Raw genomic sequence first — 288358 nt, 5'->3', positions numbered from 1 at the left:
TGAAAGTTTAGTACCACTTGAGTTTAAGTTAATGGTGAGGGCATTTCAGTTTAGGGTGAACTATCCCTTTAGGAAATAATAACAGTATTTAAACAATACATTGATTTAGTAAATAAATAAATGAGCAATATCACATGAGTAGCAGAGCGATGTGTCTGATCAGCACTGGTGGGAGGCGTGCGTTGGCTCGAGGCTGCAGGATGAGTGGCTTAGTGTCCCACCAGTGACGATATACAGCCACATCGCACTGCTACAATTGTGGTATTGCATATATACAACAGTTCGATGGCACAATCATGTGTATTAAAAAGAAAATTAAACACAAAGAGTCTCAAATCCTTTTTGTAAGAGGAACTACTTTCTTCCGCCATTCATTCATGAGACTGATTCCTGTGACGCTCCTGGGACAGACGAGTCTCGCTGACGTTCAGCTTCTCCAGCGCCTAGACTGCAGCTCTGAACAAGACATTTGGCCATAGGAGAAATGGTCGTGCCCAACTGAACCTGGTTTCTCTCGAAGTTTTTTAATTCTTCACTTTCGCCAATTAGTGAAGTTTTTCCACTGGCTTGCATGGTTCGGGATCTGTAGAGCTGCGCATCGATGGATTTGCTCTTCAGTATTTGGACTCTCCGTAGTGATTATTAAACCACACTGAACTGAGCTGAACTGAACTGAACTGAACTTAAACACCACAAACTGAACTGACACTGTTTCAATTTACAATGATCTTCTATGTGAAGCTGTTTGACACAATCTACATTGTAAAAGCGCTATACAAATAAAGGTGAATTGAATTCACATCTGCAGCTGACGTCAGAACAGCAGAAACTGTAGCTCTATCACTAATGTCACTTTAGAGCTAGCGTTTGAAGGATTCTCTAGCAGATTTAGATTCGTCTAAAGTGATGACAAAACAGCTGATTTTGCTCACATTTTAAGATTACAAAGGCTCATACACACCGGGACACTTTTCGTTTGTGTTTATCATCAGCGTTTTTCGAGAATTTTTTCCGGATTCAAACCCAAGCAATTTTCACTGGCATTGAGCAGAAGAGTGTGCAAAAGCACTCCTTGACGTTAGATGGCACTACAAAACTTTAAGCTTCTGAAACCCACTTGTAACACAAAAGAAGACAGAAAGTTGACACGCTTGTTGTTAAAGTTACTGGCGATACGAACAAGCATGGATGGTTTAAGTAGCAGCTCTAGCAATGAAGAAATGATTATTGTTCCCCAGTGCAATAAGCAGCTCCACGTTCATATTGCCTCTAGGTATCTTCTTCAATGTGAACTCAAACCGACAGTTTTGCGCTTGAGCGTCTCCAAGTGCTGTTTACTGTAACTTCAGCAGCTCCATGCACTTGAACAAAAGTGCCAATCTGATTGGTGGAGGTTTTGATACAGCACGTCAAAAAAAAAAAACGAACATGAGGCGTTTGTTTAAAAATGACGCTTTTACGCCTGACGTTTTGCACATTGCTGTGCATGATCACATTGGTGCCCTTTATTTAGTCATGAGGCATTAAACGTCGATGGAAAACGTGAGCAAAAAGCGTCTCGGTGTGCACGGGCCTTAAGGCTGAACTGCATGAAATGCCATCAGTCTAGAGATTTCCCAGTATTTCTCTATTGCAATCACAAGATCATAGTATTACTATGGTATAAATAAAGCACTACAACATACAAAAGAGATCGACTTAGAAAGTCATTTATTAGTTTAATAATGATTTGTTCAGCTGTAGTTTGAAATTATGTTGTGTTTCTCTTAGGGCTTATTATGTGGTCTCTGTCGCCATCTTGTTGATGAACATCGTCAACCGTCTTTGCTCAAAACAAGGTAATGGCCACCAACACGCTGTTTCTCAGAAATTATAAATATTTTAAAATAGGCACTATCGTTTTAAATAAACTGCATAGTTGCTATCTAAACAACTACATTCTCGACTAAAAAAGCCTCGAAAGTACATTATGTTGTCCAACAGCAGCAATATTTTTCAAATTGTAGAGGCTGTTTCTCAGTATGCGTTCTTCAGCGTTCTTGTGTCCTCGTGTTCTCGTGTAACATCATCATTAGCTGTCAAGATCGCAGGAGCAGAGGGCACGTGAAACTTCCCAGATGTGTTATTGATATCAGGGACGCATCGATGCAGACTTGAGCAACGATCTCGCTCTAGAATTCCCAGAAGTCATTGCGACTGGAGGTGGGGAAGCGCAGGATTTTATTTAGGTTTATTATTTAAGTTCAGAGATATCACTTATTTATCTAAGGAGTTTCCCTAAATAAAAAGGTGAATATAAACAGTACCACGGACACCTTAACAAAGGAATAAACACATTAAGGATGTTTGTTTGCTGAAATTTGTATTAAAATCGGTTTCACTTATATTGTGCAACGTATATTTATAATGTTTTTATGCATAGTATATATTTTGAAAAGGGGAAAAACAATAAATCATTGTATGAACGCTGTAATGTTTAAATCATTTTCCATTTAAAACACGTGAAGGTCACGTGACCATCAGGAAGAACACAGCATCTCATGTCTCAGAGGACTCGTTCTCTGTTCTCGCGGTCTCTCAAGTTCGTTCTTCCGAGGACACCTGGCAAGACTGGCCTCCACAAGAACGCAAGTCTGTTCTCTGCGTTCTTGGAATTGAGAAACAGCCAGAGTGTCCTCTGCTTGTCGCTGTATGTGGGCGGAGTTAAGAGGCTGGATAAGTGCTGTCACTTGCAGAATATCACACGGCTATCAGCCAATCAGATTCAAGAACCAGACAGATTATTATATATAATAAATTAATGAGGTTCCAAAAATGTAGTTCTTGTAGTTTGTTTTAATCTGTGTATGTCTCTCTCTCTCTCTCTGTGTGTGTGTGTGTGTGTGTGTGTGTGTGTGTGTGTGTGTGTGTGTGTGTGTGTGTGTGTTTTACAGTTTTTTTTATGGATTACATGGTTACATAATATTCACACAATAGCAGTGAGTTATTCATAATTTATTGATTCGCTTTATTTATTCTCTCTAGACTAGAGACACTAACTATTGATTCTGGAAGTCTTAACTAAAAACATTTCAAACCTGCCAACCATTCAAACCATATGTATTTCATGTATTAATATGTATATTAATATGTTTTTTTCTTATATTTTGATCAACTTTGATGAGCAGAAGAGACTTATTTAATAAAAATGGCAAAAATCTTCCCAAGCCCGACTATTTGAATGATGTATAATAATGATTTACAGTCTGCAGAACATCATACACTTGGAAATATATTGAATATGAAATCCGCTGCTATTGGGAGATTTACCATGAGTGTAATGCGCTAGAAGAATTATTATTATTTGCCCAAAGGGAATTATGTAATCCAGCGTAACACCATTCATCATTACAAGACATCACAGCGGACAATAAACGATTGCAAAGTTTCAGAAATTTATATCTGCAGTACGTCCCCCAAGCATTGCTCACTCACAAGACGATCAATTAAATCACCTGACATGTTTGCACTTTGTTTTACGTGTCATTTAACCCTTTCCTCGCATGATAGCTGAATCAGAAATGGAGCCTTTTAACCTCTTTTTGCCTCTTTCTTAATGCAGCCATTTTATTGTGCGTGCTATTGATCGGGAATTGAGTTTGGTGCAAATCAGTGAGCAACACAAACAGAGCATGAAGCGATGGGCCACATTAGTGCTGCACGGCTCCTCTTTCTGCCAGGTGACACAGTTTACAGAGGCTGTAGTGAAGTGCTGGAGCTCTTTACTACACACTGATTGACTGCAAGTGCTTTTAAGAGCCTTGAATGGGGGGTCATTAGCGCCTGAGTGACTTTAGCAGAACAGACGCTTCTGCGGGATCCCATGGCTGCGTCATGCTTTGGTTCAGACATGAGCAAACACAGTGCAGGCTATGGCTTTTTTAGCCTATCGACTGCTAGATTAGAGAAGACCTGATCCAGCACAATCTAATAATGGCTGCTCGATGCGTGCACATGCGCAGAGCTGGGTCAAAATCAGCACCGTTATTAAATTAGTCTCGTCTGTATTAAGATTTTGCAGTCGTGTGCTGGATATGAGGTGAGCAAAACAGAAAACAGTATGGCAGTTCATTAATGGAATAAACAAGTCTCCTGAGCCAATTAAACGAGCTTGTAATGCATGGCCATTTAGGAAAACGTATATTCAAAGTTTCCATTTGACGTCACAGCTGTTTTTTATAGGGTTACTACACATTTTTAGAAGTCAGATGTTTTAAAGGGCACCTATTTTACCCCTTTTACAAGATGTAAGATAAGCCTTTAGTGTCTCCAGAATGTGTCTGTAAAGTTTCAGCTCAAAATACCCATCAGAATCTGCCCATTTTAGTGTCAGAGTATACTGTAGCTGTTTTTGTAGCCTGTCGCTTTAAATGAAAATGAGCTGCTTCTTCCCGCCCACTGTTCCCACTTGCGTGTCTGCTTCCTAAGCCTTATTCACACTACAAGCGCCTTGCAACGGCAAAGCGACAAGTGACCATTCATTTTAGCAGAGAGCGAGCTATTTCCGGCGATTTCCATCTACGCAAGCAACATCAACCATTGGTGACCAGGTGGGCGTGTCGAGTGACGTAACAAAGTTGAGAATCCTTCAACTCTATGCAAATGAAGAGGGACTTTCTTGAGCGTGCTGACCTACACAGACCTGTTTGCAGCAGGTCGCCACCCAAAGCGACAGGCAGCTACAAAGTCGCTAGTGTGAATGAGGCATCATCATGAGTTCATGAGGCATCAGATAAACAGGACAGCGAAATGAAGCTGAAATACAGCTCATTGGTCAAAAATACCAAGTAAGTTTATTTGATGTATTTGTGGTGGCATTTATTCAAGCCTTTCTGAAATGATGAGTCTCGCAGACATATTAGCGTTTACTGACATCATGCGGCTGTGGTGATATAGCAGTTAATAACTACACTTTACGGTCTTTATTACAAACATGCTCTGTTTTAAAAACAATTTAAACTCATAAAATGTATAAAAATCACAGAGAGTTGGAACCAATAATTTAACCTCAGTTAACTTGCAAAGAAAATGTTCTGTGGACATGTGTATTTAAGAAACATGGCGCCTGTCAAACAATTCAATGGGCGGGGTAAACTGCACTCCTACATTTTTAGCTTTATTAGCTGGTTCAGGTGTGTCTAAGTGGGGTTGGAGCTAAACTACTGTACACCAGCCCTCCAGGACAAAGTTTGGGCACCCCTGCTTTGATTATGGCCCGTTTCCACTGAGTGGTACAGTATGGTACGTTATGGATCGGTACAGGCCTCTGCCAAAAGGGTACCAATGACAGAAGGTTTCAGTCAACGTCATTCTCGCTCAAGTAAAGCTGTACAGGTCGTTCACATATCATATGAGAAGCACAAAACAGGTGCGTTATACACATAAATACTTGTGTATAAATGTTCATTACTCACCTTTCTTTGAACCGGATTTGATTAGAACTGCAGATCAATGATAGGGCGAAATAGCCTACTGTAACTTCTGCAATTATATAAAACAGGCGTGACCAACCCTGTTCCTAGAGATCGACCTTCCTGCAGATTTCAGTTGAAACTCATATCAAACACACCTGACTGTAATTATCAAGTGCTGTTCAGGTCCTAATTAATTGGTTCAGGTGTGTTTGATCAGGGTTGGAGCTGAACTTTGCAGGAAGGTCGACCTCCAGGAACAGGGTTGAGCACCACTGATATAAAATAAATAAATACATGCAACGTATATGAACACTTACACCCTACAGTCTCCGATATGTTACCAATTACAGAAAAAATACATACACCATACAATTAGTCCTTTTTTGGGTTCAAAACCAACACGCAACATATAGCCTACAGTGCAAACCTCTCATCTGTATCTTTATTCTTCACCAGCACATGTAACCACTTGTTAGACAGTAATTCCGTCATTCTGAGTTCAAAAGGCGACGATAATTAATAAACATGGCAGTTTTGTTAATGTTTTAGGTTGCTGAAAGAATCATTTGCTCCTTTGTTTTTTCGCGCTTCACTCTCACATTTGTCTGTTTCTGAAAGTATCGGGTTTCAGAAGCACTTTAATAATCACGTGCACGTTATTATCATAAGCTCAAGGAGTTCGTCATTTCAAATATAGACGCACGGTGACCGCAAGCGTGAAAGCGAAGCCACTCGCGCTTTAGATGGCCTTGTAAACATCTACAGGGTAAATCTGCTCTTCTTCTTGGCTTTGTGGCTGTTCAATTAGACAAAAACAAGGTTTGTTTAAGCTCGGGTCAACCATGGCTCGTTATTATATGTATATATTATTACGGGGTTAGGTACCTTTTGACAGTGGAAACAGCCATAAAACGTACCAAACCGTTTTGTACCGTACCACTCAGTGGAAATGGCCATAATGGATCTCTATATACAGCAGCATATATACCCAGTTTGGTGGCCGTCCTGTCACATATGCCGCGAGTAGCAAAAACAGCATGATGTGTTAAACACACGCAGTCTTGCATAACAAAACAAGGCCTTACTCCGCTGGCTGCAATTTTTGTTATATTCAATGGGAGTATTTTTTACTAAATTACAAAAAGAAAAAAATTACAAAGAAAGTGCTTAATATGACTATAATTGGCTTAATATGACTATTCATTCATTCATTCATTTTCTTTTCAGCGTAGTCCTTTTATTAATCTGGGGTCGCCACAGCGGAATGAACCGCCAACTTAACCAGCATATGTTTTTATGCAGCGCATGCCCTTCCAGCTGCAACCCATCACTGGAAAACACCCATACACACTCTTTCACACTCATACACCACAGACAATTTAGGCTACCCAATTCACATGTACCACATGTCTTTGGACTGTGGGGAAAACTAGAGCATCCGAAGGAAACCCACGCGAACGTGGGGAGAACATGCAAACTCCACACAGAAACGCCAACTGACCCAGCCGAGGCTCGAACCAACGACCTTCTTGCTGTGAGGCGACAGCACTACCTACTGTGCCACCGCGTCACCCTTAATATGACTATAGTTGACCCAAAAAAATCTAAATTCCCTCCCCATTTAATCACACTGAAGTGGTTTCAAACAGTTCTATTGAATACAAACAGCAGCCACTGACATCAACAAAAAATACTATGGAAGTCAACTGTTGTTTTTTCTTATAGTCTTCAGAATATCTTGCTTTGTGTTCGACAGTAAAAAGAAACTAAAACAGGTCTGGAATAGGTTGAGGGTAAGTAAATGACAGAATTTTCATTTTTAGGTGAACTCTCTTTTTAACCAGCAGCCTAAGAACAGCTTCGAGCATTTGCACACTGAATTGAAACATGAAGTAAAGTGTTTGTGTGTTGGTGTGTGATTTGGGTTCAGACAGAAGCACCCTAAGGGAGTAAGTGGCCTCTTTTAAATACCAGATGTGTCATTCATAATCTCGCTGTGTCAGATTGATAACAAGGACATGCTCCAAGGCCTGTGTTGGTGACGACACTCGGAGGTCAGTGCCAGTGCAAATGAAATTTCAGGCCTAAATAAACAAGCCTCTCTGTATCAACACTAACTTATCACTATGAGAGATCTGCTCATCAAAATATGGCATTTCCAGTCTTTGGCCCAGCACTGATTTTATATTAGCAACAACTGTCAAATACAGATTGAGAATGTCATAGTTGAAGGGATAGTTCAACCAAAACTGAAAATTCTGTCATTTACATACCCTTCACTTGTCACAAAACTGTCTCAGTCTCTTTCTTCTGTTGAACAAAAATATTGTGAAAAATGTTGAAAACCTGTAACCATTGACTTCCATAGAATTTGTTTTCCCCCTATGGAAACCTATAGTTACAGGATTTTAAAACATTTTCTTTTATGTTCAACAGAAATAAGAAACAATAGAAATGTAAAATACTTGAGGAGGGGTAACTTTTTTGGGTGGACTATCCCTTTAAATATGTGGATGAACATAAATTTAAAGATTCAAATGGTAAAACAGCACCATCTATCGGTACATTTTCCATCGTAAATTAATAGATATTTTAAAAATATTTTGATAAGCACAACAAACATAGTAATTAATCCTGGTGCATCCTTATACATTTTTTTTGTCTTTTTCATTTAATTATTTGTGATTATTGTGGCTGTATTAAAGCTAAAAGCATGACATAACACAAAAAACATTCTTATTTAAAGTTTATTATTTAATTCTCATCGCTATTATTTGATTCGATTTTCTTTATTTTTCCACAGGTGCAAAAATAGTTGAACTCATGACCTTCAGGACAAAAATGTCCCGACTGAAACCCATTAAAACCCATTTCATCTTAGCACTATTGAAGAGAAAAATAAGGGAATTAAAATGTTACTTTTATTTATTTCTACACTGACATTTTGTCCTCTGTGGACCTGTGTGTAATTCATTATTTAACTGAAGCACAAAGGTTAAAACACAAAAGCACAGCATAACTCATTTAGGGTGACTTATTTTTAATGGTTTAGCTATTAATAATTGATGATCATAATTTTTACATGATACTGAAGTGGAAACAAAACAGAAAGAAGTAAACAATTATACAATTAGGAAACAGGTTGATCCGAGTCTTTTAGGAACTGCTGATCGACTAGACTTTTCACATACAACCATCTATTTCTTTGGTAAATTAATAATATAAAAAATAAACATATACATTTTATTTTTGAAACATTTTAGAGGTCTGTATTCTATGGAAGCCCAATGAGCACTGAATAATAATTTTAAAATATATCAAGTCAGAATTTCGAGTTATAAAGTCACAATTTCGAGTTACAAAGTCAGAATTCTGAGTTATGAAGTTGCAATTCTGGGTTATTAAGTCAGAATACTGAGTTATAAAATCAGAAATCTGAGTTATAAAGTCGCAATTCCAAGTTATAAAATCAGAATACAGAGTTATAGTCAGAATTTTGAGTTATAAAGTCAGAATTCCAGGTTATAAAGTCAGAATACCCGAATTATAGTCAGAATTTTGAGTTATAAATCAGTATTTTGAATTATAAAGTCACAATACCAGTTATAGTCAGAATTCTGAGTTATAAAGTCACAATTCCAAGTTATAAAGTCACAATACAGAGTTATAGTCAGAATTCTGAGTTCTAAAGTCAGAATTGCGAGTTATAAAGTCAGAACTCCGAGTTGTAAAATCCGAATTCCAAGTTATAAAGTCAGAATTTTGATTTAGGGTCAGAATTCTGGGTTGATTAATTCACAATTTCAAGTTATAAAGTCAGAATTCCAAATTATAAAGTCCAATTTTGAGTTATAAAGTCAGAATTCCTAGTTATAAAGTTAGAATTGTGAGTTATAAAGTCAGAATTTAGAGTTATGGTAAGAATTCTGGGTTATAAGGTCCCAATTCCGGGTTATAAAGTCCGAATTCCGAGTTATAAAGTCAGAATTTCCAGTTATAAAGCCCAATTCAGAGTTATAAAATCTGAATTCCAAGTTGTAAAATCAGAACTCTGAGTTTATATCACGCAATTCTGAGATATAAAGTCACAAGTGCGAGTTATAAAGGAGTTTCCTGTTATGGTAATTTGGTCACTTTAAAAAAATATCATGCATTTATCTGCATTGCATCAAGCAACCCTGAATAAAAGGATCGTAGACTGAAAACACATATCCATTCTAATAGCTAAGTGGCCTAAACATTTAATGCACACGACGTGAGAAAGCTTTCAGCCTGCTTCCATAAAAGCCAAACTAAACAAAAAAATGCATCATGGCTTTAACAGTGCATTATTAAGTCAAAGCACTTCAGTCACAGTCATTATAGAGCAGCACAATAATGTTCACATCTTGATTTAAAAACAGAAATGCTTAAATAGAACAAGACAAACCTTAACCTAGGTATAAAAGTTAAAAACGGAATTAACACTGATTTGCGCATTCAAATATATAAATATGATCTGTAAAATCATAAGTGTGAGCTAGAATGAGCCGCTTGTTGGTCAGAAACTGTAAATCTGTTCTTCCTCCATTCGCAGATCTCCTCATACAGACATGATCTGCATTTCCAGGCCTCCTCTATATCCACCCCTTTAGGTTCTCTCTGTCCCGTCCAGTAGGACAAATAACCCTGAAGCTCTCCCCGTATTTGGGCTTCATCAAAAGGAGCCACTCTTGTCCCAATGGGCCCATTAGAGCCTTGGTGAAAGTATTCAATCTGAAGCAGGTCAATACATGGAAGATCAGAGCATGACACTGTTATAAGCAGAGTTTCAACCAGCTCCTCAAATGTAGTGGCATGGACCCCAAGGTTTTTAGCATGAGCCTGGACTCCTGCGCCAAGAATTTGAGCTGAATGCAGTTTTAGGTGACTGAAAACGTGATCTTTTTTCATCTCCCCTCTGACCAGTCCATCAAAGAGCAATTTATACAGGCCCACCTGAGTGATAGATGGATGTTTTAGAACAGATGTAAAGATGTATTATAAGGCAAATCATAATAATGAATTGTTTTGTGTCAAGTAGAAAAGTGTTTTTATATGTATGTTGGGGTCATATGAATGTGAAACACTTGTCATTTATCTGATTTTATTTATTTATTAATTTTTTTCATCAAATTTAAATGGTTTATCTCTTAAAATGTAACTTAAAACTGATAAGTTTACTTAAGAGAATCTTTAAGCATTTGCAGTTTTGTTCCCTTACTAAATACAAAGTATTTTGTGATATTCTTTTAAACTTTTTCTATGTATTCATAATTTGTATTTCCATTTTTTTTGCTATTTTCACTCTCACCCTTCATTCAAAGTGAAATTATATAAAATATACTGTTATTTTTTCCCCTAATTAAAATAAAACTGGAATTCAACAAAATATAAACACGAAAAAGTATAAAAATTCATAAATTAGAAATGTTACTACAGCAACTAGCTAAAATAACATAAACAATAAAAATTATATTAATAATAATGACAACTGTTATTAATAAATAATTATAATAATATTTTATATAATAAATATACTAAAGTTAATAATACGTATTTTAAAATAACAACAATGCTTAATTCATGCTTAGTTTATTAAATAAAAACAAAGCATAATTCCATCAGGGTTTCTGCAGGTTCCTTTGAATAGTTTGCGTATTAACAGAAGATCACGTAAAGGGATGTGTTGCTTTAGTTTTCTTTCCCTGATTAGGGTATTTAATTTGGAGAATTTGCTGTAAAATGTCAAACAGCTGTTTTGGATTGTTTCTCTTTCCAATAAAAAAAACTTAAAACTTAAAATACAAAACGTAGAATGTTAAAAAAAGGTTTTGAGGTGGATTATAGGTGATTGGGTGTCAGCCCGGTTGGGTAGCTTTACTTGAACATAGGAAAATTAAGATTTACAACACAACATTTCAGTGAATTTAAGACTTTTATATCCTAAAATTTTGCTTTTGAAATTTAAGACCATGCAGACACCCTGTTCTATATAATGCAAAAAAGCTTGCATAAACTTGAGAATTGTATGTGTGAATTAAATAATTTTGTGCCTTTACAAAATCACCTTACAGACCCACACTATGGCCAATTGTATGTGGAAACCAGGGTGCGAATTACAAAGGGGTTGGGGGTGATTGACCCCCCTAATTAACGCTTGATCCCACTGAAGGAGGTCAAGACAAGATGTATGGGGTGGTCAGTTCTTTAATACTGAGAAATATTCACTCTGATCTGTATTTAAAATAATAATGTTAAAATAACAGATAATATCATTATACATTTGACCACCCCTATAACGGTTCAGTCCATTGTTAATGCATAATCCTGCTGAGAAAAAAAGTCTGAAAGCGGCAGATGTAGAGCACCAATACACATCATGTTCACAAGACTTTGTTTTCTCTTAAAATAGGTGTTTGTATATATATTTAGCCTGAAAATAAAATCAAATTAGATGCATAGTTTAACAATAGCTAATCAAAGAATACTGTAGGTCAGAATACACTAAATATCCCTCAAAACTCGATAACTATAATAACTAGATGTAATTAACAAAAAATACATAAATGACTGAAGCATGTATTACACAAACTAACCGAAACAGTTGACCCCCCTGATCGTCAATGTATAACTCGCACACTGGTGGAAACCCAATAATGCAATTCAGCAAGAACAAGGCGTCATAGTTCACAAGAGCAGAGTGCAATGATTTACCCCTGTATCACTGTGGACAAAGGTCAAAGCTTCAATCAATTCCTCAATCTCACCTGAAAACAGTTGACTTTATCTTGCGCAGAACTGGGCAAGGAGTTCTGTCTGCGTGTCTTAAGCTCATTTATGACCAGCTCCCCCTTCTGGTTATACATCAGTTCATCAATGACCCCCATGATGAAAACACCTTCCTGCACACCAAACACTGGGAACTCTCGCACACGCTGTCCTGAAACAAAAATCACACATATATATCTCATTCAAGAAACAAAACACCACTTCCACACCGTCAACTCACCTGCTTCTAACAGCGGGATCATGTGTAGCATGTTGAGAAGTTTGACGGCTTCTCCATCCTCTCTAGTGCGGATATCTACAGGGACAACATCCTGTATTTCCAGTTCTGAAGATGAAAAGTAGGATTTGGATTACTGTAACACTTCTGTTGTACTGCATGTTGTACAATCTAAAATAAATTACTGAAAATTGATAGGGGACACATGGTTTCCCTGTGCTCGCGTGGGTTTCCTCCGGGCGCTTGAGTTTTCCCCACAGTCCAAAGACATGCGCTATAGGTGAATTGAGTAAACTAAATTGTCAGTAGTGTATGTTTGTGAATAAGTGTGTATGGATGTTTCTCAATAAAGAGTAGCAGCTGGAAGGACATCCGCTGTGTAAAACATATGCTGGATAAGCTGGCAGTTTATTCCGCTGTGGCGACCCCTGAAGAATAAAGGGGCTAAGTCGAAAATGAATGAATGAATGACATGCCCCATTGGTGTATTGTAACATCTGAGGGACACGTGTTAATACACAAGACAAACTCAAATATTTTTTCAATCCAATGAAACTAATTTATTTGATAAAATAAAGTTTTTTTTAATGGAGTTTGACAAAAAGCACATTGCAACTGGAGTCTCTTGCTTTTGAGCACAATTCAAATCAATGTGGGTGAATAGATCAAGAAACTACAAAAGTCCCAAGACGCCAGTGCATTCAAATATTTTTTTACTTTTCTTTTCTTGTGATCACAATGTAATTTTCTCATGATCTCAACATAATTTGTTTACTCATGATCACTTTTAATTTCTTGTGATCTCGACATAACTAAAAAGTTCAGAACATAACAATATGAGCGCAAGCCTGCGTTGCGTGCTCATGATCAGAGATGGGCAGTATTTATGATGCATGTATTTTAAATACGTATTTTAAATACAAAAAAGTATTTTGTAATTTGTATGGGTTAATATTTTGTATCCAAATATTTTAGTATTTTGAATTTTTGTATTTTTAAAATACTGTAAAATACATTGTAAGAAATCTACATCAAGACATCATATAAAGCCACCCTCTGATTGGTACTCATTTAAAGAAGAAGTGTTTGTCGTTAAAACATAAAAATAGGTCCTTGCAATTCTTACAATACTTCACTGGCTGTTTCAGATGCCAGTAGTTGATCAGTAGTTCCACTGTATAGTTAATGAAGAGGAAAGATGTAAGATGTCACAACATATGAAATACAAATGTTTAATAATCAAAAACTCCTAATACATTTTTTACATTGAGTATTGAAGAGTTCAAAAGAAAATTCTGAAAAATTCTGTGAACAATTTATTTTTATTAAATCTTTATTTAAAATATTATTATGTTAATATTAAAATATTACGAGGCTGAATAATTAATGTACAGAGATGACGGCAATTTTACTGGCCACATTTGCTATTAAATGTTGTGTACTTCACCAAGTCAGTTTAATGGGGAAGGGATTGATCGATTATGTCTAATTAATGGAACTTTTGCAAAGAAATGCCATGCTCCTTTGTAAAAGTGTTTTGTAGTATTTTTAAAATACAAAACACAGTATTTTATTTTGATTCACGTTCTGACTGCTGTATTTTGTAGTTTATTTTGATACACCTAAAATTAAAGTATTTGGTATTTTATTTCAAAATACATTTCAATGTATTTTTGCCCAACCCTGCTCATGATTAATGTACATTCATGATTATATTTGTGTATATGACTGTATATCATTATTTACAATAAATTTACAATAATAATTTAACAATAAAAATAGGTAATCTGGTCATACATTGGGTAGGTATTAATATATTAATAATAATAATAATAATAATAATAATAATGATTACACAAACAATTAAAAGGAAAAACAAGTCTTGATAACGAGAAAATGTTTTTTTGTTATTTTGTGATCACAAGAAAATTAAGTCATTATCACAAGAAAGAAACTTTTTGTTATGTCGAGATCATGAGAAAACGAGAGAAAAAATATTTGAATGCATGGACTCTTAGGACGTCTGTCAGAGACACATTTTGGCAAAAAATTACATGGGTAGGACGGCACAGGGACTCTGTGGTTAACACTGTCACCTCACAGCAAGAAGGTCGCTGGTTTGAGTCCCGGTTGAGTCAGTTGGCATTTCTGTGTGGAGTTTGCACGTTTTCCCTGTGTTCATGTGGGTTTCCTCCTGGTGCTCCGGTTTTACACATAATCTAAGGACATGCGCTATAGGTGAAGTGAATAAACTAAAAGTGGCCGTACTGTATTAGTACATGTGAGAGTGTATGGGTGTTTCCCAGTACTGGTTTGTGGCTGAAAGGGCATCCGCTGTGTAAAGCATATGCCGGAATAGTTGCTGGGTCATTCCCCTGTGGCGACCCCTGATAAATAACGGACTAAGCTGAAGGAAAATGAATGAATGAATGAGTGAATTACATGGGTAAGGTTGTGAAGTAGTACTAATAATAGTGTGGCACATTGTAAGTGCTAAAATGTTTTTCCATCTACATAACTAGTTTAAAACTGATTAGTGTCTTGTGCTTAAAGGATTAAAGAACTGTCTATATTGTTAATTATAAATCAAATAATAGCAGATTTGTCTCATTTTAAAGAACAATAATAACTGAAATTAAAGTCTGTGTGAAATCTAAATTTTACAAATGTGTATTGTTATTCTTTTGGTGAACAATTAATCTGTGCAAGTTAATCCACTGAAAAAAAAGTTTGACCTTTAATCAAGGTCTGACCATTTGCTCCTGGAGTTTACTTTTGCTACTGTTGAATAAATATTAACGATGTCAAAACATTTTAGAATTTTGGTCAATTTTTCCATCTATATAGTGATCACACATGACTGCTAGTAAATATAGTTAGTTTTGGTATGACTTCAAATGTGGACATGTTTCAATCATTTGAGTTACAACTAGCCCTGCATTAGTTTGTGCCCTGCTCACCCCTACTGTTCATTATTAGCCTCACCTCTTGATAAATGAATTTCTTGTCCAATTCGCACCTCAGTGCGTTGCATTTCTTTTCTCTTGATATGCGGCTTCAAAAGATTGTAAACGCTCTTCATCTCACACCAAGTCTGTTCGCACAGGAGGGTCACACTCAGATGCCGCTTCCGGAAGCGTTGCATTGGGCTGAAGCTGTTTTCATGGAGGCTCTTTCTCTTTAAACCCTTCACATCATCAGTTTTCACTGCTTCTTGCTTCAGTGCTTTTTTACTGCAACTGGAAAGTCGAGCATTGTGTTATGTGGCAAAAGCAAAAACATAAATAAAATGCACTTTTGAATGATGATTATATTTCGTTCATCTTGCAAAGATGAAAATGGTGTTTTCAGGCAATAATATAATTAAATTATAATAGAGACTATCATACATTTTATTACCAAAAAATTACAGAAGACACCCACTTACATTTCATTAATGATAACAAGGGTTTCTGCAGGTTTCATCAAGTCAAATGTAAGACTTTTTAAGACCCTTTTAAGGCCATTATGAATGAAGGTTTAGACGTATACAGGGCTAAACACTAAGATTTTTTCTTATGGCCTGGTTGAACGAATGGATTTTTCAAATGTAATCATCAAATGTAATTAAATTTCTTAGCAACCTACTTTAACGTGTCAAAACAAAAAACTATTGTATACACTATTTTCAACATAATTTTACTTTCTTTTTTAAAGAAACAACAAGTTTAACACTGTTAAAAGTATATTTATTGTGGAGGCAATTACATAAATAATCCAAAATATATAAAATTGTTGGCTTTTTGTCCAAATAGAGTATAACTTCTATTTAACCTAATGCATTTCTGTTATAAAACCCTATGTTTTAAGGCAATTTATAAATATGATGTCTAGTCCACTCTGCTTACTTCTGTAAATAGTTTTTGTATGCATGGAAGATAGCATAAAGCAATATTTTGCTCTGTTACTATCATGAGGAATTGTGTAATTGTTTTTAGCTTCCTTTCCCTGATTTTATTAAGATGGTATGTTGGTGATTGGATTGATGTCGGCCCAATTGGATAGCTTTACTTGGACAGAGGAAAATCAAGACCTGTTTAAAATTATATAAGACATACAACACAATATTTCAGTGAATTTAAGACTTTTTAAGACCCCGTGAATACCCTGAATAACAGTACATTATTTACCAACATATATTTTCAGGCATTTTAAAATGGGTATTATTTCATGACATTATTTTTATTTCAGTTTTAGGCCTTTCTGTATTTTATTTTTTGACAAAAGAAATTCCACTTTGTCACTTTCCTTCAAACTACAAAGTTTAACCCGTATTTTTTTATTAAAAGTAGTATACAATTTTGAATTATTGCTTATTATTAAATATATTTTAATAAGTACAAGCCAAAATTTGCTAGTTTATGTAAATATATTGGTTACACCGATTACTTTATATATATTTTTCACATTTTATTTTCACAAAGGTTGTTTGAATTTAAGCAAACATTTCACGTTTGCATTTACCATTCTCATTTATAAAATCACCATCTACAAACATTTTTTCTCTCAGCAGCACCACCACATTAAAAACTTACTTGTGAAGTGATGAAGATGCACTGGGTTTGTCAAAGTTCACTGGATGTTTACCATCAGTTTCGATGTTGAGAGGAAGCTGGGACTCTCAAAAGAGATAACAAGACACTTCATTTGCATGTATAACCAACACTGACAAAACAACGTACATGTATTTAAATGCAAACATTGAAGTAAAAAGATGAGAAACGAACAGTAAGACACTTTATAACACGACAATGCCCTCTTGAGTCCAGAAAATAAAGTCACATGACTACATTTAAAACAAACAACCAAAATGACACAATTTTTACCGATACTTTCTTCCTCGGAGGGGATGTTGAGAAACTCCGAGTCGCTAATGTCGTCCCAGTCATCGAGCGGATGTTGAGATCCAGACGCATCCATCATAAAAACAAACTCAAACTGTTATCTCAGCCCATTTGTGCACTCTACACCAGTATTGCAGGAACTAACCTATGATAACACGATACTAGTTCGTGTTTTAATTTGTTTTTTATTTATTATAAGTTTGCATTGTTTACATGCGACATGCCCGAACAACTCCCGGAAATGCCCCGCCTCTGTCAACATCTTTCTTCGCTTGCTAATGTTTGTTTTTCATTTGCTGATAATCTAAGTCCCGCCCACCTCCATAAAAACCTATCTGATTGGCTCATCCGTGTGCATCGTGTGCATGGTAAGATAAGCATTCTGAAAACATTCTGAAAACGTTATTAGTATTACCCATGCATATATTTGAATAAAAAAATAAAATATATTAATATAGTAACTTAAGTACATTTCAACTTCAACAAAAGGTGGATTCTTTCAGAAAACAATACAACCTTAAATTTTACTTTAATTTTTTTTCATAGAATCATATGCGCTGTAACAAAATTTATTCAGAAAAAAATAAATATATAAATTAAACTACTTATAATTATACTTATAAGAACATATCAAGTATGCTGTTTTATTAACATATTTCGCTAAACGACGATGAAACATTATTTCACCAATATTTAAACAATTTATTTTTCACAAAAACTAATAACGTGGATGCTTACTTGCATTTATAAATCACTTTGTATGTTTACATTTGATGAGGAGAACAAAATAAGTCGCTTTTGACCTACAGATATTAAATGCGTCGTTTTGTTAAGTTTGTAGTGACTGGCTTCCAAAATTCAAATGAAAACAGCAATCGAACTCTTCAACGAGTTCAAACACAGCTATATGGATCAGCAATAAATTCCAACGATAAAGGTGGGTATTCACTTGGCTATCTTTATAAAAGCTCAATTTTACATTGACAAATGATCTATAATGGTCGATAATGTCCATTCTCAGGTATGACACTTCAGTGTAAAACAGCAGATGAACACCAGAGCCTCTCTGTACAGTCTAAAGCAAGAATGAAAACAAGGAGAAGGATGAAGAAAGGGCCAAAAACATCCATGATGAGTCAGTCTCAGGAGAGCCTGAGATGGGTAGGGGAGCTGTCAGACCCTGTGGAAGAGGAAAAGAGGATCGAGCTTTATAAAGCCAACAGAAGGATGCGCTATCTGGCCGCTCGTGAAGGTTTTTTGAAGAGTTTGGTTTCTGACGACAACCAGTAAAGTAGTCTTGTATTAATAAAACCCGAAACGCTCCTGTAATACTGACTCGCTCCTCTAGAGGGAACTCGAGAACAGAAAATGAAAAGATCACAAGCTGTAGTAGGATTTTGTTTAGTAGCATGATGCTAAAACCCCTAACTCAAATCCAAAGTAACTGATTACATTTACTAAATTACCTAGACTTTTGTATTCTTATAATCTGATTACTTTTTATGGATATTATATACAACTGTGCCAGTAAATTGTAAAAAAAAAAATATTCCTCCCAAGTCTCTTTTATAATTTAAAAAAATATATAAAATGTTTTACAGCTAAGCTTTTTTACAGTTTAGATTTGACTATTTACAAGTAATGGCCATGTTAATGTCTTCTGTGCTTCTACTTTTGGATAAAAAAGGCAAATTTGACAATATGAAATAAATAAACAAATAATGCAGGGACTTCCAACCTTTGACCTAAAATAATTGAGTTAGACCAAAAGTAATCTTAAAGTAATGCAAATCATCCAAATATGTTACTTTAAATGAATATTCTAGATTTCCAACTGCTACAAACATATTTGATTTGCTGATACTCTATGTCCCACCAACTTCAGTGCCATTATTATTACAAATATATCCAGTCGGCTCATTCAGACTGAAATAAAACTGACTGAAAAGTAACTTTTACCAGACTACAATTTTGCATGTAATCCACCCATCACTGAGAAAAATGCACATTACAACACAATATGTAACTTAAAAAAATGAATTTATTATTTCATTTTAAGTCAATAACCATCTCAACATAAACAATAAAAGAATCAGTTAAAAGAATTAAAACAGACTTCAGACTTTAAAACCAGCACATTTGTGTCACTCACTCAGTCAATAACTGCACAGATTTAAAAAAAAAAAAAAAGAATATAAAATAAATAGATAATAAAAACATTCTTAAACTGAAGAAGTGCTGTTATTTACATTATAATTTACTTCAAACACTGGTCTACAGATGCTTCGGTCTGCAGCATCAGTTCATTTCTATGGTGACTCTCTTCTAATGTCTTCATCCATAAGTGAAAATACTGAAAACAACTTGCTAAAACCAAAGAGAGCTGTGGAAGTCAGAAGATGGATAACGGCACAAGTGTTATTACAGTAGTAAAATGTGCAGAACAGGTTAGTTTCTGATGAAGTTAATGCTTCGGCCTAGATATACGACACATACCCCTTGTGCAAAAACACCCGAAAATACCCTGGTTCTTAAAAAAAAAAAAAACTTCTCAAAGACCTAATATATGAACTTTTCCCTCAGTGAGATCTGAACCCGTTAAATACATGTGAACAAGATATGTATAGAAGCTATAACTTTGTAACTCAACCTTAAAGGCATCTATTTTATGGCAGGGCAAATCAGTTTGTACATCCAGTATTTCTCTATGGCCAACTACACTTGCTAGAGAAACATCAAATCTAAGTCTTCAAAACAGTGACCGTTCACAATCAGATCTCTGAAACCTGAATCTCACAAAAAAATCAACCACATTTCTACATACGATTAAAAACCATTGTTGCACACCATCATTGAGCGCTGATGGAGAAAACCATTCAAATGTCTAAATGCTGCTCTTAAAGGGATAGTTCACCCAAAAATGATCATTTACTCACACTCAATTGGTTCTAAACCTTTATGAATTTCTTTATTCTGTTGAACAGAAAACAAGATATTCTGTAGAATGTTGGGGGGAAACGCAGCCACTAGCATTAACAGTATAAACTAAAAACACTATGAATGTCAATGGCTGCTGCTTTCCAGCATACTTCTAAATATCTTTCTTTATGTTCAACTTTAGAAAGAAACTCTGGTTTAAAACATGAATAAATGATGATGATTTGAATTTTTGTGTGTGAACTATCCCTTTAAGCAAACACAGTTGCTTACTCCCCTCCAGTCTAAAACAATCTCACTAAAACTGACCGTCTGTCTTGGAAGCCCTTTCCAACTGGCAACAATTTCAGTCAGAGTTTCCCTTTTTTTCCTCTTGGGACTAGATGAATGCAGGCGGTGGTTTATAATTGGTACATATGGGTGTAATGTCAGGCACAGATGCCCCTGTGTGTGTGTGTGTTTCAAAAAGCAGCCCTGCAATCAGAAGCCTGCAGCTCTACCGCAGAGAAGAAGCGCTTGGTCAGCTTGTGCCCGTCATAATTGAGCTGGGTAGTGTAGAAGGTCCGGGTGTGTTTGGGATACACTATGGTGGTGCTCTGATAGCGCTGCACCCTCTGACGGGGCCCGAACTCCAGCTGGGTCTTATAATGTCTCCAGGTGCTCTGAGGAAGAGCCAGCACTGTCTGACTGCACATCTCCAGACCCAAACCCCTGGGCTGCAGGGTCACATCCTGAATGAAGTGCCGATCTGAATCATAACGCACCGACGATGTGTATCTGTAACAACACATGTAACAAGTTAATGCTGCATCTGAACTGCACCTGTCTGGAGCAAATGGGCAGAATCCCAAAATCATCAGATGGAGTTACAGTGTTAAAAAATAAAAATAAATAAAAAAATACCTCACCTTATTTCTTTTAGTGGCAGAGAATCAAGTTCAATTCCTTCTCCATAGGACAATGCATGCAAATGCCGATTATTAGGAACCTGTAATAAATAATTAGCATGTGGTTTAATATTGATTTAAGTCAAGCAAGGTATGTGACTAGAGTGATGATGAGTTTATATTTACCATAGATTTTTATGAAGAAACAGATTTAGTAAGCAAACTATATTAATTAAAAATGTATAAATAAAATAATGCAAACAAACAAACACCAAAAACTAAACAAAAAAACAAAAAAAATAAATAAACAAAAATAAATAAAACCCAAATAAATAAACATAAATAAATAAACAATAATTAAACAAATAAACAAATATAAAACACAACAATAAATAAAAAAATAAATAAACAGAAAAAAAAACTACAAATATATAATGATCAAAAAATTATAAATATATATTCACACACATAAATTAGTTCTTATAATGTTTTGGTTTGAATTAGACTTTATGCATTAATTATACATGTATATAATCAGTGCATAAAACTGAACTAAAAAGTACAAAGTCTCCATTTATTTAACCTAAATAGTCATATAAAATAATTATATAATAATAAAATAAATAATAATTAAATATTATAAAAATGACAAATAAATAGGCTACATGCAAAAAATCAGTTTAAGATATATAAAATTACAAAAGTACACGGTGAATAAAGCTGATTACCTGTTATTTAAAACAGATTTAAAAACAGCTAATATAAACGGAGTATTATTTCTCTCTATTTATTTATGTGCTTTTTTTATATGTTATAGGATTAATATATAAGGTTTGCCCTTATCATTTTTAAATCTGTATTTATTCATTAAATATCCAGTAAATAAATAGCCTATAATTATCTATTTCACTCAGCATCACAACTGAAATAAAATGATGAACAAATAAGAGTATAAATACAACATTTAGTTTTAAATGTTACTGGGATTGTTTATGTTTATAAATAAACTTTCTGTATAGCATATAGGCTACATTGTATTTCGTTGTAAGCTACTATGAAGTTGTATGTCAGCTGAATAAAGTACTCGTACCGCTGCTGTCCCTCTGCTCTCGTCCTCAGTAACCGGGGTTCCAGCGCCTGCGCCCTGCAGTAACCAGACGCTCGGGCTCGGACTGGGGGGCAGACCGGAGTCAGGACTGTCCAGCGGCCGGTCAGCTTTGAAGTTCATATCCAGCGGATCGTCGTCAGACACATTCCGCAAGTTCAGTCTTCCCACCATTGCTTTTAAAGTTGCTCAACACTTGCGGGCAGGCTCCACAAGTTCTCCTAATAATGCAGTCAAATCGAATTACGTGTAGAATAGTCTTTCCCCCGTCGATCTCGCGGGAAACCAGGTCTAACCAGAGATTCGAGCGGCTCGTGTAAAGTAAACCAGCTGTGAGATGCCGTGAACGATGGTCGGTAATCCGTTTCGTGGCTCTGGCTCAGCGCTCCCGTTACTCCAGACTTTGAAACGCAGATCTGAGAAACTGCGAATGTGTTTGTTGTCGCCAAGTTCAAATGGCTTGGTAAGAAGTGTGAGCGGAATGGAAAGTTCCCCGACGCTTTCAGTCAGGGGGTCATCATCCTCTCATCGCCGGGGAAGGAAGGGGACGCGAGTTTATCCTCTTGTCAGCCTGCCTGCATTCAAAGCAGTCCGCACTCAAAGACGCTCATTGTTTTACAAGCGCCTGCGAGAAGGAGACGCCTTTAAAACTGCCTCCCACTGCTGATTGGAGTGACAATTAAAGAGAGTCAGGAGACCCTCCCTTTAAACACCCGCCAACTGCACGTAAAGCCTGAACACGGTAAATAGGACACATCGATGACGAGAAAAAAAATTAAACCTCAATTCTGTTAACCCTTACATCCATCCATCGCTTTTTCAATTAACCTGTGTTCGTGTTCTATCTATCTATCTATCTATCTATCTATCTATCTATCTATCTATCTATCTATCTATCTATCTATCTATCTATCTATCTATCTATCTATCTATCTTCATTCCTTCATGTTCCTCCTTCATCTTTTAGTTTATTCACCATTCTTCTATCCATCCATTTATCAACATTCATTTATACATGTTCTTCTTTCATCCTTTGATTTTTACCATTCTTCTATCCATCCATCCTCTTCCTTCATCTTTTGATTTATTCACCATTCTGTCTATCTATCTATCTATCTATCTATCTATCTATCTATCTATCTATCTATCTATCTATCTATCTATCTATCTATCTATCTATCTATCTATCTATCTATCCTTCCTTCATCCTTTGGTTTATTAACCATTCTTCTATCCATCCATCCATCCATCTTCTTCCTTCATCTTTTGATTTATTCACGATTCTTCTATTCACCATTCTTCTATGCATCCGTCCATCCATCTATATTCATACATGTTCTTCCTTCATCCTTTGTTTTTTTTTTTAACATTCTTCTATACATCCATCCACCCAGGGGCGTAGCAGACATTTTAAAGGGGGGGGGGGGGGGGGGGGGGGGTCGGCTGTCTGAGATCATATGGTCATATAATTATTAATCACCTGTTTCTAAATGGTCTGTCTCTAAAAGTGAGGGGGACGGATCCCCCTGTGCCCCCCGGTTGCTACGCCCCTGCATCCACCCATATTCTTCCTTTATCATTTGATATATTCACCATTCTTCTATTTATCCATCCATCCATCCATCCATCCATCTATCTATCTATCTATCTGTTGGTCATTATGTATGTCCATCCATCTATTCATTTCTCCATCCATCCATCTGTTTATTCGTCTGTCCATCCACCATCAAATTGTCATTCAGCCATCCATCCTATCCATACACTCACCGATCCATATAAAATGACAAAAACAAGTTAGTCAAAGCCCATAGTCAACAGATCTTTACTGAGCAGAATGTATATCTGCAGTTAATATTAAAAAGCTGTCATCATATTCACAGAAGGCAGGAATGTTTTGATTAGAAGCCGTCAACAGTATAAACCAGAGCAGAAATCATTGCAAACAATATTGCAATAAACTCACATACATCACAGTAGCCACCCCAACACATAAATCATACATTCATTGCACAAATCTAGCTTAGATATGCACTGCGGTTGAGCTTTTTTAACAAGTCCAAAGCCATATGCAGAGAAGAAACCATCCTAAAGGAGAGTGCGATAATAGATTAAATGATCCAAATTACAGTAAATCCATTCCACGGTTCATTTAATGACCTATTAAAAAGGACTATAAAATAAGTTATGTCAAAACGATGAACAAAAACAAATACTTCTTTACACAAGTGAACAGCAGATGACGCAAATGAAAATTATAGATCCGCAGCATGAACGCTAATATTTCTGCATTCCGATAATCTCCCATGAACTTCAGTTATTGTTCGCAAAGAAAATATCTCTATCCTGGGAAGCAGGAGTGGTGGATATTTCTTCCTTACAACTCCTGCAGGAGTAAAACATCTACAGTGTGGCTGTTTCTTGCTTTTTGCCCCAACCTGGGAAAACATTTTAAAATCCAAAACAACTGGTTTGTCATTTCAGCAGGACATCTCAAGCTCCTCAGTTTTGGAGTATCTGAAATATGCTACCCAACAGGCCCAAGCTCCACACAGCCGTTTACTGTTATAGTGAGGGGACAATTAAAAAAACATTGGCTTTAAATCATTTTGATGTTGGAAATCCCAAGCCAGAACACTTAGTGCCAGAATAGCAGCAGGTTACTTTTCTAGGCCACATTGTCCATTGCATAAATCAGAAAAATGTGCAAAGTAAATGACACTGTGGGTATTAGTGTTGTAAAACGGAGCAAGAAAAAAAAAAAAAAGGGGGGGGGGGGTGATGGCAAAATGACTCATTCATGCCAGTAATGTGTTGAGGTTCAGGAAAGGACTTGAATCATAAGCCTTATAGTAAAGCAAGTCATGAAAGCCTCAAAACCATGATTCGTAAAAGAACATAAATGCACACAGAGGACACAGCAGTAGTATTTACACTCCATTTTCAGCAGGATAAAACTGGAGTGGTCACATGTTTTTAGGCCATGCTGATAATGGAGATTAGTGTGCACTAACGAAAGTGCTCACATTAATGAACTGAGTTATTGAATCCTCTTTTTGATGAGCTTCTCTAGTTTGCGGATACGGGAGGACTCTTGTTCTGGAGTGGGTGTGCTGAAGGACAGTGATGGGCCTCCGTCTGGTCCTGATGGTGGAGTCGGCAGCCGCTGTCTGAAGAGCTCCAGCATGGTGCTCTGCTCACTTCGTTTCAGACCCTGCAGGTTTGGAGGGAAAAGAGGTATAGGGTTTGACCAAAGAATTTTAAACAAAGCTTTGGTTATACGCCATTTTGAGTCAGATCTCTCTAATGAATTAATTACACCTCAACAGGGCAATGCACACACCAAGTTACATTTACTATTTACAAACATTTAACTAGAGGATATTGATAATATCATAATCCTTTACTTTTTTAATATTTTACAATTAAACTCTATATTATATTAATATTTTAATCATTTGTTCATCGTAGAAACACAAATGAATAGTTTTGGATGAAATTCGAAAGCTCTCTCTTATCCTCTATAGACAGCAATGGTTCAGAGACATTCCAGCAGACTTTGTTCACGTCTGTCTTCTCTTACGCAAGTTCCGGTCGTGCACGTTTACAATGGGCAGTACAATGTATGGCCATTATGGCGCGTTTCCACTGGCATGTTGTGAGCATTTTTAATTTATTGACACGGAAGATGAGCTTAATGCAATGCATAAGCATTGAAGCTAAACTTCCGCATGAATGAATAAAAAAAAACTCGCTCCACTGTTATCACAACATCCCAGTGAAAATGCACTGTTAAAGTCAGAGACGTAACATGCAAGCCTCATATTGCCCATAGTGAACATGCACCCCCAATCGGATGTGGAAGACATTGCAGATATAACTTCTGTAGTAGCAAGACACTTTATTGAATTCAGACATTCATCCAATTGAGGAATTTGTTTAAAGGAGCGGTATGTAGGTGTGACACCCAGTAGATGAACAAGGTATTACATTCCTGGATCAAAACAAATGCAAGTGCAGGTTGCCAGATTGACCAACTAGAGCGACGATCGAACCTAATGGCTGATTTAAACCGTCTTCTATATTAAAGCAACGGCATGTGATAGAAGGAATCTTTTCCATATTAAAAGAAGTTTTTCTGCTAACAAACTCTTCGAATTGATATATTAGAAACGGCTACTATTTCTTGCAGCTGAACAGAAAACTGACAATGATCGCCTCAGGTACATCTCATGTACTTTATTTAGTGTTTAATGCCAATAATGTGAGTTTGAATACCATTTTACATGACATTTTATTGCCATACTTCTGTAAGCAGCAGCAGATAGTTCACCTCAGATCTTGAAAATAAAATAAACAGTTTAAAATTGAACTTTAGAACTCTGAATAATGCAAACCAACACATATCAGTGATTCAGCATGTCCATTTAATAATGTTAAAGAGGTTTAATATGTATTTATTAGATTATAACCCTCATCATTTTGTGAGTGACTGCATATTCTGTGCTTCTGAATGGCTGTATTTAAATTTCTGTCATGTTTCATCTTGTGCAAACAGGCAAATTTTTTATCACTGCAAATCTTGTCACGTAACATCTTTTGACACAGGTTTACCATGTAACCTACTCACCTAATGTTTACGCTCTTAATATTACTTGCTAATTAATAATTAATTAATGTCTCATTTCGGAGTTTGCTACTGTCCAACGGAGGTCGCATTTTGGACACAGACACATTTGAGACCCTTTCTAAATGAATGAATGAAATATTTGGTTTTCCACCAAGGCAACCCGTGGTGCTGAAATATAATTAGCTAAACTGTCATTGGGCGAATTAAAAAACCAAAACAAAGACACAGAAGACCCATTTTCAAAGCAGAATATCTGACTTCAGCATTGTTTTTCAAATAAATAAAAATGCAGTGCAAAAAAAAAAAAACGTTAATATTTGCAAAACATTTTTATAGCATTGCCTTTACAAGACCCGTCCAGTCAACTGCAGTGCTCATTTTGATTTGCTTTTTAATCAACGGTGAGTTTACCGTTTTCACTTTGCACTTCATGTTTCTGCAATGATGGATTGAAACACCATAAGGGTGAGTAATTAAAAAAAGAATAACATTTTGGGGGTGAACTAACCATTTAAATGATTCTGAATATTAAAATAATATACACACAAACACATTTTAATGATCTGTAAAGATTGTATTAAAATTGTGATTCTGTGGGTAACTCTGTTCTACAGATGGTGAGATCTCATGAAACAGATGATGCGCAGCCTTACCTTCATATCTAGAATCTTCTGGAAGGTTTCAGGATTGCTGTCACCAAGCAGTTTAATGTAGTTGTCCACAAACACCACAGATGGCTCGTGAGGGGCCATGACCACCTGAGAGGTGAAGACAAACAAGTGAGCTAAACTACAGCTGGGCTCCCCAAACTCTCACCAGAGAAACATTTCCACATGAGACCCACTCAAGGAGCAAGAGGCAACATAATAATACGCCGAGCTGAAAGATAAAGCACTAAACAAAGAGCAAAAAAACCTTGAAGAGTGTATTTAAGACGCTCTTTTACCAACGTAATTACTCTACGCTTGAATGGAGTTGAATTAGCCTCACCGGTAATTTTTTGTAGGGTATAATGGGAGTCTCAATTGAGCAGTAAAAGGAGGTTAAATGGGGTACAGGCCTGCACTGCAAATCTGATTCTTGCAATTCGTGTGGGAGGAATGCAAAAAAAAATAAATTGGCTATCTTGCGACTATTTAGATTTGTAACAGAGCAGAAGAACACATGGCTGACAGACACAACTTGGGGGGAAGTATCTTAATCATCTTCCCGTGCAACATTTCCCTTTCTACAATGCCCATTATTCCTTCTTCTCTTTTGACTCTCAGCACCTGAAATCAGGAAAGGATAAGGTTTCAAAACAAAGCAGGACACAGAACGTCTTGAATTCTGAACGTTCCTTCCTTTCCACAGAGAGGTATACTTCGCGAGTGTCATGAAGGGAGGCCAAGGAAAAGCCTTGTTGTAGTTACCTCGTAAATGAGAATGAAAGAATAGAGAAAACGTGAGGAGGGGGAGAGAAAGTCTGCCTTTCCGTTCATTTAAAAAAAAGAGCCACAATGGGGGGGGTTTAGTGGTGAGACCGGCATAAAAAAAGGGGAAGAAAAAGGAGAAGAGTGTGGAAAACAGCCACGTCTCACAGGCAGCAGCACGCTTGGCTCACTCTTCCTCCTTCAGCTTCACATCTCTCTGAGGTTTGGGCCCGAGGATGGGCAGGAACTCGTCCCCGGCCAAGGAAAGAGAGAAAAACTGAAGACATCTTTAACAGATTACTCTCCACGTTTACCCTGTAATGAGCGTCATGTGGACAGCCAAGCCACCACCAGCAATGAAGCTCCTATTTCAGCCATAAACTGCTGAACGGGTGTCACGCTTCGCTCGTGTAATTCAACAGTGATTTAGAAAGAGCAACGACAAAGACTGAGGTGGCAGATGATTGTGCTGTTGTGTCATTAAGAACAAGAATAAATGTGTTGCAGTGCAGGCCCTTGATGTTGAGGAGCATTTTGAAGAATGAACTGCTCTTCCAAGAACCACAGAGCAAAATATGCTGATGAAGATGGAAGTAATTACCTGAGAGGCACCTGGGGCCCAACAAAGCCAATCGTTAAATGCCAACCAGATTTTAAAGACCCACCGTATGCAAGTTAAGATCAAGGCTGGGTTCCTTTTAGTTTTTGTGCAGACATTCAAATGGTGCAGTGGTCATCAAAAGTGATTCAGTGAGATGACTTGTTTGCATTAACCAGTGTTTTTTTTTTTTTATCTCTTGCAAAATCATAATGATGGGTGTTTGCAGGTACAGTTGAAATCAAATTTATTAGCATTAAAATGATTAGAATTAAAATTTCACAAGAGGTTGTAATAAATAATTTCTCATTTCTTAAAGTCTTTGCCATGACAATAGTACATCATATTTTTCGAGTTATTTTTTAAGATACTAGTGTTCAGCTCAAAGTGCATTTTAAAAGCTTAACTCGGTGAAATAAATACTGTTAAACATTACTTGTTGAAATTTCAGAAGAGGGCTAATAATTTCACCTTCAACCATTTACTACCTGACAATAGTGTTGTCGCCTAGTTTATCATTTGGTATCAGAAGTGGCTTATATGAAAGGCAAATTCCTCTAGATTATGCTAATTTTACCAAAATAAAACATGATCATGGCTTGATTTTTAATTATTTAACTGAACAGTAAGGTCTGACTTTGTTTAGACAAAAGTCTTGTTACTTAACAGAAATATTTTACAGTATAAAGTCATGGTGCAGTGTAAAAGAATTAATAATGTGTATGACTCTCATGAGCTTGGAGGACTGCATCTATACTTCTCAACAATGTCTCAAACTTATTAATAAATTCATCTGGAATGGCAAAGAAAGCATCCTTGCAGGACTCCCAGAGTTCATCAAGATTCATCTTTAATGCCTTCTCCATCTTACTCAATATTGTTCATGTCTGGTGACTGGGCTGCCCAATCCTGGAGCACCTAGAAGGTTATTTGCTTTCAGGAACTTTGATGTGGAGGCTAAAGTATTTGTGATATATATATATATATATATATATATATATATATATATATATATATATATATATATATATATATATATATATATATATATAAATGAAAAGCATGAAAAAAAAAAAGTTTTATTCTATCTTGTCAAGCATGTGTAGTCTTTTTATTATAAATATCTTTAATTGTGTATTTAAAGACAAACAAGTTATTAATGTGTTTGAAACAACATGAGTAACTGAAAGAATGATTCTTATCCATAATATATTGATAGGAATGACACTATACTTGTTTAAAATAAAGTCAGGCTCAACTTGTAATCCTCTCGCACATACACGGGCACAGACACTGTTTTTGTCTTCTTCAGTAGTGTTTTTGTTGTCTCTTTGGATTGTTTTTCTTCTGTGAAACAATGGCCTGCGTTTAGTGTTGAAACTTTGTGGGCAAAATTAAGTACCGAAATTTTTTTTATGTGTGAGCTGTGCATATACTGTTTAATTTAATTTCAGATATGCTCACTGTACATCCTCATGTGCGCTTAAAAAATTGAGTATACTTTTGCCTTAAGACCTTGTGTGAAGTGAAGTGTGGCCCGTGTGTTTACACTGTTTTTGTTTTTAGTAACTAATCTTTGCATGACCTTGCACAATTAGAGCTAAACCCACAATGAACATTAAGATGGATTAAAGCTGAATTCCAGGTAGTTAAAAGACAAGGAGCAGGAAAGCCCCGGAGAGCCCAATAAAAGCGTGTGAAGCACATGTAGGGCCAGAGACAAGGGTCAGGGAGAAGAGGGTGGATGTGGCGATCAGGACAGGAGGATTGAATGAGGCACACGCCATCCTCTCCTCATACAACCACAACATCTGACCACATGTATACATTTGCCTTTTTTGCACACATATTTTAAAACTTTCAATTTATCAGGACTCTATCAATTAAGAATATAAACAGAAATCATACCCCTCTGGAAATTAAAGTATAAAGTTCTAAGTAATGCTTCTTATATTATAAAGTGACTTATTAAATGTAATTAATATCAGGCAAGTGGACACGTAATACATCTGTGCAGACCTACATATTTTCATAGTGTCAATGCAACAGATTACTTTCATTCTTATGTACAGATGTACATAAAACTAGAGTTGGACAACTTCTAGTTTTGAAATAACATTTCAAATGGTGAGTACATCTTTTCAGGGAAGCGCAGTTGTGTGATAAGTAGTAAAATATCTCTGAAGGCCAAAGGGCACTCTTGTGCAGGAACACCAAACACCCAAAAAGAAACAACCCAGGAAATCCCTATAGCTTTGCCTTATTAACAAAGTTAACAGCTTTCATTATTGGTTTCCACCCAAAGATGCACAAAACTGGAATAATCACATAAAAGATTTGCGAATAATTTCCATTTCCATTCAGTGGGAACAAAATTGTCACTTCCTTATAAACCGGAGGAAAATATTGGGGAAAAAAATAGCTGTCTTTTTAATAATAAATGACAATGCAGACACATAATGAATACGTGTTGCCATTTAGAGGCGTGAGACGCTCTTTGGAAGCACAGAAGATCAACACAATTCTGTAGGTAATAATACTGTAATGACGGACTTTGCTTAAGGCATTGAACGACCAAAATACTTTTCAGATGTTTTACACAGAGGTCGGCACCACTGATTTGTCCATTAAGGCTGTACATAGCACCTACTTTTATCATCACATGATCTCTTATAACAAAATCACATTACATTTTTAAAGCATTTAAAAGTGTTTTCACGGTTATGTGCATTTTCTCTCATCGAAGAAAAAGTTTACCTTACTCAGTTTTTTTTTTTTTTTGTAGTTATTTTTTAGAAACATTTTCAAATTTTATGCACATCTTGGCATTTCTATCAAGCATTTTTATGAAATTTATTCAAACTAGTGCATATAAATAGGTGGATGGAAACAGCTATTTATTAAGCGTAAATAATCACATGACTATGAAGTATCGGATTATATATATATATATATATATATATATATATATATATATATATATATATATAATTTTTTTTGAATGAAGTGAGTGGAGCAAAAACATATATGTGGTAATTTCACATGCAGCTTTCACTACTCAGTGAACTATGGCTCTGTGAAGCAAATGTAAACAGCTGTCATTATCACAGGATGATTAGCTCAATGTCATTATAGTCTGATTAAATCAATTTCCATGTAAAGGTGCGGTCATTCATGTGAAATTTCAGCAGAAATTTGCATACACAAATGCCCATTATAGTAGTGTTGAGATGTATAAAGAGCAATCACTTTCAAAACAAACAGCTTTTCTGTTGTTCATGACTTATTTGAATATAAGAGGAATCTCAAGGAATCTTAAATTTTTTTCAGCCACAAGTCGAAATTCTGTTCTCACAAATTCATACTATAATAAATGGATTTTTTTCTTGTGAAATTTCATACTAATAATTAATTTTAATTCCTTACATTTATATAGCGCTTTTCTGGACACTCAAACCGCTTTACACATTTTTGGGGGAATCTCCTCATCCACCAGCAGTGTGCAGCATCCACCTGGCAGCCATTTTGCCCCAGACCGCACACTGCACACCAGCTGACTGGTGGAGAGGAGACAGAGTGATGAAGCCATTTATGATATGGGGATGGTTAGAAGGCCATGATGGATAGAGGCCAGTGGGCAAAATTGAGTTAAACCCATGCTCTTTTTCGAAGGACATCCTGGGATTTTTAATGACCACAGAGTTTGGACCTCTGATTAACGTCTCATCCGAAAGACGGCACTCACTGAGCAGTAAAGAGTCCCTTTCACTATACTGGGGCGTTAGGACTCACACAGATCGCAGGTTGAGCGCCCCCCCTGCTGGCCTCACTAACACCACTTCCGGCAGCAACCTAGCTTTCCCATGTGGTCTCCCATCAAGGTGCAGCCCTGCTTAGCTTCAGGGGGCAACCATGTGAGAGTTGTTTTCTGTATTATGTGCTTAAAACTCGTAAATAATTTTTTTAAAAGTACATAAAACTCAACTTTAGCTCAACTTTACTTTTTTTAAATTGAATCGCACTAGCTATGCAGGAAGTAATGTTTTTATTCTGTTGAACACTGTGAAACTACTTAAGTTTAATATAAGAAAATAACTGTAAATAAATTTCACATCAAATGATCATTCTCATTAAACGTTCTCTCTTGATATTATAACAAATGCTAGGAGCATCAGAAAAGATGACAACCCTGTGTCTGTTTTTCATCTATATGTAAATATGAGTTGAGCTTTATGAGTGAGGAGTATTAAACTGTGGGAAAGCCAAGGTATGTGAGCACTTCCTGTCTCTTCAAGAGAACTCATTAAAGCAGACACGCTCAGGTTAGTAAATAACTCCAACCGAGCGCTGCACCATGCAGAGCTTTATGAGCAGCTGATCATTAAAGACCTTCCTGCATTGAGCTTCTCCTCAGGGAGGCCTGTTTCTCAAATCTTTAAGGGCCACAAACGCATGCAGGGTTCCCACCTTGAGAATCATCTCGGCCCGAGTCATTCCTTTCACCACTATTTTGGTGTAGCTGGCAGGAGCTTTTCGGACCACCTGAGAGCCAATGGAAGGGAGGTCTAGAAGAACCGTCTTCAGCGAATGAGTGTCCAGGAGTAGCTATTCAGGAGAAAGAAAATAAGCACATGTGTTTTAAACTTAAAAACAAAACAAACACAGTATCTGAAACTCCACCCACCTGCTCGGCTCCAACCATGCTGATTGGCTTACACCTGAACAGGTGATTGATGAACTTTGGAATGAAGGAGCTTGGGATGAAAGTAAAAGAGTCAGTGTAAATTAAGAAACCACTGTGATATGAAAGCATCTTGCTGCAATGATAAACAAGCGGCTGCGGTACTGACTTGGTGAATTTAATGCAGAACTGGGTGAAGTATTTGCGGGTGGAGGCCAGGTTGTCTCTGATGATGGGCACGTTCTGTTTGATGTGCATGATTACAGAGGTCACATATGGGCTTTGGTCTCCCACATGTTCCACACTCTGCCACGGCATCTGTACAAACACACAAAATGAACAATATGGCTAGCGTAAGTTGTCTAATATACACTCTGAAATGGTGTTGTTATTGTTGTCAACTAAAATATAAAATATCGATATAAACCTGAAATACTCAGGTATCAAAAATAATAACAGAAATGTTACCTTGGTAACCAAGTATTAAAATTACTATTACAGTACTACTTTGTGATAAGGGCTCATATCAACATAATTGTTAAAATTACATAAGTTACCATAATAACTTGCACAAACACATTGTTTTAATCAAATAAACATAAGTTAACACACCAAAAACTAATATGAACAAGAAATTAACAAAAGTATATTGACAAAGAACCCCGGCTGGCATTTCTGTGTGGAGTTTGCATGTTCTTCCCGTGTTCGCATGGGTTTCCCCCACAGTCCAAAGACATACGGTATAGGTGAATTGGGTAAGCTAAATTGGCCATGGTGTATGTGTGTATGTCCTGGTCCTCCAGGTTGGGAGTTGAGCGTTGGGCTAGCAACCCACCTCATAAAAAACCAATATGGTGCGGCTAAATACTTCGATATACAGTAAATGGCCCTGGGAGCAGTAAGTATTTTGACAAAGGGTAAAAAATGCTGAGCTAGATATTTTTTGCTCAGCATTTATATTAGTTGATGCATTTCCTAACAAATGAGGCTTTATTGTCTTCATTTATAACATAAATAACAATAAAAAATTTGAAACATAAAAAAAAACAAAGAGACAAAAATCACTAAACAAAATAAAACAAAATACAAAAATGAAAGCCAAATACTATTAATATTAATAGCATAACACTATAAAAACAATAGACCATAATATATTATAATATTACAAACTTTAATGGATACAAAATTAACAGTAATGCCAAACAAACAGAGCCGACATGAATCTGTATCAAAATCCTGGCCAATACAGATTTAAAAGCTAAATTATTTTCATGTTATGGCTAATAATGGTCAATATATGGCTTATATCCCTTTGACTGCAACTTTATTAAACGGCTGACCATATTTTTACCATTTTACATAATGACTGTTAAAGTCATTTAAAGAATGACCGTTTTAAATAATAGCTTACACACACAGCACTGATGGTTTACAAAAAAGTTGCACAACTACACTTGATTTTGGTTTTATTGTAACAAAAATAATATGACAAATGAAGGCAAAAAATATATATCCTCTTATAACAGATAACGATAAGATACCTTGCTCATAGCGGTGAGGGCTGGATCACACGCAGCATCCAGATCCTGAACCAAGAGCTGGATACTGTTTGAGATAACCCTGCCAAACAGAGAGATTCATGGGGAAGTAATTCATCTCCTAACTAAACAAACACATTTGTTGCTCAGCGCTGAGGGTCAAGTCAGTGTGACTGGTTATTTACGTGCTAAATGTGTCCATCTCCCCAGTAAGGTTGATTCTCTCCATTAGAGACTTGTCCACCTTCTCCTTGAGCTTCTCCTCCAGCTGTGGACACCAATCAGGACATCAGCATCATTGAAAAACCCATACATCTGTGACCAGTGAGTGATATATTCATATATATATAGTTGAAGTCAAAATTATTAGCCGTCCTGTAATTTTTTTTGTTTTTCCTTTTCAAATATTTCCCAAATGATGTTCAACAGAGCAAGGAATTTTTTTTTTCTTTTGCAGAAAGTCCTGCTTGTTTTATTTTGGCTAGAATGAAAGCAGCTTTAAATTTTTTTTTTACTATTTAAAAAGTCATTATTATTAGCCCCCATAAGCAATCATTTTTTTCGATTGTCGACAGAACAAACCATCGTTATAAAATAACTCGTCTAGACATATGGCGACAAATTACAGGGCATATGCAGGAATCCTAAAGATAATTTTAATATCTTTTTAAGACTTTTTAAAGATCATCTCAGAATATTTTAAGACCTCATCACCACTTCAAGTTCTAATCGGTATCTAACCTTTAACTTAATAAACAGTTGCAGTTAAATAAATCAATAAAGCACAACCATGCAACAGAACTCAGATAAGTTTGGAATAAACAAAGCTTGAAAGAATAAATTACGCGGTTGTTTTTATCGACAGGCTTCAGCGACTGTTTAAACTCATATTTCTCCAACCAGAAGTACGCAAACTCACATTTTCCCATTTTGCAGTCTGTTTCACGTATGGTTTTGCTACATACAGTATGGAGAGCGTCACACCACCTTACCGCCTTTGTCACAAATTACGTGACATAACCCAGACGGAGGAGCTTGGCCTGACGTGCCCTGGGCCGAACTGATCGCGTGGATCGAGCACGCAGTTATTAATATTAGGAGGAAAATAAATATATTTCTGCTTTTTTGGAGTCAAACACTTTGGACAACGCTTGAACAAAATTTTAGACCTCGGAAAAGCACGGTTAATACTTTTAAAGGGGCTTAATTTTCTCATAATTGATTTATCAAATTAATACTTTTTAAGACCCTGCAGACACCCTGAATTAGAAAACGTGAAGGTTATGAGAATTGTTTCTCACTATTAACCCCTCTCTGGGAAAATCCAGATTTCCCACCAGGCCTTAGAGCTGGGCTGGAAGACTGGAGTGATAAGGGTATCGGAGTGGTGGGTGATGTTATTCAGGATGGCACAATTTTCACATTTCAACAGATTAAGGACAAGTTCAGGATTTCTAATGTGGACTTTTTAAATATCTACAGGTTTGAAATTTTATTTTGACAAAATATAGAGATTACCCAGGAGGATTTGGTATTTTCCCAGTTGAATTACTTCTGGCCATTGATAAGCAGGTCAAATGTATTACACGGCGTGTCTATAACACACTTTGTAATATTAAAACTGATAACCTTGACTCACTTAAGTGTAAATGTGAAGCTGATCTGGGTAGTGTAATAGATAATGATTCCTGGCTGGATCTATGTAGCAACCCTCCTAGTGTTTTAGTCTCAAATTCTGCTTGGGAAAGACAATTTAAAATTTTACAAAGACTGTTAATTACACCTGAGGTTAGACACAAAATGAATCCAGGTCTGTCTGAGCTGTGTGTCAAATGTAAATCGGACATTAGATCTTTCTATCATTGTATGCGGAGTTGTTCTCTTATACAGCATTTCTGGGACTTGATTAGACTGCAGCTCAACGCCATCTTTAAATGTAAATTTTGATTGGGTGCAAAGACTTGCTAACTGGGTCTCAATGATGATATATCTTATAATTTTCAGAACAGGGGCCTTCTACTTTGGTTTACTTCGCTTGGAAATGTATCCTTGTAAAGTAGATTAATGAAGAATAGCCATTTAAATCAATGGCTGCTTGCAGTCTGCAACATATTCCCACTTGAGGCTTTCTCCACAGCTATGAAGAACAAACCTTTTCTATTTTATCAGACCTGGGACCCTTTCTTTGATTATCTAGGAACCTGTAAGCCTCTAAGACTAAAAGCTTCTGGACAAAAGAAATGTAATATGCCTTTTTGTAATATAATTTTGTATTTTATGTCATTATTTTATTATTTTTATTTGTTTGTTTATTTAATTACAATTTAATTTTATTTATTATTATTATTATTTTTAATTATTATTATTTTTTTCAGGTCAGGATTCAAAATGACGTATGATGGATATTATCTTATTACTCAATGTAATGTTTTACATGTTTTTGAACTAAAAATATTTAATAAAAATATATAAAAAATAAACAAATACATTTATTAATTAAAAAAATGCCTAATTAACCTAGTTAAGCCTTAAAATTGTACTTCTAGCTTAATACTACTATCTTGAAAAATATCTAGTAAAATATTATGTGCTGTCATCATGGCAAAGATAAAAGAAATCAGTTATTAGAGTTATTAAAACTATTATGTTTAGAAATGTGGTGAAAAAAATCTTATTTTCCATTAAACAGAAATTGGGGAACACATATACAGGGGGGCAAATAATTCAGGAGGGCTAACAAGACTTCAACTGTATATGTGTGCTGGCTGACCTGTAGTGTGGTGGCCAGACAGTATTCGGCCGTGCTGAGTATGCTACAAATCAGACACAGCTCTTCCACGGTGAACTTGGCTACTTCTGATCCCTCTTTCTCTTTCAACAGGCTGCTGATGGTCAGACCACCGCTATTGGTGCTGGTCCTGCATGCAAACACGAACAAACATGGTTACCAAAGCAGCCCAAGTCAAGCCTGCTGCCCTCCCCACTGAAAGAAACACAAGAAAGACTGCATAGAAACCACAAGGCAGCTTCACCAAAACAAAGATCCTTTTTGAAACTCCCAAAGACAATACGGGGTAAACCACACAAGGCGGCGGGTGGGGATTTTTCTTCTTTTGAAGGAACCCCACAAACGCGACCACACAGAAACAAGCACTCACTCTGCTCTGCGGCATCACCACTGCATTAACACCATGAATAAAAGCCTCAGCGACTGGGAGGATCAAAATCAAAACATTCAATATCAGCGAGACCATCACTTGGGCGTCATCTTATCTTATTTCATGTCCATGTGGTCAACAATATCTTGCCAAAGCCAATCGACAACTAAAGACTTGAATAAGATATGAATAAGATACAAATATATGAATAAGCATTGGACTAGAGCATTGCTCTAACAGGGAAATGGACATTCATTCTCCTCTGGTGAGACATTTTGTTGATGTTGGCCATGAACTGAAATTTTCTTGTATTCAAGGTATATCAAGAGGAGGCGTTAATTCTAATAACAGATTGTTACAAGTTAAGGCAACGTGGATGTATTTTGTGAACGGTGTATATCTGAAGGGATTAAACAAAGTTTTTATACTTGTCATGTTTTTTTTTAACTAATCTCTAACCATTATTCACCACTGGTATATATATTACCTAGTGTCTTTATAGTACATAATCATTATTTTTTATTCATTTATGTATAATTATTATATTATTTTATATAATAATGCTGACCCTTTTATTATTAGCTTCTATGGCACCATAATTATATTGCATTATATCATATCATATCATATTGCTGACTCTGATTATTAGTTTCTATGGCACCAATATTATATTATATTATATTATATTATATTATATTTATGTTTTTATTTTAAACTTTTAAAAATTTTTTATTGATTTCTGCTTGGTCTGGTTTGATCATGTGCTCTACTTAATCATCATGTGACTCCTTAAATTAAGATGGCTCCCAGTTCTAACACTGTTAGCTTGGCATTGCCAATGGTCAAGATGTAATCAAAACTTTGCCTTTTTCCAGTAAATACTAAATTGCTTAGCACTTCATCTCACTTGTCACTTTTAATCATTTTTGAGAGTGTGCAGACTTTTACTTTACTTCAATCTTTGAGGATCAAAATAACCAATAACAAGGGAGAAAGGGCAAAAAAAAAAAGTTATAAACAGTCAGGTGGCTGGACTCACTTGGGTAGGTTTCCAGAGAGGATCTTCCAGGCGTACTCGCGCAAATACTTCTGGAAGATGGTGGTCAGAGCGATCATGGGCTCTCCGGTGCTCAGTTGAGAGCATTGCACCATACACTTCTTGTAGTACACAAAGAGATCAGCACAGCTGGGCAGCACAGCGCCGCCCTCATCTGTACCTGATTTAGGGGGACCCTGCGCCCGGAAGTCAGCAACGAAACGGTCAATCAGCTCTCCAAGATTTCTAAGACAGAGAACAAAAGTGAAAGAATTTAAATTTGGGCCATATGAAAACTGCTAAGATGTTCACATTTTTATGCTTCTAAAATACATGATGATGAACACCAAATAAAATCTTGTATATTTTTTGCATCTTAATTGAATTAATTTGTATATTTGTAATTGTTTATTTTATTATTAAAGATAAAATGTACAAGTGAAGCTCTAGATGAGGGGTGCTCAAACATTTTCGTATGAAGGGCCAAAACCAAACATCATTGAGAGGCGTGGGCCGAAGGTAAATATACCAATCTACAGGGTGGACCATTTTTGTACAGATACACCTTAATAAACTTATTGGGAATTTCACAAGAAAAAAACAATGGTGTGCTTGGTTTTACCGTAACTTTATTCTTTAACGAGTTATTTACAAGCCCACATATACTAATGTGCCACAAACAGGACGTTAATATCACCAACCATTCCCATTTTAATAAGGTGTATCCATATAAATACCCCACCCTGTATATTATATTAAAGTTGCCAAGGGTAATTTTCTAATTTATTTTATAATATTTCAAAATAAACAGAAAACATTAAATTAAATTGTGTTAACTAATGCAGTATAACTTATTAAATAGTCACTTATTGCAATAAAAACAGAAACAATCACATTTATAACACAACGGAGTTCAATGCTGAATACACTAGTCCAGTAGAATCTGCCTTTGCTTTGATTTGCTCACTGGAGTCTCTGCATTGTCAGGTGAAAGTATGTACATTTTAACAAAATCGAATTAATTTACACCATTTAATTGAAACTTAATTTCAGTTAGCTTTTAACAATAAAACAAACAAAGGGTAACATTACATTTGAATTGACAATCTCAAAAGAATCCCCATCATTCTACCCATCTTCTCAGATGGGACGACAGGACAAATTAAAGGTTACCATGGGCCAACTTTGGCCGTGGGCCCTAGTTTGGGCCATCTCTGTTCTATATGTTTTTAATGTATTCAGTATTGATTACCTACACTAAACTAAAAGGTCTTGATTTTTTGCAAGGTTTTTTTGTAGACCAATCATTCTGATCGAACTTTTGGGTTTGGTGAAATCTACTAAGCATGCACACACAAATAAATAAAAGGTTGAGCTTTTTCTTGTTTGGAAGGGGGACCAATCTGACATAGTATGTTTCCAACCATAAACAGATCATATGTAATTTTGGGAAACAAAACAATATATGATTGCATTTGCAAGGTCTAAGCTTTTTTTGGAAAGGGGTATAGCCTGTTGTTTTCATGGAAAAACTATAAATCCCCAAAAAAAATTGGAACAACTTGATGGATGCTCTCTGTCTGAGTGCAGAAAATAATATACACTAAACAATATAAATCAAAATAATAACTTTTTTTTTATAAATTAAAAAAAAAATTCATATTTAAGTTGGAACCTTTGGGAACATTCTGATTTGGACACTGTTTTGTTAAATAAAATACAAGTAAAATATAAAAAAGAAATAGATAAATAAAAAAATTGCAACTGGTTTTACATTTGTAATAATTTGAATTCTTTCAAAAGTAAAAACAGCTATAAGCACAAATATCTGACTATGCTGTATTTAACTTGCTTTGAACAGCATTGTATTTATAATATTGTTTATTATATTATATTATATGATCAATTATTTTATTAAATTGTGTTTGTATTTTATTGTACAATGCTGAAACTTTTATTATTAGCTCATACGTCACCAATATGATATTATATTAATGTGAGACACTGTTACAACTGTGTATATCCGAAGAATTTAATGTAAAACTTTTTTAAACTTTAAATTTTATTTTAAACTCCAACCATCATTCACCACTGTCTTTATTGTACAAAATCATTATTATTTTATAAATTTTATTCATAATTAATTATTATATTATATTATATTATATTATATTATATTATATTATATTATATTAGTATTTTATTGTATAATGCTGAATCTTTTATTAGTTTATATGTCACCAATATTATATGATGTGATTTTATATTATATTATACAATATTATACTATATCATATTATATTATATATTATATTTGTATTATATTATTAAAAACAGCTAATAGCTCAAATATCTGCTTATGCTATATTTAACTTGCTTTGAACAGCTTTGTATTTCAAGTCAGTAAACAGGCCATCTCTCTCAGCACTAAGTAATCAGATAGATGTGAACCCAGAGAGAAGAATGTGGTCACTCTCATGCCAGACAGGTCAGTGTGAACTGCTATAATGCAAGCCATTGTTAACAGAAAGGTCATTCTGCTTTAGGCAGTGCCAGTGGAGTGTTCACAGGCCAGAGAAAAGCCTCCACAACAAGCCCTTTTCTTGGGAGCCTTGTGGGTGAGAGAGAGGGTAAGCTGGAAAGAGAGGTCGAGACTGAGAACATGAAAGAAATCAGATGCCGTTTTTAGGTTGTATCCTGCATCTGTGGTTAATAGTTAATGGAAAGCATTTTTACTTAACTGCCAAGATTGGGGAAGTCGGAGAAGGGAAGTATTGAAGAGGACGACACAATAATTTAAAAAAACCCATCTCAAATGGGGGGTGGTGACGGAGTGATGATGAAATAAAATATGATCCTGAAATAAAAGGGCTTCTTCCTTCCTGTGTGAATTATCTGACATGACTGTGCACAACATTACAGCAGATTTCACTCACTTATCCTGTGACTCGATGTAAACGTAGAGGTGAGGCTCAAAACACTTGGACACAATGCCGTGGAAGGGGTTGTCTGGAGCCTTGGGCTTCTTTGGCTGTGAACAGCAAAATACATTTTTTAGTTATTTTAGTACTAATACTACATAAAAATGGCTAATGTTACTTTCATTTCAAGTTAATTACAAAAGGTTTGTCATAGTTTTAGCTGAACCAAAAGGTTACACATTATTTGCTGATGGAAAGCATTTGCTCTTCAGTGTTTGGACTCTCTGCAGTCAAAATTAAACCACACTGAACTAAACAGAAGATTGTAGTAAATTGAAACAGTCTCAGTCCAGTTTTCAGAGTTTAAGTTCTATGTTAAGCTGCTTTGAGACAATCTACATTGTAAAAACGCTATAGAATCAAAGATGAATGGAAATGAATTATGAAATATATACAAATAGTTTCATTTGTGCTTTGTCAGTCTATCACTTACAAAACTTTCCACACACATCAGTGCTTTTTTTTTTTTTACTGCGCTCTCACACTAATTTGCTCTGTTTAGTAAATCCATCCCTAATACTTTAAAGAGTGGTCATTGACATGTTGTTGCAAGGATACTTCTAGCCCACAAACTGTCTAAATTGGACCATTAAAATAACGTTAACAAAGATAAGACCCCAGACATGAGCTACAGCGGCACCAGCATGCCGGGGAAAGTGGAAGGAAATTAGGTTGCAAAACAGCATAGTGATAACGGTGAACTTTTGAGGAACCCAAAATCATCAGAATCATTCTTACAACACCTGATACTGAAAACATCATTACCAATTTGAAGATAAAAGGAAAGAAGAGTGCAAAAATAAAGGAACTAAGCCAAAGTCAAGCTGTTATTATAATACACCATAAAAAGGCGCCTTGAATGTTGTGATAATATGTCAATTAGAGAGAATACGCTCCTGATCCGTTGTTCAGATGGAAGTAAAAAATGAATGACATTAGAATAAAAAAATGTAAAATTGCATGTTGGAATTGTACCAAATGCGGTGTAAACTACTATCAGAAAACAGGAAGAGCACAAATACAGATAAGCGGCCTCACTCTGTCCAAATCTTCATCCTTTTCTGATACATTGTCCTCTCCAGACTCATCTTCCAGAAAGGGGTTTGTTGGTTCGAGAGGAGTCTCTGGCTTTTTCTGCTGAGAGAGCAAAAAAAAGAAGAAACATCACATAAGAGCCAGATTACACAAAGCACAAGGGGCCGAAAATTAAGTCTCTGCAAGTGCTAAATGAGAGTAATAATCAGCATCTGCGACTATACAAGTAGTGTTATTTGATAGTTAGCTGGCAACTTATTTTTTAATATTAATTCTAACAATTCCTGACACTGTCATTCTGTGTACTGTGGTTATCAAACTTCATACTATAGAATATTATGGAGCAGTTATGAGCTAATGGTTATGGAGTTGGACAGTTGCCTACAAGTGTGTGTTCATGTTTTTGTGAAACATTTTTTCATAAAGTATAACTGTACACAGTTTTCCTGTGATGGTTGGGTTTAGGGTTAGGGCAATAGAAAATACAGTTTGTACAATATAAAAACAATGGGAACCTATGTAGTGTCCCCACATTTCACAAAAAACAAACGTGTGTGTGTGTGTGTGCGCGTTATCCCTCAGTTCCCACTCATCTATGTACACTTGCATGGGTCAAAAACAGAGAACCAATTTTAGGTATGGGTAACCATACTTGACAATACCCGCTTCATTTCATTTGAGAACTATCAACTTTCATATGAGCAGTTCATGATAATATTTTCAATATCTCCGAGCAACAATACTCAACGAAATTAAAAGTTCTAAGATTTTCCATCTGAAAGAAAGTTAATGGATTAATATTACTTTAAATATTACTTTTGAATTTTACTGTATATATACACACACTACCGGTCAAAAGTTTGGGGTCAGGTTTTTTTTTTTTTTTTTTTTTATAAAGAAAATTATTTTTCTTTAAAAAATTATTTTTAAAACATTTTAAAATCATACTGACGCCAAACTTTTGACCGGTAGCGTACATTTATAAATACGATATACTGCAGTTGTTTTTATTAAAATAATCATAATTATTAAGTAAAAATATGAATACGACTACATTTACATGACTACACTAAATGCACAGACAGTAGACTTTATGATGGTAAATTTAAGACTTAAGTGATATTACTGATTTGTTTAATCTTAAATATAATCTTTTTTGTTATTATTATTATTACTGTTATTTTGAAAACAACCTCACTGCATCCCAATTTGCATAAAATAGTTTCTAAATAGTATTTGAAAAATGTACTATTTCCGGTAAAAATTCGAAGTGTAGAAGCGTCCATACTCTAACCGCTGATATTGCCCACAATACATTGCGTGTTAGACGTGAATTCGATTTGAACTACAAACACGGGTGAAAGTGTAAATAAACTATAAAACATGATGGACGCTCGAGACCAACCATCAAGAAGAGAGGCTTCGGTAAAGATGTTTGTATGCCTGTTAATTAATATCTAGCCAACTAGAAAATATTATATGGCATTTTCTGTTATATTTCATCTGCAACAACAATATTGAACTTATATAAAGACGTGTTTGGACATAAACGTCTGAATGCAGAATTATCCAAACACCTGAGGAGATTTCTCTGCATGTAAGACTCGTGAATGGCAGATTAACCTGCTGCTGCTTCTTCAATAAGGCAGGAAATTAAATATGAAAAAAATGTGGATAATGTGTGGATGATGACAGAGCTCATAACTAAGCAACATAATGAGCTGTTAACGAGGAAGTAGTTTGTCCCAGAGCTTGTATACTCTTCTGTTACACACTCAAAAGTATATATTTTTTCCTTCCCAAAAAGTACATACTTTTAGGGCGTAGTACAAGTATGCAATATAGGATGGAGCAACTGTTTTTGAAAACAAAAGTGGACATGTAATTGCATGGCTGGTCAAATTTTGAATAAATATTAGAATAAATTTTAATAAATTCACATTTTTTTATTTAAAAGAAATAAATTAAAGCAGGTAAAGCAGGTGTATCATGACCCAGCAAAATGCTTTTGTGCTCTTCTTCAAAACAGGAATGGTATCCCCCCCAAAATTGAACTGTCTGTGTGGGATGGCCTCACCCCGGGCCCGTCGTTCAAGGTGCAGCCTGAGAAGCGTTTAGCCAGCAGTCCCTCAAAATTGGTGGTCCTCTGAATAGCGAATAGCAGAAGCTTGACCTCAATCTCTCTGGCACGTGTTCGCATCAACTTGGTCAGCTCAGTTCTAAAGAGAAAACGAAGCACAGACAGGAGTTCAGGAGAAAAAGCGTATTAGCCTAACATGCCAAGTAGAACTAAAACTTCATGTCGACGCTTTTATAGGTCAGATGCCTGGTTTGGCTGTTAAAGAAAACCACAGTGGATCAGTCTTGAATTCGCAAGAAAAGATCCAGTTACCGTCAGTTTGAAAATTAGCTATATTGAAGGGGAAAAAAACGACAGAAGATGGTGATGTGGTGTATCCATTCATTCAAAAAGCTTTCTCAAAAAAAATAGAGAGAAATATATTAGCTCGGATTTCAGCAGAGCTCAAACGTTCTTTCCAGGCATTGAGGGTTTTGTAATGACTCTCTGGAGAAGAATCAGACTATAGACAACACACATACACACACACATAGCCTACTTCAGACTGTCAATAATACCACTTCTGAAAACCCAGACATGTAACCGATGCCTTTCCATCTAATCATTCATGTCAAACTGTGCACAGTTTTGTCTTTTGCCAAATCATGCCATAGTTGTGTGCGGTCTAATGTCTAGTCTACTACGCCAACCACTAAATGCACATCTACTGTAAATGCCCAGGTGTATTTTCACTGTGGACTAATGGAGATAATGAAGATTTATTCTAGACTCACATCATGTCAAAATTACTGTAATTACAAGTCTGTTAAGTGCTGCAAATGTCTTTAAATGATCAGTTTCTATGGCCCCCTTATGATGTCAAAATGGACACATGACTGGCTTTGTTATTTAAAACATCAAAATACAACTCTAAATCCACTTTTCAAACTTTAAAACAAAGTAAAATAATAGGAAATGATAATAGTTAGAGGTAAAACACACACTAATGCTGAAACGATTTTTGTTTTTAGGAAGTCTCTTTAGATCACATTGGTAGTAAACAAGACTTAATTTCTTTATTTAGATGTGAGGATGTTTAAATATTTGTACTGGAAAATAAAAATGCTGAGGATTACATTTTTTTGCAGTGCATGCAATATTTAATGCCATGATTGCAGATTTTATGATGGTACGTTTAAGACCTTTTAAGGCCAAGTAAAGAAAATTGAATGAATAATCTAAAGTGAGCACAATACATCAGTGTTCTCCAAAAGTAATAAGATTTATAAGAAAAACATAATGAGTTTCATGAATCATATAATTAAACAATAAGTTTTTTTTTCAGCACATGCAACATTTTAACTATGTGCTCTATTTGAATTGAGACCTTAAATTGAGAAAGGGCAAGTTATGAATTATTTGAGGGATCCATTTAATACAAATCCGAATATATATAGGCATAGCTGGATAATAAGAGTACAGTAGATGGAATTGACATACTGTGAGCCTCAAACACGAGGTTGTTTCCTCATTCTCACGTAAATCCAATGAGTGTAATGTCCCAAATTAAACACTAAGGGCTATCATACACCCGTTAGAATAAGAGGCAAGACGTGTTTGCCAATGCAACCTTAATTTTCCTATTTTCCGCCACATCGTTTAAATAGCAAATCCATTTGCGACACTTTGTGGACACATCTTCATCTCTTTGTGGACAGGCCTTCATCTCGAGGGGCTTTTTTTAGTTTATTCATGACAGCTTGCGTTTGTATAATATTACTAGTAGTAGTAGTATTTATTATATGCATATTTATATTTGTTTTATTAAAAACAAGCTTAGATTTGTCCATCTGTCAGGTTTTAGAAAATATGGGGCATAGCATGTGTGTTTTGATGTAACTAAAATGTGTTTATCACACTTCGTTATTATTGTTCATTTATCAGTTTGCTGGAAATTAGAACTGAATTGAAACAAATCTTTGTGCTTAACAAACGAAATCATATAGTTTAATGATGTCTGTGCGTACAACACCGTTTCCTTATCCATAAAAAAAGAGAGAAGTGAAAGTAAAGGCTAATTGGAGGAGGCTCACTCTTTATCCTCGCGCTGCAGATGGTCTGTTTACTGTTTTCTCGCTAGTGAAGCGTTCAGTTTTTACTCTTACAAAGTCCGCCATGTAAATAGCAAATGTGCCATGGTGGGACTCAACTGACTCAAGGAAATGGGAGATGAGACTCTGATTGGTTTATTCTCAAAACACACCCATATTAAGAGAATAAGCACAGCCCTGTTAGACCATGTGTCACGGCACAGAGCATATTTTTTGTCCTTAAAATAGCAAAAGTCGATTCGGACATGCTTTTAATGCTTTTGCGCCCTGTGGTTTAGACTTTGTGCCAAGATTGTTAAAATAGAGCCATAACTGTTTTGTTACACACAGGATTATCGATATGCATATCCCAGGCTGCATTTGATTATCAGCAATGTTTCAGACAGATTCTATTCGATTTTTTTTAAGCTTCTCAAAGATTGTTTTAAACATACTATTTTAAGTTAACACCTTTTTAAATTGTAAAGAAATCTGTTTTTGATAGTATTGAAAAAAGCAGAAGTCAATTATTTACTTTAATTATTTGGCTGTTTAAAAAATATAATAAATATATCTTAATATATTTTATTAAATAAAATATAATGTGTTCAACAAGAAAAAGTTGTTGTTTTACCCAGACACTTAAAAAAAACATATTTTACAGCAGTAATCACAATACTGTGAAACTGTGCTATTTTTAATATATATTTTTAAATATAGTCAAAACCGTGCTTTTCATTCTATGGATAATTCCTCTGGTTTTAAATGAGCATATAAAACTGTTTCTGGATCATTTTTGAACCTGCCTAGGCCACAAACCTACATACTTAAATATCAGAAAACAATTTAGCTTATTGAATTGATGCACTCTATGGCACCTTTAAAGACCCATAAACACCCTAAGAATACATGTATAAAAAACTGATGCACACCTGACCAGTGACATCAATATTTTTCCACAATTTAGGAGCTAATGAAGCAGCAACAGAATAAAGTGAGGCGACGGAGCAGTACCTGGTGATGTGACAGAACTCAACAGCGATGCGTTCAGTCATGCACCACTCCTCTGGGAACATTCGTCCATATTTCTCCTCATAGTCCACCAGTTGACGCTTGATCCACGCATAGCGTCGGTCGATCTTGTCCAGCCATGCCACCTGTACTCAGGACAATCAGCAGAACTGTAAATGAGAAGGCAATTCACAGCGTCAGCATATAAATAAGTCACACTCACATCTTGATTCTCTTGGAAAAGCACCAGGTATTCTGAAAGGTGCTGTCGGATGAACTTTTTGATGATCTCTTGCTTAATCCGAGGATCCAGGACATTCGCTACCAAGCAGGCGTCTCTGAGAACAATGCTGGGACCTCCAGATTTCTGCAAACAACAAGTTAAATCTGTCACTGAAGTGATTCAGAGACTATAAGAGTGGATTATTTGTGATCCCAATGCAGCATCTTTACCTTTGACCCCTGGGCAGGAAACGTCTCCTCAAAGTCGGCCAGTATTTGTGTACCAAGTTCACTCTGTGCAGCTTTAACTCTGAGGAGAGACAAAAACAGTTGTCTCTTTTGAAAGCAATTCTAACAAATAGAAAGAAAACGAAATCAGAATCCGCAAAAATTTATATCGGCAGGTCACACTTTCCAAAGAAATCTAAATTTGGAACTGGCTAAGAAAATTGAAGTTATGTAATAAAATAATAAATAATTATGGCAAAGCATTTTTGGTTTTGGTTTTCAGCCAAGTGCATCCAGAATTGTCACTCCCTAGTTCATTTACAATTCATTATATCAACTAAATACCATAGAAATTAAACGGAATACTAAAACTTAAAGCAGTGAGTCAAATAAGTTTAAGCTTTCTCCTTTTTTTAAAATATATATATTTTTATTAAAGTCCCCCTGAAATTAAAATCAAGTTTTTTAGATGTTCGCATCAATATGCTAGTCCTAAGGATATACACTACCTGACAAAATTCTTGTCGCCTATCCAAGTTTTAAGAACAACAAATAATAATCTGACTTTAAGTTGATCATTTGACATCAGAAATGGCTTATATGAAAGGCAAAGGCCTCTAGATTATGCTTATTTTACCAAAATAAAATCTTGATTTTTAATTATTTCATTAGAACAGTAAGGTCTGACTTTGCTCAGACAAAAGTCTTGTCACTTAACAGAAATAATGTACAGTATAGAATATAAAGTCATGGTGCAGTGGAAAAAGAATTAATACTGTGTATGACTCCCATGAGCTTGGAGGATTGCATCCATAAATCTCTGCAATGACTCAAATAACTTAATAAAGTCATCTGGAATGACAAAGAAAAAGCGCTCTTGCAGGACTCCCACAGTTCATCAAGATACTTTAGATTCATCTTCAATGCGTCCTCCTCCATCTTACCCCTGACATGCTCAATAATGTTTATGTCTGGTGACTGGGCTGGCCAATCCTGGAGCACCTTGACCTTGTTTGCTTCAGGGACTTTGATGTGGAGGCTGAAGCATGAGAAGGAGCGCTATTCTGCTGAAGAACGCACACCCCCATACTGAATGTAACCCCAAACCATGAATTTTTCCTACACCAAACTTGACTGATATCTGTAAGAATCTTGGGTCCATGCGGGTTCCAATAGGTCTTCTGTAGTATTTTTGATTATTGGGATGAAGTTCAACAGATGATTCATCAAAAAAAATCTACCTTCTGACACTTTTCCAAATGATCAACTACAAGTCAAGTTATTATTTGTTGCTCTTACAACTGGAATCGACGACAAAACTTTTGTTAGGTGGTGTAGATAAGCTAGTGTGTTACAAAATTTGCATCAAGAAGATATAAACGTCCAAAGTTGGAAGTTTGTCACTTCCGCCCAAAACATTTTTGACATCACCTCATACTTCAGTTTCTCATCAAATCTTCTGACCAAATCAAATGCTGTCTGGTATGTGACACGTCCCGCCCCACCCCACCCCCTTCAAGATACCAGTGCTATATGAATCAAGCTTAACCACTCTCACTGACAGAGTTGTGATTAAATGCAACGCTATTGGCTGTTTATTTTAAAGAGGAAGGAGTTACTCTATGTCCTGCCCAGTCTTCATGTTTCAGTTTAAATTATGTCAAAAATGCACATTTTAAAGCACTTCACGGGACATTAAACATTAAATGACAACTGTAGATCGGCTACAAGTAAGGACAAATGCACAGAAGTCATTTGACCAAGAAGTCATTTGACATCATCTACTCCTTCACTGTATTAATACAGCGACAATATTTAAAAATAATATAAATTAAGCTTCACCATTTCTCACCAACACATAAAAACAGGTTTGAGAAATTTTACATTTTTATATAAAAAATAAAAAAGTAAAACATCATCAAATTAGAACAAAATAATATAAGTGACTACAAAAAACATGAAAGGTTGAGAAATTAAGCCTTTGTTTGAAAATTTTCTTGTAGTTATAAGTTCAACTACAATTTTCTTCCATTCAACATATAGATTTATCCCACTGCCTTAGAATATGACTTCAATGTTAAGTCCAACAATTTGAATTGCTTTGTCATGATACTGTCTCTGATGTATCGGACACCATTCGGCCAATGTGAATTACTGCACTCCCTGAATTAGAACAACTGCTGGAGTGAAAACAAATGGAACAGTGACCGAAATATCAGCTATTTGTATGAAAACAGATGTAAATCCAAATACTGTTAACCAATAAGGGCAAATTGTATGTTGGGTCAAAATCTCAGAAATCGGAGAGACGCTGTAAATCAAGCCCTATCCCATCAATAGGGTTTGGATGAAGCACAGATTGATGATTAAAAGATGCTTTTTATTTCTGGATGAGCTGCTGGCACTAGAAGGATCGACACAAGTGCCATCCAAAATAAACATGCAAGACACTTAGAAGGGTGAAAGAGAGATAGAAACACATGGGCTTGCCAGTCAGACTGCAGTCTTCAGGGCACATGGCTGCCAATCTGCTCTTTCAGCATCTCCCTGAAGACCCTGATACTGTCTGAACATGCCTGATCAAGAATTAAATTACATTTAACAGAGTTATTAGAACACTGTGTTTTTGATCAATTTAATGCTTAATAAAATAAAAGATTGCTCAATAAAAATGTATTTAGTTAAATGAACATCTTACTGACTCCAAACTATTGGTAGGTATTATATATAGTATTTATCAGGTATTATATATTTTCTATTATATTATACAGAATGCAAATGAAAGAAGTTATTTAATTTTTAAACTGATATACCTAAGTATATTGTGAAAAATCATTTTGAAACATTTTTACAATTATTATATTATATTATATTCCCAAAAATAGACGATGTATAAAAAAAATCGTAATATTTTTTTAAATAACAGTAGAATTTAAATATTTATTTAGAAATGACAGCAATATAATACACCGTGTGAAAATTAATATTCATTTTGAGATTTGCTGAAGATTACATTTAATAAATGATGTTATATTATATACAACAGTTTTGTCTGGTTCTTGAATCTGATTGGCTGATAGCCGTATGATATTTTGCCAGTAACAGCACTCGTACTGCCTCTTCACCCTTCACCTTTGTGTATTACTCTGCCCACATACAGCAACAAGAAGAGGACACTCTACAGTTTGACAAATATTGCTGCTGTTGGGCAACATAATGTACTACTGAGGCTTTTTTAGTCAAGAATGAAGTTGTTTAGATTGCAACTATGTTGCTTATTTATAAGGATAGTGTCATTTTTTAAAATATTTATCACTTCTAAGAGACAGCGCGTCGGCGGCTATTAGCCTGCCACACTGAGCTAACCAAAGATGGTTGACGTAGTCCATCCACAAGGTGGCGACAGGACCACATAATAAGCCCATAGAAGAACTGCATAATTTCTAACTACAGCTGATCAAATCACTATTAAATTGGAAAGTAATATTCTAAGTCGATCTCTCTCTTTTGTATGTTTTAGTGCTGTTTTTACACCATATAACTGTAGTGTATTGAGTGGCGTATTGAGTGGCGTATTGAGTGTGAGATGGGACTCGCATATCAGGAATGTGTGTTGTGTGGGCAGAAAGAAAGAAGAAATGGCCGCATGTGTTTAGCGTTTTTCCTTATTGCAAGGAAATAACACAATTTTAAATTCCTTTGTACCATTAAAAAAATCATTATTGATTTATATATTTTATATTAAAATCAATATAATTTTACATGATTAGACATTGGCCAACGCACAAGTGCTGATATACAGCCACAGTCGCACTGCTACTCGTGTTATATTACTCATATATTATATTATATTAATTTCAGCAAATACAAAAAAAAAAAAAGTCTAATCATGTAAAATTTATATTGATTTAAATATAAAATATATAAATAAATAAAGATTTTTTTTAAATGGTACAAATTAATTTAGACAACATCAACAGTAATAAAATTAGCATTCATTATGAGATTTCCCAAGATTTTTGATTTGGATGACCTGAATGTTGCATTTAGTGTATATATTAAATTCTTGATCTTATTAAGTGAATAAAATAAAAACCAAAACATCTCCATTTAGTGACAGTCAGGCTTGGAAAGAAAGCATTTCAATTCCTCCATATTTGGCATGAATATTAATCCCCACAAACATCCAATTAGACCACAAGGAATTTTCTCAAGAATTACTTTTTTTCCTCCTCATAATATGTGATAAGCTTGTGCAATTCAAAACAATTTCACTAAAATCAGTCCATCTGATCACCAAAGGGAGGGGGGGGGGTAATATTATTTACATTATAAATTCCAAGGCACCCCCAACCCCCACCCTCATCAAATATAATCTCTTTTTAAACCACAAAAGAAACAGATGAAGGGAAAAAACAGCAGTCACGCAGCGGTCAGAAAGTGCTGATGTACTTTGGCACACTTAAATGCTGTTTTAACAAAACACTGGATTCGCTTGATGTACAAATGCATGCTCAAGCAAACAAACTCTCATCACCACTCAAGGACGCCGTCTGACATTTGAGCTCCATCTTATGAACCGAAGGGCAAAACTGGACCACAGGGCCACTGAAAATGAGCATGACTTTTCCAAAGAAACATTCTGAACAATCAGGGGAATCGTTTTCCACATCAAACACACCCTTCCTTGCCATCTGCTTATGAAACAACAGCTTTATCCGAGTAGCCAACATAAACAAGCAATGGGAAGTCCAGAATCACCAACAAAAGGTCCAGTCTACAAACCTGCAGGGGACGAGGACTGAACCACCCAAAACCAGAAAGAACTCCTCCACTGGGACGGGCCTGAAACAAAGAGCTGCTTTCCGCTGGGGATAAAGGCCTAAGTGGTAAAAAAAAGTAAATGAAGAAACCCTCTGAAGCAGATTTCCTTCCTGTGCTGCATCTTCAGAAAAACAAACAGAATGCTCATCTTCTCAGTGCTGTGATTTATTCAAATAAACAGTGCACGAGTGCCTCTAATAATATACAGACACCTTGCCAATGGAATCACCTTTGGCTAGTATTTGTTTTTTCACTCATCACAAACATGCGTACTTGAGTGTGTGAGTACATACATACAGTCATACCAAAAGGTTATTTAGAAACCTTCAACATTTCTCACATTATGACATTTTATTTACTACAGTTTAGAAATAATGACAAGAATTAACAGTTAAACTTATATAACTCATCTTGATAATGTCAGAGAACATTGATATCTAATATGACAATATTTACACAACTGTCAATAATTGGCTGTCTAGCCTTAGGCTAATTGACAGCCTGTAGTCTCCTGGGCTGCTGCAAACCAGAAACATGCAAAGCTGAACTTCAGGAATTTCCCAGCCGCTTCCACATTTCCTGTTGGTTTTTGGACCATTGTATAAAGAACTTTTGAGTATAATGTGTCATAGTTTACATTTTGTTAACCTCACTTATATAAAATTCAAAAATGATATCTGGTGTGCTTTGGTATGACTGTGTGTGTCATTGATAGAAAACCTGGATATACCTATAGGTATAGTTGAATTACATAGCATGAGACTCAAAAGGCAGTATTTCCTTGTTCTCATGTAAAACACCACTGAACAACTGAGCAATGTGAGAAAAACACAGATTCTGACGTTACCCAAACCCAATGGATCATTCATTTGGCCCAAGCGGCAACCTCCCGCTCTCCCTCGGGAGGCCAATACGGAAGTAACAGAAACTGCAATTCATCAAAATTCCGCTAGTCCTGGCTCCATAATAGAGCAGGTTGCAATTGAGCCCACTGTTAGAATGGCCAACTTTACAGCAGAAAAAAAGGTGTTTACAGCCTGGTACAAAGAACGATTTTGGTTCATATAGCTATTATTACCCTCCATGACAACTGTGAGGGGGGTGAATTTTTTTATAACTCATCCATTTCCTTTATATTAGGTTATTTTAAGTTTGCATAATTAAGGGCGTGGCCACTTGAGTGACAGCTAGGTCTCGCTGGTCGCCGTCACTTCACCTCAGCTGAATCCAGCAGATTAGCCACTGATCTCGGCATATTCATCGTATTTTTGTTTTGTTTTATGTGGCTTTACACAGTCAGCTGCCTTTTGGACTTATTTCTTACAATTATCAGATGATATGGGATGCTGTGTGCATTTAATTGTGCTCACAAACCATTCACGTGGCCTCGTTTCCCATGTGAGTAAAGTTATATACTTGTATACCATCTCTATAAATGTATTTGTTTTATTTAAGATCATTTATCATTAATATTTTTCTTTAGACCCGTAAAGCACTCCAGAATGTGACAGATTGATTAGCTGTAGGCTCTAGAACAGTCATCTGAAGCGTTGTCATACTGTGTTGTGCTGGATTTTATCAATAGTCTTGCATTTACTAACACACACTATATCTGAAGTGTTTGGAAGTAATCCGCGTTTTCCTCCTGTAGAAAAACGTCATAAGAACAATGCTTCGTGGCTCAATGTATTACTACAGTGTTTTTGAAAGTCTAATCACTTTACTGATATAGTGTACAGCCAAGCACATGTGGTCAGAACACAAGCGAGTCGCAGTTAATAAAGTATTAAGTGTTTCTCCCAAAGTGAAGTCTGTCTGCCAGGTCCAAGCAAAGTTCCAGCAGGTGTCTGTAGCTCCGCCCACTCTCCGCCTCTTTGCCCTTGTTTGGTATCCCGCCGTGGGTGCGATGACGCGCGAACAAAATGGCGACGGTTGGCCGCGCCTACTTGTGGCTTCTTTTGCGCTCTTCAGAAACCTATGGGTGACGTCACGGATACTCCGTCCATATATTTTACAGTCTATGATTTGGCCTCAGTGTTCCCTAGTGAGATAACAACAATTATAACTTGTTTTCCTTATTTTTTAATGTTGATTCATTTTCTTTTCGGCTTAGTCCCTTTAATAATCTTGGGTCGCAGCGGATTTTTACGCAACGGATGTCCTTCCAGCTGCAACCCATCACTGGAAAACACCCATACACTCTCATTCACACACATACACTACAGCCATTTTAGCTTACCCAATTCACCAGTACCGCATGTCTTTGGACTGTGGGGGAAACCGGAGCACCCAGAGGAAACCCACGCAAACGCAGGGAGAACATGCTAACTCCACACAGAAACACCAACTCACCCAACCGAAACTCGAACCAGCAACCTTCTTGCTGTGAGGCGACAGCACTACCTACTGCGTCGCCGTGTCACCAGATTATTATATTTCCCATGTATGAGGGACTCTTATTTTGAAAACAAGACAATGATTATACAGCTCTCAGGTAATGCACCCATGCTTTGATTCAACAGACATGGAGCATCTCATCTCATCTCAGGAAGTGATAATGCTAAATACAGGACAGGAGGATAATAAGTTTATTTTATGTGAACTTAAAGAGCCCCTATTGTAGGTTTTTGAAAATGACCTTCCATGTAGTGTGTAACACAAAAAAAAAAAGTCGACTCATAGTGGTTATAATGAATCGTCTTCATAACGAGTCCTTAGCCGTTTCGGCGTGACGTGTCTATGAAACATAAGTCCCGCCCAATTGTTACGAGCGAAAACCTGGGAAAATTTAAACCTGCGGCCCCGCCCATTAACACAGCAGCAAAGACAAACAGATCCTTAAGTCATGAGTCATGAAGACGCTGTGCTTACCTGGATATTATTGGAAGTGTGAGGGAAAGTGATTCAGCAATCTACACGCTTACAATGGGTGATTGATTCGTTTGTTAAAGGAAGGATCAGAAAAGACTACTGATGTAGGAGACTTGTGAGATGAATGCACAGACAATACACCAGGGGTGCCTGCAAAATAAGACCAGTTTATTAGGCACAAAGGCAGCCTGTTGCACGCTAAGGAGGAGCGCTGGTGAGCGCTACAACCCCCTGGCTGGGGATGGGATTGTTGGGCAAAGCAGAGTACAGATAAGCCCTGAGAACATATAACACTTCATGCAAGAGGTGCCACAGCAATGACTGCAAATAGAAATGATCTAAGTTACAGCTGAGAAGGGAGAAAAGCTCCAAAATGAAAGATAATTAATGAAATCAGACCTGGCCCGTGACCCATTTAATAAGTATAAGTGAAAGGCTGTCTCCTTGTTTTCTCTAGCTTGAAAATTATGTATTTGACTTTTCCAAATAAGGTAAAAACAGAGTCTTTCATCCTAGAGTGAGTTCCTAGGGATGTAAATGGACATTTTTTGACATTTACATTACATTAGCCACATACCTTGTTTGTAGATATCAGAGAACTTTTTTTTAATTGTTTCAGTGCGTTGTGTGGTATTTCTAAAAGCAACCAATCAATTAAACCATTTTCTTTCTTTTTTGATGGAATACAGTAATGCCTGAAAGCATATTGATTGTTTAAAAAAAGTATTTCTGCATTTGCTTGCTGCATCAGCAAAGTAGCAGTGAATCAGATAATACAGTTTAATGTGCATCAAATCCACTGTAAATCCACTGATATGAACAGAAATAGTTGTGAAACTCCAAAGCTATATCTATCTATTGGTATATATACCTGCACCAAACATATTCCAAGCCTCCAATTCAATCACAGGTGAGTACATTTTAATGGTTTATTAACCAATGGTTAACACTAAGCATTATGTAGTGCCTCAGTGTGATGTGCGAGTGATTTAATAGCATTGAAGAGTTTTGGTCTAGTGCTCGTGTCTGTACCTCTCTGAGAGCTGGCGTATCTGCGGGATGCCCATGTACTTCTGGAAGTGCTCCAGCACATTGACTACACCCTGAAGGAGATTGGCCACCTCTCCATACTGCCGTTTTCGTGTCATAGCTCTGCAAAATGCAAAATGGCAAAGCTTTTAGTGAAAAGTGTTGTGCCTGAGTATAGGTATTGATTTTAAATAAACATACTCGAGAGAGTCGACGCCACCAGCCAGCATGTGCAGGTGATTGAGGGTGGTTATAGAAGTCGTCAGGTGACGCTTGGCATGATCCAGCTGCTTGATGTCCCGTGTGATCTCTTTAACCTGAAACACATTTTGAGATGCATTAGGGATGCTCTCTGATTATTATAGTTTTTATTATATATATATATAAATATATTTTCTACTATATTATACAGTATGTAACTTAAAGAATTCTACATAATTTTTTTTAACTAATATACTTCGTTTAAACAAAAATTAAGTTATATGATGCAATATGATGTGATATGATACAGTATATATGATGTGACATGATACATGATGTGATACAATATACGATATGATAAGATATAGAATGTGATAGACATACGATGTGATACGATATACGATGTGATACGATATACGATGTGAAACGATATATATGATGTGATACGATATACAATGTGATACGATATACGACGTGAGACGATATATGATGTGAGATGATATACGATGTTATACGATATACTATGTGACACCGTATAAGATGCGATACGATATACGATGCGAGACGACAGAAGATGTGATGCGATGCACGATGTGATGCGATGCACAATGTGATGCGATTCACAATGTGATGCGATGCACAATGTGATGCGATGCACAATGTGATGCGATGCACAATGTGATGCGATGCACAATGTGATGCGATGCACAATGTGATGCGATGCACAATGTGAAGCGATGCACAATGTGATGCGATGCGATTAAGATGTGTTAGATATATACGAAGTGATACAAGATAAGATGTGATACGATATATGATGTGATACGATATACGATGTGATACGATATACAATGTGACACAATATAACATGCGATACGATATAAGACGTGATACAATATACGATGTGATACAATATACGATGTGATTACAGCAATAAGCAGTGTAAAAATTAATGTTCATTTTCAAATTTGATGGAAAGTACTGCTATAAAGAATCTTTAACAGCATTATTCAATTCAATTCAATGTATTTATTTATTTATTTAAAAAATATATTTTTTAACATATTACATATTAGAGGCAACATATTAGTATCTTTTGAGAATTTGCTGTCCAGTGACCATTTTCTTTTTTTCTTTTTTTCCAGAGTTTGTATGGTACCGATATTACATGCGTGACTTTTGTCTATTGCTTCACCATATTGGGGACACATAGACAGAGCTTTGCTATTGTTCTCCCACCCCTTGCCCTTCCTCTGATCTGCATTGCTTTACATTCACAGATGGCCAGTGCATTACTTTGGGCTCAGAGCAAGTACTGCGGACGAAAACCACAGGATGTCACAGTTTCTTGCTCCTCGGTTACCCAGTCTACTGGGGTGGGTGGGTGGTGAGTGGCTATTTACTCTGGGTCCACTTTCAGGCCTTAAATGACTAGGTTCCTGTCTGGAGGGCTTATTTTTACTCACCATTTGCTCCGATTTCTCTGCTTTGTCTTTGATGTCTTTGATTTTGCCAAAGAGTTGCTGGATGGCTTTCTGGGCCTCCTCCAAAGCCTGGAAGAGAAGACAAAAGATCTAAGGTAACCCAAAGTAGCGTTTTCTTACAGCTCGCTGTCAGTTCGATGTTTTCCGTGAAACAGCAACCTGAAGTTCACTGGCTTGAGCGGAGTTTGTGTTGGGTTGCTTTCATTGCTTTCAAACTAGGCGATTAAGAAAACAGACACTCCATCTAAGTCTTTCCACCACATCAAAAGCAATTAGTAATGAACTCATATGTAAAATGAAAACAAGGTCTGAATGACATTTTAATGAACATGCTTCCTGCCTGCCCTCCTGACCTTCCAGCCACTATATTATTTTTAGTGGGAAGATCTCTGCGCTTCAGCAGGGTGGGGAACAAACCACACGGCCTGATGAAACCAGTTTTTACTTGACATTCTTGTAAGCGAAGGCTGTAGCAGCTGCAACGTTGTGCTTCCACATGTTGCCCCACCTGATGCCACCACATAACAAGAATCTCGGCTTCGGGAGTGAACATTACTGGCCACTTGAATGCAGAGTCATGGCTAGTGGCACACCTAAGGATTGGACTCTGATAATGCATAATTATTACTTCCTTTGCAAGCAGCTGCAGTGCTGGATGAGTGGGAATGCAGGCTGCTGCCAGTGTATTTAGAGAGACGTGCCTGGGCTGAGAATGGAGAGAGTTTGGCCATCTCTTCAGCCTCGCTTCTTCACAGGCAACTGGAATGCTAACAGCCGGCACCAGCTGCCCCCTGGAATTTACCACTTTTACAAGCCTCCTCAAAAACACAGAGACGCTTTGAGTCACACACACACACACACACACACACACAGACACAGACACAGACACACACACAGATACATAGAGAGAGAGAGTGTTCACAGCGATGCATCCTCCTTTCTAAGAAAGAATTCTTCAATCTGCAACTGCAAAGTCATGCCAAGACTTTCACAGCTTGGAGAATTTTAGAACTGGAGTTCAAGCCTTTATTGGGATGCATCTTAGGCCCTGTTTACACCTAGTTTTAAAATACGTTTTGTTGATACAGTCATAATTGGACAACACTAAATACAGGTGTAAACGGAATCTAAAATGTTTTCAGATTGTCCACATTTGACCACTTCAAGAGGTTGTAGAAAACACATATGACTGGATTGCTTTCAAAGTGTAAACACAGATGTGGCTGACTGTGATCAAACAGGCAGAAAAGAGCTAGTCTCCACCAACTGACCTCATTCTTAATGATTTGGTGGGATGTTGTTGAAGCATGCTTTTTAAACTTATAAGAAATGCTGTTGGCTCTGATAGCTTAGTGAGCAGTGCATAGACATTTTGACCCAATTCTTCACGTAAGAGGACAAAACATTTGATGTTGCCTAAAAGTTATTTATCCATTTAAGATTTTCTTTCACCAAAAAAAAATTTGAGGTTGACTAAAATTGTATTTTCATTCTGTTCAGAGAGCAGCTCCGAAAAAAATTGTGTTATTTGTGTATTTATTGTGTAAACTACTAGTAATTTAATGTATAAAATCATTAAAAGGTTTGGTTCACCCAAAAATGGAAATGATGTAATTAATCATGTCATTCCAAACACCCAAGACTTTCGTTTGTCTTCAGAGCACAAATTTAGATATTTTTGAAGAAATCTAACATAGCTGACAGACCACAGATTCAGTGCTTCAATCGGAATATTATGAAGCAAAAAATGTGCACACAAACAATTATAACTATTTTCAACAGTTTCTTCTCAGGGTAAAGCATAAAAACATCTGTTAAAGCTTGAAATATCCAAATACACTTGAAAACAAAAGTTTTTTGTTTTTGTTTTTAAATGGTAGTCTTTATTTTACCTACAAATTCTTCAATAATTTATAGGGCACCTATGGTGAAAAATCTACTTTTCAAGCTGTTTGGACAGACATATGTGCATGTATGGTGTATAGACCGTCATATTGGGGTGAAATAAACACACCCAGTCCTTTTTTTTCAATTTAGCAACATAAAAACGGTGGACCAATTGGAGCAGTTTTCAGATCGACCGCAACTTTACGTAGGAGTGCGGTCCACCTGCCCACCGAATTGATTGACAGCTGTGCGTATTAACATGCCCCGGTAGTCACGCGTATAATGATTGCTTCCTTTAAGTCTGTCTGTTGTCTGACGGAGCCGAGGGAGGAGATTAAGGTACGCAGAAAGGCACGTAGAAACGGTGGGAGGGGAGGACTAGCCTTAAAGAAGCAGTACACCAAAACCGCCATCCAGTGGAAAAATGTATGAATAGGAATTTAATAAAAGGTATAATAAAAAATCTGATGGGTGTTTTGAGCTGAAACTTTACAGAAACATTCTGGAGACGCAAAACACTTATATTAAATCAGAATAAAGGGGTAACCTAGGTGCCCTTTAAACAATTAAAAATAAAAATAACAAAAATTCCTTTGTTTTAATGGGGAAAATGTATGCTAAATACTGCATAAATATTACATTTTACCACAAAACCCTCTCAAAATTCAAAATAATATAAAAAACTGTTGCATAAGTTTGACTAAATTAGCTAAAAAAAAAAAAAAAGTGAGTACTTTTTGTAATCTGTATGAAATGAACTCGAGGTACAGTCAAACTGCAGCAACCACTCAAATGCCCACAAACTTATAGGGCGCTGTCATTTTCGGAGGAGATTTGGCATCAACAACAAGTTGTGAATTACTTCAAAAGACCAACACGATTGGACAAGGCATTATCCAGAGGATGATAATGTGTAACACTGCCATAAATGAGATTGGTGTTGTGATCTTGTCACTTCGAGTGCGCATGCACCTTAGCTTGGGCAACCTGAAAAAAATGCAGATTTGGTTTGATTTGAGTGTTTAGAAAAAAAACTTAGATACAGCTGTTGTGTACATTTTATTGGTGATCACAAATATGTAGAGTAATTGTAAGCTTGGCAAACTTGAGAAATTGATGTTTCCTCATTCAAACAGAATGCCTGAGCATACTGCACGAGAGGCGTTTTAAAGATGGCTGCCGAGTGAAATGACAGCGCTATTGTAAACATGCACCCTATACTGACACTGAAGAGAAGAAATTGTTGAATAAAGTTCTTATTTTTGCTTCGTGTGTGCTAAAAAAATATTGACTGAACCACTATAGGGAAATGCAGAGGACTGGAACGACACGAGATTGAGTAATTAATAACAAAATAAAAATTTGAGGGTGATTACACCATTTGATGTTATATTGATCAAACCTCCCTCATCTGAAAGGGATAAAAAGTTGACAAAAAAATATAAACACTGGCTTTGAACAATAATGGATCTCCCTTGTCCACATGTGATCAGATCGACAAACAATTGCATCATAATACCCACTTTAAACAAAGCCTTATATTTAAAATGGGCTTTATTGTAGCAATGCATGAGAAGATCCCTTCAGATTTGATTTCTGAAGGACTTCTTGTTGGAGGATCTCCTTCTCACACTGCTGATCAGGATGAAGTGGGGTTTTTTTTTTTGGATCTGGCAGGAAGAAGAGCAGCTGCTCCGCATGTGGACTCTATTTGCAGTTTCAGGATGTTTTCCCCCCCAGATGGTTTAGCCAGGCCTTAGACTATAGGACGGCATGGATGCTGGGATGCCTGCTATTTAGTGTTGTGACAGGACTGAAGAACATGTAGAAGCATTAAGAAAGAAGCATGTCGGTTATTAGGACAGTTTAACAGCTGTTTACGGGAAGATGATTGTGCCATCAATGATTAGGATTATGCCATCAATCTTCCACACATACAATGATTATCCTGCATGTGCTTACTTTCCAAAACGCTAAAGAAATTATGAATTAAAGAGCCTAGTTTAAGTTTAACCCTCTATTGTATCAACATTACAGTGCCTCTGGGTTACTCTGTGGTTTCTTTTGTCCATCAAACTATGATTCATATTCATAAGTGAGTGACTTTCATTAAAACAGGATGTATAAATGCAATATTACCAAGTATAATTTATTTTATGAGGAATATGCTTTAATGTGGTAAAATACACCATGGAAAAATAAAATGGACTGACCCTACTGCTCAAATATTTGTGGTCAATTATTGTGCTACCCTGCTACCAAATTAATTAACTGCAATAGCATTTCCCTGTATTATTGTTTAACTATATTTCAGATAAAAAAGCAGCATTGGTGAACATTTCAAAAACAAATTTAAATATTCAGATTTAATGAACATTAATTGATTTATTAATTATTTGTTTATCAATCGCAGTATAACTTGCATAGCTTGAAACTAGTTAAATGCACAAAAAAAATTCAAAATTAATGTGTACATTCTTCATTTGGGGTATTAAGTATGGAGTCAGATCAGTCTCAAAAATACTACATTTGCGAAATAAAGTTCATACATTCACAGCACAATTTACATCCAATTTGTAAATTCAAAACACAGTTCATAAAAACAACACAATTTATGAATTGGATTTGTGCAGTTTTAATTCATATTGTGAATTTACAAATTGGATTTGTGTATTTTTGAATCATGTTTTGAATTTTTCGAATTGGATTTGTGTATTTGTGAATCGTATTTTGAATTTATGAATTGTATTTGTGTATTTTTGAATCAACAAACTGGATTTGTGTAGTTTTGAATTGTGCTTTGAATTCACGAATTGGATGTGTATTTTTGAATCGTGTTTTTTAATTGACGAATTGGATTTGTGCATTTATGAATCATATTTTGAATTTATGAATTGGATTTGTATATTTATGACTTGTATTTTGAATTTACGAATTGGATGTGTATTTTGGAATCGTGTTTAGAAAATACAAATTGGATTTGTGTATTTTTGAATCCTGTTTTTAAATTTAGGAATTGGATTTGTGTTTTTTTAAATCGTGTTTTAAATTTACGAATTGGATTTGTGCAATTCACGAATTGGATTGTTGTATTTTTGAATCATGTTTAGAATTTATGAAATGGATTTGTGTATTTATGAATCATGTTTAGAATTTATGAAATGGATTTGTGTATTTATGAATCATGTTTAGAATTTATGAAATGGATTTGTGTATTTATGAATCATGTTTAGAATTTATGAAATGGATTTGTGTATTTATGAATCGTGTTTTGAATTTGTGAAATGGATTTGTGTAATTATGAATCATGTTTTGAATTTATGCATTGGATTTGTGTATTTATGAATCATGTTTTGCATTTGAGTATTTATGAATCGTGTTTTGAATTTGTGAAATGGATTTGTGTATTTAGGAATCATGTTTTGAATTTACGAATTGGATTTGTGTATTTAGGAATCATGTTTTGAATTTACGAATTGGATTTGTGTATTTTAGAAGTGTGCTGTGGATGTATGAATTAGATTTTGTAAATGTATTATTTTTAAGACTGATGTGCCTCCATAATTAAGTGTCTTTCTCTAGTTTTCTATTAATTTATCAATTTTTGTTTACTTTTCAATAGAAGCTAAAACTTAATTATAAGTCAATAAAATTGTTACCCGCAAAATTTTTTTAACAATTCAGCAGAATCAAGTTGTTGAAATAATGACATCAACAAAATCATACTGACAGAATTTCACCAGTAATATTTATATCGATTTCAACATACCAAAAACACTAAAAAAGAAAACACAATCAAGGGTTAAAACATAGGTATTAAATAAATAAAACAAGTGGTGTTATCTTTTTAAAATGTCAAAAGCCTCTGTCAACAATGTCCCGGATGACTAATACAAATTTAAAGGGACAGACAGGGATATGTCTACAACAACCGATAGAAAACCACACATGCAGTAAACTTTCCATCCTGTGTTTAGATTAAATATTTATACAACATTCTTGGGGAGGCTCCTTCTCGGCATTTCTAATAAGCAGCTCCAGATGCCAAAAACTACATGAGACATCCTGATCCCAACTGGCTCCCTGACAGCTATAAACCTCTCATCTGAATGCTCCATCTGGGAACAACAACATGGCAAACTTTTTATATGGAACGTTTCTGCAGCACGGAGGAAAATAATGTATATTAGCACAAGCCCTGCGTGAGACAAAGAGGAAGGCAAAGCGAGGGAGTCCTCAAATAATGCTTTGGCCCACATTTGACTTTCCTATATGAATGATATCACACATCTGACAAGTTTCCGCACATTGTCAAATGCTTTTCCAATTCAGAAAATAATTTCAAATAGCTTGTTGTCAGTTGAGAATAGACCTTTCCTCACACTGTAAATGCCCCGATAACCGCAAAGAGAACTACACAAGTAAAAGTTATTTCTGAAAATGTAGGTCTTTTTTCACAACACGGTTTATATCAGCAATGTCCAGTTTAGGGTTACTTTAGTAAATAAGGGCAAAACAATTTTGCGGGCCCGCTTGACACAAACAGATTTACAGTATAAGAATTGAAGCTGCAAGCAGCGATGAAAGGGACCTCACACCCTGGTTCACCACCACCCGGTGGCTATAGGATGACCAAGAACAGAAGAAAATAATAATTTGAACTGATAGAAAAAAAAAACCTGAGAAAAATCGCCATATTATGTCAAACTTCCTTCTGTCAGCAGATGGCGCTATGACTGTGACTCAATATTGGCATGTAAATGTCTTCAGGAGAGGAATCTCATAAAACATGAGAATTTTCAGGCAGATCAGACATTAATTGGCTGAGTTATAAGTACTTCCTCCTCCATGGTGATACACAGAACTTTGTCAGTCCTCCACGGACAAAAACTCTAGATCTTCGCAGTTTAACATTACAAAGGCCTGTGGATTAAACCAATGGAACTTGGGTTTGATCTGATCAAATTTGTAGGAGTAATTTGTTATACTGTAAAACACAAGCAGGTGGCGTTATGACTGTAACTGGATATTGGCATGTAAACATGTTCAGGTCAAGACTCTTACCAAACGTGTGGATTTTGAGGCAGATTGGACAATGCATGCCTGAGTTATAAAAACTCTGCACTTTTTCACCAGAGGAAGTTAAAAATATCTGACGTCCTGTTGGGTTTGAGATTTTGCTCCAAGAGACTTTTTTGCAGGTATTGGCATGTTTGATGTGTGTGCCAATTTCCGTATGTGTGTGTGAAACGTAGCTTGGGGGCCAATCCGTCAAATGTGCAAAAGTGGCGCTGTTGAGTCATTTTGCCACACCCATATCCGAAACCTTTAACAAATGTACATTTTCACCACTTCTGGCGCGTGTGCAAAGTTTTGTGGATTTGAGCATGTTTAGACCATCAAAAATGTGATTCATTCTAGAGAAGAAGAAAAAGAAACCGGTGCTCGGTCCCTAAAGATAGTCTGTGGTCCGTGGTGATTTATTATGAGCAAAACAATGGCTACTGGCACTTTGAAAGTCAAACAAAACATATACAGGCAAAACAACATTGATAACAGTGACTCTTTGTGATGCACTGAGGTCTCTAAAGAAAAGGTCCTCTACGCTAGCAATTGGACTGAAAACTATGAATTTGCTGACAGTATTTTCATTCAGTGTTGTTTCAGCCAAAAAAGATGAAACACTCTTACAAATATCTTATGTGCTTAATCAAAGAACAAATGCAAAACAAATACTCCTATAAACCAATTACCAACCTAAGTCACACATGACGTCACACGGGTCCCCGGTTGCAAAAAAAACACAGGCTGCAATAGTACAGATGTTGTGTTGTGCGGTAGGATGGCAAATTCGAATGAAGTGACGACCTATGCTGGACTCTGCAGTTCTCATGTCATATCAGGTAAGCTCACGCTATGCCGAATCATACACATTACTCGTTTTTGATTGCAGAAATGATTTCAGCAAAAACAGTTACATATGGTTAATTAAACTGCGGACACTGAATGCTAAGAATGAAAAGTGAAAGTGTAAGTTATTAAGGTTAACTTAGTTTTATATTCAGTGACACACTCCCTATATTGTTTACCACGGCACTCTGAATATTCGGTCTGAAATAACCTGCAAGTGTGACTTGAAAACAACATTAACACTTTTTATTTAACTGTAAACATTGTACTTTGTTAGTCATTGGCTGCTAATATGATTTCGCTATTTAGAGTTTGCAAATAATACTTTTATGAAATTATATTATTAAGGAGAAAGTCCGAATTTGCCAATATAAAACCAACTTTACCGCTATGTGTAAGTTTACATACCCTGCCGTACAGGTGCAGTTCACTGGCAGAAAGCTGTCGTTTTGCGTGTTGATGATTAATTACCCAGGCCTTGTATAACGTTAACTCAGTCTTCTTTCCTTGTCTTTGGCGAAGCAGAACCTCGGTTTTTAGCTCTACATAGTGTTGAATCTGGTCATCCTGGAGCATTATTTCTTGCACATGACCACACAGAACAATATTGTTGGCATTCAAAGACTTGTACATCTTTAACTTCTCTCTTGTAAAATCACTTGGAGCTTCAATGAGATTGTATATTTGGGGCTGAATGCTTGGTCATTTTGTCTTATCCAATATTCATTGGGAGCGTGCTATCGCAAATCGACCGGTCAGATGAACGGCGCTCACTTTAACATTAATTTTGCGGAATCACTGTGCTTATCACTGGGTGACGAGCTGTTATAATAATGGCTCGTTTCCACTGACCGGTACGGTACGGTTTGGTTCGGTTTGGTACGGGTCACCTTTATCAGGCTTGCGTTTCCACTAACAAGGGTACCCTTTTGGTGGGTGTGGTGTATGACAGACAGTTTCAGTCGACGTCATTCTCGCTCGAGGAAATGTCTACAATAAAGCTGTACAGGTCGCTCACATATCATATGAAAAGCACTTCTCACAAAACAGATGCTTCATACACATAAATGCTTGTGTATAAATGTTTATTAGTAATTTTTCAATGAACATGAGTTGATTATAACTGCAGATCAATGATAGTGCGAAACAGCCTACTGTAACGTCTGTGATTATATTAAATAACTAAATAAATGAACATATATAGACACATACAGCCCCTTGCAGTCTCCGAAATGTTACCAACTACAGAAGAAATACACACAGCAGACATTTTCGTCCGTATTTAGGTTCAAAACAATACAAAATATAGCCTACAGTCAGTGAAAACCTCTCATCTGTGTCTGTAATCTTCCGCAGCACACGTAGCCTCTGTTAGACAGTAATTCCGTCAATCTGAGTTCATAATAGTCCAAAATGTGAAGATAATAAGTTAGTTATACATGGCATTTTGTTCATGTTTGCTGAAAAAATAATGTGCTCCTTTTTTCCGCCTTCTCCTTTGTTTCTTCACGCTTCACTCTCGCGTTTGTCAGTGTCTGACAGGATCGGGTTTTAAAAGCACATCAATAATCAAGCGCAGGTTATTATCATCAGCTCAAGAAGTTTGTTATTTCAGATATAATGTTAGAGACGCGCGCGAACGCTAGCAAGAAAGCGAAACCGCTCGCGCCTCAGACTGCCTCGTAAAAAACTACGGGGCACAGGGTAAATCTGCTCTTCTTCTTGGCTTTGTGGCTGTTTATCAAGACGACGACAAGGTTTGTTTGAGCCCCGGTCGACCATGGCTCGTTATTGTATGTATAAATTATTCCGCTGTAATGTCTCAGCTCGTTGGCTGTGTATTTCAAACATGGCGGGTTTTTTGTTTTCATTCTGGCTTGTTGCGTAAGCGAATGACGTATCTCTGTAAACCAATAGCGTTCAGCTGCACGTCTAGCTCCGCCATTTGGTACCCTTTCTCGTCTTTGGTACCCTTTCGAAAGGGTGCCGAAAAAGTGGTACGATACGGTTCGGTTCGGTACGCTTTTTGACAGTGGAAACGGCTATAAAAGCGTACCAAACCAAACCGAACCATACCGTACCACTAAGTGGAAACGGGCCATAAGCTGAAAGCATTATGTAAATAATATATATATATAATGTGTAATCAATATATCTCATTTCTAAGACAACAACAAACTCTGTACCGCATCGAATGTCAGTCCCTAGCTTTAAATGCTAGAGCTCCCGGTTTCTTTCTGCCACCTCCCTGCGCGCACATCCTGAATGTTTACAAACATGGTAATTAGTCTATAGCTTCTTACAAACTAGCATGGCAATGTTGATAACTCCAAAACCATTGCTTTAAAGCCATTTAAGCTGAAAAAAATTTATGGTTTTGAAGGAATGTATGACAAAGTTATTGTTCCTTACACTGCCAATTGCTAATTCAGAAGATATTTCCAAATCTTGTTGAGGAAATCATAATTTCTTCCCACTATAATTTTCCAGAAGCATCAAATATGTTGTTTACAAAAGTCCTGCAAAATACATTTTCTCAAAGTTATGAGAAGAAGAATGTCAAACCGTAAATTATTCCACTAATCCACTCCACAGTTATAATTGTTAAAAGGATAGTTCACACACAAAAAATGTTTTTGCTTATAATCAGTTGTGTAGGTGACTTTTCTCTAAAGTTTTCTCTAAGTGATGAACAGAGGTCTTGAGAAGTAAAACAATCAGTGTGTGACAGAAAAAGAAAGAAAGGAATGAAAAAAGAATGAAAAAAAGCTTTAATTTGCTGGTTAAGCTGAAAAAAAAAACTAGTTCTGGGTAAAGATTATTCATGATTAATCGCATCCAAAATAAAAGTTTGTTTTGACATAATATGTGTGTGTGTGTGTGTATAATGTATATGTGATACACACAAATATAGAAACAAAAATATACAAAATTACACAGATATTTAAATTTATGTATAATTTGTATTATATACATATATATTTTATATCTATTTCTAAATAAAATTTGTATTGTTTACTCAAATATATTCACGCATGTGTATTGATATTTATACAACAGTTCTGTCTGGTTCTTGAATCTGATTGGCTGATAGCTGTGCGATATTCTGCCAGTAACAGCACTCGTACCGCCTCTTCACCCTTCACCTTTGTTTATTACTCCGCCCACATCCAGCGACAAGCAGAGGACACGCTACAGTTTGACAAATATTGCTGCTGTTGGGCAACATAATGTGCTTTCGAGGCTTTTTTAGTCAAGAATGAAGTTGTTTAGATTGCAACTATGCAGTTTATTTATAAGGAGATTGTCTATTTTAAAACATTTATAATTTCTGAGAGACAGCGCGTTGGCGGCCATTAGCTTGCCATACTGCGTAGACCAGTGGTCACCAAACTTGTTCCTAGAGGGCCGGTGTCCTGCAGATTTTAGCTCCAACCCTTATCAAACACACCTGAACAAGCTAATCAAGGTCTTACTAGGTATTCTTAAAACAATCAGGCAGGTGTGTTGAGGCAAGTTGGAGCTAAACCCTGCAGGGACACCGGCCCTCCAGGACCGTGACTGGTGACCCCTGGCATAGACCAAAGACTGTTGACGTTGTCTATTCACAAGATGGCGACAGGACCGCATAATAAGCCCATAGAAGACTAAAACTGCATAATTTCTAACTACAGCTGATCAAATCCTTATTAAACTGGAAAGTGATATTCTAAAGGCGATCTCTCTCTTTTGATCACACATGTTTAGTGTTTTTCCTTATCGCAAACACAACAGCAATCTGGTAGTGATTGCGCTGCTTTTTTCAGGATTAATTGTTGTGATATTCCGATTGCAACAGAGAAATACTGTAAACTGTAATACTTTAAGGAGATATTTCTGTAGACTGATGGCATTTCATGTCACGTTCAGCCTTTTAATCTTAAAATGTCAGCAAAATCATCTGTTTTGTCATCACTTTAGACATTATGCTAGAAAATCATTCAAACAACAGTTCTAAAGTAACGTTGGTGAAGTAGCAATAGTTTCTGTTGTTTTTACGTCAGACGCAGATGTGAATAAATGGCGGAAGAAAGTAGTTCCTAATACAAAAGGGTTTTTAGACTCTCCGTGTTTGATTTACGCGATGTTGTATAAATGCAATATCACAGCGATATGGCTATATATCAGCAATGGTGGGTTACTAAGGTACTCAGCCTGCGGCCTCGCGCCAATGCACGTCTCCCACCAGTGCTGATAAACAGCCTCATCGCACTACTACTCGTGTGATATTGTGATATTGCTCATATACATAATAAATATACACAGTAGACACACATTTTGAATGTGATTAATCGCAATCAATTTTTGCCCAGCACTAATAAAAACATTTAACATATTTATAAAATAATAATAATAATAAAATAATATTAGAATTACTAAAACTTTACCCAAATTATTAATTACCCTAAACAAAACCTCATTTATATTAAATGACCTTAACTAATATGTACTTGCACTGAAATTAATAATTTGTTACAATGTACTTATTATGTAAATGTGTGTTTTTAAATTGTATTTATGATTAATGGATGTAATAACACTGTTGACCATCCCTTACACTTAACCCACTCTTAAACCTAGCTATACCACCAAACCTGTCCCTAAAAGTATCCGTGTCCCACCTCAATAGTGCCAGAAGTGATCTGCAGTACATCATGAACAAAGTACATTGTATCTTTTTTTTTGATGCAAATACATAGTAGATAAGTTAAGGCCACTTAATATTAAGCGGTACCCCTCATTCAAACACATGATATTATTTCAAAGATCTTAAAACAACCCTGGTCCACTGCAGCCAGACAATAACACCAGAAAGGAGTTTGGGTCTTTAAACAGGGTGAACATCTGTTTCAGACACTATTCATCAGGCCCTCAGCTTCACCCAAACTTCAAAGAGTCGCCCTGACTCAGTCACAAATAAAACTCCCAATGCCCAAATCTAACTTTAGCCTCTTCTGGTCCACAGGGGAGAACGTGAAAACACAGAGTAAAGTCAAACACATCCGCCCGCCTCCTCCACACAGCTAGAAATGTCATCAAGCAGACCCCTGGGATCCCGTTCCAGACACGGATGTCTCCATCTCACTGATAAATACTGCACAGACTAAACAAAAAAATAAAAAACCCGAGTGGGTCTTTCCAGCCCTTTCCCTCCATCTCCACCATCACTCCCAGATTCAAACTACACGTGTAATCCACACTTCCCCGCCATTCCATCTGCTGAAATGATTTTTCCTCTGCTCGGTGGAAACAACTCAGGCCGTGAGACTCGTGGCCCTGCATTAACACCGATCCGTTCAGACACAACCAATTTCCAAAAGTAGAGCATGCTGGGTAATGCAGAGCCAGCTGACCCCAGTCGCAGGTCTCTGTTATGCTACATCTCAATAAAGAGGTCGCATTTCACCTCAGCCTGCTGCTTTGATTAAGAACGGATCTGTGTTGAATCAACATTTCCAGTCTGGTCCAAGAAATAGCAGGACACTAAACCACAAAGGGGAATGGAATTGCTGCTGAGAACAGGGAAATTCAGGGTAAAGTGAGCCTTCCTTTCCAGGAAGAGACAGCATCTGGGACTTCCAGAGATGTGAGATGGAAGAGACGCACCCGAAAATATGCTGTCAAAAGCTGTCGTGAAGCAGACAGAGTGGTTCACCTCAGGAGAACATCCAGAAGTAGTTTTAACCACCACAATGGTTAGATTAAAGAGCGCAAACACTTCTTTTTTTTTTAAGTTTACCCTGACATGAAAAATTATTCATCCTCATGTTTTTCAAAACCGGTATAACCAGGGCTGGAGCAAGACCCAAAAAAAAAAAAAAGAAAGAAAGAAATCGGCCATGGCATTTTGGGCCAGAGTGGCCAACTACACACAATTAACATGCTACCCTTCTGTGCACTACCTTGAATATGTTTACCAACTCATATTATATAAAAGCACAAAATCCATATATAGGAAATAATGAGAGTTGACAAATTAAAAACTAAAAAAATTGTAATTTAGAATTATTCATTCATTCATTCATTTTCTTTTCGGCTTAGTCACTTTATTAATCTGGGTTCACCACAGCGGAATGATCCAACAACTTATCCAGCACGTTTTATGCAGCGGATGCCCTTCCAGCCGCAACCCATCACTGGGAAACACCCATACACTCATGTCTACACTACGGTAAATTTTAGCATAACGAATTCACCTATACCACATGTCTTTGGACTTGTGGGGGAAACCAGAGCACCCGGAGGAAACCCACACGAACTCTGGGAGAACATGCAAACTCCACACAGAAATGCTAACTGACCCAGCAGAGGCTCGAACCAGCAGCCTTCTTGCTGTGAGGCGAACGTGCTACCCACTGCACCACCGAGTCGCCCTAATTTATAATTATACTGATATATAATATACATATAAAATGCAAATATTTTATTATTACAAAATATTATAATAAAATCATAATCCACACTATAGTCCATCTTGTGTGTGCCTGTGTGTTTTGAGGGAGCCTATATTAAATAATGAATATAACAAAACCTGCCTGCACACAGTTAATGTTGATTACCAAAATAAAGTTAAATAATAGTTTAAGTTAAATAACTCAAGTGAAACATCAAAACATAGATTAAACTTATATAGTCAATTAAATGAATTTAAACGATTAAAAAAATGCAACAAATATTTATTTGAGGCTGAACTACAAAATCATTAGTTTTGCTAAAAAATATTATTTTTGCATAAGCTGCACACTAGTTTGATCATGTATAAATATAATTTTAACTATATTGTATAAATATTATTATAACTATAGGCCTACATCATGCTGACAATCAAAAACAAAATTACATGATATCACAGGCAATTGTCTTCTATCATAGTGGTGTGAAACAGGCGTGACTCTTGACTAATTTGACAAATACACACCCGACGTTGCACGCTCACACAGAGCCCAAAATGGAAGTTTGTGATTGGGTCAGCGCAATGTCAATAAAGAAAAGAAAGAATGGGCTGTAGATTATGTCACATGGTCCAATCTGACCGAAAAAAAAAATCTTACTTTCAGAGTGTCACAGATCACAGCCTCGTCAATGAATTAGGCAGAAAAAACTGCTGCTAAGCGTTTTATGGGCCAATCATATCATAAGAAGATGATCAGCCCAACCCAAAAATTATGTCAGCCCAGCGGGAAATTGCCCGGTCTGCCAGATGGCCAGTCCATCCCTGGGTATGACTTTTGTTTGTAGAATCTAGTAGAATAGTATTTCTTCCACACAACTGTTATGATTTCATCAAGTTGTTAATTTAACTTAAGAAAATTTGAATATTACATGAATAATTTGAAAAGAAAGCACTCTCTGCATTATATGAGTGTTAAGGGTTATATATATTGCCTTTTTTTTTTACTTTAATGTTATCTAGAATTTTTACACTAATTTACACTATTTCCTAATTTTGGGATCTGACCACAACTTGGCACTGCACAGCCTCTTGTTGTCTTTATTGTTTGGTTTCGGTCTCATCTCTAACTTTTTCCTGCAACTTTTACCTACCAATCACTTGATCTTTAAAGGCAAAGTCACCTGAGTTTTTTGATGAACACTTCTGTACAGAATTTATTCTGCAGACTTATTTTGTGTATTTTTTACTATCTGGCTTGGGATGTTAAATAAAATCATTGATTTAATATTATTTATCTGATACTGACCTAACAACCTAACTAACCTGACAAGTTCCAAGTAATAAGTTATGAAAGGAAAAAGCTTATATTTATTATATAAACCACTGCTTGTATATTTATTGTTTTCACTCTAAAGAGTTCTAATAGCACCATATGTTCACAACAGAACAGGTGTAGAGGCATTATGAAAGTTTCATGGAAATTAAAGACTCACCTGTCTGCCATCTTGCCCCACATTCGTTTGTCCCCTCACCACTGTTCTGATATTGTCATCCAACTTTCTGATTGGAAAAAATATAGATAATATCAATTAATTAAAAAAAACAATATTCAACATTCATAAATGTTGACCACATAAAGGTGTAATTACCTGATTTTAAGTCGAATGTTATTCACCACTTCATCTATATTTGCCAGTGACTAAAGAGATTCAATAGATTAGTATAAACTAGTACAAAAGAAAATTAAAATCACATTATTTAGGTTATACATTTTTATATAATCAACATCTTATTGTCTTTATCTTCACAGGCAGTAGTGCTCTCTAGTGGCCAAGTATATGAACATTACCCCATTCAATCCCACCTGGTACTATTGCGACATTGTCTATTTTCTTATTTCTGAGAGCTTTAAAAGTGCTGTAGTTAGCTTTAGGCAATTTTTTCTATTTTATGAAAAAAAAATTATTGAAAAAAACGACGAACACACATCCTTCTTACACATCCAGATGTAAGAGGTGATTATTTTGGTGTTTACTGGTAGCATAACAACTGTTAAGAATTAAAAAACAATTAAATTTCAATGGAATTCTGACCATGCTGTTTCACATTGGTCACTACTGTCGCCAAATATAAAACTTAATTTAACCAACATAATATTAAGGAAGGAATGGAGTTTCTGTGTTTGTGAGGAATAAGACATGAAATGTATTTTCTCAAATTTCAAGACAAAATTTGGAATTAAATGAGCTCAAGAGACAAACAGATGTTATAGTAATATTATCATAAACATGGGTTACCTAATAACAAGGATAACATTTGATTTATTAATTATCAGTTTATCACCACAAAAAGCGTACATAGGACAGTTTAACTTAAGCTTGCAGCTTGTTAAATGCACACAAAAAAAAAAAATCATAATAAAAAGTATACATTTATCATTTGGACCAATAATCTGATTCAGACTCACCTGCTCTGTTGGAAACAAGGTATTAATGTATTCAACAGCATTAAAATCAGCTCGATCCAATGGGTCTTGACTGGGAAAAACCTAAAAAAGAAATCATACAGATAACAAATGACATGAGCGCTGCTGATCAAGGACACTAAAGATGTTCTGTGAGTAAAATGGTGACAAGATACTTTTCTACAGTGCAGTCTGTTCAGGTGACACCAAACATAGATACATAGATTAAAGAGTCTGTTATATACCTGATATCATGTTGGACTGACTAAGCATTAAAAATATAATTATTGTGCCTTGATTAAGCATTATAAGCAGTGATTTTAGAGTTATTGGTAAGCATTGCTTTGAATCTCTATATTGTTTTTCAGACAAATCTGCTGGTAAACATTGGTTACAACCTCTATTTTTTTTTAGAAAAAATATGCTAATTAAGTAATAAATTCCACAATTCTTACTGTTTTAGGGTGCATTAATGAAGATTAATGTGAGTTAGTGGTCAACATTTTATGGTCTATTTCATAGATTTTCAACACTATCAGAAAGCCCAGGAAACATTAAACAGAAGATCTTCTTACAAAAGTATAGCATATTGTATTCTCATTATAAAGAACATATATGATTCCCAACACATCATTATTTAGAATACAGTATAATTTGTATCCAAAAACTGTTTTCTCCTGTATTTACAGTAAGAGTATTTAGCCCTCAGATAACACGCTAGAACTTAAATATTTGCGTTTGCTTGTTTTTCAAATTAAAACTGAAGTCTGTTTTGGTAACAGTTCACAACACAAACAAATAAGCAAAAACGATAAGTGAACAAGACATGAGCACATTTGTTAGCATAAATGGAGACGTATAATAGAAACTGGCTATTAGCATCTCTGAAGGCAACTGACAGCTTGTGTTTACTCTCTGACACTCCATAAAAACACACGCAAAGAAAAATAAATCTGAGTTACCTGCTCAATCGCCAATTGCACTTCTGGGGTAAGGTGTAATATCGCCTCTAAATCTTCCACAAACTCTAATTCTTCATCCTCCATCATTGTGAACAGTAAACAGTCGGGTTTATTTCCCTGTGATGACGCGAATACTTCTTTACCGGTGTCGACGTGCAGGAGAAATGGGATTTATCAGCGCCATCTGTCGTGCTGGAGACTGAACATGTCCACTCTTGGAGGTTATGTTGTGGGAAAACCATATACTGCAAAGGTGAGAACACAAGGTTTCAAAATTGTTTGATGCACAAAAATACAAAAGAGATAAAAAGTTTTATTCAAAAGAGGATCCAAATTGATTAGATACAATAGAATACAAGACATTCATCAGATCTAACAGTCTGAAATGATGACAGAGGAGCAAGTTTCATTCAATTCAATTCAGTTCATCTTTAATTCTATAGCGCTTTTACAATGTAGATTGTGTCAAAGCAGCTTAACATAGAAGTTCTAGTAGATTGAAACTGTGCCAGTCCAGTTTTCAGAGTTCAGTTTAGTTTAATTTTCACTGCTGAAAGTCCAAACACTGAAGAGCAAATCCATCGATGCGCAGCTCCACAAGTCCCAACCAAGCAAGCCCGTGGTGACATTGGCGAGGAACAAACTTCACCAATTGATGAATGTGAAGGAAGGAAAAAACGGCTATAGTATTAAAATTGAGGAGCAAACAACAACATCCATGCTGAAAACAAAGATTCATGTGTAAGTCAAGTCATGCAGTCCAAGAGTGGAGCCATAGAGTTACACAATCATATCATTTATTATGTACTGATTGCTCTAATCAGTCAATTCTTCAGTCAAAAGTTAATCAAAACACAGTGTGATCAGTGTGACCTAATACTTCCGCATATGTGACCATGCTCTTATGTTTCATGGTATATTTTGGCAATAGCTAATAATACATTGATTGATTTGTCTTATATGCCAAAAACCATTAGAATCGTAAGATATTTAGTACATTTCCTACTGTAAATATATTAAAACATAATTATTGATTAGAAATGTGCATACTAAGCACTTCATTTGGACAACATTAAAGGTGATTTTCTTAAAAATTAAAGATTCCAAATATTCAAATTTCAAATATTAAAATTTTTATTGCATAACAGCATGATAAATACTCCTTACAAAGAGACAAAGACATACAAAAAAAAAATCCAATTCATTTTACACAGGCCTTATTCAGCTCCAAGACAGCCTGATGTACAAATGATGTTTTTAATTTTTACTTTTTTAAAAACTTGGGACTCTAAATCAATGGTTAGACTTTAATGATATAAATTCATGATTCAACACATGACTAGAGTTCGAAATGATGTTCCTTACCAGCCTTGTGAGCTTGTAATATGAACGGTCAAATAATTTCTCAAGAGGCTTTCCTACTATCTTTGAACAGATTTTAATCTGGTTCATCAACTTTGTTTGTAGACTCACAGACAAACTCATATACCATACAGAATTACAATACTGTAGAACACTCATAAGTACAGACATTAAAAAAAATTCAAGAATCTTTTTCGATGCTCCAAAAGACCTAAGACGATGCAAAAAAATTGATTCTTTGTTTCTGTCAAATATACTCCTGTCCTAACAAACCATAAATCAATCAGCTTTCAATGTATTGTAAAAAAAAATATATACACATATATATATATATATATATATATATATATATATATATATATATATATATATATATATATATATATATATATATATATATATATATATATATATATATATATATATATATATATATATTTATTTATTTATTTATTTATTATTATTATTATTATTAAAGAGAGAGATTTGACTTCAATGATTTTTAGCAGTTCTTTTAAGTCAATGAATTAACATATGACAGTGTATCCCATTCACAAACATATTCAGTTGTTCTGCTCAGTGCAGGTTAATTACCCTCCACAGTGTTTCTGGCCAGGTTAAACGTTTGAAATCTCAACCATTGTCCTCTCATTCTCTCCTTAGCTTAAAGTTCAAGATTAGCTCACTGTGAATTCAAGATCTCTGCCGCATGTGTACTTTGTTTCCTAAACTGTAAATGATTGATCTTATTACGCACTGAGCTTGTCTCGAAGCTCTCAGAGATGAATGAGTCCACAGAGAAGACGCAAGATGCCTCAGGAGCAGCTGGACACTCTCTGCTTTAAAATGAGAGAAGGATTGCCTAAATGGAGAGATGTTTTCACATGGTGAGTGCATGAGACCAAAATAAAAATCAGGTTTTTAATTTATCCTCTGTGGAACACTCTTAAGTCATGGTGATATTTTAATATTATTTATATGCTATGTTTTATTTAATATTTTGAACTAGCCTTTAATAAAAAATTTTAGCTTTTCTATTGTGCTGTTTTATTAGTTTTTTTTTTTTTATCATATTTCAGTATTAGTGGTCAGTATTTATCAGCTTCATAACCATAAATAAGTGTCAGTTTTCTGAAATTGAAAGTTTTACATCACATGAAAACTGAATAAGTAAGCTTTCCATTGATTTATAGTTTGTTAGGAATAGGATAGGATTATATTTGTTTATGAAACAACTATTTAAATATCTGGAACCTGAGGGTTCAAAAAATTCTAAATATTGAGAAAATTGCCTTTAATTTAGTGTAATCTTTAATGAAGTGCTTAACAATGAACATTACTAATCAAACATGTTGATTTATTTATAATAGCAAATTTACCAAATATCTTCATGGAACACAATCATTCATTAATTTATTCATTTTCCTTCAGCTTAGTCCCTTTATTTATCAGGGGTCGCCAACTTATCCAACATATGTTTTACACAGCGGATGCTCTTCCAGCTGCAACCCAGTACTGTGAAACATCCATACACACTCATTCATGCACATACACTACAGACAATTTAGTTTATTCGATTCACCTATACCACATGTCTTTGGTCTGTGCGGGGAACTGGAGCACCCGGAGGAAACCCCTCATGAACATGGGGGAGAACATGCAAACTCCACACAGAAATGCCAACTGGTCCAGTCGGGACTCAGTCAGTGACCTTCTTGCTGTGAGGCGACTGGAAAACAATATTTAGTTAATATTCTAACGATTTTTGGCTATTGCTAAAAATATACCCATGAAACAAGACCGAATTTGTGGTCCAGAGTCACACATTACATCTGTATTATAGTAGTTATATTTTTATACAAAACCCAACAGTCAACTTCAACAAATGAAATGAGTGTGGTCAAAATGTCCTGTAAGTAATTCTACTCATCTGAAAAGAGTTTTGAACTCAGTGTTGAAGGTAATGAGTTCATTAAATATCTCATTACTTCAACTTAAATGAAGTAAGTTCACAGTACTCATATAGATTAGTTTTTAACTAAAATGGTTTGTAGCAATCAGTTTCCTCAAACGGTTTGAGTTGCCTTAACTTATTGGGTTTTACAGTACTCAGTAGGTTTGAGTTCTCTTCATTTATTCGGTTTTACTGTGCTCAAATTCCTTCATTTACTCAAATGGATTAAGTTCACAGTACTCATTAGGATTAGTTTATGAACTTAAATGGTTTGTTGCAATCAGTTTCCTCAATTAGTTTGAGTTACCTTAACTTTTTGGGTTTTACAGTGTATATGAAGAGTTCGTTTGTAAAAACCATTAAACCACTATTTTTATACATTCTCCTGTCATGATTTCTTTGGGCAAATTAGCTCTTTAATGCAGAACAAAAACATGATTTATGAACTGTATTAATAACATTTTCAAATGAACTTATCATGTATAGTTTATACATAAATATTAAAGGGATACAGTTTATATCCACCCCATTTACAGGCAAAACATTTTTTGCACTCAAAAAAAAGTAACTTTTTTTTTGCTTGTTCAAACTACTTATTTAAAATGAGCTCAAACAACACAATTCTTGAGAATGCATTGGGACAACTTAATTTTATGTTCAATCCACATAAATTTGTTAAAAGTGTTAAGCTAACTTAATCGATTTGTGTTGGTACAACATGAATAAATAGTGTGGAACCCTGCATTTTTTACTGTGTGGGTTGCTTGTTCAATCTACTTATTTAAAATGAGCGGACACAACACAATTCTTGAGTTTTCGTCGGGACAACTTAATTGTTTTATGTTCAATCCACTTAAATCTGTAATAACTAATAAGTTAACTTAATTTGTTTATGTTGTCCCAACACAAGTAAATTGTGTGGAACCTAGCATTTTGTTTTTAAATCTAAATAGGTATTAGCACTGTTGCCTCACAGCAAGAAGATTGCTGGTTCGAGTCCCAGTTGGGTCAGTTGGCATTTCTGTGTGGAGTTTGCATGTTCTCTCCACGTTCGTGTGGGTTTCCTCCAGTGCTGGTTTCCCCCACAGTCTAAAGACATGCGATATAGGTGAATTGTGTAAGCTAAATTGTCCGTAGTGTGGTGTGTGGGGGTATTTCCTGGACTGGACAGGCATTCGCTGCGTAAAACTTATGCTGAAATAGCTGGCGGTTCATTCTGCTGTGGTGATCTTTGAAATAGAGACTAAGCTGAAGGAAAATAATTAAATGAATCTAAATAATTGGTTCGAAATATTTATGAATTTATTTCTCCTGAATGCAAAAAAAGATATCTTGAAGAATGTTGGGGAAAATATCCACTGACATCCATAGCAGGAACAAAAAATGCAATGGAAGTCAATGTCTATTTTTTCCAACACTCTTCAGTATATCTTCCTTTGTGTTCAACCGAAAAAAGAAACTCAAACAGGTTCTGAACAATTAGAGAATGAGCAATGATGACAGAATTTTTCCATGTGCTTCTGTGTGAACTGTCCCTAATTTTAATGTCATTTTAGTCTCAAAACCTTGATGAAAGATTGTAGTGATTCCAGTGCATGTTGATTGCAGGCAGCTGTTGAAGATTCTGCTGATGGGACAAGGCCTCTCTGCTCTGATCTGTGGCACTGCTGTAACATCACAGTATCTGGCATCTGTTTACTATCTGAATACCCCGATGCTGCAGAGCTTCATTAACTACACCCTCCTGGGCATCACTTACACCATGGCACTGATCTTCAGAAGAGGTATTTGATCATGAATCCATCAGATTTTCAATTAATTTCAATCCTTTGTTTCAATCTAGTTCAATCATTAAAGCTCTTTAGATATCTGCCTATTTCTGGCATGCGATATTCAAGATGCCTCTCTTTTAATGTAGGTGATGGAAATATTTTGCAGATATTAAAGACAAAATGGTGGAAGTATCTATTGTTGGCGGTGGCAGATGTGGAGGCAAATTATGCAGTGGTGAAAGCATACCAGTACACTACATTAACCAGCATACAGGTCAGATTAGATGATATGCAGTATCATTTACATTATCATTCTCTCATGCTCACTAGGTCTGTTGATTAAAATACAGTAAAAACAGTAATATTGTGAAATAATATTAGAATTTGATATTATTATTTTCTGTTTGAATATTTTTTTAAATGCCATTTATTCCTGCGATTTCAATCTGAATTGTCAGCACTGTTACTCTAGTTTTCAGTCTTTATTTTTGCAGAAACGGACATTTGAATTTATAACAAAAATAATAATAATACGTCTTTATTGTAATTTTTTACATCAACTTAATGCACTTTTAATCAAAGTTACTTCAAAAAAGTAATTATTTACTAACTACTAATACTATCATTGAATTTTATTTAAATTATTTTTCTTATAAACTATGTCCAAAATGTAATTTCAAAATGAAATGAGATTATTTGATTGGATAATGCTGCTTAAAATCTTTATAAAGCGCATACACAACATAAGTTAAACTCTTTTATTTCTGTACATCAAAGTCAAGTTTTGCCCTTTAGGTTTCTTTAAAAAAAAATTGACTTAACTCTTATGTACTGCTGTTCATCCACTCTGGGGTGATTTTGAGTCCTAATTTGGCCATAACTATTTCTGTGTTTCAGCTAGCAGAATGATTTTTGGTGACAAATCGTATTTTGACAAAATGCTTTAAAATTAAAACAAATAAATAAATAAACTCAACAATATGCTCTGGGAAAATTTACTACACTTTTGTTATGTTCAAGGTGAAAACATGCTCTAACTTAACTGCTGTAAAAATGCAACAGGTTAATATTTTTTTGTAATTGTTTTGCATAAATCTGTTAAATCAACCTCAGTCATGATCAAAACTACTACATTGCTTAGAAAATGAATGATGTCACTGATTTGGTGAAAAAACACACAAAATGACATATTATTCATATAAAAAGTAATTGTGGACTGGATTTTTTTTTATCAAAGTCCTGGACATGTGAAACAACTTTGCCTTTGATGCATTGTTTTTGATTGATTTAGATTTTTTCTCCCTAAATAGTTTTAGCCCCATTGACTTCCATTATAGCCACCTTTTTTTGATTGTAAAGCCATGACATCATATATTCATGTATTTTTGGTTGTTGGTGGTTTTCCCTGTTGAGAAAAGGTCAAATCTGTCATTTTGACTGTTGATCATCAGTTGGCACCATTAACCCTTTAGATAGGCCTGTGCAAAAAAAAAAAAAGCTTTAGTTTCTGGAATTTATGGAATATAACTGCAAATTGTTACAACATAGGCTCATTCCGAAAACATTGCCCTATATATGTTCCTGAAGATCGCTAATTACGTAGCCAGAGCTACGTATGGCTGTATTTAATCTTTCAAACGAACACTACGGGGTGGTATGATGCCGTTCCTTTTCCAGCTGACCACTTACCTGCATGTGGACGGCTTTTCCTCTGTTACCAGTTTGTGTGGTAGCTCGACACATAGATGCAGAAAGGCGTTGACCGCATAGACGGGATTCAAGTCCGGTGAAGAACGGTTCCACAAAGCATGTAAGACAAAAACAGAAGCCCAATAATAAAATAAACAAGTAAATAACAGGGTGAGAATGTGGTAAAATCTGAAAATGTGGTAAAAATCAGAGGGTTTTTCTTTTTCTGAATTGCTTTTCATAACACTGTGGTTGGGTTTAGGGAGGTGGGTGCGTGGGACAATCTGTGCTTTTCAATGTACTATTGGTTGGGTTTAGGGAAGGAGGAGGGTGGGGGGGATCAGTCGGTTGGTCAGTCAGTCAGAGAGCTAGTCAACAGCGGCCTCTGATGGATTTACGTGAGAAGAACAGGCGCAAATGGCACTCGAGAGAAATTTAAGATCTGAAAAAGCATACACAGCAGCCTCTGGCGGATTTGTGAAAACAAAATCTGCAACAAAAAAAACGTAGCTCCTGGAACGTATTCTGCTCTCTCCAGAAATGTATAGGGCTATGTAATCAGAATGAGCCTGGGTTGCATTAAAGTGTGTGCATGTGTGTCTGTGAGTGTGAGAGTGACCTTTGTGCACTTGTGTCAGAGAAAATCTCAGCTCTCAGAACTACAAGGAGTAAACAAAAACAAAGACTATGTATGTATGCACCATCAAATGGGGTTATAATGGAAGTCAAATGAGCAAAAACAGCCACCAATAGCACATTAGGGAAAAAAAATTAAATCTAACAATGCATCAAAGCCAATGTTGCTACTAATCATTCACATGTCCAAGACTGTGATACAAGGTAAAGAAAAGTCCAGTCCACAACTACCTTTTATACTATGAAATAGTATAGTTTTGTGTGTGTGTGTTTTTTTTTTCACTAAATCAGTGATATCATTTGTAAACTTGGCAATTAAAGAGTTAAAATCCTGTATATTTTTAAAAACATTTAGTAGTTTTGATCAGGAGTGAAAAAATATTTACCTGATGCAGTTTTACAGCAGTTTAATTACTCTATAATTGAAAATAAAATTCTTACTCTGCTCCTGGGCGGTTCATTCCACTGTGGCAACCCCGGATTAATCAAGGGACTGAGCCGAAAAGAAAATGAATGAATAAACTCTGCTTCTGTGAATTGATTTAGAGTATTTAAGATAAGTACATTATAAGTAACTAAATGACCTAAAAATCAACAGCAAACTCTTACTTTACTGTTTCAGTGAATTAGCTATTTAATTACAGTAACTAGTTACAATGTAACCAAGTATGCCTTTGATGACTACAAATATTAGATATTATTTTTGAAACAGTTCTAAACTTTTAAGCATTTCAATTTGCATTTCACTACATAACACATTAACAAAAGCACTGAAACTTTTAAAGCAAACAGTTATTTCGTTAACCGACCTTACTGTCTGCGTTTCAGCTGTTGGACTGCTTCATTATCCCAGTTTTAATGATCTTGTCCTGGTTCTTCCTGAAGACCCGCTACAGGATCATTCACTATGCAGCTGTAAGCATCTGTCTGGCCGGGGTGGGAGCCATGGTGGGAGCAGACATCCTCGCTGGACAAGACCAGGGATCATGTGAGGAGCAAGACGCTTCTCTGGAACACAATCAGCCACAAAACTTTGCATAAGTCAAACCCTAATCATTCCTGTGTCTGTCAACAGCCAGTGACGTTCTCCTGGGTGATGGTCTGGTTTTAGTTAGCGCCACTCTGTATGCCATCTCCAATGTGTGCCAGGAATACACAGTGAAGAATCTGAGCCGGGTGGAGTTTCTGGGGATGGTCGGCCTCTTTGGGTCTATTATCAGCGCAATACAACTGTGAGTTTGGTTCTGAAAAATTACAAAATACTCCTTAAAGGGATTGCTCACCCAAAACCAAAAATTCTGTCATTGTTTACTCTCAGGCTGCTAAAGGTGCTGTATGTAAGTTTTTGACTTTTCTAAAGAAAAAAAATATATATCATACTATGTTTGCAGATATTTAAGAAACACGCCAAGTGAACATACTTGTTTGTCTGAAAAACATTGCTGAAGTCTGTGACTATATTCTGCCTTGAAAATGTGTTTTCTGTGCCAGAACATCTGTCTTTGTTTTGGTCATTTTAACCTGCCCAATGCCAGTTTAGCACCCCGGGTTTCCTACCGTGCATTTAATTCATTCTTTCAGAAAGGCTCTCAGAGCATGCGTCCGTGACCAAAATGCGACCGAAATCCAACCCTCTCCATTGACTTTCTATCGAGGGAATCTCACTCGCTGTCATATCTAAATAATTACAAAAAAAAACCTGAACATTCCACAAAAGCTGCTATGTGACATGGAGTACAGCAGACAAGCTAAAAAAAACTGAAGTTTTTATAAGCTACCAAACTGTACAATTCTTGAATTATAAGCCCCCTGTATATTTTTCCCATTTTCCGTTTAACGGAAAGAAGATTTTTCAACAAGTTTCTTAACGTAATAGTTTTAACCCTGTAAGACCTAAGATTTCAAAAAATAGGCAGACAATTCTAATTTTCTGGAACTGGGATGTTTAATAAAAAATATCTAGCAAGATCAAAAACATTTTTTTTTCCATATTTCATGATATTTATTTTGTATCTCATTTGATACATCAGGCATTTGTGCAACTTTGATCACAACAATGTAATTTAAATAACAAAATAATTATTTTCCCCTTAATATTTTGACAATAACATTTCAGGCAGTTTTTCTCTTTGTTTTTACCCGTTACCTGATATACCTGTTGTATATCAAATCATATACAACAGGTTTTTAAACAAAGTATTGATCAGAACAATATTATTTGAGTCTTAGAAACTCATGTATCAAATTTGATACGTGCAGCTTTGTAGGGTTAATAAATCATTTCTAATAATTGATTTCTTTTACCTTTGCCATGATGACAGTACATAATTTTTACTAGATCTTTTTTCAAGATACTAGAATTCAGCTTAAAGTGACATTTAAAGGCTTAATTAGGATAATTAGGCAGGTTAGGGTAATTAGGCAAGCTGTTGTATAATGATGGTTTGTTCTGTAGACAATCGGAAAAAAAAATATTGATTAGGGGGCTTATAATATTGACCTTAAATGATTTTTTTAAAAATTAAAAACACCTTTTATTCTTTCCGAAGTAAAACAAAAAAGACTTTCTCCAGAGGAAAATAATTCTGACATCAAATGTAGGTGGACATGAAGCATCATCTGCTGGGATAATGGGTAAATTGTGGGATCCTGGCACTCAGTATGACTGTGTGAGGATAAAGCAAACACCTGTGTAGTCACCTAAATTATTTGCGAGGGCCGTAATACAGCTAACCGCTTTTTCCATCATTGTTTGGTTAAAAAAAGTTGTAAATTTTCAAAATTTCATGTCAAGCCATTCAATCGAATCATTTCTCCAACAAAAGGCCCAGGTAAGGAAAATTAAGGGCTGACATAGACCAATTCAGTTTAGTTTGTCTGTATATCTCCTCTTCACAGGTTCCCATAGAGCGTTGAGTAATTGTTTTAACATGGTTAAAAATAATGAATGTTTCCTGTTGTGGATTAAGTTACATTCCAACAGGTGTAATGCAAGCTCTTCAATAATACACAGCGTGCCCATTCTGTCCTTACATTTTTTTGTTGTTAGTTGGAGGGGGGCCCACAATGCAAAGTCAATGGAGCAGGTTGGATTGTTTTCCCATCGGTAGGCGTGGCCATCAGATTATGATTCATCAGATCATCATCAGATTGACTCTTTAGTATTTTTTGTTTTTACTATGGTTGTCAATGTTTGCTTTTTAAACATTCTTCAGAATATCTTGTTTTGTGTTCAACAGAAAATTCAAAAAATCATAAAAACGTGGGCTTGAGTAATGATGAGGACATTTTTACATTTTTGGGGTGAACTGTCCCTTTAAATCAGCACCACTTCATTTGTTTTATTTCGTCACTTGCAGAGGGATTCTAGAACATAAAGAAGTGGCTAACATTCAGTGGACATGGGAAAAAGGTAAAGTATGGTTTATAATGCCATATGAAAATGCTTTCCAGTTATGTCATGTTTATTGTTTTTTTTCTCAGCTCTTCTCTTGGCTGGATATGCGCTCTGTATGTACGGCTTCTATAGCTTCATGCCTGTGGTGATAAAAAGGAGCAGTGCCACAGCGGTTAACCTTTCCTTACTCACCGGAGACCTCTTCAGTCTGTTTTTTGGCCTCTTTTTGTTCCATTACAACGTGAGTAAAGTAATTTATTCAGATTATTTTTGATCACTCTGTTTACATATATCAGTTGCTTCTGATTGGCTGAGAGGGATATTTCTTAACTTAACTGATGATCACATTGGTATTGTTAAATATACAGATACAAAGGGGGAAATAAGTTTTGAACACGTCATGTTTTTTTCTGGGAATAATATTTCTTAAGGAGCTGTTGACATGAAATTGAACCAGCTTTTAGTAAAAACCCAAACAATACAAACATAAAAATCAAATAAAACAAACAAAAAAAAAAAAATCTGAGAAATTAGCAATGTGTAATAACAATGACATGACTCAAGGAGAAAGTACTAAACTGCTGAAATGTATTTAATATATGCTTATATAATATAATATAATATAATATAATATAATATAATATAATATAATATAATATAATATAATATAATATAATATAATATAATATAATATAATATAATATAATATAATATAATATAATAATCATATAATAATCATATAATATAATATAATATAATATAATATAATAATCATATAATATAATATAATATAATATAATATAATATAATATAATATAATATAATATAATATAATATAATAATCATATAATATATATAATATAATATAATAATCATATAATAATCATATAATATAATATAATATAATATATATATAATATAATATATATAATATAATATCATATAATAATCATATAATATATCATATAATAATCATATAATATAATATAATATATAACTGTGGGTCTCGTCTATCAAATCAGATCCTTATTTTGTATTTTCTATTGGATTCAAGTCAGGTGACTGGCTGGGCCATTTTACAGCTTGATTTTCTTTCTCTGAAAGCATTTGAGTTTCCTTGGCTGTGTTTTGAATCATTGTCTTGCTGAAATGTCCACTCTGGTTTCATCTAAATAATCCTGGTAATGTAGAAGTTAGACTGAAGAGGCAGAGGGTTGCTAAAGAACTGCTGAGAGATTTCAGCTGCCGTCTGGGCTTTCACTGACTTTCTACAACTTGCTTTCTTCATGTGTTCAATACTTTTTTCCTTTGTCATTTCATTGTATTACACATAGCTTCATGTGTAAACTAACTTGTTTTATTTTCTTTGCATATATGGATTTCTTTGGTTGTTACCAACACCCGGTGAAAATTTTAAGCCAACAACTTTAGAAATATGTTTTCTGAGAAAAATGGTGACGTGTTCATTACTTATTTCCACCACTGTATGAAAGAGTTCTCATACATCAGGCTTGCTGACACTGAAATTTTATAAAGAAAAATAACCTTCAGGCACTTAATGTAACGCATCTTTTTTTTCCCGTCTGTATCTAGACTCATGTGATTTTATCCTGCACTTTCCCACTAGAATATTGTCTGCTTGATTCAGCATCAGTCTCTCTACACAAACCCCAAAACCCTTTAAAGTCCTTTAATGTGCTTAAGCTTACATAAAAAATAAAACGAATTGCATTAAGGTATACAAAAAAATTACAATATGCAGTAATACACTTATTCCACTTTTCCTGACCATCTTTTCATCTAATTAATGAAGAACAAATAGCGAAAACTAATTATCAGCATAAATGCTAAATAGAAATAATAAGAAGTTAAACAATAAAATGCAGCTCTTATTTTACTGAGTATCTAGATATGTACCTGTATTCTTGTCTTAAAAATTGTGGGTCACTGTGACATTAAGTTTAAAGAGTAAAGGGTACCTCTAATCTGCAACAACACTGCTGACTCTAAACAGAAAGTACATCTGTTAGTCAATTTGGGGTCCCCATGACACATTTCTTTTGTGGTCTGTGCTATTTAGAGTGCATTTCTTTAATTGCATGTGTTTTTTGCAACTCAGGCTCATTGGAAATACATGCTTCATCCTACTATTTATAAAACTAAAAAAGAAAATAAAAAATGTACTTCAACATTAGTTTGACTGCAGTTTCTAAGTAAAACGAATGATACGGGTCAGCATGACTTCATTATCTTTTGTTTCTTTTTACACTAGTAATTTTTACTAGGACATATTATCAACGAACAAAGGATTATTTGAGCTGTTCTTTGCGCAACACCAAATAAATACCACAAAATACAAATACATTTTCCTTAACTATCTATCTCCATATAGATACGGGTATTTCACGCAAACTGTTTCTCAAATTCTATAAATTCAGACATACTACTAACATACTACTACATACTACTGTTTTTAGCGTAGCTATATAGTATGGAAGTATGCGATTTTGGACGCAGCCATACCATATGACAAAATGCACCCTATAAAACATTTTTCAGATTTACAAAAATGAAGACAGCACTCTCTAGAGGATTAGTGCAACAAAACGTAACCGGAGCGCTGTATTTTACATTCTGCTAAAATATAGGCTGAGGTACATATTTCCAATGAGCCTGGGTTGATTTTGTTAACTTGCCTTGTGTTTAAGCTCTCTCAGCCACTGTAGCATACTGTATATGTTCCTTTAACTTTCTGTTTGTATTTTTTTTACAAATGGTATAATAAAATGAACAAAATTGTCAGTCCATCCTCACCTCATGTGTTGTTCCTCAGTTCTCAGGCCTGTATATCGTGTCATTGGTGGGAATCCTCATCGGGTTCATCATGTTTAACACTGTTCCGACGTTGAGCAGACTTTCTGACCCGTCATCTGATGAAGAAGGCGTTGACAATCACACAGCGGACACTGACAACAATAGTATTGAAGGCTGTGAGGGAGAGATCAGCGGTGCACAAGCAGAGCAGAGAGAAAGACCACCAGCATGTGTCGTCATAAACAGTGTTAAACTCTAGTCTCCTTCAATTCTGTTCACTTTTCATGGCTTTTAATATAATGTTAACATCAAACGTGTCACAATGAACACGGAGTGCGTTTGTGTTACGAGGAAGTAAATGTTTGGAGCATGACCCCATAAATTATTTGATCATATATTTTATTATTTATGTTTTATCAAATACTGCATTGCCATATACACTGTACAGATATCCGCTGATTAACAGGTTCTGTTCACATGGTGTTTTCCGTTTATTTACAGTTGTGAATTGCATTATGGGATCTTGATCTCTGCTCTGTCAAAGTTTAATTTTGAAGATTCAACAATGCAGATTAAAAAGTTTGAGACAATATATTGTTTAAGAAATAATATAGAGAAAATTAGGTCATTTAAAATAACTAATAAATAAAAGTACTGGCAGTTTAGTATCAGGTTTTTGTACCATAATTTACAACACAAACACAAATATGGGCTTATTATCACGTCAAACTATTAAAAATGGCACTTTTCAAACTTTTCAACATGAAAGCTTTTGGAGGAAAGATCAAGATCCCATAATCCAAGTCAAAAGCATAAAAGTGTGGAAAAAACATCAATCCCCAAATACAGTAAACTGTTCATTTACAAGTATTGTTTTACAGTGCACTCCCAAAAAAAGGTATGCGAGCTGTCACTGGGGTGATACCTTTTCAAAAGACACACGTTTGTACTTAAAGAGTACATTTTGGTACCTTAAAAGTATATAATAGTACCTAAAAACTTTAAGAGGAACACTTTTGTGCTTTTTATGTACTAATAAATACTATTGAGGTATTAATATGGACCCTTTAGGTACAAATTTGCACCTTTTGAATGGTGCCACCCCAGTGACAGCTCACATACCTTTATGTCTAGGAGTGTGTAGTATGAGACAAAAATGTTTAGCCCTGTGAAATTGCAATTCTTTTTTTTTTTTGTCACAGCTCAAGGAAATCTCTCACTGTATTTCCTATCTAATTTTTCTTCTGGAGAAAGTCTCATTTCTTTTAGTTTGGTTGGAATAATTAAAAAATAACTGCTAAGGTCATTATTATTAGCCCCCTTAAGATTTTTTTTGATTGGCTACAGAGCAAACCACTGTTGTCCAGTAACCTGCTTAATTAACCTATTTAACCTCATTAGATAAGCTTTTATATTACAATGCAAGTCGAAAACTCTTGCAAAATAACTAGAAGAAATATTATGTACTGTCATCATGGCAAAGACAAAAGTAATTAGTTATTAGATATGAGTTATTAAAATTATTGTTTAAAAATGTGTTGATAAAAAAAATCTCCTCTGCATTAAACAGCACATGTTTGCAAAATAATCTAACATTTCTCATAAACAAAAAAATAACTGATTGGATGAACTCAATTTAACTGAGGGCAGGATTTCCATCCAATAAATTTGTTTAGCGGCTACTAAATAAAAAATAATAATAATATTTACACAATTAAGTGCAACTGAGTTGGTCTAACATGATTTTATCAAACAAAAGTTTAAATACATCTGCATTTTTATTTAACTTAAACTCGAAGGATTGATAATATCATGTGTGTCTATTATGTGTCATACATTTCAAAGTCTCTCAGGTTAATTTGTATTAGATTTAAGTTATCTTAAAAAACTAAAAGAGCCATTTTTAAGAATATTTAATGAGTTACATATACAGTTGATTGACACTGATCTCAGAACTAGTTTTAGGACAGTTATTGCTCACTGAGCAAAGCAACAAACTGCATTTTTACTAATTAAGCTGCCAACACACAAAGCATGGGTGCTTCTGCAAGGTGGAAACCTCAAACATGCAACTCTTCTAAATCTTCAAACTAAAGCGACGATTAAACTGTAACAAGTCTTTCTATTAACTTTAAACATCTAAGATTACTTTTAATGTCAACATTTTCAATACCCACGCAAAGCATGCTGGGAACTAAAAATCTCCTAACTAGGTAGTTGGACCAACACAATTCCTTCATGTTGTCCCAACACAAAACGCTTAAGTTAACTTAATGGTTTACAAATTTAAGCGAACTGAATATAAAACAAATACAAAGAAGTGACAAGAATTGTGTTGATTCGGCTCATTTTAAACAGGTAGTTTAAACAAGCTGCAGTAATCCTTTTTTTTGTGAGTGTATGGTCAAAAATGTTTTGCAGCAAAAGTATAATTACACTGTGGTTCTGTGCGTGTTATTGTCTTTAAATAGGTATTTATTGTACAGTAAACATTATTAAAACAAAAGAGATTGTCAGATTGTCAAGAGATTAGAAAATTGACAGTAAAAATAAAATGTAAATTGAGTTATGATAAAGTAAAACATTAGTAAATTACATTGCTGCAATCACCAGGTCTGTTTATAAACTAAAACAACCAAAAACACTAAATAAAAACTAAATAAGTAATTCTATAGGCAATGAGTTATTAAATGAGCAATATCACACGAGTTGCAGTGCGATGTGGCTGTATATCGGCATTGGTGGGAGGCGTGTATTAGTGTCCCAGCAGTGACGATATACAGCCACATAGCACTGCTATGAGTGTGATATTGCTCAGTTTACACAACAGTTTGATGGCATAATCATGTGTATATTAAAAAAGGAAACGAGAATCAAACACAGAGTGTCTCAAAACCCTTTTGTAAGAGGAAATACTTTCTTCCGCCACTCATTTACATCTGCAGCTGATGTCAGAACAGCAGAAACTGTTGCTCATTCACCAATGTCACTTTAGAGCTAGTATTTGAATGATTCTCTAGCTTAATGTCTAAAGTGATGACAAAACTGCTGATTTTGCTGACATTTTAAGATTATAAGGCAGAATGGCATGAAATGCTATCTGTCTACAGAGATATCTCCCAGTATTTCTCTGTTGCAATCGGGAGATCACAGTATATGGTATAAATACGGAACTACAATATACAAAAGAGATCGACTTAGAATGTCACTTAGCTGTTTAATAATGATTTGATCAACTGTAGTTTGAAATTACGCTGTTTTTCTCTTAGTGCTTATTATGCAGTCTATCACCATCTTGTGGATAAACATCATCCACTGTCTTTGCTCAAAGACAGGCTAATGACCACCGACAAGCTACCGAACCGAACCGTAAGGGTGCTGAAAAAGTGGTAGGGTACGGTTCGGTTCGATACACCTTTTGACAGTGGAAACGGCCATAAAAGCGTACCAAACCGAACCTTATCGTACCGTACCACTCAGTGGAAACGGGCCATAAGTTGCCCAACAGCTGCAATATTTGTCAAACTGTAGAGTGTCCTCTGCTTGTTGCTGTTTGTGGGCGGAGTAATACACAAGGGTTCGCACGGCTATCAGCTAATCAGATTCAAGAACCAGACAGAACTGTTGTATAAAATTTTATTATCATTTTCAATATGTATAAATATTGTGTAAGTAATGTTCAGTTAAAAAGAGTTGTAAAGAGTTTAAGTCCATAAAATTAACAAATACGTTTCTTTTTCAACATGCATTTGTAATAATCATTGCTAAATTTTTCTGTGAATAGTTTTTGTGTATGGAATTGGAATAAAATAACGATAACACTATTATAGTTGAAAGATTTAAAAGCAGAAACAGATCATTTAAAGCTTGTATTTGTTGCCATCTATCCAGACTCATGTGATCATATCCTGGACTTTCCCTCTAGAATATTATCCACAGTTTGTCAGAAACAGGCAGAAATCAGTCTCCATCCAAAGCCCAAAACTGAAGTCCTTTAAAGCACATGTGAAGGATTGGGTTACATTTATCAGCTCGTAATATTCTGCATGACTGATTCAGACTCATTTTGTGGGCTTATGTTTGTTTGATTTCTGCTGGATGAACAACAGGGGGTGAATATGCTAATGAATCATGTGGTTTTGCTTTGTAATCTCGTGGCATTTGTACTTTGCCAGGAAAGTCTTGCATTCCCAGATGCTCTCCTCAAAACTCCTCTGTTTGTCTTTTAGATTATGGTTGTTGTATACTGATTATGGGAAGCATTTGCAGTTTAGAGAAGATCAAACAGAATAATAAAACGTTGCGCAATAAACAACACTTGTGCATCAGTTTGACTGAATATTAAGATGTAAAATTTCCCTCGCTCTACTTTTAGAAGTCAGGAAAATAGCTTAGAATCACTATGATGATTTCTTGCCATGCAGTCGATCTTTTTCTCAATATTTAAAATAAAACAAAAACCACTTAGAAGAAACACACTGAAAAAAATTAAATGTTTCAAGGTAACTGATTGCAAACCATTTATGAACCATTTAAATTTAGTGGCCCATGAACATTTCCTGCTTGTCAGACAGAGGCATTTCAATCATAACTTTAATCATAATAACAGCTTCATAACATTATTTATCAATATGTGGCACTTTTTGGATTATCAAAAGCTAAGGAAATTAAATATGTAAAACAGGAAATATGTTAGGACCATTGTTAGTGTTTACATCAGTGGTGTAGTCCTAAAAAAAGGTGGTGTACTATTACCCACCCAATCCGCCCATGCTGTTTGTTAATTTTACATGAACGTTTCAGCGAGACATCATTCAGTTGACTTTGAAAAACTCACGAAATTTTCTCACAGCTGCTGTGGTCGTCAGGGGGCGGCGAATGGCACAAAATATAAAGAAAAATGCACCAATTGCAACAAATTAAGATAAGAGTTAAAAAAAAAAAACATTTGGTATACAGTGACAGGGCATGCGAATACACGCAAATTAGGGAAGTCTAATCAGCAAAACAGGTGAGTATACTGAGGGTATACGCAATTATTGATCCTCAGAAGTAATACCCAAACAGCTAGTGGAAAAAAGTAGGCATACTGAGTATACGTGCGTATAGCCCCGACTACACCACTGGTTTACATCCCTCAAAATGGTTTATATGGGCTGAATTTAAACAAATAAATTAAAATTTGAAATGTTCCTTAATTTTTGTTTAAATTCAGCCATATAAATGATTTAGTAAATCCAATGAAGCATTTTTTTCAGCGCATGGTAGGGTGATGTCAATTGGTGTAAGCAGTATTTTTCATTAAAAATAATTATACACTTGAAAATTAATGTGAAATTAAATTTAAATATACCTAATTTAGTGTAATAAACTTGCTTTTAAACAATTTTATGTATCGTTTGTCAAATATTATTTAGATATCAGATGTGCTTTCAGCATGTCCAGACAACTGTTGCAAAAGCTCATTGAACTGTACATTAGAGATTATAACTAGTGAAATACATTTTCTTGTGCTATTTTCAAATTAAGTATTTACAGTCACCAGCCACTTTATTAGGTACACCTCAGAGGAAATATTACTCAGAGATTTTGGTCCATATCGACATGATAGCATCACGCAGTAGCTGCAGATTTGTCGGCTGCACATCCATGATGCGAATCTCTCATTCACCACATTCATCCCAAAGGTGCTCTATTGGATTGAGATCTTGGTCTTCTGCTGCTGTAGCCTATCTGCCTCAAGGTTGGAAAGGTTGTCCATTCAGAGATGCTCTTCTGCATACCTCCGTTGTACTGAGTGGATATTGGAGTTATTTCTATCAGCTCCAACCAGCTCCAAGGCCATTCTGCTCTGAGCATCAACAAGGCATTTGCACCCTCAGAACTGCCTCTCACTGATATTTTCTCTTACCTGACCCTTCTCTGTAAACCCTAGAGATGGTTGTGCGTGAAAATCTCAGTAGATCAGCAGTTTCTGAAATACTTTGACCAGCATGCCTGGCACTAACAACCATGCCACGTTCACTTAAATCACCTTTCTTCCTCAGTCTGATGCTTGGTTTGAGCTGCAGCAGATCATCTTGACCATGTCTACATGCCTAAATGCATTGAGTTGGTGCCATGTGATTGGCTGATTAGAAATTTGCATTAACAAGCAGTTGGACAGGTGTACCTAAAAAAAGTAGCCGGTGAGTGTATTCTGTGAGCACAATTACACGTCATCTAAGTGGATTAAATATTTAATATTTCACAATTTTTGACAGCAGTTGCATCATTTTACAGTTTCAGATATTTTTCATGTTTATAAAAAAAGATTTAATAATCCTTAATCATTTTTAATTATATAAAATCAACATAAATACACTTTCTACTCTTTGATAGATGCTTTTTTTAAAGTGTTTCCAAACCTTATTTTATCATTGACTCTTATATTTGAATGATTTTAGTGTAAACTCTGTTCCGTTCACTGCATTATTTGTCTCCTTGTTGTTCAGATTTTGTCTTTGTACTCCACTGCAACAATTAAAACACACAAATTCTACTGTGCATATGTGGTTAAATCTGCTGCTTCAATTCACAAATATGCCATACATTTTTTTCCCTGGAATGCAGAATCCAGTTTTTTGAGATTCAAGATTAAAAATAATTCCACCCTTTTTATTTCTACAGGTTCAATAAATTTCAATAAATAAACACAAAAAAGGGGGCGCACGGTGCCGCAGTGGGTAGAACGATCACCTTAAAGGTTGCTGGTTCAAGCCTCGGCTGGGTCGGTTGTTGTTTCTGTGTGGAGTTTGTATGTTCTCCCCATGTTGGCGTGGGTGTCCTCTGAGTGCTCCGGTTTTCCCCACAAGTCCAAAGACATGTGGTATAGATGAATTAAATAGGCTAAATTGGCCATGGTGTATGTGTGTGAGAGTGTGTACAGGTTTCCCAGTGATGGGTTGTGGCTGGAAGGGCATCCGCTGTGTAAAACATTTGCTGGATAAGTTGGCGGTTCACACCGATGTGGCGACCCCGGATTAATAAAGAGACTAAGCCGAAGGAAAATGAATGAATGAAAAATACAAAAAAAAATAATACTAATAATCAGACAAACCTTTACAAAATCAATTGTGTCTGCTGTTTTACTCCCAATTCTGTAAAATGACAATGACAAAGCAATAAATAAATGTATCAAGATTTATTTTTTTATTCAACATTTGTTCTTTTATTTATTTTTGCTCCTCTCATAACATAATTGACAGTTAGGTCTATACGCAGCCCCAAATTTACAGGCTATATACAACTTGAACTTTCTCCATAGGGAAAACACACTATATATACGCATATATATATCTATATATATATAATATCAGTGTGGAAAGAGGTCTGAAAAGTCGCCCCAACATATATATTTATATATATAACTGTACATGGTCCCAGAAAATTTAAAAAGAACATATTTTAAAAAGTCAGCACAGAAACAGGAATCATCCATCTACATGCGAAAACAGCCACGTCAATTTGTCTAAGAATGTGTACATCCTACAGAGTGTAAATACACAAAAATAACTGACAACCAAAATTAAATAAAAAATGTAAAATAAAAGCTAATTTTCTCTCTTACACACAGACAAAACACACAAACAAAGAAAGCAAATCAAATGCAGGGACTCGTGCGCAACACAATGCTAGTGTGATTTGTAAACCTGGTTTGGGACAACAGACTGGATCACAGTGTTAGTTAAAAATTGTATTTCTTGCTTTTTTTCTCTACCTGCAGAAGTGTGTCTGGCTCATTACAGAAATCTTCCTATCCACGCATAATTCCATTTATTACACTCGCACAGCTGTCCTGAAGCCTAAAGATGTTCATTAAAAGAACATGAGGTCACATCCATCCTCATTTCACTTGCACCGGAACATTATTAAAGGGATTGTTCACCCAAAATAGTTTTAATTTTAGCTATATTAGTTTCTTCACAAAAGAAGATATTTTGAAGAATGTTAAAAAAAAAAAAAAAAAAAAAAAAAAAAAAATCGGCCACATTGACTTTCATAGTATTTGTTTTTCTTACTATGGAAGTCAATGGTTACAGGTTTTCAACATTTTTTAAAACATCATCTTCTGTGTGCAATCGCAAAAAGGAGACTCAAACATGTTTGGAATGAGTAAACGTTAAGTAAATAATGTCAGAATTTTCATTTTTGGGTGAACTATCATTTTAAATCACAAAAAGACACACATACACAAAGCTTTTGTGATGTATTTGCCACACACACACACACAGAGAGAGAGAGAGAAACAATCACACACACATCATTATAAATGCGTGTCATTTTAACTTTTCTGCTACATGAAAACGTCCTGCACATGTAATGGCCGACATTAATCACCAGTGGCGAGATGAAGGCATTGAATGTGATGGAATACATTCAGAGAGACTTCCAGAACAATGTTTGCGCCAACGAATGATTGTGTTAGCACCCGACAGATGTGAATTATACTAGCGCTGGGCTCAATTGAAGAAGGTGGCCTTGTTAGTGAATAAGTTAAGAGTGCAGTTGCAACAAGAGCACAATAGAGGGCGACTGTGCAGCATTGAACAGGACTCCAGATCTACGAGGTTAAAGGCACTGCTGTCAGATTCCCGATGACCCACGTGACCGTCACACAACAGTAGTGTCTATGCCAGCTAGAGCACCACAGATAATAAATCATGTAAACTCCGCAAAAGAAAGAGAGAAACAGCTCACATATGCTCCAGGTGTCGAAAATGAGAGATCAACTAGTGTGATTGACTATTAAACAAAACAAAAAAAACTAATCTTGTTTGAGGAGGGTTTGTTTGTATTGGAAAGCATTTACCTCAGTAGCGTCGTCTTCTGAAAGCGAGCGTTTTCATTTATGCTATATTAAAGTGATGGTTTACCCAAAAAATGAAAATGTACTCACCATTTATTCTCTCTCATGTGGTAACGAAACTTTCTTTTTTCTGTTGAACACAAAAGAAAATCATTTTTTTAAGTGTTGGAAACCGCTAGCCGTTCATTGTTAAAAAACATACTATGGAGGTCAAGCATCTACTGGTTTCCGATTGCTTGTGTGTTCAACAAATGAAAGACACTTAAACAGGCGAAGGGAGAGTAAATGAAGAGAGAACTTGTTGTTTTGTAAAAATCACTTTTAAAAATCATTGTATCATTGTATAATAATATTAATAATAATAATAATAATAATAATAATAATAATAATGATTCGAAACAATCTTTTTTGCTGTGTAATTATGATGCTACGTCTTGCATCAACTACAGTGGTAAAACGTGACATCATACTGTCCCGGTAAGTTGATATTACAATGCTGATCCCCCCCAAATTTATTCACTCTCATGTTTTTCGCAAACATCTACGACTTTTCTGTGAAATAGAAAAACGATGTTGTGTTCGAAATCAAACGCTGAAAAACTGTACACCAAAAGAGTAGCACATCCAAATGAATATTAAAAAAATAGGCTAAAAGTACCTTAATGCAAGTATACCCAAAATTCATTCATATTAAGCATATTCATACTTATACAACACACAAACATTCAAATTCAAACAAACATGCTCGGACAACATTCCAGTTTGGACGTACAGCTAAACTTTTTTGTTTTGCACACTGAAAGTCAACAGGGTGTAAAACACATTGGACCCCATTTACTTTTAGTGTATATTAAATGAACCAATCATATTCAAGCTTTGCAGAAGAAAGTGAGTGAGGTTGGAACAACATGAGGCTGAATAAATCTTTTTTTGGTCTACATCAGACACCAGACAGTACACTAAACCTGGTCTAGCAGGAGCATTCACATGAGGTGTGCTGTTAGTGTGAGGTATTATGGGGCTGCCTTTAAAACCAGTAGTCACACATTATAGGCTGGCTGACAGTCAATTTAGGCTGGGATCGGACCACAGTTTCATCAATACACACTTCTCTAGCGCTCTGAACTGTGCCCACACATAAACGTTAAACATCTCTTGTCTTACATAATCACTATATAGTATTAGACATTCAATAAAATTCTTTGTGTCGCTTTAGATACTTTCTTTCCATTTGGAATGTACTTTAGCTTTATAGTGTCTGCAGAAGTGTCTTTACGTGATTGGTCAGCGCTTCAGGCCAGCTTTAGCGTGCTGACTGGGAAGGAGGGCATGGTCACCATGGTAACCGGGTTCAGGACGGTCTGGCCCACCAGCTGAGGATGATGGGCGACGACTTGCGCGCCCACCGGCGTCTGTTTGGCCATAATGGCGGCTTGCGCTGAGGATGCTGCAGTGCCGTTAATCTGGGCGTGAGAGAGTGTGTGTGCGATGTGGCTCATGACCGCCGGCTGCGTGACGGTGACTGGCTGAGGGTAGATTCCCGGCAGGTGGGCGACAGTGATGTGGCTGATGGATTGAGGTCCGGGTGCCAGCTGAACAGGGCTTGAGGAGGAAGGAGCAATGTGGGCCATGTGTTTGGATGCGGGCTGAATGACGTGGTTAACTGTTTGGATGACGGAGGCGTGTGACGCTGATCCCGCATGGGCGATGACTGAGGGCTGCAGGCTGGCAGCATTCACTATATGGGTGTGGGCTGGAGGTAGGGTTTGGGGGGCAGGAGCAGATGCCAGGCCATTAAGAGTTGAAGATAAAGTTGGCGCTGTGATCGGGGTGGCGGCGGCGATGGGGGACAGTTGAGCTGAGGGCATGGGGGATTTAGACTGTTTATGTGGGATATGGATGTGTTGTGTTAGGAGGGACGACAAGGGGTGAGATTTCTTTAACTCAGGCTGAAGCGCAGCAGGCACTTTGGGTAAGGCGGTGGGCATGGAGGATAAGCTGTCATCATCGATGTCTTCATCAAAGTTGTCTTCGCCTTCTGTAGAGATATTGACAAAACAAAAAAAGATGTCTCAGTTAAAAGAAGCAAAAAATGAGTGGCTTTTGGTTGATTTGTATTAGATTTTAATCAATGTAGTGTTCTTTTAGAAGTGTTAGCAGAAAGCTAGTGTAAGTAAGATTTGTTCATTCAGTTCAAGTTCATTTATGTAGCGCTTTCACGATGATTAATGCACGATCCTCCAGAAATCTTTCTAATATGCTGCTTTGGATCTCAAGAAACATTTCTTTATCAACACTGAGATAAGAGCGGCTTCATATCATTGTGAAAAACATCTATAAGAGGTTTTAGATGACTATAAAGTTCAGAGGAAACAACAAATTAATGGTTGTGCATTCAAAAATGTACACACATTCTTTTATGAATAGGTTACTGATACTGATTACGTCATAATATACATGATGTTAATCAAACTTAATGACAATAAGTATTTATGCTGATAAAAGTACTTAGAAATCAAAGAAATTATTCCTGCTTGCTATAGTGAGGTAACGGATTTGGACATTGACTGTTGCTCATTTATATGCTAAAGAGATTATTTAGGCAGCATGTGTTAGCAATTGCAAAAACCATTAGCTGCACGCTGCTTCTGTATTGTCTTCACAACTTCAACTAACAAAAGCCATCATTATAGGAACATTTGTCATCTCAATGGACAGCGTTTTGCAGGATTTACCAGAGGCAGTGGAGGTAGAGGCCTGGTCATCATCAGGCTGGACGGTCTGTCGGAGAACGCGGTCGATCTCCATCACGTCCAGTCTCTGGCTCAGCTCGTTCTTCAGCTCATCCAGTCTCTGCTGCAGGGCGATCTTCTCCCGTGCTAGACGCTCCATCTCATGCTCATAGTCCTTCTCCTTCCTCTTCAGCGTCTGTAGGAAATATGGAAAAACACACAAGTTTTAGAGCTGGCAGGTGATCTGAACATGTTTAGCAGGCACAACTTGAAGGATTCAACGTCAGCTCTCCGTGCAGAAAAGTCAATATATTATACATTCCATGTCACTTAGAGGTGGTGCTGTTTTCCTTCAAACACCGCTCTTATTAAAGAAGTCTAGCTAAAGTGAAAGTAAAACAACACACAGAAAAAAAGGAACTGGTAGGAGACACACACAGCTGGATGAGTTACAACATGAAACAAGAAGACATGTTTTACACTGTTGGTTTTATGTTCACAAACTAGAAATGCAGAATAGTTTTTTTTATTTTAAATCTGTTTTTTTTATTTCTGTTTCTCTTTTCTGTACACCTGTCCAACTGCTTGTTAACACAAATTTCTAATCAGCAAATCACATGGCAGCAACTCATTTAGGCATGTAGACATGATCAAGACGACCTGCTGCAGATCAAACAGAGCATCAGAATGGGGAAGAAATGTGATTTAAGTGACTTTGAACATGGTATGGTTTTTCGTTCCAGATGGGCTGGTCTGAGTATTTCAGAAACTGCTGATCTACCGAGATTATCACGCACAACCATCTCTGGGGTTTACAGAGAATGGTCCGAAAAAGAGAACTATCCAGTGAGTGGCAGTTCTGTGGGCGCAAATGTCTTGTTGATGCCAGAGGTCAGAGGAGAATGGCCAGACTGGTTTGAGCTGATAGAAAGGCAACAGTAACTCAAATAACCACTCATTACAATCGCGGTATGCAGAAGAGCATCTCTGAACGCACAACATGTCGAACCTTAAATCGGATGGGCTACAGCAGCAGTTGCCTAGTCTGATGAGTCTCGATTTCTGCCATGACATTCGGATGGTAGGGACAGAATTTAATGTCAACAACTGAAAGCATAAATCCATCCTGCCTGGTATCAACTGTTTAGGCTGGTGGTGATGCTATAATGGTGTGGGGGATATTTTCTAGGCAGACTTTCGACTCAGTACTAACTGAGCATCAGGTCAATGCCACAGCCTACCTGAGTATTGTTGCTGACCATGTCCATCCCTTTATGACCACAGTGTACCCATGTTCTGATGGCTACTTCCAGCAGGATAACACTCCATGTCAAAGCGCGAATCATCTCAGACTAGTTTCTTGAACATAACAATGTGTTCACTGCACTCAAATGGCCTCCACAGTCACCAGATCTCAATCCAATAGGGCACCTTTGGGATGTGGTGAATGGGAGATTCGCATCATGGATGTGCAGCCGACAAATCTGCAGCAACTGTGTGATGCTATCATGTCAATATGGACAAAAATCTCTGAGAAATATTTCCAGTACCTTGTTGAATCTGTGCCATGAAGGATTAAGGCAGTTCTGAAGGCAAAAGGGGGTCCAACACTGTACTAGTAAGGTGTACCTAATAAAGTGGCCGGTGAGCATAGTACAGCAATTACTTAAGTGTTTACATATCTCCGGCAAAAATTATTTAATTCAAGATTAAGTAATTTACAGCTTTTTTTAAATTTAGGCCTTACAGCTTCCTCATCTTGTCAAGGTTTATTTTTTTACACCAGCGATATCTCTCTATCATATCCTGATCAATGCTGCTGATAATAATGTCATCTAGTGTCAAACTAAAAAAGCCTTCAGAGAATTTCTCAGACCATTAAGCATAAAGGAGGTCACATGCTTGTCTCTGTAAGTGTGTGTAATCATCAATGCTAGTTCCTGCTTCTTCATGGATGTCTGTCTGTATCCAGCACACACACTCCTCCCCCACTGTTTTTTGAGTCCTGCCTCTGCCGCCCTCTCGTACTCACACAAACACGTGGATCAGCCAAGGCATGACAGCCCCGCCCACTTCTGGGAAGACATACAGTGGGAGGAGCCCATGACAGAGGAGCTTGGCCAATCACGAGTGTACATCTGTGTACTGTGAGTGTGCCAAACGAGACTGCACCTCTACCTACCCACAAATAAACATATAAACACAGAGATAGCGATCCAGCTTCACAAACATGAAGTGAACTGGATATTGGAGAAACATGAAGCTCTGAACGCACACATATACACAGAATGAGGGCGGAACAGAGGCAGCGCGCGCACACAAACACACACACACTGGGCTGGGCTTCTACGACCCAGTTTCCCAGCAGTGTCAGCTGACGCAGGAGAAACAAACACAGTAGCGGCTCAGGCTTTTAAGAGGATGGAGAGACGGAGATTAAGGGGTCTGTGCACAAACAGGGGGAAGTCCACTTAATTTAAAACACTCAAAGATGAATCTGACAGGACAACGAGATAATAAGAATAATATATTGTGCTATTGCAAAAAATGCTGGGTTCCAAACAAATCCTTCATTCCTTCAATTCAAACACATATCAATTAAGTTACATTTGTATAAATTATTCAGCTAAGTCAATTGAACAAAACAATTAAGTTGTCCCCTAAAAAACGTAAGAAATGTGTTGGTTCAACTCAGTTTAAATACGTTTGAATGAGCAGCTAATGTCATTTGAGTGTAATGTTGAAATAATAAAGCTTGTCTTTGAACCAACAATTTAGGACAATTACAAAAAACATGCATTCACAAAGTCTAAAGTCTAAAAAATCTTCTAATTATATGTAAAATAATTGTCATAATGTAGGCCTGGGCGATATGGCAAAATGCAATCTTGATGATAATTTTCCATATTGAATAAAAACCATATCTATTTCAATACAAGTTGTTAATGCTTGCAGATTTAAGAGTGCCCCAACAATAACTGAAGCCACAACAATTTGAGGGTCCATTAAATGCCATAATATCCCATTGTTGAACATTTCTGCTGTGTGATTGGCTCTTAAAGTCCAGAGCTTGTCATTTGTTATTGACAATCGCGATTCGATATCATGTCATTTGTTGGCCCTGCCCTATAATAATAATAATAATAATAATAATAATAATAATAATAATAATAATATATATATATATATATATATATATATATATATATATATATATATATATATATATATATATATAAATATAAATATTATTACAATAAAAATACCATTTTAATTTAAAATATTACAATGAATAAATAATGATATGAAGTACAAACACAGAAAATGAAATATTGTTCAAATATTGTTTATTTACTATTCATACTTTGATAGACTATATATGAAGTGTTTATTTGTTTAACTCCATTTGTAGTCCTTTTTTAGACGTGTTTTTATGTTGTGCATTGAAGAGTCTTATCTATCTATCTATCTATCTATCTATCTATCTATCTATCTATCTATCTATCTATCTATCTATCTATCTATCTATCTATCTATCTATCTGTCATTTAGTTAACTCAAACGGTGTCTGTTTGATCGGCAAACTCATTTTTATGGGTCATCACTTTGAAATGGTCACTCTTTTTAACACATTCAAAATTGACGCATTCTAAGGAGACATGATCATTAAGCAACTCTCATTTACATCTTATAAAACTTAAATCACCAAATAAACAGTACATTTAAATCACTGTAATAGATACCATCAAAATAGTCGCAAACAAATATGTGCATAAAGAAACCCCCAACTGACCCAGCAATCCTCAATCTACGAGCAACAACAATAGCTGAAGGTGTACGCGTCACACAGCTCATCCTCTTCCCCCCACCACGTGCGCCGGACAAGCATGGCCCTACAGAAACAACAACAGCGTGGAAAGAAGATCTGGGCCAGTCATTTGATACAGGTACAGGTGTGTCTAGATCACCAGACAGAAGATAAAGGACTTGCAGCTCAGCTCGAGGTCGATAAGGCTCTGCTGAATAATGACAGGTCACGGGGGTCAATCAACGCACACCACTTCCTTTCCTGTGCTCACACTAGCCTTTTTGCCTCTCTGACGTGCCGGCATCTTTGTCTCGGTAAATTAGATGGTGGAGTACTCGACTGTTGTCAAGGCAACAGTTGCTGTAGTAACAGTGTATGGTGAGCAGGCAGGAGAGTGTGGCAGCGTGAGCATGTGCCGCCTGCACTGGGCAGCAGAATAAAGGTTGTTTGATTGAGCGCCTCTCAGCGCATCCATATATAGGTCTGCTGTGCTGGACAGAAGCTTTACGTAACAGAGCAGCACAACCTAATATAGTAGAATAGAGTCTTCAGGAAAGCCTGAGGTTGAGACTTCACTTAGACTTGCCATAAAAGAAAGTTACTAACCAACAGCGCATTTCCTTTCCTTGGACCTCTGCTTTCTCACAACAGGTCCCATAATGATCAAACATTTGTTCAAGTTGAGGAGAGTAGGTGGTCTTTTTTAGATGTTTATATGCAACCATATGAGTGTTTACACTATGGAACACAAGGACATCAAAAGTGGACCCATATCAAAATGTTTCAGACCACATTTACACCCACATTTACTTGTGAACATATGAGCAAAAACAAATGTTAAAGAGATAATTCAATAAAAACGGTAAATTCTGTCATCATTTACTCATCCTTCACTTGTTCCAAACCTGTTTGAGTTTCTGTCTCCAGTGAAACAATAAAGAAGATACTTTGAAGAAAGCTGGAAACCTGTAACTGTGTGTTCACACCAAGGGCGGCGAGAGCATTAAAGTAGCCGGAAGTCATTCGTTTTTAATGGGAGCCGGCGGCGTTAAGCGGCGAGGAGCGGCGTGTCTTTACTGGTGTGGGCGTCGAGGAGAGTTGAAATCAAGTCAACTTTAGGGTAATGCGCTATGACATGGTTCGGCGGCAACCGATCGCAATGTAGAAGTCCACCGCTTGAGAGGAGTCCAGAGAACAAAGTCCTGTAAACGTAGGTTGTGACCACAGTTGTTCCCAAGGGTATTAGTATTGCAGTCACTAGATTTCCAATTATTTACGATGTTTTCTTACAGGCACTTAAATAAAAAAAGTTACTGGCGAGTCACTAATGTGCATTAATGTTATACACCTTTTTTTTCAGGAATCTTATGCTAATCACAGTACAAAGCATTAATGTGGCTTCAGAATATGCACACATATTAGATAAGTGGAGCAAAGCCACAGCACACGCAACAACTGGATCTTCCGTAGTTAAATTAATTTGATAAAAGGCGCAAAACATTTCCACACTAGAAAGCACATTTTAATGCGGGAATGTAAGTGATTTGCTGATATGTTGCAACCGCTCCTTTAAATATGAGATCAATGTAGCGAATTTTGACGCTCTCGCCGCCGGAGCTGTGAAGGCTGACAGCGTTGTCGCCCAGGGCGGCCAGAGCAAACTTGGACGCTCTCGCCACCTTCGGTGTGAACGCACAGTAAGGATTGACTTCAATAGTACTTGTTTTTTTCTACAACGAAAGTCAATGGTTACACATTTCAAACATTCTTCAAACTATCTTCTTTAAATGTTTGACAGAAGAAAGAAACTCAAACCACTTGAAGGTGAGTAAACAGTGATTTAATAAAATAGTGACTTCAATACAAGTTTAACATAACATTACCCCTCACAAGAGTCAGTTAGACAAGAACTATCCCTAGTCTCTCTTTACTCAAGTATGCCCTCCTTCCCCTGGGGGGCCGGCACATTCCTCGCTGACTGTCTCCACCAGGCCCTAGTCGACCCCACCTCCTGCAGCCAATGAGACATGCTGACAGCTCTCTGGTCTGCATGCCGCATCAGGCACAGCTCCAGCCCACAGCTGTGCATGCCTGCCTCTAGTAGCCAAACACACACACACAGTGCTCCACAAACACCCAAACCCACTGAACTCCTGATCCACGAAAGAGGCCCCTTCCCTTCCTCCAGCCCAGGACAGCTAAACTGTCTGCTGAGTGAGATCTTATCTTCGCAAACAAAAGAATAACAGCATCTGGATGAAATCTGAGAGGGAGGTGAATGCAAATCACTGTCATACACATGTTGAGAAGGTGAAATCAGGTCAGAGAATGAAAATGATTTTAACATATGGGAGAATGGCAAACTACAGGAGGATGAGGTGACAGTAGCCCAGTTTCCATTCTAATGTTACCTTTCAGAATTCACAAAACAAAGCAAAAACAAATGACTATTACATTGTAAAAGTTGTAACTTTAACAGGGTATATACAGGAATCAGAGAATGAAATTCAATACTTTTTAAGGCCTTTAATGGCCCGTTTCCACTGAGTGGTACGGTACGCTTTTAAGGCCGTTTCCACTGTCAAAAGGCATACCAAATCGAACCATACTGTACCACTTTCGAAAGGGTACTAAAATAGAGAAAGGGTAACAAAGGGTGGAGCTAGACACGCAGCTGAACGCTTTTGGTTTACAGAGATACGTCCGTCGCTTACGCAACAAGCCAGAATGAAAACAAAGGAACGGCCATGTTTTAAATGCACAGCCGAGAGATTACAGCGTAATTATATATACATATAATAATGAGCCATGGTCGACCCGGGCTCAAACAAACCTTGTCGTCGTCATGATGAACAGCCACAAAGCCAAAAAGAGCAGCAGATTTTACCCTGTGCCCCGTAGTTTTTTACGAGCCAGTCTGAAGCGCGAGCGGTTTCGCTTTCTGTCTATATCTGAAATAACAAACTTGTTTAGCTGATGATAATAACGTGCACTTGATTATTGACGTGCTTTTGGAACCCGATCCTGTCAGACACTGACAAACGCGAGAGTGACGAGCGAAAAAACAAAGGAGAAGCCGGAAAAAAGGAGCACAATATTTTTTCAGCAAACGTGAACAAACTGCCATATTTAACTATTGTTATCATCTTTTGGACTATAATGAACTTGGTATAATAAAGGTGACCCATACCGACCCGTACTGTACCAGTCAGTGGAAACGAGCCATAAGACTCTTTTTATACATTAAGACCTCATAGGCAACATTTTAACTCAGTTTATTTACCAGACCCCCTTATTTACCAGTTTTTCATGATTTTTTAAATGATTTTTTGCAATAAAAATGACTGATTTTGTGGTGGTAATTCCCCGAAATTTGCGGACAATTTTGCGATTAAAATATATAAAAAATGATTTATCATATTAGGTAGCTTACTATGTTAGGTGTGCAATCTGACACAATGACAATGACAGAAATCCTAAAAATAAAGCTTCTTTAAATTGGTCTCGTCAAGACAAGATCTAAAACAGATCTAAAATGGTAGGGATTAAGCCAAAGGAAGGTTGTATCACTCTTATTTTTATCCAATTTGTGCCACAGGATGCCTAATCCAATCTTTGCCTTGACTTCACATATAAATGACTTGCGCTTCGTCCACGTCTGCTTACTGCACACACTGCAAAACAATTCTACCCACTTCTATGTAATGTAATTATTGTGAGGGCGCAGGTGAGACGCTGTGCATGCAACGTCTAGAAGTCATGTAAAACAATTAACTGCAAACTGAAATAAATCTACTTTGATTACATGGTTTGGATTTGGATGCTTTATGAGGTTCACATTTTTTGCAATTAGTTTGCATTTAATTAAGTTACTTAATTAAGTGAATCTGTGACTTTTTGTTGATTTTGCGCTGGATTCAGCGCAAAACTAGGGGGTCTGATTTACTAAATATTGATAGTAAACCAATATGGTATTCATCCAGTGAATAAAATATGCTAATCCAGCAGGTAGCACCTATAGAACAGCAAAAATAACAGTGTTTCCCTGGTTACTGCAGTAAACAAAGCAGCCTGATGTCAAATCTAGCAGGATTTTATTGTTTTCCGGAAAACTGCACATACCAATATTCAAAGAGTAAAGTCAGGGAAACTTTAGCATACTGATACAAGATGTAATACCTTGTAAAATAGCATGCAAGATGTCTTAATATTTATTAAGGGCCGTAAATTTCTCTAAATGGATATCAACTTTTAACACTTTAAGACCCCACGGATTCCCTGTTAAAAAAGGAGTAATCCTGTAGCACAAACTTTCTATTTTATAAATGGTTCCCTTTTCTGCGACGTGGCGGCTGAACAACAGCATAAACTACAGATTATGATCACCTCAGATTCTGATGTGCTTTATTAACTGTTAAATGTTACCAGTGTGAGTTTAACCTCCATTTTATGTACATTTATTGCCATACTGAAAGTGGCAGCAGATAGTTTACCTCAGAAAACTAGCATACATACGAATCTGAAAATGAAAGTTGGAAATGTAAAAACATCTGTCACTCAGCATGTACTTTTAAGGTTAATAAGGTGTAATATTCATTAATTACATGATAAACCTTCCCATTTTGCTGGGAGTGCTAGGCAACAGGTTTACTCGCTTTTTAAAAGTAAAGTCATCTAATTGCTTTTAATAGCATAGGTGACTTTCCAGTGGAGCGGCTCATGCTGGTAATGAACAGTAAATAAAACAAGGCAGGCAAGCAAGGTGTGTTTCCATTTACCATTATTTGTATCAACTCTTATTACTTACAACTTATTTTTAGACTGTTTTGTGATGTAAACCATTTGTTCTTTTTACATTTTCTGGTTTCAATCACTTGTTTCTGATTCAAAACTTTAAAATGCTCATTAAAAAGAGACAGAAAGGGAGAAAAAAATTGCTAATGTCTGTAAAAAGCTTCTCACAAGCCAGGCACATGATGTTCCCCTCCCCCATCAGTCTGTTATCTTCAGTCAGTTACTTCAGCTCCGCCCCCATGACTGTTAGCCTCATATTTATGTACTGTATACACAAGTGTGCGTGTTTATGACGAATTTGTATGAGGTAAAAATTTACTTGAAGCAGTCACATGCTCTAATGGTTGTGAAAGGGGTTTCCTGCGTTCACTGATAAGGAAGGGAGGGGGGGGAAAGGGCCAATTTGCAGCCATGCTCTTCATAAACAAAGTCTGCAGTGAAGGATATCCCGTGACTCCAGTTTTGAGGCATTTGCTAACTCGGCCTGTTCAAGCACAGCTGTAAATCTCTGGTTTGTTGTGTGGCAACAACAAAAAAAGGAAGTCTGCGGTGTCTATTTGATTGTGTATAAAAAAGCTCAACCTACAACACACTCTTTGGTACAACTGTTTTTTTTTTTTGGTTTGGCTGAAAGGTGACTGACTCGGTTATCTCATATCACATGTAAACTTAAAGCTGATTGATAGACAGATTTGGGAAATAAACATTAATTTAGGCTCACTTAATTTCTAATGCAATTGAAACACTGTATATTATGTTTGTTTATGTACACAAGCGAAGCAGTATATCTGTTATTATTACCAATCTCTCTGAAAATTTGCCAATTTTATTTATTTAGCAAGGAGTAAAATTTGTATACAGTGGTCCCTCGCTATAACGCGGTTCACTTTTCATGGTCTCGCAGTTTTGTGGATATTTAGTGCAATTTGACATGCTTTTTTAACAGCGCATTGTGTTTTCTGCATCCTGATTGGCTGTAGACCATTGTCAATCAATCTCCTCAGTGTCGTGTCTTGTTATACAGTACTGAATGTGTTCAGCTTGCCAAATTCACATACATTTTAGATCGCTAGATGTGACTCTGAAGTACTGTACTATACTATATGTTTGCATGTTTCCTTTCCACAATGTTAACGAAACGTTCTGCACAAACGTTCCAAAGGCAGAGGAAGATGCTAACCATCGCACAAAAAGTCAAACTTCTGGACATGCTAAATGAAGGTAGGGCACCATTACAGAATAAATAAACAAAGATCAAATGGTTTTAATCTTTGATTTCATTCTATAATACTCAACTTTTTTCTACAAAGGTTTGAACTTTGAGAGTCAATATTGAGGGACCACTGTAAACCAGTTTCCACAAACACATAAGGCATCACAAACATGTTCAGTGTTACGAAATAATTTTGGACATCAAGTATTTAGCATGAGTCTCAGTTTAAAATGCAAAGCAAATCATGTTGGAATTGGCTAGTTTTCACTTTCCTAATAACTCTTTTTGTGTTTTACATTGGAAACGCCATTCAGTTTTGCGCACACAGAGATGACTAGTTGATGGCAGAATTTTCCATTTAGAGCAAATGATCTGCAGATGGTGCGACAGAATGAGGTTGACATTTACCAAAGAACACTTGTTGAATCAGCGACACTGAAACTGCAGTGGTTTGTAGAAGACAAATAGCTCTTTAAGCATGCATAGTAGAAAACGTGATTCTGCCCACAAGGACATACACAGCATGATATATAGATGACCAACTGACCCACATCAGCAATACTCTACTGCTGACACACAAACAAAACAATCACAGGAAATGAATCAGGTGGATTTCACAGGATTCTTTCCAGTCTTGCGCATCCTGATGATATGGTCTATAAAAAATAAAAGGGTTGATGATAACATACATCTAGTGTATGCAATCCAGCTGACTGATATTTATTCAATACAGCTATGCTACAAGTCAAACTATTGAAATAAAGATTTACTTTCTCTTTCGTGTTTTAGAAAGAAGATTTCAAGAGAGATTTGTAATAATTCTATTCAACTAAAATGCAAGTTATTTCTGTGCTGAATTTCAGATTTTCTGTGTCACATGACCAAATCATGCAAATATTCTGATTAAGTGCTAGAAAAACATTCAAGAAATGTATATAATAATTTTGTCTTGTGGAATTTTGTAAATAACCATTGGTAACACTTTAAAATAATGGTCCATTAGTTAATGTGAACAAATTAGTAATACATTTATTACGATATTTATGCATCTTTGTTAACAATTGTTAATGTTATTGAAGTTAAATAATATTAGCTCATGTTAACTCACAGTCCATTAACTAATGTTAACAAGCAAAGAAACTTAACTGACAGTTTCAATTTACTAGAACTTCTATGTAAAGCTGCTTTAACACAATCTACATTGTAAAAAAAGATGAAATTGAAAGCACAACTTTGGATTTTAATAATGCATTAGTTAAACTTGTTGAACTATGAATAATTTAATTCAATTCAAATAAATTCGTGTTTATTTCTATGGCTCTTTTACAATGTAGATTGTGTCAGTCGCTTGACATAGAAGTTCTAGTAAAGTCCAGATTTCAGAGTTGAAGTTAAGTGTGGTTTAAATTTCACTGCTGAAAGCTCAAACACTGAAGAGAATCCATTGATGCGCAGCTCCACAAAGTCCCAAACCAAGCAAGCCAGTGGCGACTGTGGCGAAGGGGAAAAAGTTAAAAATAAAAACAAAATAATTGCTTTCCAAGATTACTCATAGTTCGTTAATGTTAGTAAATACATTAACTAAAGCAGGGGTTTCCAAACATTTCAGCCTGTGCCCTTAAAATAACAGCTACAGTGACAATAAACTGGTTATAAAAATACAAACATTGCACACAACGGTGCACACACACCAATAGGAACTATATAAACATGAGATTATGGACGACACAAAAAAAGTGCAATAGTATAACAACCATATCATTTATTATAATCATTATTCAATCGTTTAATTTAATGTTAACTTCACTTAATGAAAATGGTGGGCACAATGTTTACAGCACAAGTCTATTCTTGGTATAATTTTGTGGACCGCCACTTGGAGCCTCCATGTTCAGTCGTGGACTTTATTTTTAACTTTATTTGTCAAAGTTTAACATTGTGCCGTAAAATCAATCTGCTGCAACAAACACTATTGCGGTGATGTTAATCTAGCATAATAACTCCAGGGGTCGCAATGCAATGAAAAAACAAAATTAAAAGGCTGATGGCTTTTTATTTGCATGTGGTTTTTTTAATGTAATTATTAAATATGAAGTCAATATTAAAATATAAGTTTTATAACTATTTTTTTTACCACTGAACTAACGAACCATTATTCTAAAGTGTTACCAATCAAACTTTTAAGGCAAGAAACATGAAAAGTGACAGTAAAAAAAAGTGTACTGTGAGAAATGACTTTAAAATAAAAGTTGACCATTATTAATAACTGTACAGCATTAACAATTGAGCATCATATCGTTAAGTTACTATTTCTGAGGAATCATGTTACACTGAATAATGAACTAATAACTGAACTAATAACTTCAATTTCAAAATGTTATCTTGTAGAAAGGTTGTTTGAAATTGCAAGAATATAACTTGATCATATAAATATTATCGTGGTAAAAATAAGAAACACAGAATCAATCAAAAGACTCACTGCAAATCTTTCAAAACAAAATCTCATCTCTATTACTCGGTTAAAATAATTCAGCTACTACAATGAAAGCTAATGATCTGGAACACAAAACAGGTCCAGCAAGGTTTGTGAAATAAAAGCATGAGCTAGATAAAGTGTTGAGCAGAGAGCGAAGGCTGGAGGAGGGTCAACACGAGCAGCTGACGTCACGCGGCTCTGTCTAGCCATGTGCTCTAGACTCATGCGGCCGCAGCAGAACACGATGAAGAGAGAGAGAGAGAGAGAGAGAGAGAGAGGGGCGGAAGGAAAACAGGCACAGACGAATGGGAGGAGCTCTGAGCTACTGGAAATGACACAGGGAAACTCCACAGACTGATCTGCTTTTGAAGCTGCAGCTGCAAAGTCAATCTTTAAAGGGATTCCAAGTAGTTTATAGTGAAAAATAGATAGAAATGTGGCTTCCAGAACAACAGTTGTTAGAGATAAGAAGCATGAGTGAAAACCACAAATACTGCGGTCTGACTAGTTCCTCAAGACTTTCCATGACAAGCTAATTTATCTGAATATTAAGAGAAATGAAACACACGTGCTTGTATTTGCTTCCCAGAGTCTAAATGAACTTCTGGAGTATGTTACAGTAGTAATTTGATGTTATTATTATTATTCATGTGTAATTATAGAATTTCAATATTATCAAAAATGTTTTTTTTTATTTATTCATTTTAATTTTGGGTTTGTGCCATTTTTAATTCGTTCTATATAGCTTTAATTAGCCTTAAACTTTTTGGTATTTAATGCTACATACTGAACTATTATTTTAGAATTGAATTTGCTGCAAAAAGGCAATATAAATAATTTAAGCTTCAGTTTTATTCTTATTATTCCCTTTAGAGTATATATACTCACAATTCATTTTAATTTTAGTTTAGTAACTTTGTCATTGCTAGTTCTATATATACACACACACATATATGAATACAATTTTAAAGAGCTGGTCCACTACAATATCATATTTTAATCTAGTTGATGTGTAATGTAGCTGTGTGAACATAAACAACATCTCTGAATGTAATAGGCTCAAAGTTCAATGCAAAGGCAGATATTGGATTTTACAGAGTTAGTTTATCAGCTTTTCAGGTTATTCGCATTTACCACACGCATACACCCCGCGCAGAGAATGGGCATGGCCAGAGGCGCTGTAATGTTATAGCAGAGAAGGCTAAAATGCCGTACACGCCGCTATTTCCACAGATCTCATTCGGTTTCTGTATTTGGGCTTCCAAAAGACACGACACAAATAGAGAAGTGCTTACAGTTTAATTTTAATTATTCTAGCGTTAATGGCATGTTGTAGAGAGGACGTAAAAAACGAGAAATGCTGTTTGGAACCGTTAATAATTTAGTTACAAATTCATATTTATCTGTCAAGCCACTGTAAACACCCACAATCTGCAGCAGTGCTGCCGTGTCTCTCTACGCAGCCGCTTTCCCTGCTTTCTACATCTCAATATCTGAATATCTGTGAAAGACCCTTGTCAGATTTTAGAGAGCAGGCTTGAGGATCAGATGAGTCCTCTTTATTTTCTGTCAGATTCAGGCTCAAACTGATACGGCTAACAGCTACTCTGACTGACAGTATTTGTGACACTGTGCTATTTCATTTCTATAATCTCTTTAAAATAGCTTTATTATTAAAATAATAATGAATATTACATAATATGTTCTCAATTTTTGAACAATAACTAAAGATATCAACATTTCTTATGTAATAACACATTGACTAATTTCAGCTCAACTTTAACTACATTGTAAAGTGCACATTACTGAAACTACAGTGGTTTGTAGAAGACTAATCAACTACTTTACTTCAACATCAAAAACCAGCTTTGCCATGACGTCACAGGAATATGTGAATCAGGAGGCATGAAGCCGAATAAAATAAAGCATAATCGCATCAAACAATCCTCTTATTGAGCAGCAGGCTGATCTGATTGGTCAATGCAGTGAAGCGCATGCAGAGACAAACGCGTAGAGGAGAGAAGCGCGTGCCGTCCTCCATCCATGAACACACACTGAGCAACAGCCGTCTCTAGAGTAGAGCACAACAGACACACACACACACTCACACATACACACACAAACCCTGCGCTAATCATTAAGAGACAAGCCCCGTGACCCACAGGCACACACTAATCCTTTAGCAAGAACAAAAACAGACACAATAGCTGAAAACAGTTCAAATCACTCACTAATATAGTGAAAGTGTAAAATAAATATACACATAAGCTTCATACTAACCTGACATCCAAGAACAACATTTAAAGACAGCAAGAGTCACCAATAATAAAACAACAAGAGGAACTAAATTAAGCAGGCACGCTACTTACATATCCTAAATATATTGCAACATAACAAAATAGTCTGACAACAAAATGCTACATCACTGTTTTAGCCACAAGCTTTGAAAATGCTGTAAACAGCTTGTCCTAGTCAACACTAATCTCTAAAATAAGACGTAAATGGCCTATAAAATGTTAACTAATTGCCTAGTTCATAAACTACTTAATGTTAGCAATTCATTTCCCTCCATGTACATTTTCAATATTATTAGTTGTTAATTAACTTGTGTAATGAATACAGAATAAACTTTTATGAATAATATTAATAATATATTACATAAATAAAAACTTGATTATGGAAGCGAATAATTGATATACGCTGATACATACACAAGTATTGATATTTACTATTTTGGGTCAATAATTTTTTAGCTTGCCAAGAACAATCACATTAAAGCTTCCAATGTGGTAGGCAATACAATACATATCCATATAATTATAGACTAAGGGTGTACTAGGTACAGTTGCCTTAAACCGTGCCGAAGCGCGATTGTCCCTCCACCAATTTCCCCTGACGGCCTGCACTCACACTGCATTTTGCCTTTTGAACCCGAGCATGCTTACGTCATCGATGATGCGACTGTTCAGTTTAACAGGAGAAGAGAGAGAAGCACTCTCGCTCAGCACAGTGGACATTGCTTTAGTTATATCGTTTAGTCGTTTGGGATGCAGTGACACACAGACAAATATTTTGCAGAACAGATCCACAACGAAAAAGTCCTCATGCTGCAGGTATTAAGAGGTTTGCTGAAGGTGCAGCTGACGTGCAGTGAGGGGATTGCGTCTTTAATAAACAATGACAGTTCATGTTCATTGAAAAGTAAGAATGATTAATAAATCCATATAAAACAGTCCCCTAAAAGTGATGTTGCATCTTCAGTTTCGGGTTTAGGCGGGCTTTGCACTTACATTCCAAGCGTACCGCGCCAAAGCCCAACTGAACCATGCTCTGACACGCCTCTTCCAACCGGGCCAGGGCCAGTCAACTAAACCGCATGTCTGGGCCTTATTCGGAGCACTCACACACGTCAAATGAACCGAGAAACGGCACGGTTCAGATAACAGAGTGCACCCTAAATGGTGACTGGTACTTTAAGGAGATATTTACACAACAAAGTTTTCAGCCAAAATGGGAAACTTTTTATGAAAATACATTAATTTGAAAATGCCACAATTTTATTTCGATGTAAACAAACACCCGAAAACTGAAGTCTTTAAAAACACATGCAGAGAACAGCTTTAGGTTAGTGTAGGTTAATGGCAGGTGCAAATAAACACACAACTTCCCATTTACTTTACAATAACACAAAGTGAAAAGACACCTTACACACACAGCACGAGCATAGAGTCGCCAACGTTATTTATCAATTTCCAACAGCTACTGTTTTACTAACAAGTTAACAATGCCAAATTTCGTTATTGGCTGTTTTCGTGGACATGAGTAAACGCAGATTGTTTTGAAAACGCTGTCGTGTAGAAGTGAAACTTTCAAAATGAAAAAGGAAAAACGTTTCAGTGTTTGACTACATTGTTGTCTGAAAGTAGATTTTATGATCTGAATCTATTAAATATCCAGCATCAAACAGCTTGTGACACTACAGTTTCAAAACAGCTTCGCATGACTAAATGCATGCAAAAAGACACAAATATGACTTTCAAAATACAACAGAGCTGCATATCCAAAAAACACCAACCTTATAATACTGATTACGCTGTGGAGAAATCACAGCAAATGGCTGTCTGTTTTCAGCAGGCCATGTGCTTTAAATAAATACAGTGTAAGCCTGGTTGAGCAACAGGCAGCAGAGAGCGGGAAAGCGCAGTAATAGGTGGCCGTCTCTCCCTCAGATCCACCAATGACTGCTAGCGAGCAGCTCAAAAGCAAGGGCGGGTGACGATCCAGTGACACGAGCTCTGTTTCCACACTGCCCTAGTTTCCTGCACGTCTTGCGCCTCGGCTAAATCAAATCCCTTGATTTGATTGGATTTCTATTCCTCCTCCTGAGGGTCTGGCTGTAGGTGTGCGTGAATGAGCTGCGCTGCTTTTATCAGATAGAGCCTGGTTTATGATCTCCTTTTACATCAGCCAAATGAGGCCGATGGTAAAGGGGAGGTACTCTGCTCACACATCCATAGAAACTAACTTTAGCTTTAATTAAAGAGCTTGAGATCAATCAGAGCAGCACTGGACATGACATGACTGAAAGAGTTTAGACAGTATGGCGTTCCCCTGCTGTTGGTTTGTTTGTGTGTATAAATAGATCTCTGAAGGCAAGGTGTGACAGGATGTAAAGGATGATCGGTTAATGCAGGCCGTGTTGATCCTACCTGAATGTATCTCAAAGCACTTCTCAGAACACTCAGGTTGGATGTCTTCTTCTCGTCAACATTAGGGATGTTCTTCTTCAGAGTCTCAAAGCACTCTTTTAAATGTGCACGTCTGAGGGAAAAAAAAAAAGAGATGAATTAGGATATGGGATTAGGTAATGACAGGATTTTCTGCAGTCTGCATTCATTTATTGTTTATAATTATGGTTATAACCAGGGTGTGAATTACAGGGGAGTTTGGGGGGGATTGACCTCCCTAATTAACACTTGCTCCCCTCTGAAATATGTCAAAACAAGATATATGGGGGCGTTGGGTCAGCCCTTTAATACTAAGAAATTGTTTATTCTGATCTGTTTTTAAATAATAATGTTGATATTTATTAATTATTAATATAAATATTATTCATATAAATGTTAATAATAAAATAATAGATTAAAATAAATATACATTTCACCACCCCTATTGTGAATGCAAAAATCACGTCAACCGGTCTATGAAGGAATACGTTCATTCAGCAGTCTGAAACTGGCTGCTCTACACCACAGACAGACATTGAAGGGCTTTTTCTTGTAAAATAGGTGTTTGTATCTACATATAGCCTGAAATAAAGTCAAATTAGATGGAGTTTGTATAGTTTGACCTACAGGAATAGCTGAAATAGCTATTTAAAAGATATTGTAGTTAAGAATACAATAAATATCCCTCAAAAAATGCTAAACTTTGTTGTATTATTATTAAACTAGAATTAATTAACAATAAATATATTAATGACTGAAGCATGTATTACACAAGCGAATCAAAAAGGTTGACCCCCCTGATCATATAACATATATATACAAAATTTGATTTTTAATTTATAAAATATTATAATTATACATTATGTACACCAATAAAAAAAGTTATTATTGAGCACCTAGCTGAATCTGCTGTTTGTATTCATTTTTTAAAAAGACATTAATATTTTTATTCAGCGAGGACAAAGTGATAATAAAAACATTTATACTGTCACAAAATTCAAGCTGTTAGTTTGAAATTTCAATTCAGAGAATCCTATTAAAAAATGATTGAGCACCAAATCAGCCAAGACTGATGTATTCATTTAAAAGTATTTATATTACAAGAATTTATTTATGACGCAGGATATTCAGCTTTGGCATCACAAGAACAAATTACTTAGAAAAAATCTAATCCGATGATGAATTTTAAATGTAATGCCATGTCAGCAACAAATGCTTTTTTCATGGCAAGAACATTACATGAATCAAAATACAATTAAAACAACAAACAAATGAATCCATAACTTAATACGATTATTAGCGTTAATACTATATAAAAATTCTCAAGTTTTTCCTAGTGTCACTTCTGAAAAATGTTTGCTTAAAATGTCAAATAAATGCAGCCCAAATGAAAAAAAACTAAACAACGAACAATGAAGACCTTACCTGTTCTTTTCAAGCTTATTGTGCACTTCTCTCGTTCCTGCCCTGTAAAAACAAGTCATACATTCATTAATAATCAGCTACAAACACAATACAACCTCGCAACCATAAAGGCATTCATGTGATTCAGTTTTAAAAGGTCCTGTGAAGTGCTTTGACATGGGCAATTTTTAACTCGATTTTAGTTATCATCACAGCTCTGCCAGTGAGAGTGTTTGAGCTGAAGCGCACCAAATGAAAAGCGAATGAGAAATGTCTTGAAGGGGGCGGGGCATGTCAGATACTAGAGAGCATTTGATTGGTCAAGATTTGATGAGAAACTGAAGTACATTTAAGTGAAAGTGACAAACTGCATGCTTTAGACGTTCATTTCAGTTTTAGATCTTCTAAACTCATATTTTGTCACTGTTTTTGAGCACACTAGCTTATAAATATCCTACAAACGAACAATACTGATACGAACATCTAAAAAAACGTTATTTTACAGTCACGGTACCTTTAAACGTGCTCATAAACAAACTCCTCACTCACCCTCCAGGCCTCTTCTTGCCATCCAAACCACGGTGGTCCTCAGGCGGGCTTCCTCTCCCCACAGGGCTTGTCTGAAGAGATGGAGGCACAGGTTGAGGGAGCAGTGCATGCTGGGATGACATGACGATGGAGCCGGGGTAACTCTGGATCTGTTGGGCTGGTTTTGTGCCATTGGACTGAGGCAGTGACGTGGGCTCTGTTTTGACCTGAGTCGGGGCGAGGGGCCGCGGGTGCTGGTTTGGCAGTGGTGAAGCATCTTTTCTGGGCGGCGTGAGACGGGGCGCTGCTGATGGGCTGAGGGAGGTGGTTGGGGGTGAAGGGATGGCAGGAGGGGTGCTGGATACCAGTGGGATGGGGATGACTGTGATGGGCATGGGTGGAGGAGGGGGTGGAGGCTGAGCCGGGGCAGGTATGTGGCGACGCTCAGGGCCGGACTCCTCCATGTAGGTTACGGGGTTCAGTCGAATGGGCTGAGTGTAAGAGTTCAGCTCTGCTCTCCGCTTCTCTGCCTCCTGCTCACGACGCCGCCGCTCCTGCAGCTCATTCTCTTCTGTTGAGGGAAAAACAAAAACATTATTATTATTACATTATAATTACTATTATTATAACAAATATTTTTTTAAAAAATCATAAAATCAGAATGTGTTGGTTCTTATGGACTATATTGATATCTACTGTGTTGGGTTCCTGGTGCTTTGGTTTTTGTCTTGTGATTCCTTTGTTCCATATTCCCGCCGTTTGTTAATGTTCATTAGTTTCACCTGTATTTCTCCCTTGTTGGTTATTAGTTCAATCATGCCCCTTGTATTTATACCCCTGAATTGGTTTAGTCCCTGGTCTGGTCTTGAATTGTCAACACTCCATGATTTTCCTGAGTCTCCAGCACCCTTAAAGTGAGTGTTTATAAATAAATCCATGTATTTTGAAATTCCTGAGTTTCGTGCGTTTGTGGAAAGAGAGAACATGACATACATGTTGTATATTTATTAGGCATTTATAAATGCCCATATTTGAGAGTGTTTATTTATATTTAGATATAAAATGTGTGTATTTGATACAAACGGTTTATAAATTGAAATATCTATGTAAAAAAAATTGTTTTGTTTCTGTGTGCATGTGCAAATATAAAACGCGCACACACACACACACACACACACACACACACACACACACACACACATATATACATATACATATATATATATATATATACAGTTGAAGTTAGAATTATTGGCTCCCATTTGATTTTTATTTTAATTATTTCCCAAATGATGTTTAACAGAACAAGGACATTTTCACAGTATGTCTGATAATATTTGTTCTTCTGGAGAAAGTCTTTGTTTTATTTCAGCTAGAATAAAAGCTTTTTTTTTTTTAAACACCATTTAAGGTCAAAATTATTAGCCCCTTTAAGCTATAGTTTTTTCTCGATAGTCAACAGAACAAACAATCGTTATACAATAACTTGCCTAATTACCCAAACCGGCCTAGTTAACCGTATTAACCTAGTTAAGCCTTTACATGTCACTTTAAGCTGTATAGAAGTGTCTTAAAATAGCTAGTAATATATTATTTACTGTCATCATTGCAAAGATAAAATAAATCAGTTATTATAAATGAGTTATTAAAACTATTGTGGTTAGAAATGTGTTGAGAAAATTTTCTGTCAAAATATAAATGGGGGGGGGGGGGGGTTGGGATAAATGGGCTAATAACTCAGGGGGGCTAATAATTCTGACTTTGACAGTGTCAAAATAAACTTTTAATTTGGATGCAATTTATCACGATTTAATCTTTGCCTAGCACTAATATTTGCATAATAATATAAGCACTGTACTGATTTAAAGATTCTGGCTGATCGTTATAAACCACTGTCTGTATAAATTGACAGATTTTTGTCTGATATTATAATTACACACCAATAGGCTAATATGTATTGTATAATATATAAACATTGTATAAATATGTACATGGATATTAATTTTGAAGATATGCTATAGATAACATTTAAAAAGTGTTACTATTACATTAATGGCAAAAATTATTTTAGCAGTAATCTCAAATCATGTAGATGAGCCTAAATAATCCCATTTTTGATCAGTTGTTGTATTATTTATAAGTTAAATTTTACTTTTATTAATTCTGCTTTCATTTTAGTTTCAGGTTTTTGTAGCATCATCTGCATTTAGTCATTTTTATATTTTCATTTTTATTAGAATTTTAACAATATTAGTTGTATACTGCATCAATATATTATGATCAACTCATTTTATTCAGCACACAAAATTCACTACAAATCTGTCAATATATCGGTCTATAACACATAAGCAAACAACCACATACAATAGACATCTGCAGAGACACTAGTAAGCCATGTTCAAAAAAAATGCAGTACTATATGCTGCACACAACAGGCAACCTTTAACCTCGAGCACATGATATGATGACATCACATCTAAACTGGGGCCTATATAATGGGAACAGGTCAGCCACAAATCAATACAGGCCCATATACAGCCTGACATAATATTTAGCTCAGAGTCAATTCCTTTAAAGAAGCTTTTTGTGTGTGTGCGTGTGTGTGTGTGTGTGTGTGTGTGTGTGTGCACACAGACAAGCGAGTGTTACTGGTTAACAGTGGAGGACAGAGATTACTCAGTTAGAGCACATCATGTTCAGGCTTCAGGCTAATGTTTCTCTGGCATAAATGGAAACACGATGCTCTTCGTCTTCCTCCTACCACACTTAGAGGAGAACTCCAAAACACCACGGGACGGCCTTCTGAACCCCCAGCCAAACCTTTAGCATCAATTATACATTCCGCTGCACATCGTTTAAGAGAAGCAGAGGACACAAACTACTATTGCACTCAGAGAGAAGAACTAGAGCTACTGTAAGTCACTCACTGAAGGACCTCCATCATGGTTCAATAGCAATGCAGTTAAGGAAAATACATGTATTTTCAGATTAATGGCCCGTTTCCGCTGAATGGTACAGTACGGTACGGGTCACCTTTATTAGGCTTGCGTTTCCACTGCAAAAAGTGTCCCAATGGCACATAACAGATGCTTTATACACATAAATATTTGTGTAGAAATGTTAATTACTCACCTTTCTACATGATTTGATTAGAACTGCAGATCAATGACAGGGCGAAATAGCCTACTGTAACTTCTGCAATTAAATCAAATAAATAAAAGCAACGTATATGAACACTTACAGACCCTTACGGTCTCTGATATGTTACCAATTACAGATAAACTACACACAGCATACATTTAGTCCTTATTTGGGTTCAAGAACAACACGCAACATATAGCCCACAGTCAGTGCAAACCTCTCATCTGCATCTTTAATCTTCAGCAGCACATGTAACCTGTTGTTAGAAAGTAATTCCGTCATTCTGACTTCAAAATAGTCCAAAAAGCGACGATAATAATTAAACATGGCAGATTGTTCATGTTTTAGGTTGCTGAAAGAATCATTTGCACCTTTGTTTTTTCCAACTTCTTTGCTTTTTCGCGTGTCAGTCTCGCGTTTGTCCATTTCTGAAAGGATGCGCTTCAATAATCACACGCACAATACTATCATCAGCTCAAGAAGTTCGTTATTTCAAATATAGACGCGTGGCAAGCGCATGTGAACGCGAAACCCCTCACACTTTAGAGGGGCTTGTAAACAACTATGGGGCACAACTATGGGGCACAGGGTAGATTCCCCTCTTCTTGGCTTTGTGGCTGTTCATCAAGACGGCGACAAGGTTTGTTTAAGCTTGGGTTCAACCATGGCTTGTTATTATATGTATATATTATTACGGTGTAATGTCTTCGGTATTTAAAAATGGCGCTTCCTTTATTTTCATTCTCCTAGCTAGTGCACGAGCTAGTGATGTATCTCTGTAAACCAATAGCATTCTTGCTCTGCCTTTTGGTACCCTTTTGTTGTGCTAGGTACCATTCCAAAAAGTGGTACAGTACGGTAATTTTTTTGGTAATTTTGACAGTGGAAACAGCCACCGTACCACATCACTCAGTGGAAACAGGCCATAAAAGGACTGCAGGCAGACTGAACACAGGCAGTAACACATTCGATCATCTTGAACTCCCTCCCCTCATTATGCTCAAAGAGGCTACATTTATTTAATCAAATGTCCATCCACATGGCTATGGATTTAGAGCAACCTGCAAAAGTTTAGTATTCATTTGCCCTTTAGTCCACGTGACACCAGCATTTTTTATGGCCTGAATTATCTTTTTGGTTACTTGGGCCTTGTTCACACCTGGTTTTAAGATGCGTTTGTGGATAAAAGACACATTACCGTTGGCACCCAAGTGACGAACTCGGCTGATCCTGATCACACAAATACACAAAAAACAGTAGGCTGTATGACATTTCCATTGGGATCTGCATTATTTCAGTGCGTTTCTTTATTTGCATGTGTGTGAAAATGTGCATGCATATTGTCAAATTAATGAGAATGGCTTCTAAATCTGCTAGTGTTCTTCTATTAGCATGCGTTTCATTAACTTGCAGCCCTTTTGAGCTCCCTCAGCCACCATAAAAATACAGTAAAAACTAAAATAATGAGAAATATTATTACATTTTGAAAGTATTACAGGTATTAAATATTTCTTTTTAAACTTTTTCTTCTTTCTTAGCAATACATATTTTACGGTAACGTACAAAAGATGCCCACTAAACCTGCATTCAGTGTCACAATATAGTTTATATTAATAATATTAACAAACAAAATTGTCAGGCTTAATTAGAACAAGAATCATTTGATGAAGCACATATAGAAGGCTTAGAGTGGAGTCTCAAAATACTAATTAATTGTCAATTTAAGTATTTATACTATCAATAGTACGCAAAATACCTACATTTTGTGAAAACAAAAACATTTAAATGAGTGTGGATAACAACACCTTGAAATCTTTATACTTTGCCACATTCAAAATATAATAAAAATGACTTGCAGAGACAAAATGTCTTTGACCACTATAAAACACCATCTTTAAACTTTAAACTATTTCTAAACAGCAGCTGAATTCACCTGATCAACACCTAGGCTTCACTCAGCTAAAAGTGCATTTAGATATTAGCTCACTCTTGTAGGGTTCAAAGAGAAGTCTCCCAATGAGCGGTTTTATAGCTTAATCCAAGTCAAGTCAGTCTCTGTGCATCTCTCACAACGCTACTTTTCAGTACTCGTCTAATAACACTAGGAGTGTCAAAATTAATTGTTTCTTCGGTGTACTGCGATGCAGACGTGGACAATTCGGTATCGGTTCAGTAATAATCATAACTGGTTATTATGTACTGACGTTATTTATCTCATATGCACTATGTCTCTGTTGCTTACTATGGCGAAGGAGGCGAGCGCGTGTGTATTTGCTGGACAGTCTTTTACTGACACTTACAGCAGAAGCCCCTATTTCACAGCGATTGACAAAATGAAAGTAAACTCCATTTTCTCTCCCACTGTGGCCCATTTGACCTGCTGGCGTGACTTTTCCTCTCCTCTCGGCTGCTACAGCGATACTTCTGGATACAGACACGAGCGCGTGCCTGCAGAGTTTTCTCCACCGTGTCTATCATGGATCAGCTGTGATCGCCACCAAAGCTGTGATCGCTGTGTTTCCATCCAAAAATGCAAATGAACTTTATGCGCAAAACTGGATTATCGCATTAAAGACGTGCGAATAAAGCAGCGTTTCCATCCAACGAGTCAAAGCGAACAAAATCGTCAACTCCTGATTAACTGGCGCCAAATATTATATTAACAGTAAAAACTGAATTTACTGCGGTAGGAGAGGCTGCGTCAATCTTTTCTTCATCTAATAATTGACTTGCGCCTCAGAAGGCAATCCTGACACGCAGTAAACGAGCGGTGGCGTTTGAAGGTGTCAGACGCGGAACACCACAGACGCTCTTGATTCTAGAGGTCATTAATGATATAATAACACTAATACTTAAACGGTTAGGCATTTTAGAATGACTAAAACAACAGTTCAGATGTTTTACAGTGTGCTCAGCCTGCTGGTTTGTCCATTTACGCACATTTTCATCATCACATGATCTCTTATAACAAAATCACATGACCTTTTTTAAAGCGCATACTGAAATTTGTGTGGTGTTTCCATCTTAGTTTATGTGCATCTTTTCTTATCGAATAAAAAGTTTATCCTACTCAGTTATGCGTAGAAGTTTATGCGCATTTTCAAAACTTATGCGCATCATGACACTTCCATCAAACGGTTTAAGCGCACATGCAAAATGCGCAAAAAAATATGTGGATGGAAACATAGCTAGTGTCACTCATCTGTGAAGAGCGCCAGCACGTAAGAGCCAATCGCAGCCCTTTCTGTTGAGTGCGTGACCAATCAAAGGGGTGTAAGAAAGAGCTTGCTAGACAGGCTCGGAAAGCGAATGGGATATTTACATGTGTTTATTTGCTATAAATGCTCGTGTTGTTTGAATGTACAGTTTATATGTCTGACTGTTTGTATTAAAGGACAAAATTGTATTTCAAATAGTATATAGGCTAAATATAAATATATTTATACATTTAAATATAAAAATTGCTGTGAAAATATAAAACTGTGTATGGAAAGCATCGTCAATGCACCAAGATATCGACTTGAACCGAATCAATGGCATGATAATCATAACCGAACCGTGAGACCAGTATAGGTTCACACCTCTAAATGTCACATGCATAACAGCCTGAACTACGTACTTTAAAATGCATCACCGTGAAGAGGAAACTTGCAGAATCCTATTAGCCAAATAAAAATGAATAAGTAAAAATAATGTTTGCACTTTAGTTACATCTAATGCTACTCGTTATTAATAATCCTCTTATCGCCCATGCAGAGCAATATAGAGGTCACAGGTGGCCTGGATCAAATGAAAAAGATACAGGCGTGTGTGTGTTTGTGTCATGGATCACATTAAGGTGAAAAGCTGGACATCGTGAAATCATGTGCACTCAGAGGATGATACTTTCAGAGACATTCTTATCATATGTGTCAGCGCTGCATCCTAATCTCAGCCTATCATAGTGCAGCAAATCCACCCCCAACCAGTCACCGCTGTGCTATTTGAACAGTTCAAGCTTCCTCCTGCTGAAAAGTGGTGCGGGGGGCGGAGCACTAGTTCCTATGGAACTAAATAGGTCATTACCAGAATACACGAGGAAGCACAATACACAAGAAATGACAAGCCTTTCAAGTCAGTGAGTGAAATGTGACCTCACAATAAACACACTCCCTTTCCTGACAGTGGGGCTGTTAACAGCTGATTACTGAGACATTCATCATAGTTCATGCTAGTTCTACATGTATGGAAACATGTTTCCTCCAACAATTTAAAAAAACTAATGAATAACAAGATAATTACAACTTTATCTCACAGTTTTGAGTTTTAGTGCAATTTAGAGTTCCCAGCTAAATAAGCTCGCAATTCTAAGACAAAAAGATCATAGCTGTAGTCATAAAAAGGTGATATGTAAACTCAGAAATATGAGCTAAAAACTGAATTAGATAAAAATAGATTTTCTATTTCATATTAAAATATTTTATATACTTTTTGCAACTTTATATCTTGCAACTGCTACAAAATAGTCATACACAAGGTGTTGTAAATGAGTAAGTTGTATGTATGTATGTATGTATGTATGTGTGTGTGTGTATATATATATATATATATATATATATATATATATATATATATATATATATATAGATAGATAGATAGATAGATAGATAGATAGATAGATAGATAGATAGATAGATAGATAGATAGATAGATAGATAGATAGATAGATAGATAGATCTAAACCTGTTCTTGTCTTAGAACAACATTGATAAACTTGTAACAGGGTTTCTGCAGGTTTCACAGAGTTAAATTTAAGACATTTTTAAGACCATTATGAATTAAATTTTAGACTCAAAGGGCTAAAGGCTAAGGAATTTTTCAAATGGCCAGGATGGGGACGATTTTAATTTGCCCTATCAAAAAAAAGTATTATAATTAAATGCATTTAATAATAAAATAATACATTAATAATATATATATTTATTATTTTACATTTTATTTCTTAGCTAAATATTTTAAATATTGTGTAAAAACAAATCAAGCTCTACTTGTATCCATACACTTTCTTTAAAATAAAATAAATGAACAAATGTTTTATAAGTTTAAAAAATTATAATAAACTAAATCTATGCACAACAATCTGTCCAGGTCAGCTTCCTCAGCAGAAAATACATGGAGAACTTTTAACAAATGTTATTGTAAAGAAAATAATTAAACCATTATGATAAATAGAGTTAAAAATGACCTTTTTAAATAAAAAGTTAAAGGTTTTATTGAGATTGGGATGGTTGGTGATTGTATGAGTTTTGGCCAGATTGGGTAGCAATACATAAAGAAGGAAATGTAAGACCTGTTTAAAAAAAAGATTTAAAACCTACAACCCAATATTTCAGTAAATTTGAGACTTTTTAAGGCCTAAAATTTGGATTTTGAGAGTCAAGACCCCGCAGACACTCTGTATGTACATTTTTGGACCTTTTTCTCAATTCTGAAAAGCAAACAACCACAAAAAAAAAGATATAAACTTGTAATTGCATTTAAATCTCACAACATTCCCCTCTAGGACTAATAATAATAATTTTGACTTTAAATATATATGAAAGTTTGTTTCTGCCAGATGCATGTATATAATGCCATAAAAATACACACACAAAAAAAACTGATGATTGTCATTCATGCAAGAGAGGAATTTTTTAAACACGTGTTATGGTTTCATTTTTCCTTCGGTACTAGTTCTAATCCTGTTCTGATTGCACAAGGAAGAGAAGCTCTGCTGTGTTCCTTTACATAATTTCTCAGCAGCACTTGACCGTCTAAAGTAGTTTGTTATACTTATTTAACAGCAACAGGGCAAAGGGTATAACAGCACACAGGAAATGACTGTCCACCAATGTGCAATGCAGTTTACAGCTCGGCTTAACAAACTGCTGGCTGAATGCTTTCACAGAGTCACATGCTGAGTAGAATTACAGTCAGCTGTGGCGCAACATACAGAAGTGAAACTGATCTACAAGATTTCAACCACATCGAAAGCCTGCACCAACTATTTGTGCCACTAATCATCTGAGAATGTATGACATTTAACTGAGAAAGAGTACATAAACTATAACATTTGTAAATACAGAAAACGCTGACAAGCCCTGTCAACTTCACCCAGCATAACAATTGTGCTGGAAATATTTTTGAACTGATTAACCAATAGAACTGGCTCCTGACTGCCATTAAATTGTCACGCTAATTGTGAAAACTTTCATGAAAGTATTGTAATAAGATGTAAAATGTTTACTTTAACAGGTATTGTGTATCGAGTTAAATATTTAGAGTCAAGACATGTTTCAAATTAAATAAACGGCAATAGAACTATTAAGTACAATATTTAGCAATTTACTATAGGGTCATTAGTAAACAGTTAATGCATTGACTAACATCAACAATGCATTAAAGTTAAATACAATATACGCGTTCTTATATTAATCCGTATATAAACATTAAAATCACCTAGTAATTGATTAACAAACCGTCTTTACAAGTCATTGTAAGTTTAGTTAGCCAATGTTAATAACTGGGGCTTTACTGTAAAGTGTTAACAATTAAAACGCCTATAAAGAATCTAAGGATTCCCATTAAAAAACCTAAAGGCTGATTTATACTTCTGCGTCAAGCACACACCCTGTGCGTGGACGCATAGCCCTTGCCGTGGCTGACGCGCACCTCTCAAAAAATATAACTACACATTGCAACGACAGATAACGCAAGCACTTCGATTGGTCGGCTTGGTAGCGGTGACGTGGGCGGGACCGAGAGCCGCACAAACTCGTTGGAGCGAGTGTTTTCAAATGTCGAGTGCCGTGAAGGAGATTCAGATGAAAACTGTTGTTTTGTGTTTACCTGATTATTAAATTTGTTGCACGTCCCCCAGTTCCCGCCTCAAAATGAGCGAGTTTGAGCTACTTCTGCATTAAGGTAGCGTTCAGTGAAGAAACTCGACACAGAGGAACATAGTATTTTCATAAATTTCCATGATTTTACAATATCGTGCATGTTCATTATTTATGACGAAACACAATATACTGCATTAATGAAAATTGCTACATCTCAAGAGTGGAGAAAAAAAAACAATCAATAATACTGTAGGTGACTGCACAGGGGCGGACTTAATCAATAAGCGAGGCAAGCAGCTGCTTAGAGCCCAGAATTTCCTAAATTAATCAAATAGCTCGTTTATAAATTTTCTATCATATGTTGTAAAATTGGTGGTTCATTCCACTGTGGCGACCACAGATTAATAAAGGGACTAAGCCAAAGAAAATGAATGTTGTAAAATCTGTTCATAAATGTTAAGATTTTAACGATATTACTTCTTTTCAAAACTGGGGGCCCTCATGAATAGTGAAACATTCCTTACGTACTGCACATACAAATATTACAATCTAATCACAAATATGACTTATTAGCTGTACATATAGTTAGTTTGTGAACTTGTTTTTTTTATTTGTGAATTTATCGTATTTAATTTTTTTATTAAGATGATAAAGGTTCCACTTAAAATATATTTTTAACAAGCAGTTTATTTACAGTTACAGTATATACAGTTGAAGTCAGAATTATTAAACCCCCTTTTATTATTATTATTTTTTATATTTCCTAAATGATGTTTAACAGATTCTGGAAATTTTCACAGTATGTCTGATAATATTTTTTCTTCTGGAGAAAGTCTTATTTGTTTTATTTTTTAATAAAAAAAAAAAGCCATTTTAAGGTCAAAATTATTAGCCCCTTTAAGCTCTTTTTTTTTTAATAGTCTACAGAACAAACCATCATTATACAGTAACTTGCCTAATTACCCTAACCTGCCTAGTTAACCTAATTAAGCCTTTAAATGTCACTTTAAGCTGTACAGAAGTCTTGAAGAATATCTAGTAAAATATTATTTACAGTCATCATGGAAAAGATAAAATAAATCAGTTATTAGAAATGAGTTATTAAAATTATTATGTTTAGAAATGTGTTGAAAAAAAAACTTCTCCCTGTTAAACAGAAATTGGGGGAAAAACAAACAGGGGGGCTAATAATTCTGACTTCAACTGAATATATACACATACATATACATATATATATATATATATATATATATATATACATACATATCTATATATCTATATATATATATATATATATATATATATATATATATATATATATATATATATATATATATATATATATACACACATCTATAGAGAAGGTGAATGTTTCGTGTTTCAATGCTTGGGCCCCATACCTGGAATTGCTTAGGGCCCACAAATCACCAAGTCCACCTTTGAGACTGCAATAAAAACTAGATTGATTTAATATTCAATGTTCTTTCTCTTTTTTTATACAATCAGTTACCAAGATGAAATCTGCCTTTTATATTTGCACATTTTGACGATTAATTAATAAAAACGTCTCCATTTTTTGATTGCGCGATCACCACTACGTAATTCTGTGATAACTACATTTTTAGAGACCAACACGATGATCCCAAGCTGGAGGAGTGCGTTATATAACTGCAGAACATTTTGGAAAAGCATGCAGGGGGTTACTGTCCTACTTTCCCTCTGGTTGTAAAGCCCCTCCCGCACAGAGCAGCGCCTGCCGCGCACATGGAACACAGGGGGAGGGGTTCTGTCCACGCGGATCGCAGACGAGGGCGTGACTACACCAGACACGTCAACTGGGCGTGACAAAGCGGACACGTCACCGAGGCTCTCCAGAAAGCGCCAGCGGACGCACGCAGCGCGGGAGCGAAAACAATAGTGAGAAATGCATAAAAACGTAAACTATGGCACTGAAGATCAACATGTGGAAAGTAAACACAACATTGTGTCGATTCGTGGCTACAAAAGGGAAGCGAATGAAAGCTGCGTAATGTGATCCCCGGGTCATTATATAAAGCGCAACTGGCACTCGCGCACGTACTTGTAAGCCACCGCCCTTAAAATCAAGCAGGTATGTTTTCCTACATGGACACTGCATTGAATGAAGTGTTCAACCGTTAACTATCCCAATAGTTAAAGCAAGAAACACACAATCTCCTCCTTTTAACACACGACTGTCGCTATGCGGAAAACGCCGGCTTACTATTGTTAAGTTACACAGCAAGTAAGCGTAGGAAGATTACAGTGCAGTTTTGCAGAGTCTTTGTTATTTGGAGGGGGTGTTATAACGTTAATGCTGAATGTCACGCGCTGTACGCAGTCCTCCATTCACGCGGACTGTGGCAAACCGTGCAACAATGTCTCGCATTAACCTGCTACAACATTAAACAGCAATACTGATACATTAAAGTGACTCTCTGCCTGTCATAAATGTTTGTGTGCCCAAATTTTTCATTTCTTACCACGTGCTTTCTGTTGTTGCAGGGCTTGCAATTCCAAAAACTTCGCCGCCTCTAAAAGCGTCTCGATACTCATCTCGGTTTCGTTTTATGGTCCAAGAAACGATTGGAGAAATGAATCAGCTCTCTGGATTCAAACGCTTCAGTTCGGGACCCAATCTTCTCGTCTGTTTAAAAAAATAATAATAAAATAAAAGGAAAGACGTGACTGGATCCCCCGTGAAGCCACACTCTTCCACGCACGTAGAGGAGTCACAACAAGATGGCGGGTTATTCAGTCAACATATCGGGCCATTGTACAGACAGCTCGGCCACGCCCCCTGCTTCAGTGACCCCGCCCTACACATGCTGGGCTTTCAAAACACGGACATGGATATTTCTTATCAACGCGTTTATTCGACGAATTACACTAAAACCAAACGTTAAATACAGTCAGTGAATTGTATACTAACGAATTACATATATGTTGGCTAAAAGGACAAAAGCGGACCGCCTAAAATAGAAATGTCAAATCCAGGTTTTGCGCAATACACCTACACACACCACGCCTCTGCGTCATTAATAAAACATGAGCTCAAAGCAGCCAATAGGAAAGCAGACACACAAGGCATGGTATCTGCTCACATGGGTGTCATTCTGCGCGTCTCGCACGCCAACAACTGAGAACGAAAACGCAACCTGCAGATCGACCCGATGACGTGCTGTTTGTGATGCAGCCACTATTCAAACACACTGCGAGTATCGATTAACAGTCTGCCGTGAACAACTCCTATAACAGATATACAACACAACAGTAGTAGAAAGACATTAGGATTTAAACATCTGTCTATAGAGCCATGGACATATTCAGTTACAGTTATGAAATTGTTTATTTGGATCTATATATTGAGATATCATATTTTGATATCTTAAGTCTACATTTATTTGATCCATATTACAGCAAAAATTTACATTTTGAGAATTTGTTTTACTATTAAAATGAGCTGTTTTCTATCTAAATATATTTTATTCAAGCCCATAGCCAGCCTATTAAAAGGGGTGGTTCTTTTTTGGACCTAAAGTGGACCTTCATGCAGTTACTCGAGGTTCAAATACTGCATTTTAGTCACATTTTAGTCACTCATTTGTGCTGGATTAGCTTGTCAGATGGTGATCATAGCCACACTTTTTGATGCAACAAAAATATTTCCTACATTTTTTGTCAAAAGTGCTTATCATACAATTTTTTGGTTTACAAGAAAGTTTATTTATGAATGTGCATTTAAACTTAAACTGTAAAAAGTTATTACAGTTTTATATATAATGTAGTGAGATTAGAATTTTAGAAATATGAATAATACTTATTTTTAAAAGCTAATTTATAATCATACATTTATTATCATACAAACATTGAGAATCTGTTATAAAACTTAAAAAAAATTATTAATTAAGATTAAATTAAATTAAAAACTGTAGCCTATAGGCAAATAACAAACTGATCAGCTCATTTTCTCAGTCAGAATTTGTCCATTTAAATAAAAAAGCCTTCCTTTATTTATTTTCACAATTTATGATGACAGTCAAAAATGGGACAAATGAGCTTATATAGGGGCCAATTCTGGACTTTGTCAGAAGGGGATGTGTCTTTCGAAAATCAGGGTAAATACACCAAATGTTGCTGTTACACATGGAAAAATGTATTTTACACAAATGGATATATTTTACAAAACAGTATTTATTTTATGGAATTTATACACACGCGCGCGCACACACACACGCACGCACACACAGTTGAAGTCAGAATTATTAGCCCCCTTTAAATTGTTTTTCTTTTTTAAATATTTCCCAAATGATGTTTAACAGATTCAGGAAATTTTCACAGTATGTCTGATAATATTTTTTCTTCTGGAGAAAGTCTTATTTGTTTTATTTCAGCTAAAATAAAATAATTACATTTTTTAAAAACCATTTTAAGGTCAAAATTATGAGCCCCTTTAAGCTCTAGTTTTCTCGATAGTCTACAGAACAAACCAACGTTATACAATAACTTGCCTAATTATCCTAACCTGCCTAGTTAACCTAATCAACCTAGTTAAGCCTTTAAATGTCACTTTAAGCTGGATAGAAGTGTCTTGAAAAATATCTAGTCAAATACTATTTACTGTCATCATGGCAAGGATAAAATAAATCAGTTATTAGAAATTAGTTATTAAAACTATTATCTTCTCTCCGTAAAAGAAAATGGGGGAAAAAATAAACAGGGGGGCTAATAATTCTGACTTCAACTGTACATTCATACATACTCTCACTCACCCATGTGTCTTTTTTGCCTTTCACTACTACTAAATTGTTAAAAACTAGAGCAGAAATAAATCCAGCACATTAATGCTGGCAATAATCTGTCATTTTTTTAGCAGTATACAGGGCTTCACTCTGCAGTCTTGTTTTCACTGGAGATCCTATCAAAGTAGCACAGACTGTGCTGCCATGAAACATGCACTGACTGAATAAAGGCCGAGTCATGTGACCGTATCCATGGTGACCACGGAGACAGTGAACTGCAGGACAGTAGGGAGTCTTCAAGAGGAGAGTGAGAGAAACAGATTGAGAACACATACCATTAGCAATGTTGTAGAGCATTTATTATATATATTAAGCATGGACTGGTATAATATTCTGACAGTATGATAACCTTGGATAAAAATATTATGGTATTGTGATTACTGCTCTAAAATATGTTCGTTTTAATGGTCTGGGTAATAAACAACAACTTTTTTCTTCTTTAAACACAATATATTTGATTTTTAGATGCATTTAGTTTCATTTAAAACGGCGTCATAAGCAGCAGAAGCCTTTTTGTATACATCTCTCATCGAAAAAAGAGCTTTCCACTTGAGTTTCACAATCCTGTGCATGTGGTTGACTTCTACGTACGTCAAGTCATCCTTCATTTCCTTCTAATCACTTGAAAAGGTCAAAGCAAACTCACTCAAAGCTCTTATGCTTTCTTATGACTCTCACATGCATGGTGAACGGTGTGAGAGAGAGAGAAGTGTTAGTTAGTTTGTTTGTTTACCCAGTGTGTGCTTCACGTGAGTGGTGCTGCACGTTATTGGCTCGTGCTCCTGTCGGTCACCGCTGAGACTCTTCCTGTTGTGAAGAAGCCCCACTCCTCTCAGGACGTCTGAACGCACTCAAACTTCCTGTCCAATAAGCAACAGGGCATTCCAGAGAAGGGAAACGCAGAAGAATAGCTCCGGCTATTGTAGAAGTATTTGGATTTTCAAATATTTCTACTTTTTTCTTCTATTCAGCTAAATCAGCTACGTGTATATTGGACCCAATTCCAACAAAGTTACTGAAAGAATTGCTACCTGTTATAGGAGAACCTCTTCTTAACATTATCAACTCTTCTTTATCTTTAGGCCATGTTCCAAATCCTTACAAGTTAGCTGTTATTAAACCTATTATTAAGAAACCACAACTGGAACCCAGCAACTTAGCTAATTATAGGCCTATTTCAAACCTTCCATTTATATCTAAAATACTAGAAAAAGTTGTTTCTGCTCAATTATGCTCCTTTCTGCAGACCAACAATGTTTTTGAAGTGTTTCAGTCAGGTTTCAGAGCTCATCACAGTACAGAAACTGCATTAGTGAAAATAACCAACGATTTACTCTTAGCTGCTGACCAAGGGTGCATCTCGCTATTAGTTCTACTCGATCTTAGTGCGGCATTTGACACCATTGACCATGGTATCCTTATTAATCGCTTAAAGTCTACAGGTGTCCAGGGACATGCCCTACAATGGTTTAAGTCATACTTATCTGACCGTTACCAGTTTGTAAATATAAATGGACAGCCTTCACAAATCAGCCCAGTAAAATACGGGGTGCCTCAAGGATCAGTTTTAGGCCCTTTACTGTTTACAATATACATGCTACCCCTGGGAGACATTATTAGAAGACATGGGATCAGCTTTCACTGCTATGCAGATGATACTCAATTATATATTTCAACTAAACCTGACGAGATGTCTAAACTGTATAAGCTAACTGAGTGTATTAAAGATGTTAAAGACTGGATGACCAACAATTATCTTCTCTTAAACTCAGACAAAACAGAATTATTACTTATTGGGCCTAAATCCTGTACACAGCAGATCTCACAACTCGATCTACAATTAGAGGGATACAAAGTTAGCGTTAGCTCTACTATAAAAGATCTGGGTGTCATATTAGACAGCAATTTAACTTTTAAAAATCATATTTCCCATGTTACAAAAACTGCTTTCTTTCATCTGAGAAATATCGCTAAGTTACGAAGTATGCTATCCATCTCAGATGCAGAAAAGCTAGTCCATGGTTTTATGACTTCTAGGCTGGACTACTGTAATGCACTGTTTGCTGGCTGCCCAGCATCCTCTATTAACAAACTTCAATTAGTACAAAATGCAGCTGCCAGAGTTCTTACCAGGTCTAGAAAATTTGATCACATCACCCCAATTTTATCCTCCTTACACTGGCTGCCTGTTAAGTTTCGTATTGAATTTAAAATATTGCTTCTTACATATAAAGCTTTAAATAATCTAGCTCCTGTTTATCTAACCAATCTTCTGTCTCGCTACAATCCAACTCGCTCTTTAAGATCTCAAAACTCAGGGCTTCTGGTAGTACCTAGAATAGCAAAGTCGAGTAAAGGAGGTCGAGCCTTCTCATTTATAGCTCCTAAACTCTGGAATAGCCTTCCTGATAACGTCCGAGGCTCAGACACACTCTCCCAATTCAAAACTAGATTAAAGACCTATCTGTTCAGTAAAGCATACACTTAGTGCACCACTTAGGGGGCTTCCACACAGGTTATGCATCTTGCTGATATACACTGTGAACATCAGCTACGCTAATTATTTTCTTTATTCTCCATTTCCACCTGGGGATACTCTTCCCGAGGCCCTCAGACTATGCAGAGTCACTGATTCGATCCAAGACCAACGACGAGATGATCCCAAGGTTTCCATATCCTGGACCTGGCCGAATCCTGAACAACTACTGCGATGGTCATGGAAGAGTGGAGAACATGAGACTGTTTCCTGTGACGCTCCAGAGACAGACGAGTCTTCGCTGAGGCCAGCTTCCAGCCTCCGCCACTGAGACTGCAGCTCTGCACAAGACGTTTGGCCAGCGGAGAAATTAAAATGGTCGTGCCCAACTGAGTCTGGTTTCTCTCAAGGTTTTTTTTTTTCTTCACTTCCGCCTTTAGTGAAGTTTTTTTTTCCCTCTCCGCTGTCGCCACTGGCTTGCATGGTTCAGGATCTGTAGAGCTGCGCATCGATGGATTTGCTCTTCAGTATTTGGACTCTCAGTAGTGATTATTAAACCACACTGAACTGAGCTAAACTGAACTGAACTTAAACACTACAAACTGAACTACACTGTTCCTATTTACTGTGACCTTTTATGTGAAGCTGCTTTGACACAATCTACATTGTATAAGCGCTATACAAATAAAGGTGAATTGAATTGAATTGAATTCTATTCGATCTAATCTATTGACTGTTAGGTTATCAGATTTAATTTAAAATTGTATTTAACAGATTTATAATTAATAAATATAATTATTTATAATCCAAGAAATCCAAAACATTAGTTGATATAAATGTATTAACATTTTTTGAGAATATAATACACATTTATTTTCTTTAAATAAAGTAAACAGTAAACATCGGAACTAGGGCTGCACAATACTGGAAAAACTGATATTGCAATATTTATTTTTCTGTGATAAATATTGCCATATAAATACAGTTTCACAAGATGGTTGAAAAGCACTATTTGATGGTTTTAACAGTTTTCAGGTACAGAAATGAATAATCACAACGCAAAAAAAGATTTTCTTACTTTGTTATGTCTCATTTCTAGTCCAAATATCTATAAAAATTCTTAAAGCAAGTAAAAATACTGTTTTGTTTCAAAATTAAGAGTTTTTTCTTAAAAAAAGCTAAATTAATCTGCCAGTGGGCTAAGTTTAATAATCTTGTTTTCACTTTGAAATGTAGGTATTTGGACTAGAAACGAAGACAAAAAACTTTGATGCATAAATCATATAAAATCTGTATAAATACATTGATTAAATGCAATTCTGTGGCTCCTGGGGTCCGTTCTTCATACCTCTCTTAAATGATTTGAGATGATTTGGCAGATCCTGGATCTGTTAATCTTGATAACTGATCTCTGGCTAATATGGTTCTTTAAACAAGTTCACGAATCAGATTAAAATGTCTGGATGAACTGATCTGAGATCACTGCGTGTGTTGTAAAGAACTGATCTATCGATTCTCAAAATCATGATCAGCAATGCAACAATTAGCTGATGGCACAGCAGTGTAATGACATCATCTGATTAATATTCAATCATCCATGTGAGCAAAATTTGTATAAAATACGTAGTAAACAGTTTGTTAAATGTGATGCGCAATAACTTGCCACATTTGTTGTGATGTACGCTTTACACTTACATGTGTCAAGAGTATTAAGCAATTGATTTAATTCTACATTTAGAGAGGATTTTCTTTATTATATTACCCTAGGCTTAATCAAGATTCTTAATCGGTGTAAGGAATAACTAGCTGTATAAATTAAATCTGCATCAAAAAAGCATTGATATCTGTAAAGGTGTCTGCAACTTTTGCGAATCATCAAATCACCGTCATATTACCTGTCAAAACAACTGCATAAATTATTATACAGCTGGTACCTTAAATAGTACACGTTTGTGCCTAAAGTCTATATTAATAAATGTTCTCTTTGAACCCCTTAAGGAGAACCACCTGTGACAGTCCTTGTTGTATATATATATATATATATATATATATATATATATATATATATATATATATATATATATATATATATATATATATATATATATATATATATGTATGTAATAAAAATTATATTTATAATAAATTTTTTTTTTTTAAATATAAATTTTTTTTACACATATATATATATATATATATATATATATATATATATATATATATATAGCAGGTTTGAGCTACCAGAACTGTTGCTATGTCTACAAATCTCGAATGAGTTTTGAAGAATGAAATAATCCTAGATTGTGTAAAAATCGTCTATAACCAAATCCAGCTAACCGAGTAATCCACGTACGAAGAACGGACCCCTGGTCAACTATAATCCAGATTTAACATTCATATGTGCATTCGACTTAACATGCACATCTTTGCGATGTGACTATTGCAGATGCACACACAGCGATAACGATGCTAAAACGATCTATTGTGCAGCCCTAATCTGAGCCAAATCCCTGTTTTACTCATTTTTATTTGATTTTGTTTACTTAAATATATTGCATGTAGAAACATTACTATTTACTAGAATCAGAAAGAGCTGTATTGCCAGGTATGTTCACACATACGAGGAATTTGATTTCGTGACAGAGCTTCAACACTGCAACAGGACTATTGTTATTCAGTAGGAAATGTATGTCACAATATGGAGGACAAATAAATCTTGTTCAATTATTTTACAGAACTATGATCATATTATCTGTAGAACAGTAAGATCTGCAATAGGCACTGAACACATTTCCCTCATTTAATCAAGAAATAGTAAAAAACAAACATAAAGAGCGCACCTTAAAAAACACAAAAACACTACAGAACACAACAAAAATACTTAAAATATTGTTTTTATTACAAACATAGTAAAACTTTGTTCAGTGGCTAGTAAAACATCTGTTGTGCAGTAACGATTAACTTTTGACTTGCAGTTCTGTTTTCCAGCATTGTGGATGGTGTTTATGTGCAGAATGATCAGTGCATGTGTGTGTGCGCGCTGTTCAGGTGGGCTTGGCTACCTGTCGGAAGAGAGCGTTCTTCAAGCAGGTGCAGAGCTGGTTCATCAGGTCTTTATTCTGGCCCTCCACCCAGTGCATCTCCACCAGCACGTCCTTCTCCTCCTCCTGCTTCACGTTCACCAGGCACTTGAAAAGGAAATGCTGCAGCGCTTCTGGGTTTGCAGGAGACTCCGCCGGGACGTCTGGCTGCTGCTCTGTGATGGAGGTTTCTTCTGAGGGTGGCTCCTGTGCTCTGGGTAGCTCTCGCAGATGTCGGCCCTGTTCTCTTCTCTTTTGCCGGCTGTGGATCCAGGTGTTCTCCACAGCTGTCAGGAAGAGGCTCAGCTCCGCTTCTCCACCAGGAACACGCTTATGAAGCACCTGAAGAACAAACACATCAGCTGCTCTTTCTGCTATAGGAAGTCTACAGAAAGTCACTTTGGGACAAAAAGTGTAGGGTAAATATTGTTATTAATTTTTCACCGGCCACTTTATTAGGTACACCTTACTAGTACTGGCTTGGACCCCCTTTTGCCTTCAGAACTGCCTTAATCCTTCGTGGCACAGATTCAACAAGGTACTGGAAATATTCCTCAGAGATTTTGGTCCATATTGACATGATAGCATCACGCAGTTGCTTAAGATTTGTTGACTGCACATCCATGATGCGAATCTCCCATTCCACCATATCCCAAAGGTGCCCTATTGGATTGAGGATCTGGGGACTGTGGAGGCCATTTGAGTGCAGTAAACTTCCTGCCATATTTAAGAAACCAGTCTGAGATGATTCATGCTTTATGACATGGTGTGTTATCCTGCTGAAGATGAGTACACTGTGGTCATAAAGGGATGAACATGGTCAGCAACAATACTCAGGTAGGCTGTGATGTTGACCCAATGCTCAATTGAAATGCTCTTCTGCATACCTCGGTTGTAACAAGTTATTTGAGTTACTGTTGCCTTTCTATTAGCTCGAACCAGTATGGCCATTCTCCTCTGACCTCTGGCATCAACAAGGCATTTACCCCCACAGAACTGCCACTCACTAGACATAGTCTCTTTTTCAGACCATTTTCTGTAAACCCTAGAGATAGTTGTGCGTGTAAATCCCAATAGATCAGCAGTTTCTGAAATACTCAGACCAGCCCGTCTTTTTATTTGTGTGTGTGTTATTACTGTTATAATATATTTATTAACCAAATAAAAACTTTATGGTAGTTTACTTATTTAATATTAATAATAATTATAAAAAGTATTATTTAACAGCAACATTACACAAGTTATTTGACCACAATAATAAAATAAACATATATTATTATTAGTTAATTACAATAACTTAAAGAAATGTTGTTAAACACTGTATATAATAGTGTGTGTGTGTGTGTGTGTGTATATATATATATATATATATATATATATATATATATATATATATATATATATACACACACATATACATCTAGAATGATTAATATTTAGTTAATTATTTGAAAGTAAATATTCTTAGTTTGTTCTTTAATGTTAACAATTATTTTCATTTAAATGTAATAACAGACAACAATAATAGTTTGACAGTAATTATAATTTTTTGATGTGAATTCAATGAAAACATAATGATAACTCAAATAAAACTGATTTGCTGACAATATTTCCATGTTATTTCCTTTATTTTTGAGATTTTTATACAAGTTGCCGGTTCATTCCGCTGTGGCAACCCCTGATTAATAAAGGGACTGAGCCGAAAAAGAAAATGAATGAATGAATTCTTCTTTAAAACAATCAGAATGAATGTACAATGTGCTTCCAAAAATACAATCAGAGGCAAGTTTTCTAAATATTCTGCCAAATGTACTACAAAAGTAGATCATGAATGATAATAAATTAAGCAAATTAATTAACTCTTCATCAACATAGGAATTTGATGAGGAAAAGAATAAATAACAATAAAAATAAATAAATAAACAAATAGATGGAGGTAAAGAAAACATCATACATATCTTTAAGCACTAATATTGCTGAGCAAATAGTCACAAAGTTAAACAGTCAAAGCCTTTGTCATTAAATATATAATATGGTATTATTAGTTTACTTTTAATCAATTATATATTGGTTATAAATATAAATAAAGATATAAGGTGTACTGTTTTCTTCATATTTTACCATTAGTGTAATTTGTTCTATATTATTTGTATGTACTTACACTTAATAATAAAAATAAAATCAGAATACATTCAATGTTGAAAAACTAACGCATTGTGATGGTGTGCTTTTACCTTGAGGTCAGTGAGGATGTTCTCCAGCCAGGCAGACACACTCTCTGTAGGGCTGCTGTGAGGCGTCTGAGTCTGCAGCTCCGCCACTGTGGCCTTCAGGACGGTGAAGGTGAGGGGTTTACGGGCCTTCTCCAGCTTACGCTTCTTACATGGCGGAGACTGAAAGAGACACATAGAAATGACTTTACTGTGTTTAATTCCACACACATAAAACAGAATACAAAAAGATCAGCTTTTTGAAAATATTTGCTAAAACCTTTCCTACCAAGGTTGATGAAGGACGTTTGGTATTAAAAAAAAAGAGCAATGCGCTTTCTCAGTTCATTCAATCTTACTTAGCAGTTTATAACATAAAATGAAGCGTGATTTTTATTTCAAGCAGGCAGTAGAGGGCAGCAAAACATTAAATTGACCTCAGCCTTCAGGCCAATACACAATGCTGCAGGTGTTGTACAGCTGTTTGTCTCCTCTCTGAAGAAAGGCAGATTTTAGGAACAAGAACAATGGCTAACAAGAATTAAACAAACCCCACCAGTTTGTGATATATTTTTAAATATCTACATCTAAACCACCTTTGTTCAACAAATTATGAACCCCTTATAGCTGAATTTAAGAAACGACTAGATGGATGACACTGCCTCTTTCTCTAATGGGAAGAATAAACGTGATTAAGATGAGTATATTACCCAAATTTTGATATATTTTCCAATCATTACCACTCTCTTTAGAATTTTATTTGGAATAACAGGAAGCCAAGACAGAGACTTTCTTTACTGTATCTGACTTATGTAAGGGGAGGACTCCAATTACCAAATTTTGCTCAGTTAAGAGCTGCAGTGTACTGGTTCTCTTGTGAAACTGCTATATCTTGGTTGTATGTTGAAAAGTTGGCAGCAAAAGGCCTGACTCTTGACAGCTTTTTATATTCAGCAACCCTTAAAGAACTAAAACAAAAGACAGATAATCCATTTGTAAAAAACACTATTGTAATTTGGTACGAAGCCCATAGACATTTTGAAGACCTCCCAGTCCTTTCTTGTTTTCCCCTATTTGGGGCAATAATCATTTCAGTCCCACTAAAAACGATATGGGGTTTAAACTATGGATGAATAAGGGCTTAATAAGATAAAAAGATTTGTACTAAGACAATAAAATAATGTCATTTAAAAATCTTGTAGCAAAATGTAACATACCTCAAAAACACTTTCTTTTTGCATATTTAAAAAATTCAACACAGCTCCCCCCAAGGTCGTTATTGGAAACTCTTACAGAACAAGATTGTTCCATCAAAGGACAAATTATACAATAATATGACATATTAAGAGAAAATCATAAAGAAAACTCTGAAAATAAATACTAGAATGGATCCAAGACACAAAAATGGATATCCCAGTAGAGGACTGGAATATAATTAGTTTGAATGCAGAAACAAATACATTAAACTCCCCTTTGAGATTGCTACAATATAATTGGGTAATGAGAACTTGTATTACTCCTCTAAGATTAAATAAATTCAACCCTAATATCCCTGATCTTTGTTTCAAATGCAAGACGATACAAAGTACATTTTTTTCATTGTGTGTGGGAGTGTGAGGAGGTACAAAAATTTGGGGGTGGAGGTGACTCAATATATTTCACAATTTATTTCCATTCCAATTCCTTTATGTCCTGGGTTATGTATATTGAATATTTATGAAGACAGTTGTGCTTTGTCTACTAAAGAAAGAAAATTAATTGATTTATGTTTAATACAAGCAAGGCGTTGTATTGCTAATGTTGGAAAAATGTTAATCGCCCCTCCGATGGAGTTTGGTTGAGAAACCTTATAACATGTTTGGCTCTTGAAGAGCTCACATATATGAGGAAAAAATCCTCTGAATTTGGTGATATCTGGGAGGTGTTTTTGAAAAATGGAGATATTGAAGAAGCTTTGGAAGTCTGAAGTTGTGGAATGTAAATTGGTGCTTGATTATTTATTTTATTTTATTTTAATTAATAAATTTATTTTAATATTATTTTATTTTTAATAAGGATTATTATTTAATTTAGATTTTTTTTAAGCCTGTCTGGGGTAAGTTTTGGGTATTAGGGTTTGAATTATTGTAAAATCTTGAAAAAACTCAAACACATGTTATAAAAAATTATCTACATCTAAAATACTGTATTAAGATTAATATTAAAAAGATGAAATTTTAAAAGCTAAATTTACTAAAAAACAGCTGTAACCAGCTGAATTAAGTTGAAGCTGAAATGATACAATTGCTAATATTAAAAGGAATTAAAAGAAAACAAAAATGTTAAGAAAAAATGTTTAAAAAAATACATAAAAAATAAATAGTTTACATACATATAAAAAACAAAAACGTTGAAAAATGTACATGTAATTAATTTAAAATTAAATAAGTACTAAAATATATTCATAGACACATTCTGGCATAATATAATATATTAAAATATGTAATATAATATTGTTGACATAGAAAGGTGGTGCGTTGATGCAGTGGTTAGCACTGTCGCCTCACAGCAAGAAGGTCACTGGTTCAAGCATCGGCTGGGTCAGTTGGATCTGCTTTCGGTGCGGAGTTTGCATGTTCTCTCTGTGTTCGCATGGGTTTCCCCCGGGTGCTCCGGTTTCCCCCACAAGTCCAAAAGACATGCACTATAAGTGAATTGGGTAAGCTTAATTGTCTGTAATGTATATGTGTGAACGAGCGTATGGGTGCTTCCCAGTGATGGGTTGCAGCTGGAAGAGCATCCGCTGCATAGAACATATGCTGGATAAGTTGGCGGTTCATTCCACTGTGGCGACCTCTAAATAATAAAGAGACTGAGCCGAAAAGAAAATGAATATAAAATAATATAATATAATATAATATAATATAATATAATATAATATAATATAATATAATAATAATATAATATAATATAATATAATATAATATAATATAATATAATATAATATAATAATAATATAATATAATAATAATATAATATAAAATAATACAATATAATAATAATATAATATAATATAATATAAAATAATATAATATGATATAATAATTATAATATAATAAAATAAAAAATAAAAATATAATATAATGTAATAATAATATAATAAAAAGGAATACGAATATAATAAAATAAAAATGTAATATAATATAATATAATATAATATAATATAATATAATATAATATAATAATAATATAATAAAAAATAACAACAATATAATATAATACAATATAATATAATATTAATATAATATAATAAAATAAAAAATAAAAATATAATATAATAATAATAATATAATAAAAAGGAATGCAAATATAATAAAATAAAAATATAATATAATATAATATAATAATAAAAAATAACAACAATATAATATAGTATAATAAAAATATAATATAATATAATAAAAATATAATATAATATAATAAAAATATAATAAAAATATAATATAATATAATATAATATAATATAATATAATATAATATAATATTTGTTGCCTAACCAACTAATAATCAGAGTCTGAGCATGTGAAGAGCTCAGTGTGGAACGAGTGATTAATGATGTAACGTAAACACTGAATCATGTCTTACTGAGAAATACCACAACACAGAGTGCAAACACTCAAACACACACACACACACACACACACACACACACACACACACACACACACACACACACACACACACACACACACACACACACACACACCGCGTGTCATATTTGACTTCTCCAGCTCTCATCACAGCTGATTCAGGAGTGAGAGAAACAGAGTCGCTCTTTCTCCTCTGCTAACAGAGCATCTGTTGTTCAGACTGAAAAACACACATCATGACTCATCACAAGCCAAAAACACACGCGCACACGCATACACACACCACACCCATTACCCACCATACACATACAGCATGTTCACTCCTCATGTGAAATGCTGCTTTGTACACAGATCCATTGTGTGATGGTTTTTGCAGGAGTTCACCCAAAATGAAGAATTCGCATTTATTTGATATTATTTTCACTGGTTTAATCCTAATATAAGAAAGCCCACAGCTAATCTAGCATCCATCACGGGATCATACTCAACAACACCACATTGCTTCTGTCTGGATATACAATATCTTTAGCACAGACTAGACCACTCTTAACTATAGTCCTCATATTCAAATAAAGATATTAAGTAAATGTGAATTCGAGTCAGCATTATAATATAATATAATATAATATAATATAATATAATATAATATAATATAATATAATATAATATAATGTAATATAATATAATGTAATATAATATAATATAATATAATATATTATAAATTCCCAGTTGTGGCTGGAAGGACCTCCGCTGTGTAAAACATATGAAGAATTATCATTTATTATTATTATTTTCACTGGTTTAATCCTAATATAAGAAAGCCCACAGCTAATCTGGCATCCATCACGGGATCATACTCAACACCCCATTGCTTCTGTCTGGATATACAATAGCTATAGCACAGACTAGACCGTTCGTAACTATAGTCCTCATATTCAGATAAAGACATTAAATCAATGGGTTTTCGGGACAATCAGCTAGTCATGCTGTCTGAAACACGCTGCTGGTTATTCAGTTTTTTTATCACATGCTTAACAATGGTTAACCTATGGTTTTACACAGAATCAACATCACGGGACACATTACTATTATTGTTATTGAGAAAGTATGAGAAAGAAACCTGTTGTGTTTAATCACCAATCTGACTAAACAGTAATGATACTAATAATAATCTACTACTATTATTATCTACTAATAGTATACCTAATTTTTACAGTACAAACACTAGTGCAGGAGTAATATATACTTGATTATCTTAATTTTTAGAACTGTAATATTATTTTTATTATTATTAAGAAGAAGATCTTGTTATTATTACTACTATTTAAAGGATGGCCATATAGAATAAAGTTTTACATTCTCTTTTTAAGCCCTTCACTTCATTATTTGTACTCTAATGTCTTGAATCTAATGTTATCATAGTTGATTTTCAGCCATTTAACACTAAAGGCGTTTCCCTGTGCAGTCCAGCGACATTCTCCAACACAAGAGGGCGCCATTTTCTGACTTTACCTCAAACGATCCAAACTGCTAAGAATGACAAAATCCCATCCTAAACCAAAATATAACCTATAAACAACAACAAAAAACTACATTTCAGACGAACATTAAAGAATAATCATGTCATATATAAACAATAAAGCGATAAATCCAAAAATATGATCAAACAACCTGCACCTTCATTTCAGACTGTCAAAAAAATCCCCCAAAAATGCGCAGCTAAGAACATCTCCACCCATTTGCGATTTAATGGATGGAAACGGACCGACACGCACATCGATCCACTCCCTCTCCTTCTTAATTAATTTCTCTCAGTCTTAATCAGAGCGATGCACTGCTTTTATCCCTCTTCACCGTGAATTACGACCCCCTCCGCTCTGTCCATTATTTATCCGCAACACATTTGCTCCAAGCAGATCCTAAACAGCTTCAGCTCTCAACACTGAGCCTCTTGATGTGTCTGGAGTGGTTTTGCTCAAATAAAAAAAGGCCTTGAGATTTCACTGACTGAGCTGAAAGGTCATTATTCAATTATTGATGTGGGTGATCAGATCCTGACGACTGGGCTCTTCCTGTCCCGCTTTACTCTTCCCCCAGTGAGGATGACCTCTGACCCCTGCTCCTCTCTAAATCCACTGCTTCAACAGCTTCATATCCCGGGCACGCTTTCAGCACCGCAGGGGCCTTTTCAAACCACGGCTTTTTTTGTCTGAGTCTTGGCTGTACCCCCTGCCTGTCCTGCAATACATTTTAGGTCTGGATTGAAGATCTGTCTGTCAGAGAGATTGATCTGACTTCTGTGCGCTCGGCTAATGGGGCTCAGCTGGATTCACAGAGGAAGAATGGGCACAGGAAGTGGAGAACTGAGTAAAACACCAATGGTAGCGAGTGCAGAACACAGTTCGAAGCGATGTGGGATGTCATCCATAGGAGCAGATTGGTGTAATGTGGTAAGCAAAATCCAGTCTTTAAAGTGTTTTCTTTAAAAGGAATTTCGAACATTTTTGCATGAGTAAAATAAAAGTGGTGCTGTACACCCGATCAGCTTGTGGTGTGTGCATTAAAGGGCATCTGTGATGAAAATCACCTTTTGTAAGCTGTTTGGACAGAACTGTGTGTAGGTATAGTGTGTTCACAGTCATATTGAACACAATAAGTCTATTTTAAAAAATTTCCTGACGTTAAAATAGGACCCAAATCCCTCCCATTTTGAGGCCCACTGCAACGTGATGTAGGGGTGCGATTTCACCGCCCACCGATTTGATTGACAGATGAGTATTAACATGTCTCTGTAGTAACGCGTATAATCAAGACAGGACATGCACAAAGCAAGATTAAGAGATCTGTTCAGCTCTCTGTGATCATCAATCATCGTCAAATGTGATCAAGAATGAGTTTTAAAAGTTTAAAACGCTTTTAAAACAGTGCATGTTTGTAATGAATTACAGTGATTTTACCGTCTTTATCAACACAGCTGCATGTCAGTACAATTATTAAAGAAGACGTTCCCAGTTTGTGGACGTTAAATCAGGTTTATTTTATACATTAACATAACGGATATCCATACAGCAGTGGATATTAACGTGTATCCCGTCACATTTGCAGTGCAAAAACAGTGCAAAGTTGAATGCACGTGCTGTGTGTCTGTGCGTGAACTTTGTTATGGCATTGTATGTGACTCATTATTGCAGAAAGACTTGAATTAACTCCACAACAAATAATTATTGGGAAAGTTCTTACTGTAGTATTTCTCACAAACATTACATGAGATCTGCTTCCTTCATGTCTGTCACTGTGCTGTTTATCTGACAGAGACGAAGACACACTGACAGGCACGTGGGAATGTTGGACAGGAAGAACTTGCATTAAAGGCACAGGCAACAAAAACAGCTATATTGTGTTCAGAGCAGAAAAATCCAATATTCTTAAAGGTATAATAAATGATCTGATGTTTTTTTTGAGCTGAAACAATACAGACACATTCTGGAGACACAAAAGACTCATCTTAAATCTTGAAAAAGGGGTAAAATAGGTGCCATTTAAATTGCAAAATGTCTGTGTAAATGTATGGTGGGGTTTCATATACAACACACATAGTAAAACGTGACGCTTGAGATTCTTTTTAAACGTCTGTTCTTACAATACAAGTAAAACACAAGATCTCTATAGAGTCAAAATTCAGTAAAACATGATTAAAATGAAAATGTAATCCTCCCCCAAATATTACATACATAAATAAAAAAATCAAGCAGAATTTCTGAAAAAATAAAATAAATAAATAAAAAATTCAGAAATTGTACTTGATTTTCTGTGTTTGTGCAGTTTTTATTTTCTAAAATCAAATAAAGGGAATTTAGAAATTGTAAATACTAAAATAAAGGGTTTATTATATGATTTAAAACAGAATTTGAGAAATAATATTTACAGTTTATTTTACTGGATTCTTATAATATGTGTGGTTGTTGTTGTTTTTTGCAAAAACACACATGGTTTGGACATGGTTTAAAGTGGAGTCCACAAATAAAATGGATTTCACAGTATGTGAAAATATTTTTTAAACAAAAAAATAATAATAATAATTATGTTATTTCCAGATTCTCTAATGTATTTGTTAAATTTACTAGTAATGTCTAATTGAATATCATTTCTACATATTTGTTTTTCTTGCATCCAGATGCAGACGTGTCTGTGCAGTTCTAGAGGTCTGCTGTATGCGGGCTGAGGGTGGAGAGTCTCAGACAGATATGTAGGCCAATCTTTCTGCTCAAGTGCTCGTGAGGAAAAAGGCATCTGGGAGCAGGGGAATTCTCCAGAAAGACCATAACAAATCATCCTGCCGCCCCTCAACCCTCTCCCCCTTTACAGCTCTGTTTGCCCTCCGCAGTGCGTGACTGTGTGGCAGCGGCAGCTCGTCTGGGCAACTGTTGCCATGAAGGAGCCTTAAGAAGCAGGTCAAGTGTGTCTGATGGAATGGGCTGGAGATGCATTATTGAAAAGACTGAGTGAATATTCAGCAGGTGTTGCTTTCCCACACACAAGCACATCAAACACACTGGGCTACAGGGGTTGTGTGAGGACCAGCAGACTTAAAACTGACTCTAAAATAAAGACCTAATCATATACAACAGTTAAAAGACACAGGGCAGGTCAAAAAAGGAAAAGGTCTAGGTCAAACAGGACAATTCAATCAAATATGCGAATGTTAGTCAAATAATTTATGATAGCAACACGTTAACCATGCTAGCTACATCCTAAACATGTTTGAAACACCAGGGTAATTATGCTAACAATATATTAACCTTGTTGTAAAATATAATGCTAGCAAAATGATAAATGTGAAAACAACATGCTAATATATATTAACAATGTACTGTTAATCACGTTAGAAGCATGTTAACAGCATCCTACTAATAATGTTAATGCTATAGCAGCAGCATGTTAGCAATGAGCTAAAACATGCAACAACATGTTGAAACATACTACCAATAGTTAGCAATGTACTAAAATATTATATTAACATGTTAGTAATCCATGAACATGTTTAATGCTAATAGCATTCTAAAATGTGTTATCTACATGCTACCAACAAACCAGTATAACATGATAGCAATGTGCTAAAATAGGCTAGAAACAAGCTAAGAACCTGTTAAAACTGTACTATATTTATAATGCTATAAAATATTAGCAAACATATAAGCTAAATGCTAAAACACGCTAACAGTGTGCTAAACATGCTAACAATGAGCTAAAACATGCAGCAAACATGTTAAAACATACTACAATGTACTAAAACATTATAATAACATGTTAGTAATCCATGAACATGTTAACATGCAAATAGCATTCTAAAATGTGTTAAATAATATGCGTTAAACATGCGTTAAACATGCGCTAATATGCGTTAAACATGCTAGCAACAAACCAGTACTAAATCATCATAGATATATACACTAGATATAGCATACGGACCCCGAGCATACATCAATAGCGCCGCCACATTTGTACAGTGCTTTCAGCACAAATGTCATTCAACCGCACTAGTCAAGACAGTGTGACAACGTGAAGATGCTGGACTTTTAGCGCTGTGTACGGGTTTAGTAACGTGCAAACAAAGAAAACAAAGGCAGAACATTTCATAGGGAAGCTTTCGTTTTTACGTTTTTGTATGTTATAACTTTTGAGCTAAACAAGTAACATTACAGATGATAATACAGTCGCTTACTGCATTCACCATAAGGCAAAGCACCAACTCGCACTCAATACCAGACTTATGCTAGTTTCGTTGAATAAAATAAGCTAACAATGTAAATGACATGACAACAGGACGCTGCGCTGCCAGAAACTTGTGTTATTGTCGGATAAGTGAAGGAGTCGTTCATAACAGAGATTCATTTACAAACGAATCGCTCCCTCTGTTAGAATGAGAAGTAAAAGCAGGAGAGGGGGCGTGTTTCTGTACACAGATTAGATCAAATTTAACAGGGAGGGAGGATAGTACATTTCCATACACACAAACACAAGCTTTTTGTCAGGAATGCACATGCGATCACATGCGAAAAGTGATGTAAAATTATAATTTTTGTAATTTAAAAAACAATTTGCATAATGACCACCGGGAAAACACCCGATCGTAGATATATGTATTTATGTATATATCTCTGGCTCTGGATGGCCACAGTCCTCCATTGCACCTTGGACCCGCATTAATTTCAAAAGAGCACTACCCTGAACTAAAATGGTGGCTCTATTAACGCATTCCTTTCAATAGATAACAACAAGGTAGGCGACATCTAATGTAAATATCTATACTAAATCATGATAGCAATGTGCTAAAACATGCTAGAAACAAGCTAGGAACCTGATTAAACATTGTATACTGCTATAAACATATTGACGTAAACATACGAGCTAAATGCTAAAACATGCTAACAGTGTGCTAAGTCATGCGAGCAACTTAGTAGAATATACTTTTAAAACTTTTTTAACCGTTCATGCTAGCAATTTCTCAAGAAAAACAGCAAGCATGGATAAACTATTATAAAACCCTGCACATTCTGTGTGAAAGGCCTGTACTGCAGGAAATGATCAACACTTACAGGTACAGGTACGTCATCATAGAAACTCCAGGCGAGGGCCCAGCGCATGGTCCGCCCTTGACAGAACTCAGTGTGTGTTACTTTAGCAACCTGTAAAACAACAAAGGTTGATCATGATTAAGACTCAAAGTAAGCGCCATCTTAGAAAACTGTCAAAAAGGGTTATACTAGGAACACACTCATTACTGCAGATATGAGTGATCATAGTGTTATGTACAGGGAACGACAAAGGTATTTTATTTTATTTGTGTTCGGAGCAGGTTAAGGTAAGTTCTTTCTACACAGCTCCTCTGTGGTATAATTTTAAATAAGAGAGTCTCCATAAGCTGCAGGTTGCATACTATGATTGTATGAGGATTCGTCTTAAAGAAACCTAGATGGTGTAGCGCAAGTGAATTATTCTGTAAGGTAAGAGTTCAATCACTTTTTGCTTTAATGAGAAATTTGATCTATAAGTTTGTCAATTAAAGATTTCTCAGAATAGCATTTTAATGTTGCTTACTGATGTGCGTTATCAGTGCCTTTGATGAAATATTGGCATAGCTGTCTTTTTTAATGTACCTGTATATTGTGTGGTTTGTATTGTTTTGTCTGTTTTTTTATACTATTGGACCTAGTGTCTGGAATAAAGAGAATACAGAAATACAACATTATTAATAAAAGATATCTGCTTTGTAAAACAGTCACTTTTAGAAACGTATTGTGACTGCAATGCAAAATAATCATAGAATTTCTATAATGCTTTCTGTCTGGACACATTGACAAAAAAAATAAAATAAAAAGATGTATTGGCATAATTTATTTACAACAGACATAATGCAATACAGGGGGCGACGCAATGGCGCAGTAGGTAGTGCTGTCGCCTCAAAGCAAGAAGGTCGCTGGTTCGAGCTTCGACTGGGTCAGTTGGCATTTCTGTGTGGAGTTTGCATGTTCTCCCTGCGTTCGCGTGGGTTTCCTCCGGGTGCTCCGGTTTCCCCCACAGTCCAAAGACATGCGATATAGGTGAATTGGGAAGGCTTAATTGTCCGTAGTATATGAGTGTGACTGAGTGTGTATGGATGTTTCCCAGAGATGGGTTGCGGCTGGAAGGGCATCCGCTCCGTAAAACATGTGCTGGATAAGTTAGCGGTTCATTCCGCTGTGGCGACCCCAGATTAATAAAGGAACTAAGCCGAAAAGAAAATGAATGAATGAATAATGCAATACAACAAACACTTCAAATGTAGTCTATATTTTGAAACTAGGATGCACATATTGATTGGATACATTATTAATCATCCTCTATTATCTCCTACAGATTGTTTTAACTGATCAGTATCACTGTGGGCAAAATCTGACAGTCATCATTTGTAGCTTACAAAAATTATAGACATCCTAATCAATTAGGACCCTAATGCATAAAAAAGAACAAAGTCACATTACACCTACATTGACTTGATGGTTAAAATCCCCTTTGTCTTTGAGTTCTGATATGTGTGAGTGTGTGTGTACGACCAACACCAGACATAACCAGAATTCCTAAACACCCTCAGCCCTGTCATTCACACAGTAGGGAGTGTGTTTTAACACACATATATATAGGTGTTAGGGGTGAACTGTAGGGTGAAATCAAATCCCACTGCTCTTCAGTAAAAAAACACCACCCTGAGTCTGACCTCAGCAGGAGGAGGGCATTCAAACAGCTGATAAAAGGACAGAAAAAGGAGATGGAAAAGGAGAAAAAGAAGCTCATTTGCATATTAATTAGTGCCAGGGTTTCGAGAGGACACCGGCCAGGAGGACAATGACTGTAACAAGGGCTGACGGGACGACGACGTCTTTAGATGAACCAAAGCACACTGACTGACACCAGACTAATAACCTGTGAGCACAGCGAATGTCTTTCATTCACAGATATCACAGCGTTCTGACTGTACGGACACAGCTAATGGAGAGCGCCTGCTAATGACGCCTAATCAACAACAAATGAAATCTAGCCCATTAGCGCTCCCTGTCGTGGGGCAGTTTTATGCTACGCTAGTGAAGCTCATTAAGATCAATTAACCCGAAGTCACAGGGAAACGCCCACTCATTTATCTAGAAAGATCCGAAAGGAGAACTGGGATGCCTGCTATATTGGTGTTATACAAGTTAGTGTTTTATTTATCGAATATTTTATTGTGTGCATTCATTTCCTCTATTGTTACAAGTAGATTATCTTTGCTACTGTCCAATTGTCCCTTAAAGATAAAAATAAGGGAATATTAGCAAATATCAAATGGTCAATACACTACCTGACAAAAGTCTTGTTGCCTATCCATGTTTTAGGAACAACAAATAATAACTTGACTTCTAGTGGATCCTTTGCTATCAGAAGTGGCTTATATGAAAGGCAAAGGCTTATTTTACCAGAATCAAATATAATTATATGCCTTGATTTTTAATTATTTAATTAGAACAGTAAGGTCTGACTTTGCTTAGACAAAATCTTGTCACTTCACAGAAATAATGCACAGTATAGAATATAAAATCATGGTGCAGTGGAAAAAGAATTAATATTGTGTATGACTCCCAAGAGCTTGGACGACTGCATCGATACATCTCTGCAATGACTCAAATAACTTATTAATAAAGTCATCTGGAATGGCAAAGAAAGTGTTCCTGCAGGACTCCCAGAGTTCATCAAGATTCATCTTCAATGCCTCCTCCATCTCTCCCCAGAGATGCTTAATAATGTTCATGTCTGGTGACTGGGCGGGCCAATCCTGGGTAATCCAGGATTATCCTGCTGAAGAATTTGTCCTCTCTTTTAATTTGTAAAGTAATGGGCAGCACAAATGTCTTGATGCCTCAGTCTGTTGATGTTGCTATCCACTCTGCAGATCTCTCACACGCCCCCATATTGAATGTAACCCCAAACCATGATTTTTCCTTTACCAAACTTGACTGATTACATTGGGAATCTCAGGTCTATGTGGGTCCCAATGCGTCTTCTGCTGTATTTGTGATGACTGGGATGCAGTTCAACAGATGATTAATCTGAAAAATCAACCTTCTGCCACTTTTCCAAATGATCAACTAGAAGTCGTTATTATTTGTTGCTCCACAACTGGGATCGACGACAAGACATTTGTCAGTTACTGTACTTGTATACTATATGCGATGTTGAGATAAATTATACATTTACAAGTACTTTTAATTCCATTAATTTATGTTTTCACAAAAACAGTATTGCATTTTAATACCGACCATTCCGTTATAAGATGTAACAGTTTGATTTTAATAATAGTCCATTCATAAATGACTGAATTTAGGTTTTATTTATTTATTTGCAGACAATAGTGTAGAATTTTAATATTAACCATATGTGTATTCATGCATTTAACGGTTATATTAGACAAAGCATTTTATATCATTTCAATTATAGATAATATAATGGTGGTGGTAAAAACTATACCATTTATAATATTTATTTTAACAGTCATATTATAAATATTGAAAAGGTGGCATTAAAGAACTATTAAAACTGTCAAATTTGAAGATTGACAGAATTTGTTGCCCATTTATATTTATCTGACATAATTCATTTTAATATCAGTCCAATTATAAATAATAAACTGGTGGTATTTACATTTTTTTTTGTTATAGCTTAATTCTTTAAAAAAAGAAGAAAAAAGTGGTCTAGTCATTTAAAAAAAACTCACTCCTTGTTTCCGCAGCTCATCTTTCAAAGGAGCCAGGCTACACTTCTTTCCCAGCATGCAACTGTACCACCTGTAAACAGAAGGAAAGGGTCTGTGAAGGCATCAGTCTGGACAGCTGATCCACAAGAGCACATCAAACACACTGCAGGACGTGAATATGGCCTGGCTCTGTGGGAACGGTCAGCTGGGCTACTCTTCATATTTTTTTAAATAAGAAGCCCGATGTTTAATTAAAAACCCTACCTTGACAGGGAGCTTTGAAGTTGCACGTGAGACAAAAATCAATGCATTTCCAGCATTATAAAAAAAGATGAGGCTCCATCCGTCAGAGGGTGGGAGGCAAACACAGTCTATGCATAATTGATTGGTGCTCAGCACTTCATTTTCTAGTTCTTCTGCTTTCCAAATTGAGAGAATCTTGCATTTAATTACTGAAGAATATCTTAAAAGGTCAACGCGAGGCAATAACAACCCATTTTATGTCGGTAATGGGACATATTTATGAGTCAAACAGGATATTTAATGAATAAATGTAGGCCAAGACTTGATTTTATCCACTGGGAAATTGAACAAATTGTGGGTGTTGCATATAAGAGCCAGACTTAAGCAAGTGTTCGTTATGGCAGACAGACGGCACACATTTTTAATGAGGATTTTTAAGCAGGAACTGGTGGCTGAAGGTCAAGTTGACTTTCAAGAGCTTTGTGATGTATCCTGATGGTAACATTTCTTCAAATCTATCCTGTACTTATATATATATATATATATATATATATATATATATATATATATATATATATATATATAAAATGGACAGAAGATTTTTTTAAAACATTTCTAAACATAATACTTTTTAATTACAGTAAACTATGACAGTAACATTTTACTAGATATATTTCGAGACACTTCTATACAGCTTAAAGAGACATTTAAAGGTTTAACTAGGTTAATTTGGTTAACTAGGTGGTTAGGGTAATTAGGCAAGTAACGGGGCTAATAATTTTGTCCTTAAAATGGTTTTTAAAAAAATTAAAAACTGCTTTAATTCTAGCTGAAATAAAACAAATAAGACTTTCTCCAGAAGACAAAATATTATCAGACATACTGTAAAAATTTCCTGAATCTGTAATTCAATTCAATTCAATTCACCTTTATTTGTATAGCGCTTATACAATGTAGATTGTGTCAAAGCAGCTTCACATAAAAGGTCACAGTAAATAGGAACAGTGTAGTTCAGTTTGTAGTGTTTAAGTTCAGTTTAGCTCAGTTCAGTGTGGTTTAATAATCACTACTGAGAGTCCAAATACTGAAGAGCAAATCCATCGATGCGCAGCTCTACAGATCCTGAACCATGCAAGCCAGTGGTGACAGCGGAGAGGGAAAAAAAACTTCACTAAAGGCGGAAGTGAAGAAAAAAAACCTTGAGAGAAACCAGACTCAGTTGGGCACGACCATTTTAATTTCTCCGCTGGCCAAACGTCTTGTGCAGAGCTGCAGTCTCAGTGGCGGAGGCTGGAAGCTGGCCTCAGCGAAGACTCGTCTGTCTCTGGAGCGTCATAGGAAACAGTCTCATGTTCTCCACTCTTCCATGACCATCGCAGTAGTTGTTCAGGATTCGGCCAGGTCCAGGATATGGAAACCTTGGGATCATCTCGTCGTTGGTCTTGGATCGAATCAGTGACTCTGCATAGTCTGAGGGCCTCGGGAAGAGTATCCCCAGGTGGAAATGGAGAATAAAGAAAATAATTAGCGTAGCTGATGTTCACAGTGTATATCAGCAAGATGCATAACCTGTGTGGAAGCCCCCTAAGTGGTGCACTAAGTGTATGCTTTACTGAACAGATAGGTCTTTAATCTAGTTTTGAATTGGGAGAGTGTGTCTGAGCCTCGGACGTTATCAGGAAGGCTATTCCAGAGTTTAGGAGCTATAAATGAGAAGGCTCGACCTCCTTTACTCGACTTTGCTATTCTAGGTACTACCAGAAGCCCTGAGTTTTGAGATCTTAAAGAGCGAGTTGGATTGTAGCGAGACAGAAGATTGGTTAGATAAACAGGAGCTAGATTATTTAAAGCTTTATATGTAAGAAGCAATATTTTAAATTCAATACGAAACTTAACAGGCAGCCAGTGTAAGGAGGATAAAATTGGGGTGATGTGATCAAATTTTCTAGACCTGGTAAGAACTCTGGCAGCTGCATTTTGTACTAATTGAAGTTTGTTAATAGAGGATGCTGGGCAGCCAGCAAACAGTGCATTACAGTAGTCCAGCCTAGAAGTCATAAAAGCATGGACTAGCTTTTCTGCATCTGAGATGGATAGCATACTTCGTAACTTAGCTATATTTCTCAGATGAAAGAAAGCAGTTTTTGTGACATGGGAAATATGATTTTTAAAAGTTAAATTGCTGTCTAATATGACACCCAGATCTTTTATAGTAGAGCTAACGCTAACTTTGTATCCCTCTAATTGTAGGTCGAGTTGTGAGATCTGCTGTGTACAGTATTTAGGCCCAATAAGTAATAATTCTGTTTTGTCTGAGTTTAAGAGAAGATAATTGTTGGTCATCCAGTCTTTAACATCTTTAATACACTCAGTTAGCTTGGACAGATTAGATGTCTCGTCAGGTTTAGTTGAAATATATAATTGAGTATCATCTGCATAGCAGTGAAAGCTGATCCCATGTCTTCTAATAATGTCTCCCAGGGGTAGCATGTATATTGTAAACAGTAAAGGGCCTAAAACTGATCCTTGAGGCACCCCGTATTTTACTGGGCTGATTTGTGAAGGCTGTCCATTTATATTTACAAACTGGTAACGGTCAGATAAGTATGACTTAAACCATTGTAGGGCATGTCCCTGGACACCTGTAGACTTTAAGCGATTAATAAGGATACCATGGTCAATGGTGTCAAATGCCGCACTAAGATCGAGTAGAACTAATAGCGAGATGCACCCTTGGTCAGCAGCAGAGTAAATCGTTGGTTATTTTCACTAATGCAGTTTCTGTACTGTGATGAGCTCTGAAACCTGACTGAAACACTTCAAAAACATTGTTGGTCTGCAGAAAGGAGCATAATTGAGCAGAAACAACTTTTTCTAGTATTTTAGATATAAATGGAAGGTTTGAAATAGGCCTATAATTAGCTAAGTTGCTGGGTTCCAGTTGTGGTTTCTTAATAATAGGTTTAATAACAGCTAACTTGTAAGGATTTGGAACATGGCCTAAAGATAAAGAAGAGTTGATAATGTTAAGAAGAGGTTCTCCTATAACAGGTAGCAATTCTTTCAGTAACTTTAATCTGTAAGACATCATTTGGGAAATATTAAAAAAAGAAAAATAAATTATGAAAAGTATTCATTGCGATTCACTTTTTCCACATATTTTTACATTACAGCCTTATTCCAAAATGGATTAAATTCATTTATTTCCTCAAAATTCTACACACAATACAATGTAAAAATAGATTTTTTCAAATTGTTGCAAATTCATTAAAAATAAAAAAAACTGAAAAATCACATGTACATAAGTATTCACAGCCTTTGCTGTGAAGCTCTAAATTGAGCTCAGGTACATTCTGTTTCCACTGATCATTCTTGAGATGTTTCAGCAGCTTAATTGGAGTTCACCTGTGGTAAATTCAGTTGATTGGTCATGATTTGAAAAGGCATACACCTGTCTACATAAGGCTCCAGGGTTGATAGTGCATGTCAAAGCACAAACCAAGCATGAAGACAAAGGAATTGTCTGTAGACCTCAGATACAGGATTTTCTCGAGGCACTAGGTTGGGGAAGGTTACAGAAATATTTCTGCTGCTCTAAATGTTTTAATGAGCACAGTGACCTCCATCATTTGTAAGTGGAAGATGTTTGAAACCACCAGGACTCTTCCTAGAGCTGGCCGGCCATCTAAGCTGAGTGATTGTGGAAGAAGGGCCTTAGTCAGGGAGGTGATCAATAACCCGATGGTCATTTTGTCTGAGCTCCAGCATTCTTCTGTGGAGAGAGGAGAACTTTACAGAAGGACAACCATCTGTGCAGCAATCCACCAATGAGGCCTGTATGGTAGAGTGGCTGGACGGAAGCCACTCCCCACCTGGAATTTGCCAAAGGCATCTGAAGGACTCTTAGACCATAAGAAACTAAATTCTCTGGTCTGATGAGACTAAAATTAAACAGAAATTGGGTGAAAATATTTTCAGAGGGGTTATTAATATATATACCATTAAAATATTATATATATATATATATATATATATATATATATATATATACACACACATACATACATACATATATATATATATATATATATGAATGCACATACATACATACACACACACACACACACACACACATATATATATATATATATATATATATATATATATATATATATATATATATATATGAATGCACATACATACATACATACATACATACACACACACACACACACACACACACACACACACACACACACGCATCTTTATATATATTATTTTAAATATATATATATATATATATATATATATATATATATATATATATATATATATATATATATATATATATATATATATATATATATATATAATGAATATACTTTCCCTCAATTTCTGTTTAACGGAATAAGGATTTTTTTTAACACATTTCTAAACATAGTTTTAATTAATATAATAGTTGATTTCTTTTATCTCTGCCATAATGACAGTAAATAAAATTTTACTAGATATTTTTCAAGATACTGGTATTCAGCTTAAAGTGAAATTTGTAGGCTTAACTAGGTTAATTAGGGAAGTCATTGTATAATGATGGGTTTTGTAGACAATAGACAAAAAAATATTGCTTGAGGGGGCTAATAATATTGACCTTAAAAGGGCTTAAAATGTAAAACTGCTTTTATTCTAGCCTAAATAAAACAAATGAGACTTTCTCCTGAAGAAAAATTCCTTGCTCTGTTAAACATAATTTGGGAAATATACAAAAAAAAAAAAAAAAAAAAAAAAAAAAAAAAAATCGGGATATTAATTTTGAATTCAACTGTATGCAAGTATATATATATATATATATATATATATATATATATATATATATATATATATAAAATATGAAAATATAAATGTGAAAATATCTATTATTTGCAATTCTAAACCATCACAATAATTTACTAATATTTACAAAACTAAACAGCATTCAAAAAAGTTTATTCGTTTAGTTTATTTTAGTAATTTAATCTCTTCTTTAATCTGAGACTAAATTGATTATCTGCATTTAAAGTGATCTTGTGAAAGCAAAATGCTTAAGGCTAAACCGTAAAAAAAAAAAAAAAAAACTGGGTTTGGATCATCAACGGGAATCTACCATAAGAACAAGGAGGTGTAGCTGAACACACATTGCACCATATATGGAGCCTTAGGGGCCTGACAATCATTTCATTTTGTCAAATGAAATATTAAAGAGGCCTAATATCCACACATGCTCTGTGAAGTGGAGTGGAGGGAGGCTGCGTGGCACATGGTGTGGTGGGCTAATAACGGGGTACTCCAGCATCTATCACCACTTGAAAAGGGCTGTTTATTATGCTTTCTCTTCAGTTGTCAAACCCTAAGGAGGAAGTAGTAACAATTACATTCTCAATGGCACAGATTGTCTGGCATGATGAAAAAAATCAGACTTGTATTTAGGCTGCAAGTGAGACAGGAGGAGCTGCAGGAAGACTGGCAGTAATTACAGATGGAGGGGCTGGAGAGGAAGAGGCAGCTCAGAGGGCCAATCAGAGCGCCTGGCTGGATCTACGAACACCTGCCGACACACACACAAACACACACACACACAGACACACACACTGCTTTTACTACAGCAGTCTGAATCCTTGAGAGAGGAAGCTTGAAGCACAGTGAGATGGACAAGCACCCAGATTAACCCATTAATTCACAACTAAAGCAGATGATTGAAGTGTATTTCCCAAAAAATATGTTGCATCTGAGGAGTTGAACCAGTTCAGAATTGCATCGTTGAGAAACACGCACACAAACACGCACACACGCACGCACGCACGCACGCACGCACGCACGCACGCACGCACGCACGCACGCACGCACGCACGCACGCACGCACACACACACACACACACACACACACACACACACACACACTAAATAATTACGATTAAACTATATTTTATGAATGTGATTTTGGCTGATTTATGCCAATCATGAATAAATAAATAAATATGACATTAAAACCACCAGTAGGTGGCAGCAAGTCACTGTTTTATGGAGTGATTCACCGAATCGTTCATCCAAACGATTCATTCAAACCAGCTGATTGATTCGATTAGAAATAAAGCACATGGCTGGTTGATTTTTTCAGAAGAATTTAGTAAACAGGACACATTTTTCCATTCCAACACCCTACTTTTCAATTGTTTTTCTATGTAAATGCCCTTGACAGATGTGTTAGTTTATTACGGTTGCATCTTTTGCAGCACCTAGCACACAAGTGCATTGCTTTTAAGAAGCCGTGTCAAATTCAAAGTATTTTAGGTTTTACATGCAGGCTGCGTCACACATCAATGTCAGTTCCAAAGCAGTGGACCAATCAGAAGACCTCAGAGGCCAGGCAAGCATTGCAAACTTGTATTTACAATAGGTTGCCTCAAATTACGTGATTGATGATGCACGAGACTCAGATGGCGGGCAGGAAGTGATTCTTCTACATAGGAATCGCCATCAGAACATCAAAATGTTTCTGTTTTATGTTGTTTATAATTGTTTAAATCCTTCAAAATAAGAAATGAACAGCTTTCATGAACTTCCAAAAGTTTTTGCTCATAAAGGGGGGATGAGTCCAAGAAACTGGCTGATAATTGGAAGAAAAGGCAGCATAAACATTCATTCAGTACGTCCATGTGTACATACTTTTTTGAATGCGATAATGTGTTTGACACCACAAATAAAGATTACATACAGGCCTAGCTATGTGTATTATATAGTAATGTGTTATATATCAAATAATCAGATACAAACACCACCACATTTACAAAATCCAGGAGAAAATACATAACATACCCTTGACATGTAATCGCTGTAATGAAATTACCATCTTATTTTGCAATAATCCATGTCTACACTGGCGTTTTGGAGGAATAAACAATTGTAATGATAATGTCTATATGCGCAGTATCTGTTAATGTTTGTTGATGTTAAGTTCATCGACAGAACAAAAAAGAAATGCAACCCTTGCGACAAAACTAGACCTTTAATATTGTGGAGCACTTCTCCCCTTTACAAAAATAAATAAATAATGATGTAGACTACACGTTCACGCTTTTGTATGCTTTCATCTGTTATTCGTGATGTCTTTAAGACATACGCATGAGGGAAATACTATAGTAATTTATAATAAACATGTTTTTGAATCACATAGTAAAGTATATTGTGTACAACACTTTGTTAATGAATGCTACAGAATACTGTAGTAAACTAATAAACTGTAATTAATACTGTAACGTTAATTGTGGTGCAATGTGATGGTGTAGTGCAGAAAACTAAAGCCTACTGAATAATTACTACAGTTGTGTTGTCCCACAGCAACAATATAATTACTACGACAATTTAATTTAAGTAATTTTCTATAGTATGCTTCCAAACACTATAGTATTTATATTTTCATGTAACGTATTAGCTTTTACAGTATCTACCACCGTGATGATATATTTTAGTTCAGTAGAAACATTGGTCTTCTTCATACTACAAGGATCATGCTAACATTACAGTATGTGGCTATTTTCTATTTATATCTCCTTTGAATTATGGTATAAATCGCTAAATTACAGACTTTAATCCATCTCCCCTGTCTCCCATTCGGTTTTTTACTTCCTGCCCTCCATTTGAATTTCGCGTGTCACCAGGACCACGTGATTGAAAACACCCTATATAGCAAGTTGGCATGACAAAGGTTTCATTTAAACATGGTGGAGGAGGCTTTTTTTGTGTCTCATATTTATAGACGCAAAGATGTGTTCTGTATGAATGTACTCTAAGAAATTAAATACTGTTTTAAGTATGTACTTAACTTGAACAAGTAATTACTTGACTTAAAACAAGTATGTGCTGTATGAATGTGTGAAGTATGAATGAAATTCAGTCATACTATACTTCACCATGTTATTCCTGTCACATGACCAACCAAAATCTGTTGTGTGGCTCCTTTGGTGTAGTCTCATGGGACAGTAAAATACCCACTGAAAGCACACTTCTGAATGTAGAGAAGCTTAGTGACTACTAAATTAAAAACGGCAATGATTTCATACTACTTTAATGCTTTACTCAAAAGATGTTAAATTAAAACATTGTACTTTTGCTGAAGTGATATTTTATTAGGGTCTCTGTGCTTTTACTTAAGCATTTGATTTTAGTAATATGTCCATCACTGAAAAAAACCTAAGAGTATTTATGAAAACATGGTTTAAAACGACATCTGATATCTAATCCAGCAAACAGGAAAAGATACTGTTAAACTGTGCAACTGTACGCTCACAATTGCACAGCGCTGCGGTTCTCTTGTGGTTGAGCTCATGTCATGGTTAAGCAGGCCTCATGTGGTCTTCTTCACTCCAGTGCTTCTCTGACAGTCCTGGCACATAGGGGCTCTCCGTCTGCCCCAGTCACACACACACACAGCTGCTCCCGTCGGGCACACCGGATACCACCCCGGGTCATTATTTACTTTGCCTGTCAATTAATTACGCAAACTCTGTATGACAGATCCATCCCAGCGCCCATCTGCCCTGCCCCTTTTTGGCTCTCTGAGTGTAAAACAGCTCCTCTGCAGATTGGGACATGTGCACTTGTTTACTACCTGCTCATTACACTGCTCACAAGTCATCATGTGCTTACATCTGTGCCAAACTGATATAATAAGAGAGTTGGCAAGACCTGACAAGTAAAAACTCCATATTTAACAGAATTCCAGTCATTGGATGCGATTGAAATCACATACTTCTATACTTTATAGTGCGCTAAAAACAGTATGCGAGCAGTATGTATGAATTCATTGTATTCAAAACAGTTTGCGAGAAGTACAGGATGACCTACTACTTCCGGCGAGATTCTGAAGTGCGCATCTGATGGACACTACGCTATCTCTTGATGCACCGTGAGAGAATTCATGAATTGGAGAAAAGTGATGCAACTGACGCGGGTAGGTCACATAATCATGACAAAATGGTGGATGTAGTACATCCGAGTTCCATTTATACTACTCACATTTATACTATACACAACCTGGTTTTCTAACGATTGTGTGGTAAATTCAAATTCATATGCGACACCTACTCAGGTAATAGGCAATTTCCGTCGCAGCCATTGCTTTACATTGTGCATTAAACATGCAGTAAAACCATAAGCTTCACGTAAAACACAAAATGTGTGGGTTTTAGGGTTGGGTGATGTCGACCAATTTGGAATCATATGACGTCTAATGTGAAACATTGCGATGGCCTATGGGATCATCGTCGTAGGCGGCAGTGAATTAATTATTTATGAATAATTAATTAAATCATAACAAATTATTTGTAGTCTACCGTTTCAACTACCTGACCCATAAGGTCTTTGTTTTACTCATAACCAAATCATAAATAAATAAAGATAAGCTACACACAAATTACCACCTGTCAATCCCTTTTTTCGCGGGACTCTGGCACACGCGTGAAAGCAAAAGTGTACAGACGCTGTGACACGTCACCTGATATATTTAAAAGATTGAAGAGTCGTTGGATAGAAACAAGATGAATTAAATATCATGTTTAATAACTATATTGAGATGCGATCCAGCGGTACATCCTTGATAAACTGTCTGACGTGTACTGCTCTCTGGGGTTTTGTGCTCAAAGCACTTGCTGACTGCCTGGAGCTCAGATATGTGCGTATGATGCAGCGTATGACAGAGTGTGTGTGTGTGTTTGGTCACGTGATGTGCGTTTTCAGCAGCATAGTTTGGAAGGAGGGTTTTTCAGGAATGCTAAGTGAAATGCCAGTGTGTATAATATAATTTTTTTAATGTAGAAACGCTCCATGTAACCATTTAATATTTCAACTATTTATTCTTTCATTTATTTTATATCATGGAGGTAAATATCAGAATTAGTATTATAAATATTAACATAAGTATATTCCGTCAACTAATATATTGCTTGTTGAGCATACAAAAACTTACATTTTCAGACATTAAAAAACATAAATAAATGTACAAATATTCCCCATATTCCTCCACCTATTATTTTTACTATAATATATAATAATTAATGTCCATAATTACATAATATATGAAGCATTAGCAAAAATAAATACTAAAGTTACATACAAAGACACTCAGTTATTAGATAATCATCCAAATTTTGTCAATTTAATAATAATAATAGTTCCTTATATTTATATAGCGTTTTCTGGACACTCAAAGCGCTTTACACATTTGGGGGGGGGGGGGGGGGGTCTCCTCATCCACCACCAGTGTGCAGCATCTATCTGGATGACGTGACGGCAGCCATATTGCACCAGACTGCACACAACACACTAGTCGACTGGTGGAGGAGTGATGAAGCCAATTAGGATATGGGGATTGTCAGGAAGCCATAATCGACAGAGGCCAGTGGGCAAATTTGGCCAGAATGCCGGGGTTAAACCCATACTCTATTTCAAAGGACATCCTGGGATTTTTAACGACCACAGAGAGTCGGGACCTCGGTTTAACGTCTCATCCAAAAGACGGCGCTCACTGAGCAATATAGAGTCCCCGTCACTATACTGGGGCATTAGGACCCACACAGACCGCAGGTTGGGTGCCCCCTGCTGGCCTCACTAACACAACTAGAGCTAGATGCTGGCAACATCACAAGTTGAACAACAGAGAATTCCTTGCAGCTTAATATTAGTAAGATGAAAGAAATGTGTTGTGGGACGAACATTTTTTGACCCTTTGCTAAGTAATGTGGAGGAAGTTGAACAGGTGAGTTCTTCTAAATATTTAGGTGTGGAAACTCTTTTGATAAACACTCAGAGAATGTTTTTAAAAAGGCTCATCAGCGGTTGAGTCTGTTGAGAAAACTGAGAAGTTTTGATATTAAGAAGGACATTTTGATTGTCGTATATAAATCACTTATTGAATCTGTCCTTTTAACATTGTAGCCTGATTTAACTCTCTCTCTCTCTCTCTCTCTCTCTCTCTCTCTCTATTAAAAGCAAGAATAAACTTTTATGATTAGTAAACGTAGAAAGTAAAATAATTGGTGAGAGGAAAACACCTCTCACTGATTTATTTATAGCAGTGACAAAAAGAAAAACCTCCACTATTGTGTAAGACTCTTTCTATCCTTTACATGGTTCCCTTAAGCTACTTCCATCTAGTAGACAGTATAAAGTCCCTTGAGCAAATATTTTTAAATAATTGTAAGTGTATTTATGTTTTGTTGTTGTGTGTGAGCCTATGTTTAAAGACAATTTTATAACCCCTGTGGGACAGACAAAGACTATTGAATTGAATTGAATTAAATTAAAATGACCTTTTCAATATCTAAAATGACGACTGGCCATCACACTAATCATACAAGCAGCTCAGTGTTTCCTTTTAAACTTTTAAAACCAGTTTCAAGGCATTATATCACTGAATTTTGGGTGCTTTTATATGTAATTCTGCGTGTTTATTAGATATATGTCAGTGACCTGAGCCTCTTCTTCAGTTGCAGACTGTCATGGATGATCCGTTTGACAAACTCTAGCTCTCCACCCTCCGCCATGATCTCAGTGACGCCCCCGGTGTTGATAGAGCTGGGTGGAGGTCTGCGAGAGTTCCTCGAGTTCACCCCCTGATGGAGCAAACACAACAAATGCATCACAGCTATTGTCATGCGCACAAAAGGACAGACTATGCTGGAAAACTGCCTGAGGGTTCAAACGCTGCAGCCGAATGTACCTTTGCTTCTAACTGGTTGGCGAAGAATGGAGGATTGCACATGCAGAAATCATAGACAATGGACTCTTCCTTCAGCGCATCCATCAGGAGTGTCTTCTGGGGGACTTTCACCACTGAAAAACGCACACATTTCTGTGCTTCAGCAGGTTAAATCGCAGAGAGAAAATGTCAAGCTCTCTTTCTGTATCGCACGTACCTTTAATGAGCTCTGCCAGGTGGTTTTGTTCAACGTTTTTCTTTGCATAATTAAAGCAGATGTCATCCACTTCTGTGGCCAGGAAAAACCAGCCATTCATTGTGGCTCCCAGAAGTGGGTAAATACAGGAAGCTCCGGTACCTGCACACAGATGAAAACGCATGTCACATTACAGGCTTAAATACTGAGGAGACATGATCGGTCTTTACAAAAATGTATTTTCTAAGAGGAACACAGAATAAAGGAAAAGCTTCTAGTTAACAGGAATGAGAATTAAACTTGAAATATGATGCGTTTAATGATTTATTTGATGAATATGTCTGTAAAAGGATTAAAAATTTAAATAAAATAAAACTGTCCATGGATGCAACACCAATGTGAATATATTTTTAGCATTGTTATTCTATACCGATTTTTATATATTCAGTTTTTAAAAATTATTTTATATAATTTTTTATAATTGTTTGAAATGCAAATCTTGACAAAACAAAACAATAAAAATTAAAGTTTCAAAACAATTAAAACTAAATTTCAAATCACACAACAAAAGAAAAATAGACAACCACACAAACACCAACACAACATACAAAACACAAAAACAAAACAAAACAAAACAAAAACACAACAAATCAAAACAACACACAACAACAAAATCAAAACACAACAAAAAACTAAACAAAACACAAAACACAACAAATCAAAACAACAGAACAAAAAAACAACACATCAAAACAGAACACAACAAAACAAAAAACAAAACACAACACAACAACAAAATCAAAACACAACACAACAACAAAAAACTAAACAAAACACAAAACAAAACAAATCAAAACAACAGAACAAAAAACAACACATCAAAACACAACACAAAACAAAACACAACAAAATCAAAACACAACAAAACACAACAACAAAATCAAAACACAACAACAAAAAACTAAACTAAACACAAAACACAACAAATGAAAACAACAAAACAAAAAAACAACACAACACAACAAAACAAAAACAAAACAAAATCAAAACACAACACAACACAACACAACACAACAACAAAACAAAAAACACAACAAAACAAAAACACAACACAACAAAATCAAACAAAAAAACAACAAACAAAAAAACAACAAAACACAAAAACTAAACCAAACCAAAACAAAGCAAACAAAAGGTTGGGGAAATACCCAAACAATTAACATTTACAACTGGCATTGGTAGCGATAGCACATAATCTGTACCTGAGGTTTTCATAGTCTTAGTAGTTTATTCTGTTATTCTGCCAAGTCGTGAAAATAAAAACGGTTTCTAAAATAGAAATTACACGTCGCCATTGCAGATGGTTTGGACAAAAACACCTTTTAACATGGAAAAGATAACTTTTATCACGTGTCGCGTGTAGTTAGAACATGGTGTTAAAATAAATATGAATATCAATATTTAGCTCTACCAGAAATGGTGTGCTTGTATTTATGGTATTTTTTTCAGTGCAAAACATACAGAGAGAGAGTTTTGAAGTTACTGCCATATCAGCTTCTCTGGCTATTTCATGGCAAATCCAGATCAAATGTACAACATTTTATAAATATCACTTTTCTATAATAATAAAAAAATAAATAAATAAAAACACAAACAAAAGCAATAAATAATACACAAGATAAAACACATAAAATAAATAATAATAACAATAATAACAACAACAACAAGATAAAAATCTAAACTGTTTTTAAAGGTTTACACAATTCACATTTAAAAATGTATCATTTAAAGACTATCCAGATAAAACTTGTTTGCAAAACAAAGAAATATAATATAAAATGTTTAATAAATATAAGATGAATAATACAAATCTGAATGTATGAATGCAACCATTTTCATTTATACTGCAAAAAAAAAAAAATTCACACACAAAAAAAGAAAAACGTATACAAATATAAATGTACTACCAACGCTGGGACTCTCAAGTAAAGCAAGTATTAGTATGATAATGTGAAGTGTAAGCGACTGGCTGACAGTGTGACATATGACCGTAATGAAGTTAGACTAAGGCAGTACAGCTACGGCCATCCATTATCCAGTCAGCCAGCCTTAAAATGGACTAAAATTACCACAGAAATAAACACAGATGATCCCCATAAGGTCTGAATAAAAGAGATTTCCAGCTATTCATCATGTGTGCGACACTAAGAGCGCTAATCTCATCCCAGAGCTGGCAAAGGTCCTCAATCTGCAATCTAACCCAATCAACAGAGCCACAACTACATCACTCACACGATCTGATACAAACGGCCAGAGATGTGACCGTGGACGGAGATGTATGGATACAACATCAATGCTTTAAAGGAAATAAAGGCACCACTTTTCCCATTTTCCATGTACACAAACTTCTAATCTGTCAATCACATGACAGCAACTTGATAGATTTCACCACGTAGACGCAGTCGAGAAGATCTGCTGAAGTTCAAATTGAGCCTCAGAATGGAGGAGAAAAGTGAATTAAGTGACTCTAAAACATCGTTGTTGAACCCAGGACTGGTCTGCTGATATTCTGGGATTTTATAACGCTATAGATTACAGAGAATTGGCTGATAAAGAGAAATTATCCAGTGGCAGTTCTGTGAGAAAATTCTTGATGGCAGATGTTTAGACGAGCTTGGCAAGCATAATCTTGTAAGTTATTTTGTGCATGCGGATCAGTTTAGGACCATGATCAGTTCACACTGGACATCTGATATTGGCCACATGTAAAACAACAATGTAAACAGCTACGCAAATACGTCAGTTCTGAGAAAAAATCTGATTTGAGCACTAAGCCTCGCAGTCTACAGTTCACACAGGCTTACTAAAATTGGACTGTATAGACCATTTTGAAGGATGTAAACAAAAACAATGGTGCCAACATATTTCCTGTTTGACATTTTTAATTCCTATAGCTTTCGAGAATCCAAAAAGAGCCACATATTGATAAATAATGTTATGATAGCTGTTTAAACATTAAGTTATGATTAAACTGCTTCTTCTTAGTTATGAAATGGTTTGATAACAAGCAGGAAATGTTCATGGGCCAGTGACATCACCACTCTAAAATGGTCCATAAGACATGGTTCAATATTCCTGTCCTTGGACCTCATGTAGTTTAAAATAAAATGTGTTTTTTCCAATTATACCCAACGCAAGAGATTTCAGAGATCATTATGAGAGATCATTATGGAGTGTGGAGATTAACATTTCAACACTTCAGCATGTACTTGCATGCTCATATGCAAAAGCTCTTCTGGTATAAATTTTAGGACCAGAACTCCCCCCCCCCCCCCCCCCCCCCCCCCCCCCCCCCCCCCCCACCCCAATCATTTAATCACCACTGTAAACAACAAGCCAGCAACTAGGACAACGTGATATTGGAAAAAAACTGACATTGCAATATTTTCTTTTTCTCCAATATATATTCCAACATGAATACACACTCCCCAGATGATTCTTTATTCGTAAAGAATTCATTATTTTCAATTGATTGTGATGATTTTGTAGGGGAGTGTATCTGCAAAAAATATCATTAAAAAATGACAAGCAAAGTTTAGAACCACAGAGCAAAGATACTAATGAAATAAACAATGACTTCTGATTTTCAGGAACATTATTTAGGAAGAGAAATTAAATAATCAAATGCAAAATAACACTATCGTTTTTATTGTGTAAAGATTTATATACTGTACACTTAATCTTTAAACTACAAATGTTTAATCCATTGCAGTCAAATGTTTTGCATTTGCTTGAAATATCTACACAGCCACAGGCCTTAAAAGCCAACGCAAATAATAAGCTTTCACACCAAGGTTAAAATATGAAAAGACTCTAAACTGTATATCTGCAAGTCTATGTTCTGAACTGTAATGTCTGGTCAACTATAATCCCAACTCTACTTTGCAGATTCAGTGATGTGACAATTGTATATTCGCACATTGCGATATCGAATGCGAAACGATAAATTGTGCAGCCCTACCAACAACCCATTTATGACTACAGTGAACCCATCTAATGAAGGATATGAAAATGCGCCATTTTACAAAGCTCAAATCCTCTCAAACTGGTTTCTCTTCATGACAATGATTTCATTATACTTCATCAGTCACCAGATCTCAATCTAACAGAGCACATAAGGGATGTGAAGGACCAGGGATCTGCAGCAATTGCATGATTCTCTCAAGACAACTGTAACATTGATCATCCTAAAAATAATGTACATGTAAACAGAGGCATTTAGAGAGAGACAGGACTGCGATGCAGGCTGCGGATGTGATGTGATCAAGCAGGAGTTTTAATCTAGAGGATCTGGTGGCTTGTGACTGCCAGCTCTGGCTTATTCTTCACCAGCTTGCATGAACCAACAGAACGCCCTGCCAAACGCTGTGCCACCAGCCTGAAGAACCACAAACAGCTTTAAAAGGATAACAGCCGTGAGTCTGAGCTGGCATACCAATGTCAATGCCCCTCTGCGGGTTTCCCTGCCCCCCGATCAGGTCCTCCACCCAGTGGATGTAGTTGAGGCGGAGCGGGACGGTGGGGATGAGCCGTTCCAGGGGGATCTCGATGGTTAGACCAAAATCCTCTTTCAGCAGGGTGCATGTGAGGGCTCGGACAGCCTCTGGGTCTTTAAAGTTGAGCCTGTGGGAGGAAGGAGGATTAGTAGGGGGTACTGGATAGAAATGTATAAAGCTGAAAGACAGCTAAAAGACGCACCACATACTCAATTGATCTAAATTTATCAGTTTATCAAATAGTGACAATAACCGTTTTCAAGGTATACTGTGGTTTGCAAAAGTCAAGGTTTATAATAAATAAATAAATAAATAAATAAATAAATAAAAAAAACTGCAAAATTTTCACATTTTCTGTTATACCGTTCCTAGGGTATGTCTAAGATTTTTGCTGGACAGTCTTTCACTGACACTGAAGAAGGTAAAATGAAAATGAAAGCTGTAAAACTCCATCTCTGCCTCTCTCTCCCTCTCTGACTTTGGACATCTGACCTGCTGGCGTGTTCGTGAGGTTACTTATAGTCTCATCTTGGCTGTTAAAGCGATACTTGTAGATCCAGACACGAGCATGTCTGTGGAGCGAGTTTTCAATCACAGCCCTTTCTGTTAAGCATGTGAACACAATCACAACCAAATCACAGGGGTGTATAAACTCGCTCGACAACGCTCAAAACGCAAGCAGGATAATATTTATCTTAGTTTATTTGCTATAATTTCTCAAGTTGTCTTCTGTGCATGTTTTTGTGTTTTTTTAAAACATTTCAAAAGTGTTTTCATTGAGCAGGTAAAATTAAAGGTACAGTTCATATATCTGACTGCTTGTATTAAAGGGCACAATTGCATTACAAATAATATTTGAATATAAATATATTTATAGATTAAAAAAACTAAACTTTTGTTCTGAAGAAGAAAATCTATTTGTGTTGGAAAGCATTGTCAATGCACCATGATATCAAATTAAACTGAATCGATAGCATGATAATCGTAACTGAACCGAACCGTAAGACCAGTGTAGGTTCACACTCCTAAATCTAAATAAAACACAACCTGCATGTTGAAAAAAACTGGGAAAAGGATGCTGATGTTACAAAATAAAATTAAAAGCTTTCGACATCAACATAAAAGATTTTGTTTCTTAAAATCAGACAGAATTTAAAAAAAAAACATATATATACATGAGAGTATCACGACAAGCACATCTCAAAACAGTTAAAAAAAAATAAACATGTCAATAGTTTTGTATTTAACAAGTATTCCAATTGCATAATTTAACAATTTGAGTTAATGACTACAATATGACTACATATAAATCCATTATATGGAGTATGTATTAAAGTATTCGGACTGAAAGGCTGTTTGCGTGTGTGTAAAACACAATATCTCTGTGGGAGAATGTGACATGTTTGAGCAAAGCACAGTATTTTTGGAACCAGTAGCTATAAATATGTAAGAAATTGAATTTCCAAGCTGATCTCATTCAGCAAATGTGCTACAGAGTGGTGTAATCATTAGAAAAGAAATGCTACTTTCTCTCAAAATCCTCAATGCACATCAGAGCATTCAGACTCCGAGGAAGTAATGTCACATGTCTGTGCTTATCAAAGCGGGGAGGTTGGTTGAGACAGGTGTAATTAAGGGTGCTTTCGTACGTTCACACCTCTATAGAAGTAATTAAACGCTCCATGCTGCAGACCATGTCTGACACCTCAGAAGGGAAGCAAGATGTGCATGTGAGCCCTACGACGTCTGTGATGCGGTGGAACAGAGCCATGGTGTGTGAAATGCTATTTTGACGAGCCTGTAGAACCACCTGCACCCCAGCCTAATCATAAGAGCTTTCCATCACAAAAGGACTGTGTGAAATTAAGGAGAGATGGTGCTCTTTAAGTAAAGAGATGTGTAAGCAGAAAGAGTGTACTGTCTAAAACAGCCTACTGATTGGGAAACTACATTTGAGATGTTAAATAAATCTCTAAGCATCACTTCTCAGTTTTTTGTTGTGCTATGGCAATCATATGTGGGACAAAGTACTACTGACATATAAATGCCATTATTACACAGATCTCTGAAATACAACATACCAATGAATAATAATAATAATAATAATAATAATAATAAACATATTTAATAATAATAATAATAATAATAATAACAATAATAATAATAATGATGATGATGATAATGATGATTATAAAACATATTTATTTTTATTATTATTAATAATAATAATAATAATAATAATAATAATAATAATAATAATAATAATAATAATAATAATAAGTAACCTAGTGTAGTTTTTGTTAAGTACAATTTTCTTCCTGCAAGCAGAAAGTAGTGGCAAGATGAAAGTAGTAAAGTTAATAAACCGATAAACCTGTTGGGCTTTATTCTGCGAGAACCAGCTAGATATACATTATCCCTTACTTATAAAATTAACATACAACATAAGTGTGGAATTACAATGTATGAATAACGTGGCATCCAAATGTCTAAAACTACCAGACAAAATGTTAAAAAAATAAAAAAAATAAAAATAGTAAAATGTAATAAGTTTATACAAAATTAAATACACCAATGTGCAAATGTTTGGGTTAGTAAAATTTTAATATTTATTGAATGAAACATATATATTTTATATATGAGCAATATCACACGAGTAGCAGTGCGATATGGCTGTATATCAGCACTGGTGGGAGGCGTGCGTTGCCTTAGTGTCCCACCAGTGCTGATATACAGCCATATCGCACTGCTACTCGTGTGATATTGCGTTTATAAAACAGTTCGAAAAAAGAACATCAAACACGGAGAGTTTAAAAACTCTTTTGTATTAGAAACTACTTTCTTCCGCCATTCATTCCATCTGCAGCTGACGTCAGAACAGAAGAAGCCATTACTAATTCACCAACGTCACTTTAGAGCTAGTGTTTTAATGATTCTCTAGTGTAAAGTGATGACAAAACAGGTGATTTTGCTGACATTTTAATATTATAAGGCTGAAAATGACATGGAATACCATCAGCCTACATAGATCTCTCATTACAGTATTATAGTCCATTACAGACCTCTGTTGCAATAATAATAATTAACCCCAAAAAAGCAGCTTAATCACTACCAGATTACTGTTGTGTTTGCGATAAGGAAAAACGCTAAACATGCGGCCATTTTCTCTATCTTTCTGCCAACACAACACACATTCCTGATATGCGAGTCCCAACTCACACTCAATACACTACAATTATATGGTATAAATACAGCATTGCAACATATAAAAGAGAGAGATCGACTTAAAATATCACTTACCAGTTTAATAATGATTTGATCAGCTGTAGCTAGAAATTATGCAGTTTTAATCTCTAAGGGCTTATTATGCTGTCCTATCGCCATCCTGTGGATGGACAACGTCAATCGTCTTTGGTCTGCTCAGTATGGCAAGTTAATGGTCGCTTGTCTATCATAAATTATTAATATTTTGAAACAGACACTTTATAAATAGACTGCATAGTTGCATTCTAAACAACTACATTCTCGACTAAACAAAGCCTCAGTAGTACATTATGTTGCCCGACAGCAGCAATATTTGTCAAACTGTAGTGTCCTCTGCTTGTTGCTGTATGTAGGCGGAGTAATACACAAAGGTGAAGGGTGAAGAGGCGGTACGAGTGCTGTTACTGGCAGAATATCACACAGCTATCAGCCAATCAGATTCAAGAACTAGAAGTATGTTTTGTTTTTGTTTTTTTCAGAAACAATAATTCAAAATTAAGTGAGATTTTCCTAAAAACAAGTCAAATAATCTTCCAATAAGGGAAACAAAATGATCTTATTTCAACGCGAAAACAAGATTATGGAATATGCATATGGAAAATGCTTCTTGATTTAAGAATCTTTAGATATTAAGTAAGAAAAGCTTTTCTTTTGCAGTATAAACAAGTGAAACAGTAACAGAACAGAAACATTTTTACATGATGTCTTAGAATTCGGGGTTCATTGAAGATGCAGGTTTAAGTCTCAAGAAGATGTCAGCAATCAGATAAAATAAGCCTCTAATATACATCCAGGGAAATGAAAGAACAAACCGGTGTGACAAACAAAGTGTAGAACAATAATCAGGCCAAAACAAAGATCATTTTGTTTAAACTGCAACCCTGCTTTCATTAAAAGAAATCCCAATCTGTACAGTCATAAGCTCGCTCCCAGTAAACTGCTGAAGAAATAACCAACGACCACTAAAAACATGACGTCTTTGGTCAGCCACCAAATCATCTCTTTCTTTTTTCCAACACAACTTAAAAAGCAAAACACCAAAGAGGAAACATTTATCTTGTGCAAAATCCAATAGACCTCTATCTTCATAATTTATTAACGCATTAGCCCTAATTAATCCAGCATTTCAATCCAGACTATTAATCTTAAAAACGTGACCTTGGGAATTAAAAATGAATGTGAATGTCATGTGAGAGGTGTCCATGGATTCCAGGATTACCTACAATAATAAAACCATCACGATTTTGTTGACAAAAAGCCCAGAGCTCACAGAAGGACCAAAAATACACACTCAAAGAAAAAAAAGATTTGCTTTTGTTAAACCTACATATTTAAAATCAACACAATTTTTGCTTTTTGGAGGGGACAACTCAATTTTTTTGTGTTCAATCCACTTTAATTAGTAAAAACTTTCAAGTTAACTTAATTATTTCAAGCATTTTTTACAGTGAATATAAACATAATGGTCCTCACAGAGTGTGTAAAGGACCCAGTGTGACTGAAGCTGACCGTGCACCCATCAGGTCATAATCATTGTGCAAAGGACGAGTCTGCTGATCTATTTTTAGCCTCCACTTGAATCGCAGGATGAAGAGAGAGTGCCGCAGCCCAGCCACAGTCTCCACAGTAACTGCTACAGCGCATGCAGTGCCTGTTAGTGTGGATGTGTGTTAGTGTGTGAGAGGAGGGATGCTGACGTGAGCTGCGTGTATAAAAGGCCAAATCGACTCCAGCATGAGAAACTCAGAAACTGCAACGCTGATTCAAGGACACAGACAGAAAGACTGGAGTAGGTAGAAATGAAAAGAGATTCATCTTGGTATTACATTATATGAGAAATGCTACAAACATTTGTGCAATCAATATGCTTTTACTACTGCAATTTTAAAGGGAAAAAATGAGAGATTTGAATCCTGTGGTTTTACCCAGAGTTTACACAACAACACAGCATGGATCTTCTCATTAGCAATGCAAGGTCACCTCTGCCATGTTTTAATCCCCCAAACTCGATGCTTTCGAACCTGACCATTAGCAAACAAAGCATGTATGTGGAACATTTTTGTGGGGGAACGAAGAAGCTAGCGGTGCAGTTTTAACAAGATAACAGAGAGTCGAGTGGCCTTTTGAGGATTGATGTTCCACCAAGCGTCAGGTTTTCTTTGGTTTTGTCAGTACGTCAAATCTCCAGTCAACCGGGATTTGGTTTCAGCTTAACACTGCAGTAAAAACATGCAACATTGAACTCTGAGGCTTTTTGAGATGACTGAAAATTTGAGAGCAGAAACGAATGAGAGCACATCGTTTAAAAGAAGTGGTCATCAGTTACTCTTTTTGGGCTTCACGATACTGGAAAAATCTATTGCGATAAATACAGCGATTTAAATACAATTTCAAAAGAAATTTTGAAAAGCTCTATATGGAAAGAAATCTTTAATTTAGATTTTGTTAATTTTTTATGGGTGTGAATCAAGTATAAAAAAATAAGGAAATCGCAAACAAATATTATTACAATAGAAAACGTAAAAAGTCCAATAAACTTTATGCTTTTACCAATCTTCATTTAGTTTTAAATGCTAATAAAACTAAATGTATGGTTTCTAAAAGAAATTTGGCACATGTTGAGCTTTCTCCTAAAATTTCCTGATTGGAAATTGAGACTGAGATTGATTATTTCGACTGCTACAAACATCTTGGTATCTGGTTAGATGGTAATGGTCATTTGAAACTCACATAAATGAATTGCTCAAAAAGGTTAAAGCCTGAATTGGTTTTCTTTACAGAAAAAAATCTTCCCTTACGCACTCTTCAAAGCGGCATTTGGTCAAATTAACAGTATTACCAATTCTGGATAATGGTGATTTATTTTACAGATCAGCTTTATAAACTCTCCTTCACAAAATGGATGTTATTTACCATACAGCAATTTGTTTTGTTACTGGTGCGCCATTTAATACTCATCACTGTCAACAGTATTGTTTATTGAATTGGCTTTCTCTTCAATCACGTCAACAAATTCAGTGGTTTCTGTTCATTTACAAAACTCTTATTGGGAAAACACCACTACATTTACAGTCACTTCTTAACATTCAGGAAACCAGTCAAAATCTGCGCTTTAGTAGTTTTATTAACCTTTGCATATCTAAAGTTCGCACTTCATTTAGTCGCTACTCTTTTCAGTTTTCTACTGCTTATGCTTGGTATCATCTGCAGAAGACCTTAAAGCTCAACACTTTCATTCCACTATCATCTGTTAAAAGTTTAATCCAGTTAATAGTACAAGATCACTGTGTGTGTTTTTTGATTTTCCTTGATTTTATGTTATTATCTGCAATTCTGCATTTGTGAAATTGTTATTGTATTGTGTCCCTGCTGCTTTGTACTGTACCTGCTTTTCATGTTGCCTCTTGGACAGGTCGTCATTGTAAATGAGAACTGGTTCTCAATTGACTTACCTGGTTAAATAACGTTTATTATTATTATGGTTTACCACAGAATCAAACAGTATTCAGGTACAGAAAGGTAAAATGTCAAATAACAGTGTACAGTTCTCAGTGTATTAATTCAGTCAAAATGTTCGTCATTGAGGTTGCAAATGTATATATTTTTTGTGCCTGAACGTTTAAACTCTCTTGAAATGCCATTAAAACACATGAAAATTTACAGATTCACTCTGTTTAGGTTATACTTTGCAGTGACTCCACAATTGTCATGCATTCTTTTGTGCTGATTAACTATAATCCAACTCAACATTGCATATCCTGTGATGTGACTATTGTAACTATCCTGTGATATCGATATATTGTGCAGCCATACTCCCTTTCATTTCATTACAAACCTACAGCACTGTTAAGCTTTAAAAAACAAAAAGCTAATAATTGTACAAATTTCCAAGCTCCATTTTTCTGCACAACAAGAACGAATGACTGTAAAACTCCAAAAAGTGATACACATTGTACGTTCTTTTCATTCAAATATCCATTAAACCACTAGAACAGTTTTTGCTGACTTATGTACTAACATTATCCCAAATGTTTCAAAGAATGTTCAAATCCAGAGAAATAAGCTACTTTAACTAGTGGCAATGACCGCGTCCAACTGTGTCACCATAGCATTAGTACACACTTGATTTCCGGTTTGTTTTTATAGAAAACAGGGAAACCAAAGATGCTTTAATAATATTGTGCATTTTATTAGATTGCACAGAAAAGCATTTTAACAAACTCCTAAAATGTATTTAGCATGAAAAAACAGCACTGCTTCTTCCCCATGTGATCATGATTGGAGAAACAGGAGGCAGTGGACTGTGGCATAATAAAAGCTCTGCTGCTTTCATGTCATGCTTGTCTCTCATCAGCAACTGTTTCGTTTCGCTTTGACGTCTTTGCTTTATACTACCAAATCTTGCATACTTCAGCTCATGCATGAACATTATTTCTGCAGGAGTCCCATAGGATGTAATAAAGACAACAACTCCCACAATTCCACACTCAGTCACGCCTCATCAAACTACACCATTATATGTTGCGAATACGCACTCTCCAACAGCAAAATTATATATAGAATCAGAATCAGAATCAGAAAGAGCTTTATTGCCAGGTATGTTCACACATACTTGGAATTTGTTTTCTTGACAGAGCTTCTACAGTGCAACAGCATTACAGAGACAGGACAAAAAACAGATAATAAATATATTTAAAAAAAATAGAAGTAGGTAGTGAGTGCAAGTAGTGTCTTTAAAAATTAGTGGTCTATCCATTTTTTGTGCTATTAATAAACAAGACACACTATCCTTGTCCTCCACTATGTGTGTATTTACTCACAATATTGCTGAAAGGTTCAGTTCACCCCAAAAAATAAAATAAATATGGCATCTTTTACTCACCCTCATGTTAATTCCAAATACAAAAGATTTTACAGGTACAATACATTTACATTTAGCAGACGCTTTTGTCCAAAGTGCCTTACAATTGAGAAGGCATTCAGCAATGCAACAAGAGGCAGTCCACATAAGAAGTGCTAGTTATTTTCAGTTATAAATAATCAAATAATAATTAAATAATAATTAATAAAATAAAAGTTAGTGTATACTGGTATACTGGTGGCCATTAGGTCTCAGCAGGTGACATGACCATTTGTATTTCAGGCAGAACTAACCTTTTAACATGGTCAATCACCAGTATCATTCACTATATAGAAGGGAAAAAAAGCAGCTTGGACAAAATTTCTGCTTTTATGTTTCACAAAAAAAAAAATGTAATTTCTGTCATTTTGTTTTTCTGAGACAAGCTGATGGCTAACCTGTCATGCATTAAAAGCCACCCCAAAGATGGAAGGGTGAGTTTAAAATTAGGATTAGTCCTGCAACGAGTGGCAAAGAGGATGAGGCATATAAGAAACCCCCCTCCGTGAGCCCGCATCTCATCTGTAAGAGAGCCGAAGCCACGCAATTATGCCCAACATTTCAGCAGAAGACCCTCACCCAGGACAGCCCTGCACAGCATCAATAATGCAACTCACTGTCTGCCAGCCAGCAGAGATTAATGCTGCACATGGAAAGCACCGAGAGATCTTTACAGGCTTCTTTTCGATACATAATCAAACAAAGTGGACAGTTTGCTCCTAAAGGAATATTAGAGAGTGATTTTATATCCGTTTACTCAATATTTGCACCAAACACTCCCACATAAATTGTTAATTGATTGTTAATCAATTATTTCATCTACTGCAGCTATTCATCTCTCAAAAACTGTGACGAAAAATATCAACAAAAGCAAACATCTCATGATGTCAAACTTGTGCCATCGAAGTCAATTTAATTTCAAATCTGCAACGGAAGAGAAAAATTACCATCAGGTAAAGTTCTCAAATGCTTACTTGATCAGCAGTAGTGTAACGTTCAATCTTTTGTTCTTCTGACAGACTATTTTTTTTAAGCTAAAGACAAAATTAACAGTTTAAATAATACTGTTCTGAGTCAGAAAAACTTCAAGGCATAAGTCACCCAAAACTGAAAGTTTGAAACTGAAGTTTCTTTCTTCTGTTGAACATATATTTTGAAAAATATTGGAAACCAGCAACCTTTGACTTTCATAAGATTTATTTTTCCTACTATGGATGCTAATGAGTGTATTTACATGCAAATCTTAAGACGATTATGTTTAAAGTACCGTGAAATTAAAATGAAGTTTTTTTAGATGTACCAGTATATTATTTAAGGATATCTATAAGCTAGTGTGCTCAGAAACAGTGACGACGTTTACATGGACATTAGTAATCACATTTGTTTGGCCTAATCTGAACAGGCAAATAATATGATTAAGGTGTTTACATGAGTTGCTTTTTGAATGTTCCTTCCTTTCATGATCCCTTTTTACATGTTAAAGCACATAGTTCGAGTAATGTCATTGCGTCATCAAGATATCCAAGTTTTCTCCGAAGCTTCATGTAGTTCTGGGTGTTTTAATTTTAATTTGTGGACTTTAACTGCAGTTTGGCACTTTCACTTTCATTCAGGAACATTTCATGTATGCCCTCCATCACAAACAAGATATTGGATGCGAGAAACTGCTGGAAGAGTGTTGTTTTAATTTAATTTAATACCACATGCCTTATAGGGAAAAACACCTCCATATTTAGCGATGTGCGTGTCTTTTGTCCTTCACTGACTCGGTAGGTGCAGAGAATAGTGTCAAACAGCCGTGTGTGTATGGAATAATCTGTCGCAAAAATCCTACACAATGGTAATAGCTTGATTGCGGTGTTTACATGTCTGTACTGCACTTCAATAATGCGACTGAAATCAGCATACTCCACATGTCTTAAATTAAATTACTGAAAAATGGCTGTTTACATGGTAGACCCTTAATCAGAGTATTGTCTTAATCGTATTAAAATCAGATTATTGGTGTCCATGTAAACGTACTCAGTGACAAAATCTGTATTTCGCATCAAATCTTGACCAATCAAACGCTCTCTAGTATCTTACATGTTCCACCCCCTTCAGGACTCTCATTGTCACTGGCAGAGCTGTGATAAAAATTAAACACTCTTGCCTGTTTTTTTAAAATAGAGGAGCTACCCTGTCCCACTATGTTTCCATGTTTCAGTTGAGATTACATCAAACATTAAATAGAAAACGCACATTTCAAAGGACTTCACAGGACCTTTAATAAATTAATATGCATAAAGTCATGTAACATTGTTACTTGGATTTCTTTTATCAATTAGGTCCTAAAACTGATTGGAACAGGTAGTTGTTTTGCCCAAAATCCAGATAATTAGAAATACAAATTGCAAAGTGCATGTAAATTCCTTTACCAGCATTCAAGCAGTTTATTTGCATGCGCATGTCTGTCTGAGCATGAGAGGTACACGTCCCACATGCTTCCACAAGTCCTTACTGTAGACAGGCATTCAGGGGCACTTAGTCTTAATAAAACACAAAACTGTGCTAATATAGTTGATACACAGTCTTAAAAAAAGGTTAAAAAGTGCTGCATCTACAGGTAATGTAAAGAAGTGATAACATACAACAGCACAGCTACTGACAGATTTCCCAATGACAATTTTTAGCTGCTGATGATTATGATGCAATATCACTGCCAATGAGAAATCTGGCAAATATTAGAACCCTATGTAAATGTGGTATTCTACATAGCCGGTTTACTGATTTGTGCATAAACTTATAAAAAACAGTTTCTAAAATAATCCGATTTTTGATGTAAATGCACTCAATGGTTAAAGTTTTCTAACATTCTTCAAATTATTGACAATACTCAAAGGTTTGGAACCACTTAAAGGTTAGTAAACAGCTAGTTCATTTTTATTTTTGGGAGACCTCTCTCTTTAATACATTTATATCAGAACAGGGTTCATAACTCCTTTAAAGGTCACATTGCAGTCTAAATTTTTAATGCTCACTAGTTTCTTCCAGGTTGTCTATGAGCTACTGATGGACGTCATCTCTCTGGTTCATGCCTTCTAATCCCATCGCTCTCTCTCTCTCTGGATGACATCTGCTCCCAAAATCTCTACTCCTCTTTCATATCTTTCTCCTCCAGCGGCAGCAGAGGAAAAATTATGGGGGGTAGTGGATTTCTTGTCATACCCATATATCCCTCTCTTTCCAGATTAACCCTATCCTCCAAGCTCTGGCACCAGAGACTTAGAAAAGAAATGGAAGGAAGCTTATCCAGCCAGCACGCCAATGTCTGGAGTCCAAATACGACAAAAAGAAGCTAATGATAATTCATATAAGACCTAATATTTGGGCAAATCCCACTTCTCAAGAAAAAGTTGCAGGACGATCTGGTGAAGTTTTGGTTAAATACCAGATCTGCTGTGGTTTGAGCAAATCTCCAAGCACAGCACAAGAGAGAGAGATAGAGAGAGAGAGAGAAGAAAAAAAAAGAACATTGGACTGACAGTGTTGGGGGTAAGGCATTATAAGTAACGTGCATTACGTAATAATATTACTTTTCCAAAGAGTAATAAAACGCATTACTTTTTAAAAAAGGTAATATTATTTATTTATACTTTTAAAAAAAATTAATGCAAGTTACTTTATACCTTGCTTAATTGGCTTTAAAAAATAAAAATGACCTTAGTCAGGTTGAATCACACACTCAATGAGCAAGCGTGCTGCGAAGGAACAGACAGTCAGCTCGCACTCATCATCATCATCAGGTCTCTTATCACAGCATATGAGTCATTGTACTGTGCTACTAACTGAATCTACTAACTGACTAATTGTTCTACTAGCTGATATGAGTTTATTTCGAGTCAGGGGTGGGGCATCCGGTATGTTAGTACTTAATGAAGATGCAAACCGTTTCACGACAACTCAATTTAATGAACTGGTTCGACCGATTCACTTGGAAGATTCAGTTAAAACAAACGATTCATTCGCGAATCGCCTGTCATCACTATAGACGGTGAAAAACAGAAACAATGGCAGGCCGGAGACTTACATTTTTGCAACAGATTCTTGAACTCATGGAAGAAAAGAAGTGGATTAATGTTAAATGTAGATTATGTGCAAGTAAAACTCTTGACAACAACAAGAAACATTAAAAAATAAATAAATAAAAAAACAAAACTGGATGCAAAGCACAACGGCCGCACCATTACAGCCGCACCTTCAGCTCTGATAAAGAAGAAGTTTAAAATAACAGTGTTTTGCAAGCTCATTTATCATGCACTGTATATAATTTAATATCAAAAGTCAGTCTTGAGGAAAAATACAGTGCATACTTCACAGTTATTACTAAGCTGGCACTACATTCTAAGAGATGAGTTAGGGAGAGAAAGTATATGCGTGAATGAGAGAGGAGGAGCATGTGTTCTGTTTTATGGCAACTGCGCTGTAACATACATCTGCTGCAGATGACAGCAGCAGATTTACAGTTTTATACCAAAAAACAACAACAACATGCAAATGTGTGTCAAACTAACACCTGCAGCAGAATCCATTTACATTTTAACAATGTCATTTCCTCCTGCTGATACTGAGGTGGTCAGACCACACAAACACACATGTACATTAATTCATACGAGCCATGAAACATCATCAAAGATGAGACATGGCATTTATGAGCAAAATAATAGGTCAATGAAGTCTCCAAACACATCCTAAAATCCTCAATATAACACAATTGAAGAATTCTGAAATTTTCTTCTAAAATTAGCCTTTTTCTTAGCCTTCTATGTTTATGGTCAGCTATTTCATTTCAAAGGCAGTGAAAATAAACAGTCCTTTGCCAAACAAAAATTTTATTACTGATCATTGACACAGAAGCCTGAACAAATAGCTAATTTTAGAAGAAAAACTGGCACAGGTTTTTGCATCTGATCTCTTCAATTGTATATTAATGACTAAAGATAAAGAGAGATTCCTTTTTCTGTATCTATGAACACATTTAACTAAACAAAGACTCATTTGTTTGGTCATTTTAAGAGTGGTCATTTTAAGTGCCCTTAATATAGTTGCATTTGGCCTACATCTGTGCTTTACTAAATCCACCTAGGTAAATGAGGTGAATGCTGGTTTTATCAAAGCGATCAATCATGCATAAGTCATGAGGAACAAGAGAGGATTAGAGATGATCAGATGTATATGCACAAACATTTCAGACCACCAAGCAAGTCATCAAAAAAAAAAAAAAAACACTATTCAGCTACTGTGAAGAGAATATTTAAGTCTAGTCAGTTCTAGTCAGAATTGAACTAGTAAAAAAAACACTGCAAAATATTAAAAAATGATGTTCAGGATATAGTTCACATACCTAAATCGCATAAGAAAAATGGACCACAAAACCAATAAATACAGTCTTTAAAAAAAAATAGATTTACTTATCACCTTAAAGCTGCATAAATAAGCTTCCCCTGATATATGATTTGGATGATATTTGGCTGTGATACAACTATTTAAATATCTGGAATCAGAGGGTTCAAAAATAATACACTTAAAAAAATCCAAATAGTGAGAAAATTGTCTAAATTAAGTTTCAATCCCAATTCTAGTTTTGTACCCCTACCCCTTCCCCTTGGCCCTTGAAGCAGAGTGTAAAGGGGAAGGGCTTCAAAATTTACCCCTAAAAAATGGGACAGCACTACAACACCTGCACATGTCATCATATCATCGCGATCGATTCGATTGCTTCGTATGAGATCAACATTGGCGACTTCTGTAGTTATTATTTTCAGGAAATCACTGAAGGCAACAATGTCATGTTATCATAACCATATAATGTGGAAATAAGATCGTAACTGTGCTGTGCATTTACACCCTGGCCATATTCATTGATGTAAACACACAAACACAACATTAACATTATACCAGACGCTGTAAAAAGCTCATTCCCAGCCACTAGACTTTTCTGACCAAGTATTCAAATGTCATCTAGTGTCAGATGTGAAAGTATGTTGTGGGACTACTATATAAAAGAGTTATATGAAATTTAGCATTTTTTTATTAAAGCATGAAGGTAAAACGCCAAATAAACACGTTGTAAAACTTCGCATTCATAATAATGACAAAACAATGCTAATTTGTGCACCTCCTGACTTCTGTGTGTAGCTATGCTGCCTTAGTAGCTGGTGTTCTGAAATTTTCATACCTCTTGGTTTCAGCTGTGGTCCAAAAAAATTTTTTTTTAACTCTAGCCCTTCCCCTTAGCCCTGTGCCTTCAAGCTAAAGAGAATTGGGACACCCCTTCCCCTTCACATGAACGCACAAAACAAGGGGTAGGGGTAAAGGGAAAGGCCAAGGACAGAACTAACCAAAAAATGTAGTTTTGTATATTAACAGAAGGAAATTTACAAAATATCCTAAATGCAACATGATTTTCACTTAACATTCCAATGATTTTTTTGAATAAAAGAAAAATCCATAATTTTGACACATTCAGTGTATTATAAACCAAAAACATAGCCGTGTATCAAATACATTCAAAAAGGTTCAATTCCAAGAATGCAGAGAACGGACTTGTGTTCTTGTGAAGACCAGTGTTGCCAGGTCACCTCGGAAGAACGAACTCGGGAGACCTCAAGAACAGAGAACACTTCCTGTGAGAAATGAGATGCTGTGTTCTTCCTGATGATCACGTGACCTTCATGTGTTTTTAACAGAAAGGTATTTAAACATTACAGTGTTCATACAACAATTTATTGTTTTTTTCCAATTCAATGTATATAACATGCACAAAACCTTTACAAATACACTTTGCACAGTATAAATAAAACAGATTTTAATATAAAATTCAGCATATAAACACCCTTAATGTGTTTATGCCTTCATTAAGATTTTCACTTTCACAGTCTCGTTTGGGGAAACTCTTGAGATAATGAAGTTATTTCTCCAAACTTTAATAATAAATCTATATAAAATGCGGCACTTCCCACTTCCCTTTATTCAGTCGCAATGACTTCTGGGACTTCTCGAGCGAGTTCGGTGCTCAAGTCTGCATCGGTGCATCCTCGATACCAAAAACACATCCGGGAACTTTCAGGTGTCCTCCGCTCTTGCGTTCTTGAGTTTTGGAACTGAACTTTGGCGCTTAATGATGACGTTACACGAGAACACGAGGACGCAAGAACGCATATGGAGAAACAGCCAAAGAGAACAAGATATTATTGTTTATGCTGCATGTGCAATATCAACCAATATACAATACCCAAATCACTAAATCATTACCTCTAATGGATCTTTAAAAAGTTCAAGATGAGATCTTTTTGTACGGTCTATATATGTGCTATAGCGAAAGGACAAAGGACAGATCTGTAGGCTAGCAGAAGCCTCTCGAACAGAGGAGGGAGTTTGTGGTGGAGCGGCTGGGCAGTTCTGCTAATTAGACCGCAGAGGCGAACAGCTCCAGGGGCGTTGCTACCATTTTCAAAACCATCATTAGGAATCAAAGGGTGAGGAAGCACGGGGCTCTTTTCAAGCAGCATCTTCAAAAAGAGCCTCCACGGCCAGTCCTGACAGCACACCTGAGAGAAAAGACAGCAGAAAGATGGACACGCTAAAGCTAGCAGCTGAGCCTCTCCAGGTGCACAGACGTCAATACAGACTCGCTCTCTTTTGTTCATTCTCAACCACAGATCTTGCTCTCGCTCTGTGTCACACTATAATGACTTCTCCTGCTGAGGAAATGTGACGAGACCAGACAGGACCAGCAGCACTGTGGCTGACGAAACACAGGACAACTATAGCTTTCTTTGTGATAGTATTACACTCAAGAACACACAAAAAAATAAATCATTCTACACAATGATGTGTGAAACATATGCTGGATTAGTTGGAGGTTCATTCTGCTGTGGTGAGTCCAGATTAATAAAGAGACTTAAGCTGCGGTCACACTGGGCTTTTCTCCCTATAGACTTCCATTAATATTCACACGAATGCGTCAGACCGGAAACGCAAGGTCATGCGACACGATGCGAAATCGAATCACTTGACTGCGTGAGACCAACCGAGGATCAAAACATTACCTCTCTGGACAGAAATGTAAAATATGGACTAATCGCTTGCGTTTTTTAATGTCTAATTATCTTGTTTAATCCCGCCTTTTTTGCAGCGCCGTCCGACAGAATTTCGTAAGCTCAAACTCTAGTGTGAACGCAGCTTCAGCCGAAAAGAAAATGAATGAATGAATGAGTGAATATCTCACAATTCAGTTTTTCCACAATTCCTTGTTGTTATTTTTGCTTTTTTTCGGTTTCACCATTGAAAATAGTTCTCTACAAAGATGAAGCAGAGCATCTGTTCGTCTCTGAGCACTTTTGCTTATGAATGAATGAGTTTTTGAATGAATCGAGTGAGTCAATAATTCATTCATACTTAGCTTCAAGATGAATCAGCGATTTTGAACTAATCACTTGAATGAATGATTCGATTAAAACACACATGACTTACTGCCACATTTTGCTGGCTTTAGTGTCATATTAATCCATGACAGGCTTAAACTAGTTAAGGTACCATCACAAAAACACATTTACAGCAAAATATTGTTATCAGGAAAAAAAATTATATCAATTTTGCCAATATCGCACACAGCCATATCATATATATATATATATAGCCCCTTTGACCTCTCAATGCTGTGTGATATTAAAGACAAATGTGATGACATGCTAAATAAATAAATAAAACAAACATTTTAAACATTTTAATATCAACAAATGTTTTGTATTATTCAGGGGGTAAAAAAAAAAGCGACAACCTCTGAACATGAACAGCCATGTTTTAACCGTTCCATTAAACAAATCAGATTTTTTAACAATGTATGCAATCAAAAATAAATATCACTACAACTTGGTCAACCAATAACGCTTTATCAACCTGAAAACATCAAGAACAATCAAGTCAACAAAAAAAACACAAGAAACAAAGTGGAGTTTCTTCTTTGTGGTCTTACTGATTTCTGAACATGGCGTACAGTATTTTAGCATTCATACTAAAATTGTTACAATTTCTGGACAAGAAAACCAGCATGTCCATTCTGCTTGGTTTCAGAGATGAACATTGACATGCAACTGCATTTCCTGATTTGCTGAAGTCTTTCAGAAGGTGTGCTTATGGCAGGAACACGTGAATTCAATTCAATTCAATTCATCTATATTTCTTTAGTGCTTTTATAATGTAGATTGTGTCAAAGCAGTTTAACATAGAAGATCTAGTAAATTGAAATTTAAACTGTGTCAGTCCAGTTTTCAGAGTTCAGTTCAGTGTGGTTTAATTTTCACTGCACAATGTCGAAACACTAACCATAATTTGCTTTTGTATTAAATGACTCATTTACTGCAAACAATTACAATATGTTGCAATATGTTGATGTACTGCACAACCCTACTCAGTAATACCACCCAATCCCTTTGAGAAATCAACCACCACTCAAATATCAAATACCTTCTTTCATGAAGTCAACGATGAAACACCAAACCCTAAAACAAAGTCCCCATCCGTCCCACACACACTCGCTGACACTCTCCTGTCCTCCAGCACTCAACCACTTGAGCTGTTCATCTGCCCCGGGATGCTTTTGTACCCCCTTTCCACCTGCCACTCCACCACTCTGTACTGCACATCTGCAGCGCTGTCCCACAGACATGGACAGGAAACATCCCAGCATCGAAAGAAAATCCTGCTTCCTCTCATGCATGCATAATCACTGGCTCTTTCTTTCAGCTGCCAAAAAACGGGTCCGAAACAATCACTAAAATAACGATGGAAGCTGAGCCTGCACAACTTGAGAACACAAACCCTCCGGCTTGGCAAAATCATTGGAGATCCTCCACAAACCAGAGCCGAACACCCAAGAGATTTAAAACACTGGCCTCTGGCACCACAGTCGCTAACTCCCAGAGGCTGAGATCTTTGCTCCAGTCACGACTTCACTGAACCAAACATGGGCTGTTTCTTTAAAACTGAAACCCTGTAGGCAGAGCATCTGATTTGCATTCACCACCTCTGACGCCTTTGGGACGTTTGCTCAGTAAAGGGAGAAATACACACCTCTTGGCAAGGTCAACGGTAACGGCGCATAACCAAGTGGGACCGACTGGAAATATGGAGACTTGGCATAAAAAAATGCAAGATGTTCAGCCTCAGACATGACTTTAGGGCGTTTGCTCAGGAGGATTCCCATTAGACCGAAAACTAATCTTGCAAGTGAGGGTGAAAAAAAATAAAAGATGGAGAGGAAGAATATAAAAAATATAAAAAAAAACAGGCAATTTTCAAAGAGCGCCGCTTGTCAAGTTCATTTTCTGACAACAGCCTGAGCTCCGGCGCCCCCCTGGAGTCCTGGATGAGCTTCTGTGTATTGACAGTCACAGCAGGAAACTCGTCCAATCATAGCGACCGCTTCAATGGGACAGGCCTAAAATACTGTGCCAATGTGATGATTGATCCGCAAATAACTGATCTCCCTTCACACAGGCAAAGCAGATTTTATGAGACTGCGCACATCCTAGCCAACAAAACAGTTTGTGGGCATTAAATATGATCTGCGATTAATGATTCATTTATTTAATAGGGGCAGAGCGCATGTTTGTCTGAAATAAAGTGGGAGTGATTCTTTTCATGAACAAGATTTTTTTATTCTGATGTCTTTTGATGTTTTAGCTCTCAAAAATATCTAAATCTATAAGTAATTAGAGGTTTTATACCCTGGTTTTGAGGCTGGCTTGAGGGATGAGCAGGTTTTATTGGCGCTCAGTAAAAGCCACTGCTATGACTAGATGACAGTTGTGCACTGTAAATGTGAATGTGATCGGGCTGTCATGTTCTCAATAAATAAAATAGTGTGTGTGCTTAATGATCCCGTGAAATAAAATAAAAACTATTAGATATTAGTTTCAGTTTGTTAGTTTTATGGATATTTATAAGCTAGTGGGCTACAAAACTGACAAATTTCGCTTTCAAAAGATATAAACATGCAAAGCTTGCAGTTTGTCACTTCCGCCTAAATCGATCAACTATTTATTCACGTCAATTCATACTTTAGTTTCTCATCAAATCTTGACCAATCAAATGCTCTCTAGTATCTGACATGGCCCGCCCCCTTCAAGATGCTTCTCATTTGCTTTTTATTTGATGCCAAAGCAGTGATAAAAACAAAACGCTATTGGCTGTTTTTTAAGAGGAGGAGCTGCTATATGCCCCGCCCTCTCTTCAGTTTTCAGTTGAGAGTACATCAAACATTGAATAAAAAAAAATTTGATTTCAAAGCACCTCATGGGACTTTTAAGTCACAGATGAGCTAGCAGACTTTCTCTTCTATGATGTTTAGAGAGTCTATGATGTCATAGATGAGTACATTGCAGAATCTGCTGATTTCTCAACCTGGTGTCAATTTATTTCAGTAACAAGGATGATTTCAGTTGAGAAACTGAATAGATATTAATTTAGTATGATGACCTCTTGTATATCAATAGCTCATGAAAAGTTGATTTCTCAATTCATGACCCCTTTAAAAGTTCAAAAATTTACATTTTGTCTCCATTCACTCACACTCAGTGGTTCCAAACCTTTTAAATGTAACCAAATATCCTGTAATGATCATAAAATAAGATGTTATTGACATCGACTGTATTGTTTTCCTATTATGGATGTCAATTGCTACTGGATTCCAACATTCTTCAAAATAGCTTCTTTTGTGTTCAAATTAAATAAAGAATAAATTAATATATAAAGATTTGTAACCACAATGCCAGTTTAAATGTCATCAAAAATGTTAAAGAAATTATTTGATAATCAATTACTGGAAAAGAACTGAAAAATGGACAATAGATGGCACATGTAGACATGTGTATGTGTGCATGCACAAAGTTTGAGTTTTACTGATACATTATTGATGTTCATATTAACAATGAATTTGAATTTATTGGTATTAAATTTTATGATTTTATTTCAGTTATAGCTTCAGTAATTTTGTTCTGTGGTTTTGTCATTTTTCTTATTTTCCTCTATATATTTTTTATTAATTTGTGTTTATTGTTTTCAAGTTAGACTAAATGGAATAAAAAAAAAGTTTCCTTCTTAACAAGCTGAAATAAAATGTTTTGACATATTTTAAAGATCAAAACCTGATTTTGTTTTATGATTTCAGTTTACTACAATATATACATTTATACAACAGTTCTGTCTGGTTCTCGAATCTGACTGGCTGATAGCAGTGCAATATTCTGCAATATCAGAACTCCTTCACACTCCTGTATTACTCCGCTCACATAGTGACAGTAGATCAATAAACTCACTACAGTTGGACAAATATTGTAGCTGTTGGACAACATAATGTACTTTTGAGGCTTTTTAGGTGAGAATGTAGTTGTTTAGATTGCACATCACGTGACCACACACACTGTCATGCGCTCATCTGAACTCCAGAGAGCAGTGCACGTCAGACAGATTATTCAGGATGTACCGCCGGATCGTGTCTCACTATAGCTGTTAAACATGATTTTTAATTAATCTTGTCTCTATCTAACGACTCTTAGGTCTATTGAATCTATCAGGTAACGTGTGACAGCATCAGTACACTGCTTTATTCTTTCACTTTTACACTTGTACTTAGTAATTTAAGTGAAGACCTCAGATATTGTTGCTTGGTTTCTGTTGGTTGTGCACCTTTTTTTACTGATGCCATTCTAATATGACACAGATTACTCTGCCTATTCGTGCCAGAGTCTCACGGAAAAAGTGATTGACGTGGTAATTTATGTGTAGCTTATCTTTATTTATTTATGATTTGTTTATGGGTAAAACAAAGACCATGTGGGTCAGGCTGTTGAAACGGTATGCTACAAGCAATTGATCTGTTATGAATTAATTAATTATTCATAAATAATTAATTCACCTCCACCTATGATGACGATGCCATCGTCCATCGCGATGTTTCACATTACACATCGTATGATGCCAAATTGGTCGACCCCGCCCAACCCTAGAATGTATGCATTTTGTGTAGGCCACTCTTTGTATAACCCTGAGTTACTATTTGGCTGGCCATCTGTTTGTTTCAAATGAGTCTCCCGTTTTCGTTACTGCAGACTAGTTCAGTAAACAAAAAGAAAGAAGAAATGCCTGCATGTGTTTAGCGTCTGTCCTTATCAAAACCACAACAGTAATCTGGTAGTGTTAGCGCTGCTTTAACTATTTTGAGATTAATTATTGTGATATCCTGATTACAATAGAGAAATACTGGGAAATCTCTAGAACTTATAATCAAAGTGTGAGCAAAATCACCCGTTTTGTCATCACTTTAGACATTACACCAGAGAATCATTCAAACACTACCTTTAAATTGACGTTAGTGAATTAGTAACGGCTTCTGCTGTTCTGACGTCAGCTGCAAATATGAAGGGATGGCGAAAGAAAGTAGTTCCTAATACAAAAGGGTTTTTAGACTCTCCGTGTTTGATGTTCTTTTTTATATACACGATTATGCCGTCGAACTGTTGTATAAATGCAATATCACAAGAGTAGCAGTGCGATGTAGCTGTATATCATCACTTGTGGGACTCTACGCACACCTCCCACCAGTGCTGATATACAGCCACATTGCACTGCTACTCATGTGATGTTGCTCATATATATATATATATATATATAGTCTTTTTTCAACTTTTTGAATGAAATTAATTTATTGTGAAATTACAATTCTCCTCACATATCTCAGTTTCCACAAAAATATTAAGAAACAATGACAATAACATGCCATTTTTTAGCACCACATTTAGAATTGACATTTTAAAGAAATTAAAAGAAAACTACATTTTAAAATTAGATTACTTTTTTTTTTACTATTTTTCTCAAACAAACACACCCTTTTTTATTTAGTCTACATGCAAGTATATGAATATGACAATGAATTTTGAAACTACCTAATCATTTTAAGAGTGATTATCAGGAATATAATCTATTAAAAAGTCACATGAAACTGTTAGTCAAACCCTAACAGAAAAAAGGCTTCACAAGAGTTCACAATCCTTTGAAGATTCACAGATCAGTCTCTCTTTCTCTCGCAATGCCAGAACAGAACAACACTTTAATACCTCACATCATAATGCCTCCAGCAAGTCATATGACACCTTTCCAAAAACAAAAGCACATTACTTACGTAACTCTGCCGGTCAGTGTGGTCTGCACGTGCTTCTGGAATTCAGGATATTTGGAGGCCAGATAAACAAAGTCTGGAGGTTTGTCCTTGTAGCGGTTTCGAGGATGCATGGATTTATTCAGTGCCATTCTTCATGAAACTCTGCAAACACAGAATGAACATGACTCCATCAGAAAAAAAACAACCAAACAGATTTCCAAAAAGATTTTAAAGGATTTTTGTCCTCTAATTTAAAATTCTCATGCTGTTTTGTATCTGTATGAACAGTGTAAACAGATTCAAATAGATATTAAGACACCACTCACTTAATGTTTCACTAAATGCAAAATAATGACTGAGACTGTCAGTTTCTAACATTGTGCCTATACAGTCTTTTTTATACACAACAAAATATTGTATATTTACCATATTAACATGGTAAATACTGTTATAATTATAATTTTTGTAACACAAGAAAAGACAGTTCTATAGATTTGCAGAAATAAAAAACCACGAGCAAAAGTAAATGATGGCATCTCATTTTGTGGTGAACTGCTTCTTTAAATCTTGTTTTTCATAGCCAAAACTTAAAGTGCGACATTTACGTTATATGCTGTTATTTCAAAACATATATATTTATAAATAGATAGAAATAAACAGATATGTTAAATATCACGTTGCCATTGCACTTGTTTTGTGTGTAAGGTAATACATGAACCTAAATCACAAGTGTTTGTGGACAATCTCTTGAGAAATGATGCTAAAACTAGCCAAATAGCAAACAGTTTTACCACAAAATATTACAAAACATGCAGCTGTAACAAACTGCGCATGCGACACTGTAACGCATCGATAAATCATAAGAATAGATGAATACCGATAGATGAAAACTTCAGTAGTTTCTCAGTGTTCAGCACACTCGGCTGTCATTGGCGAATCACGTTGCCTCAACGTTGTTATTCCCGGGTTCCGCTGTCGTCATAATTCAGCGTCGGCGAACGCTTATGGCGTCATAAGGTTATTTAATAATAGTGATAATATTTCATTTTTGACAGATGCTTGTAATTGCGAGGCTTAAGAGATTGAGAATATATTCTTAACATGCAATTTCTTCAGTTTCCTGTCGAGAGAGTTGCAGGAGTGCAGGACTACTGTTGATTCAACTGTATCTCAACTTACATCAATAAACAGACTAAAAATATTGAATTAACATCTGTATAACTTTATAAAAGTGAGCTGAAACCTTATTAACTCAAAAAATAAGTTAAAGCAACATAAAAACAGTTGTCTTGACTTTTTGTATTTAAATCATTTACAGCAGATGTCAAAGCCAGTTCCTGGAGGGCTGCAGCCCTGAGCAGTTTAGTTCCAACCCTGCTTCAACACACTTACCCTAGGTTTCAAACAGACCTGAAGGACTTAGTTTGATCAGGTGTGTTTAATTTGAGTTTGCCACCTGTGATTTACAGCATAGCATGTGGGTCTAATGTTTTTTTTTACATTAAAACCGTAATATTGAACCAGGCAGCAATTTTCTTTATAATACTTAGAATTCATAATCCTTCCTGGTTTTCTACTTTTATATTGTGCATGGAAATTTGAAATGCACAATCAGAAATGACCACAAACGGCCATATTTGTCTACCATAATTCGATCTACTAATTGTATTTCCAACTATAAATTTAAAAAAAGGTTTTGTTATTAGATTAAGCCTTTTATGTGCATTAATACCAAGACTCTTAGTTAAACTACACATACATTTGAATATATATATTTTTACTCAAGCTGAAGTCTAACTCATTTATTTATTCTGTCTTTAAATTCCTAAAAGACAGAAGAATTAAGAATTTTAATTGAATATTTTAAATGCACATCCCTACATATTACGTGCATTTCTTTTTAGTCTCTTATTTTTTTTAAATAACAAGCAGCACCTTCATTGTATCTTGCATTTAATGACACTAAATCCTTCTATTCTATATAAAAAGCATGCATTATTTTTCCACTCCCATTCAAACACTAAGGAGTCCCGACTCTGCTTAACTTCCAAGAACAGAAAAGAATGCCATTAACAGTTTTTCTGACCCGTTTGGTTGTTCAAATCCCCCCAAAAACTTAAACCCATAAAACAAATGATGTGCATTTAGCTAACTGGTTAGGAGTGTTGCATGATCCCTGTTTGACTCCGCACACAGCATCAGACACAACATTCTTTTTTTTTTTCTTTAATTATGTTGCAAACAATAACATCCAGATATATTGTTAACAATTGGCCGTGTGAACAGTGATACCATAAAAAGCAAAGAGTCCCATTCAAGCTGTGAAGTCTGAAGCCTCCAATCTATTCACAAAATTAATAGCTGATGATAGACCTGTGGCTGGAGGACGGACCTGCAGGCACCACCTTCACCAGTCTGCCTGTACATGAACTCATCCAGCGTGTTCTGCAGTGGGATTGCTTGGGACCTGCGAATGGCAAACCTTCTCTCCGGACACAAAACAAAGCAGGACATCATCGTTGTCGAACCACGAAAGGCGTTATAAAGGGATGGGTTAAAAGCGTTTGTTTACCTATTGATTCACGTACTTAATTCATTAAGATTTACCTTCATGTCATTCCAAACAAACAATACTATTGCTCATCTTCAAAACACAAATGAAGATATTATTAAATCAAAACAAAGACTTCCATCCCATCACTGATAGTCTATTCTCCCCAAAATGCTTCAAAAGATTTAAAACTTAATGTGTAAACGTCAAGCGGTTTAATTCTAGTCTTCTGAATAGTCATGATCACTTAATGATTCAATTTAATTTGGGCTTCAGTTAATATAAATATCAATTGATTATGTTAACAACATTCAGATTTGCTCGCTTAAGCTTAAGGATGCTTTGTTGGTGAGTGAAAGCCAATCAGTTTCATTCTTGTCTGTCTTATAGCATATTTCTGCATCTACAACCAATGAGGCTTATTTTCACTTGAGAAGCAGGTATGACTGCGCTTCTGTTTTTGGTTGTTGATCAAGGTTTATATCGGAATGAAGCTGAAAAAATTAAGCACTCATATCTCCTCATTTGGTTTAAACCACTTGATTCACATGGACTTTTCCCACAAATGTTTGTAAAGCATTAAGAGTTTTGAGTGCTCTGATTTTGAAAGCAGATCCAGATCTCGAAGATTTCTGTAAAAAATCCCCTATTTGTGCTTTGAAGAAACAAAAGTCTTGTTTTTGGGAAAGACATGAAGATAAAAAAAATTAATTAGTAGTAAAAATGATTAATTTTTAGGGCAAACTAACTATTAACAAAGACAGTTCTCCCAAAAATCTTGTCATCTTCTGTCTTCTGAAAAGTTCTGTCATCATTTTCTCACCTCCACTTGTTCCAAATCACAAAAAAAAAGACATTTTGAAGAATGTTAAAAGCTACTATCCTCTGTAATATACATGTATTTTCTTCTACTACAGAAGCCAACAGCTACCAATTTCAATCATTCTTTAAAACAATCTCCTTTTGTGTGTTCAACAGGACAATGAAACTTCCCAGCACACAATTTTATGTTTAATAGACATCTAACAGACATCTAAACATAAGACAGCTCGGCTAAAACAAAGCTAAACTTGGGCTGTCAGTGAAAATCTAATAGACATCTAAGAATAGCCCAACACTAGACTAGTAGCCAAATAGATTAGAAAGACTTTATACGTGTAGTCACTCATTTCTGTTTATTTGATGATTAGTCTAGTTTTGGCCTATTCTTAGATGTCTGTTAGATTTTCACTGACAGCCCAAATTTAGCCTTGTTTTAGCCAAGACGACAGTGTTTAGATGTCTATCAGACCTCTTTTAAAAACAAAATGCTTGTTGGGTTAAAAAGGTTTGGAACCAACTGAAGGTGAAAAAAAGGCAAGTAGATTTCTAATTTCACGTGAACTACATCTTTAATGCCTCGATTAAAGCCAATCATAAGGGAATAGTGCTACTTATTGGAAAAGATAAGCTCTGGACAATGTGATTACATAACAAATGATTCGATTCAGCAATATGTCTGTTCATTTTTGGTTTAGGTTGCCAGCTGCGTTACACAGTGAAGTGACTGAAGAACCAATGTCAAATGTCTCAAGCAAAAAAAACAAACAAAAAAACAGGAGGCATCAACGGTGTTTGCTTGTGATGGGCACTTCTCCCTTGGGTTGCTCAGTCTGCCACAATCCCATAGCCAAATGAAGTCATCATCTTCATACAAGCATACACACACACAGATCGGCCTCTACAACCACAAACCGAGCGGCCCGCATTTAGTGTACATATCTGGTAGGACGTCTATCTCCATCAACCAATCATGCCACAATACATAGGTATCGAAGATGTCACTGACCATTTCAGGACGGTTGGACATCAAATATGGCTGACTGTTGCCCACCAGTACGCTTACATGCAGCAATGCTACGTTGAAAGGTAGAGATCTCAGACTAGTCGCTATCAGATTTTCAGCAGCAGTAGGTACATCCAGTACGCACACAACAGGAAATCGCTTGATAATAGCATGGTTAAGCAGTGAATTCTTTATTATATAATTGCATTGGAATGAAAAGGCTAATTAAAATGATATCTGTTCAAAAGCCTTAAATTGGGTAAACCCTCAGTCCGACCGGACCGAAGATCCAACAATAGCAGGGATGTGCAAGTTAATTGAATTTCTTTTGTCTTCGCACAAAGTCAAAAGGCATTTTTTCTTCTTCTTCCTTAAAAGATATGGAATGGTTTATCTCCATGTTTGGGACTTTATCAAATCATTTCCCATTGTGTAATCATTTGTACATTTATTAACAGATATAGCAGAGTGTGTGCCACTCGTCACACTTAAGTAATGGCTTGAGCACCTGTGGTTATATTAGGGATATTCGGCCACAGTATGAAGATCCCTTTACAACAGGATTCACACTCCACAGAGAGAGAACAGGCAGATGGTTAAGTTTGTAGCTTCGAGACTTGTAGATTGAGCTTCCCACAGTAACCCCGATCATTTTTTGTGTCACCATAGAAATCTTTGCATCCATTCTTATAGGATTTTTGCACATCCCCCTTGATAAGGGGAAACTTTGAGCCCTTGTCATGCTTTACACCTTGGGTCCAAACTGAGGCTTGCGATTTCTTAGTCTCAGCACAACTGCCATAGAGGCAAGGAGATTATTAAGCATCGAAAGGAAGAATCAGGACGTCTTCATCTGAATGCAAACTCTGATGGCCAATTCAAGTGCTTTGTAGAGGCAATGTTTAAGTTTGAAGTGCTCCTGAGTGACCAAAATCGTTACTAAAGCTATCTTCGATTCGGGGCGGGAAAAAAAGAAACATAAAACTCTTGCTGCCCTCTATATGCAACAATGCTTTTTTTGTACAAATTCACTCCTAGAATTAAGCAGGATTCTCTCTTACAGTGTAAAGTCATGTCTCTGGGATTGTACTTCTCAGTAGGACGTGTCATGACAAGCGTACAAAGATTTATTCCCAAAGGTCTCCAGACAAAACACATGAAAACGTTCTTAGATGCAACCGTTAAATGTTATCTAAATCCACAAGAGAAGAGAATGGTATAAGTACACTCCAGAAGTGATGTAACAAAGCTACAGAATAACTCCGATAACAAGCCCCAGATCAACTCTCCACCTCAGCATTTATAGATTCCTTCTGTAGCCTTTGCCCCTTGAAAGGTCTCCAAACTAGGCACAAACAGACTAAGACAGTGGAAAACAAAAACAAAATAAACTAAATAAAATAAACAAATATAAATCAGACACTGTCATTAAATTATCAGTTTAGTGCCCTACATTTAACCCAATCAGCTTCTGCCTTCGGTAGGTCAGGCTGATTGAAAGATCAGCCCGTGTTAAACCTATGGTACTTCTAGACAACATTATGTAAATTTACAGTATACAGTTTTGGATTCACCATGCAAGAATACTTTTTTTTTTTTTCATTTAATAGCTCGATCTACATCCAGAATAATTTACATAAAAGGACACGTTATTGAACCGGAGCTCGTGGGTGATGACCGTGGTGTTCGAGTGCATCCAGAAGAGCAGGAGGAAGCTGAGGGGGAAGTGGAATGGGTCCAGGGGGGTGGAGGGGAGCATGGTTGTGTTGTGAAGGGTCCTGGCGGGTATGATCAGCGACATTCCCACACTTTTACTGTTTGATCTACGCTCCCGGTGACGACGTACGGCGCGGTCTTGTGGAAATCTGAAGGGAGAGGAAAGATACTGTACTTTAATGACATAAAACATTAAACACCCCACAGTGCTCAGCATATACAAGTACACCCCTCACAAATCTCTCTTTTAAATTCATATTTTTAATAGGAAGCTTTACAATACTATATTTGTGCATATACATTAGATTAGTCAGTACTGAAGCCAAATCTGGAGCTTATTTAACAGAATAACTTACGATAACGGTCCAAAAACTAGTACACCCAAATGTATATGTTAGAGAAAAATATTATGGTATAGAAAAATATTAAATACAAAATAAAAAAAGGAAAAATTGAAATTGAAATATTTCGTTGAAATTATGTAGGTTGTAATTGTTTTTGCATATTTTGCTTGAACTGAATTGTATTAGCTTTTAATTTCTAAATATGTTTGGTGACAAACATTTGAATAAATATATCTGTTTAATAAATCTGTTTTGTTTAAATACACCAAAATACATTGCCTATATTTACTGAGAAATGGATTAAAATATTCATTTTCAAAATGGGCTGTACTGCATTATGCTGAGCACTGTATATACTATAATGTAAACCATAAGAACATTAACATGAAAAATTATACAAGGGGACATTCAGTCTCTAAAACTGTGAAAAACTCCTTCCCCAGATTCAATGCGTTTCTGTGCTTCCACTCCAGCGTTTGCTCTATTCTGAAAAGTTGAGATGTTTTTGCTGTAGGCATGCCTAGAAAAAGCTAGCACATTGCAACGGTGTCACTCTCTATCTGTGGTGTAATGTAACAAATTACAAATACTCAAATTACTGTAATTGAATAGTTTTTCTCAGGAATTACAATTTACCAAGTAGTTTTAAAAAATGTGTACTTTAACTTTTCTTTGAGTACATCTTAGTGTTTTATTGGTACTTTTACTCCACTACTTTCTATCAACCTGCAGTCACTACTTTATTTTGTCTTGTCTATGGGGATTGGCCAAGAAGTAAAATCTGTCCTGTGATTTCTGTCCAATCCAATCACACATAGAAAGTAAATCACATTATGCTAAACTACCTGAAGACATGATCACTATAAATACAGCAAACGGTTTGGTTTGATGTCCTTAAACAAGAACTAAATGCACTACAGAATGTTACGTTTACACATTCCTACACAAATTGCATGTAAACGCACAGTGTAATACTCACTACACTTGAGCACTTTTAAAAGGGCTACATTTTACTTAGAGTAAAAGTATCTATTGTAAATATTACTCAATTTGCACTACATTTTGGGGAAAGTAATGGTATTTTTACTTGATTTTTTTAGTACTCTTTCCACCATTGCTCCCTATTGAAACTTGAACTTAATAATAGAAAGGAAAACCATTTTTCCATGAAACAAAAACCTGCTATCAGTTCTAGCCAATTATAAAAATAAACAATATAAATATGACGGCAAATTAATGTAGAACATTAACACTGGTATTCTAAGCACTGTCAAAATAAGAGTCTCTATTTTAAGATTTATCGACCAATTAAAAAAAATATCTCAGTGCCAACAGAATTACAATAAGTATCAGCTCATATTTGAAGCATTGTGTTTCATATAGATTTTTAAACTGGCATCAGTTACACAGTAGCGTTTGCCCTACCAATTGCAAAAGTCTGGGGTGGGGAAATCTGACCATCTGGCCAATAGAATAAAAAGAGAATAATGTTTGAATATAAACATACTACTAATTCCATTTGATGATGCTCATTGAACATTAAAATAATTGACACTTCAGCTTTAAAACAAACATAAACCTCTTCACATGCTCAAACTGTGTCATGAGACCAGAAACCTCAAACAAACATTTTCTATTCACGCCAACACAATAGTTTCAAATCAATATTATGGACGACGAGAGTTGTGTACAGCAGCGATTTTAAAAGCAAGTCTGGTGCTTCACACGAGCCTACAGGGGAGCTAACTGAATAACATCAAGTATCTCTAGAGAGGTTCAGTGCCTTGATCCTCTGAAAAGATCTGGACTCAGGCAGTTAAAAGACTGGAGGATTCAGCATCCTCTCACAGTATGCTGCCAACGGCTGACAGGACTAGCTTCTGTAGAAAACTCCATCTTAACCTGAGAAATCACTCTTTGGGGAAGTGTGATTGTGCTGTACACTTCTAAAAGACATCTTCACCTTTCCTTGGTCATCAAAGCAACTGATATGCACTTCAAAATCAACACCAAAATCCAGTGAGAGAAGATGAGTCTAAACACAGTTACGTACCCAGAGAGGTAACAAAATGTTCGTGGGCACTCAAGGTCTTCGTGCAGCGCTTGTTTTTGTAGTCCCAGATCCTCAAAGTCTTGTCATCAGCACAGCTCACAATGTACTTTCCTCCAGGGTGCACAAGCACCCCACGCACCCAGTTATCATGGCCAACCTGAACAAGACATTCAGGATTCAGAATCAGGGTACTTTTACATCAGTTTTAAATAAGTAAACTAAATGTTTTGTGCATTCATTTACACAACAGCAGCAGCAGCAGCCTGAAAAAGAGTATGTTTTTGAAAATGATAGTTATCTATGTGTAAACTACAAAGTGTGATTTTTGGTGCCACATCAAAAACGTATATTAGATGTGTGTTTAGTCTAGTGTGTTTAGTGTTTAGGCATGCACTACTACAACAATGCTGGACTACAGGATTGTATGTTTGCAGATGTGTAGGGTTTCTTTACAAATTGGCAATCTGTACTACTCGCCTGGTATACATAACACATCAAATCTAATAGGAAACAGGATTCTTTTGCTAATGTTTCTTCAAAACCACAAGGAAAAAGCTTTTTTCGGTTTCAATACACTGTTGTCATGTAAACGTCATTAGAAAAAGCAGGAAGAGATTCCCATTTAGCACAGGAGTGAATCAAAACAATGTTTAGTAGGACTCACCAGTGTCATAAGGCACATGCCAATGCTCACATCCCACATCTTGATAGTCTTATCTCTGGAACCAGACAAAAGGAAAGGACCAGGTTTCCCGCTCTTCTTGGTCTGGCAAAACAAAATAAAATAGAAATGCACAGTGTTTGAACTAGTCCTGGATAGAAACCTACTAATAGTAGACAAAGTTTGAATTAAACAGTTCATATTAATGTTACAGCTGAACACTAAATAAAAATGCAAAATGAAATAGAGTACACTTGTCCCTATAAACATTAAAGGGTACCTATTTTACCCCTTCTTCAAGATTTAAGATGAGTCTTTTGTGTCTCCAGAATGCGTCTGTAGAGTTTCAGCTCAAAACCCCCATCAGATTATTATTATACCTTTCTGTAATTTCTGCTCTGAACACAATGTAGTTGTTTATGTTGCCTGTGCCTTTAATGCTAGTTCTCTTGTCCACCGTTCTTACATGCCTGTGAGAGTGTGCCTCAATCTCCACCTCGGCTGTGTCAGATAAACAGCACAGTGACAGACATGAAGAAAGCAGATCTCACGTAACATTTGTGAGAAATACTACAGTAAGAACTTACCCAATGATTATTTGATGTATTTGTTGTGGAGTTAATTCAAGCCTTTAGATGAGTCACACACAATGTCGTTACAAAGTTCAAGCGCACACACACAGTTTTGGCACCCAAATGTGACATGATACACGTCAATATCCACTGCTGTATGGATATCTGTTGTGCTAATGTACAAAATAAACCTGATTTAACGTCCACAAAACGTGATTGAAGAGTCTTCTTTTATCATTTTACTCACATGCTGCTGTGGTGGTCTTTCACCAACATGCACCGTTTTAAATTTGTTAAAACTCATTCTTGATCACATCTTATGATTATACGTGTGACTACAGAGACATGTCAATACGTGGCTGTCAATCAATTCGATGGGCGGGCAAATCGCTCTCCTACGTCACGTTACGGTGGGCCTCAAAATGGGAGGGATTTGGATCCTATTTTGACGTCAGGAAATAAAAAAATGTAAAATTAAAAATAGACTTATTGTGTTTGTATCACTCCAATATGACTGTGGACACACTATGCCTACACACAGTTCTGTCCAAACAGCTTACAAAAGATGATTTTCATCATATGTGCCCTTTAATATATACATTTATATTAAACCAGTTCATTCATTTTAAAAATAGTTTTGGTGTTTTTATTTTACATTAAGTGTCATTGTTGTTTTCAGGCAAATGTTAAATGACCCAACACCCCATGTAATGTATACATTTAAAATAAGAAAAATAAAAATGAAGGATTTTTTGCACTCAAATCTGATCTCCATTTTCAAAATGCCAAAGGTTTCTGGACATTATAATTTTTTTTTTTTATTATTATACTAATCCAAGTACACCTAAACCAAAAAAAAAAAAAAAAAAAAAAAAATTCAAACAATGAATATTATTGATTAAGCGTTTTATTATACAGAGATTTGTAAAAGATTTTTTAAAAGTTTTGTGGGGTTTATTTTTCAACCCTTTTTCAGACCTGGAAATGCTCTAATGCTGCGCTAGCACCAGACGCGGAAGCGCCGCCAAACGAGAGCGATTTATGCATGAATATCGCAATTTATCTGCGTGTACCGCATCTGGTGTGAACACAGATTTAAAACGTACATAATGTATATAAATGTCTTAAAATTCCATGTTCATGTATACAAACAATATCATCTACCCTTGGAACTCTCAAACAGGGTGTGTGTGTGTGTGTGTGTGTGTGTGTATAGATTAATATTTATGATTTTTACTAGCAAAAAAAATGCAATAGCGTATGGGCAAGTCTTTAACCCACAACAAGGTTACGGAAACGGCTTTATTAAGACTGATGCACAACAACAGCATCATTAGAAGAGGCTAAGACACTAGCAGCGGTGCATATATTACAGACATCCAATCATAACAGCACTCTGATAAATTACTGTCCTTTAAATACCACACCATATCTCCCATGCAGTCAATAAAGAGACGAATATAACAGGAGCAGAGGTGTTTGGGGTGATAATGCACTTAAATAACCCTGCAAAAATGGATGGTCATTATGTTCAAGGCCTTATCTATTATTTCCCCTCTGTAAAAGGGAAAGTCTGCTCAAGGGGGAGTGTGAACAGGCACATTAAAAACAAAATTGCTCTTGCTGAGAGGCTGGCATGTTCAGACAAGTGTGTTCGGGCACATTTATACCTTTACACAGAGCTGCTGTAATGAAATACAGGGCTCTGTAATTATCATTCGTGACAATGTTCAGGATGTCAAGAATGGTTCACTTCCAACTGAACAGGTTTGACAAGATCAGAGACGACTGACCAAATAAATTAACACAGAGGAGAAAGTTCTCTTAATAAAGCAGTGTTTAAAAGCAGGGCTCGATGTTACGACCATGTTGGTCGCATATGCGCCTTAAAATTTATCTATGCGACCTCAAAATATATTTGGGAGCATTTGCGGGTGCAGAAAATTGTTGTGCGCGACCAGTTTTTACTGCAAAATGGTCACTGTATGCGCAGATTTAGAAGACATTCACGCAGAATGCATCTTCGCACTTGAAACACAGCGCTCCGGAATAGTTTAAAACTGTTTTCATGTCAACTTGCTGCAGTAAACAAAGGATGCAAATACTTGCCCCGCCTTTGCGCTCTTCTTATTGGCCCACTGCTCTAGAACTGAAGGCGAATGGATTGGTTAAAATCAGCTGTCAATCACTCAGTCAATGCCTTTTGCCTTCAGATGACAGGAGAGCTACAACGCGAAAATGTAAAGCGCTGAAGTTAAGAGTGAAAACACTGACAGATTTAGTTTTAGAAACCACCTAAAGCTGCAAATAATGGCACATCTGATTACTGATCATGTGGTAAATGTTAATCCCACATCTACATTTTTCAAAGAGCGGATAAGACTTCCAATGGCTTCAAGTCCACTATGAAAATAACGAACGCATTTACTGTAAAGTCTGTGGAATGGAAATTTCAGGTAACTGTTTGCCACATCTACACATTTTAAGCATGATAGGGTCTGTTTAATGCTTTATTTAATCGCCAGATGCTGTCAGCCATACAAGTGGCAGCTACAAGTTAACACCACGTACACCATCGCAAAAGCGCTTGCACTGACTAAGATTACACAATATTGCAGCTCATGAAAAGAGCGGTATTGCTATTAAAATGACATTTGCAAATAATAAAGTATATGTCAAAAGCATTTGTGCAATATCAGACATGTAATATCAGAATATCAGATGTGAAATAAATCTGTTATATATATATATATATATATATATATATATATATATATATATATATATATATATATATATATATATATATATATATATATATATATATATATATATATATATATATAAACTGCTCATAATTAGTGTGTGCGACTAAATTTTGGCTGGTGCGCCTAACTATTTCAAGTTAGGATCACCAGTGCTACCAAGCAAAAAGGTTCATTTCGAGCCCTGAAAAGGGTTAAGAGCTGTATTCCTCATGCTGTTAGGGCTAATGCTTTATCAGATCATGATGAAATTGAACATGGCTGATCATAAGACTAGCAAAAAAAAATCCAACTGGTACGTTCTTCACCTTAGGCCATCAACTGCAAATCCCACCTATGTCGTTTCAGAGTCTGTTTCAAACCATTGTACACAACGAATTTAGACCAAAAAGGCCCATCAAAATGTGTTTACAGGGCACAGCAAAGAATAGATCAACATGAACATCTCTAATGATCTAAAATTATTTGTGAAAACAAAGAGCCACTGATCCACAACAGTGGAAAAAATAAAGAATCGCATGTCCTGTTGAGCAGCAATAACATCTGAGAGTTGGTTTCCTGTATTCTCTTTTCTACACTTCTGCAAATTCTATTCACATGATATTTTACTGTATACACGTAGAGAACATTACATCTATATATTACTATCTACCACTACCTAACTAAGCACACAACTCACTAGCAAATAGATGAAAATAGATGAACAAGCAAATAGATGAATCAGCAGACTGATCAGATCAGTCCGAAACATTATTTTCAAAACTATTAATTAGACTTATTGAAACGACTATACATCTTCACAGATTAGATATCACTATTATATTAGTATGTGTGAACATACCTGGCAATAAAGCTCTTTCTGATTCTGATATCCAAGAGAATGCGATTAATAATTCTAAATAAGAAAGGAATAATTTTCTAAAATGTATCTAATTTTACTTTCCCTCGAGTAGACACTTCACTGTGTGAAGTTGCTTTCACACCAGATGCAGAAAGCGCTGTGCTATGAAATCCATTCTTTTCAAATGTTACGCACCACACAAGAACGGTTTGTTTCTGCACTGACAAAAGCACAAGAGCTTTTTTAGTTTGCACGCATAATGCAAAGTTCAAAATAGCTCAATATCCTGCTTTGTAGATATTTTGCTCACATACATGTACACTTTCCTATATGCATGAACCACATATGCTCATTAGAACAGCAACTCCATAATGCAACTCAAATAAATGTACAGATGTGACATTTATATGTAGTATACTTGTTCCTGCTGCTTGCAAAGGAGCTTCTGTGCTGTCATAGCAACAATGGTAAAATGACACCTCTCAATGCGTTCGCTGCCAATACACTTTTACTCAAATAGTGGTTATTTATTGGCTTGTGTTTTTCAATTCAGTATGATTTAAGTTAAGTTCATTTTAAAAAGTCTTACAAAAAGTACTTCATAATATTTAATAAAACAACAAATATTAAAAAGCATTTTCAGTTTCGGGTCAGAATTTTCATTTTGGTGCATCTTTAACTTAAACCTTGTACCTGCTTTAGAGTTACACGATACTGGATTTCGATACCAATCGATACTGAAACTTTAAAAACGGCCATATTCCGCTAACATTTGAGCGCTATTGAGCACGTTCTTAAACAGCGCTGATTTGCCACTGTGTTCAGGTGCTCAACAGAAATGACTGTGTTTGGCCGAGAAGCTTATCACTTCACCAAACTCACTGCTGTTTACATTGTAACCACAGATAAAAAGCTACGATTTATCAGCAGATCACTGGTATGTCAGCTTATAGACAAACCAGCTGATCGATGTGACTTTGAAACACTACAGTGTCCCTGTATCTGTGAATACACTCAGTAAACTGCGGTGAGTTCGGTGAGCTGATGAGCTTCTCAGCCAATCACAGTCATTTCTGTTGAGCATGTGAACACAATGGCAAATCAGCACTGTTTAGGAACGTGTTCAGTAGCGCTCAAATGTTAGCAGGAAATGGACGCTTTTAAAACTTTAGTATTGATTGGTATCGAATTCCAATAATAATACCATCCTAACCTGCTTAAATTCAGGTACGTAATAACTGCTGTGGCTCTACGTTCACCAAACATTCAACAATGCATCAACAATTATTAAACATACTGAATGTCATAAGCATTTGCCATCACAAATGTGCCACTCACCTCTGAGCCAGTGGCCTCCAGGATGGTGGGATGGGCACTTTCAGGGGCCCAAGAAATGCACTCCACCACATGCTCATGCTCACGCAGCTCCGCCTTACATTCTTTTGTGGCCACCACCCAAACACGCACCGTCTGGTCATTAGAACTACTGGCAATCAGGGTTCCGTCCTGGTTAGGCCGCACCATGCGGACCCACTCTCTGTGTCCGGTGAATGTCTTAACACAGTACCTGTTTAGTGACACAAACAAGCACAATGTCAACCAAATTGTCATCAACATTTCAGGTGTGAAATAACATCTGACAGTTAGTTTCAATATGCAATTGTGATTGAAAGTCACGTCAGAGGTTTGTCCTTTTTTCCATTACAACATGAAACCCTTTGTTACGTCTACATTTACACAGGTGCTTTTAGCTGAAGATACAATAAAGCAACTGAAAGCACTGTTTTGTTTGAGCAAGCTATAGTTAGGTTTAACAACCTGTGGTGTAGTAGTACAGAAAGTTTATCCAACAAACATATTTTTTTGATTAAAATCAAATTAAAAGCATTTATAAGTAACCTAAAGGCTTACCCAGTCGCAACCTCCCACATTTTAATGGTTTTATCCCTTGAGGCAGAAACTATGTGATCTCCATTGGGCATAATAGCTACAGATGAAACATTATGGTCGTGCCCTGAAAAAAGAAAGAGAAGCAAAGAAATGTTCACATTTTTTCAGATTGACATTCACAAGAACTCCTAACAGTGCCTGAGATGGATAAACTAAATCCATTTCTCAAATCAGCACATAATATACACATTTCCACCGTACAAATCAGACGGTCATGCACATTAGCATCTGACAATGAGTGGTTAAGCTTTAAAACATATCGAACACTTTAATGGAGAATAAGAAGCTGCTAATTTGCCTTGGGCTGCTTTGTTCTCAATGTGCAACGAAAGAGATGAGCTAATTACACAGGACGCCATTTTTAAGCTGCTGAATGGATGATGAAACCAAGTAGTTTAGAAAAAGCAGTCTTAAATATGGAGGGGAGGTGGGGGGGACCACAAAATGTTATCTCGTCTTGAAGAGGATAATTAAACTGCTGTCCAAATCTCCTAATCTTCCACTAAAGCAGCCGACCCACGAAGCGAGGAGAAAGAGAGAGAGAGAGAGAGAGAGAGAGAGAGAGAGAGAGAGAGAGAGAGAGAGAGAGAGAGAGAGAGAGAGAGAGAGAGAGAGAGAGAGAGAGAGAAAGAGAGAGAGCAGAAGGGGGACTTGCAAAATGAAGAGAGGGGGGGGCTGTTCATCACCTCTTCAATTCTGTGCTAGAACAGTCTACCCTAGTCTCAGGGCAGCATGCCAGCTTTAGTGATGGGTGTAAATTACAAGCCTTTGGATTTGGGCATATTACGAGTTAGCGCACACACATTATTTGGATTATCACCACTCAGGATTTGCACATTTTTGATTTGGATTACAAATGACTTGAGGAAAACTTGAACACTTGATTCGTTTTCATCATGAAACATTAAAAGATGCAGTTTTTTGAACATGTTTAACATTTCTGTTTCACATATTTGCTTATTATTTTAACACTTAACATCAACCCTAAGCATACAGCATGCATCCTTACTGCTGAATTAAAACTACAAAAGTGAATGCGTGTATTTGTGCACATGAAAAACGCAGAAAACTCAGCATTTGTCTGCATTAAATAACTGAAAATAATCTGAGCTTACAAAAACAGCATAAATATTGATGTATTGTTTAGACAAATCTATTATTTTCCGCAATGCTGTTTCCATTAGTGAGATTTGATACGATTTGATCTTCAAAAAAAAAAATTGTGCTTTTCCAAACCTAAGGTGAGATTTTATCTCTGCCACTTTACATGTGAACTATCCATCTAGTAGAAGTGAAGACGCGTTCACATAACACAGAATCCATAAGACAAAATGCTAATTCACTTGTGGTGTGATCTCCCTTAAGAAAAGCCAGAAGGCAAACGTTTCCAAAGATGCCATTAAAATTTACCAATCAATTGAATTTTTTCAAAGAATTTCTGAAAAAAGGGACATGGTCTGTCAATTGTGTTGAATAAATATGTAATACTTTGTATTGTTTATACAAATAAAAAACAAAAAAATTATATTGGCATACATAAAACAATTAACAAACAACAAAATCCTCATTTTATATATTAAACTCCTAAAAAGCACATCAATTTTTGAGAAAAAATTTATTAAATAAATAAATAAATTATATATATATATATATATATATATATATATATATATATATATATATATATATATATATATATATATATATATTCTAAAATAAATAAATGTGTCTTCTATTACTAAAAGAACATTTATGGATTAGTTGGCAAGCTGGCCTATTAATGAGCTTCAGCTCAACACCTGCCTCCCGACACTCTATTCCCCCCTGAGACGCCCCTTCGCTGATAACAGTTCCCAGAACCAATGACAACATATAACACCATGCTCACCGTGCATGGTCCTGATACACTCGAAGCCCTGGAAGTCCCAGAGCTTGATGGTCATATCCGCTGAACAGGAGGCTAGCAGCTTTCCAGTGTGGTCAAAGGAAATGTCCTGCACAGAGTCTGTGTGGCCCTTGAGGGTCCTTTCAAAATCTCCAGTTTCATGATCCCATACCTAAATAAGAAAAAATAAAAAAATTAAAAAAAAAAAACATTAGCCCAAGATGATTTTCTTTTACAAATAAAATACATTCTCTTGTTTGACAGTTTGTAATAAGGTATGACATAAACAGCAGGTTTGGGCTTGTAGCTGCTATTACATATTCAGTGCAACATCTGTCAAGCTGCCAGTTATTAAACGCCATCAAACGTGCCCTCTGGATATAATCTACAGTTTGAACATTTATCTCCATCCACCTCACGAAAAAAAAAAAAAGTGTCAAAATTTCACCCCATATTTACCTCACAGCATTTACCGAACTCCAAGAGAAATTGGGGCAGAATATTTTGACATCGTGTTTTCCCTAAAATTCAGTTTTCATCAGTTTCTTTATCATTAAAGCATTTTTTGTGAAGTGAGGCGAATGTTATCAGCTTGTTCGCCTGGATGCAGCAGTATGATAAACAGCCTCAGGGCTTAATGTGAAGATCAGGTTTCAGCAGTTTTCCAGCAGCAGACACACAGGGATAAGCTCTGTCTGCTGCTCAGGGGGCAGATGACAGAAGCCCCTCCACCTGCTTATCAGTCTCCGGCTTCCAGACGGGGAAACTCAACACAACTAGTCATGTTCTGATAGAAAACATGCACAAGAAAAGCCTGATGTGGCACACCTGGTCAAGTCAAGCACGTAAGCGTTAGAAATGTAGCTGAGACTGCAATACTATTTGACGTACATATGATGTCAGTGTTTTTTTGATTGTTTGTTTAGTTGTTGTTTCTGCCCTTCTCATATGTCTGTATGTGCTGACATTTAGGAATGTTTGGTTTGATTATTAATGATCTAGCAGAGGCAATACTTAAAAAACAAGAGAAAATTAAAGAGAAAAAAAAAATACTACAGCACAACAAATAATTGAATTATAATCATTCATTTCTTTTTGGCCTAGTCCCTTTTTTTAATCAGGGGTCGCCACAGAGGAATGAACCTCCAACTTATTCAGAATAGGTTTTACGAATCGAATGCCCTTCCAGCCGCAACCAGCACTGGGAAACACCCATACACTCTTGCATTCACACCCACACATACACTACAACCAATTTAGCTTTTTCAGTTCACCTATACCGCATGTCCTTTAACTGAGGGTGAATAATTTAATTACCATTAAATACAAATAGGTTAAATATAAAATAAATGCATAACTAAGATTATAGATATGGTACAAATATATTCAGCATCCATTAAAAACGTTCAATGTTAAGTGAAAAACAGAACTGAAGCAAAAAATGTATAGCCTGACTATAAAAGCAATGTGAAAAAACAAGCTGAGATCAGCCATGCAGTGCTGCATGAACTGAGAGGGCTTATTTTAGACTAAAGTGTTGACATTTCAGATAAATTGTGGAGATCTAAGCTATGACGGCATGTTTGAATGCATGTTCATGCGCATGTATAAAATATCACAGTCTGGAAAAGAAGAGAAAAACACTTGTGCATGAAACTGAACTGCAAACCATTTGGCTGACTCAATAACAACCAGGTCAAGCAGAAGGAGAACTGTCAATGGAAAAGAAGAGCTGTCAAACTGCTTGATTAACATAAAAAGATGGGGTGGGTGAGAGAAAAAAAAAAGATCTGCCACAATCACCACACCACATCTGCATTATACTGAGAAAGAAGTGAGAGAAAAAACAAAAGCATCTGGCTGGAAAGCTTCAGGCTTCTTGACATTTAGCAATGAATGTGTGGATGGAGAGAATGTGGCAGAGTATATATATGAACTAGCTGTCTAGTCAAAAGAAGCCTATGTTACAATGGGGAGGGCTGGGGATTTTTTAAGAAAAGGGTCAACTAGAAAAAGAGTATAAAAACTAGGGCACAGGAAGAGGGGGCACAGACTCAGGTTGGTGGCCATAGCTGCCGGCATTGAGACGGAAGATGAATCACTCGAAAGAACATGCAGAACAAAAAAAATAAATAAAGAAAGAACGAGTAACCCTTTGTATGACTGTTTCCACAAAAAATATTTAATAGATCGCCTGTGTGTGTGTGTGTTTGTGTGTGTGTATATATCTATATATCTATATATATATATATATATATATATATATCTATATATATATATATATATATATCTATATCTATATATATATATATATATATATATATATATATATATATATATATATATATATATATATATATATATATATATATATAGATATATATATATATATATATATATATATATATATCTATATCTCTATCTATCTATCTATCTATCTATCTATCTATCTATCTATCTATCTATCTATCTAACGAGTAACCCTTTGTATGACTGTTTCCACAAAAAATATTTAATAGATCGCCTGTGTGTGTGTGTGTTTGTGTGTGTGTATATATCTATATATCTATATATATATATATATATATATATATATATATATATATATATATATATATATATATATATATATATATATATATATATATATATATATATATATCTATATATATCTATATATATATCTATATATATATATATATATATATATCTATATCTCTATCTATCTATCTATCTATCTATCTATCTATCTATCTATCTATCTATCTATCTATCTATCTATCTATCTATATATATATATATATATATATATATATATATATATATATATATATATATATATATATATATATATGTATAAATAAAATACTGATCAATTTGTGACCAATTTAGAGTGAAAACCCCCCCTCTTGGCTTTAAAAACATCCCACAAAAATCCTCTAATAATAGCTATAAATAGGCTTGGAGTCAATTTGTGGCTGTCCTTTTAGAGAAATCACTGAGAATGTGGGCTCCGTTATGAATAGCAGGCAGGTAGAAGCAGGGTTTATTACCATGGGAACGACACATTGCTTGTGCAGACTTGTGTATTTTGTGTGTCTCAAGAGCCTCTGTATGACCAATACAGCAAAAAGAGAGGACACTGGCTGCCTGGAGCCAAATCTACAGCTCATTCCAGGCAGGACTGCGTAATTATATCAGCCAGTAAGGCAGTTGGTCACAACAACATGACAGAAATACAGGGTCAGTTTTGGGGGTTTTATAACGTACACCATGCAAGCAGAGTACTCGATAGCAGCACAAAACAGACAGAGTATCTCACCTTTATTGTTGCGTCCTCTGAGGCAGAAACTATGACGCTGAAAACAGGATGGAAAATGACTCTGGTGACGGGACTCCTGTGGCCGCTCAGAGCGTATTTCTCAGGAGGACGGGGGATCCATTCTTTGGGGTCTCGCTTCTGTCCAATTGGCCCACCTATATTAATCTCCTCTTTTGCTTCATTCAGTTTTGATTCTAACTCCATCACCTAGCAAAAGGCAGAATAGGCAAAACTTGTCATCGCACACATCAAGATGAATGATAGTGACATTTTTGGATTACAGCTGTGGTATTGTGGAAACGTACCATTTCTGAACTGTAAGATTTGGCATTTCAGAGCATGAATAGTCAATGAGTCAAGGCTGCCTCCATGAGTTTTAATAGGATTTGCATTAAATATGAAATGCACAAACCTTTTTCTGTAATCTGATGACTGAAGTCCATTTCTTTTCCAAGAGACCTGCATATTTCTTATCCAATTCTTCATTCTGGTGACAAAATGACGGAAGAATTACACCCCAACACAACACATTGCATAGCATCAAAATAAAAACAAGAATTACATACAGCCTAAAGCAAAAAAAAGAGACATACACCTATCACCCCAGAGGCAAATGTAAATTCCCTCTAAATCCCCTCACATGGGTTAATCTCCGGCAGACAAAGAGAGCTTACCAAGATTACAACTACACAAACACCACACTGTGAAAAATTTACTTCAGGGTGCCTGGCACTACTAAGACCTTTCTGAAAGTCACATTTAGATCAGAGATCCCAAAACTAGGGCCTGTGGGCCAAAGTTGGCCCATGGTAACCTTTGATTTGGCCATCTCCTATCTGAGAAGAGAGGTCAAATGATGGTGATGCTTTTGAGATTGTCCATTCAATACTGTCAGTCGACAATGCAGAGACTTTGGTGAGCAAATCAAGTCAAAGGCGGTTTCTGCTTGACTAGTGTATTCAGCATTGAATTCTGCTGTGTTTTAAATGTGATTATGCTTTAATTGCAATTTTTAAAAAATTATACTGCACTAGTTAATGTGATTTAATAATGTTTTCTATTTATTTTGAAGTATTTTTAAATAAATTAGGAGATTAGACATGGCAAATACAGGCCCAATCCCAATTCTATTTTTGTACGCCTACTCTTCGCCGTTGAAACAGAGTGTGAAGGGGAAGGGCTTTAAACTTTACCCATTAAAATGGGACAGCACTACAGCGCCTGCACACGTCCTCATATGTCATCGCGACCTCTTACTTTATACGAGATTGCGACTGCTGTAGTTATTCCTGTGATTTGTGGATCTCCTTACTTTCGAGTGCAGCTGTGCTGCCATTGTGGCTGGTGTATTCTGGAAAATTCTTGCCCCTTGGTTTCGAGTGTGGTCCTAAAAAAAAAAATCTCAGTTCGAAGGGGTATATAGCCCATCCCCTTAGCCCTACGCCTTAATGCCAAAGAGAATTGGGACACTCCTACCCCTTCACATGAATGTGCAAAACGAGGGGTAAGGGGTAGGGCTAAGGCGTAGAATTGAGATTGAGCTTTAATGTAATATAGTTTGTAGAGGTGTAACGATACAGCAAAGGCACGGTTCGGTTCACGGTTTTGGAGCCACGGTTCGGGATGCGCGGATGTTAAAGCCTATCCGCGGCCGCTGCGGATAATCCGCAGGTCGGGTAAAAAAAAAAAAAAAAAAAAAAAAAAAAAAACAACATTATGTTTAATTGCGGGTTGGTTATGGGTGAATGTAGCCGGACATGGCAGTGGACCAGCGAAAAAGCAGATAGTGGGCTGTGCAGAATGGGAGGATATGAGACGCCCAATAATAATGGATGAAGTGCAAGAGTAGCCTACTGTTCAAAGTTTCAGTTAGAGGAGTCATCAGTGGAAAATCTGCTATTGTTCTGGGAGAAACAAGATCGCTTAGGCTATTTCCACAACGTAGCGGCTTGCGAGAAGAATCTTGTTCATTCCTACAACACGCGGTACGAGCGATTCTGTTGTGTTTTTGAACAGTGCGAGGAAAAAGGCCAAGTAAACATAACAGCTGCCGTTTAGGCTGAAGTGGCACTGTTTTTGTTATCTTGTTCCTGTATCTGTAAAGGCTAAAAATGTCTTATTTTTACTTTCTGTATCTATTTGAAAATGAAGAAAATGTTGTCTAAAGACAAACTTTTGTTTTTATAAATTATTGTTCATTTAAAAACGTTTAAGATTAACATATTATTTTACTATCAGAGATAAGCAGATTAGCCCACTCAATCTGCAGTTATTATCCACGCTGACCTATCATCATGCCTAAAACAAAGAATTAAATTAAAGTGACGATCGGGTGCGGATACATATAAGCTATGAAATAAAACTATATGTGCGGGCGAGTGGCGGATGGATGATTAGTATGAAGCCGCGGATTCGGGTGTCATTTCAGCTGATCCGCGCATCTCTACCTCCGTTCTCTTTCTCTCTCTCTTCATGCCTGTCATTTCTGTAGGTCCGCCTTCACGACAGCGGATTGGTCAGGAGACCGTTCTATCATCATTGGGTGACGTGGTGGAAGATATAGAAAGAGCGTCAGGAAAAGCGGAAAAATATTGCTTTTTCCTTTGATCTCGTTTTTGGTGTATTTTGCTGACATGATTATGATTTTCGTTGTTTTTGCTTAACTTTTTTTTTTTTTTTTGCCCACTGAGATATTTTGTGTTTTTGTTCATTTTTATTTCGATTGATTTGTCAGTTACTTTTTGGCTCAGCTCTTTCCTGTCATATTAGGCTATACCTCCTCAAGTTCACTCATTTCTCAGAGTAAGGTGGATAGGGAAGATGTCGTACAATTTCCATTTTGCAAACATGTAGAAAATGTATTGTTAAAGACATTAGGTAAGAGGTGAACGTCATCTTTGGCGAATACGGCACTCGGCGCTGAAGACCTTTTCTTTTCTTTTATCAGTTTCTAGCGAGGTATTCATGAGTTAGAATTGTTTTGTTATATTTCTTTCTTTTGTTTGACTTCACTATCGTCCCCTTACTTGAGTTTCACAAACTTTTGTTTTATACTTTGTTTGAATTTGCTAGTTTAATATATTATTTTTATTAGTGTAAATATTTCTCTTTTATGTATTTTTGGGCATTATTCGGTTTTCACTTTTGTTCATTAAATCACTTTTGTTGGCAGTTCTGTTGTCAGTCTTTTGCTTACACCCTCACATTGTGAAATTAGCACACTTTAAATGTTATTCCGTATAAGTAAGTTTTGTGAACGTTTCGAAAGATAGGCATGCGCTTTGTCTACGACAGGAATTCCATTCCTGTACTTCACTGGAAAACCCAAATGTCTCCACACAGGTGACCTAAATGTGTCTGAGGGATCTGCAATCGCGATATATGCGAAGCAGCCATCCTGCATATACAGTAGTATACAGAGTGTGATCGCTCACTCATGTCACATGACATGCACTTAAAAAATACTAAATAAACTACTAAATAAAACTTTAGAATATAATATTTAGAACAAAAGCTCATCATTACTAATACAATTTAATCAAATTTGATAAAATAAAGATGTTTAAATTGGTTCAATTAGTTAAGAGACAAATGACGTCAACCTCAACAATGGGCAGCAGGGGGCGTGAGAGTACCGAGGTACGCCACGAGAGTTTCCCGATACGTATCGTGGTTGGTGTATCGCGATATTTCCGTTCGGTTTGTAATATCGTTACACCCCTAATAGTTTTATATATTTACCTTTGGCCAATGGCTCTTAATGATATTTAGTTTTTGGCCCTTCATGCGACAAAATTTTGAGCACCCCTGATTTAGATAGATAAATCATTCCCACTGGCATTCCCCAACAAACAAATACTGAGCAATGAGAACCAAAAGTCAGTCATTTTAATAAAGTACTACAAATGTCTTAACTTTTTACAAATAAACACATTCATAATTTATTACGGTTATTAATAAATTAAGATATTTAGATTAAACAAACATTATACAACTGGATATTATATTAGGAACTTGTGTATTTTTGATTAAAGTGAGAATGAAGAATGAATATATTATTTAAAAATATTTATTTCTGTATAATTAATATTATCATTATTATATTATAGAATGAATTTGGTTTAAATCAGCTATATAAAAGAAGGCTCTAACAAAGAACAGAAATATGAGGCTTGAACAGGAAACACTTGCCATGATGTTTGGCCACACTTCTGTTGATCATTAGCCTCATTTTGAATTCCAAGCATTAAGTCTAATTCTGAGGTATGAAAATCCAATCTCTTGAAGATTGTGTGTAATCTCTTGGTTTGTGTGTAAACTTTTACAGCAGACATTCATCTGGTTGTTTTCTGATTTATGCAAGCTCATATCTCTTGTGTTTGCTTGAAGTGCACACATGGTTTAGCTTCCCATTACTGGCGTCCAACCATCAAACAGAGAAAAATCATAAGAAATCACTATGGGAGATGTAAAAAAGACAAAGAGCAGAAAGGCTCTACAGTAAAATAAGAGGTGCAAGCAGCAGAACAGGTGCTGTCTCTGTGATGAGAAGTGGAAAGAGAGAAGCGTCTCTGAGGGAGAGGGGCATTTAAAGTCTCTGCAGAGGTCTGATCCACCATCTGCCTGGACCCTCTGCCACGTGTGGCGGCCAATGGCTAAATACCAGCCACATTAGCCTTGCCAGCTTCTAATCACTGCCGTCTGATGGTCCATCAGCCCCCTCCAGTCCTCAGAGAGCCACACTTCATCTACAGTTATGCCTAAAGTCACAAACCCCTGCCACCTCTCAGAACATCTTAACAGTTGGAAGGATCAATGATGAGATCTCTTCTGATAAATGAAGCCGCGTTAATAGCATTCTGGTTAATTAAAGAAAGCTTTTACCGCCACAGATCTGATCAATAATTCATCCTCGTGTTTATCTTCCGTCCAACCAGGAGTGTTTTCAAACAGGAGCTTCTGTAAGCCTTTCCAAATTACCAGACGCATTTTCTGCTGAATTTCAGTAAGTCTACCCTGTGATAATGGGGAGACACTATTCAATATGTCCCTTTATCAGTGTGAACCATCGACGAGACAACAGGGAGCGTCGGGCTTTACATCTGTCACACATCATAATTATCTCTGCACTGCCTTAATTCAGCACGTGCGCCGTCACTCACAACCTCACACAGAGGTGCCAATTAAAAGGGGAATACTTCAAATTAAGAAACACTGGTTTGACTGGGGTTTATATGAAGGGGGGGGTTCCCACACTCACCATGTCTAATTCCGCCTCCTTTTTGAAAACTGAATATGCCTCTTCATATCCATTGGAACGAAGGTAATCAGCTATCGCTCGGTTTCTGAAAAACAAAGAGAAGCCTAATTAGTTCTCTTGATAACCAGGCCTTATAACTGTGGATTAAGAAAAGAGCTGCGGTAAGGGCTTTTGACACAACTGAAAGAACATGCCTCTCTGAGCACATATTCAGACACCGGTATGGTGGAATTTCATTATGGTAGACAAAACAGCTGCACATGGAAAACTGCATATGCATACATGCATAGTGAATCAGGACTGATAAAGCAGCAGAGTGTGAGGGGGGGAGCATCCTCAACAAATTTCAACAAAAAACCAGGACCAAAAGACATGTTTCCTTAAAGGAAACGTCGTTTTTTAAGTTTTTGACTTTTCTAAAGCATAAAAATACCATACTATGTTTGCAGATATTTAAGAAACACGCCACCTGAACATTCTTGTTTATCTGGAAAACAATGCTGAAGTCAGATATTCTGCTTTGAACATATTTTCTCCGTGCCGAAATGGCTGTCTTTGTTTTGGTCATTTTAACCTGCCCAATGCCACTTTAGCCAATTATATTTCAGTAGCCCAGGTTGCCTTGGTGGAAAACCGCGTATTCCATTAATTTATTCATTCATTCAGAAAGGCTCTGAAAGCATGTGTCCGTGACCTAAATGCAAACTCTGGTGGACAGTAGCACTAGTAGACTCCGAAAGGAGAGACAAATTCAGTTATTGATTAGCAAATAATATAAATATTACAAATGTAAGGTGTGCAGGTTACGTTGTAACCACATGTCCTAACAACACACTTCGTGATGAGATACGCAGTGACAGCAATTTGGCTGTTTGCACCAGACGAAACACGACAAATTTAAATACAGCCGTTGGAAAAGCACAGAATATGAACTCACTCACGAAAGGGTAAGGTTTAGAATCTAATTGATACATATTAAACCTCTTTAACATTATTAAATGGACATGCTGAATCACTGATATGTGTTGGTTTGCATTACTCAGAGTTCTAAAGTTCAATTTCAAACGGTTTATTTAATTTCCAAGATCTGAGGTGAACTATCAGCTGCTGCTTACAGTAGTATGGCAATCAATGTCATGTAAAATGGTATTCAAACTCACATTATTAGCATTGAACACTGAATAAAGCACATGAGATGTACCTGAGGTGATCATTGTCAGTTTTCTGTTGTTCACCAGTGAGAAATAGAAGCCGTTTCTAATATATCAATTCGAGGAGTTGGGAGCAGTTGCTTTTATTTAGAACACCGTTTAGATCATTCACTCCTGTTCTCAATCTTGTATTTGTTTTGATCCAGGAGTGAAATACCTAGTTCAACCAATGGGTGTCAAACTTACATACTGCACCTTTAAAGATACAGTTTGTTTTCTTTGGTTATACAAATTAATTCATGATGTAATAAACCTATTTATAATACAGTAATAAATCACCAAAACAGAAAAAAATCATAAAGTATGATAATGCCAAAAAATGATTATGAATGCATGACGCACATTTTATTAGTAATAATTTCTTCACTCTCTATACCACTTTCTTCTACAGAACAATATACAAATATAAAAAGAGAATAAAAAGACAAATAAGTACTACAGAAATTGAATAATAAAATGTCTTTAACGTAATAATTACATACATTACACATATTTCCCCCCAAATTCAACTTAAGAAAAACAGAAAATGCAGACACTTTTTCATTAATACGGAAGCAATGTATCAGGAAGCCCCAACCTCTGTTTTCAACACATTCAGAGCTGTCGAGGAGTCAGCAAGAAGACTGTGGTGAGCGGAAGATATTCATTGATAGTGGTGATAGTGAAGACAAAGAAGGCTGTCAGAGACGCCACTCTGCTGTCCAAACTCTTCCTGGCATTGTGATCGCAGAAGGATCCACAGTCTCGAGGAAACAAGGAGCCCAATATGGAAATAGCTGTTTCAGCAGGACAGCCACATTGTGCACATATGCTCTTAAATCAAGATCAAAATCAGCACTGATGAAAAGAATTATAATATCTATACTGGAGACAACAAAGGGTCTAACAGCGCACACACACAGACACACACACTGGCAGAGGAACTCTCTGGGTGTGGCTCGATTGGAGATAAATGATATGATTATACTGTGTGTGTTTGGTGGACTGGCCAGTGTACTATGTAGCAGACAATGAAGTGACAGAGCTTTAGTAGCATATCTAGCGCAGCCTGTGACAGTAAGGGTGCTATGATTAAAGTCAAGGTCAGCAAGAGGTTATCTCTCATGTGACAGGCGGCAGGAATGAACTACTTGCTGTTTAATGCCGCAGGGAACGTGTGTGTGTGTGTGTGTGTGTGAGCAAGCCTCCTCTGCTTTGAGTGGTACATGCACAACAGATACCTTTCCTAGAGACACAGCTCAACAACAATGCTGCTTTGTGCATCAAACAGAGCTTTTGAGCAAAACAAAACTGATATTATGGTCATGTACATTCTGGAAAGTTTCGGGAGCATCAACTGTGGTTAAATGCAAGAATGAGCACCCTGAATTACGGTTCTGTAATTCTCTTTGTTTACAGGAGTCAGTTACTTTTACTGACAACGATAAAACAAAGCAATACTTTGCAAAACATGGATAAGAGAGGTTCAAAATTTTTCCATCCTATCATTAAAGGTTAATGTCTTTATTTGTAATCTCTTATAACATCACTGCTCATCACTTGTATTTATACGTTGTGTTTTTTTCTTCCATGTAACACAAAACAAGATATTTAGGGACAGATTAACCAACAGCTTGTGCCAGCAAAAACAGTTTTTTGCTATAATTTTCAGAATTCACAAAAGGAAACACATTGAAACAATAGCAAATTAAGAAAATGAATTGAAATTAATGTTGTCAGTTAGCATGTGCCATTATTTAACGCTCAAAAACATGCATGATTTATACCAGTGGTCCGTGAATCAGCTGGAACCGGGTCGTGCAAAAAATCATTAATTATATTGTTTTATTTATTATCAGAGTCTGAACACATCTTTTATTTTTAATGACTTTTATTTTGAAAATGACCGTATACTCTCGATTACATCTGTCACTTGAGCGCCCAAATTTAACCCACAAGCAGCAAAATGAGTAAGAAATAGAGGTCTTTGGAAAGTTTCTTTGCTAAGGGGAAAAGGCCCAGTCAAGGACCTGCAAACTGCCAAGGAATAGATCCGCAACACATTTGTCAACAAATCAGGTGAATCCACCATGTCTGTGCAAGAGGATCAACTGCTGGAGATTACAAATGACGGCAGCCTTTTAAGGACTGTTCACATAATCACTTTTCTAGAGTTTGCGCAAGTTTGTTATTTCCGATGGAGGTGTGAACCATGAATGAATGAATGCCGCGAGCACACAGCAAGTCATGGGACAAGAACTGACCAGTCAGCTTCAGCTTGTATGGAATATACACGTTTCGGTAGACTAATTATCTCAGACAAACACAGACCACCTAAACACTGCAGTGCTTTGTAATTTTCTTGTATCAGAGTGACAGCAATGTTTTGTCAGCTTGTCATCCTCTGAGAAAACGGTTGGTCACCTAGTAACTTACGAATCACCGCCAACCACCCTGGTTTGCTGTAAAATTGTCAAACGTTGACCGGTCCGCAGTCATAAAAAGGTTGGGTACCACTGATTTATACTACAATCACACAGTTGTAAAATAGATTATGACACAAATTTGACCATCACTAGCTTTGCTCGAATACTAAAACGATGCTGGAATAACATCAGAACCTGGAAGAATGTGCTGTAGATTCCCTTGAAAATTTCCCATGGTGTTTTACAAAGGGTTTTTTTTTTTACTTTAAAGTATTGTCAGGTTTTGCATAGAGCAGATGTAATTTTTCTTAAAGTTTTGATTTAAAATGTCAGTTATACACAGTTCGATAAAACATTAACTTAAGCTGTTCAGTATTCAAACATATGTTTCTAATAAATGAATAGATAAGAGCATTTGCAATATGAGCCTGTGCAGTTTATATTATAGAACAATCAAGTCGGACCTTATTTAACTCATTAACTGAAAATACCCATTTTAAAACAACCAACAAGAAAACCAAGGGAAACCACAGTAAGTTATTCTCCTCAATTCCTCCAACCATTTATTTGTTCTGCTCTTGTTAGATTGCATTGGGCATTATTAAAACCAGTTGCTTCATCTATGTTCTTTATTCACAAATTATGATGATTAGATCATTCGCATATCTTCCCGTCAGCGCTCATTTCTCATTTATTAAATCTGGAATCTCATCAAGATAATTACAAGCTGGTATTTAGCCTTTCATCATGAATTATGTGGTGAAAAAACAGCCACCAAAGATCACTGTTGGCATAAGGAGGCAAGCAAGTACAATGTCTCCTAACAATAACAAATTACTTTCAATTAGCTCCCATTATGAGGTAAAGTGTTATGACATTTAGACCCTCAGGTGCACCACCTACCATGCTTTCCTCACACACCTGCCTAAACGCTTTTTAATACATGCCATGAAAATCCTAACTAGCCCCACCAGCCAGAAGAGCCATTTATTTGCAAACAGCTATTTTTGCACTAGCTGAACAGATGATACCCAACCAAAAAAAACCGGAAATAAACTCAAGCTGTAAACGCCCTCCCAGCTCCAAAAACTGGCTTGTAAGATAGACATGCAGCACTGAAAATGCCAAAGAAAAGAAAACACTGCGAACAAACAAATGAGAGCTCATAGCTTTGGACTGGTCTCCATGGAAACCGAGAAGCAAGCAGAGAAGCGAAGCAGCGATGAACCTGAGTGGGCAGAGATGCTGGAGACAACGAACAAAAGACTCTCTTCATTAAGAGAGAGCTCTCTCAAACTAACTGTCTTACTAGACTAACAGCATTTAAAGTATCGTTTACATTTAATAGAATGACCTGGTATCATATATATTACTTTATAATCATTTATATAACCCCAATTACTTTTATAATATTGGAGAGTGAGCAGATGCCCAGAGTCCAGTGAAAAAGCAGTCATAAATAACTCTGCATGATGAAACGCTTCACAGAATCTTCTTTTTGATACATACATCAAAAATAGGGGTGTACACTTCAATTTAACATGTCCTAGTGTCTTTAAGAGTTATATTTGAAAAAGACTGTTAGTTAAATCGGAAGTCTACATCTGTCTTTAAATGAGCTACAGAGTTTCGTCTTTTACACATGCACAAGTACAGCATTTCAGCATCGATATCGCAATCTGATCATTTGCAATAGTCAAATTGCAGGATCTGCAATGCGGAGTCTGGATTAGTATTGATAATTTTGCAAATGTGTTTGAGGCTTGTGACTGTATGAGGATATTAAAGGCATACAAGTATAAAACAATTGTACTGTTTGTAACATTAAAGACTATTAATTTTGTTGAATTGTCTATAGTAGGGCTGTGCGATTAATAGAAATTGTATCAAAATCATGATTTGGAATTGTGAGATTTCTTAAAATAATAATAATAAAATAATAATAATAAAATAAAATAAATAAATAAATAAAAATAATTGCCTTACAGCATGATTTTCCTGTAGTCTGGTATTTTAACCAATCATAACGCAGCACGCCTAGACAGAGCGCGAGAACAGGAGACTGTATAGCCTGCATACAGGGATAAGGAGTTCAGCACAGGAGGACTTGGTGTCAAAAAAGTCAACATGTGTGTTATGGGATTAAGTTACTTTGGATACTTGAAGGCTGACGTATGGTAGAACCAAGTAATTTCATGCATGTATTGAGTCTAAAAGTGTGTGGAAATCGCGAGCGTGTCACTTCCTTCAGCATTTTCAACTTGCTTTACAGTTGCTCCTTTATCATTGCTCAGTGACCATCAAACGTTTTCTCAAAGATGACAAACTAACAAAAAACTTGTAACTCCATTGGAAGTAATGCAAACGCAAAAGTAAACGCAAAAGAAGCAATATGTGGCCTATTTCACGGCAGCGCCTCAAAGAGCTCTATGATCTATGCATGACAAAACAAATTTGTGAACACACAATTTCTGATATTTGGTCAAGCAGAACATCGGCGGACGCGCTCGCACACATTTGTTTTACCATAGGTCTCTTCTAGAGACATTTTGTTACAGCTTTACTAGGGTAATTTACAGGTCTTTAATAAAGATCTAATTGTTTTTCTTTTGAAATAAGCTTCAGATTCACACTGTAAACATAGATCGCAATATTGTTCAAGAAAATCGTGATAGGTTTCTTTTGCCCATATTGCACAGCCCAAGTTCATACAATAAAGACTGTGCAGTATTTTTTTATTTTTCAATGACTGTACCCGAATTCAGTTCGACTACTCGAAAAGCAATGCTGTTTAATTATTTTGCATCTTTTATTTTGATGAATTTATCTATGCTTTTAGATCTACAGAATCATCCAATAATTTAAAACGATGAATTATTTTCAAATAGAGATATTTATGAAGTCATCTAGTAAATTTGTATTCATATAGCAATATATACATTGCATGGGAAAAAAAATTATAATAATAATAAATAAACAAATAAATTGCAAAGTTAGATTTTTCCCAATATCATGCAGCTCCAACACTCATGGAATTTTCAAAATCAGCCATCTTATTTTACAACAAGATTGACGTCATCTCGAGCTGCTCTGTAATGTCAATTTAGAAGTCCTTCATTTCATTTGATAAAACCAGCATCGGACATACAACGAAAACCAAACTTTATTACTTTAACGAGAAAATGGTGACAGAAATAACTTAAACTGTAGCAATGAACATGTTGTGGCCTTTTATCACTTTTATAACATGACTGAATCCGCACCCTTAAGAGCAAGTCCACAGTAACGGTCAAACTATAAATCTCAGACAGGGCGGCGGCAGTATATGTGAGGATAGGAGATCAGCTCCAGTAGAAGAGATGAGCAGCATTACCTCATTCTTTCTGGAAGAGAGTCATCTTGCTCTAACATCATTTCCGCTAAGTGCTTGCTTCCGGATCCACATCATCACTGCCAGCCCGACAGCACCCCGTACCCCTCCCACCTCGACTCCACAAACCCAGCGCATCTCTGCTCAGCAAACAAACAGTGTCTTATCAGACTCAGATGAGCCCCTGTGGGTATATCATGTCTGACTGCCTCTGGCTTATGGATTTTGCTTTGCTTATTATCCAGCTGCCATCATGTATCAGAACATGGCATCACAGGACTGCAGAATGAGTCCTTTTGCAGGCTTTGTGAGATGGTCACGTTTGTGCAAACAGAAAAAGGAGTCTGATCTCCCCTGCAGCTAACCTGAACATGAAACAACATGGCCAACAGACAGCGGCTTTCATCAAAGCCAGCACTCTCTCTTTTTGCAGCTCCATCCAGGGATTCTACAGGAGAGCTGATTATTCCCTGACAAAAAGGGTTCTGCTGAGTAAGCACACACTGTGTTCTCAGAGCATCCAATTGGACTGAACAGTGGTTTCCAGTAAGAACCTGACAGAATAAAAAACCTTTTGACTCAATGTCAGACTACAACAAATAAGTTCTCTAAACTGATGACTCCAAAACTATTGAAGCCCACAAACCAAGCACAACCATAACTTCCAGTGATGCAAGTGGTCACTGATTGGCAGAATGCATGCCATACAAAACACCAGGGGTGCATTTCCGAAAACCATCATCAGCTAACTAAGGTTGCAAGTTCCCCTGTTACAAACATGGTTCTTGATGTGGTGTTCCCCAAATACGTCGCTATACGCTAAATATACCGTAAATAATAATAGTTACTCCACCCCATTTAGAGCGTCATTATGGACGTTCTACGCTATAACTAACATGCATCGTACGATGCATCGTACCATGATAGTTGAGCCCACAGTTATGTTGTTGGGAATTGCACCCCTGCAGAGTACTTTAAAGAGTTATAAACAGCCTGGATGATATGTAGCACTGAAAGCGGTCATAGAACATTATAGAATCATCTAGTGGTCATAGAATCTTTTAGACCTTATTTGTGTTTTCAACAGCAAAACTTATAGCTCTGTTATCGCAATAAATCATGGCTAGGGCAGCACGATTCTGGCAAATTTTTTTGCTTAAAATCAAGATCACGATTTTCTCACGACTCTGTAAATGTAAAATAAAGGTTAATATGATTAGCCTATTATTATTTCTCAAACAAATGGTAAAACAACAATAATATTAGGCCTATGTGTAGGTCTACTGTTGGTTAAAATGCTAAATTTCTTATAGTCATTATGGTGGACTCGAACAGACTTTCAATATGTCCTGTTTGTTAATTCACAGTAAAAGGATGACATCAGAATAGAACTATTCATAATTATAAAGTTGATTTATTATGTTTAAGACATGTGCTTGTCATCTGTTATTGACAACATTATTAGATCATTTGTTTTCACTGGTAAAATTTGAATTTTGTCATTATCAAATTTCTTCTTGCATTATATTCAACATTATATATAGGCTAGGGTTGTTGTATACTGACACAGTAAACATTTATTTTCATGCACAATGCTTTGGGTTCATTATGAAAGAAAAAAACACATCAAATGTTTGTCGTAATCATAACTGTCAAATGTGATATGATCATTTAAATGATGTGTGCACAGGTTTCACTTTCACTTCTGAGTGTAGCTCACGGCTGCAGTCACTGTGAGAAAAAAAAAAAAAAAACATACATGCAAATCAAACTTTCCACACGGCCTTCAAACGATCACTCTGTGCAACAAACTGAACGTCATTTACAACTTCATTACTTGTTATCCACAGCCTATGCAGCTTCTGTTCACTAAAGTAGGCGTCATGGACGGGCACGCGCACGTTCTCTGCAATGTTGCCAGATTGGGCGGTTTTGAATTTATTTTTTCGGGTTAAAAATAACATAGGCGGTTTTGTAACGCCGTGCCCCCCAGTTCCTGTCTTCACTTATAAACCCGTTATGATCCCCCAAAGAGGTGCCATTGCCCCCGTTCTCCACATAAAAATGCTTACAACAGTTGTGATCTCCCAACGAGACTACAGATTGTTGGGCGGTGCCTTTTAGTTTTCAGCGGGTTTTAGGCTGGAAACGGTCAGCTACATCTGGCAACACTGGTTCTCGGAAGTAAACAAACAGCTGGCGGTCAGCTCACGTGTGATTTTGCGGCCACGAATACATCATTACATGAAGACAGAAATTACATTTTTGGGTGAATTAAACCTTATACAGTATGTGACACTTTTAACGTTATTTGAAGGTGTCAATGTTGCTGTGAAGACTTGTGCTACTGCCTTTCTTCTCTCCTGACCTTGAAAATATAATTGGCTGAATCTTATAAAATGCTGAATTAAGATCGTGTGTAGGGTCGAATCGAGATCGTGATCTTTTTTTGATTAATCGTGCAGCCCTACTCATGGCACAAAATAAAAACAAGGCATCCTTCATCTTCCTGTTGTATACATCGCTGAATGTAGCCTAAATTACATAGCTGTCATTTAAATGGTATCTTGCATTACTTCAGAGTTCCTACCGGTGGCGGCAATGCAACAAGAAAAAATGTCAGAAAGGGCTATTTTATTTCTCTAGAAATCATTCTGGTGACAGTCCTATAGCCATAAGGGCTGAACGCTTAATAGAAATGGAACCACGAAAGTGATCTGAAATAGTGCAATTAGCCAAATTACAATACAAACATTTATAAAAAAAAAAAAAAAAAAAAAAAAAAAAAGTCATTTCTCTAGTGAATTGTTATATAGCAAAAAATATCTTTTGCAACTCAAGAACAATAAATCGCAAATTACATTGATTCTTCATATCCGCAGCCTGATTATGAATGTAGGTTAATTGCAAATGCTTCATGTTCTGCCAGTTCAGAGACAGCAGACCTTGAGTCAGTGTGTGTAAAGGGCACATGCAATTGGAAGTGCGTGTGCACGCAGCATGGGAGTGTTGAGCCAGCTGTCTCACATACACACATGCACAGTCCCTTTGACAGAAGCGTTAATGAGATTGGGGCTGCTCTGCAGAGGCCACACCCCTTAAGACGCCAAGCAGAGTGGGGTCTTAGTGCTAAAGCTGTGTTTTTGTTTAGTCATTTGAATAAGGCCCTGGGCTATGGCAAAATTTCACGTATGCGTGCGTGCACGTGCGCGCACACGCACACACACACAACCGGACCTTCCAACAGGACCAGAGAGATTTCCGCACTCTTTCAAGTGGAAGCTTTAGATTATACATTGACATTCCTTTGCCAGTATAAAGGAGTGTTGACTGGCATGGTAATCTCTGACTGCATGTGCCACTAATGCATGTATTATGCATGTAAAGCTTTGCTCAGCTCCTCCTCAAAAATACCTTAAATCATAAACAACCACAAAATTGCCATTCAAACGCAACCCAATGTCTAAACCTTCTTAACAGCCCACTTTTTTGCCATTTCAATTACTATATTTTAGTCCCCTGTAATAACATAATAAATCTCACTCTGCAGTCTAGACTGACTCGAGGGATGCTGAGGTAGCATCTAAGCCGATGGGTGAATCCCCTTAAATGCAGCAGAAGGGCCGTCACCTCCTCTGTGTGCCAGTTTGCAGACTAAATCCATACTGCTGATGGGATTCCTGCTGATTGGCTGGCAGCAGCTCCATCAGAGCCCACTAGGGTCTGGCAAAGCCGCTATGTTTTAGGATGAGGTAGAGAGGTGGTCTCCAGAGAACAGGCCTGCACACACCTGCCACATCTACAGCAGAACACACTACTAAACCCATGAATGACACCATAAATTTCTGGTTGATATATATATATATATATATATTAGGGATGCTCATTTCGGTTAATTTTGCTAACCGACAACCGCCGCTCATTAATCGGTTATTAACGGTTAACTGGTCAAATTACTATTAATTTTATATTAAACAAATTGACGTGTCTATTTTGTGTCTGACACATTAAATATTGCATTTTAAAATACTGATTTATTTTTATATGCTAGCATATTAATAATAGAACAAGACAACAGAGCATTTTCACGCACCTGCAGTGTTTAGCACAGAAGAGCAGAATAAACTAAATAAAATGAATAAAATAAATAGGACTGCCCTAAATTATTTTCCACTTAAATAATTAATTTATATTACAAATCGAAAACACTGACTGATTATTTTTAATAACCGGCATAGGCTGTTTTTTTCCAATCATATTTTTGTCTTCCGTCAAATAAAAATAGCAGACTTCCTCAAATCGCTCGCTCCATGGAAAATATGCATGATTTAATGCCCCGCTGTTTTTATTATAATCACAAAACCTTTTTACATTTTTAATAGAAATCATTATTTTAAAGATTATGTCTTGGTTTCCTCTCTCTCCCTCGCGGTTCAAGTGCGCGCGCTGCATGATGAAAAGACAACAACGCGCGCATATGTTGACTTTTTGTAAACAGTTTTGTTGTTTAAATATGATATTGCATTAATGTGCATACATGCTTTATATGCTGTAAAATAAAAGGTAAAGCCTATTTGTTGCGTTTATGACGCAGATCCAGGTCAACATCAGCGCTGGTTTGGTATCAACACGTCTGTTTCAAACAGCAATATTCTTCTTCCATTTGGCTTCTTTGGCAAATGTGTCTGTAGCCACGGGTTATAAGTTATCGTCCCGCTAGTTAAGTATGTCTTGCAGTTGAACAAGTGGCCGACACAGCTAACAAGCTTTTTTCATTCCAAAAACGCGAGGCGCACCTGCCTTTTTATGTTGACAAGGAAAAAAGAAGAGAAGAAGCGCGGTCCTCTTATGAAACGACTGAATCAGCTGGGTATCGATTGTGCATAAGTGTTGCTGTCTGTGTTGTTACAGTTGTAATATTTAATACTATTGTGATATTCAAGATTTGTAAATTCATACAGCTCTGGATAACTTAAAACAGCCATTAGACCTTCAGAGCGGTGTTAATGCGTCCTGAAGTAAAGTGAAACGGCTATAAACTCCAGCAAGATAGAGTGATTATATGCAGACTCATACTTTATCTATAAATAAAGTATAACTATAGAAACTGTGTTCATCTTAACTAAACGCTTCGTTGTGTTTGCTGGCCTCACGCATCGCGCACCTGTCAGTCAGTCAGTCAGCACGTAACGCCAAAGAATTAAACAGACAGCGCACAGCACTATACTGTTACAGAAAAGTTTGCGCTGTTATAATTCACTTACCTTTTAATACGTTTTGGTGCGATTATAATCCGCTATTAAAAACAACAACAATAACTGAATGTTTTGAATGGGTAATGTAGCCGTGGCGAGATGCATTTTGGTCCCCGCCATGGAAGAATGAATGTAGCGGAAACCATGCTCTTTAAAAGTTCTCTGTAGTTGTCTTGACAACACAAACTGCTGCTCTGGGATGAGCCGCGTGCAAAAGATGCCCCTCTTAACGCAAAGGCGCATTCAATCGGCCCCTTATGCAGCCAAACTAAAAATATATAAAATTATGATTTTAATCGTTTAACTGATAGCATTAATCGGTTACAAACGCACCCTTTCGGTTAACGGTTAATTGATTATTTTGAGCATCCCTAATATATATATATATATTTAAGGCTAGAGTGTCCCTGTAGAGACTTTGTGTTCAGATGTTCATTTGTTACAGGCATTATGCACATACAACACACATACATATACATACGCACTAGGGGTGTGATGAGACGCTTACTCCACGAGACGAGATGAGACATGAGATTGGGTTCACGAGAATGAGATTTTTACAGTATTTTAAGAAATCTTCAATGATGAAATGAATAAAATGGAAGGTTTTATTCAACTGAAGAAAAAAAAATAAAATGCACAAATTGCAAAACTATTTAAATGCTTCTTTTTAAAACAATTTGTAATGAATGTTATTTTACTTATATTTTAATTAATTCTATGCAGTAAAGGACATGCAAACACTGCTAAATATTTAGCTATAAACTCTACTGACTGGCTTAAATAAATAAATAAATAAATAAATAAATAAATAAATAAATAAATACGTCATTTTGCAGTTAGCTTGACTGATTATATTACCACAAGTTGCTCTGGAATACAAATCAGCATGTTTCAGATAATAAACAACATTAATTAAAGACTAATATTCTGGAAAACAAAATAATTGCTAAACCCTGCTGAATCTCATATGAACGATACATTTCAGTGCCAAGGTAATTTTGAAATTGCTGTGCGGGCTAAGAAAAAGCATTATTTAGGCATCAGCTATGAGTAGATAATGCATTTCCCAATTAACTTGCAAATAAGTTTAATTAGAATAAAATCCCAAGGCCAAAAGAAGGGAAGATCTATAACAAGATACAAGCTCCACAATCAAATAGACACAGCCTGGAGCAAGCCACATTCACTCTCAACTGCAGAGTCAACAACATATTTAGCTCATATAGGAGGATCGGTCTGACCCATGATCTCACACAGAGAGAGTTAAACTCTCGCTCCAGGAGAGCAATGACTCCAAAGACCCTGTTAACATGAGAACAGCCATCCTTCCATCATAAATACCCACATCCCTCTTATACCAACACCTTGTGTCTATCCAGTAGTGTGCTGCATGTTTATTTTTAAAACAAACCCTCACAGGCTTCACTCTGCCAAGTGTTCAGCGCACAAACACAATGTGCTCTTGTATGACTGACTCCATTATGACTTTGTAACTATATATAACCTTTGTAAGATGTTGTGCAACCATATGACCAAGATAAACATCACCAGAAATCCTGAAAGTTCTTAAATTAACAGACATTTCTCCTACATTTGATCAAATTTAGGCAAGCAAATCCATTTAAACTAAAGAAGCAATAATTTCATGAATAAACCAAGCATACAGAGAGGGCAGAGAACAAAAACACGACCCAAACTCCACATTCCCAGAAAACGGTTTTAAAAAGGGTTCAAGTTTCATTTCTCTACAGCCAGCTGCTAAGCTCTATGCATTGAAAAAAAAAACTAAACTTGAACAACTCAAATGCCATTCATGTGATCTGTATGAAATCAGTCAAAGAGGAAAATAAACTGTTCAGACAGGCGGTCAGCTTGTCACTGCCTCCATTTCCCCTCTGCTATTGTGCTAATGAATTCAGCAGTAATGCGTCAAGATGCCCCCTGGTTTTCTACCAGTATTTGCTGCCAGTCTGAAAGCAGTATTCACATTCATGCTCGTGAATTTATGCAGGGTGGAAAAGTTTACATCCTTTCAGCAGTACTGCAGTTTTGCCTTTGTTAACCCTAAATAACATTCAGCATTCCAAAAGAAAAACAAGACATGCATAAATCAAGGGGGAAAATTCAATATTGCCATTAAAGTAAGATCCAAATTTGAATGGAACATTATAGCCCTGATTACACCTAATAGTCTTAAGCATTTCAGTTTATCAGATTACAGATGGATGAATGAGACATTTCCAAAATGGTTTTTTTATTCAATCCAGTTGAGTCCTTTCCTGATTTTTCAGATGTTTTTATGTAATATTGCTAAAGTTTGCAGAACTTGCATACACATGGGAAAAGACACAATAAAAAAATGATGCAGAAAACAGCAGCTTTTGTTCCTTAAACCAGCTGTAAATTGGACCTAAAAAGTTGCTTCTCAAACTTGACCAGCCTCAATGCCTTCATAATTAAAGAGATTTACAAGATAATCAAAAGATAATCAAAGAGAAGTACAAAGACTCAATCTGAAACCACAATACTTCCACATGCCCCACAAACCAGGTTTATAGTACAGTATTAGCACAATGGAAAGCTAAAGGTAATGATACTCGAAAATAGATGAATGCACAAACATTCAGTAGAGCATGTTAACTTCATTTCTCCTACTTTCGGCTTATCTAGTATTAGAGTACCAGTAAACCAGGTTTTCAGTAGGTTGTTCACAGAGAGCAAAGTCACAGCCCATTCCATAGAGCTACGGCAAACTAATTTAAACAGTCAACTTGTTTTAATCTCATACTGATAATTAAAGCTCTTATCTGTCCAACATGTGCACGTTCGAAGGTTAATTACGCTGTGTGCTGGACCTCAGGACAGATTTATCTTCACACAGCTGTAAGACAACTTAACCAAACTAAAAGACAGGTCTTTTTCAGTGACAAGATGAAAACCCACATCAGTTCAAACCTTGACTACAAAATCCTGACAAGACACAAAAAGGTTATGTCAAGGCTTTGTCTAGACCTGCTCATCGATTCCGTGTGACAGTGAACCAGCGATCTTTTCAATTAGCAAAGTGCCTGATAAATCCATACTGTCCTTCGCTGAAGTCTAAAGCGTAAAGAGGTATAAGCAGCAAAAGATTACAATATCTCTCACAGATTGATAAATGCACTAATGTGTTTACTAGGATCTTTTACAGTTCTGTGTGTGAGACGGTTTCGGTATGTTTGTAAACTTACAGCTCGTCACGTTGCCTCTGTGACAGCACCATGTTGGCAGCAGGGACGAGACAGGACGGGGTGGGGATGGGGGTCAGGTGTAGAGTGTGCAGCAACTGCTGTCTCCTTGGCAGGAGATCAGAGATAGGACGCCGGGTCCGGCTCGCAGGGCGGTCAGCGGCTCACCCCAAACACTTCTCCTTAAAGACAGTCTCCAGGAACACCACACATTGACAGCCTGCAGGCATCTACCAACCAGATGGTCTCTGCATCTGTGGAGGAAAGAGACATATTCATCAGGGACCAATACACACCTGGTTGAATGCAAATAAGAGCAATCCAGATATATTAGTGGCCATACATGCTTTAAACAACACCAGAAATATGCTACTGACCCTGTTCCTCAGACAGCAGCTTTAGGGGGGCTAACACACATTTCCTCAGGTGTTCCATCTGCTCTATTTATTTCCCCCAGCACACATCTCATTCTAGCCTGCATTCAGTCCACCCTATCGGCTGCTATGAGGAGCGTTTTGTTATGGACTCCTGCTGCCCCTGTCAGGAGCTCTGAACACATGTAAAAGGGACCGCTGACCCAGATTTTAGCATCAACCTACTTTTGCACTGCAGTTACTACAGTAACAAGCAGGCTAGTGGATTTCTCTCAGCTAAAAGAGTGAGCACTGTGCAGTGGATGATGCATGCGTCACAATACAATATCCAGATTTATTAAAGTGTAAACTGACAACTTGCCTTAAGCTAGTATAGATAAGGGGAGGGCCATACAATCAAACTTCTACTTCATGATAACTAATGTCAACATTGAAAGTGGAATTTCCAATGACAAATTCCCTGATATTTCATGATTTAGGGAAAAAAATTAAATAAACTTGGCAACCGCATGCAAAAAGAACGAGGAGGCAACACATCTCTCGCTTTCCACTTGTTTTAGATATGACATATGAACAGCCCTGTGAACAACAATAGAGGACATACAGCAGATCCTGTTCTTGCATATTAGTATGTGGCTAGACTTTTGCCATTAAATGTTCTAGTTGCGATTAATTGCTGAAGCTTTTATCACGATACACAGTATTAGCACATTATTGATTTATATTATATTTATATATTTTTATATTTATGTTAATACACCTGTTAGTGTATTGCGTTATTGTATATACAGGTTCAGAGTAAAAATAAATGAATAAAAATGGCAATAGGATGATTGGTAACAATTTAAAAGTAAGGTTTCATTAGTAAATATTAACACATTAAAACCAACAGTGAGATATTGGTTACATATTAAAGTTACTTAAATAGACAACTGTATTTATTACTCATTTACTTCATTTAATAAAACAGTCACAACTTTTGATTTAAATGCCTTATTAGGCATTCGTTTAGAAATTAACATCACTTAATAAATGCTTTTGTAGATTAATTTGACTTTAATGAACTGATGTTAACAAGTGGAGCCGTACCGTACAGTGTTATATGAACAAAAGACCCATAAAAGGCCCAATCCCAATTCTACCCCTTAGCCCTTCCCCCTGTCTCAATTCTCTTTAGCTTGAAGGCGTAGGACTAAGGGGAAGTGCTATATACCCCTTCGAACAGAGATTTTTCAGGACCACACTCGAAACCAAGGGGTATGAAAATTTCCCAGAATACACCAGCCACAACGGCAGCATAACTGCACCCGGAAGTAAGGAGATCCACAAATTAGTATTTTCTTGTCATCATTACAAATTTTTATAATAAACAAGCATATGTCTTAATATATTCACAACCGCATTTGTGTTCAACATCCTGACACTCGAATGCCCTATAGCGGCTGGGAATGACCTTTTTACATTGTATAGTATAACGTTAATGCTGTTTACATAGATGAATATGGCCATTTTGTAAATGCACAGTACAGTTAAGAGCTTATTACCACATTATATTGTCATAACATGACACGCCTTCAGTGATTTCCTGAAGATAAATGGAAAAAAAATGACGCAACTGGAATAACTACAGCAAATGTGATCGTCTGATTTCATATGAAGCAAGAGATTGTGATGACATATGATGACGTGTGCAGGTGTTGTAGTGGCGTTCCATTTCTTAGGGGTAAATTTTGAAGCCCTTCTTCTTCCCACTCCGTTTCAAGGGTCAAGGGGAAGGGGTACAAAAATAGAATTGGGATTGGACCAAAGTGTCACAAACTTTTAGATAAACCAGATGTAAATGTTATTTAAAATAAATTGCCTATTAAGTCTTTTAACATTTGGTATAATAATAATTATTCACTGTTATATTTTAATTTGATACATTAAATATTGTTGGTTGACCAGGGTTCATCGCTGCACACAGTCACTGTATTATTACTATTAATATTAAGGTGTCACATTTCAGCTGAGTATAAAACAACGGCACATCCTCTGTATTCAGTCCCCTGGCTTGTTACATGCACAAGTGATGACTTTGTAATTAGTGTTCAATCAGTGATATGCAGTGAGTCTAAATCCAATTTAGCACCATACTGTTGTACTAGGTACTCTTAAAAAGGCTCTCCAAAAAGTGGTATTGTATGTTCTGCTATTTTGGTACTTTGAACAGTGGAAATAGAAATCATTGCATACTGCACTGTACAGCTCAGAGGAAACAAGCTATTAATGTCACCAAAATGTAGGGCTGCACATTGTGTGAGCATTTTGTCAGTGAAGCCGGTTCTGTGGTGAGCAGAATTACATATTGCTTATCAAAAACACAGATCTATTTTGTGTACATAAATAATAAACTTTTAAGTATGCTGACAGCAGAAAGAGTGTGAACTAGAGACTAGGGCTGCACCATTCTGGCAAAAATGTTAATCACGATTTTTTTTTGCTTAAAATCAAGATCACGATTTTCTCACGATTCTGTAAAAGAAAAATAAAGGTTAATATGATTAGCCTATTATTATTGTTATTAATTCTAAAACAAATGGTAAAACAACAATAATATTAGGCCTATGTGTAGGTCTACTGTTGCTTAAAATGCTAAATTTTGTATAGTCATTATGGTGGACGTGAACGGACTTTCAATATGTCCTGTTTGTTAATTCACAGCAAAATGATGACATCAGAACAGAACTATTCATAATTATAAAGTTGATTTATTAAGTTTAACAGATGACAAGCACATGTCTTATCGACAACATTATTAGATCATTTGTTTTTACTGGTAAAATTAGAATTTTGCCATTATCAAATTTCTTCTTGCATTATATTCAACATTATATATAGGCTAGGGTTGTTATACTGACACAGTAAACATTTATTTTCATGCACAACGCTTTGTGTTCGCTATGAAATAAAAAACAAAAACAAAAAAAAAAACACATCAAATGTTTGTCGTAATCATAACTGTAAAATGTGATATAATTATTTAAATGATATGCGCACAGGTTTCACTTTCACTTCCGAGTGTAGCTCATGGCTGCCATCACTGTAAGAAAAAAAACACATACACGCAAATCAAACTTCCCGCGCGGCCCTCTAACGATCACTCTGTGCAACAAACTGAACGTTATTTACAACTTCATAACCTGTTTTTACAGTCTATGCAGGTTCTGTTCACTAAAGTAGGCATCATGCGTGCACACGCTGGGTTCTCGGAAGTAAATAAACACCTTGTGCTCAGCTCACGTGTGATTTCGCGGCCGCAAATACATTACATGAAGACAGAAATGACATTTTTGGGTGAATTAAACCTTATACAGTATGTGACACTTTTAACGCCATTTGAAGGTGTCAATGTTGCTGTGAAGACTTGTGCGACTGCCTTGCTTCTCTCCTGACCTTGAAAATATAATTGGCTGAATCATAGAAAAAGCTGAATAAAGATCGTGTGTAGGGTCGAATCGAGATCGTGATCTTTTTTCGATTAATCGTGCAGCCCTACTAGAGACCTCCATGGGATGATTTTTTAGCCCCGCTCCTGCAAGATTCTGACCCACTTCAGCCAAAAATACATTGTTTCTCCCGCTCCCGCCTGCGCCTACAAAAGCCTGAAGGTAAACATACAAGTAGTTTTATTTTCACAGCGAACGCAGTACTATGAGTTCATGGGTCAGATGTACGATATTTAGGAGTGCTCTAGGCATTATTTCCAAGTAGAAAAACTCAGAATTCCGAGTTGTTTGAATGTAGCCTAAGTAAACAAAAACTAACCACGTTAGTCTCACATGCCTCTTGACAGTAGGGCTGAGCGATTAATCAAAATCAAATCGCGAGAGGCTGTGATATGAATGTATATTAACTTCCCCCACCCAGAGCAAATGCGTGACTGCCATCTGTGTGACAGTCTTACTAGCCAATTGAGTGAGCACACTTTCATTCTGCCCAATCAGAATTGCACTACCAAACTATGCTGAATGCCCACAGTAAAGCAAACAAACAGGAAAGCGCAGACGAGTGGGTGATGGCATCTGCTGCTTCAGAAGCATTAATAGACTAATTAATGTCAAAGAACAACAGCACGTCAGTAATATGGGAATATCTTGGTTTTAAAGTCACAGACACCAAACCAGGTCATTTGTAAGTGCTGCCGTAGAATGAGGAAATACAACAACCAGCACCTTAAAAAAAAAAAAAAAAAAAAAAAAAAAAAAAAAGCACCACAGGCAGCTTATAGGAGGAGCAACTTGTTAAAGTCAACTACAAAGGTTGTCAAAATTAATCATTTCTTCGGTGCATCGTGTTGCAGATGTGGACAATTCGGTTTAGTAATAATCATAATTATTCAATCACTATTATGTACTGACGTCAATTATCTCACTATGCGCTATGTCGCCGTAGCTTACTATGGCAAGGGAGGCGAGCGCTAGTATTTACATCGCTCCAACTACCGAAAAATGCAGAAACTGCACAATTTCGCTGCATGGGCAGGGCTTGTTGCAACCATTTCGCTCATATTTGCAACAAAAAATAGATGCATGTGAACTGGAAAATTTATTTAGTCGCACGTGCGAAATTTTAATAAGCTTGATTGATGACTTAATTCACTTGGTCCTGATGAAGCAACATGTTACTCGCACTGTTTCTTAATGTGTGTTTTGGTGCATTACGCTGGAAATGTATTGCGACCGTAGCACGCGCGGACGCTCTCAACAACAGCACATCTCTACTGGTTTATTTCACGCAAATCGGTCTTTACATACGTTGTTTTGTATACGTTGCTAAGCAACGCAAGGCACCGAATGGCGGCGAAGCTGCACAGTGTGCGAGGCTCATAGAAAACGTACAATTAGGTCATGGAATATCGTGCCGCATCAAGTATGAGACCCAATTCAACACCAGCGCTTTCCACACAAGGCTTTACCCGAGTGGCCCGGTTCTGAGATTGTGAGAAACTGAAAACACTTCCCCAACAGACTCACGTGTTACGCAGTCCCAAAGAGACACGCTGGACACAAAACTGTACCTGTTCTGACTTTGGTAACGTTAGTAACTTTGAGGAGAGCGCGAGGACATGCGGAAAAGGCCTTTTAGTAAATAAACTGACCAGCTCATTATTTAGGGTGACAATACATGCTCTTTTTCCCGGACATGTCCTCTATTTGGGATTTAAAAATGCATTGGGCAGGGATTTCTAAATCTCCTAAAAAGTCCGGAATTCTGCTTTTAATATATGTCGTTAACTGAATGCGTTGTTGCATTACTTTATATGCAAACTTTATGGAACTCAATCTCTCAGCAGCACCAAGCCAACAGCAGAGTGAGATAACAGATTTTACCCGTTTGCTATTAAAGATCTCCTTGTGTTCATTTATTAGGAAAAAAACAGTATTTATTTTATACATTTTCACTGCGCTCCTAAAATTCTTTAATGTGCTCCTGAATTTTTTTTCAACTTAGCAGCCAGCGAATGTGCTCCTGAAAACAGTTAGCGTCAAACCCTGATAGGTGTATACTGGACAGTCTTTTACTAACACTTACAGCAGAAGCCCCTATTTCACTGTGATTGAAAAAATGAAAGTAAACTCTATTTCTCTCTCTCACTGTGGTCCATTTGACGTGTTGGCGTGACGTTTCCTCTCCTCTCTGCTGTTAGCAATCGCAATTAGATATTTTCCTCAAATTGCACAGCCCTACTTGACACCAAAAAATTTGCATGCAGATTTATTTCACAAATTTAATAAAAATCGAATTTGACAGCCCTATAGCACAGCATAACTTCTCACAGTGTGATTGAAAAAGATAAAACCACACTGTGAATTTCGTTTTTATCATTCTGTACTAAAAATATATATATTATATTTTTTATATAATATTGGATAAATTTTTTTTTGACTGACTAATAAAGATCTAATCCAGACTATAGAGTCATTTGTTTTCTGAGGAGAAACACTATAATCCTCTAGAGGCCTACATCTTGCAATACGGGGTCTACAGCACTACACATTATGACCAAGTGGTCAACACAGCATTCCTCTCCCAAGCCCTGAACACTAAACCCTCAGACATTCACACGTTTACAAAACATAAATCTGATAGATTCTGCACTGAGCCACATATAGCCTGGGGCGAGACAAAAACAACAGCAATTGAGAAAGTAAAAGAGATTTCAAATCAAGTATTATTAGTAAAAACCAGAGAACAGTCTTTATCAGTAATTGACCTGCTGGGTTAAATGTCCAACTGTAAATTACCACTTCTAAGAGCCACTTGAACTATGAACGACACAAGAGGCTCTGATATGCTGACAGGCCTGTCATTACAACGGTTCAGATAATCACTGAAAAATACAGAGAAGCAGAAATCAAAATCACCATGTCATGACAACCCAGCAGGCTTGCAAAAGGCTCAAAAGCATTACATAGGATAGGCACAAACGTCTTTTTCCCATTAACTGGAGGATTTAACAACAAGTTAAATGTGCGACGATGGCAGCTATTTTAATGATATAAAAAGAGCAAGAACAGCTCTAATGATAACCAATTTCATTCATTCTTTGCTTTTAACGGTTTTATTAAAATGTAACCTTTAGTAACATATTAGCTTGCTTGGTCTTTGCTAAACAAAACATTAAAATAGATAATTTACCAAAAAAAGTAATTACTTTTTCTTAGACCATCTAAGACTTTAACTTTTGGTTAACTTGACTGATAAAGAATCGATATAAATATATATTTTACAACCCTTGACATTTGAAATGAGGCTATGTATGAGAAAATTCTTCTCTCTGATTTATATTTGGTGATGACTTTGTCACTGCGTGTCACCATTCAAAATTAAAGTGCACCTTTTTCGCCTATAATCACTCATTTCTCATTGTCAATAGGGCTTCAAAAGAATTAAAAACGCCAAAATGGGATGAATTTATACCGCATTATGGAAGTGAAACCACCTCATATTCACCGATTATAAAGTTCAATATTTATGACACAACGGTCTCTTCTTTACATTTACGCTATAACACATTTAACTCTGCGTTCTGGTCTTTTATAATGACCGTTTTCATTTATATGCTTAACCTGCATTTCATCACAGTACTCTGAAACTATTTAATTATTTCTGATTTCTATAGTCTATTCGTTTTCATCTCCTTATTTAATATTTGGAAAAACAGGTTTAGTCAAAACAAAACAAAAGAAAGTGTAGGATTTTTTACATGGAGTGGAAGACATATCTTTAGACATCTTCGATATGTGCAGTTTAATAATTGTGCACAATACATACATGCAAATGTGCAACTAAAAAAACACATACAGCTGATTTAATTGTTGTTTACAAAATCACACAACTGTGTACACAGGATTACTTATAACACTGTAATTGTGACATAAAATGCTATGTTTCATATTCACATTCAATGTGGTACTTGAGTAAATGTGTAAATCTAGACTTTTTATTACAGTAATATTATTGACTAATATGAAAATGTTCATCTGATTTTTGTACAATGCAGTTTGTACAGTAATATTTTCTCTTTTAGTAGAGATATTATATGAGACTTGCTTTGTTTACCAAATAAAGTGAATCTAATTGCATTTTAAACATTAAATAAAGCTTTAAAAGATATTATTTTTTATTTCACATATTAAGGTTAGTTATGATACTCCCAAAATAATTCCGCAGAAATCCACCGATTTTTAACAAAATTCTCCGCGGAAATAGCAAAAAGCATCTGCAGATTCCGTCTGGCTCTACCCATAACATATAATCCAGGCCATTTCAATACAACACCTGACTGCAGTAAAACAATGACAAAATGTTATTGATCCAGCAAACTGACCACCATCTTGAAATCTACATTTCACACATCAAACAGCTGAGCTTTTAGTTGCCATGGTGAACAAATTGCTGTTCCCCACTGCACTGAAACACATTATGACCTCCTCTTTGCAGACACGCATTCAGTGAGCTCACCAAACCCACAGCAACAGTACGTTGTGCCACGCCACCTCCATCCCAGTCATTACCAACTGCCTGTTGGGACTGCACAAACTCACAATTATCCTTTCGTTTTTGGCCAAGGGGCTCTAGCAACCGTCAGTGTGCAGCCGAGCCCATCAACCAGGCAAAACAGTCCAGTAGTGATTATCCGTTACTGCTATAAAAAGACCAATGCTGCGCACTAACAAGAGCATGTGATTAAGACAAAGAATGAAACAAAGAAATCTGGCATCTGCTTTTTTCACTGTTTACTTATTAGTGGCAATGAGGAGTATTCCAACACTTGACTAATACACACAAATGGTGCATGATGGAGGTCTAATCTGTTAACAGAATTTCACATGCATCTTGAGCCCATAAAACAGTCTTGTAAGTCTGTCACTTCAATAGTTTCTTTATTTTAAGACAGATGGCAAAAGGAAACATCCCTCTTTGTGAAATTGTGCAAGCTGGTAAAGACAGCCGGCCAATTAAGTCTGGACTAGTAATCACTTCTCCCATTCCCTTGATGACATTTCCATTATTAGCGGATCACAGTACATTTCCACTAAGGGATTGTCAAGTAGTAGCTCATCTGAATGGCACAGAGTTAAAAAGATGACCAGACGTGAGCTGAATGTCACTAACTAGAGATCACGGAGTACTTCACTCAGTGAACCCAAGTTTACCTAAGCTTTCACTCCGTTTACTTTTCATTCGGAGGGAACGAAAGCACAAAATCACCTATATGCCATTTAAAACATTATCCTTGGCAAAATAATGATTTTATTTTATCATGCTTTTCTTGAATCCATTTTATCCTTTGCTTTGCTGTCATGGTTTGGGAATCTCTCTGTCAAGAATAAAAACTCACAAAATCAAATAGTTAAGTGGTCCAGTAAGCTAACTGGGGTGTCACTAGCTAATCAAGAGGCTGTGTACACCAGGCAGCTAAAGAAAATCGCAAATTTAATTTTAAGTGACACTGCTCATCCCCTACACTCACAGTTTCAGCTCCTTCTTTCTGGTCGCAGGTTTCTAGTATTAAGCTGTAGAACGAAACGATACAAAAATAGTTTCATACCAGCAGCCATTAGATATTTAAATAAGGCATAGACTAAAGCAGAGGTATTTCGGTGACCCGTATATTTTAGATCGTTTTAAACATTTATTGGGGGGGGGGGGGTGGACACTTGAAGTGATTATTCATTTATACTTTATAAGTGTTTTTATGTTTATGTTTTATGTCATAATGTTTATTTGTTGCTGTTACTGTGCGAGTTCCTTTGTGTGGCACTGTTGTGAGATGAGGACTCTTGACTGCAAACCAAATCTACCTTCGGGTATAAATAAAGTAACCTAACTAAATATAACAAATACAATCTGCAGAATTATCCAGATAATAATGAATAGATCAAATAACAATTACCAGATAATTATTTAATGATTGAAACAAGCTACTGGGCTATGTATTTGAACTTTCTTTAATAATATATTAAAGAAAGTTACATAAATAGAATCTTGAAAAATGTCTCAAAATGTATTCAGGTCCACATGAAACGAAGGTTGCTGATATTTATACTCAAGTACGTTGATGTACTTCCAACTGAAAAAGGTTATTGAGAAGGGGACGGGGCTTTCTATTTGTTAATCATTCAATGGAGTGGCTTTACAACAACTCGGTGAATGTCATGGAGTGCTAGGGCTGTGCAATTAATCGAAAATCCGATTTCGACTTCTAACAATTATGAAAAACCATTAATTGAGATAAACAATTATTGCATCATATACCACCCCCTTTCTAGTTGTACACATTTGTTGCTCTACAAAGCTCAGTTCCACGTGAAAATGACTAAAAGCTACTGTAATGGAACGTGCTTAGCCTCAAAGACGAACAGAGCACACACATCTAACGCCATCTTAATGAAAGCGCTTTAATGGTCAAATACAGGCACATTTGTGTCAAAGCGCGGTGTTGAGTAAATATTCATATTAACCCGTTATTTGTGTAATAAACAAACAAGTTGAGAATCAAAAGACGTCAAAGTGAAACCATATCAGAGCCGCACTATTCTTAAAGTGACAGCGTGAAATATTCCTGCTGCGGTCTGTTTTTACTATTAATCAAACAACAAATGGAGAAAATCCCTCACTGCTCTTGACTGAAGGACTTTTGTAGCTGAAGTTTTTTTTCTTACAGTGAAAACGCCTAAAGCACAGTTTGTTTCATATTTTTATTCTATTGTATTATTTCCCTTTTCTTATTTACAGGGAGGAAAATAACTGTGAATAAATACAGTTAAAGTAAGAATTATTAGCCCTCCTGAATTATTAGCGACCCTTTCCCCCCAATTTCTGTTTAATACAAAGACTTCTTTTCAACCCATTTTTAAACATAACAGATGTAATAACTCATTTCTAATAACCGATTTCTTTTATCTTTGCTATGATGTAAAGTACATTATATTTTACTAGAAATTTTCAAGATACTAGTACTCAGCTTAAAAGTGACATTCAAAGGCTTAATTAGGGTAATTAGGCAAGCCATTGTATAACAGTAGTTTCTTCAGCAGACAAACAAAAATATATATTGCTTAAAGGGGGTATTAATATTGACCTTAAAATAGGTTTCAAAATATTAAAAACTGCTTGAAAGTATGAAAATTCCTCTGTTAAACATCATTTGGGAAATATTTATATTTAAAAAATATTCACAGGAGGGTGAATAATTTAGACTTTAACTGATAATAATTTTGAATAATCATTATTACAATTATGACCAAAATAATCGTGATTATGATTTTTCCCATAATCGAGCAGTCCTATTGAGTGGCCCACCCAGAGCCCAGACCTAAATTCTATTGAACATCTCTGGAGAGATCTGATAATGGCTGTACACCGTCACTTCCCATCCAACCTGATAGAGCTTGAGAGGTACTGCCAAGAGGAATGGGCAATAATTTCCAAAGACAGCTGTGCCAAGCTTGTGGCATCATATTCAAAAAGACTTGAGGCAGTAATTGCTGCCAAAGGTGCATCAGTATTGAGCAAAGGCTGTGAATACTTCTGTACATGTGATTTTTCAGTTTTTTTAATTTTAATAAATTTGCAACAATTTCAAAAAATCTTTTTCATTGTCATTATGGGGTATTGTGTGTAGAATTTCAAGGAAATAAATTAATTTAATCTAGTTTGGAATAAGGCTGTAACTAAAAAAATGTGGAAAAAGTGAAGCGCTATGAATACTTTCCAGATGCACTGTAAAGAAATAACATGAAATGTGCAAAAACAAACATTGTAACTTTTAAAATATATCTAAAACACTCAATTACAGAATAAATATTAAATTGCAATATTTAGATTTATTTTAATATTTATCAAATAAATGCAGCATTTGTGAGAAAACAATTATGCACGCACGACACGGTTCAGTGAACTTAATCTAAACTTTAACAAGCAATCAGTAACAACCATCCAAGACACCCGTCTAACTACTTAAGGTAGTGTACAGCAAACCTGGCACAATATCATAACCCATAACGATTACAGTACATCCAAAAGCACACATGGTACTACATTTATTCAAAGCATTCACACCTTGATAAGCAACATGTACACACTTGCCTCTTCAGCATGTTTACATTTGCATGCAAGATATTGTTAGTTATGCAGCGAGCTAGCAGTAGTTAAATTAGCACATTTATTGCTGCCTTAAGCACTGACGTGGAAATTCAGCCAAAAAAAACACTGCAGGAGTGATAATCGCAGCACAACATGACAGATCACCTCCCCACTGTATCCCACTGCACATAGAAATACCGGGTCTGCATGAAGAGAGGGGGAATCAGCTGACCTACATTTGAGACCAGCTCAACATAGGTACCAGTCCGGCTAGTCCAAATGTTTTCTAATGACGACATATTTCATATGCAAACGAGCTTAATAATTGTCAAACAACCCGTTTGCTCCATAACCTTGAGGTGAACGGAAAAAAAGGATTTCCAGGTAAAATGTCTCGTCATGTTTTGAGAGACAACCGAGATGTGCGACAATTTTGAAGCTCGTTTGAATTCTAAACACGTCATGTTAAAAGGTTAATGGTTATCCATCATATCTATCCGCAAACATGCTGTCTATTTAGGAAGTTCGCTAGGTTTTGAAACACAACCCTCGTCACCTCCTTTATTTTCAACCGGTACGCAGCAAACGTTGATGTTAACGATTTGAATTTCCAGTATGTACACACACGACAGAATAAGGCAAGGTCAACTTTAAATGTAACAAACAGAGGTATTAAAACAGAGGTATGTGTTGACACGGGCGTTAGCCAACTGTTGCTAGCTAACATGACATTGATGAAACGACGTGTTGATCTGCCGACCAGATCTCTAACAAGCCGCTAAAACTTCAAACCTACGCTGAATACATTTTAATATGTGAAGTGTAATGCTAAATATACACTCACGAAGCTGTCGCTATATTTAGGAGTAGTGAAGAGAAAACAGAAGCTGAAGTATTTCTCCAACGGCCGCGTCCGCCATTTTGAGACACCGAGAAAAGGAGGCGCAAAATTTACAGCCACAACAGCTCTTCAGCTAGCGATTTTGATCAAACCTAACTGCGAATAGAGACATAAATGGCCCGTTCTTACCCTACAGAGTCAGCGCTGAATGTTAATCCTCAGAAGACGCTGGTAAGGGACGAAATAAGTGTTATTTTAGTGTTCAACAGGGGGGCTGAAGTCTCGGGGTCTGCCTCCTTGCAGCGCCGCATTCGCCTCTACACGGCACGGGGGCGCGCATCGGCTGACTTCAGCAGGCGGGAGCGCGCACGCCCTTCAATCTCACACCCTCCTTTCAAATACCGTGGGCGTTACTTGAATAAATATTCACGCAGTATCGCAGATAACTACAGAAATGGAGCGTGAAACATTATTTCTCACATGACCCACATCAGTGGTTTTAATCTGGGTTCAATTCAGAGCGCGTGACCTTTATTTGTGAGTTCGAGTCCCAGCTGGCGTCAAAACAGCACCTGTGTCATATGTCAGGTGCATAAACTACCTATAGTACGATGATTCATGCTTCAAATGTAACTTTCACTCAGCTAAAGCTAAATATTTACGTGTCTATAACTGTAACAGGCTTCAATAGTTTATGTGTAGTGTAAATAGAATATTTAGTTCCTTTAAACGATATAGATACTATTGAAAACAAAGAGAATGTTCTGTTTAGAGACAATGTGGATGAATATATAATGATATAATCGCATGTTGTTTTCTAGTTTCTTTATTCATTTTAATACAAAAAGATACTCAACCAAAAAAATAATTAGATTGTTATTTAAAAGAATTGACATTTGAATTGAATTCCACTCATTAAAGAAACCAAAACAGACACGCAAATGGGCATGACACATATTTCATGTCAAAAACAGGGGAAATCAATAACAGCAACAAAAAAGAGAAAGGAAATCCACAGATACTGTTTTTGTAAATGAAGAACAAAAATACAAGGTGACCTTTTTGAACACCAGATGTCTAAATCGAATGAAATCATATATTTTTTTGATGACATTCGAGTTTATAATGGGTCAGTGCGTGTTTTTTTAAGAGCAAGTTTAACCAAATATGTTACAGATTGAAGATGGTGGTGTATTAAATGTAAAATATATTTAAAACAATTACTGCTCCACAGCAAATCATTTACTAAAATAATTACTTTCACACAGAAACACTGTCATTTGTGGTTGAACTGTGATTCAAAGTCTATTATGAAAAATGCTAATTATAACCAGGAAGACATTTGAGATGTTTTAGATTAAAGATTTAAACTCAAAAAGCAAAGATGAATTTAAAACACTACTATTTTGTATCTGCATCTTGTCAATAATCCCCAACCTTTCTTTAAAAATAAAAAAGGCCTAAACATCTACAATACATCGAATTGGTTCATCATGCAAGCAGTTGTTAATTAAAATCTTTCTGCTTTGCTACATAACAGGAACACATCACAATTTGGTGAATCGTATTAATATGAAAATGACCTTTGCGGTTAAATTGGAAACACTGCTTGAATCCAGTGGTTTGTTCACTATGAAAGGTGTAACTATGGAAGCTTGAATATATACGACTGAGGTCATATTTAACATTGTTGACTGCAGAGATTGGCTACTTGTTATTTTTATAGACCACAGCTCAGGAAAAAAAAAACAACCTGAGGCTAAGTGCCTGGTGCAAGGACACGCTAAAGACAGGATCTTCTCATTAACCTTTCAGTTCAAAGGTCATGCTTGTTTGACACTGAACTTGTGATGCATCTGTTACCAACTCAGAGCTTCAATCCACCACCATCACCATCATATGAGGCGGATTCCTAATAACCGATTAGTATCAAATCTACTCAACCCATGTTTTAACTCTTGTTTTGAAATCAATTCCAATTCAATACATTAAAATCAAGTTATGGCCGTTACAGTGTTAATATACTGACTACAGCACCCCCATGTGGCACCTAAGGGTACTGAAGTAGACATTCAATTCTGTTCAACCTCCAACGATTTCTGACTCCAAAAGAAAAGATTAAGCAGATATGGAAAGAAATACAGTTGTCGGACCTTATATAAGCTTAAATAGGCACAAATCTCACACACAATTATATATTCTTGCTCATAAATATCAATTACCCACCATATATAGTTTTTAAACAAGTTTACTTTGTCGTTTATAGGGAAATACAACCAGGCTAGCAGTTTTCTTGCATCCATGTGCATAATCCAAGGTGCACTTAGTTCCAGCATATTGCTTCATACACAGTTTGAGCACAGCAACATTTTGACATTTGCAGGACACACACACAAAGCATGTATACAAGCAAACACACCCTTGATCATCATTTCTTCTTTTTTTTTTTTTTTGGTATGTTACATCAAAGCAGCCCATCTTTTTCCTCACTTTGCGGTTCAAAATGAAACCACGCACTGGAAAAGTGCAATAAATACTGCTAGGGAGGAATCTCAAGTTCCTGAATGTTGTGCTAAATTTCTTGTTTACGGATTTCGATCTCGAGAACCATTATATCTGTAGCACATTTTTCACCATCGAGTCCATTAATGATGTACGTATAAAAATATCATCACAATATTACTCTGTTGCAGCAGCTTTGGAGGAATCCTCTGAATCCGTTTCTGCACTAGCATGAGACAGACACACATACATACATACAGAAACACACACACACACACACACACACACACACACACACACACTTTTAAAGTGGAAAAAGAAAGAGATTCAACACAACAGTCACTAATTCAAGCTGGACATTTCAAATCAGTATTCCGATCAAAATGAATCAAGTATCCGTTTAACCCCCGATGCATTTCTATAAAACATACATGGCTCAAATCAACGTTCGCATGAAAGTACTAATGGCTTCTAGTGGACTTTTACAAAAAGGATTCTTTGTTTTTACAGATGCCACCGATCCAAAATGATTGGTTTAAGAACACGCATCTGTAAAGTCCCATCGATCCGGTCTAAAGGCAGAGCGTAGAAATAACGATGCTAGCATTCGCTTTTTAGACTAGACCTTTAAAAATGTACATTCTTAAGCCCATGATTCATATTCGTCTATCTCTCTTCTCTCTGTTGCTGAACTGAACGGTGAACGTCTCTCATCTGGTGTGCAGTGTAGAAATCACCTGAGTTTTCAGATAAGGAGGTGTGTGTTTTTTTTCTCGGATCTCTCTACACTCGTGCGTCGGTTTGGGACGGATTGGGGTTTATCCTGGGCTCAGATGAGAAGGTTAGAGATGGAGATGATTGATGGATGGATAAGGCTCTGGTATAAATGTCATGGCCATCCTAGGTCGCCTCCATCTTAATCGGTGCAAACTCTCAGAGGAAGTGCTTGGTTTAATTTCTTGCTTCTTCCTCTGGTAGACGTTTGTTGGTGGATTGAGCGTGTGGGAAAAAAAAAAAAAAAACATCTGCTTTCGTTTTTCTTTACAGCTACATACTACTCTCTGTACACTTTTATTTAGTCGGATGCTGCTGGTCCTCCCCCCTCTCCCTGTTATGCTCGAATTGAATTGGTTAGATTAGACAGCTCAGTGGCCGGGTCCACAGGTTGAAACAGATGGCTGCTGTATGGTGTCCTCCTCATCTGGAGAGGGTCTGTTGGTTTAGGGTTTGTTAATCATCCACAGGCAGCTTGTCATCTAGCTCTAACTGACTGCCCTGCTGTTCCTGGATTTTCCCAGAATCCTGCATCAGCTGGCGTCTCTGCACCTCGGCCTTCAGGTTCTCCAGGTCCTTTTGACTGTGTGGAGAAAATGGAGAATGGAAAAAAATAAATAAATAATAATAATAATAATAATTCTCAAAATGGACTGAATTAGGTTCTTGTCTTCTAAAACATTTACTTGCATTCAAAAAGGCGGCAACACCAAAGCTCCAAAAAATAACCAATTTATTCAGACCCCCTTGTTTTTCACGTTTTTTATGTTTTGTGATTTTTTGCCATAAAAATGACTGATTTTGTGGTAGTAATTCCCAGAAATTTGCAGACAATTTAGCGATAAAAAACAAAAAACAAATAAAGCTTTTTTATTCTGATCTCGACAAGACAAGATCTAAAACAATGGGGATTAAGCTAAAGGAAGGTTTTATAACTCTTATTTTTATCCACGATCTTACTTTCTCTCAGATTTCACTCCAGGAGCATCTGATATCATATACCTTACACTCAGGACATGCGCTAAGGTTTCCTCTACCGTAATACACCTAAAACACGGATTGCCGTAAAACCCGTCAATTGTAGGGAATCGATTTCTCTCGTTAACTGCAGGAAAAGAGCCAAACGAAAACATTTATCGATTTTATGCACATGATAATACCAGCTACATGTAAAGCAAAAATAATGTCCTTCAATTCGGTCACGTGCAGCGGCCGTCATCCTTGAATCAATCTCCATCATTGTAAGCAGCTTGCTTTTCTGTCTGTTCCACTGCTCCGTTTGTTAGATTTTTGCTTCAACTTGCTTTTGCAGTGTGAAGCGCGTCAAACCCACAAAATACCCAATTCGTGCCACAAGATGCCTAATCCAATCTCTGCATTGACTTCACATGTAAATCACTCGTGTTTCATCCACATCTGCTTACTGCAACCACCCCTTCATGTAATATAATAATTGTGAGGGCACAGGTGACACGTCATTTTTTGAGAGCCACTCAAAATTTAGCATTTAATTAAGAATTTTGCAGGATCACAAAAATTTGCGACTTTGTTGATTTTGCGTGGAATTCAGCGATCATAGAATCGTGAAAAACTAGGGGGTCTGTTTATTAAATTAAAAAGGCTAACTAAAAAAAAAAAACTTTTAACTTTTCAAGCACACTGGCTCTTCATCCGACAATAATCATGACAGATGTGGCTCAGAACCTATTCATAGTGATGCGTGTGCTTTTGTGCATTTTTACATTTATTTCTTAAACTTTGGTTTTAATGTTCATTTAATAAGTTAGTTTTTATTATTATTCAGATTATAGATGATTTAAATCCAATATTATTTTACAACTGTTGTATTTTTATCAATTTATAATGTAATCGTTTGTGTGTACACTTTTTTTGGCATATCAGGACACAAATGTGTGTAACAACATAAGTATGACAAGTATAAGACAAAAGTCTTATACAAATCACACAGAATTGTTATTATTTTTTTGGATTATTATTATTTACAGTTTCCTATGCGGGTTGGGTTTAGGAGTAGGGGAGAGAAAATATAAAGTTCGTAGAGTATAAAAACAATAGAAACCTATGTAATGTCTTCACAATTCACAAAAACAAATCAGTGTGTAGATAGGTAGACAGATAGCCACACACACACACACACACACACACACACACACGCACGCACGCACGCACGCACGCACAGGGAAGTAAAAAGTATTAGCACTCCTGTGAATATAATTCTTCTTAAATGTTTTCCTACATGATGTTTATCACAGCAAGGAAATATTTTGCAGTATTTCCTATTAAAAAAACATAAAAACTGCAAAAGGAGTTTTATTTAAATACTTGATTTATTTAAATACTAGATGGTGTACACAGATTAAACCACTGTTGAACAATAATGTGCCTAATTAACTTGCCAATTAAATTGTATAAGTATCTTGAAGCAAAATAGTAGCAAAATAATTAGTTTAATATCTGTACTGTTATCAAAGCACTGACAATAAATAAATACTATAAATCTTGACAAAAACAACTTTAGTTACTCACCTGAGAGGAATAAAAATGATGCCATTGATGATATTAAGCTGCTCCAGAACACTGGCCATGCTTGGTGCCGTAAACTGCAAAGAACATCAAAATAACTCAACCAAAATTGCAACTTTTCAATCATATGAGGCTGATGATGGCGAAAGTGTGTGACTGACCTTGAGAGGCATTATGCTAGCATTGGAGCCGTTCTTGTAGATCTCGTTCATGGTTCTCTGTAGAGCCACGGCCTGCTGCGTGAGGTACTTCAAGTACTCAGAGCTTTCCTTCGTCTTCTCATGAGCTTCGCCGACCTAAAACACAAGTGCACGGTGTTGTTGGCTTATCATTTCAGAATAAACATTTGATGTAATAGTGTGGTATACATCAGTGTATTACAACAATGTTATTAAAGTCCCATTGTGTTTGTTCTATTTGAAAATCAATGTACAAGCCCCTGTAAAGTGCTACTCGAGTTTAAATAGAATTTTTTGAAGATCATTGCTTCATGTATCATATAAAAAGCAGCAGCACAGAAATAAGGAAAATAGTAGAATGAATGAAACAAACTTTTATCAAATGTGATCTATAGATTCAGCTTGAATCAGATAAATCTAGATTCATTCAATGTGAATCAATAAGCATCACTGCTGAAAAATAATGCAACCAATAAAGCAATAAACTAGCTTAATCCACATAACTAATTTGACTTGAAATGCATAAATATGTAAAATAATTAAACACTGTAAATTATATCTAGACTTTTTCCCATATCTTATTCTCAGAAGTGAATTTTGAAGATAAATATGCATGTTCATCTATTAAGGTCACTGCAGCAAGATTTGTTTTTGTCTGAGATAAAGGTTTATGCAAGAAAAATGAAAGTTTTAGCTTAGCTAAACATTTAGCTTAGCTTAGCATAAATTATTCAATTGTATTTTTCCGAGATGCTAATGATCTAATCCGATTCAATGATTTATGCTAAGCTATGCTAAAAGTGCTCCCTCCAGACACACCAGTCGGCTGAATGAATTAAAAAATTTTGACTATAAAGTTGAGCTATAAAATGAGCCTATTTCCACTAAAAGTAGAGTACTCAGTTAAATATTCTAGATATAAATATTTAAACACCAACTAAGCTAAAAAATAGTGACTGTGACAAAGAAATATTTTTCCCCCAGTTTCTCTACAGTGATTACACTGATGGATGTGGAGTGGATGGAAAGGATGGAGTGGCCTAGTGGCTGTCTGACGTTTGTATACTAGAGATATTGAGATCGTTCAGAATTGTACACATGCACCCACTATCAGGTTAAAACACCTATATGTATGACGCAGTTAATGACATTATGTATTATGATTTGATCATTTAAGATCGTAATCAGAGCGGCCTACAAACTCATTGGGAGTGTTGAAGCTGGCTTCTGCTGATGAGTGTGCAAACTCATTCATTCACTTTCTTTCCAGCTTAGTCCCTTTATTAATCAGGGGTCACCACAGCAGAATGAATCGCCAACTTATCCAGCATACGTTTTACGCAGCAGATGCACATCCAGCTGCAACCCATCAGTGGGAAACACCCATACACTCATTCACACACATACGGACAATTTAGCTTACCCAATTCACCTGTACCGCATGTCTTTGGATTTGTGAGGAAAACCGAAGCACCCAGAGGAAACCAACACAGGGAGAACACGCAAACTCCACACAGAAATGCCAACTGACCTAGCCGTGGCTTGAACCAGCGACCTTCTTGCTATAAGGCAATCATGCTACCCACTGTGCCACCGTGACTGCTAACTATTTTCATTCAACTTTCTTTAATCAAATCTGACTCTGGCTCTTCCTCATCTGACAGACTGACCATTTTTGGGTTAAAACTGTAAATTATCCCCCCCAACACCTTAACACATCTGAAACACACATGAAATAGATGTACCTGGTTCTTGTATATGGTATATCCCTCCTTCTCATGCTGAAGTGCGGAGCGAAACTCAGCCTTGCTTTCATAAACTCTGGCCACCAGGTGATGACTGCAGAACAACAGACATCATAAACATTAACAAACATTTACACCACACACGACACCAGTGAGTACTTGAGTACAGTTACATGCATGTACCTGAGGGCTACTTTCAGTGATCGCGGCCCGTGGTATTTTGTGTTGATGGCCAGCGCGTTCTCCAGGAAACGCAGAGACAGGTCATATTCCATCACACCATGAAGCACCAGACCAATATTGCTCTACAATCAGAGAAAAGGATCACAATAAGAGGATGACGTTGCTCCACAAGCCTCAACTTAAGTGGCCACAGGAATTCTGCTAGCTCTCGTTACCCTTGGTTTACTTAAAAAAAAGAATCAAAGGTTAAAATAAAGTGCTTACATCGAGTAGAGCCATTTCAGGATGGTCCTCTCCGCAGACCACAAGCATGAGGTAGCGAGCGCGATACAGCAGCTTCAGGGCAGTGGACAGCTGACCGTTAGCAAAGCAGTACAGTGCTAAGTGCATCTGCGGAAAACAAACACAATGTTTAGACACAACAGGCAGAACTTTCAGGTGAAATTATTATCCACAATTATGGTTTGTAGAACCAGTTTTAGTTTGCTAACAAATCATTTTTGTTAGTTCGCCATTTTTCCACATTATCAAAGATAGTAACTAAGCAAACCAGTTCATGACAACTCTTTTTAAATGAGATCAAAATGTAAGCCCAAAGTGTGGGAATAATACATTTCAGGTTGAAATCAGAGCTAATCTTCATCATACTTAAATAGGTCACAAGTTGAAGGGAAGCCATTTGTATAGGTGTCTATGCTACAGAATGCACGCACTTAATTGTATAAAGCACTGCAATATCAAGTATACAAATTAGGCATGTTCAATAACATTGAGCTCATCCATCCGATATGAAGTGACATCAAAATAACGCTGATTCTTCTTGCTGAAAGTTAAAAAAATAATAAAATCACAAGTTTAAAATTCTTACATTGTATAAATATAAATTCTGTTTGTAAATTATAGATACATTAAAAGGGACAGTTCACCCCAAAACTTAAACGCTTTCATCATTTACTCATCCTCCCCTTTTTCCAAACCTGTTTGAGCTTCTTTCTTCTGCTGAACTCAAATGAAGATGTACTGAAGAAAAACAGCCATTGACTTCCATATTGTTTTTTGTTCCTACTATGGCTGTCAATGGCTGCTTTTTTCCAACATTCTTTTAAATATCTTGTATTGTGTTCAAAAGTAGAAAAACAAATCATGAACGTTTACAAGTGTGAGTAAATGATGAGGTGATTTTCATTATTGGGTGAAGATCAAGGCTAAAATACTGATACAACATGAAAAAACACACAATTTTTGATTTCAGAGATTTTGAGTGTTCAATGCCCACATTTGCTCATTCCTATTAACTCAATGCTTTTAAGTGGACTACATTAGTTGAGAGTTGCTTCACATATCCTGAAAAAAGTGAAAACAAAAAAATATTGATCACCCTCTGGTGGCAGTTTACAGTACAGATTATAAACCCGGCCCTAACCATTCAAACAAAAGCAAACTAAATTAAAAAAACTATTTATTAGAACACTTTAATATTGTTTTAAACCAAGATTGTGTTTTAGGTAGTTCTGATCACATTGATGTATGTGCAGGTTCATTTTTCTAATACAACAATCATGCAAAGAATGTGGAAGAGTGGCTGTGCCATCAACAATGGTCTATTGATTTTTTTTTTTTTTTTTTTTTCCAAGCGTCATTTGTTCCATCAGAAAGGAAACAGCATTCTTAAGATTTAGGAGAATAATCTGTTAATAACATTTATAAAATGTGTGTAGACACTTACATATTCTTGAATTGTGTTGGGATGTTCAATACCCAGCACTCTCTCACTCATCAGGACAGCCTTCTGCTGGTTGCTCAGAGCCTTGAAAAGAGAAGGAAAAACTCAGCATCACTACATGCTCAAAAAAGAAATAATCAATTCTAAAAGTAATAAATTCAATTTATCAGTGTTTTCATAATTTATTAAGCATTGAGGCAAGTGGCAGAAGGGAGCATGTTGGGTAACCATTAGCTGATTTTCCTTTATATCCATTTGATCATAAGCACCATTATATTTTCAGTATTTCTGGGCAGAATTTTGGAAAAAAATCTGTGGATTTTTGTGGAATATTTTTAGAAGTATCGAAATTATTAAAAGTTAATATATGAAATAAAGAACATGTTGGATTACAATGCAAATCCAATTAGATGTACTTAATTGGTAAATAAAGGAAGTCTCTTATAATAGATCTACTAAAAAGGCAGAAAATATTATTTTACAAACTGTACTGTAAATAAAACATATGAACATTTTCATATTAGTCAATAATATTATTGAAATGTATTTTTAAAATGGAATAAATATAAATGTACACACATTTACACAAGTAAAGAATAATGGGCATAATGGGCTAAAAATCTTCAAATTTCTACGTGCGCAGATTCGGTGTGGCCCTAATCATAAGTACATTTAACTAATTAATTAGTGCTAATTAATACTTATTCAATTAAATAAATGCTAGTTATTCAAAGCTATTAATATGTAGATCAATTTACATCATCATTCAAACATGTGGTGATGATTAGATTTTGAAAATCTCTAATGCTCACCAAGGCTGTGTTTATTTAAATCAAAACCTCAGTAAGTACTGAGCATTCAGAACTGCAACATTGTAAAATAGTGACGTTTAATGAATAATCGTAACTAATTGTAACAAGTTTGTATTTACATAACATATGTGCTTGTGCGGTGTATATTGTGCATTCATAAACACACATATACAACAAAATTTGATGTAAGAAAATATAAAATATATATATATAAACAATACCTATACATGCATAAAGATATGTAACACATGAATGTACGTATTTATATATACACATAATAAATATGCACACACGAAAAGTTTGCATTCATGTACTAATTTTGTATGCGATGAGACAATTAATCATTTAACCGCACTATTTGTAAGATATTAATTTAAAAGCCATTTCTATTTTACTATGTTTTGCTATTTACTCCTGATGGCAAAGCCTCAGACATTACTCCAGTCTTCAGTAGGGGTGTCGAAATGAATTGTTTTTTGCGATGCAGTAATAATCATAACTGGTTATTATGTACATCTTTTATCTCAAATGCGTTATATGGCGGTAGCTTACTATGGTGAGGAAGGAGACTGAGAGTAATTAAAACTACTTAAAAAGCAGATAACTGTGCACAATTCACTGCTTGTGGGTTCGCTGGACAGTCTTTCACTGACAGTGAAGTACATCAGAACCCAGCACAAAAAAATTAAAGCTGTAAACTCTCTCTCTCTTTCTCACCCCCTCTGGCCCCTTTGACATGCTGATGTGTTCATGGGTTAATGCTTTATCCCCTCTCTGGGCTGTTACAACAATAAAGTTACTTGTGGATCCAGACACGAGCATGTCTGCAGAGCAAGTTTTCACCACCGTGTCACTGTCTATAATGGATCAGCTGATCGCCGCAGCCGTTTAACATCACTGTCCGTGTCACTGTTTGCCGAACAGTGCCAGAGTCGTGCTGACCGTTTGTGCTGATCGCAGCCTTTTCTGTTGAGCGAGTGATCAATCATAGGCGTTTAAGAACTCGCTCAACAACACTCAAAAAAAGCAAGCAGGATAATATTTACTTTTATTTGATATAAATGCTTATGTTGTTCTGTGCAAGTACTTTAATTTTGTTTGATACATTCAAAAAGAGTGTTTTCTTGGAGCAGGTAAACCTAAAAGTGCAGTTCATATATCTGACTGCTTGTATTAAAGGACAAAATTGTTTTACAAATGATATAATATATTTATAAATTATAAATTAATACAAGAATTTTTGTGTTGCTAAATAAAATATCAAATTGTGCATGGAACAATGCAACGTGATGCACAGAGATATTGAATTGAACCTAATCGATGGCATGATAATCATAACTGAACCTAGAGACCAGTGTAGGTTCACACCCCTAGTCACATGATACTTCAGATTTCATTGTATTTTGATTCATTTGCTCAAGAAAAATCTATTTTTATAAAATTCTAAACTGTAAAAATGAAAAAGAAAGCCTTCCTGAACTGATTTAAACAGTAGTGCACATTCATCCACAAAACCCAAAGTTTTACAACCATTATAAACAAATCAGTCTCCTATATCCAAACACTGTTTCACTGGCATCTGTTTTTGGTGCATACCTCTGGGTGATCACCCATGATGTAGTTGAGTCGAGCCAGAAGACGCAGGCAGGCACAGATCTCCACGTGCATGGCTCCATACACATTGTTGAAGAGGTTCAAGGCCTCGTTGATGAGCTCACAGCCCTCTTTTAGAAAGCCTGCGCACCAAGGACGCATCAATCAGCTCTACAAAACTGTTGCAAGTGTCAAAGCACTGATGATCATTTGTTTTTGTTACCTTGCTGAACCTTGGCCTGTCCGCTCTGGAAGAAATGGAAGGCATCTGAGGCTTTGGGGTTGACGTGCTTCACAACAGGGAAAATGTTCAGGATGTCCTCCTCGGTGAAGGCCGGCTTGTGGCGGCTGTCGAAGTTGTATTCCTTTATCAAGATCTACAGGGGAGCACAAAGGAGAAGCTTGTCACTACAGGACACCCGACGGAGCACCTCAGAGACACTGAGCGAGATGGATCAAACACTACCTGAATGCCAGTTTTGATTGAGATCTCCCTCAGAAGGGTGATCTTCTGCAAACCGTACTTCTCCACTGCCTGGTCCACGCTTTCACTGCAAAAAGCAAACAATTAGTCTCCAGTTAAAGTAATAGTGTGGTACAATACTATGTACTTGACAGATTGCCAATAAAAGAACGAGGCAGTTTTCATTACAAGTACATTACTATACAGTAAAGTGCAATGGAAATATACTGGAAGACTTAGTTTAGAAATAGATCTTTCCAGAGAACTATTCAATGTGACCGTGTTGATTTTGTTGTGGAATGAATCTGGATTATGGCCCCGATATGCTTCAAAAAGAAACTGAAGAAAATTCTAAATCTGGCAGTTCGAAACAGCTCAACACATCAATCTTTTTGGGGGAATTCGTTTTTGACTCCTAAACACCTTTGAGCTACCATTGCCATCCATAGCGATTAAGCAATGGGGTATATGCACTGTTTTTCAGCCTCCGATAAACTTCTAAGAAAAGGCTGAAGTGACTATTTTCAATTCAATAAGGCTCCTATCACAGCATTGATAATGTCATTTAATTACAGTATATAATTAGTTAAATAGACTTAAGCATTTATATAGTTGTTCAAACCTAAACGAGATGAAATGTCATTTAAGTGCAAGCGAGCAGTACGCGAGTGCTGAAAGTCCATTGAATATACTGTGGTAAAATTTATTTCCATATTTTAAAGTCATGGCCGCAGACAGCAGAATTTAATTCAGTGCTTTTTGTCCAGTCTAAGACCCACTTTAAGTGGTCTATCAATCAGGTAGTGAAGATCAAACTAAAAGTCTGTATGCATACAGTCCACTGCTTTGTGTTTTGGAACTGCACCTTCTTTGATGTGTGAGGAAATGGCTCAACTTGTTCTTATTGCCCTCAAAGAATAAAAAATAACTTGCTTTAAGCATATCAGCAGGGCCTCTAGCAACATATAATACTGATAAAAATGACTTCAATATTTTTTACTAGTTTTAAGAGTTACGTTCACTTATTTAGGCCTGTGGTAACTAATAAGTATAAAATTAAAACTGTATTAGCCTAATAGGCTATATTAGTGGCAATAATGGTATCAGCTGATAATTTTCATGTAATAAAATACATTACTGGCTGATAAACTATTTCATAAATTATCAGAGTACGTTTACATGGACACCAATAATCCGATTTTAATACGATTAAGACAATACTCTGATTAGGAGTGTACCATGTAAACAGCGATTTTCGATTAATGTCATAATCGAACTAAACAGAAATCGAATTAAGACATGTAGAGTATTGCCTATTTTAGTCGCACTATAGAAGTGCAGTACAGACATGTGAACACCTTAATCAAACTATTACCGTCATGTAGGACTTTTTGCAGCATTTTGCGACAGGATAGTCTATACACACACACACACAGCTGTCTGACACTATTATCTGCACCTACAGAGTCAGTGAAGACCACAGACACCTGCATCACGAAATGCGGAGGTTTTTTCTCCCATTCAGCGTGGTATGAAATTTCATTAAAACTACACTCTTCCAGCAGTTCATAGTTGCATATTTGTTTGTCAGGGGGGTGTTGGGGCATGCATGAAATGTTCCTGAATGAAAGTGAAAGTGCCAAACTGCAGTTAAAGTCGACAAATTAAATATGAAACACCCGAAATTGCATAAAACTCAGAAGGAAACATAGATAGCGTGGTGACGCAATGACGTTAATCAAATTATGTGTATCCTAACATGCAAAAGGGATCATGAAAGGAACATTCAAAAAGCAACTCATGTAAACGCCTTAATCATATTATTGTCTAAATTAGATTAAGGTAAATAATTTGATCACTGATGTCCATGTAAACGTAGTCACTGACTGCTAAATGATGATAATGATGGCCATTAGGGTTATTATATTGTTGCCTTCAACATGAGTTTTCAGAGGAAAAAAAAAAGATCATCCACTGTATTTGTTTACGTTTTGTTTTTGTAATCAGGCTAAAGATTTGTATTTATTGCTCTATACATTGGTTACTGATGTCAATATATAAAGTGATGGTTTCGGTCAAAACATTTTTCAGTGTATTTCTACTCCATTTGTTCAAATTGGCTAATTCATTATGATGTGCCCGTCTTTATGAAAGGATTATTTACTTACTGACTCAAACTTTGATTTATTGTATAAAGTCCTATAATCCTGGTTAAAACAAGTCTGTGTGCTACTTTATAATTAACTCTCACCATTGCAGACTGAAGTTGTAGTAGCCGTGTGCTTCAGAGATGATGTTCTTCCACAGTTCGCTGGGTGTTAGGCTGGCCCAGGCAGTGTTGTCTCCTCCACCAGGGACACGGTTGCGTCTCTTGCGGCTCTTTTTGCGGGACACCAGCTCATCCGCAGGAAGGTGAGCCACTGCATCTGGGAAAGAGCTCAAGAGGCAGTTGAGAAAGTGGCTCACCGCAGCGGATAAAGCAGAGAGATCCACACCCTTCAAAAAAACACATGTATTAACACAAAGGCAAGTGTGCTGCTAAAATAGAGCAAACGCAACCTAAAATAAAACATGGCAGAATGATGTGTAGTGATAGATTAATTATTGCTGATGTACAATATAAAAGCTTCAAATATAATAATACTACTTTAATAATAGTAATGGAATAATTTTATATGAAATTAAGACTTACTAATATTCCAAAGTATCAATATCATAGTTCATACTTCATTTTAGACTAAAGTTCATTTTCAAACACTACAAATATTTTGATCTGTAGAGCATATGTACGATGGTATTTCTGTCAATGCACCACAGTAATCACTCACCTGAAGATATGTTTTGAAGATATGCTTTGCACATCTAGTGATCAGTTCACTGATTCCTATTCTCTGCATTTATAAAACAAATAGTGAATACAATTTATAGTGTCTTAGTAAAAATAAAATGTTAGAGATGAAAAAGAGAATATATGATCCTTACGTAGATGTGTTCAAGTTGTGCTTTCGCAGGCATGTTATCCATAAAGTCCAGCACAGTACCAAGATAACGCACATTGATGCCACGCTGATGAAGTGCTTCTGTCATTGTCGCTCCATCCATGGGCAGAGAGCTGTGATCTAAACAGTCTTTCACCTGCATGAAGGCAAGAATCAAGATTTCTTAGCATATAATATCTTAACAAGTAATATTCTAGGTTAGAAACTGAAAGAATTGGCATTTTAATAAAAACAAAATTTTTAAGTAGTTTCGAGGAACATACTGTTACATTTATATTAATATCGTGGCCTCCAAATTGTCCTGACATGTACCTGATTGAGCATCTGAGGTCTTGTCTTTTAATGCACCTGCCAGTTAACATTTTTTCCTTCATCCAAAATACACTTAATTGTAATACACATTTTTAAAGACTTGTATTGAGCCATAAATTTCTACTTCAGCAGCACTTCCATACACCAAACTTCAGTTTTATTCATATCTGTATTTTGAAGGCTTTACAGAGGGGTTCATTAATATATAATTTGCTTGATTATAAACAACAATTTATTTAACAGATAACTCCATTTCTGGGTGCTTTTTGTATTCTTTAATTATGGCGTGATCAAAAGAAATGCTTAAAAACCCCCATGTAAAAAACCCTGGCTCTAATAAAAGGAGAAAAAAAAAAAAAAAAAAAATCAAACAATTTGAACCCAAATTTTAGGTTTTTTTTGCTAGAAATGTATGCAACATAAACCATATCTCCATGTATAGACAACACTTTAGAAAAGTTGTATTAGAAATATGCTTTCAATTCTTAATGCCATTAACTGGGAAAGTATGGCAATTACTATTAATTAGGGCTGTGGGTTTAATCAAATTCAAATCACGATTTGAAATGTTGCGATTAGCTAAATCGCGAGAGGCTGCAATATGAAGTGTGTATTATTTAATTCCCCCCCACCCAGAGCAAATGTGTGCATGGCGTCTGTGTGTGACAGTCTTACTAGCCAATTGAGTGAGCGTACTTTTGTTCTGCCCAATCAGAATTGCGCAACCGAACTGTGTGTAACACCCACAATAAAAAAAAAACAAACAAACAGGAAAGCACGGACGAGTGGAATGATGGCGTCTGCCGCTTCAAAAGCACTAATTTCAACAAAAAACAGCATGTCAGTAATATGGGAATATTTTAGTTTCAAAATCACAAAAAAAATGTACGTTTAAGGTTTTGATAACTCATTTGTATTTTGCGTGCACTCACAGCTCCCGATGCAGGTATGTGCGTCATCTGTTGTGACTGACTAATGTAATGTACAAATATAATTTTCATAGGACAGTTATAAATAAATGCATTAGTTGCAGAATTTTAAAGCAGTTTACAGATTTAAATGCTTCTTATTGGATATTACGTCATTCAATGTGAAAACGCATGACTTTACGGAGAGCTTACGACCTATACGGTTTGCTTTAAGAACATGTTAACAAATAGCAGTAGTTACAAAGCCCCTAGTGTGGACTTTACCTTCCAGCTTAAGAAAGAAATTACGAACAGCTGGGGCAACTAGACGATAACTAATGCTATAACGCACTACCTCACTAAAGACACGTTACCTTTTAATGCAGTAACATAAGAGGGATTTAAAAAAAAAAACTCCTCTAAAATAGGTGCGAGAAGGAAGTGCATATCTCCTATCCTGCATTTAGTCACTTTGGAGTAACACAGCTGTATGTTTAACGTCATGATATTTTGTGTAGCATCAGTGATAATTATTTTGTTTTAGACAATATAAGCTACAGAAAGGCTCTTATCAGCCATATTAGTTTGCTGAGTGTTCTGTATTTTAATTATTATTTTTTGTTTGTATAATAAGCTACACTATCTCCCTAAATTTGAGTTCAACTTGTTTACAGAAAGGTAAGGTAATTTTATGTGTGCTTACTATTTGCTCTAGAGAAAAATGAGTGTTTCATTTCTCAATATTTAAAAACCAATTTAAATAAAAGTTAATTTACTCAAATAATGTTATTGAATAAATAATAAGTTAATATCTTATCAGTTCCTTTTTTTAACTTAACACTCACTGCATTTTAACAGTAATAAGCTACGATACAGATTATTGAGCAGAGTAAAAAAACAAACAAAAAAACAAACAAACATTATTTCCCCCCAAATCGCAGACCTAATATTAATTATTAAAATTTTTTTACCTAATTCACCTGCAGTGTCTGAAATGCATAATTCTTAATTCTATAATAAATTACTTCTGTAATATTTAATTCTTAACTCTATAATAAAATGCATTATGTAATAATTATTATTATTATTTTTTTTTTTACTAACACAAATTGTGCATTGAATATTGTGCTGATCCTAGTGATCAATAAAATGATAGCATTAATAAAGCTGAAACTGACAAGAGACGGGATCTGGCAGGACACCAGGAAGGCGGCGGCGTCTTTGAGAAGCTGCTTCTGTTTCTGGATGTCTTCATTGCTGTCATGTGGGAAACGCACTCCTGTAAAAGATGGATGAAGTCACGTGACCAACTCTGTCTATACTGTCGAAAAGATAAATCTCAATTCAATATCCATCGTACCTGGAGAAAAGATGTCTGGGTTGAAGCGAATGTCAAAGGAGCTGTTGCTGATGGAGCCCACAGCTTTACAGGCATTAAGCACCACCTCACGACTTTTGGGGTCTGTGAAATAAGGAGTTAAATAGAATTTACAATCACATACAAATAAAACTCAACCACCACCACAAAAAAAATGTAATAATAATAATAATAATATTAATAATAAAAGTTGTTTGGTTAAATTAGGGGTTTTCAAACTCCCAGATGCACATAAAACGTAAATATTTAAAAATATATAAAAATAATTATTTTATTCATAGAAATAAACATTTAATTTAGTCTATATAGATGCTTAATTTAAGATTCTTAATAAAGAAACAATAATTGTTTAGGAAAATATTTACTTTTTTATTATAGCAATGGTAGATCCGTTTTAATTGTTTAATTGAAAAAAATGTATCTCAGTAAAAATAAACAGCAAACTCACTAAAATTGTACTAATTTTAACTAATAACTGTTCAAATGATCTATTTTAATAAGAGGGTCTGTCCACACGTTTACATTTATAATTTTAATACTCTTCACATCAAAATATTTGAAAACCCCCGAGTTCAGTTTTACAGTTTAACAGGATTAAAGGATCACCATCACCACAAGTTAATCCTACACACAACAAATTAATTGTTTTTTTTTAATAAAAAAAGGGTTTCTAATCACACCACAGAGAAAGATTAGCAGGGAATGTGTAGTCTGGTTGGGGGGTGGTAAACTGACGTCCCGACACGGTGGAGCCCGATTATCACAAAACCAATCCAGGAGACATACTTCAATGAGCCTCAGAGAGAACAGCAGCAACAGCACAGAGAGATGCACTGGCCAAACACACACAGCAAATCAAATACACAACAGTAGAACGGCTAATCAGTCCCTCCAGAATTTAGCAAGACATTTTTCAGATTTTTGCAGCCTTAAATGACTCATTAGGCTTTTTTTTTTGTCAAAATATGTGCCAATATGTTGTTACATTTCATGCGTTTTGCTGTGGAAATGCACACAATAATCTTGTGAAATATTTACTTCTTATTTTGACCTGGAGAACCATGGGGTTCTGTGTTTTATATAAAGAAAACACAGTTTTTCCCTTTTAACACTGTAAAGCATATTTGATACACAGAAAACCTTTAATTACTAAAATAAACCAAACTTTAGCATTAGAATCATAAGAAAATACAGTATATTAAAATTATATAATTTTTTATATTATATTTATAATATACATTATATTTTATAAAATTATTATAATATTATATTTAAATAATCAATTTAAATATGATGTATTTGTTTGCTAAAACAATCAGCATTGTAGACCTACTGAACTGCATTTTGTCCAACTCAATTGTAAAAGGACAATAAATAAATCTAAGATCATAAAATGTCATTTTACTAGATTATCTATAAAAAGAACTAATATTTACATACATTTTAAACAAGTAGTCTGCTAATCTATTGTGATTTTATGAAATTTACATTGGATGACTCAAGAATAGTGGATACATTTAGCACCTCCTTGATAAACCTAATATTTTACAAAAAAAAAAAAAAACTTTAAAGAGTTTTGAAGAAGATCAAATTATATCAAAGTTATGCCTAAAAAAATGTTTGAATGTGCATTTAGGGACATTTAGTTTTGAAAATAGTAACTTAAAGCCTTCCATTATAACTAATTTTGACCATCTTTGCCTCCAGAATTATGCATTTCCCACGTTATGATTATGATGAAATAATAAAGGGTCGTTTTCTTTGTGCGTTAACTCTTTCAAGTTAAATCAACACGCCTATTTTCTGAAATATTAAAAAAAAATATGGTGTTTGTTCCAAAGTTCTTTTCAATTGTTACATTGGTTATAAAAACTCATAATCTTTAGAGCCCTTATAGACAAAGCATGTGACTTTCCTCTGGCGGGAAACTCTTGAAAGCACTGAGGGATGTCATTATTCTTCGCTCATTCATTTTGTACAAAACGTTTAGGGTAGTAGTACACTCTGTTATTGGTGGTGATACTTCAGTGAATCTCTCATTCACTTTCATAATAAACTATAATATAAAATTCTGTTTTAGACATGCCATGTGGTATCTGGTTTGGGGTTAGCATCTTGAGCTAAATCACAAAATGGTGGAAAACATCAACTCTGTTAGATGTTTAAAAATTAAACTTCAATTTGTAACAGAATCAAATGATCCCAGTCACATTTAAGCATTTTGCATCATTTTACATTATTAATAGATTTAGTTTAACTACTTTAAATTATACATTTGTCTTATATCCATCCAGTTTAAAGAAAAGTAATGGAAAATGCATGCAATGTAACCGCAAATCTAGAATGAGCCATTTGTGGCCAATTTGAGTAGTTTTCTTTGTTTTGGTCATTTTGTGCTATTAAGTAAAACGAGCAGTTTTTCCTTGGTACAACACCACATCGTGATCTTGAAGTTCAGTGATCGATTCAGTGCATGAACATTTCCAATGGCTAATTGATACTCGAATAATGTCAAAGCTTTTAAGTTTGCTCAATTTGTTTCAAATTTAAAGCTTGAAATTTCGTGATCCCACAATTGCTAAACCATGGAGGGACTCTGTAAAGAGTCAAGGACACAACTTATGTGGAGACAAAATAAATAAAAATATAATTAGAAAAACAATAAAATAAGTGTGCATGTCTCTGTCAGCTTTTGCTCTCGTTTCCTCTCAGGCTCTTTTTCGTTCTCTCTCAGGACGTACCAATACCAGATCCATCTTCTGCTGCTAAGGACTCGGCCAGCTCTTTAGCTTGGGCAAGTCCGGGAATATTTTCATCAGCTTCCTTACCCTCCAGAGGCCCATCACAGCCTCCGTTCTGCCGCTCTGCAGCTGAAGGCTCATGGGTACCGTTGGTGCTTGCTATAGGAACCTCGGTCAGAGAGGAGTTCTCAGAGACTGTGGTGGCCTCAGAGTCTTCAGGGGTCAGTGTGGATTCAGATGAAGTTGGAGAGTCTGGTGTGCCATCACATGATTCTAGAGCCAGAGGTTTGTTTTCAGACTCGCCACCTGCAGCGTTTGGGTCCTGCAGAGCTGCAGTCTTGTCTTTGTTTGCTTTCTGCTGCATTAGTTGGAGTGCTGCCATCTTCATGAAGAGAAGATATCTGACACACACACAAGGACAACTTCTTTAAACTCTTAATAAGCATATTGATATGCGTTTTTACTAAAGGATGATGCAACATTTCTCTCTTATTTTGAAGTTTAAAGTGAATTCAATTGTAACTTTACTTACATTTTTGTTTTACATGTCATTTAATGCAGACAGTTTGATGCTCCAATGTAAAAAATACATATACCTTTACTTGTTACTTTTAATTTTGTTGAGACTTACTAATCCTAAATTAATACTCAAATATTATTCATATTTATTGTATAATTACAGTAAAAATACTACTACTACTACTAATAATAATAATTTTAGCAACAACAATCAGGCTGATGTACGGTAATGTATGAATTATGTTAATATACACATTTATTATAATATACATATGTATTAAACTAATAGATAATACATTATTGCATACGTAATGCGCATTGATCCCCTCCATATTTTTTTCCATTTTGCTCAATTAAGTGTATTATAAAATTATTGCTGAACATGTGATTCACACTTCTTGGTAGCAGGCTGTTTGATGCTTCAACATAAAAAAAAACATACCGATACTTTTATGTTACTTTTAATTTGGTAAGATTTACTAATAAAACATTGCTACTAATGTTAACTATTGTCTAATAATTGTAAAAACATTACTACTACTACTTATAATAACAACAACAACAACAATCAGGCTGATGTATGGTAATGTATGAATTATGTATATTATACATATTTAAAATATGCATTAAATAAATAGAAAATACATAATTACATATGTACGTATATGCAAGCAATAACCTCCATATTTTTTACATTTTTTTACGTTTATAATTTTACAAACAATAAAATTATTCCGGAACATGAGATTAATACATTTCTTGGTAACACTTTACAGTAATGTTGACTGAGACAACCTTATTGTAAAGCGTTACCAATAAATGTACAAATCATGTTTAATAGACAACAAATTTGAGCTAAACTCTGATTTAAATTAATCCAGCATGTTGTATTTTGTACCTGTGCTCAACAAAGGCCTCAATGAGCTCCTGGCGTAAGCAGGCCAGACGATGGCGATGCTGTCGGGGGAAGCCCAGCTTCTGGCTCTCGGGGGTGAGCTCTTCCCCCTCCACCGGCAGGAAATTCAGGTCTGGAGGGAAAGTGCGCAAAAGGTCCAAGATATAATGTCGGCCATCATTGCCAATGATACCCTTACACTCCACCGAGGAGCAAAGCTCAACAGCGCTGTCCTTCTCATTGAGCACCGCATGGCGCTGCACCTTCAGCGGGCGACTAGTCTTCTCTAGCAGCTCCAGATATTTGGGATGCGACACTACAGTCTTGCCGAAATCAATGGAGCCATAGATGACGCTCTGCTCCTGCTCTCGCTCCAAGATGCCAGGAATGATGGACTGGGCAGTTACACGGTATCCTCTGTAGTCAACCACCACTGTTCCCAAAGTGTAGAGTCCTTCCACGTCTACAGCGCTGTATGCTCGCACACCGTTCAGATCATTGGTAGGGGCGGCATGAGCAGCAGAGTCTCCGCCGAGCTCCCTGTAGTGGTCGCGCACATCAAAACCCAAGCTGAAGAAGATGTTGTTCCAGATGAACATCTGCATGCGCGTTTCCTCACCAGGGTTGATGGCCATAACGTTGCCATCAATGACCGCCATGGCACCACGGGTCGCTGCAGCGGCAAAGTCACTATGAACCTGAGAAACAGAAGTGTGTTTGAGCTCAAAGGAGTTTGTGACACAAAATACTGAAGCTTTGTGTTGTTTGTGCGTTCACCTTGAATATGGCTCGCTCTCTAAGCAGGCGCTCTGGAAGGTTCTTTCGAGAAAGTTCTCTGGTTGTCTGGAGCTCCTCATTCCAGTCTCTAGTCTATTATGGAGAACAAAGAAACTTAATTCATAAAGCAATACACTACATAATGGGATATGAAAGGGATAGTTCACTCAGAAATACATATTTAGTTACCATTTACTCATCCACACAAATGAACACAGTTTATTAAAGAATGATGTAAACCAGTAGCCACTGACATCCATCTTAATAACAGGAGCAATATATTATGGAAGTCAATGGCTTCCAGTTCACAACATTTTTCAAATGGAAACAAACCTCAGGTTAGGAACAAGTGGAGGGGGAGTAATTTAGGACAAATTTATTTCTAGGTGAACTATCCTTTTAAGAGAGAACCAAAGACAAAAATGGAACCATCCATTCATTATTTTTAGTCATGAGAGAAAAGAGATTTTTGCAACATTACTATTAATGTCTTTCAACCAGACATTTTAAAATGCGAGACTGCATATTGTAATTGAGATATGAATTTATGGTTAATCAAGATCATAGAGCAAGCTTTTAAAGTGTATGTAAAATATCCATATTAATTTCTAAGGCAGATCATTACATTACTGATATCACAGGATAGGTCTAAATTAAGTTGGTTAATTCAAAGTAAAATATAATGGACTGAATTTGCAGATGCTGTTGTGTGTCCATCTTCCTACTACAATCCATATCTTTACCACACTCATTTTTGTGGCATTTTTCTACACTTGTTAAAAACTAACCGGTGCTGAAAAACAGGGTATTCACATAAATTACTAACAAACAAACAAACAAAAAAAAAAAACACACACACCAAAATAAAAAAAAACTATGATTTTGAACATACTTGGCCAGGTATGTGCTCCTCATAACCCAGTCGGGAGGTGTAGGCGTCCTCCGCTCTCACACAGTCCATGGCGTGATCGATCTGTGGTGCAGTCCAGCTGTACACTTGAAAGGGAGTGGCTATTCTCTCAAATGGATGCCTCTGAACCCTGATGCAAATTACAAAACCAATATTAATGACAGGACATGATAACTGAATAAATCCAGGGAGAATAATTACATACCACATATTAACATTTAGAAAAGGGTTTTTCAACTAGAAGGCATCACACCTCTAAATTTAACTCCAAAATTGTACTCTTAAAATTATTAGTAGTAGTAGATTAAAAAAACCACACTAAATTAAAATGTTAAAACATACAATTAAGCTGTGAACAGATTTTTTTCCCTCAATAACCATTTTACCCCAAAACAAACAGAATAAAGTTAAAACATACAGAATATAGTTAACATGTTAACTTTTTTGTTAACATACAAGACAATTATTCAATAATACACACAAAAACATGCATGCGGTTACATTTAGATAAGCTATATCATACTCTGGAGTAGGATGGTAATTATATATGCAAATGTGTCCTGGTGAAGATAAAATAGGTCATGATTCTCTTAGCAGGCTACAGCTTGTTGTTTCAGATGAGCTCTTTGTTAGTCTAATCAGAGTGTAGGTAGGACGTGAAATAAATTGGTATTAATAATAGTGCAGTACCTCTTCTTCTGCAAAGTGGTGAAGTTCTTCTTAAAGGCAGCGCTGATCTGGCTTAGTAGTTCCACTAGAGAGTGACTGAGGAAGCTGGGATTGGCTGGCTTGGGGCTGAAGTTATAAGTAGTGGACCTGAAACAGATCAAAAACATCTCATGTTCAACTCATTCAAATGCAATCTATAATAATTGTCATCATATTTTCAGAAATTACAGACAATGCTGGAATTAATCCTTATGTGCATATTTAGTTTTCATATATATTTCTCAGTACAATGTAACTAAAACATCACTCATACTTTACTAAGAGGCACCCATTTTGTTAGCAAGGCTTCTAAAAAGTGGCCAAGCTAGAGTCCTGACTTAAATCCAATTGAGAATCGGTGGGGGGAGCTAAAGATCAGGGTGATGGCAAGGAGACTCTCCAACCTGAAAGAGTTGGAGCTCATCGCTAAAGACGAGTGGGCAAAAATACCAAGACAAATTACATTACCCATGATGCTGTACCGAAAATCCACCAATCAGTAATTTGCAGTCAGCAAGTTGTGGCAAAATTACTTCAGTTTTAATCAAGTTATTTATTAATTTATTTTATCATTTAAAAAAAATGAATACTCTAAACACAAATATAGTGATCATGAACAATTAAATATACAATACCTCCTGCTTATAATCAATTTAGATTTTTTTACATTTATTCCATTGAAGGAAACTGGTTGCAGAGGACACCCTTATTTCTATTTGGGTATGATTTCCAAATACTTAGTTGCAACTTACAAATAATAGTTTGACTATCTTTTTAGCAGTAATGTTACAAATTAATTTCAAAAGTGGAGCAGCACTCTTACTGATTGAGGTAGAATCCGCGTGTGGAGGCAGTGATGCTGACGTGTCTGTCCTCAACAGTCACGATGTACAGATACATGAGGTCGCCGTGCATCTTCCTGTTGCCAGGCGGAGGGTTCCAGCTACTCATGGTCAAAACCTTCAGGCACTGCATAGGCTGCAGATGGAGGCGAAAGCAGTCAAAATCAAAAAACCAAGACATCTGATGTCACAGCAAAATCTTTTATCAACGCTCACCTTCCAGTCTTTGTTTTGTGGCTGAAGGGGAACTAGAGGACGCTCTTTGCTGCCTGGCAGAATGTGTTCGGGAGGTGTGCAATCAATCTGCTCAAGTTCACTGCCCTTCTTTTTGCGCTTGCCAGTGTCTGCGGAGGAAAGAGCAAAACGCTCACCAATAAGACTGCAGGATTTGCTAGTGCAATTGTCAAATAGTGAGATTTATTTAAATAAACATGCTACTGGTTTCAGAGTGAAGAGTGTCATTTAAATGGGTAGTTTATAATATAGTCTGTTTCACGGTGTCAGAATAGCTTGGTTCATTTGCTGTGAATAAAGTCATAGCTGTGAGCAGAAAATGTTAATGAACATGCAGTACAGTGCCTGAAACCAGTAATGCTTTTATTAATTGATGGCAACCCACTAAAAATGTTTTATGCCATACCGTTTCATACAACAGTAAAATCATACAATACATAATACTAAAACATACCTTGAATCACCAAAATATTAACACCAAATATGGTTAAGTTTGGTTTGTTTTAATCCTTCATTCACTACCAGATTGTACAATCATTCAAACTTAATCATTTCTGGTAATAAATTAACTTAAATACAAATATTAGATATATAATTGAAATAAGTTGACATAAAAAATATATATACAAATTGTTTAAAACCAAATAAAAATAAATGAAATAAAAAATATATATATTTAAATAAATATATATTTAAATAGAGTGTATGCTATAAATAACATGGTTCATAAATAACCGTACTATAGTAAACTAATAGCACATTTATTTGCTAATAATAGTAAATAACAGTAAATAAATAATAGTTTATAAACAACCTATAATGAATAAATGAAAAAACTTTTATTGATGTAATTGGAAGTGGATTAAAAAAAAAAATTACCAAATATTTATTTTCCAAAACTTTATTCTAAAATAAAATTCTTTCCAAATATTCAAGTCATCAGGCGAATCCCACTGTATTTTTTTTTTCCAAAACACAGCATGAAAAAGCCCACACACTGTTTGCTTAGGCTGCGGGTGGATTAAAGACAACAATTCTGTAAATAATGTACAATTTTGGCAAAGACAATCTTTTTTTTTTTCCATCATAAGACATCGTTTGCCCAGGAGCCATGGTTATTCATTTGTTTTGCTTCTAAAGTGCCATTAGCTGTTGACTTGCATTTTATGAATCCCTAAGGACCGCAATTTCACCTTTAATGTCCTACTAGGTGAAAAAACATTACCTACACCATAGATGGTCTGGGGGTGCATAAATGAACATAATTTTTTTTTCTATTTTTGGTTGAATTATCCCAATCGCGAACTCTAAATCTTCCTGTCACTGACCTCCAAGATCTCCATCTGAGAAGACGCTGAGGAAGGAAAGGGAGTTGCAATCTACTCCATTATAAGCATCTGATGGATCCAGGCTCTTCAGCAGGTCTCTGATGTGACGGACATGAATGCGAGCTTCACGCACTGTGTAGGGCTCTACAGGAAACACACAACATTAATAGCCCTAAATAGCACTAAAATGTACTCAAGCGAAAGTAAAAGCACACATTTTTAAAACCAGTTAGTAAAGTACAATTGAGAAAATCCTACTCAGTTGCAGTAATTTGAGTATTTGTGATGTTACTTTACACCACTGTACTTAATATAAGATTCTGAACCGTACCTTCGACCACTTTGAGAAGCGAGCCTTCCTGAAGGCCCTCAATGGACTTGAGCTCGGCAAAGTTGTCGAGAACGTTTCCGTCGAGCTGCAAGGAGAAGCAGGTGCGATGGCAGGTGTCCTCGCGGTCCATCAGAACTTGATGGATCTCTTGTACCATCTCTTGTGGAGACACCTGAGCATGAACCACAGGTATTGTTGCAATGCTTCGTTATGAACGTCCCAATGAATGTAATGAGCAGTTTGTGGGCTCACCTGAAGGTCAAAGGGTTCGGTTCCTGGTGCTTGGATCTTCACAGTGAAGCCAGTGTCTTGAATTACGATTACTTCCTGTTCGTTAGCATCTTCTGCTTGGTCTGCGTCGCCACTGCCGTCCTGCTTGGAGTCGGCCTCCTCCGCCTGATCATGACCCGCATCCCCGTTCATCACTGCTGTCTCACCACCGTGCCCTGAGGAAAAAGACATTGAAAAATTGAAGGAATAAGGTAGGGCTGGGCAATAAAATCAGTATTGACATTTATTGAACGAACACCATTGTCAGTATCGATAAAAAAAGATTTGCTATGTAGCTTCGGTAGGAAGCGCTATAGTTTTATTAAAATGTGGCTGCTGAGCGCGTGGCTTGGAAGCAGTGCCATCAAGCTTGGGGTGTAAGTTTTTTTTATTTCCAATGGAGGTGCGCGACTTGTGCAAGCAGTGCACACGTGAACCACCTGCACTTTCCAGCCTTTTCAACTGTTCCAAATGCCCCGAACGCACCGCAATTCATGCAACTAGAACTCCCCAATCTGCTTCACACTTTGTATGGAATATACACATTTCAGTAATAATGGTAGGCTAATTACCTCAGACAAACACAGCGCACTCAAACACTGCAGCGTTTACTTTTCTCCATAAACTTGAGCTCCAGCAATGGTTTGTCCGTTTGTCATACTCTGAGAAAATGGTTGATGGTCACTTAGTTACGAGAGACACCAGGGGAGCACAAGCGCAAAGTCCATTGTAAATGGTCAAGGAATCCACGCGCTCACGCTTGTCACTTCAGGTCAGAATAGCAACACTAGCGAAAAAGAGTGCCGTATAACAGCAGTGAGGACATTGTAAATAAAAAAGGATGCAAGGATGTGGCCAGAGTGACTTTTTGGTTTTTCTTGTGCATCCCAGCCACTAGAACCCCATCTGAAAGAGTTTTTAGCATAGGGGGTTATGTTGTCATTCAACTTCACAATTTGTAATGTTACAGTATGTATTTGAATAATGATGGTTGTTTCCTTTACTTGAAAGCTCAGATTTGATTATCATAATTACTTTTGTTTACAGAGTTTGAGGTTTACTCTATCATTATTATTATTAAGTTTGCTTTGATCAGTATTTACACTTAACCATTGCACACACTTTGTAACATTTTATTCATCAAGTTTAAGAATCTCTTTGAAGCTTGTTTATTTTATTATAAAGATCAGACAAAATCTAAACATTTTTGGTTTTGACTATTAAAATTATTTGAATTAGTAATGTTGGTAAATAAAAATAAAGCGGTTAAACAAAAAAATCCTAATAATCCTAAATGTATTGTTAAAAAAATATTCAATAATTATCAAAATCGGATATATGAAAATGATAGTGATAATTGTTTATTTTTTTTGCAATATCGCCCAACCTTAGAATAAAATAAACTTTAGGAGGAAATTGTGTGGTGGTGTTTTTTTTTTTTTTACAAATGCCTTTGTAACTGAAACTAGCTTTATTACAAAAATAAAACTGCAAAAAAACTAAATAGGAATATTGATATAAACTTCATTTTACAAAATAGTATAACATGTTTTTCTAAATAAAAATAACATCTACAAGTAAAAAAATATTCACTTTTTATATTTGGATTCTAAAAGTGTTTAGTTTTGGGAGGCACTCATTATCTTTATTAATAAACACCTTGTGGTTTCACTGTGATTACAGTGTGGTCTTTCAAACAAAGCTGGAGTACAAAAAAAATCATTAAAAAAAAAAAGATTTGTGAAAATGATGACAACTTAATTTGACTATAATTAGTAATACGGGACCAAAAAAATAATAATCTCAATTTTACTGTAATATTTTAACTTAATTTGATATAATAACTTATGGAAAATAATTATATTGCAAAATAATTGTTAGTATTATTTTGTGCAAACAAAGAAATATTTTTAATAAATAATAGTGCAATAACAATTATTACATAATAATAATAATAATAATAATAATAATAATTGCAGAATATACAGAAGCTAAAAACAACAAAACCAAAATAATGTTCCAAAAATTGTTATATTAGTGAAATAATCTCACTTCAGCCGTCTAAACTTTAAATCGCTTTTATTCCTTGAAACACATCTCACTTAATTCGTTTAGCAGCTACTACTTATCCTGAAGGAGTAGCAGAAAGACTAGGCTTTTTAGCGGTAGGTCAGCCAACTAGCACATCGGCTGGACTCCCACAGCGCAACACAAAGCAGCCATGGAGATCTACACAACAACAGCACAAATTGTGGCTCTCCAGGGATAAAAATGCCCCGTCACACTCTCCAGACTGCTGAAATATCACCTGACTCCACTGTCTTCAACTGCTTCTGCTTTACTGACTGATTCACTCACATAATGATCTGCTGAGCCTGCATGTTTGCTGATACTCTGAGCTGAATAAGCTGACAATAAAAAATAAAAATGTACATAACACATTTAACATGTGTTTGTCATCCAATCAAAAATGGACAATACTAAATAGGTGTAAACGGGGGTAAAATGTATCGATGCTGTCCACTTTCAATGACACCCAGAGTTTGTCAAAAAAGCATATGACCATTATTAATCAATAATAACACTTCTGAATCTTACTTTAAAAGGACAGCTCACCTAGAACTTAACATCTGCTTCTAAACCTTTGAGTTTCTTACTTCTGTTAAACACAAAAGAAGATATTTTAAAGAAAGCGGGAAAACCAGTAACCATTTACTTCCATATTAGGAAAAACAAATACTATGCAAGTCAATAGTTACAGGTTTCCAACATTCTTCAAAATATCTTCTTTTGTCAGAATAAAGACATTTTAAAGAAAGGTTTAAAAAAAAAGTAAAGAGTAAGTAAATGTCAGAATTTAGTATTTTTGGGTGATCTGTCCCTTTAAGTGATGAGACAAAAATACATCCCTAAAATATAATAGTTAATATTGTCTTAAATTCAAATATATATATTTAGAAATTAGACTACAAATTAAATTTCTGAAATAGTGTTCTTGGAGATTCTTTTGATGCATTTTCTTTTGGAGATGTATTTTGTATGATGAAATTCAGGTTTGTGAATTCTTTAAAATTCAATATATGAAAATCCTTAATGTGCTATTAATCTGATTTTTTTATGTAAAGCTACAGGGATCTGATTTCAGTCACCAAAGCGGTTTCATGTGATGCAATTGCCTGATAGCTTGCATGAAAAAATTATTAAAATTGTATTAAGATATATGACTTTATCTGTTTATTTAATGATTAAAATGTTTAAACAATTAACAATCAAGTTTAAACAATTTAGAGTCAAGTATAGTTATTAAAAACTAATAAGGAAATAATTAGAAGAACAATTTACAGTATCTATCTGTATATAAAGTAGTAAGCGTATCTAAGTATATTCAATCAATTTTTAAAGGTGCAGTATGTAAATCTGACACCCAGTGGTTAAACTCAGTATTGCACTTCTGGACCTAAACAAGCGCATGTGCAGGTTGCCAGATTGAGGACAGGAGAAAGTGATTTAAACAGAGTTCTAAATAAAAGTAACGTTCATTAGTAAGAATGCTAACTTCAAAAATACATCCGTTTGGGGGGGGTAATTTGCAACATTACATAGAATGAAAACATCTATTCAGATAGACCCAACTCATAGATCCTCCCACATCACAACAAGAGAGATGCATCCAAATGTCAGGTGTGAACGGGAATGTGTTTCTAAAGTCTTTTTGTAATTTGATCAACCAAAACACATGTAGGGATTTAGAACAAGGTGTAAATAGGGCCAAAGACTTGAGACTCTCATGAAGGCAGGCCACAGCTGTCTGGGCTGTACCTCTGAGCTAAAACACACTGTTTGCTTTAGACAACTGTAGTATGGCCTTGGCTCTTCTCTATGGTCATGGCTACAGCAAGAAGCAGCTTACACTACAGATCAAACAGATTCAACAAACGAGTCTAAAAAGCAACAATATCCCACAAGCTTAAATTTATGTTTTGTGTTCTTATCTAAGAGTAAATGGCATGTCTTTAGTAATTTATTTTCAGTGCCTAAAAGGAATTATAGAGTTTGTTCTTCTCAGTCGATTCATTCATATAGTTCAAACCAAACCTGAATGCGTTTGCTCTGCTATTGAGCGGCAATATATGGGTATTTTAACTCACGCTAGAATAAAAGTTTGTCAGATCTCACCCAATCTAGTGCAAATATAATCTTAAGCTTTAGGTTAAGCGATTACAGACAATTGGTCAAATGTAGGAATGCTGCTGCTGCTAACACAAAATTTCCAATTTAATTACAAAAATCACATCAAAAAAAAATTTAAAGTTTTATTTTTAGGAATATTTTAGGAATTTAAGGTTTTATAATGGGTAGGTTTTAGACCTTTTTAAACCGGATAATGACAATTTGAAGAATAAACTGATGAGAACAATACATTAACGAAAATGAGAGCGCACAACAGTTTTTATGTGACACAATTGCCTGATAGGATGCATGAAAATATATGCAATAAATTATTATAATCATAATTTGCATAAATTGATATGATTTAATTTCTGTTTAATACATGTATAAAATATGTGTTTATCAAGTTTAGATTTAGACAATGAAGTATAATAAAGTCTTCAAAAAACTAATCTTATGTTTAGGAATCCTGTGAGTTTTATAATGGATAGGTTTTAGGCCTTTTTTTAACCAGATAATAAAAATTCAAAAAATTAACTGATGAGAGCAATTCATTGACAAAAATGTGTCAAAAAAAAATGGAACAATGCATCGCTTTATACATAAATATTGTACTTTATCCTTTAAAGTATGAAAAAACTTCCAGATTGAACAAATATCTGTTAATTTTCTATGATGTGTAAAAATTCACAATCACAGAAGTTATTGGGCATTAATGTGGCACAATGACTCTAAATTGAAGTCATTCTGCTCAGTTAAGACCTTTTGGGGTCTTTAATTGTGATTAAGAATTTCTTATTTTATATTTTAATATTATGTCACAAGAATACCAAAATTTACATACAACACTGAAATCAGGATTTTCACTGATTTTTCAATGTTTCTGCTCCTCCGACTGTCCACAACATTTAAAACCCTAACGGATTTTCCAGATTTTCAAACTAAAATTTTAACGAACAGTTTCCACCCAAAAAGTTTGGCCTAACTGTAGTTGTTATTAAAAAAATAAATAAATAAATATATTTACATTACATTTCCAAGACTAGAAATAGCCGAATACTTTAAATCTGGGCTACCTCATATCTAGTTTTCCAAAAATATATAAACCTTGGTTATTCAATATAATAAAACTCTTATATTATTAGCTGTTTTAAGTCATCTACTGGTAACCCTCATACGTGTATCCACATCTGTTGTTTAAGAAGCACAGTCTTGTCAAACCAGCCAAACCAATGAATTGCATCACAACAATGGCTGCTTTTCAAATAGATCAAAGTGTGTATGAGGTTTGAGCCTCGGCGTTGCACAACCCCAGTCAATCCCCACGTCCTTCAGTCCACACTCTCCCTTGGCCGGGTGAAGTCCAGGTGCAGACAACATTCACTGAATACTGAAGGCTTGAGGATCAGATCAAAACAATTTACATTAGACTATATACCGATATCCTAATCTTGCTGTGACGGTACCAGCAAGCATGTGCCAAGACTTTCCTCAATCCTTTATCCTTTAAGCCCATCTCGATTTATATGATGTGCAGGCAGTGTGACTTTAATGCAGACCACAAAACCTACTCATTTTCAACCCTATGCTAGTAAATCATTCAAAGACAAAGAAATTACACTTACATTAACCTTACTTCTCTCTTGTCCTATGCTAAAGTGCGTTAACTAACCAACTAAGGTTTAAACGAAAACAAAAAGACAAGTGTAAAGTCCCTTTCTGTCAACAATATTGCTTTTAATAACAACAACCTGAAGTAAACGTGTTAAATGGCAGCAGCACATATTGGCGGTTAAACCTGCACTCACACACAACAAACGACACCTGGCAGACTTTATCACAACTGAGATCATGGTGGTCTAGTGAGAGAGTCGTGAGCGATTCCCTGTGGAGTGGCTCGATGTGTTGAGGCAACAGAGCTTAACGTGTTAGAACATTTGGCACTAGTTATGCTAAAAGGTGCAGGAAGTGAACCTTGAAATCCAAGTTAGTTTGTTTTTTACTGTCAGCCATGATTAGTTCATTTTCCAAGTGAAAGCATGCTTAAACCAGTAAAATTGAGCTGATCATGTGATTTCAACATGCTCACTTGAAAACCCAGTTATGTAAAATATGAATTAACCAACTCATCCCAACTATAATTAATTTAAGCAGTATCAATATTTAACATTATGGATTGGTACTAAAATTAAATATTTAATGTTTGTTTTCTTTATATTAGAATCTGTCCAGCTTTATCATACATTTTTATTATGATTTACAGAAGATATCCACTAAAAATGTGCAATATATCTGTGTAACAGTTTAAATACTAAAAACAAACAAATTCTTCATATTTAAAACAAGAATTATTTAAATGACAAATACCAAAGTCCCTTTAATATTATATACACGTATTACATATACAAATATAATTTAGTATTCTATAGTCTTTGCATATACAGACACTATAAAGGGTCAGTTCACCCAAAAAAAAATTGAATTACCTCCATTTATTCTCACGCAGTTTTAAACCTTTATCATTTTTCTTTTGTTGAAGACAAAAAACAGATCATTTCAAGATTGCTGGCAACCATTTACTTTCATATTAGGAAAAATCTGCTTACTATTACTATAGAAGTCAATGGATGCCAGCTACTAGCATTTTTTAATGTATATATTTTGTGTTCAACAGAAGAAAGAAAAGGGTGAGTAAATGACAGACTTGTAATTTTTAGGTGAACTATCCCTTCAAGAATGGCATTTATAATTATTTTCAAGTATTTCACCCCTTATTTTAACATTTTATTTAGGAAAAATGCCTTCAATTGGCTTTGAGGCTTCACTTGCATGCAATGTGGCATGATAAAAATCTTTTGTTCATTTAAATTTAAATGCAGACACTCAAAACGCATAGACCTGAACGTCTTAATAGTCAAAACATACCAGAAAAGAAATAAAATGTTTTTGCTACTTGCTAATTATTACAATATAATTACAGAAATCAGAGCAAGAAAGCAAACATAGTCTAACCAACTTCCAGCAAAGCTTCATAAACAACTATTATCTGTATAATAATAGTGTAATTGCACACAGATCTTGCCATATGCACATCTCACAGAGAGAGATCACATCAGTCTTGAGCATGCACCATCTCGAGCATCAAAGCAAACATCAAAGACAATCAACAGCTGTCAGAATGACCAATTTCGCAGCTGTCAGGTGTCACACTGACAGTCAGTCTCTTCCAAGGTCTCCTTAAATGTGACACGGACTGCAGCACCTGCTAACTGACAGTGTGCACAACACCCGGCTATCTGCTCGAAAAGCGATGTAATGACAGCCTGAAGCTCGAATACAAGTCGCAAATTACAGTATCGCTCCTACGCGGCAGTCAAACTGTGCAAACCGACCACTTACCAAACAGATCCCTCTATATTTAACTGGTAGCAATAACCTTCTATCGGCATACATGCACCATGACTTTCCATGTGCAGCTACTTCCGCTTCCCGGTCGAGGAGCGCAACACTTTCCTGAATGAAAACAGGAGGGGTATATAGAAGCAGACGCGTCGTTGAAACAAACAAGCTGTATATTATTAAGAGGGTATATGTTTAAAACTCACTATTGAAATTAAATTTCGATATAGTAGGTTTAAAACCATTAAAAACATAACGTAGTCACCCTAAAATCAGGCCGAAGTAAAACCTCGCTCTCCCTCCGTCGCTCAATGGTTCCGTCGCACTGAAGGTGACCTTCAGTTTATTCGTGTTCATGCTCGCAGTTACAACACATGTGCGTCAGGATCTCACACACAGCTAGCGGGCAGGCTACTGACAACACTTTACAAGGCTGATAATAAGACTTATCATAACAAGAAACACACATTTAGCGTTAAAGTTTTAAGAGCTTCCCGTGGTCGTTCATTCACCTCAGCCCTACACTTCATGTTGACTCTGTTACAACAGAGACTAGTGTAAACACTTCCTGATGAAACTATGTTGTCATTTATCATGCAATTATTATTTCAATAACTTAGACCTTTAAAAAATCCAATTATTGTAATATTTAATGCAAAATGACCCATAATTAGTGTCTAAATGAGACATAAATAAAAATAATAAGACATTAAAGACTCTTTTTTTATGTTATGCTGTTGCTCTAATAAGTGTATTCATGCAAAACAATAACCCTTGAACAAACAGACACCACCTTTACACCCCAGCTTTGCTAAAATGTACCTACTAACCTAATTTAGTTCAACTTGTTATAAAAATGCCCATCAGTCAAACATAATGCTTAAACCTAATTAAACACCTCAAGATAATTTAAACAAAACGTAATAATTTTCAGAACTAAAAGGAAATGATCATCATACCACTGTTTATTATGGTTTAAAAGTTACTGTATTGATATTCAGTTTTAGTTGGATCACCTGCCTTATTATAATAATACTATAGTATTGAGAATCAAGCTGTGAATGAGTTTATCTGCAACCAAACACCAGGACAAGATCCAGACTTAAAGTCCATCAGGCAAGACATATAGAAATGCAGTGTTTTTCCAAGCAAGAGGCCTCGTGATGACCTTAAATCATTAAAAAATAACAACAACATAAAGTAAAACTATTAAATTAGATCAATGCAATATTTATTCTAATAAAGGAGCATTACCATGATTTCTACACCTCAATCATAGTTACATATTTCACATAATTTTATATTTTAGGTTCAAAACTGAATACATTTAAAGGTTATATTTATACGTTAAACTGAGTAACACTAATTAAAACTACTGTTACAAGTTTTAATCCTCATCCAGTGACTTATAAACAAAATTCTAGGACAATGGAGGGCCTTGGAGTTCAGAAGGTTGAGAAGTGCTGAGATGAATGGCCTGTACAAGGTTGTAAGGCACCTACTTCCCTTTTGTTAACCCCAAGAGGGTCTAAAACAGACACCCTGGAGGACTCTCAGCCTGTTTATGTCCTTTGGTACCTGCTTTACTTTGACCTCTATCCAGTCAATCATATCTCAGAACACGTATTTACTCCAAACTGACAGGTTAAATACACTGAGATCATCAATTGAAGTGATTCCCAAGCACATGCTGCAGGTGTAAACGGTGTAAAGCTGACATACCGCAGGCACACGATGGCTCCTTCTTACTGGTAGTGCCTTTGCTGTTTGCTGTCTCTCCGTCCCGGGCAAAATCAGCCGGGCTGCAGTTGGGCACTGATGCTGGGATGTCATCCGTCTTGCTCACCATGGTTCCTCGGGTTGAGAGAGAGTTAGCAGCAGACGTCCGTTGTGAGGGCTGTTTTGCGAGTCTGCTGAATGGCCTGCCTTCTCCGCTTGACGGGACGGCTGTCCGGTTACATGCAAAGATATTACAAAAACAAGCTAACTTGCGAAGGACAGAGCTCCAGTTCTCAGGCTGCCTGACTGACACACGTGGTTTCTCCTCCTCTTGACCTGCTTGTCTTTGCGTTGGTCCCTCCCAACCAAATAACCGGCTACGGCAAGCCTTGAGGTTCATTTGAAGGAGCGCGTTTTAGATGGGTTCGTTTTTTAAAGTGACAGTTCACCAAAATATTACAATTTATTCAGTTTTTACTTATCCTTATAAACCTTTATGAGTTTAATTTTTCTGTTGAACACAAAAGAAACTATTTTAAAAATGTTGGAAACCAACCATTGGCATCCACTGTTGGAAAAACAAA

The 288358-nt window shown here is 36.0% G+C and overlaps 8 protein-coding genes across 15 annotated transcripts in view; 1 reads left to right on the top strand and 7 right to left on the bottom strand.

Moving 5' to 3' along the window:
• Nucleotides 1-17622, bottom strand: part of exo5 (exonuclease 5) — a 43808-nt gene extending 26186 nt beyond the window's left edge. The window contains exons 1-6 of one of the 3 annotated variants that reach the window (XM_056474425.1): nucleotides 17346-17622; nucleotides 17055-17139; nucleotides 15466-15719; nucleotides 12484-12588; nucleotides 12242-12414; nucleotides 8183-10430 (exon numbers count right to left, since the gene is read on the bottom strand). In XM_056474425.1, the coding sequence (XP_056330400.1) occupies nucleotides 9960-10430; nucleotides 12242-12414; nucleotides 12484-12588; nucleotides 15466-15719; nucleotides 17055-17139; nucleotides 17346-17442 (1185 nt within the window). In that variant the 5' untranslated portion in view covers nucleotides 17443-17622 and the 3' untranslated portion in view covers nucleotides 8183-9959. Of the gene's footprint in view, nucleotides 1-8182; nucleotides 10431-12241; nucleotides 12415-12483; nucleotides 12589-15465; nucleotides 15720-17054; nucleotides 17140-17345 lie in introns of those variants that run through there. The other 2 variants (XM_056474426.1, XM_056474427.1) reach the window with 2 other exon arrangements.
• Nucleotides 17623-19386: 1764 nt separating this feature from the next.
• On the bottom strand, nucleotides 19387-23006 carry rflnb (refilin B). Its single transcript, XM_056474443.1, has 3 exons — nucleotides 22278-23006; nucleotides 21209-21288; nucleotides 19387-21077 (listed from the first exon to the last, which is right to left on the bottom strand). The coding sequence occupies exons 1-3, from the start codon at nucleotides 22464-22466 to the stop codon at nucleotides 20762-20764; spliced, it is 585 nt and encodes a 194-aa protein (XP_056330418.1). The 5' UTR covers nucleotides 22467-23006; the 3' UTR covers nucleotides 19387-20761.
• Nucleotides 23007-24090: 1084 nt separating this feature from the next.
• On the bottom strand, nucleotides 24091-77203 carry vps53 (VPS53 subunit of GARP complex). Of its 2 annotated transcripts, none has more exons than XM_056473541.1 (22): nucleotides 77034-77203; nucleotides 76075-76155; nucleotides 75257-75306; nucleotides 75101-75167; nucleotides 59360-59446; nucleotides 57894-58009; nucleotides 57696-57815; nucleotides 48972-49050; nucleotides 48742-48885; nucleotides 48522-48664; nucleotides 45436-45577; nucleotides 43362-43460; nucleotides 42279-42373; nucleotides 39346-39588; nucleotides 37919-38066; nucleotides 35334-35416; nucleotides 35152-35230; nucleotides 33780-33928; nucleotides 33614-33683; nucleotides 33397-33534; nucleotides 27573-27677; nucleotides 24091-25503 (listed from the first exon to the last, which is right to left on the bottom strand). In XM_056473541.1, exons 1-22 carry the CDS (start codon nucleotides 77118-77120, stop codon nucleotides 25330-25332), a joined length of 2499 nt encoding a protein of 832 aa, XP_056329516.1. In that variant the 5' UTR covers nucleotides 77121-77203; the 3' UTR covers nucleotides 24091-25329. The 2 variants fall into 2 exon arrangements, with proteins under 2 accessions (XP_056329516.1, XP_056329517.1); XM_056473542.1 differs by having other exon boundaries at nucleotides 43362-43457.
• Nucleotides 77204-79181: 1978 nt separating this feature from the next.
• On the top strand, nucleotides 79182-91052 carry slc35f2l (info solute carrier family 35 member F2, like). Of its 2 annotated transcripts, none has more exons than XM_056473834.1 (8): nucleotides 79182-79282; nucleotides 81958-82133; nucleotides 82268-82395; nucleotides 85275-85434; nucleotides 85522-85678; nucleotides 87806-87858; nucleotides 87930-88084; nucleotides 90677-91052. In XM_056473834.1, the coding sequence occupies exons 1-8, from the start codon at nucleotides 79182-79184 to the stop codon at nucleotides 90914-90916; spliced, it is 1170 nt and encodes a 389-aa protein (XP_056329809.1). In that variant the 3' UTR covers nucleotides 90917-91052. The 2 variants fall into 2 exon arrangements, with proteins under 2 accessions (XP_056329809.1, XP_056329810.1); XM_056473835.1 differs by having other exon boundaries at nucleotides 79195-79282; nucleotides 85332-85434.
• A 6773-nt stretch (nucleotides 91053-97825) lies between these two features.
• Nucleotides 97826-133942, bottom strand: mnta (MAX network transcriptional repressor a). The gene is made up of 6 exons (XM_056473586.1): nucleotides 133690-133942; nucleotides 121209-121758; nucleotides 120681-120722; nucleotides 119238-119349; nucleotides 102241-102433; nucleotides 97826-101543 (listed from the first exon to the last, which is right to left on the bottom strand). Exons 1-6 carry the CDS (start codon nucleotides 133760-133762, stop codon nucleotides 100798-100800), a joined length of 1716 nt encoding a protein of 571 aa, XP_056329561.1. The 5' UTR covers nucleotides 133763-133942; the 3' UTR covers nucleotides 97826-100797.
• Nucleotides 133943-141362: 7420 nt separating this feature from the next.
• On the bottom strand, nucleotides 141363-197717 carry mettl16 (methyltransferase 16, N6-methyladenosine). The gene is made up of 10 exons (XM_056473769.1): nucleotides 197629-197717; nucleotides 196773-196913; nucleotides 174327-174514; nucleotides 169853-169993; nucleotides 169657-169769; nucleotides 169407-169549; nucleotides 157686-157755; nucleotides 154000-154089; nucleotides 143799-143957; nucleotides 141363-141906 (listed from the first exon to the last, which is right to left on the bottom strand). The coding sequence occupies exons 2-10, from the start codon at nucleotides 196898-196900 to the stop codon at nucleotides 141529-141531; spliced, it is 1410 nt and encodes a 469-aa protein (XP_056329744.1). The 5' UTR covers nucleotides 196901-196913; nucleotides 197629-197717; the 3' UTR covers nucleotides 141363-141528.
• Nucleotides 197718-201302: 3585 nt separating this feature from the next.
• Nucleotides 201303-251149, bottom strand: pafah1b1a (platelet-activating factor acetylhydrolase 1b, regulatory subunit 1a). Of its 2 annotated transcripts, none has more exons than XM_056473212.1 (11): nucleotides 251006-251149; nucleotides 237971-238221; nucleotides 222497-222581; nucleotides 217649-217723; nucleotides 217237-217443; nucleotides 213918-214086; nucleotides 211991-212093; nucleotides 211418-211646; nucleotides 205905-206006; nucleotides 205241-205397; nucleotides 201303-202992 (listed from the first exon to the last, which is right to left on the bottom strand). In XM_056473212.1, the coding sequence occupies exons 2-11, from the start codon at nucleotides 238000-238002 to the stop codon at nucleotides 202919-202921; spliced, it is 1233 nt and encodes a 410-aa protein (XP_056329187.1). In that variant the 5' UTR covers nucleotides 238003-238221; nucleotides 251006-251149; the 3' UTR covers nucleotides 201303-202918. The 2 variants fall into 2 exon arrangements, with proteins under 2 accessions (XP_056329187.1, XP_056329188.1); XM_056473213.1 differs by lacking the exon at nucleotides 251006-251149 and adding an exon at nucleotides 250820-250838.
• A 1899-nt stretch (nucleotides 251150-253048) lies between these two features.
• Nucleotides 253049-288104, bottom strand: cluha (clustered mitochondria (cluA/CLU1) homolog a). Of its 3 annotated transcripts, none has more exons than XM_056473084.1 (26): nucleotides 287778-288104; nucleotides 278469-278662; nucleotides 278217-278388; nucleotides 277886-278029; nucleotides 276540-276667; nucleotides 276305-276459; nucleotides 275464-275589; nucleotides 274756-274903; nucleotides 273864-273956; nucleotides 273090-273784; nucleotides 271673-272073; nucleotides 268914-269015; nucleotides 268732-268832; nucleotides 266317-266469; nucleotides 266163-266225; nucleotides 265586-265830; nucleotides 263338-263422; nucleotides 263095-263248; nucleotides 262875-263014; nucleotides 260470-260550; nucleotides 259008-259133; nucleotides 258744-258865; nucleotides 258561-258654; nucleotides 256798-256932; nucleotides 256640-256713; nucleotides 253049-254675 (listed from the first exon to the last, which is right to left on the bottom strand). In XM_056473084.1, exons 1-26 carry the CDS (start codon nucleotides 287902-287904, stop codon nucleotides 254549-254551), a joined length of 4185 nt encoding a protein of 1394 aa, XP_056329059.1. In that variant the 5' UTR covers nucleotides 287905-288104; the 3' UTR covers nucleotides 253049-254548. The 3 variants fall into 3 exon arrangements, with proteins under 3 accessions (XP_056329059.1, XP_056329060.1, XP_056329061.1); XM_056473085.1 differs by having other exon boundaries at nucleotides 271760-272073; nucleotides 287778-288103; XM_056473086.1 differs by lacking the exon at nucleotides 287778-288104 and adding an exon at nucleotides 286056-286140.
• Between the last annotated feature and the right edge of the window lie 254 nt (nucleotides 288105-288358).

Source organism: Danio aesculapii, chromosome 15 (genome assembly GCF_903798145.1).
Source record: "Danio aesculapii chromosome 15, fDanAes4.1, whole genome shotgun sequence".
Taxonomy (NCBI): Eukaryota; Metazoa; Chordata; class Actinopteri; order Cypriniformes; family Danionidae; genus Danio; species Danio aesculapii.
Note: the sequence above shows the minus strand (reverse complement) of the source record. Positions and strands in the feature narration are given on the sequence as shown.

Coding starts and splice junctions, on each gene's coding strand:
- rflnb (XM_056474443.1), bottom strand. CDS start 22,466: ATGGTGGGAAGACTGAACTTGCGGAATGTGTCTGACGACGATCCGCTG. Junction 21,289..22,277: donor AGAGCAGAGGGACAGCAGCG/GTACGAGTACTT, acceptor TATTTATTACAG/GTTCCTAATAATCGGCATTT. Junction 21,078..21,208: donor CTGCCACTAAAAGAAATAAG/GTGAGGTATTTT, acceptor GTGTTGTTACAG/ATACACATCGTCGGTGCGTT.
- vps53 (XM_056473541.1), bottom strand. CDS start 77,120: ATGATGGAGGATGAAGAATTAGAGTTTGTGGAAGATTTAGAGGCGATA. Junction 43,461..45,435: donor CCTTGAACGACGGGCCCGGG/GTGAGGCCATCC, acceptor TTGCTCTCTCAG/CAGAAAAAGCCAGAGACTCC. Junction 33,535..33,613: donor GCATGGTTGGAGCCGAGCAG/GTGGGTGGAGTT, acceptor TCTCCTGAATAG/CTACTCCTGGACACTCATTC.
- slc35f2l (XM_056473834.1), top strand. CDS start 79,182: ATGAGTCCACAGAGAAGACGCAAGATGCCTCAGGAGCAGCTGGACACT. Junction 79,283..81,957: donor TGGAGAGATGTTTTCACATG/GTGAGTGCATGA, acceptor TGTTGATTGCAG/GCAGCTGTTGAAGATTCTGC. Junction 85,679..87,805: donor ATTATCAGCGCAATACAACT/GTGAGTTTGGTT, acceptor CGTCACTTGCAG/AGGGATTCTAGAACATAAAG.
- mnta (XM_056473586.1), bottom strand. CDS start 133,762: ATGAGTATCGAGACGCTTTTAGAGGCGGCGAAGTTTTTGGAATTGCAA. Junction 120,723..121,208: donor GGCAAGAAGAGGCCTGGAGG/GTGAGTGAGGAG, acceptor TTGTTTTTACAG/GGCAGGAACGAGAGAAGTGC. Junction 102,434..119,237: donor GTGCTTTGAGATACATTCAG/GTAGGATCAACA, acceptor TATTTCCTACAG/ACGCTGAAGAGGAAGGAGAA.
- mettl16 (XM_056473769.1), bottom strand. CDS start 196,900: ATGGCACTGAATAAATCCATGCATCCTCGAAACCGCTACAAGGACAAA. Junction 174,515..196,772: donor ACACTGACCGGCAGAGTTAC/GTAAGTAATGTG, acceptor TTCCTCCCACAG/GCTCAACTTTAAAGACCCAG. Junction 169,994..174,326: donor GCAGAGGGGCATTGACATTG/GTATGCCAGCTC, acceptor ATCTGTGTGCAG/GTACCGGAGCTTCCTGTATT.
- pafah1b1a (XM_056473212.1), bottom strand. CDS start 238,002: ATGGTGCTGTCACAGAGGCAACGTGACGAGCT. Junction 217,724..222,496: donor AGGAGGCGGAATTAGACATG/GTGAGTGTGGGA, acceptor TTTTGTCACCAG/AATGAAGAATTGGATAAGAA. Junction 205,398..205,904: donor GCATGTGCCTTATGACACTG/GTGAGTCCTACT, acceptor TGTCTTGTTCAG/GTTGGCCATGATAACTGGGT.
- cluha (XM_056473084.1), bottom strand. CDS start 287,904: ATGGTGAGCAAGACGGATGACATCCCAGCATCAGTGCCCAACTGCAGC. Junction 263,423..265,585: donor TACAACTTCAGTCTGCAATG/GTGAGAGTTAAT, acceptor TGCTTTTTGCAG/TGAAAGCGTGGACCAGGCAG. Junction 258,866..259,007: donor CTGAAATGGCTCTACTCGAT/GTAAGCACTTTA, acceptor CTCTGATTGTAG/AGCAATATTGGTCTGGTGCT.